Raw genomic sequence first — 286,862 nt, forward strand, 5'->3', positions numbered from 1 at the left:
CCTTCTGAGTCCCTGTGCCTGATGGGTCCTCTAGATGATGTCAAGTGACTTGGAGACAGAGGACGGCATCACCCATGAGGCACTTGCTGGGCAGGGGAAGTATAATGCAGGGCTTGCTAGGAGATAACGCCACTAGATACAGAAGGACACAGCTGAAGGAGACCTTCAGTCCACAGCTAAGAGTTTTAATACGATAAAGATAACTAAGATCCACTGGTAAGTAAAATTATTCCAGTTCTATTTATTACTAAAAGATATAGTAAATCCAGACAGAGTATATTCAAATACAGAAACTTAAACATGAACACAAGAGAAAAGTTAACATAGGAGTTTCCTATACAAATAGTCAAAATGGTAGTCTTATGGGTTCATATGAATATTGGAATGGTCTTTGGGGACCTAGGGCAGAAGCTACCTCTCTTTTTCTCTCCTGACCTCAGGGCCATCCTACCCCAGGCATTGAACTCAGAGATTAAAGCAAAGTTCCTGTTCTCCCCCAGTCCTCTCTGTCTGTGAGGAAGTAAGCAGGTGTGAGGATGGGGGCAGGGGCTGCAAGAAGATGTGGCCTCTCTGCCAAGGGCAGTTACAGCTGCATCCTGCTGGTTGAGCATCTGTGTTTTTCTCTTGTCCAGGTCCTACCTGTATAGGCCTTTCACCCACAGCTTCCTCATGGGCTTTGTGATAGTATCCATTTTCCATTTTGACCCAGTGCTCTCTTTTTACACCCACAGATGTGACACCTTGGGAAAGGACTGAAGGAGATGCTAAGAACTACACAGAGATAGCACAAAGAATCGAGCACTGAGAGCAAGGGTCCAGGATAAAGGCTGCATTGAAAAGAAAAACTTCTGAGGACCTAGGGAAAATAATTGAAGTATTTATGGATAGGCTGAGAAGAACAAATACAGAAGGATGACTTTTTAAAAGTTTGGAATGAAAAACAGAAAAGGATGCATCAAAATCTCTGAGTATCCTTGAATAAAAAATGGCTGACTCCAGGTCTGGGCAGGGAAAGTACAAGGTGAACCTGGAACATTTCGTGCCAGAAAGCAAGAAACTACTCAAAAACTTATGGAGATATGTCAAAAAGACAGAGGAGCTGGCCTGAACAGTACATACTGGCCAAATTTGGGACAACTTGAGCACCAAAAACTAAAACAAATTTAATTGATTATAATATACTGAATTCTTTAAAAAAGGTACTTCTTTACGAAAAAAATGCCAGCTAATACACATAGAAGGGGCTATAGAATTAGAAAAACCACCATTTTGCAACCTGCAATGTTATTATCAGTCAAGGATCATCAGTGGATGACAAAATCACTAGGTGAAGAGTTGTTGGGAAACAGGATATTTACATGGTGGCAGAGTATTGTCCCATAGATTACTGACTAAATACAAGTGGAAAATGTGCCTTTACAATGGTAAGGTCTGGTAGATGCCATCTTAACTAAGTGGTCAAATTTATCATCTCTAATAGTGAAACAATGGCTATTATGTGCTCTTGAGATGATGCAGTGTGAAATATACACAATTATTTGTGAAGTATTTTTGCCAAGTCTTCAACTTAAATCTTTTCATGCCTTTAGACCCAAATTCTAGTTTGTAGGGAATACAGGGGTCAGAGGAACAAATTAAATGACACTATGAGGAAATAATTAGACAAATCTAGAATGTGGACGTTGTAAAAGAGAACTGCCCTGGATTCTTCAAAATATCAATGTCATGAACAAACAAAGGTGAGGAAACTGATCTAGATTAAAAAAATTAAAAGCATCTAAAGAGACATAACCTTGACAAGCACAACCCTTTTCAGATCCTAGTTAGAAAAAATAAAACAGCTATAAAAAACATTGTGGGGACAATTGGGGAAATTTAAATATAGATTGAGTCTAAGACGATACTATGGAATTTTTTAAAAAGTTTGATAAGTGCTGTGGTTTTATAGGAGAATATCCTTATTCTTAGGAGAAATACACTGAAATTCAGGGCCAAAGTATGATGTCTGCAGCTTTCTTTCACATGGTTCAGCGAAAAAAAATTGCACATCTCTGTGAGTGTGTATATGTGTGTGTGTGTGTGTGTGTGTAGTGAGAAACATAGAGACAAAGAAAGAGAAAGCAAATGTAGCAAATGTTAGCCATTGTTGAATCTAAGTGGACAGTATTTGAGTGGTTTATTGCACTGTTCTTTCAAATTTTGTGTACATTTGAAATTTTTCAAAATAGAGAACTAAATTTCTGAGGAAATATTTGACAGTTTAAAAAAATCTAACATCTGGAAAAACAGAAGCTCTTTCATTCCTAATCAATCCTGTTATTGTAATAGGGATGCATCTATGTCTTCCCCTACATGAATGGCAGGGGCTGTGACTTATTTTACTTTGGACCCAGTGAAAACGAGAATGTGGCAGTAAGATAAAGAAGCAGTTTTCTCTAAGTGATTCCCATTTTCTCATTCAGAGGGGAAACTGAGTTCCCTCCTTCCAGGAAAGACCTCCACAGATTTTCTGAAGTCACAAGAAATATATTTTCTTTTATTTGTATGATTTTAGAGCATCAAAAATAAAAACAACCCGAGGGATATAGCAAGCCCAGATACTAATCCATAGCCTTCCAACCAAGTTTAATAGGGTGCATTTGATTGCATAGCCTCATCAAGTTGTAAACCTTCTTCTTAGACTGTCTGGCCTACTTCCTGGTTTCCCGACAGAAGAGAGTTCAGTGCATCTTAAACAGAGAGCAATACGACAGATGAGCTTCCAAACTGATATTGTTACGAAGAGTTCCATGGAAGACATAGTAGACAATGTAATCCTGAGCACAGAACAAAGAAAATTGTAGGAGAATGGAACGGAAAATGAAGGAGAGAAGGAAGGTAGGTAGGAAGTTTAGTTTAGAACATTTTAAGACCTTTTATCAGTGCAGACCATGATTTACTCCAAGTTCCACGAACAGAACCTAGACATATTGGCTAGAGAGTTAAATAGGGAATGGAAAACAGTGAGAAGAAGAGAAGAGAGGACCCCAACAATGCTGACTTCCCAGTCTTGAGAAAGGGAATCCTGGTTTTTACCTGTTAAACCAGTCAAAGGATATTCATAAACCAAGCTAACATGAAGAAAATGAAGTAAAAATTTGAGGTACCAATGCAGAGAATTCACCCCTCCCTGTAGCTCCCCAAGCTGCCAACATAATACCAACCACAACATCAATCACCTCTTTTCTGTGAAATCGTTCAGAGTTGACAGCACAATTTTTTTAGCCTAATTATGTGGTGGTTAATTGCTTTAATTCTTAATTTCCTCAAGCTAACATAGTCTGAACTATAACTTCTCTAAATAAGATGATAAAAAATACAGTTTAAAAACTGGATAAACAATTCTTGTACAATGACATCAAAAAAATCTTAAGGAACGCAAAAATTATATTTGATTAAGTACATATTTAGCATTTTCAAATTTATTTAAATAATAAATTACATAAGAAGATCAGAATTATCCTGCTGACTACTTTCTCTGATAAGAAAGATTTTCAAGGTGTATAAGACAACTCATACTTTGTAAAAATCTTCTGTTTCATGCCACATGAAAAAGGCATGTACAAAACGACAATATCTTTGTCCATTCATCCACCTACTCGTTCAACAAAATTTATTGAGCATCAACTATGTTCCAGCACCAAGCAAGGTGGTGAGAGTACAAACATAATTAAAGTCCCTCAAGGAACTCAGTCTAGTTGGGGTGACCAAACTGTAAGGAAATAGTACCATAAAGCGTCGTAAGGATATTTTGAGAGAGAGTGATTATTTCTCTTTGGGCCAAGGGGAGAGGGCTGGTGGTGGGTTAGGAAGACATCATAGGGGAGATGATGCTTGGGCCAAGTATGAATAGATGTGTAGCAGGCAGTGAGAAACAGAGGAAGGACGTTCCAGGCAGAGGGAGCCGCAGGAGCAAAGACATGGAAGTGGGAAACAGCGTAGTGCATCCAGATATCTGCAAGTGGTTCAGTGTGGGTTGGGTGACCAGGTAGAGGGAGGTACTTTTCAATGAGACCAGAATAGAGGAGAGCAGGTCTAGGAGAAAGGATGATGGGTTCAGTTTTGGATGTAATCTGGTAGGGCCTGAGGGCCTCCAGGAGGAGTTACCAGCAGGCATTTTCAGGACTGCAAGAGAGGACCCTGTCCTAGCCTCAATTTAAAAGGCCTACCTGTGGCCCTCCTCCAGAGGTACCCTTCCACACAGGGCCAAGGGGACCTCCCTACCCAGAGTCTACACTCTCCCCACACCTCTAGACTACTCTAGGTCCCCAGGATCACAGAATTCCTTGCTCAAATAGCACCAGCCTGCTTCCAGGGCCTGTGTAGGCTTCTTCCTCAGGTCCACTCTCCAGAAAGCAGACTATATTCCTAGCGTGCACAACCCTAGGCCCTGAAGGATGGTTGAGAAGCAGCTATTTTTGGGGCTGTTGATGGAGCTTTGTTATGAGGACTAGAGTATCCACACATGTGAATGCAAGGCCCCTTGCAGTGTAGATGGTGCTGGGGGTGAGAAGAGAAACAGGTGGGCTATGGGTTAGAGGATGGCTTCCTTACACTTCCATGATCTGGTGTGGAATCCAAGGTTCTAAAATTGACCATGGCCTCCCAGGTTGTTATGAAAGTTTATTTGTCAAGGTAGGAGGATAGAACATATTTTATTTGCTTGTTCGCTTGATTTATAACATTAACACATTTAACATATGCTATGTAAGCCTCTATTTGTACTCTTGACTGAGCCCACAAATGTTAGGGCGGGCCTGAGCAGCTGAAAATACTGATCAGGAGTTTAGGGGAGACTTTAGGAGAGAGAGAGGCCATCCATATTTGTAGGTCATCAGGACAGAGCCAATGCTGTGGAGTGAGGAGAGTGCCTAGTGTAGGTGTTGAAAGTCACAAGAGCAGAGAACCATGGCCTAAACCTGGAGGCACACCATCTTTTAAGCACAGGCAAAGGAGCCAGCCAAGGAGCCTGCAAAGAAACTGCCAGAGTGGTAGGAGACGTACTAGCAGAGGGGTGTTCCAGAAGCCAAGCAAGAAGAGTGTTTCGAGAGGAATGGAATGGTCAACAATATTGACAATGTATGTAAAGTAATCAGCACAGTGCCTGGCCTGTGGTGAAGACCCAATTACCAGTGGCTGTGAATATGGTGATGATGATATCAATGATGGAGGTGTCAATAATGTGTCTCTGTTCCTTTGTGCTTCTTCTCTCTGCCTCAAATACCTTTTCCTCTTTCTCCACCTATACTCATTCCTATGGATCACATTCTCTAGGAAGTCTTGCCTTGTTGTTAGCTTCTCCTCCTACATGCTTCCATGGTCTCCTATGCTCATTCTTATCATAGCACATTTATAGCACATAATAGGCTACTGGTATTTATTGAATGAGTGGTCACGGTTTCTAGGATGACCAACCACCCTGGTTTGCATAGGACTGTCTGGTTTTAGCACTTAAAGTCCTGTGTCCCAGAAAATCCCTCAGTTTTAGGCACACCTAGATGGTTGGTCACCCTAAATTAATATTTTAATTTTTTTTGAATGAGCAAATGAATGAATGCCAGAGTGTCAATATCAAACCTAATGACCCTCAACTTTCCCTGTGTGTATATGAGCATAAGCCCATTCAGGATGTCTGGAGAATTCAGTTCTTTCCCCATACTCTTCACCCCTCATCGAACTGAGGATGCTATGGACAAGACATTCTCATGACCTGGTTGAATTCCTGTCCCAGCTCTCTTTTTGCCCCATAATCCTGGAAGAGCATAGCTTCACTTTCTCAACCAGGGCTCCTTATCTGAACCACAGAACAAGAAAATGATTTGAGTACTATTTTCTCAATTCTCTTAAGGTTGGCACATAACAAGTACCTTTCTAGACGCAGAGGAGAGAAGTTGCTGCATAGTATCAATGCCTTAGGGCATTTAGGGCTTAATGCTTTCACCTTTCAAGAACCACATAGGCCCTACAGTCAAGAATGCCACTGTGATTGTCCTCTGCCCTTGTTCTTTAGCACAGCTGGTTGGAGGAGAGAAGGTGTGGGAAGGAAGTGTCAAAGGATGGGACTTGTGTTACCTCTGTTCCACAAATTGAGGAACTGAGGTCAGGAGACGAAGTGCATTCTCATTTTCCCAAGATGGACAAAGGTAAAAAGCTCTAAGATCTCACTAGTCAGGAGGGGGAAACAGAAAGACAACCAACCACCTCCTAGGCCTTGATGTGGTGGTTGTCACCAACTTTGCCTCTCAGCTGGCAATTGCCAAAGTCAGGCTGCACAGTATGTCATCTTGTGGAAGACAAATGCTCTATAAATAAATTGACTTGGCACAGTCTCAAACACGCATAAACCACAATGGCTTTAAAGTAAGTCTTGACTTTTTTCTCTCTCTGCTTGGAGAGGTCAGAAAGGAAGTTTCTGCAAGAGAGGCCTTACTGAAATTCAACCTAAGAGACAAGGAAGAACTTTTCTGTGTTTTATTTAACAGACATTTCATTACCAAATATTTGTTTAAAAGCTCCCTGATTCAATACATACATCTCTAAGCATGCACCTGTATGTTAGACGTAAGCTCACGCTTGTTGTACGTTATGCATCAATCTTTTTAAAAATTCATTTTCTAGAGGAGGTGATTATTCATTTTTTCATTCAATTTCCCATCATTAAAAATTTCCTATGTGAAATCACTGCATACTGATGGGATACTGTATAAAGAGAGAATATTTTTAGTCACTAAACTGAAAGAAAAGATTGTTGCTGGCACTTCCATCTGAGGATGAATTAGAGACAAATTTCTGAGGAATACCTTAGAAAGACTTGAGAGCTACCAGAATGCAAAATAATGGGAAAAGTGGCCTTAGGGCTGTATTTTCAGCTGAGATTCTGAAGCAGAGGTACCCACTTTTAAGAACCATTCTCAATGGTATTACGTTTGTGGGATAAAGTTAACTAAAGCTTCCCCGCCGGCCCCCATCCCCATGCCATCATTACATCACCACATTAGCAAGGAAAATAGAAGCACAGGGTCCTGAGTTTTCATTGAACAGTCATTCCTCTGAAAGGAAGGTCACAGGGTTGCCAATACTAATTGAAAGAGCACTTACTTTGTGTCTGATTTGCATGACTGAAAGAAGGAGGACGTTTCTCTGGCCCAATAAAGCAAATACTTTTGATGGCTTGAGAAAACGTCTAAATTGGCTAAAGTTTAAATTCACTGAAACCTTCCAAATGGGTGCAGATAGCTGTTAGAAATCATCTTGGTCTTGTCCGGCAGGAAGATGTTCTGGAGGGCACCTTCTCCCCAGTAGGCAAGATTTCACCCCGGCCTGCTAAAAATGCTGTTCACTAGGTTTCAAGGGTCCACATGCCTGTGCTTTTCACTGGGAAATTCTAAAGCCTTGACAGGCCTAAGATGATTCTTTTTGGACTGTGGTTCTACCAACAGCCTTCCTGAGGAACTGCAGTTTAAGCACTAAACTCTAGTTTCTTTCTAACTTCCCAGCATCCTCTCCCACGCTCAGCTGATATAGTAATGCCTAACCACTGGCAACTCCTCCATTGTGCCATGCAATTGCATGCCTCTGGGCCTTTGCTCTGTTCTTTCTTTCATTAGAACTTGCTTCCTTCTTCCTCCCTTGTCTTCTCCTAGCCCATTTATTGTGTCAGACTTGATTGAGGAGTTATCTTCTTTAGGAACTCCTTTTGGAACCTCTCTAGTGAGCTAAGGTCCTCTCCTCTGTGCCTTGTAAGCCCCCTCCATAGGAACAATTAAATTATATTCAAATCGACTTCACACAGTAGGTGTTCACTATCTGCTTGTTAAATATTCCAGGTTTTGCACATCCTTGTTTGTTTGGGATGGGACCAAGTTGCTAATTAAATAAAAAAAATTTTTTTTAATGATATATTGTTAATTTTTTATTTTATTTTATTTTTGTGTGTGTGTGTGAGGAAGATCAGCCCTGAGCTAACATCCATGCTAATCCTCCTCTTTTTGCTGAGGAAGACTGGCTCTGAGCTAACATCTACTGCCAATCCTCCTCCTTTTTTTCCCCAAAGCCCCAGTAGATAGTTGTATGTCATAGTTGCACATCCTTCTAGTTGCTGTATGTGAAGCACCACCTCAGCGTGGCCGGAGAAGTGGTGCATCAGTGTGCGCCCAGGATCCGAACCTGGGCTGCCAGTAGCGGAGCGCCCGCACTTAACCGCTAAGCCATGGGGCCGGCCCCCCAAAAAATTTTTGTGTGTGATAAAATACACATAATATTTACCTTCTTAACCATTTTTAAGTGTACAGTTCAGTGGTATTAAATGCATTCATAACGTTGTGTAACCATCACCGCTATTCATCTCCATTAACTCTTTTTATCTTCCAAAACTGAAACTCTGTACTTATTAAACAATAACCCCCCATTCCCCCTCCCCCCAGCCCCTGACAACCACCATTCTACTTTCTGTCTCTATGAATTTGACTACTCTAAGTACCTCATAGAAATGGAATCATACAGTATTTTTTTTTTGTGACGGCTGATTTCACTTTAACATACTGTCCTCAAGGTTCACCCGGCTTATAGCATATTGCAGAATTTCCTTCCTTTTTAAGGCTGAATAATATTCCATTACGTGTATATACCGCATTTTGCTTATCCATTCTTCCATAGATGGCCACTTGGGTTGCTTCCACGTTTTAGCTATTGTGAAAAATACTGCTATGAACATGAGCATCCAAACATCTCTTCGAGACCCTGCTTTCAATTCTTTTGCGTATATACCCAGTAGTGGAATTGTTGGATCATATGGTAATTCTGTTTAATTTTTTTGAGGAACCACCATACTGTTTTCCACAGCAGTGGTACCATTTTACATCCCCACCAACAGTGCACAAGGGTTCCAATTCCAAGGATCTAATTTTTGGTGGTTTTTAAAATATCCGTTTAAATCTGAGAGGTTAGAGACCCAAAAAGACAAATCCGTTGTGAGGGGAAGGTATATTATAGTGACCACTTGTTGGGTGCCTATCCTGCGATAGGTACTTTAGCATTTTACAGTAACTCTAATCTTTACATAATTCTAATTCTCACAATCATCTTTTGAGATAGGTATTATTACCTCCATTTTATATACCAGACTAAAGATTAAATGACTCATCAAAGGTCATACTTCTAAGAAAGTAACCCAACCAAGACTCACACCCAGGTCTGACTCCAGGCGGGAACCCTATTATTCCACAATATCAAGTGGTTATTGGGAGTGAGTAATCCCACAGAACCTCAGATATTGTGGTTTTTGAGTGACTTTTTCTCTCCGGTACCATGACCCTTGGCAACGAATGTGAAGGGGAAGTATAAACGGAAGACCCTTTCAGATTACTCTGTCAGCTCAGCTTCTGCGTTTGCCCATACCCAGATTTTCATGGGTTTTGTGAGGGAGTGATATGGAAAATGTGTGGCCTCCACGAAGAAGAAATACGAGGCTGAGAAGCTGAGCGCGGGGTATGGGTTTACTGGAGCCTTCCAGCTTCATTCTTTATCGGCCTAAGGTGTTTTCGTCGACGTCTACAAGGGGCGGGAAAGCGTGTGTGTGAGCGTGGCAGGAGAACCATGGGTGCAGGACGAAGGTTCTCCAGCGAAGCGCAAGGGAAGCGACTCTGCCGCCTGGCGCAGTTGCCAGGACAGCGCGGCCAAAGCAGCAACGGCAGCAGCCGCACCGAGTCCCGGCAGCCGCGAGACCAAGTGACGCATTGCAGGTACGAACCAGCCAATCAGACGCCGGCTCAACGATCATCGGAGTTCGCATGGCCACCACAATGCTCCTCCGCGCCGCAAAGTAGCGCCTCTCAGGCGCGACTCCACCGGCCTTTCAACGGCTCACTGCGGGGGTGAAACCCACTTACGTCATCCGTTCGCCCATTTTCCCTTTATCTCTTGCATTGTCGACCAAATAACTGTGGCTATAGGGGTCTCGAGAAGAGTTTGAAAGGTGGGGGTTGGCCGGGACTCGTTTGTGATGTTCCGTTATCTGGAGTGCGGCGGAGGGATCTGGCGGAGGGAGGTGTTTATGAGGCGCTGGGGAAGGAGGCGGAGAATTAGTCCGAGTGGAGCGAGCGAGCAGGGTGGTTGTGTGGTCGCGCGTTGGAGACCGGTAGCGCTTGCAGCATGGTGAGTGCGTCGCTAAGCTGCCGGCGCTTGGCCTGTGGGGGGAAGAGGCTGAAGCGAACTGACTAAAGAAAGGGAACTCACCTCCCCTACACCTTCGGGGAGTGGTCTTCGCCAGAGCGCTGGCGCGAAAGAGGCTGGGGACGCCCGCGGAGGTTGTGTCGCAGGTGCTCCCCCACCCCCATTCTCCTCAGGGAGGTGTCCCCCGGGGTACTGGGGGCCGGGCGCACTGCGAAGCTCCTCAGGGCTCGGCGGGATGGGGCTGGTTCCGGGGTGGGGCGCAGCCCCGCACATGGGGGAGGCGAGAGGGTGGAAGGGCGGGGGAGCGGGAGTGCAGAAGCCCGGGCTCGGGCGTCTGGGAAGGTCAGCGCCGGGGCCGGATTCAAAAGCCCAACGGACGGTTAGCGCGGGCGCCAGGAAGCGCCTTTGTCCGCGGGCGGCCGCCATGCGCCGAGGGGCGGGTGGGCGCGCGAGGCCCTGGCGAGCGCCGGCGTCGCCGTTAGCCCGCATCCCCCGCGGGCTGGTGGGGGGGCCGGGGGCGCGCGGGCGTGCGCGCTGTGTGGGCCGAGCCGCGCGGCGCGGGGAGCGGCCAGGGGCGGGGCGGCGGTGCCGGGGCCGCCGCCCGCTCGGCTCGGCTCGCGCCCCAGCTGCTGCGCTGGCACCTGCAGGGCTGCGGAGGGCTCGGCGGCCCGCGGCGCTGCGGGGCCGGCCAGTGGGGGGTGGGTGGAGGTGGGTGGCCGACGGTTCCCATCCCCCTCTGGTGGCGAGGAGGAAGCGTGGTGCGTCCTGGTCTTTCGACTCCATCGGGGCCCTGGGGCCTTCTTCCACCACCCAGGCTGGATATTGGAAAGAAAAAAAGATTTTTTAAGTGGCTTTGTCGTTGGAAGCAATGAGCTTTATACCTGAAGTCAGGCGCATCCTCGCGACTCGCGTCTGGGTAGAGAGAGCCGTCGGCTCCGGCCGGGGTCTGAAAGGCGTTCTCTGTTCACCCACCGAAAGCGAGCTCCGGGGTGGCTGCCGGCCTGTTGTGAAAGCCGGTCATGTCCTCGTGTGACAATTGGAAGGGTGCCTTTGAAAAGGGCTACTGCCTGTATCCTGTTCCTGAGTACTCACATGCACCCTCAGTGTTAAAGAACCACCGCCGCACACAGCATTGCCCCCACTCCAACCCCCTTGGAAATGACTCGTGTTTCCGTAGAGAAACTGCCAGATCATCTAACGGGCAGTTCAGCTCATTTGTACAGTAATGGCTGTCAAATGCTGTAGTGATAGAAGAGTGTTTTGAGGGGCAGAGAATTTTAAAAGTATTTTCTTGTCACTTGAGACCAGAACTCCTGTTCTTTCATGAAAAAAAAAAAAATTAGGGCGGTAATTCACAGTACTCATTTTGTGGTTCCTTCTGCCAAGTGGTTACGGCGATGGGTGTGTCCAGGAGGCAAGGTGACATCTTAAACAGGAGTTGGGAGTCCTTGCCAGCTGAAACCTCCGGCACGGCTGGGTGTGGGGAGATGAGTTCACTTTGGATGAAACTAGGTTCATTTAAGTTTGATGCACTCGTTCTATCTTGATATTTTAACTTATTTTATTCTGAATTTAAATAGACTAGTTGAATTTACTTTCTTTTAGGTGAAACGGTGTACGTTATAGGCGTGTAATCAACATTCTAAATTGTGGAGTAAATTTTAAAAATGTATTTACATGAAGGTTAAGGTTTTTCCTAATCAGTCTGATAATTGAATCAAGAACCCGAATAGATTTTCTTGGTGATGCATGCAGTTTCTATCTACGCTTTCATAGTCCTTTGCCAGTGATAAGCTGTTGTAGTTACTGGTTACATCGTTGATGCTTTGGGGGTTTTCGGTTAATTTGTTAAATTGACAATCATCGTTAACTAATAAATTAATTTGGAAATTGTCCTCAGGTAACTTCATAATTATAAGACCTGGAAATTTAAAATTAGGACTTTGTAAAGTTAAAGAATAAAGATTATTTGATGTGGAAGGGGAGTAAGATTGCTCGCATAGCTCTTGGGTTTACGTGTAGTCGATATATGCTCATTGAAAGGGGGATTGCTTTAAGAAGACTTGAGGCCAGAGTGATTAGATAAGTAAAAGATGTCAAGAGGTAGAAAATTTTGTCACTTGAGTCTAAATAAAACATTATTTCATCAAACTGCAAGGAGATGTGTTTCTGTTAGACTGAGGAAATTCACTATGGCTCTATTAAAATATAGAAAGTTCTAGATTCGGTTACAATGATCAAATTACGCCTTTAGTAAAGGTCATAATTTTTATGAAGTAATTTGTTCTAGTGGTCTCTTTTTTTTCCCCAAGATGTTACATAGTAAATGCTGTTTTATCAGAACTAAGGTATCTTTTAACTACTGAAATAATTTAGAGACTGCTTTTGATGTAGGTAAAACAAATACTCTGACTTCTGAAATTGTAGAAAAAATTTTACTAATGAAGCCTTTGTTGTATCTAAGTAGCATTTGGAATAAACAGAAATGAATGAAGGATAGAAGTTTGTGTTCCATTTCAAGCGTATGGACTCATACATTTATTCAGCTAAGAACTTGGAATTATTTTTATACCGCCTTTCGCTAGATAAGCTCCAAGACTATCCATACCTACTTTTCAATGCCCTTTAGGAAATGTTTAATAGGTACATAATGCATTCACTTGAGGTCACACATGTAGTCTAGATTAGTGTTTCTCAGTGTTTACAAATCACCGGTGGTTCTCCAAAATGCAGATTCTAGTTCACTAGGTTTGGGGTGGAACCTGCGAGTATACTAATGCTTGAAGCTTTCTCTGGAGTGACAAGAGCAGTAGAAAGAATTGTATCAGTTGTAGAAGTAAAGGAGTAAGAACTAGTCATCTCTCTAGTGAATTATTCTTCACTTTACTGAGGTAAACACACATGTTAATGAGCTTAGTTTTCCCAAAAGTATAATTCTTCTAGTTCTTCTACTAAGAAAATGGCACTCTCCATAGACAGAAATAAGAACCAAATTTCTTTGTATGTGGTTGGAAAAGGCTTACAAATTAGAGTGCTAGGGAGTCTTGTGTTCTCTCTTTTAGTAGGTTTTAATCTGAATGTTGCTACTAACGGTTATTTTAAATTTAAAACCTTGAACTCTGGATTAATAGTAAATACAAAAAACTTCTGAGTTTCTTGAAATATTCCAAGCAAAATCAAGGCTATGTGAGTAACTTAGTCTCTTGTGTGCTTAGTTCATTCCTTGAAGCTTATTTGTGATCTTTTCTATGATTGCCTGGAGGTAGGGAGCTGAACAAGATGGTGTGGACCCATTAAATCTTGACTTTCCAAGCAAAATTAGACAATTTTAAAGTTTTCCTTTATAGCTGACATTCTTGTTTCTTCCTAAGACCTTCTCAGCTTTCATATGAGTGAGCCTTTCCAAAATCTCCCTCCTCACCATGTTGAGAGAACAAACCCCACTGTCTCCCTTCCTGCACATAGCAGTCATTGTTTTAGCTTTCACACATGCTGCAGTGTCTTCCACACATTTAGGTTAACATTTTTTGGTCCTAAACTGATTTCACCTGCCACATCTGACCTCGGGCTGCACCTTGTGATTTCAGTTTGTGGAAATGTATTTTCTCAGCTTGAACAAAGTTAACGTGGAACATGGTAGGTTTGCTATAAAGGGCTTGATAATGCCATGCATGTCTACCTTCTGTGTGGAAGTTGAACTAGTCAGGTTGATATTTAATGTTGTAGGTTCTATGATTAGTTACTTTATATAAAATAATTATCACTGAACTCTTTGGGCTAGCCATTTACATGGCTTCTCACTTAACTCTGCACAATAATCCTGCAGGGATAGGTATTAATATTTTTGTGTTACAGATAAAGTTGACTGAGAGGTTGAGTAACATGTCTGAGGCTATACAGCTTTTAAGTGGCAGAGCCAGGATACTAGCCCAGCGATGACTCAAAACACCATGCTTTTTTCTCCACTATGCCTTGTTGCCTTCCTTCAGAAATGATAGAAGTCTGGCAAAATGGAATCAGACTAGAAGTAAATCCTCATAGCCTCTAACAAAGTAAACATCAACTCAGTGGACTTACTGGGCTTTAAATCTTACTCCTAGAGAAAACAGTCTATGACTGATTTTATACTAGATACTTGGTGGAGGATTGGGATTTGTAAGGATAAAAGTAGATAATTTTTTATTTTATAAACTTGTGCATTTGAACTTAATTATTGGCTCTTCAGTTTTAAGTTACCAGGCCTTTGACTTTTTTTTTTTTTTTTTTTTTTTTTTACTAGAAACGAGTTGAGTTTCCATTGAAAAATTGTTGAGCAGGGAAAGAAACTTCTGCTTTCTGGGTTCCTTCTCATATTTTCTCATGCTGTTCCCTAGAGAAAATGTGATGCTATTCTACATTAAGGTGTTATCCTTTCCAGGGATGTGTTCATTTAAAAAAAATGAAACCAGGCAGCATTTATTCTTCTTTTAATACCAATAAATGAATGGATTAATCATGGTACACTTGACTTCATGTAGATAGGAATATTCGATAGGAGGCTGTTTGTTGTCAGTGCCTCTCAGTACCACATAAGCAGTTGCTTCATGGGTATATGTACTAATAAGCAGAGAAGTGTCCACAGATGAAGTCCACGTGAAGAACAAGGAGCCTTGATATTTTGCCAATATCTATCTATGTTATAGTGCTCTGAATTTAGGTCTTACAGGCATTGGCCATATCTAACACCTTAGTGTTTAATCCTGACTCTACTAGTTACTGATTTTGTACTCCCACACCCTGAAATTTAACCTTGAGCTTCTCTTTCCCTATCTGTAATATAGGGGATAATATTATTATAGGTTATTGTGAAGATTGAGTAAGAACAACATATGTAATGAGTTTTAGCAAATGCCTGAATGTTTTTTTTAAAGCAAAAACAGGTAACTCTTCGTGTGCTAAAAAAATCACAAACCATAGGTTCACTTTGGGATTTCAAAAGTCAAGAGAAAATGGGTGGCTGGGAGTTACCATTTGGTAAATAATGTAGTTCAAATGTTCAGAATCCTGGATTCTCTGCAGTTGCCTGACAGGTAAGGAGGAATAAATACTGGAAGCTTTTGTGTTGCCCTGCCAAACAGGACAGTGTGGATTTTTATCTTTTCAATAGATGAGAGTTTTGTTTAGTAATTTTTGTTTTTTTAAGGTTTGGAAAATCACTTTCATGTCCAAATGATGTCTTTAACCATTTTATAGGGGTAGTTTTGAATGTAGTTCTTGGACATTATTTTTGGTTCAGTGGAGATGTTTGGCAATAATGGTTTGTATCTACCAGAGGAGGTGAGCTTAAGTTTAAGGTATCCTAACTTTGAAAAAGGAAACAATGTTTCTGTTGGATTGTATCCTTGCTTTAGAAGAACAGCTACTCCAATTAAACTTTCTAGTATGCTAGATTTGCTTTTTTTTTTGCAATTTTTGAAAAATATAGACTTGCAAAGTATTCTGAAATATTTTTATATCTTAAACTTGGAGTCACGATAGCTTAGCTTTGGAGCCGGCCCTGCAGCTTAGCGGTTAAGTGCACGTGCTCTGCTGGTGGCGGCCCGGGTTCGGCTCACGGGCGCGCACCGTCGCACCACTTGTCCGGCCATGCTGAGGCGGCATCCCACATACAGCAACTAGAAGGATGTGTAACTGTGACGTACAGCTATCTACTGGGGCTTTGGGGACAAAAAGGAGGAGGATTGGCAAGAGATGTTAGCTCAGGGCTGGTCTTCCTCAGCAAAAAGAAGAGGATTGGCATGGATGTTAGCTCAGGGCTGATCTTCCTCACAAAAAAACAAGATAGCTTAGCTTTGAAGACAAACCAGGTATGTGTGTTTTCTACCCACCTGTGTTTGTTGATGATACTAAGGAATGTTGAACTAAATAAAGTTGATGGTACACGGTAAACCTTGAAAGTTTTTAAATTTGTTTCTATAACTGCTAATCTGCATACTCTCAAGTCACTTACCTTTCTCTTTGATCTCTTTGTAGGCTGACCAACTGACTGAAGAGCAGATTGCAGGTGAGAAATACTTTGCTAGATTGTACCCATTGGATTTTATTATAAATTTGAATAGCCAACCTGAAAATAAGATACTTGTATAAAGAATTGACTTTTTGATCTACGTAGTAGATGATAACAAATGGGTGTAATATAATATAGTAATTGAACCTGCTTTGGCAAGTGAGAAGGTAAACTTGCCTGTGAAAGATGTGTGGAGCCGACTAATTAAAGACATGGTTTTAGGCTTTGTGGGTATACTTTGGAGCCTCGTGGTGGTGGCCTTGGTTTTTTTTTCTTGAGGATTATCTTACTCTAAAACATGAATTCTGGGCAGTTTTTAACACTGCATCTCCAAATCAGCCTCCACAAGAAAAGAGGGCCAAGTAGTAATTAATACGTAACTTGAAATGTAGAATCAGAAAATGAATGTTGAATTTACCCCGGTTTAAAATACCTAATATTTTAACCTGAGAATTGCATATATAGTCGATCAGGGAATAACCATTTCTCTAGTGAGAAACTTAGATTAAAAAGTTAGCATTCTGTTTTACAGATGGAGCAATTTGAATTTTGTCTTAAAAAGCAGTGACAGCCTTTGAAATGAGCTTCTTAAATCTTATCTCCTTTGGTTTGCTATGGAAATACGTGAAATTGTTAACATAAAACCTCATGTCATGTGTCTTTATGCCATACCATTAAACATTAGTAATTTTGATTTTATTCTAACACTTTGAGATGGCTGGTTAACATCAAAATGTTGGGAAAGCTTGCTCAAAGTTTTTTGTTTTTGTTTTTTTTTTAAATGAATTGCCGTGTTGAAATACTTCTCAAACTCTATTCCTTTACTTTCGTTAGACACTTTTATTAACACGAACATCAGCCAGTTTTAACTGCCACAGTTTTTCTGCAAGGCAAGGTGTTTGAAGTGCTCAAAAGCACTAAAGCATTTTTTTTTACGCTAGAGAAAACTGAGAAAGCCTAGTTGGAACTCAACTATATAGCCCATTTAACGTAAGCTGCCCCCTCCCCCAAACACACAAATTTGGAGGAGCCAGAAATCACTAGTTGCCTCAGATATTCATCACAAATATTATTTGATAGGACTATGTAAATAGAAATCTATTAGCATTAAGGACCAAATTTAAGCAGGTTTTATTTTTACTTCTTATTGTGTGAATTTGACTTAAACCTGGGATTTGCTTTCTGGGGTTGGTAAATTGCATGTATCAAGTGTGTTGAAGTAATCAAGCAGAGCTTTGGAAATAATTTCTTTGTTCATTTATACTATTTTACGTGTATCAGTGAAATGTAAATTATGCTGAAATAGTTTTTTATGTAATGTCTCCTTCAGGAACTGACTTGGGCTATCTAAATATTTCCAGTCTTACCTTCTCTAATACCCCTGCCTTCCTCTCTCCCTTTCATTTCTGGGTATTCTCAGTTGGGCAGTTGTTTCTACACAGCACACAGCATGTTCACTTTAGGGTGGAAAATGTATTACTTAAAAGTGCCTATCACATTGTTGATGCTCATTACTGCCCTCCCAAACACATGTACAACTCTTTTTAAAAAATTGTCTATTAAATACAAGAGGATCAATCTTCAATGACTGATAATATTTTTATATAGAATACTTGTAGTTCCTTGGAACATTTGTCTTTAAAATAAATTCTGTTTTTTCATTGACTTCCATCATACAATTAAATTTCCAGTGGGGTTGGGAGAAAAGTCTATTCTAGGTTCTCTCCCTCCCCCCCCTTTTATTAGGCTTCTGAAGCTGTTTCTTGGACCCTAGGTTTTAGTGAACCTTTAGGGTAGAAGAGCCAAAGCTTTTATGCTACTAAAATAAAAATACTGTGAGATCAGGGACCTTTTTGTTTCCTTTTGTATCCTCAGTGCCTCTCACATAGTAAGGACTGAATGAATATTTCTTTTTATTTTTTTGTGAGGAAAATTAGCCCTGAGCTAACGTCTGTTGCCAATCCTTCTCATTTTGCTGAGGAAGATTGGCCCCGGGCTAACATCCGTGCCCATCTTCCTCTACTTTATATGGGATGCCACCACAGCATGGCTTGACAAGCGGTGCGTTGGTCCGCGCCTGGGATCCAAACCTGCGTGACTGAGCTGGCCCCTGAATAAATATTTCTTGAATGGATAAATTTCATTTTCAAAGAAGTGTGCCACACAAAAGGTGTTCTAGAACACACCTACCCTATCCTAAGAATTATTCTGCTTCCTCCCAGAGTCCCTTCCTTCTAAATTGGTATGTTTCAGTGTCCACCTTTGAGGTGAAGGGAGACGTGTTTCCTTATGTGGTAAGTTGTAGTTCTTGACCAGTAACTTCTTAGAGTCTAAGACCAACTTGTTTTTACAAAAAAATAATAACAAGCTTCATGTATGTAATGCAACATTGAATAAGATAATAAGGTACTTTTTAGGCTAAGATACTTTTTCAGCTATTTTTATCTTCATGTGATAATCATTACTACTTCAGATTTGTTTAGAAATTCTACTAACTTTTTAAATAAAAAATTAGTAGAATTTTGTCTTTTGGTCTAGAAAAAAGCAGTGCTTATTTCAGGTGAAGTTACTAGAATTGTTTACATTACCTGGTCTTTAAGAGCAATCTAGAATGGTGTCACATCACTAACAAGTTAATTTTATTGATGACTGTGCCATGATGTCGTTAGTTGTTGGTGTTTGACATTTAGAGAGCTAATAGGAAAAACATACAAGAATTTTTCTTTCCTTTTTTTTAAAGAAATTTATTCTTAAACCTTCATTCAACTTTCAAGGTCCAGTGTAGGGATAAAACTTATTTGATAAAAAATATTAACCTTACTCAGTTTATAGCAACAATTACATAGTGCCAACAAAAGTCTAATACATGACCTTTAAGGGATTATTAAGTTTAGAATTTTCTAAATAAATGGAAGTTGGTAAACAGGCATTTGATTTTTCTTTTGTTATAATTGTTTCATGATAACCTAATTTAATAAAATTATAAATTTATGTAATAAATAATTAGAAAAAGGTCCTGGAGTTGCTTAATGAGCAAATAAAACTTGTGTAACAGTGTGACTTTTCTGAAAGTTTCAGTTCAGGCATAACTAGAATGGATTTTGGGAGGTCCTGTCAATTATGTTGAAGATAGCTGTTCTGGGACATTCAGGACCTGCTGTTTTCTTAGTGTCTATTTAGGTTTTGACTCCTGGGTTTATGTGTCAAGTCATTCCTGGGAATTACTATGAAAAATGACATGCTTCTATACATGAAGATTATACTAGTTCTGAAGTATAGCTGATGAGCTATAAAGGCAGGTGAATTTAAATTGTACTTTTGAGTTTATTCTTATTTTTGCGGGTATTTCTGGCTCCTTAGGGTAAAAATACAAATAGAAATTTGGTTAAACCTTGACCTTTAAAATATTTTCGTTTGTTCCTTTCTTGTATTCGTGAAGTAAATAGTGTTACAGCATAGATAGATACCATTTTATTTTCTACTTTTCACTTATTCTAGCAAATATTTTAAGTTACTAGATTTTAAAACTTCTTGATACGTGGAACACACATATATAAACTTAAACCATGCATCTTCCAGAATGTGGTTTTAAGTTAAATCATATGGTAAAATGATTATAGCTAGTTACACATTGGGAGTTTTTGCACATAAACGGTGGTGTTAAACGTTGCCTATATCTAAGTATTATAGCAGAGAATGTAATATAAATAAATAGAATTCTCTAAGTAATTTTCTTGTAGCCTAGGTTGTTAGGTGATAGATGGTATGTGTTTAAACCCTAATGGTTTATATTTATACATCCTGTTAAAACAAATAACACACCTGAATAAAATGGAAATGTCTTCATCAAATTGTGCTATTTATAGGAGTTACTGATGTATTTTTGTCATTGGGTTGATCTAGGTTTGTAGTATAATACTATTTTCCTAAAAGCAATCAGTAGTTTGATACTAAGCTTCTGATAATCAGGTGAGTTCCTATGAAAACAAATAATATTTAAACAGAATGGAACTGTTACTACTGAATGTAGCAAACTACAACTAGTCAGTGATACCTGGTCTAAAGCTAAGCAAATAAAGACTTTAAGCAGAAGAAAGTAACGTGGTGATCCAAAAGGGTAGTAGAATACAGGTAGTTGTGTGGGTAGTTTAAAATAAAGAACCCATTTAGGAAGCTAGGAAGCTATTGTAATAGTCCAGGCAAAAGATGATGGGGGCCATGAACCAAAATATTGGTTGTCGAGATGAAAAAAGAATCTGGCAGTATTTAAATAGAATTCAACAGGACTTATTGACAGATTTCAGGGGAAAAGAATTAAAAGTGGCTTTTGCTTGCGTTCCTGGGGTTTCTGGGGAGTACAGAATTCATTTTCATAAGTCTTGTTTGAAGTCAGCCGGGGAGATGTCCTGTAGGAAGTCAGAAATAAAGGTTTTATGTTAATGAGAGAGATGAGTAGACTAAAGATATGAAGTCTTCATTATAAGTGGGCATAGATGAAATGGCCGAGAGAAAAAAATAAGAAAATGGGTCACGTGCATGTAAGAGACAGACAGGAGCAAGAGCCTTTGGCACTATAAGGAGTTAAATTAAAGTACTGTTGTGAAAGCTAAGAGAAGTTTTCCAGTTTTTTGGTGTAGTTTTAAATGCTGCAGGAAAATGAGATCATCTTTTTATTGACGTTTAAGTACTTGCCAGACATAGTTCTAAGTGCTTTTACACATATTAAATTATCAAATGTAGGAAGTAGGTACAGTTATCCCCGTTTAACAAAAATGAGGAAGCTGAGGCAGAAAAGGTTTAGTAACTTGACTTGCCCAAGGTTCCATTACTAGTAACTAGTAGAACGGGGGTTTTTTTAATGCAGGCAGTCGAGTTCCAAAGTCTGCTTTTAGTTTCTGTGCTATATGGCTTCACATACTGAAACATACTTGCTGGATTGGGCAACTAGATCGTTGTTGTTGAACTTAGCATTTTCAGCTGATGAGTTGGAAGTAATTTTAATAGTGTATTAATGGAGAAGAAGTGGATGTGGGTAGTGGTGCCTTCCAAAATTTGGGGAGAGATAAGGGCAGGCATTTAAAAGACAATGTACCTAAGGTTTGAATTTAGTTTTAGGCTAAGAGACATGAATATATTTATATGTTAATGGAAAAATCAGTGGAAGAGTAGTTGAGTTCAAAGAAGAGATTATGATGGAATTGAAACTGGGAGGGATATGAATGGAGCAGAGATAGACAGGCAGGGAATAAATAGCCTTGGACTGTAACAGGAGGCGAAAGTACCTTACTTGGAAAGTACTGGCTTTGTTATTAGCTCATTTATATGACCTTGCACTACCAAATTTAATCTCTGCTTTAGTTCCTCTATCAGTAAAATAAATGGGGAAGCCAGTGTAATCTAGTGGTGAATTAAAAGCAACATAATTTTGCAAGAAGATCTTAAATATTTTAGGCAATAATATATTTCACTCTGTTACAATCTTGGGATTTTATATTCTAAAGAAAGATCTAAATTCTTTGTTCTCAGTGATACAGCACTTAGCTAAAATTAGCCCTTCATATCTTGATCATCCCATTGTTAACATCATTATAGATTATTTGGTGATAGTCCCTTCTGTCTTCCAGAAAAGGAAACTAGCCTATTGCATGTTGTTCTGAAGTTTAAAGTTTTTTTGTTTTTAATTCAGTAGGTGATTAAATACTTAATTTTAGCTTTTAAGGATTTACTATAAACATAACACATATAGTATAGTTGCTCTATAGAAATACGTATTTGGTACCAATAGTCTTATTTTTCTATTTTGAGTGTAGGTTAGGTCTGTAATTTGGAATTGTGTTCCACAGAGCAGCTTCAACAGAAAATAGAGAAGCCAGTCAAGTCATCTGGAGCTTTGATTCTTTTTCTCTTTCAATCTAGAATAATTTGACTTTTATCTGGTCTAGATATTAGAGTTACCTTTAAAATTTTAGATGAAAAAACTCCCTGGTAGATCAATAATGGGCATATACTGGTATGATTAGCTAAACATGTTTGAAATATCACAAGGTTTCCCACCTAATCTGTCAGGAATAAAAATCCCGTTTCAGGTGCTGTCATCTCCATGTATGTCTTTGTTTTAATAGTTGATTAATACATTTCATTTAAGAGGATACTTTTTTATTGTTAACCTGTACATCTGGATTGTGGTCTCTCATTCAAACAGAATTCAAAGAAGCTTTTTCACTATTTGACAAGGATGGTGATGGAACTATAACAACAAAGGAGTTGGGAACTGTAATGAGGTCTCTTGGGCAGAATCCCACGGAAGCAGAGTTACAGGACATGATTAATGAAGTAGATGCTGATGGTAAGTCTTTTAGTTTGGGGGTTTGGGGAGGGGGGGTTTGAGGAAGTGGCATTTAAATTCTGTTGTAATGTTTCAACTAAACGAACCATTTCAGGTAACGGCACAATCGACTTCCCAGAATTTCTGACAATGATGGCAAGAAAAATGAAAGACACAGACAGTGAAGAAGAAATTAGAGAAGCATTCCGTGTGTTTGATAAGGTAGGTATTCAGGGACTGGATTTGTTTAATTTTAATTTGAGGATGAAATGAATATATCAGGACCTCTTACTCTTTGAAGACTTGTTTTTCTGATGCTTTACCAACATACTTTAATATCAAGTAAAAGCTTTTTAAGAATTCATTATAAACTGAAATTTCCTAATAACATGTATTGCATTAATCTTGTGCTAAGGGAGGCATCATTTGACTTTGAAATTAAGAAATCGTGATTTCAATATAAGATATCCTGCTTGGCTCTCAGTGATGTTTATAGGTCAACTATTTGTAGATTCTCTTTAGTTTGTATGGATTTCTAAAGTTTTTTTCTCTCTCTAATGTGAAGTTTAGTAAACTTATTAAACTTCCATTCCAGCTCTAAGTTTATAATTTTACTTAGACATTTTACTAAATTTTTTTCTAGGATGGCAATGGCTATATTAGTGCAGCAGAGCTTCGCCATGTGATGACAAACCTTGGAGAGAAGTTAACAGACGAAGAGGTTGATGAAATGATCAGGGAAGCAGATATTGATGGTGATGGTCAAGTAAACTATGAAGGTAAGTCTTGCACTCTCACCATCTCATTCTGTGCTTTGACTTTAAGTTAGAGTTACTTGTTAAGGTATCCGATAAGTAAAAATTAGTGACTTTTCCCTCCAAGATGAAGAGGCTAAAGGGTTATTTATATTTACTAACCTTCTGCTATTCAGAGTGTTGTCTACAGACTAGGCAACATCACTGTCACCTGAGAACTTTTTAGAACTATTTACTGTTAGGTCCTACCTCTAAACCTAGAATCTGCATTTTAATAAGATTCCTGGGTGATTTCATATGCACTTTAAAGTTTGAGAAGTACTGTACTCCAGACTACGCTAAAACAATTTTTGTATAACGATTGTGGAACAATTTGAAAAGCTTCAAACTTAAGATCTTCAAAATGAAATTAAGGCTACTTTCTTTCCTTCATTGGATTCTTTTTCCCTCTAATTTGCTATGCTTTGATTAAAAAGTATCATGTGATACTAAATTAAGAGTAAGAATGCTGCTTTATATTTATAATAGCTTATCTAAAGCATTAATTTTGTTTATTCATTATTAATCCTAAATAATTTTGGTTTATGAAATCCCAGCTTTGGCAGTAAACAGGCTTCCTCTGTACTTGATGATAATTTTGAGGAAAGAAAGGGAAAGGGAGACTGTTCAGTGATTGAGTAAATGTGATTAGTTTTGCCAGTCTTTTGCCACTGACTCAACTTTTGTGTACTTCTTTTTCAGAGTTTGTACAAATGATGACAGCAAAGTGAAGACATTGTACAGAATCATGTTAAATTTCTTGTACAAAATTGTTTATTTGCCTTTTCTTTGTTTGTAACTTATCTGTAAAAGGTTTCCCCTTACTGTCAAAAAAATATGCATGTATAGTAATTAGGACTTCATTCCTCCATGTTTTCTTCCCTTATCTTACTGTCATTGTCTTGAAACCTTATTTTAGAAAATTGATCAAGTAATATGTTGCATGTGGCTTACTCTGGATATATCTAAGCCCTTCTGCACATCTAAACTTAGATGGAGTTGGTCAAATGAGGGAACATCTGGGTTATGCCTTTTTTTTAAGTAGTTTTATTTAGGAACTGTCAGCATGTTGTTGTTGAAGTGTGGAGTTGTAACTCTGCGTGGACTATGGACAGTCAACAATATGTACTTAAAAGTTGCACTATTGCAAAACGGGTGTATTATCCAGGTACTCGTACACTATTTTTTTGTACTGCTGGTCCTGTACCAGAAACATTTTCTTTTATTGTTACTTGCTTTTTAAACTTTGTTTAGCCACTTAAAGAAAATCTGCTTATGGCACAATTTGCCTCAAATCCATTCCAAGTTGTATATTTGTTTTCCAATAAAAAAATTACAATTTTACCCAACTGTTGCTCTGAATCTGAGTCATTTAATTAACTTCAGGTTGAATAATTTTGAGAGTCAGATGTGAAGGTGGTTTCTACTTGGTATAATTTAGATAAGTGTTTTTTTTTGACTATTCAAGATTGTGTTTAGTTTTTAAATTATGATACTTTCTTCAAAACGTTTAAGCAAAAGATTAAAAAACCTTTTCTAAGTGTACCTGGCATGGGAACTGGCCTGAGGTAGGTGTTCAGTGTTTCCTACCCTTTTTATATGTTTTTCAACTTTGGCTTTAGTTTGTCCAAATTGACTTCAGCCATGCAATGATTATTTAAATGTATGTGTTAAAAACACAACAGTCCAAATCTAGAGGTGAGGGTCATGTTTTTGCCTCTATTTCCTGTTTTACTCATAAGTGCTTTTTAATTCTTATGGCATAAGGCAAAGGAGGCTTTTCAGTTGTGCCTGCTTATCTGCAACATGTTGTACAAAAAAGGTATCTTTTAGGAGTCATTGGCAGTAACTAAATCATGCTTTAGTTTTTACTTGTTTCTAAACCGTTGCTTTCTCAGTAATTTAAGCCAATCAAAAGGTGGTTATCAGGGTTTTTGTTTTTTTAAATACTTAATGAAAGATCCCATAGCAAACCAGAGCCAAGATTAAAACATTCAGTGGAATTATTACCTGATTATTATAGCCACAAGGTTTTTCATTTTCCAGGAGGCAATTTGATTGGCAGGTTACTGCTCATCTTTGTTTTAATACTATTATTGAAAACAGAAAACTGGATGGTTAGTGAAGGAAAAGAGAGAGAAATATGTTTTAGATAGGACAAAGGAAGTTACACACATCGATAATCCTAACAGGTTATTACATTATTACGTATTAGGTAGGCAATCAGTTAAATAGGAAGACCTTCATTAGATGTAAGTTTAGTCAAAAGGAAGTCCAAACAAGGGTATTTGGTGGGAGAAGATTCATGTGTCTGGCTGTTGAGGCACAGGAATCTCCAGACTATTAAAACATGGGCTTTGGAGTTATTGCTGCTATTCAGATCACTGCTGTGTATAACCTTGAAGAGGTAAATATTATCCAAGTCTCATTTATCTTAGCTGTAAAATGGGTATCATTTACCCAACTGGTTTCCAACTTGGCTTTATAATAATGAAAGTAAAGCACTTAGCATAGTCCTTGGCATTTGCAGTAAGTGTTCAATTGATATTACTGTGCTGTTAAACCAGTTACGACCCTGTAAAATGAGGGAATTGGGCAAAATTGATCTCAGTGTTTTTCCAGTTCCAACGGTTTGAAATTTATCTAAGTTGCTGATAACAAGGTGAAAGGGGAAACACATTTTGGGGGTACTTTTGTGTGTCATATTAATTGATTTTATATTCTTGTAATCTTCACAAAAGTCACAAAGTAGGCATTATTTTGATTTTATAGGAAATTGAAGTATAGAGCAGTTTTATATAATTTAGTCATATTGAGCACATACTGAGCTGGGTTCAAATCTCAGTTCTACTTCCTACAACATAATCTTATTCAAACCCAGGACTATAATTTTAAAACCTTCAAATCTTAACCATATTACCTGTTTTATACTAGCAAGATCATGGAAATTGATAATTCATTCCTCAGTACTATCTGTAGCATGTTTGCTCTCAGATAATTCTAACTAAAACCATCACCGTTGCAGTTAAAAATGATCCTAGGATGTGAAGTGTTTTACCTAGAATTTTTATTAAAGATCTGATAACATAGCAGAGGCACTGTTGACCTCTACTTAGTATATATAGTCTTGTATTCTTGGAGAGAAATATTTTACCCCTTTTTAAAGCTGCAGTTATGATAAACTGAAAATAAATCTTAAACTTTTCTCTGATACTGCACAAGGCAGTGTTTTCTTAAGAGGACATGTTGTTTTTCCTACATGCTTAAATCTGTTTTATTGGTCAAGTCCTTGAAATCATTGACCCATGCTGTTTCTATTTCTGAGATACTCAAACTATTTTCTTACCTAGATGTTCCCTTCTATTTCACACCTTGTATGGGTTTCTGGACTTCTCTGTACCTTTCATCATATTCTTTTAGTCTCTAGGGTACCAGTCCCTAGTCTGCTGAGCCAGTTTTACAGGCTCAGCCAAAATAAGATGAAATGAGGCACAGTGATGGACTTGATTAATATCTTACATTTGTGAAAACTCTAGTTTTTACTTGCCTCTTGACCTTATAATTTCAGTCCTTAATTTCAAACCCAGTGCCTGGTGGTGGTGGTGGTTTTCTGTTTTTTTAAGGCTATGTTAAATGAATTTAGAATCCTAGTATTTTAAGAGAAATGGAGTCCTCTAGTCGCCTGCTACTCAAAAAGTTGCCCACAGAATCACCTGAGAGCTTGTTAGAAATGCAAATCTTTGTTCCTGCCCTAGAGTCTGAATCAAAGCCTGTATTTTAACAAGATCTTTAGATGTTTTGTACACAAATTAATTTTTGAAAAGCATTGCTGTAGTCCATTCTCTGGTTTTATTTGTAAAGAGGAAAACTGGTCATTTATTCAACAAATGTTTTAATCCCTCCTGTCTTCAAAGGGCTCAGAATGAAGACAAAAACCTATGTTTTGGATATGTTTAAAATTAGGGGAAAAACGATTTGTCTAAGTCCTCCAACAAAGATAAGCACAGGGTCCTTTGGGGTACAAGGGATTAGGCCTAGGAGGACTTCTCAGAGGAGTTTACCCTTGAGGTTTGCCAGGCCATCAAAGAAGGGAATAGCATTTCAAGCAGAAGGGCTAGCATATGGGGAGACAATAGAAGTGTGAAGATGGTATGTTTGGCCTTTGCAGGTATACATCAGAGCATGAGTTCTAATGAGGGAGAGGAAATGAGATTGTATTGTAAATTTTCCTTTTGTCCTAAAGACAGTGATAGTCCGTATTTACTGAATGCATTGTGCCTGACATGGTTCCAACATTTCACTAAGTTAATCATAACCACCATGTGGGTAGGTGCCAATTTATTATCACCTTTATAGACAAAGAAGCACAATAAATCAGCAAATGCAGCCAGCGTTTAAATCCTGGTCCAAGGGAGGAGAGGGATTCAAGAATGAGGGAGTGGAGTGGAGTAATCAATGCAGCAATGACAAATGGAGGTCAAGTCTGATAAAAGCTGAAAAATCCCTCTTGGTTTTGGCAATTGGATCACTGGCTAGTTTAGCAAGAGCAATTTTAATTGAAAGGTGTGTGCACATGTCAGATTAAGATGGTTTTAGGAAAGTATGGGAGATAATGAAAGAATTGAGTTCAGATGACTTGAAAGTTTGTGAAAGGAAGCAGAAACCTCATGGTGTGGTGGACAGAGCAGTGCTGCAGTCAGACCTAGATCTGAACTCTGGTTGTGCCACTTCTGTGTGATGCTGAGTCAACTGTACTAAACTGTCCAAGGAAGCTTCTGTTTCCTCATCCATAAAATGGGGTTAATACCTACTATTAATGTATGTGAAGTATCTGGAACATAGCAGGTACTCTATAAAATGAAACTATTAAGGTTGAGGGGAGGGTTTGTTTTTAAAGATGAGACTGTTTATTGGTTGAGAAGCTATAGCCAAGAGAGAGTGAAAGTGAAAAAGGCCTATACAGATAGGAAAGGGTGGTCCGTGGTTTCGTGCTCACTCCACTTCTCAACTCAGCGGCAAGAGAAGTGACACTCCCAGAATTTCCACCTGGAGGAGCTTAGAAGCTAAACTAAGGCTGATTTTTGCCTTTCTAAAGCTAAGTACGCCTACCAAGTATACTGTCTCCCTGCCTGGGGATGATTGGGAAAGGGCTGATGGAGAGTCCGGTACGCTCAAGCGCTTAACGAGCCGCCCTCATAAGCATCCCTTGGTGCAAGTACTTACTTGAGGGCTCTCTGGCGACTCCAGAGGCCTCTAGATTTTCTTCCTACACACCTGCACGACCGTGTCGAACTTTTTCCTCTGCGCGAGGCTTCGCGCGGGGCCTCAAAGCGTGCGCCCGCCTCCGTTCCCCGACCGGCGGAGACAGACTTGGCCGGTCCCCGCGCACGCTCGGAACCAGCGGGCCCGCGGCGCCTCCTGGCAACCGGACGCCGGCCTCGGCCTCGGGAGCGCGGAGGCCGCAATGGACCCGCCAGTCATCGCCGTCACCTCCACCTCAGTAAGGAAAGACGTGGGGCCTGGCGGTGCGGTGGTCTTGGCCTCGGCTCCGCCGTCCTCCCTTGGCCCCCCACTACTGTCCCCGTCGCCCGGCTCCTCCGCCAAAAATCCCACCTCTCTCTAATCCCCGGCCCTGGCACCTCTCCAGTTCTCTCTTCCTACCTTTTTCTCCCTGCCCTCACATCTACACCTGTAGTCCTTTCTTCCTGATCTTTGAGCTCTACTTCGTTTTGTTTTCTCTTCCCTTGCTGCTCCCTTATCCTTCCCATTCGCCTTTTGTTTTCTGTATTTTTTTTCTTCTTCCCTACTACTAATTGCGCTGGACAACTGCTTTAATAGGGTGATTAGATTTCTTTCGTTTTCCCGTCTGCCGAGAGAATGAGTTTTTCTTTCATTAGTCTATCGGACCCGATTTTGCCCTGCCTCTTATTTTAATATTTATAAAATATTTTAAACTACCTTTGTTTAGTTTTTAAATAAATTCGGGCGAGTGATGTTTAGCCTATCTTGTAAAGAGATTCACCGCTAAGGAGAATTTGAAGTGGTAGATGGGTGGAGTTGAGATCACCTGCCTTGGGCAAAACAAAACAGCAGCTGCAGGTTACCTTCCTTTAGGTGCATCATGCTGACTTCCCCCTTCTCCTCGCCACCTTATTTCCCGTCCTAGGTAGAGGTGGGAGACCTGGCTTGACCTGCCTGAGACAGTTCGATTTCTGTGACTATAAATTTGCAACGAGGAAGATTCAACATAAATCTAATAAAGGGAATGTATAGGAAGAAATTCAGATTTTAGCAGCATGTATGAAACACACTCTTGTTTTACAGAAATGCACATATTTCATAGTAAAACTAAAGCCCAGGGGTACTCATAAGTAAAGTGGATATAAGTTGCTAGACAGGAGGAATGAATTATATCAGTTTTACTGACTAGATTGTTTATTTTTAATGCATTCTTGCTTGAGATAACCCATATTTCTTAATAATAACAAAAGCATTGTAAATGAAACTAGAACTCCATATTTTAAGATTTTACCTAGTGGAAAGAGCACAAAAGGAGAAAACGAAACAACTGTGTTCTGTTGAGAGTGAGGCTAAAACAAATGTGGAATAATAAAAATAGGTATAGAGTACTTACTATTGAAGATGAGAGCGTCCTTGGAAACTGAGGGATACCAAAATAATCTGCTTCTTAGCTTGGCAGATGAAATGCTCAAAATAGAAGCTACCATTTATTGAGTACTGGTTTTGGGGTGCAAGTCTTCATAAGCACAATGCCTGATTCTCGTGCCAGCCCTGGCGGTGCCTGGTTTTTATACTCCTAAGAGGAAGCTGAGGCTGGTGAGGGTTAAGTGACTTGCCTAGTGCTCCTAGCTGGTAAGTGGCAGAGCTGGAGATCCAGCCCAAGTCTGTCTGATTCCTCTAAGATTTTGCCTCTTCAGTGTCACAGCGAGCTGGGCAAGCTGAGAGAACTGGCTGTATCATATTTGTATGATAGATATTTGATAGTGTATATAAATCTAGGAAATGGCAGTTTTCAACATTTGCCATATTGCCAGGAATTTGTATCCCAATACATTAATCTGATGACTGTACACTTTTACCTTGAGCTCTCAGCACCATCACCTGAGCCGTAAATCTTAATAACAATGATAATAATACAATTTTGAATTTACACAACTCTTTTCTTCCTAAGAACACCAAATTTGGTCATAGCTAATTATCCTATGACATCTCTGTGAGTTGGGGATATTTATTACTCTAATTTTCCCAAAGAGAATTTAGATATTTAAAAAGCACTTAAGATAATAAAATAGCAATTTAAGGAAATATTACAGGCAAAATTTATCATTATGTAGCTTTTATCTTAATTCAGGCTGACCAATTTGGTGCAGGTATTAATTGCTTCAAGTAAATGTTTTATAAATTATATTTAACTTCCAGGGATCACCTCTCAAATGAATAAGAATATTTTATGTTTGTTAATAGAAACTAACCCGGAAGACGTCATCTTTTGAAAGAGAAGGATGGTGGAGAATAACATTAACAGTATGTGAATTTTTATTCTTTCCTACTTAAATTATTCTTATTCCCATTAATATTTTAAGCAGTTAGACCTTTTAAGTCACTAACACTTTTTGTAAGAAAAACTTGTTTTTCTTTTTACAAAAAAGTCGTTTTTCTTTCTACAAAGAAAAAGTTTTTGTAAGAAAATAGTCATTCAAATCTACATGGGAGTTATTTCATACTTATAGTTTTAGTATCAGCATATGAGTGATATGTTAGTTACTAGAATGATCACTAGAATGATATTCTAGTTACTTTACAAAATATCTGGATAAGATCAACCTAGTTTATGATCCTGGTGAGATTACACAAGGAAGAAAAAGCACACATTCTGGAAAGGTGTTTCGGTTTCAGTTTTTATCTTACTTAGATGGCACAGAACCTATGGCAACTTTTGTTAACATGGTTAATGTATGGAAGCAAGATGGTAATATATGAAAGAAAAATGACCAGAAGTTTCCCCTCTCAAGAGACAGTTTCTGTATTGCAGAAATATTTTTCTGTCAACACCCTTCAATAACAGAGGGGCCCCATGGGCCAAAGCCTTCTTGGAATTAAACTAATTTTAATGGTGGAACTGAGCTGAGTGCTCAATGGAAAGATGGCCACAAAAGCAGCAGTGACTAAACTTGCGGGTCTGGCCATTCAGCCACATTGGGGTTGTGATTTGAAAGTACCAAACCTCTTATTGGTCTAGTTCGATTGTATGCTCTGCCAGTTCATCCTCAGTCTCGTGTTATTATCCGTTAGCTGCCCACTTGAGGGCTAGAAAGGAACATGTAGTATCTACTAAGCAGAAGAGGATAATTTCTATTTAGTCAAGAAACTTAATCCTGAGTGGTCTAGAGGCCTGAGATTTATAATTAAATTGAATCTCAGGTTTAAGTACCTCTGAAGCTACTTTTTAAAAAGTTGAAACTTCAGCTATTGTCATAACCCATTTGCTATAATTTAACAATTGTCTCAGAAAGGGAATAATCACAATTCTCTTGAAATATTGCTCTGTCAAGAGTGTTTACTATGTTTGATAGAATTTTATTAAACTTTAAAACAAAGAGTAATGCTACTTAGGAGTGCCCTTTCCAAGAATGATACTTTAGGAGATGTTACAGGTTTACACACTGATCTGAAAAATGATGTCAATTTTCCACAGAATACTCCTATCCCTGGCACTTACCACTTGAAAACTTTTATTGAAGAATCCCTGTTAAATCCAGTGATAACAACCTACAATTTTAAAAACGAAGGAAGGCGAAAACCACCTCTTGTGCAAAGAAACAATCCGGTACTAAATGACCTTCCCCAGTACATGCCTCCTGACTTCCTGGACTTGTTAAAGAAGCAAGTGGCCACTTACTCCTTTAAAGACACACCGCGGCCAAGCCCCAGCATGCTGGTTTACAAAGATAAGGTAAAGTGTTCCTAGCAGCTGGGTTTTTGTGGAAAAGCTACCAAGAGCCCCTGAGGAAAATGTTTTATATACTTAGAATGTATCTTCTCCAGGAGAAATTGAAAACCTTTAGGATGCCTTATTTTCTACAGAAACCAAACAAGGGCTGCCTAATTTGCAAATATGTCCAGCAAAATTTTTCCCTGTAAGGCCTCCTTAACCCAAGGAGAGTACATGGGGGAAAATTCTTCCCTCTCCGGGGACTCTTGGCAGGATTCCCCCGACTTGGGGAGCCTCTGGGATCTTATCTGTGATCGGGCCATACTTCTGGTTTCTTCAAGCAGTTTATACACTGTATTCTCTTCTTTTAAAGAGAAAACTCTGCCTTTTGGTGAGGAATACCCTTATTAGAGCTTGAATACAACTATATATCACAGAGAAGCTTTTTCAAAATTTTCTTGTGGAAATGAGCACTATGGTACCGGGAGCCTCAGGCTCTACTCTCAGCTCCACCAGTTCATTCATCACATTGATGATATGGAGCACTGCTCTGCTGCCAGCCCTGTGCTAGGTTCTGTGGAGGGACTGTGTTCCGGACTCGGAAATATTTAAGTAATAATACAAGAGCAAATCTGTCAAGTGCTGTGATAAATAGTGCAGCAGGAAATGCCAGGGGAGAGTTCAGTGTAGGCTGGACTGAAAGGCTGGAAGGCTCCCTGGATTAAGTAGGACTCAAGCTGGCCCTTGAATAATACATGACATTATGTGGCTTTTAATAGTTTCCTGTGAGCTTCCACGTAGATTCTTTCAGTTGTTCTTCCCAAGCATTCTGAAATAGGCAGAACAGACGGTATCCCCATTTTACATTCAAGAAAACTGAGGTGGATGGAGACTAAGTAACTTGTTCAGAGCACATAGCTAATAAGCTAATAAGTAGGTGAGGCAGTGCTTTTTTTTTTTTTAATTGATGTTTTAATAGTTTCTAACATTGTGAAATTTTGGGTTGTACATTTTTGTTTGTCCATCATCATATATATGTCTCCCCTCACCCCTTGTGCCCACCCCCCCACCCCCATTGCCCCTGGTAAGCACAATACAGTTTTCTCTGTCCATGTGTTGGTTTATATTCCACATATGAGTGAGATCATGCAGTGTTTGTCTTTCTCTTTCTGGCTTATTTCACTTAACATAATACCCTCCAGGCCCATCCATGTTGTTGCAAATGGGACGATTTTGTCTTTTTTTATGGCTCAGTAGTATTCCATTATATATATATATACCACGTCTTCTTGATCCAATCATCAGTCGAGGGACACTTAGGTTGCTTCCACTTCTTGGCTATAGTGAATAATGCTGCAATGAACATAGGGGTGCATAAGCCTCTTTGGATTGTTGATTTCAGATTCATTGGATAGATTCCCAGTAGTGGGATAGCTGGATCATAGGGTATTTCTATTTTTAATTCTTTGAGGAATCTCCATACCGTTTTCCATAGAAGCTGCACCAGTTTGCATTCCCACCAGCTGTGTATGAGGGTTGTGAGGCAGTGCTTTTAACTGAGGGCTCTGAGCCCAAATTCGGTGCTCTTTCCAGTCTGCCGTGTGCCTCCAGCCTTGAATGAGGAGCAGGGTTTGGATGGGTGGAATCTAAGGGAGGCATTTCAAGGGAGGGGCATAGTGTTGTCGAAGGCCTGATCAAGACAGATTTGTGACTTGGATTTTCTTACTTGGGACTTTGGGCCTTAATATCTCCCATTTATAATGAAGCTAGTAATAGTATCAATCTTCACAACCTTATCAGAATATTGTTGTGACAACTTGAAGAGAAATGCATTATGGCTGGAGGTTGAATGAAATACAAGGGGTTGTGGTATTAGGATGGACAGGAAATTTTCAGCAGGATGGGCACACGTCGTATCCAACATGTAAGCCCTTCCTACTGCTTTGCAAATTATAGCTTTGAAAAAGGGCAGAATGATAAATGTTCATGGGGTAAATCTTGTCCTTGTCACTTCAGTGGATGAATGACAGACACTAAAGTACACTTAGACTTTTACAGTTGGGTATCAGGTAACCACGCTATATGTGTCATCATCCTGGCCACCTCCACTGCAAAATCATTCTTCCTCATTCTCCACCACCATTTACTTCCCTTCTGCTTCCTCTCTTCTCGCTCTTAGGGGTTTCTGAGGGTAGGCCAAGACCCACTGATGAAAGGAGAAAACAGAGAAGGTCATTAGGCAAAATTTAAAGCTTTAAAAGACCAAAAGAATTTGACTTACCCGGAAGAATGGATGAAACCTTCTGAAAACATATGTTTTCTGTTTCTTTCTTTTCTTTCTCCTCTCTCTCCCCACCTCCCACAAAGGATTCAGCACCAGAAACTGGAAAAATTAAATGCTTTCCTAATTTTCTTTTTCAAGGGTATATGATAGTATGTTCACAAGAGGAGAGATATTCAGATATAACGTTGTTTATTCACCAGTAACATTCATAATTCTGGTTTCTGAAAAGCAGAACTCAGTAAAATCATAATTGGAATTTGAGGTAGATATTGTATACATTATTGTTATTTATTAAGATAGAGCAACATTCTCAAGCTTCATAATTTTTAATAGAATATTTACTTTATACCTCATTAGTGCTGCTTTTTATTTGTAAGAAAGTTTTTACTATTTTTAACACCTCTATTCTGAAGCAAGTAACTCAACTGGAGAATCTGTATGAAAGAATCTCATCAGATATATATATATATGTAGATTTGAATGTGTGTGTGTGTGTGTACATATGCTCATCTATATCTGGATCTTTCCAAAGATTATTTGAGATGGGCCCTACAATTTTTACAATAATTTTTGTTTTACCAGAGAAACAGTACATTTTTTTGTTTTTGTTTTGGTGAGGAAGATTGGCCCTTAACTAACATCTGTTGCCAGTCTTCCTCTTTTTGCTGAGGAAGATTGGCTCTGAGCTAACATTTGTGCCCATCTTCCTCCATTTTGTATGTGGGATGCTGCTACAGCATGGCTTAATGAGCCATGTGTCAGTCCACGCCTGGCATTTGAACCTGTGAACCCTGGGCCACCAAAGCAGAGTGTGCAAACTTTACCACTACGCCATCGGGCAGGCCCCGAGAAACAATACGTTTTTATCATAGAATGTACGTACAAAAGTGGGACCATCTCTCTCCATATATATAGTTTTATAACCTGGTTTTTCCCCAGTGTTGCAGTCATCCACTAACCCCTGGCTTACTCCCCCTTATTTCTGGATGATTTTAGCTCCCTTCGCTCCGTCACTCTTTTCACTACTCCTGTCATGATTTCAGTACACGTGTAGATGATCTTCCAGCAATCTGGCTTTTCAGTTTTTTGAACTCTCCTCTGCCTCAGCCACTCACTCCTTAGATTTTTTCAAGACCAATCATTTCAGCTCTCCATAATCTCAATTGCATGCTTCCCACTCTGATCACTCTCTCCTAATCTTCTGTCTCACTCACTCTAGTATCCCAATCCCAATAATTTTTCCAGTCACCCCAGTCTATAATCTGTTGATCCCACCTTTCACTGCCTCTCAACTCTGATGTTTTCCTTCCTTGCAAAGCTTAAATTCCATAGTTAATCATTAGAGTTACTCCCTGCACACGCCCTCAATTCCCTTGCCCCTGATGGCTCATGTTACTTGTTTGGCAAAGCCACAACCCTGGTTAAATCTAACTCTCTGGGAACTTTGTACCTTCACCCATGTAGCTAAATGAGTGGTCTCATTTTAAATTCTTCACCTCACATGGGCTCTGGACGGACTTCCCTGGCCTGTTTACTCTTCCACTCTTCTGGGTGGCTTTATCTCGTATCTTCCCTCTTTCCAAACCCCTAACACTTCCTCCTCAATCCTCATTCTTGTTTTCTTCTCTCAGCCTGTTTGCTTCTCCCAGACCTCTTCACGTGGGAGGGCCCCAGACACTCAGACCTCTTCCCCATCTGCACTCACTCGCTTGGCAATCTCATTCAGTCTCAAGGCTTGGAACACCATCTATTTGTTTGTGATTTCCAAATTTATATCTCCTGCCCAGACTTCTCTCTGGATCTCCAACTGCCTTTTGACTTCTCCACTGTGTGTCTAATTCAGGGTTTCTCAACCTTGGCACTATTGACATTTTGGACAGGATCATTCTTTGTAGTGGGGGCCTGGTCTGTGCTTTGTAGGATGTTTAGCAGCATTCCTGGATAATTAGATGCCATTAGCTAATTAGGTGCCATTAGCAATCCCCCCTTCCAGTTGTAACAACCTAAACTGTCTCCAGACATTGCCAAATGTCCCCTGGGGGCAAAAGAAAAAACAAAAAACAAACCAAAAAAAACACCTGCTCTTGATTGAGGACCACTGGGTTAAGGCTTTGTGGTGGTGGGTGTGGTCTCAGAGTGGTTGTTCTCAGGGTCAACAGGTTTATTGTGAACTGGCTTCATTTGTGACCTCATCTCTTACTACTTCCTCTCACTCTCTTCCTGCCCCTCTGGCCTCCTGGCTGCTTCTTGAATTTGCCACTCCCACTCCCACCTCAGAGTCTTTGCCCTGGATCTTTCTTCCAGAATGTTCTTATTCCAGATTAGCATGGCTCACTCTCCTTCTTCAAGTTTTTGTTCAAGTGTCACCTTCTCAATGAGCCCCATTTACATTGACCGTCTGACGCTCCTGACCGTCCCTACCTGCTCCTATTTTTCTTTCCTGAGCACCGATAGCTATCAATATCCTATAGAATTTATTTGCACTTTGCACTTATTATTTGTTGTCTGTCTCCTCCCATGAGAGGGAAGCTTCATGAGGACACGAATACTTATCTGTTTTGTTCATTGTTACATCTTTGCCTCTAGAACAGTGTCTGATGGTTAATATTTGTTGAATATGTGAGTGAATTAATGATTGCTCCAATATCTGAAATCTGACTGAGCCTTACCCAATTTGTTTCCTTGTATGTGTGATTATGTTTCACACATAGATAATGTGTGTGTTGCTCATTGCTCCTGAAATTTATTTTCCTGAATTCCCTAAGACCTAAGATGAAAGTGTTTTCTTTCAAAGAAAGTTTGCTTTTGGTTCTGCTAATATTTAGGGGACCAACCAGCCTGGTGCCACTTGAAATGCACTGCTTAAGTATTCTTGGATCACTCCAGTGGTGGACATTTGGACTGGAATCCATGAAAGATACCAGCCCATGGTTACCCACTCTCAGGTATCAGTTTCTTCCCCCTCTCCCGATTCTGCTTAGTACCAGGGCAACTCTTTCTGCAATCCCCTTAGCATTGGGGTGGGGGCGGAGCGTTTACTTTCAGGAAGTGCCATTTTAGGGTCTCCAATTCCAGGGGATAGGACTCCCATTAGATCACCATCATTGATGGGCCCAGGCTTTGACCTCTGGATCCTTCTAGGGCTCTGAAGTTCCCTCAAATCCAGCTCTTCTGCTGCTGAGTTTATTCTGGACCAGCGAACAGCCTCTGGGCAAAACTGGGCTACTTACCTCTCTGGCTTCTTGCTATTTCTTGGTTTAGGGGAGTCTTATAATTTCTCATTATCATGTCAGCAATTTAATATATTTTTTAAAACCCTTGTTTGCTTTTCATATTTTATCCCTCATTTCTAGTAGTTGTCTTCTGCAGTGGGAAGGTTCAGCATCCAAAAAGCCTAGCCTGCCATTAGCAGAAACCACAACTTTTTTTTCCTTAGAAATGTATTGTGAATCTTTTCCACACCATCATGTATTCTCTACATCATTTTAAATAGCTGCATAATATTCTACTGTATGGACACATCCTAATTTATTCAACCATTTCCTGCTGTTAGTCATAGAATGGAGTTGTTGGGGAAAGGGTATGTAGATGTCTGAGTCTTTTGAGATGCATTGCCAAAATGCCCTATAGAAAAATGATGCTGTAATGCAACTCCGTCTTGCAGAATATAAGTCCAGTACCATTTTAATATTTATTTATTTTGTGTGTGTGTGTGTGTGTGTGTGTGTGAGGAATATCAGCCCTGAGCAAACATCCATACCAATCCTCCTCTTTTTGCTGAGGAAGACTGGCCCTGAGCCAACATCCGTGCCCATCTTCCTCCACTTTATATGGGACGCCGCCACAGCATGGCCTGACAAGCAGTATGTCGGTGCACGCCCGGGATCTGGCCTGGGCTGCCAGCAGCGGAGCGCACGCACTTAACTGCTACGCCACGGGGCCAGCCCCAGTCCAGTACACTGTTATGTTTAAATACACTGTTTAGGTTTCCAATTGGAAATATGGATCAAGTGACTTAAATGGGAAAGTTTAAAGTAGAAGCTTGAAATCAACATGCCAGGGGAACCTCAGAACAACCTGAAGTCAGCTAAATCTGTGCCAGAGTCTCCCTACAATGAACGGGACGGGGTGAAGGTGGTGACTCTGCCTCAGTCTGTAGCCAGTGAGGCTGTAGTGACCAAGGTCAGCCAATCCCAAAGAGAGAAGAGAGCTGCCGTTGTGAAGGTGCCAGGGAGTTTCAAGAGAACGCTGACCACTAACTGTGTGCCTTCAACACTCTTGCATCAAAGGGTGAAAATGGGTCATGTTCTCTGATAATCCAATTGAAATAGGTATTCTGGTTTTATTTTTTAAATATTTGTTGTATTTTTATTTATTTATTTATTTTTTTGAGGAAGATGGGCCCTGAGCTAACATCTGTTGCCAATCATCCTCTTTTTCTTTTTTCTCCCCAAAGCCCCAGTGCATAGTTGTATATCCTAGTTGTAAGTCCTTCTAGTTCCTCTATGTGGGACGATGCCTCAGCATGGCTTGATGAGCGGTGAGTAGGTCTGCGCCCAGGATCCGAACCTGCGAAGCCCGGGCCGCCAGAGCGGAAGGCAAGAACTTAACTGCTACGCCACTGGGCCGGCCGGATATTCTGGTTTTAAAATGAGCAAAGGATATGAATTAGCAATTCACAAAGAGATATACCCGTTACTAAAAAACATAAAGTGATGCTTGACTTCAGCTAATAATTAAATAATGACAAAGGAACAAAAGCAGCTAGATACAAGGTTTCACCTGTCAGATGACCAACCATTTAAGTTTGATAATACCCATTACTAGCAAAGGGGATACAGAAACAGATATTCTCATACACTGTTCCTATGAGTACAAATTGTTGCAAGTATTTTGGGGGGTAATTTGGCAACTCCTAGCAATATTTTAAATGCACGTAGTGGGTAGCTCTACTGTCAGGAATTTACTCTACAAATGGTCTTACAAAAGTACAGTGAGATATTTATATATAATATAAATATATATTTATAAAATATATATAAAATAAATATACAAACATTGCAGCATTGTTTGTAATGTTATTTAACTAGAGGACTAGTTATATAATAGTACATCCATACAACGACATGCTGTGCAACCATTAAATATAATGAGGTAAATCTCTATGTGTTGATTGGGAACGATCTTCACTTTCTAGATTGGGAGCATTTCAATGAAAATCCCAATTAAACAACATTTGAAATTGCCTCAAACTTCTATCCGGGTTAGTTTTAGCATTGCCTTGGAAGTTCATATAAAAGGAAACAAATTTGGTGATTCTGCCTCCCCTACCCCCCAGCATCTGTTTTAGGTCAAAAGGAGGTAGCCAAGCTGCAAAGGCACCCCTATTAACTTAAAGAATGAATCAGAGGATCCATTTTAATGTGTTCAAAAGACACCCTTGAACAGCTGATTGGGAGACTGAGGTTGAGAAAATCTGGCCGATTCACTGATCCTTGTTAGCTGTGTTTATAGCTGTGGTGATGGATATCTCTAAGGACATGTTAATTTGCAAAGTGCTCCATGGTAAAAGAATGGCTGGAGGAATTTTCAACAGGATAGTTTTCCACTGAGCAAGGTATCAACAGAGAGAAACCTTGTGCCCAAAAAGGGGCTGGCAAGTAATTCTGCAGGGAACTCAAGGCTTAAATGTTGGGATAATAAAGAGCAAAACGTAGACAAGATGGAACAATTCATTGTGCATTTAAATGAAAAAAGTGGCCCTCAAAGTTGGCTCATTTAGCAGATATTTTTTGAGGCTGAACTCTCAAAGAGTGACTTCAAGTAGGACAAATATAGAAGCTGTGGGTAACCAGTCTTCCTTCCTAGACTTAATGCTGTCTAAGAGTTTTTCCATGAGTACTTCATTACAAAAATCGTATGTGATGGCTGAGTATAGATGAATTAACAGCTGCTTTAAGGTTTTTTTTTCATTTTTCAGTTGTCTGTCTTCTTCTCCTGTGTATGTGTGTATATGTGCATGAGAGAGAGAGCAAGGAGCATAAGGCATATATGCATAATTTAAAGTAAATAGAAAGCAAACACCCATGTAACTATCATCAAAATCAAGAAACAGAATGTTGTAGCTCCCCAAAAAGCCCCCTGCTTACAATACATTTCTGTGCTTCCATGGTATGATAAAAAAATACCTGTGTTTCCTTGGTGTTTATTATGTCAAGTGAGCAATTAACAAGGCACAGGTGCATCAGGGCAATGTGTGTATTTCATCATAAAGTTTGTATTTACTGTTATTATCACTGTATCCACAAAAAGCTGTCTCTGCAATCAAAATTGTCAAGACAGCTGCAGCGTGAAGTAGAATAGCTGAACTCCCATGTGGCAGATAATGCCAGGATACGGATGCCTCATTTTCAGCAAACGCAGTATTGTATTTTTAAATCTGATTTTAAAATAATAGGGAATGGGGGGCGATTGTGCACTTTGGGAAGGAGTCTCACTAGGATTTTGTAATATAACTCCTCCCTGCCAGCTCCTTCAACATACGAAGTTCTGGAGGTCCGGTCAGTCTTCCCCTGGCTTCTCATTCTCCTTCCTTCTCTCCCTCCCTTCCTTCAGATATCCCACCCTCTATGCTTACCAGTTCCTGATACTGCCTTACTTCACCTACCTCTGGGCTAGTGTCCCCAGACCCAGGGACGATGGAGCCACCCAGGTAGTTTGCAACAAGTTTGACAATGGGCAGAGAGACAGTCTCTTTTGTAACGTTCCTTCTTCTTAGAATACCCTCCCTTGCTTCCCTCAAGGAGGTCCCACCTTCCTTACAACCACACTCAAGTTTCACTGTCTTGACTGTCTTTAGATCACCCAGTGGGATTTATTTAATTATTTCCCTCCAGCTTTACTGAAGTATAATTGACAAATAAAATTGTATATATTTAAGGTATACAACATGATGATTTGATATATGTATACATTGTGAAATGATTACCACAATCAAGTTAATTAACACATCCATCACCTCACATAGTTACCATTTTTTTGTGTACATGGTGAGAACACGTAGGATCTACTCTCAGCAATTTTCAAGTATACAATACAGTATTATTAACTATAGTCACCATGCTGTACATTAGATCCCCAGAATTTGTTCATCTTCTAACTGAGACTTTGTACCCTTTGACCAACATCTCCCCATTTCCCCAAACCCCCAGCCCCTGGCAACCACCATTCTATTCTGTGTTTCTATGAGGACAACCTTTTTAGATTCCACATATAAGTGACACAAAACAGTATTTGTCTTTCCCTGTCTGGCTTATTTCACTTAGAATAATGCCCTCCAGGTTCATCCATGTTGCAAATGGCAGGATTTCCTTCTTTTTTATGTCTGAATAAGATTCTACTACATTATATATATGTTATATATATATCCACATATATATCTATTATATATATAGAATATCTATTATATATATATATTAGACGCTTAGGTTGTTTCCATGTCTTGGCTATTGCGAATAATGCTGCAATGAACATGAAAGTGCAGGTGTCGGGCCGGCCCCGTGGCTTAGCGGTTAAGTGCGCGTGCTCCGCTGCTGGCGGCCCGGGGTTCGGATCCCGGGCACGCACCGACACACCGCTTCTCCAGCCATGCTGAGGCCGCGTCCCACATACAGCAATTAGAAGGATGTGCAACTATGACATACAACTATCTACTGGGGCTTTGGGGGGAAAATAAATAAATAAATAAAATTAAGAAAGTGCAGGTGTCTCTTCCAGGTACTGCTTTTGTTTCCTTTGGATATATACCCAGAAGTGGAATTGCTGGATCATGTGGTAGTTCTAGTTTTAATTTTTGAGGAGGCTTCATACTTTTTTCCATAGTGGCTGCAGCAATTTACATTCCCACCAACAGTGTCCAAGTGTTCCCTTTTCTCCACATCCTCTCCAACACTTATCTCTTGTCTTTTTGATAATAGCCATTCTAACAGGTGTGAGGTGCTGTCTCACTGTGGTTTGGATTTGCATTTCCCTGATGATTGGTGATGTTGAGCACCTTTTCATGTCCCTGTTGGCCATTTGTATGTCTTCTTTGGAAAAATGTCTATTCAGGTCTTTTGCCCATTTTTAAATTGGATTATTTGTTTTCTTGCTATTGAGTTGTATGAGTTCCTTATATATTTTGGATATAAACACCTTATCAGATATATGGTTTGCAAATACTTTCTCCATTTCCTTAGGTCGCCTTTTCGTTTTATTGATGGTTTCCGTTGCTGTGCAGAAGATTTTTAGTTTGATGTAGTCCCACTTGTTTATCTTTGCTTTTATTGCCTGTGCTTTTGGTGTCATATCCAAAAAAATCATTGCCAAGACCAAGGTTAAGGAGTTTTTTCCCTATGTTTTCTTCTAGGAGTTTTATCATTTCAGGTCTTACATTTGAGTATTCAATCCATTTTGAGTTAATTTTTGTGAGTGGTGTAAGATAGGGATCTAGTTTCATTCTTCTGCATGTGGATATCCGGTTTCCCCAATACCATTTATTAAACAGACTGTACTTTCCCTGTTGTGTAGTCTTGGTGCCCTTGTCAAAGATTAGTTGACTGTATATGCGTGGGTTTATTTCTAGGTTCTCTATTCTGTTCCATTGGTCTATGTGTCTGTTTTTCTGCTTGTACCATACTGTTTTGATTACTATAACTTGGTAATATAGTTTGAAATCAGGAAGTGTGATGCCTCCAGCTTTGTTCTTTTTTCTCAAGATTGCCTTGACTATTGGGGGTCTTTTGTGGTTCCATATCAATTTTAGAATTGTTGTTTCTGGGGCTGGCCCAGTGGTGTAGTGGTTAAGTTCGCATGTTTTGCTTCAGATCCTGGGCGTGGACCTACTCACTGCTCATCAAACCTTGCTAGGGTGGCGTCCCACATGGGAGAACTAGAAGGACCTACAACTGGGGTGCACAACTAGGTACTGGGGCTTTGGGAAGAAAAGAGAAAAAGGAAGATTGGCAACAGATGTTAGCTCAGGGCCAATCTTCCTCAAAAGAAAAAAAGTTCAGACCTATTTAAAAAAAAAAGAGAGAATTGTGTTTTCTATATGTGTGAAAAATGCTATTGGAATTTTGATAGGGATTGCACTGAATCTGTAGAGTGCTTTGGGTAGTATGGATATTTTGGTAATATTAATTCTTCCAATACACGAACTTGGGATATCTTTCCATTTATTTGTGTCTTCTTCAGTTTCTTTCATCAGTGTCTTATAGTTTTCAGTGTACAAATCTTTCACTTCTTTAGTTAAATTCATTCCTAGGTATTTTATTGTTTTCGATGCTATTATAAATGAGATTGTTTTCTTAATTTCTTTTTCAGATAGTTCATTGTTAGTGTATAGAAACTCAACTGATTTTTGTATGTTGTTTTTGTGTCCTGCAACTTTACTCAATTTGTTTATTCTAACAGTTTTTTTTGTGGAATCTTTAGGGTTTTTTATATACAAGATCATGTCATCTGCAAACAGGGACAATTTTACTTCTTCCTTTCCAATTTGGATGTCTCTAATTTTTTTTTCCTGCCTAATTACTCTGACTAGGACTTCCAGTACTATGTTGAATAGGAATGGAGAAAGTGGGCACTCTTATCCTGTTCCTGATCTTAGAGGAAAGGCTTTTAGCTTTTCACTATTGAGTATGTGATGTTAGCTTTGGGTCACCCAATTGGATTTAATCTCTCCCTACTCCCCAAATCTCCAATCTGTCCTTTAGCATTGATATAGTGTTTTATAATAGACTTGTTTATGTACCTGCCTTTTCACTCCTGCTGGTCAGGGACCATATCTCTCTTACCATTGTATTCTCCACCACACCTAGCACACTTCCTTACCCACAGAGCAGACTCACTAAATGGTGGTTGAATTGATTTGTTAAATCTAGTACATTTAAAATATGATCAATTGTATGGCATTTTTCTATGCATCCTCTCAGGCGTACTGTCATAAAATTCACCATGAAAAGTGAGTATCTGTTGAATGTTTTGAAGCTCCACCTTTGAAAATGTACCTTTTCCACTATTAAAATAGAGAATAAATTATATAATGCTGTATGGTCATAAAATAAAGGATTATAAATGACAGACGACAAAGTGAATTTAAGCCCTGTATTAATCTATTATTGGTGTCCTTGTCCATTCTGTGTAGTCGGTTAAGCTTTCACCAGGGCAGTACGAGCTACTTCCTGCACCAGTTCCCAAGTACGCTTCCAGGTAATTATCTGCTTATTAAGTTACTTTTAATAATTTCACTCATGCCTTTCCATTTACATACTTAACAACCAATACTAATGGCTTTTGAACCTCATTTATGCCCGTCATATCCAGAATAGCATTTTAAAATATTTAATGAGAGATAGGGAATAGGTTAACAAAGCTCCTCACATTAACAAATAGATTTACCAAATCATTTGTTTTTTTGTTGTTTTTTAATATAGGAGCTTTGTATTTCGTTCTTCAGTTCAACGATTTCCAACAGGCTGCTTTACTCCTGTAAGTATATTGTAGACGATTAACTTAGTATGAATTTGGTGTTTAAAATATGCATTGATTCCTTTTGATATATCAAGATTAACATTTTTCTCATTGTAGTAGATAAGCAATGAATTATTAGTGTAATTGATTTGAGATATACTAAATCATTAAATCTGAAGATATACTAGGGATTTCAATGTAAGTAACCCATTTGTGTCAAGTTATAGAAGAAAAGTAAAGGCTCCTTTACTTTCTTTAGGTCTTGACTCATATTGCCTTCTCAGTGAGGTCATTTCTAGTCATCTGTTCAGAATTTCCTGTCCCCCATCCTTGGTTTACTTTTCTCCATAGCACTCATCCCTGTCTGCTACATTACATTTAAATTTTTATCTATCCTGTTTTTATCTGTCTCCCCCACTAGAATGTAAGCTTTCTGAAGGCAGGGATTTTTGTCTGGTTTTGTCCTGTATACCTAGCACCTAGAAAAATGGCTGACATATAGTATTTGTTGAATTACTAATTAATTAAATCATTAGAGAGATTCAGTAGATCATTGCATTAACAGCAAAAAGAGAAAGTATCTCTAGTTTCTTTCCTTTCACAAATGGGGAAATGCTTTCCTGTTTCTAAAAATATCTAGATACATGTATATGTGTTATGATAAAAATGAACTCTTTTAGACAAGTAACTGATCATTAGGATGCCAAAAAAATAATTATATACACATTTTGAAAGAATGAGAAAATATGAAATTATTTTGGAGTAGTTTGATGGACTATAGTTATTTATTTATAGCCAGAAACTCGGGGAAAAAGACAACAAACATCTGAAAGAGGAATTGAGATAACAGAACAGAGCTCAGAAACAGACTCAGAACATATAAGGTTTTTGTATTTGATAAAGATAGGATGACGAAGCAGTAGGGAAAGAAAGAGAGATTTTGTGCTAGACAATTGATTAAATAATTTGGAAAAATTAAGGTGGATTCTTCATACCACATGTTAAAATAAATTTCATACTGATTAAAGAATTAAATACTTTTGAAACCATAAAACCAGGAGAAAATATATTAGCATACATCTAATTTTAGGATAAGGCAGATTTTCTGAGATAATAGCAATGGAGGAATTGCAAAGGAAAAGAAGTATTCAATTTGATTACATAACATTTTAAATTTTTTCTACATCAGAAAACAAGCTGTAAACAAATTTAATAGGCAAATGCAAATTAGGAAAAGTATTTTTAACACGCGTGGCAGATAAAGTGTTAATGGCCTTATCTAAAATTCTCTTAATCTGTAGGAAAAATATCAACAGAAAAGTAAAACAGATAAAGGCCATGAATGGACAATTCATAGTACATGAGATTCAGATATCCAATAAAGGTGAAAAAATTTTGATCTCACTAGCACTTAAGAGTGAGAAACTAAAAGTCTGATTGAAAACTTTCTGTATGTGGGTGGTGTGGTGGGCCAAATAATGTCCCCCAAAGATGTGTCCATATCTTAATCCCCAGAACCTATGATTGTTACCTTATATGGCAGAAACTCTGCATATGTAATTATGTTAAGGACCTTGAGATGGAGAAATTATCCTGGGTTATCCAGTGGGCCCTAAATGCAATCACAAGTGTCCTTATAAGAGGGAGGCAGGGGGAGATTTGAGAAGGGAGGAGAAGGCAGTGTGGCCACAGAGACAGAGACTGGAGCAATGTGGCTACAAGCCAAAGAAGGCAGCCACCACCAGAAGCTGGAAGAGGCGGGGAACATACTCTCCCCTGGAGCCTCCAGAGGGAGCATGGCCCTGCCGACATCTTGATTTCAGCCCAACGACACTGATTTTTGACTTCTGGACTCCAAAACTATGAGAGAATAAAATTCTGTTGTTTTAAGCCATCAAATTTTAATTAAGTAATTTGTTACAGCAGCCACAGGAAACTAATACAGCTGGGGATTATTTCCAGGTGGATTTCACAGCAGACTGGTGGGATGAGGACTTGGCTTTTCTTTTCAGTAGCCCATGAATGTTTATATCTGTAGGCCTGCTCTCTTGGACACGTCAGTTGCTTCAAAATTACTTCTTAGCCTCCTGCCTGGGATATAAGCCAGTTGCCAGTGTTATGTTATCTCTGTTGGCTGTTGTCGCTTCTCTTGGCTCTTTCTGTGTGTGTGTGTGTGTGTGTGTGTGTGTGTGTGTGTGTACAGGTGTGTATGTGTGAGGGGGAGGAGATAGTTATGTCTTTTTTACTTGATGGGGAGGAATGGAGATAAATGCATGCATATAGTTGGCTTTGGCGGCAAGCAGTCAAGATACCACTTTTGTTTTTTTTATCCCACTGGGTGATATTGCGTTTCCTTTGAAGTATGTGCTGTAAATGAATGCCATGAGTTACAAATGATTTGTTTACTATTAGTAAAAAGAGATTCAATTAAAAATAGTTTACTTTTAGTTCAGGTTAGGCATCTTGCAGGATAAGCAGGCTGGTATGTGAAATACCACAAGGCAGTTGATTCTGACAACTTTTGCCTTTGTTCTCATTGCTTTTATGGAGGAGAAGGTTTTTGGAGATTCTTATTCTGCCATTTTCATTGATGTCACCTCATCCATTCCATTTTATAAATAAAACTGTTTCACTGATTTGGAACATCCTGTCCTTCAACAAAGTGAAAAGAATACTTTCATGGAAAATGTTCCAAGACAAAGAAATAGCCCAGGGCTGTGATTCATATCTGTCCTAAACATGCATTCCCAGAGCAGACTTGTGGGTTTGATTTAGATCCACAAACTTATAAACTGCAGAGAGCAAACTCCTTTGATACCAGCAGTGGGAGATGGTGCTATGCAGTGTGAGTTTGGTAAAGAAAGGATGTTTGCTAGGAGAACATTATCTCAAACCTTCTTGAGATAGATGCATTCATCATTAGGCCATTATAATATGCCATTCAGCCTTTATCTGAAAAACTCATTTGATTGATTTTATCATTCAATCTAATTGTTCTAGAAATTAACATCATAGTCATGGAATTGTTAAGGACCCTTACAACTGGAAGAAACTTTATAAATCAACTACTTTATTAGGGTCAGCTTTGATGACGATGATGATGATGACCATCATTCATTGAGTATTTTCTAGTGCCAGGCACAGTGCTCAGTGACTGATGTATCCTCTCATTTAATCCTGAGGGCAACTTGGTGGGGTAGTACTTATCGTTTCTGTTTGATAGATCAGGAAATGGAGGTTAATTGCCTGAGGTCACACAGTTATTGAGGTACAGCCAGAACTTAGACCCAGTGTATGGTGACCTCAAAACCTGGGCTCTAAGCTGTGCTGCCTAGTGAGTGAGCGTGATCAGGTGACTTCTTAATGTCTTTGGACGTTTAGAGGTGATCTGGGGTCAAATCCAAGTGGCATTGTGCTGTCTCTGGAGTCGCAATTCCCCACTGATGACTGAGGGTTGTTCACGGGGCCACGTTGGCCTGCTTAACCCCCTTTGCAGTAGGAAGTTCATATGCAGGAGGCTCCTCTCTCCTGGGAGGTCTGCTCGCCTGCCTGTTAGGCCCTGATCATCTAAGTCCCTTACAATGGATGGCTGCAGCTTAGGTTCCCACTGGGAGCCTTGCTACACTGGCTTTTCTTAATTGGCCGATTTTATCCCTGGGATACCTTTAGAATGTTAGAACTTCCAGTCTTTTTTCAGCAAAGCCTCTTTGTAAAAAGTTGGGCTCAACTGAGCCTGAGTGACTTCAATAGACATTCTTTCATCTGTTCTATAAATCTTCTTTCAATGGCTATGTGTGTGAGGTCCTCTGCTGGGTAGGCATTGATGAGCATTCAAAGACAAATGAAACATTCTCTCAGGGCTCTCCCTGCCCTCTTGAAGGGCAGGGACACTGTAAAGTCAATAACCCAATCAACATGTACACATTGAAGCACACACAAACTTACACATATTAAATGAGAATCTGTGATTCACAATGCATATGTCCGACTAGTATGGGACCAAATGGCTTAGCATGCACAACTTGAAACATGGCACCCAAAATTAGACACTGATGGCTCAAGTTTCATATTATCTGTCGATGGAAGCACATGTACCTTCTTCCTTCCAACAGCCACCTCCAAAACTTTCTGATACATTCACTTGTAAGCTTCCCAGCAAGTGCTGACTCCAGGTGGAGGAAAGAGCTAAGGGCAGGAGTGAAGAAAAGCCTTGGATGAGGAAAGAGACACCCATCCCTGTCCCTTCAGAGCCCATATGCTAAGCAAAAGTCAAAGAAACCCAAGTGCTAGTTGTCCTCTCAGCTTGGGATCCAAGGGCTTTTCCACGAGGCATTCATTATTTGAGGGGCCCAGAAGGGAACTTTGTATTTATACCCACTCACTGCAGCAATGCCTGAGGGTCCAGAGGAGAGATTTTGAGATAAGAGCCTAAGAGCTGAGACATGAGACATGTGTCACTCTTGATTTAACTGTTCAAAAATCTTTGGGGGGGATTTCTCCTTGTCACATATCCTCTTTTAAATACAAAATCTTCTAGAAGGAGAAATATATTGATCCAATTCATACTAAGGTATTAGTGACTTATTAGATTCTCTTTCCTCCCCCAGAATCTTCCCAGGAATATAGATGAGACAACAAGAATTAGGTACCTGAGATCAAGGAAAAGAACTGAAAAGAGGGAGAAATGTGAGAAGGGGTCCCTAAATATCTTAATTTATATATAACTATAAATATTTAGATATTTATATCATCATTAACTGTTCATTCTATGCACAAACCAATGTGTTATTACACTTTTAGACATTACCCTCTAGGTAGTTCCAGAAAAGCATTTGCAAAGTAAGGAAAAATAAAATTTACGAAGAGTTGCTATTTTGGGAATTTTCACAGACATTTTCCTTATAAAATAGATAAGTCTGTTAATTCTTGCGAGAGGATCCAATTTTGACATAAAGGTGAAGTAGTATAGTTTCAGAGAAAATCTATAAGAATGAATGTTAAATAGATGGAGTTCCTGTATATGTGGGATAAACTGATAATTTGCAATTTGAATATCCTCGCTTTATGTAATTATGATTATAATAGCTATTTGAATTTAAAGTTTATATTTTCTATTCTAAAAGTAATACATGATTTCCTGCTCAATATGGCAACTAGCCACATACATCAATCTCCTCTCACTCTCAAATCCCAATAAAATGGTAGTAGAAGAATAAATAAATCCACATGGATAAAGAGAAAAAAAGGGAAACATTGGCAAATGAGATTTCAACAATTTTTGGACGATAGAAAGTAGAGAAAGCCATAGGCTAAAAAGCAGGCAGGGGGATGCAGAAGAGATGGGAGCCTGTTTGTCCCTTAGAATTGCAAGAAGGCTCAAGACTTGGAGGGAAGGTAAGGTGAGGCATAGGGTTCAATACCAGGGAATTAACTGAAACTGTGCATACAGAGAAATTTAGGTCTGGATGCCACCTTTCCTCTGCTAATGTGGAATGCTGGCCTTCGGACATTTGTCTGTCAGGCAAAAGATTAGTGGAATTTATTCTGGGAAAAACTCAGTGAGCCCAGAGGAAAGAGAACCACATCCTGACAACTTAGGGAACCCCAGGAAAAAGACTGGCTCACTATTCAGTTGCGTGATCTCAACATATCCCAGCCACATACCTGAGCTTCTACCAGGGAAGTGAGAAATGCCTCTAACATGAATGAGAGATGGAGATAAACAGACAGAAGGAGGGAAACCTGCTTGAAGATAGAATGCAGGGAATAGGAGGGGAAGATTTTTTTTTAATCCAATAGGTATCCACAGAGAGAGGAAAAAGGGAAAATTATTTTCAACTTAGAATTCCATGTTCAACCAAACAATCAATTGTGAAGACAAAGACATTTTCGAACATGCAAAAACTCATAAAAATTACCTCCTAAATACCCTTTTTAAAGATGCCACTGGTGATAAAATACAGCAAAACAAGGGAGTAAATCTAGAAAAAGGAAGGCACGGGATCTAGAAGAAAGTGGATCTAATCTGGGAGAGTAGTTAAAAGATGTCCCAGGTGAGTCACTGTGCAATGGGCTGAGAGAGAAACCAAACCACGTTGAGAAAGAAACTAAAGAACTCCAGAAGGAATGTTTCTAAGGAAAAAGGGACTCTGAACAGCTGATATGACGGGGAAAAATTAAGAAAATATATATAGTAAAATGTGGAAGTGAAAAAACAAGGCACTAATTAACTCCAGGTAAAACAAAAGACTGCACAAGACAAGAAATTGTATTATGTAACTTGGCTCTGCAAAGAATAATATTTATTTAGTAAACATTGGTTAGTGATTTAAAATGATACTTTGAGTGGATGTGGAGAGAGGAATAGTGGATAGAGCAAGAGAGCTGTATCTCCATTTATTGCAGGAAGCCATCAAAAGATAATTTCTAAAATATAAATTAAGATATAACAATGTAAACATACTATTTAATGATAAAAAGATAACTGCCAGAATAACAGCTGAGAGTTAAAAATAGTTGTCTTAGGCTCTTTAGAGCCTGCACAAAGACGTGTGTGCCTAAGACATGTGTGTACAAGTTGTTTCTAAGAGTGCTAGTTGCATGAATGAATCAGTATAGTCTTATTTCAGTGAAACGCTGTGTTCACCATCCTGTACTGCATGTTATACGCCCTTAAAAACAAAAAACAGGTGTCTTAAGGAATGAAATTGGAGAGGGGTGAGACCCAAGTCTTCTGTTTTTCATTATAAAGCTTTTGATTCCAATTGATTTTTAAAACTATGTTTCTCTATAAATTTAATAAAATGTCTTAAAATTTAAGTCAAAATATATTTAAAATTTTTAAAGTAAGAGTAAAAATAAAAAAATAAAATTATAGAAAAGTTGGAAAATATAGAAAATTATATTTTAAAAATTTCTCGTCACTCACATGCAACCAACAATGGTGAGTTAATTTTCCCCCTTTTTTTCTCTGCACTTTTAAAACCATAGTTTTGATCATGGTGTACTACAATTTTATTCCTTTTTTCACTTAGCGTATGTTTCACTTTCATGTTATCAGAAATCCTTTTAAACATTATTTTTACTAGGTAAATAATCAAGTTATTACATCATAATTTATTTAACCATTCCCCTGTTGATGGTTAATCTTGTTTTCAATTTTTCCATATACAGGAGTTTTCATTATCCAAGTATAACTTGATCCACAAAAAAAAGACCTATTAAAGTGAACCCACTTTAAATGAACTCAAAATTTCAGAGTAGTCGGTAAAGTTTGATATGGACTTTACTTTAAAAAAATTAAACTAAAAATTATGAAAATATCTTATAATTGCACCTATGTACTAATTCTTAGATTAAAGAAGGAAATTTTGTGGATTTTAGTTCTTTTTTTTTGAAAATCTTTTTTTTTTTTTTTTGAGGAGGATTAGCCCTGAACTAATATCTGTTGCCAATTCCCCTCTTTTTTTTGCTGAGGAAGATTGGCCCTGGGCCAACATCCGTGCCCATCTTCCTCTACTTTATATGGGAGGCCGCCACAGCATGGCTCGACAAGCGGTGTATCGGTGCACCCCGGGAATTTGAACCTGTGAACCCCGGGCCGCCAAAGCGGAGCACGTGAATTTAACTGCTACGCTCCCGGGCAGGCCCCCCAGTTTATTTTTTCCTACAATATTTTATGATAGTATAGTGACATCCTTCACTTCATGTTTGACATTCTACTGAAATCATAGATGACAAATTTTAGAAAAAATATTTGAAGCTTCATCAGTTTTCCCAAGGGCTTCTCCTTCCTTTTTTAAATCATTCTTTACTGAAGTGCCGATAGTGTCACAATCCTTGTTCATCTTTTTCTTCTTTCTTGTAAACTAATCTAACTTTGCTAGATCCTCGTTGGTCAACCAAAGACTTTTCCTGTGATTTCATCAACTTCATGAAATCTTGCATTTTTTGGTTAAATTTACATTTTCACTTTGAAATGGATTTGCATTTTATTTGCAATGTATCATTGAATATCATTTAATAATGAAGGATAGAAACTGACTCACAAAAACACTGACGTGTCTGCAATTGTGAATGCCAGTGTTAAGCAGGGAGAGACATTTGAATAGGATATAGTTTTATAAGTGGTCAGCTCATTAGGGAATTCTTTTGTTACAACTTTTGTTCACATTCACAACTTCGTTATGCAAGGACAATGATACTGAATACTCAGATCAAAAGACTAATGCTATAAGACTCAATGCATAAAGTCTTTTCTAAATTTGGGAAGCATTTTTTATGGATTATCACAAATGGGATTTACTAGAATAGAGACTATATACAGGTTCTTGATCTATACTGTCAAACCTTTTTAAAAAGTATTACATTGGGGCTGGCCCCGTGGCGGAGTGGTTGGGTGTGCGCGCTCCACTGCTGGCGGCCTGTGTTTGGATCCTGGGCGCCCGCTGATGCGCCGCTTGTCAAGCCATGCTGGGGCGGTGTCCCATATAAAGTGAAGGAAGATGGGCACAGATGTTGGCCCAGGGCCAGTCTTCCTCAGCAAAAAAAAAAAAAAAAAAAAGGAGAGTGGCATGCATGTTAGCTCAGGGCTGATCTTCTTCACACACACAAAAAAGTATTACATTAATTTACATCTCCACCAACCCTCAAGGCACTGCCCATTTCACAAAATCTGTATGAATTTTGTTTATGTTAAAAACTATTTGTTAATTTGATAGTAAAAGAATGGTATCTCGTTATTTTAATTTAATCTGTAGGATCTAAGGCTACACATTCTAATTATTTGTTAACCAGTTACTTGTGGTCCTTCCTGAATACTTTGTGGTCACAGTCTTTACCCAGTTATCTCTTGGGTAGAGTTTTTTTTTTTTTTGGTGAGGAAGATCAGCCCTGAGCTAACATCCATGCTAATCCTCCTCTTTTTGCTGAGAAAGACTGACTCTGAGCTAACATCTATTGCCAATCCTCCTCCTTTTTTTCCCCAAAGCCAGGGCCGGCCCTTGGGTAGAGTTTTAACATTCTTTTGTTGATTTGTAGAAACCCTATAGTGAAGAGATGTTAGCACTTCTATTTGCTGAAGTTTTTGAGGGATTTTGCCTTTTACTTTTGTGTTTTTATATGTAAAGTTTAAAATGTAAAACATGGGGCCAGCCCTGTGGCTTAGTGGTTGAGTGCGCGCCGTCCGCTGCTGGCAGCCCGGGTTCAGATCCCGGGCACGCACCGACACACCACTTCTCCGGCCATGCTGAGGCTGCGTCCCACATACAGCAACTAGAAGGATGTGCAGCTATGACATACAACTATCTACTGGGGCTTTGGGGAAAAAATAAATAAATAAAATTTAAAATGTAAAATATATATGTTGTCAAAATTAGAGAGTTTGTCATCACCTTCTGGAATGTAAGTTCCATGAAAGGAGGGGGCTGTCTCATTCATCAGTGCCCAGCACCTAGTACAGTACTCAAAAAATGTGTTGCATGAATGAATGAAATCTGTGTATCTTTTCCTTTTGTATTTCTCCTACAACTTAAAAAATTCCCTCCAGAGACAGGATGTTCACTTTAATTTTCTTCCATTTATTTAGCAGTTGGATTTTTAAAAAAACTTATAACTCTGTAGTTCTTCTGAAACGCGTTTTGTGTATGGTCACACAGTAAGGTCGTGGTGTCATTTGAGCCCTATTGACTTAGGACAAGTTGCCTCATTGCTGGTAAACATGAAACCTACAGTCACCAGAAATCTGACCCGTAGATCTGGTGCAATACAGTATGACCTATAAACATTCACCCAGTCACTTTAAACTCTGTTGAGAATGAGACAGGTTATAAAAGATGGATACACACAGGTGTGCATCTCCTCCTTTCCTTGCATCATCTGTGAAAACTAGCTCTTTGAAATTTGTTAATCATCTATGCATAAAATCTCCAGGAGCAGCTTATTAAAAAATGAGTAGATGACTATGTGAAGGCATAGCAGATTACTACCTGATTTTTTATTGTAAAAAGTACGTTAACTTTGGGCCAGCCCGTGGCTTAGCGGTTAAGTGCACGCGCTCCGCTACTGCAGGCCCGGGTTAGGATCCCGGGCGCGCACCGACGCACCGCTTCTCCAGCCATGCTGAGGCCTCGTCCCACATACAGCAACTAGAAGGGTGTGCAACTATGACATACAACTATCTACTGGGGCTTTGGGGAAAAAAAAGGAGGAGGATTGGCAATAGATGTTAGCTCAGAGCCGGTCTTCCTCAGCAAAAAGAGGAGGATTAGCACGGACGTTAGCTCAGGGCTGATCTTCCTCACACACACACACAAAAAAAGTACATTAACTTTGAATTTGAAAATCCTCCACGATATTCTGTGCCTGAAGCCTCTCAGTGTGGAGGACCCCTTCTCACTTGTTAAAAAAATGTAGTCGTCTTGTTTGTTGTTGAATCCCCAACAGGGATTCAGTTGGTGAATTACATTTTGTCCCCAAAGTGTAGGTGGCTCTCAGGAGAAGCAGTTGGTAAGAGATTTGTCTGGTTAGAAAATGGTTTTTAATCTTCAAACACCAATGTAAGGTTGTATACTTATTGGCTATTTCAGTTATTGTTGAAATAATAATTGATTATGGATCAGCAGAATTGTTTTGATTGTGAGGAGAGTATTTACGTGAGGATTCTGAGATAAATGCCTGAAGACATGTTCTACTATAAAAGTAGAACCCACAGAAAAAAATTTTTGCACCCACAGAAAAAAATTATATTGGAAATTTCTACCAGCCACCAATCCCTTTTAGCACCTTGATAATAATGACCACACCCCACAAATCCCAAGACCCAGAGGTCCAGTTCTCTCATCACAGGATTTTTTTAAAGAGGAGAAAACAATCTGTAACAAGTCCTAGTTATTCTTATTCAAGCGAATTGAACAAAGTGAAACTCGTCATTTGTGGTTTCTCTTCCCCTCCCCTTTCTCTTTAATTGATTTAATTGCTTTTATAAATGACCCAAATAAATCTCTTGACCTCCCAAAAAGTTGCAAGAGTTTTGTTCCCTCCCTGAATATGTTTCAAAATGCAGGCATTAAGGATATCAGAGATTCTGCACAACTTCTTTGAACATATAAGGGCCACTGATGACTTTATTTAATACTCCCATTAGGGTAAAGAGGAGTAAGAAAGATTTTATCTTGCTAAATCTTTTTTTCCCCAGTATCTACTTGGCATGTGGACCATAGAGACTCAGTGCTTTTCTGTCTCTTGCTGATGGGAGCATACACTAATACGGCCGTGAAAAGCGGTTTGGCAGTGTATGTTGAGCTATAAAAGCTGTTTATATCTTTTAGCCCACTAATTCCATTTTGAGAAAACCCTCCTAAAGTAATAATCTTATATACAGCAATATTCATCTATATAAAGATATCATCAAGGGGTTATTTATAATAGCAAGAAAACAGCAGAAACAATTTAATATCCAGTAGAAGGGAAATAATTAGGGCTCGCCCCGTGGCTTAGCAGTTAAGTGCACGCACTCCGCTACTGGCGGCCCGGGTTCGGATCCCGGGCGTGCACAGACGCACCACTTCTCCAGCCATGCTGAGGCCGCATCCCACATACAGCAACTAGAAGGATGTGCAACTATGACATACAACTATCTACTGGGGCTTTGGGGAAAAAACAAAGGAGGAAGATTGGCAATAGATGTTAGCTCAGAGTCGGTCTTCCTCAGCAAAAAGAGGAGGATTAGCACGGATGTTAGCTCAGGGCTGATCTTCCTCACAAAAAAAAAAAAAAGGGAAATAATTAAAAAAAAATTACATATCCACTCAAAGGAATATTTTACAGCCATTAAAAGTACTGTTAAAATTATAAAATACCACCAAAAATGTTTATGAGCTAATGTGTAGTGAAAAAATGCAGGATACAAATTGGTATGTATATTATGATTAAAATAATGTAAGAAAAATCATGTATATAAAAAACAGGAAATGAACCAAAATGCTTTTTGCGGCAGTGCTGAGGTGCTGTGATTAAGAATGATTGTTTACTTCCTTTCTCTCTTTTCCATTGCTTTTATAATTTTTCAAAATATTATTTTTAAAAGTCAGAAAACAAGTAGTGTTTGAGGAAAAGAGCCACCAAAATGGTCAACATAAAAATATTTTGTTACTTAAATAAAAATAGTGCCACTTATTCTGACTTAATTAGGACTCAGTCATTCATAGGATTTGGGGCTTCCAGTGATTTGCTGAGCAGATGCTTTGCAGTTATTATTTCTCACAGTTGTATATAAAGTGAAAAATGAGACATGCACATCTTTCCTGACAGTAGGAATAACATCTTAACAATGTCAAACAAAAATGGGTTTCTTTTATTTGATGTCAGAAATATCTCAAGATGTTTCTGTATTTCGTAAAGGCTGACAAGGCTATAAAGAATAAGGAAAGGTTTAGATAAACAGGAACGAGTCCGTACAGATACAAATGAGTGTTATATGATTTGTGCATTTTGTCGCATTTAGTATTAGGAGTTTGAAAGTCCCCTTTCAAGCAGATCTGTAGCATAGTCTCTCCATTAAATGTAGTGTTAGGGAAGAATGCTGAATCATTCCAGCTGTTTTTGCATTTAAGGAATTAGTTCGATTAAAAACTAAGCTGATAGTTAAAATTCCATGAGGAGCAGAAAAATAATTAGTAAATATGGTCAGATTGAATAAAGCCAAACATAAATTGATTTCCACTTGAGTGGAATCTGAAAGTTCAGATGATGAGAGCAGGTCCCAATGTCAGTCTCCTCAAAGATGAGTCACTTGTAGGTAACATTTTTGGAAAAATATAACCTTTCAAATATAGCTACAGATGTACCAGAATATTTAAGAAAAAGATATCCCAGCAATTTTTCTTTTTAAAAAATCTGTGCAACTTTTTCAATAGTATGAACACCAGCAGAGTCATATATGCCTGTGTGGCTGTGAGTGTGAAGAATTTCCCACCCTCATTTCTTATAACAGTATCTTGACTGGGAACAGGAAAAAGAAAATGTATTATTTAGGATTTTTTCACTTGCAAGTGACAGAAACCCATTCTGAATTAGTGTAAGGAAAAAATAAAAGCATGAAGATGGGATGGAATTTATCGGTGCACATTGCCTCTGGCGTGTTGGCTACTGATTTCCTTTTCTGCATCCTTTGGACATGCTCTCTCCATGAGCTAGGCAAGTCGGCCATCAGCAGCTCCAGTTGCATACCTGCCTGCTTTGCTACCAGAGTGTGAAAAGGCAGGCTCTTCTGATTGGCTAGGTGAGGGTCATGTGCCTGCTCGGGACCAATCTGTGACCAGGAGTAGGGGGGTCGCCAGCTCGGCCAGAAGGTCCCAGGCAGAAGTACGACTTCAGATTTCTAACCATAAGGGGGCCCCTCTGCCCCCGGGGTGTCCTCTAGAAGACAGAGGATGGGCCAGGGAACACCTGCAGCAATTCTGAATTCCCTGGCGCATGTGTTCCTGTAAAAGCTGTGCTTTTAGGGTGGACACATTTGTGATCCCTCAGTGTTGCCCTGCCCACACGGCCCCTACCTGGAAGCCCAGATTGCCACAGTTCTCTCTTGGAGGGAAGAAGAAGTACCCAGCTAGACTCCAGAGATACCGTCAATCCTTATTTTCACAAATGTGAAAAACTTCTGGCCCCTGACAGGTTTGCTTCTACCCCACCCACCAGCATGCGTGTGTCCCTTCTTTCCCATTTGAACCTGTAGACTCAAAGTTACAGAATTCTAGAATTTCCTGAGTTGGATGCACCCTGCCGCATGCCTCCTCCTGAATTCCCCGAGAGGCAGCTCCAGCTTCACTCTGTGCCCACCTCCACACAGGATTCCACCCTCCTTGCCAGGGCATCTGTTGTCTTTTTGGGGGCAATGTATCCCAGCTATCACACCCATCCCACCAAATTTTGGGGAGATCATTTGTACCACCCCATCTAGTAATTTCAGTTTATGTTGCATATTATGTTTTACACATGTATATATAGACATTTGGGGCTATACATTTTATTTCTCACCCTTTCTCTCTTCAAGTGTGATTCATGGGAAGTTGTTTGTGTGTAGGATCAATAGAGATGGATGGTGTGCTCTTTCTAGGTTCTCTTTAGCTTTATGATTTTAAAGAAAAATACCTTAGAACTAAGTGATACTTCCCAGGACCGAGAGGGAGAGGCGAGGTTGCTGGCTCTGGCTCCCGCCGCTGAGGTGTTAAGTCATTTGTTTTTAACCCCTCTCAGCCTCACTTTCTCATCTGTTAAATGGAGGGAATAGTGTTTCCCGCACGAGGCTGATTTGAGCATCAAAGGAGAAGGGGTGTATGGAGGAACGCCGTCAGCTAGAGATGGCGGCAAGGATGGGGCGGCTCTCTGGCAGTACCAGGGGGTGCTAGGGAGCCCACATTGGGCAGCAGTGGAGACTGTCTGCTGAGCCTGCTTCAGAGCAGGCTGGAGAGGCACCCTGGAGGGCCAGCACACCTGCCTGCAAATGAGAGGGCTTCAGAACGCTGAGGACTTGCAGAGATTGGAAATAAAGGGTGACATTGAACATTGTACATCTGCAATTAAATTGTAAAATCATTCTTAGTGTTAACACACGTGTAAAAAAACCAACAATGTGGTGACTATTGTGAGGAAGTTGAATTTCAGGTCGCTAACTGTATTTTTTGACAGGAGCCTATGTACTTTTTATTTTGTTGCTGGGATGCAGTGAATTTGTCCCAACAGGATTACAATGAATAACGTCCTCCTCTCTAGGCTTGCCCTGAAGGCCCTGCCCGTTCTGGCCTTCCCTACCTTTCCTGTGACTGCTTCCTGCACAGACCCTTCCTCCAGCCCTTTGCCCTGCAAACTCCTCTCCTCATTCTTTAGGTCTCCGCTCAAATGTACTTCCTTAAGGGGTTTCTCAGGACCCTCAGACCAGATCAGTTTACCTTCTTATGTGCTCTCCTGTAGCACCCTGTATGTCCCTTTGTATGATACTCCACACATTTTTCATTATATTTTTTGTAAGGTGTACATTCCCTACTAGAATGTAAGCCCCATGAGAGTAGGGAACATGTCTGTCTTGTCAATTAAGACCTGAGTTCTGCTGCCAGTCACAGAGACTCCAAATGACAATATGGTCATCCCCAGTATACATGTGAGATTGGTTCTAGGACACCCCGTGGATACCAAAATCTGCAGGTGCTCAAGTCCCTTACTATATAAAATGGTATGGTGCAAAGTATACAGCTGGCCCTCTGCGAAACCCGTGGTTACGGAGGGCCAACTGTACTATTGTAAATGGGATAGGAACATATTTCTCTCTTGTATAAAGTGCCTGCAGTAGGTGGTTTAGGGCTGGTGTGGCAATACCACAGCCTCAGATTTCTGCATGCTGCTCTGCTAAGCATGGCTTCCATTCCCATGGTCCCAGAGAGCCAAGAACCTGGGGCCAGCTTGCAGGCAGGAGGGCGGGGAAGATGGACAAGCTGCCCTCTCCTTAAGGATGCTCCTTTGAATTTGCATACCTCTTCCACCTCCATCCTATTGGCCAAAGATTGGCCATGTGGCCACACCTAGCTGCAGGGGAGGCTGGGAAATTTAGTTTTTATTCTGGGTAGACATGCGCCTAGTTAAAAATTGTTCTAATACTAAGGAATAGCAGAACAGATATTGGGAGACAATCGCATACCACTGTATTCCAAACTCCCAGCATACTGTCTGGCACATTGTATATTGGTTGAATGAAGAAATGAGCTGAACACTCATGCATTCATTTGCTAGGGCTGCCATAAAAAAGTACTACAAATTGAGTGGCTTAAACAACAGAAATTTATTATGTTACAGTTCTGGAGGCTAGAAGTGCAAGATCAAGGTGTCGGCAGTGTTGGTTCCTTCTGAGTGCTGTGAGGGAAAATCTGTTCCATGCCTCTCTCATAACTCCTGGTGGTTTGCTGGCAATCATTGGTACTCCTTGGTTTGCAGATCTCTGCCTTCATCTTCACATGGTGTTTTCCCCGTATGCGTGTCTCTGTGTCCAAAATTCCCCCCCACATTTTTTTTTGGCTGAGGAAGACTGGCCCTGGGCTAACATCTGTACCCATCTTCCTCCACTTTATATGGGACGCCGCCACAGCATAGCTTGCCAAGCAGTGCGTCGGTGAGTGCCCAGGATCTGAACCAGCAAACCCCAGACCGCCGCAGCGGGGTGCACGCACTTAACTGCTTGCGCCACCAGGCTGGCAGCAAAATTCCCCCTTTTATAAAGGACAGCATTCATATTGGATTGGGGCACATCCTAATGACCTCATCTTAACTAATTATGTCTGGAATGACACTATTTCCAAAAAAGGTCACATTCTAAGGTATAGGGAATTCGACATTCACAGGACTTATTAATTTTGGGAGGACATCATTCAGTGTTCAGCATAATTTAACACAAAAATTCATAGGATTTATGAATTTTGGGGGAACATAATTCAGCACATAAAAACTTGGGATAATTTCATCTACTCTCACACAGTCTTTCAGAGGCACCTGGCACCTTTTAATTCCTGAGCAGTGTTTTATGGGTTAGCCAGTCCCGTCCTCTCAGCCCTGGGGGAGGAGTGTGTTCAGTGGGGTGGGGGTGGGGGCGGTAACCAAAGGCCTGTCATGGTACTGAACATTATTTCACCTTAGGGGTTGGAACCAAATATGCAAGTCAAGCTTCTTCGTGTTATGACAGGGACCCAAGAGCACTCCAGAAAAGTGGGTGAGACCCATGCATTCTGAGTCCTTTGCTGTAAGTGGAAAGCTCCCCCCTTCAGTAACATCCTGTGGCCCACTGAGATCACACTTCAGTAGTCCAGGCCAGAGACGCCAGGGCCTGGTCTAGAATCTTGAAGGCATACAGCTAGCTCAGCCCTCACTCAGCACCATCCCAGCTCCTCACACCTTCATTTGTTCTTTTGTGGTGTTTTTGATGGCTCTGCCTGTGTCCCTTGCTGGACTATAAACTCCTCTGAGGTGGAGGATAGTATTTCATTCATCTGTGTGATCGCTACAGCTCCTGTTGGTTAAAGTTGCCCTCAAGTAGAAACTCAATTAAATAAGAATTTTTCAAAGGGAAAAGAAAGATATCATCTTGTCAGGAGAGTTGAGATGTAATCATGCCCCAAAGCAGAGGAATGGCTACTATAAAAGGTTTCCTGTAGTTTATTTTGGCAGCAGGTTCTGGGACTCTGGAAAGGTGACATTTCTGTTCTCTCTTGGCACCGAATGCAAATGGTCTTTGAAGGGTTTGACTTCGGGAAACCCCGAGTTGCCAAAGCATGGCCCTGACAATAGCGAGGTTTAAGAAATGGTCCATCCGATTTGTGCAAGAGGGACCTAGTACTGCCTGATGAACCTGGGTGCCACCCTCCACCCACACATCGCACATAATGTCACCCAAGGCTCTGGATCATGCTCAGTGATCACCAGAACACGAGGGAGCAGAATCCCCAATTTCAAGGAAGAGTAGGACACAATTCAAAAGTCCTTCTTTACCCTCCCATTGAACTGGGTCCATTTCTCGACAGACATTCAGAGCCATCTTGGACCGTGTCCCTTTCCCTCCATTCCGTCTCTGCCTACTTGCACCATCCTTGGATGGGCCAGAAGCGGGGACTCTGCTGGAGCTGCTTCCCACCCATTGCAGGACCCTGCCCTGATCATTACTTCTCACTTAGAACAGCATTCCTGTGGCTTCTGGAATATGAACTTGGGCCTGTATCCACTTCCCTAATGCTCCTGCTTAAAAGATTCCATCTGACACATGTGGGGCAAATAGCATTCAGTAATTTCTTTCTGCCCTAAGTCTTAGTCCCTTTGATTCTGATGACCAAGGCCGTCCAGCGAGGCTGCTGGGTGGCACAGGCACATGTCAGTGCTTCGCCAGGCCTGGCACCTGGCCTCACAAGGAGCTCGTGACTTGGACGCTTAGAAATGAAAGCCACATTAGGCTTGGGGGGAAAGGGTGCAGGTGGCAGCATTTCTTAGCCATCCTGCAGACAGCTGGCTGTCACAGGCGTAGAGTCAATGGCAGCACACTCAGCAGCGTCTCTTGCCCCAGCTACCATGCTGGCTTGAGAGCACTGCATTTATGATGGCCAACCCAAGGGGACGTTGCACAAACTGTTCCTGTCTGGATCCCCGTGGCTTGCTATGCCTCTGTTTTTATGGTGGCTCAGATTTCTCCAGTGCACGTGCAGAGGTCACTCCGTACAGAGAGCCTCACCCTGATAGCGATCTCAGTCCCACGTGTGCGGTAGTTTGAAAACGTTACTGTTTTCTTCTCTCTGCCATGAGTTGTAAAATTATGAGACGCATCCATCCCTTGATTATCAGACTTGTGCTTGGTGTTAATAACAGACTCCATTCATGGTGGGGTAATTGAGAATGGCAGTCCTAATTACACTGCTGTGCCGCACGCAGGAGCGAACAGGGGAAAGCCTGGCTATTAAATCCGGCGTAGGGTCTGCACTTGGGTGCTTGTTCTCCCAAATCCATTGGGCTAATTTGTGGCCCAGCCTTACCTATTTTTTTTTTTTTATAATTTTATTTATTTATTTTTACCCCAAAGCCCCAGTAGATAGTTGTATGTCATAGCTGCACATCCTTCTAGTTGCTGTGTGTGGGATGCGGCCTCAGCACGGCCGGAGAAGCAGTGCATCGGTGTGCGCCCGGGATCCGAACCCGGGCCGCCAGTAGCGGAGCGTGCGCACTTAACCGCTAAGCCACGGGGCCAGCCCTCAGCCTTACCTATTCTAAGGCTCTTACAGGATATATTTCTCTGTTCTAACCTTACTGTTTGTTTCATCTTTTTCCCCTTACCTCTTTTCTTCCTTTACCTTTACCCAATTTCCATATTCATTTAGCTATACATTGGGTATAATTTTTTTCATATTTCAAGTGCACTCAAGTCCATTGTAGAAAAATTAGAAAATGCCAATAAGTAAAAAAAAAAACTCTTTTAAGCATCCCAGTTTTTTTATGCGCTTTTTTTAAAGCACATTTTTCACTTCACAATATTTGGAAATAGCTTTTATGTCCATAAAAATTCATCAACACTGAACAGCTGGATAGAAGAATCCTAATTTATTTAACCCGGCACACATCATTAATCATTTAGTTTTATTTTCAATTTTCAACTTTTAGAAACAATGTTATAGTGAATGTCTTTGTGGTTAAATATTTGCACACATTCTCAATTGTTTTCTTAGGATGCATTCCTGAAATTGCTGGATCAAAATAATAAATATACATTGTCTTTAACTTTGTATTGTAGAAACTTTAAAAATATGTGCCACATAGACAGAATGCTGTATTGAACCCCCACATACCCATTCAATAATGATCAGCTCCTGGCCAATCTATACCCCTACCCACTTCTCCTAGTCCCTGTATTATTTAGAAACAGATCCAAGACATCATGCCAGAAAGACTAATTTCTGTCATATAGCACAGGTATTTGAAAATGAGAGAGGAAAAAAGTGAATTAATAGAAAAAACCCCAAAGATTATCATCTTGTCTACATTATCTACTGTGATGTTTGAGCAGTTTCCATTTTCATATCTGTCATATGGGCTCAGGACTCATTTGTCTTCTAGATTCCTGCAACTGTCCTGTAACCAGTCTCCTTTCTTCTTTCTCTCGCTTTGGATCACTAGATATGTTTTTAAGCTGTTTCATAGCTTGCCAAATTGTGCTCTGGAAAGGCTCATCAAATTTATACTTCCACCAGAATCATAGAGGAGTGTCCATGCTGGTGGTTAAAGTTTTGGTTTTCTCTTTCTTTTGTTCTTTTGTTCATTCGTTCTTTCTACCTTTGTTAATTTTCTATACCCTCTGAAAAGAATCTCATTGGTGTTTAAATTAGAACTTATTTGGTTATTAAGGAGGTTAAAGCCCCCACACCACATTTCCTCATTGAATAATTTTATTTCCTCTTTGTGAGTTGCCTTTTTCTAATTTTTCTATTGGGGTGTTTGTCTTTTTAAAGTTGTGTTCATCTCATTGCATTTTACTTATGTCAGTGAATTGCTGTGAATACTTGTTTGGACTAAGATAACATATATTACATTTATGTGAAAGAATAACTGTGTTTGTTTTTTTTTGTCTTTTTAGAATAAGTGTGTTTTATAAAGCTAACAGCTCAGAGCAGCAAGTGACTGTGAACAGTCAGAGGGACAAGTATGGAGTGGGGCATGCCAGTGTGGGGAGGGGGCCCAGGTAGGGACAAGGGGAAACTTTTGCAGGTCCCTTCGTCTTCAGTCTTCACGGTCTCCCAGGAGGCAGGTAAAGCAGGTATTACTCCTGTTTCACAATGACTTGTGCCAGGGCACACCGAAATAAGATCGTCCAAGCCCAAATCCAGGGATTTTCCTACCATATCACACTGATTCATATGTTTATGTGTGGAAGGCAAATGAAGTGTTAAAACATTTCAAATATGAGTAATTATGAAACGCTTTTTTTTTTTTTTTTTTTTCCTATAGCGCGAAGGCCCAGGACCAGGTCATTATAACTTGAAAATACCTCCAGCAAATTCTATTACTTCTTGTTTTCAATCCAGAGTACCTCGATTCTTGCCCACCTGTTCAGTAAGTATTCTACAGGACAGATGATGGTTGTAGGTTTTGTGGTTCTATGTATGGTTTTGTAGGTTTTGTGGCTGCAAATACGTATAATTGCTTGTCAAGGCAGCGACGAGTGTAGAGCTCGAACACCTGCAAGCCCTTGGCCAGCATCAGCCTCAGAGTGACTCCAGGCCCCAAGACCGTGGCTGAATTATGAGTCCAGTTGAGAACAGCCAGCACAGTAATCAGCCATCAGTGTTATGACCTGGATGCTCTGTGGGGAAACACCTTTAATGAACTGAGGCAAGCAGTGGGTGGTGGCTGCCCCCACCATCCAGAACTGCTCTCCTTGTGTGTGGGGCTTTTGGGAGCAAAGAGTCAGAGCAGAAGCATTATTATTGAACCAAAGGGGACCATTAAGGCATTAGCAATCATCCTGCTGCCAAGGACTCGGGACAGGCAGGGAGGAGGCTCAAGTCCACGGAGAGTACAAAGAAGGTGGATTCTGGGAGTGAGCGAGAGCCTTAAAAGGCCTAGCGAAGACCGACAAAGATCACAAAAGCACAATGTGGAGCTTATGAACATGGCTGTTTTTGTTTTGTTTTTTTAATGCTAAAAGACAGGTTTCGTTCCCCTGGCGTTATTGTTCCCAGCCTGCACTCCAGTCTGAAATCTCCAAAACTTGCTGGTCTGTAGCCTTGTTTGAGATGGTTGGGGAGACAGAAATACAAATTCTACTTGTAAGAAAATGGGCCTACCCCAGGAGATGAAGGAAGGGTGGGAGAAGCTGGGGCCATGGGTAGGAGAGGCCCAGTACTGGGCTGTCTGGGCCTGCAGGTCACCTCCCCTACCCCACCTGGGATGCCAGGCCCCCGCCTTCATGATCTCGCTCCAGACCTGCCGGCTGCAGTGTGGGGGTAGTGTGGTCTTTATCTGGAGGAACACTGGGGACGCCCTGGCAGTAAAATTAAAAACAGACCTACAGCCAAAGGATAGTGGATCCCTTCAGCAGATCCTCACACCCTAGCGGCATCACCAAGATCCAGACGCAGATTTTTGAGAGTTCACAGGACTGAGCATCCTCAGGAAATTGAAGTCATGTTAACCAAACTCCCAGGAAACTGGTAGAGAAGCCAGAGGTCCACCTGTGGGCTAGTGTCTGGGACCACTGCTCTGTGGAGTGTCTCCCCTTATGGGAAACTCTGCATGGAAGCCAAGGACAACCAGAAGTTTGCTTGGTGACAGTGAAATCAGGGCTAGGGGATGGAGCTAGATGTTCTCAAGGTCTGAGAACCACAGCTGGCAGCCTCCTGAGGGGTGGCCTCGTGGGTCCCAGGCCCACGAACCTGCTGCTCTGTGGGCTGGCCTTCCAGAACTCCACATGCACCCCGCTTCCTCATGAATAGCACGAAGAAAGGCTCCCGCTTCCTCTGACGTCTGGCCACGGCCGGATTAGATTTCCAGGCTGCTCCTCTGCTTTTGGCAAAGGAAACATCCTATCATTTAAAGCAGCTTCTGCAGGCAGCTGATCTCATCCACTCTGGGCTGACTGCTGGGCCCCACTCTCAGGGTAATCCTATTTCTACTTTCACTGTCTCCTGAAGAGATAACAAACTGCAAGGAAGGATGAAAATGACAGGTAGGTGATAATCGGGAATAATAATAGTGAGTGCTGGCTGCCAGCCTGGCGTGGTGCTGTCTGTCCGGGAGGGCCTCCAGTGAGCCTCAGAACCTCATTTGAGAGGGGATGCATGGGAAGCACATGGCCCAGAGTCACACTGAGCCCTTGGTCCTGGGACTAGGACTCAAACCCAGGCCTGTGTGACATTTAAACCCTTCCCTTAACCACACACAGAGACACTGGTGTTTCTCCAACAGACTCCAGATAAAATTCCTGTGGGTTTCAAGAATATGTACGTGCAGCCCAGCGTGGGAAACACTGACCTAAGACATCGAAGTCTTAGTCTATAGAAATGTTGCTCATTTGCATTTTATCAGTGCAGAAGAGAAGCTTTGTTTAAATAATTGGTGAAACAATTTTTTTAAAAAATTTCATCAAAATGAAAACATGACTCTTAAAAATTAGAACTTGTAGATCCCTTGAGCATACTTCTGATCTTGGGGTCCACGGACCCTTGTGAAGAAACACCTTACTATATTGTACTGGGTCAGCGTTAGAAACACACTGGTTTGGGGCCGGCCCCGTGGCGTAGCGGTCAAGTGCGTGTGCTCTGCTGCTGGCGGCCCGGGTTCGGATCCTGGGCACGCAGTGATACACCGCTTGTCAGGCCATGCTGTGGTGGCTTCCCATGTAAAGTGGAGAAAGATGGGCACGGATGTTAGCTCAGGGCCAGTCTTCCTCAGCAAAAAAGAGGAGGATTGGCATGGATGTTAGCACAGGGCTGATCTTCCTCACAAAAAAAAAAAAAAGAAAGAAACACACACAGGTTTGGGCTTTTGAGGTCAACCACCCAGATTCAGAGTCCATTCTCCCCAACCCCGTACCCCTAGACTGAGGTTGTTAGAGGGGAGGACGATGGCATTCCCAGGGACAGTGCCTTGAGAGGAGGTGGGATGTGAGCCTGCCTCCCACAGGTCTAGGCTGTTCCTGGCTTGTCTACCCCTCTACCCTTCTCTCAGCCCCTCTGCAGCCGTGGGGAGAGCCTCTGACAGGAGCCGCCTCAGCCCCAAGGACACACTCCAAATTCAGGGGTGCAGCAGGCTTCACCCTAGGCCTATGTGGCGCTTGTCTCCCTCTGCGGGATTTGCCAACCACGTCTGAGCCAACAGCCAGGGTCTGGAGGCTCCAGGGGTCGGTGTCACTATCTCATCAGTCTCTGTTTTCTGTTCTGTTTACAGAAAACCCCGGGCCCAGGAGCATACGCATCTTCAGCACAGTTCCCCAAGCAGCCCCGGACCATAGCCAGAATGGGCCGGGAACATTGCTTTTTCTTCAACAACACCATTGGCTTTTAAAATTAAGCCATCTTGGTCCTAAACTACTTTGAATTTTAGCAAGTTCTTATGTTTAGAAAACTCTGTTTGGTTTATTTAGGAGGGTTTGACCACAGAACATAATCGATTGCCCAGGGTGACCATCCAGCCCACTTATCTGGAATAGTCCCAGCATAATTTCCAATTCACTCTCAAAAGTGTCCTGGTTTGGATAATAAATTATATGCTCACTCTGTTTATTGTTCCAAGAGACTGTGCCCCTGGGCTGCTCTTGCAGCAGCTTGGACGGGCCCTGATATGTCCAGGCTGTGCTCTGTGCGGCCCCGGGCGCTCCCGCTGGGGCTCAACTGCATTAGGGTTGTGAGACCTCCTGAGCTCGTGGAGAATTCCTTGGGGGGTCAGCATTCAACCAAGGCCAAGCTGAGTTTGACAGGATCCCAACAGGTAGTTCTTTCTCTCTCTCAACTTCCTGAAAAGAACAATATTGATTCAACCTGATCAGTATTTGTGGTTTTTAGTCAACAAAAATATTTTGAGTATCTGCTCTGTACCAGGTGCTGTGCTGGGGTTGGGGAGTGGGGGCTTAAAAGAAAGACAAATCATGTGACTGAGTTTGGAGAGGGTTGTAGGGGAGACAAGGCCAGAAAGGTAGTTTGGGGGAGTCCCTGGCTTGAGGAAGGCTTTGAAGGTTGTGCCAAGCAGCTCCTTCTGGTCACCTTGTGTTTGAAGCTCAGGGGCTGCCCTCATGAGGATGACAGTTTCACCGAGAAGACAGGCCCTGGTCTGAGGAAGCTGTGAAATCACTGCGTCCAGTACACAGAGGAGCAAGTCTGACAACGAAGGCCACAGGTGGTCAGAGCAGGGACAAGGCAGGGTGGCCTGAGCTGTGAAGGACGGCCAATGCAGGAGGGCAGCTTGGCTGGCATCTGAGGGACCAGGAGGCCGAAATACGCTGAGAGGAGGAGGAGGAAGGTGGGGGGCAAGGAACCCTGTTTGGGTGAAAGGCAGGAATAAACATTTGCTGGAGGGGAAAGAGGGAGCCTGGCCCAACTAGAGTGGAAGATGCAAGTGAGGGTGGGAGGCGGGTGGGGCAAGGCTCGGTCAGAAGGCCGGGACCACATGCAGACATAGACAAACCCTGTGTGTGACAGCTGGTGTCTCACAAAGGTTGGGGAGATTCCAGAGTCATTAAAAAATAATTGGAGGGCTGGCCCAGTTGCATAGTGGTTAAGTTCGCATGCCCCACTTCGGTGGCCCAGGGTTCGCACCCTCGGCGCGGACCTACACACCGCTCATCAAGCCATGCTGTGGTGGCATCCCACATACAAAATAGAGGAAGATTGGCACAGATGTTAGCTCAGGGCCAATCTTCCTCAGCAAAAAAAAGTTAAATACATAAATAAATAAATAATTGGAAGGAATCTCTTTTTTAACTAAAAAAACCTAACTAATATAAATGCTTATATTTTGTTATATTTTAAAAGGAGAGAAAAACCCCACCTCTCTAGTCTTATAAGCCCTTATAAAATGAGTGTTGGGGGCAAGGAAGGGAAGGCTGTCATCTCACTGAATTTATTCAAGTTTCCCGTTTGTGGAAGGAACGCCCTGCACTGCATTCCTTCTGAGCAGAAAACAGCCACTGGGACGATCAGATGGATGTCTCAGGGGCGGTGGCAGCTCTCGTCCCACCTTGACTGGAAGGAAGATGGCTGCAAGGCAGATATTCCAAATTTTATTCTCCAAGTGGGTCAGAGTCCCCTACTGGGTGATAAAGTAATGGCTAGGGGTTCTGACAGAGGGTGCTTTCTCTGAGAAGCAGTGTCTGAGGTTGCACCTGGTGCTCAGGGAAGTGGTGAGAGAGAGAGAGAGAGGGAGAGAGGGAGAGAGGGAGAGAGGCAAGAGGTGGTCATGTCTGTCTGAGTCAGGGCTCGTGGATGGAAAGTTAGAGGAACTCCTCACACTAGCAAGGGGATGAGGAGATTGTGTTGTAAGTGGGTAGGGGGATCTCCCCTACAAGAGCGTGAACCGTGGGCTGCCCAGAACCACCTCTCTCTCCCTTCGTGTCCCCTCCCTTCTCTCTCAGGCCTGCTTCCCCCCTCGAGAGGCTAGCTTTCACTGCCTCTTTGTGTGTGGAGGATCTCGTGTAGCCACCTCAGTGTCTCCTCACATCATTTCCTGAGCCAACAACCTAAAAGATTGTAACCAGCCCCTCTTGGTTCCAGTGGCACATTCCCAGGAGAGAGAATCCACTTGTCCAGTTTGGGTCAGGGGTCCACCCCTGGGTCCTTCAGCTGTGGCCAAGAGGGCCTGGACCCTGGTGCAGACACAGCTGCAGGGGCCCAGCTGTGTGGGGTATGCGTAATTGGGGTGGAGGACAACTCCCTGGTCTTCTAGAAGAGAATGAAAACCCTTTCAGAATAAGAAGGGGAGGGTCTCTTGACTGGCCTGCAGGAAGGGAGTTTAGGAGGCCTGCAGAGACTTCACCTGGAGGTAGAACCTCTGGAGAACATTCTGCAGGGCCATCTGGACACCCTTATGTTTCATGTCCATTCACTAAGCTTTGCCTTTGGCTCCACGACTGGGCCGGGTTTGGGGGGTGAGGTAGTGAGCTGTGGGCTTTTGGGCACAAGACAGGTGAGAGGAGCTTGCAATGGCTCTTCTTTCTGGGCCCAAGCTGAGCGATTATCACAGTCAGAGTTGCAGAGACTGCCCAGACTGTTGGGACCTGTGCACAGGATGCTGGGGAAGCCATCTGTGCTCTGACTTTCACGCAGGGGAGGGACCCATCTCAGGTGTCAGAGCTGCCCTGATCTCCATTTCAGCATGTACACTCCCTGAGTTGGCAGGTGTACCACGAAGAATGCAATAGACTGAGGTTCTGGAATGCAGACTGCCTGGGTGTCAATCACTGCCCTGGCTGGCTGGGGGCCTTGGGCAAGTCACCTCACCTTCCTGCACCTTGACTTCCCTTGCCTGTGAGATGGGCTTTTACAATGCCCACTGGTGCCCCCTTGCTTCTGGTCAGAGCCCCTCTCCCCTCAAAGGTGGATGCCCTGGTGCACACCCCTCCCCCAAAGGCTGGTCTCCAGGTGCACACTCAGAGCAGACCCAGGAAGAAGAGTGAGGCCTCTCTGGGGATGTGTAGGGCCACCAGAAAGAGACACACTTGGGGTCCCTTAAGTTGTCAGAGGGTCATTGCAAGGAATGAAGAAAGGAAGCAAATGGGAGTCTTGACCTTAAAATCAGGCTGCAGGAGCTGGAAAGGTTGTTCAGGATAGACTGAAGCTCTCGTGCTTCCATCATCGTTTTGCCCCCTTGGAAGTGGGCATCCATTTCTTTGATGTGACAGCTCTGTCTTTATGGAGATTCGCCTGCTCTTCATTTTCGCTTCTATCTTTCTGCCCACACCAATTAGCTGCTTTCCCTTCTCCTCTCTGACCCATGGCTTCTGCTGCTTTTCAGCCTTTGCTCCCACCACCAACTACTTCCCTCCTCCCATACTTTTATTGCAGAGGCCAGACCCTCTGCAGCCTTCAGCAATGTCAATGTCATGAAAGGCAGAGAGGAGGAGGGACTGGTCCAGACGAAAGGAGACTAAAGAGACATGACAACTGAGTGGAATATGCGATCCTGGGCTGGAGGGAAACAATACTACAAAGAACTGGCATATGGATGGGAGAGCAGTTAAAATACCACGTCAATGTTAATTTCCCTCATTTGCTAACTGTGCTAGGGTTATGTAAGACAATGACCTTTGTTCTTAGCAAAAACACACAAGTATTAAGGAGTAATGGGGCATGATTTATGCAACCTATTCTCAAATGGTTCAGAAAAAAATAGATTATATGTGTTTTTAAAAGAGGTCCCCAATGACTGACTTCTTGCCAAATTCCAGAGACAGTTAAGGGGGGAGAAGAATAAAGGAGAGTGTGAGAGAGTGGTGACAGTCACCACCTGACTAGGGAGCCTCTGCATGGGGGTGCCCAGGCCACCTCACAGGCTGTGGGCCAGGCCACAGAGGAGGAATCTTGGTTCTAGAACCCACTCATTGTCCAGTCAGTTGGTGGGCAGGACAGTGGGGTCACATGGCCCAGTGCACAGCTCTCGTGGTGACCTTTTCATGTTTCTGGACTATCCAGCATCTTCAGAACCGCCTTGCTATTTGGGGGACCTTCCAGCCTCTTGAGTGACCTCTGCTTAAGGAGCCTCCTTGCCGGCTGCTGAAGGGGTGAGGATTGGTAGGCAGCACTAAGCGTCATACATTCCCCTCCACTGAGGCAGGGGCCCAAGCCTGTAGCCAGTGGGGTGAAGTTGCCGGCAGAGGGGGAGGGCTTCTGGGCACCCAAGGGGCCGCTGGACCCGTCATCTTCCCCTGTGACGCTCCAGTAGAGGACTTCCAGTGATGCACGTGTCCATTGATTGCAGAGGGGTCAGTCTGCTGCCGTGATGACAGGGGCTTCTTGCCTCTCTCCCAGCATCCAGTGAGCTGGCTCTGTGGGTGAGGACCTAGGTTCTTACGCCTTGCCATACGCTAAGTAACTGTGAGCGGAGGCACCATGATCTCTTCACCTTTCATGGGGATAAAACCTACTTCCCAAGGTTGTTGACTCCCCAAGGAGCAATGTCAGAGAGAGAGTTCATGGAGAAGTAAAGTGCCTTATATATAGTATAGTGCAGCGAGAATGTCAGATTGTAATTGTCATCTTCATTCTAAGAGAGGAGCCAGGACAGGAGCCCCACCATGGGTGCAACATAAGGTGACGATGACAGGGAGGGGAAGGGATGGGTGTTCAAGGGGGTGTGGGTTCTGCTGTCTGCCTCCTCCAGAGGGACCTGCATTGTACCCAGTGCCCAGAGGACAAGGCTTGAGGGAATGATGGGCTGATGCAAGGTGTTAGAAGGGCTAGGTTATTGCCCACCCAGAACTCCTGCTGCTCAAGCAGCCAAATTTTGTGTCCTGAGGCCCATGTCCTCTGGTCACAACTGATTGCTCTTAGTGACCCATGAAAAAATGAGTGGGACCAATAGGATCCTCTCATCCAAGAATCTAAGACGCTCAGAGGGGAGTTGCTGCGGTGGTGTAGGTGGTAGGTCGGCCAGGCGTGGGGGTGGAGGGGCCAGGGTGTGCAGGGTGAACGTAGTCCTAGCGAAGCACACCCCTGAGTGAGCAAAGTCACCTGGCAGGGAGAGGAGGAAGGAGCAGGCAGAAGCAGAGAAAATAATTGCGCAGACATACTGAGTGTTTACTATGAGCCAGGCACTCTTCTAGGCTCTTTCCATGTTTTTCTCACTTAATCATCATAACGATCCACAAAGCAGGCACTATTCCAGTAGTCTTCCTACTTTACAGAAAGGAGATGGGTACAGAGAGGTTAGGTGACTTGCTCAAGGCCACAGGGCCAGCCAGTGGCAGAGCTGGGCCTTCAAGCTCAGGCTGGGTGCTGACTCCATCACAGAAGACGGACCTGTGGCTGCTTCGACCCCAGGTCTGTGCACTGCGGCTCCTGCCCTAGGGCTCCAGGGATCTCCTCCTCATCTCTTCCTGGAGCCACCTTCAGTGCGTCTCTGTTCTTTGCAACTGAAAGAGCTTGATGAGAATTTGAAGGAATTTCTGGCAGGGGCTAGCGGGATACTTTCTGGTCAGAACTTCCCTAGCCTCCAGAATCCTTCGGTTCAGCACCATGTGGGTTGGTCCCAGAGGTCACATATGCATGAGGCTCCCTGACTGTGAGTTGCCATCAAGAGTTGGCAGCATGGGCTGGGGGAGGTTTGTTTAGCTGGATGCTTCCCAAGCAAGGCCAACAAATATTTGCACGGTGACAACATCTGAGTGCCCGGGTAGGGGATGTGAACTCAACAATGGGCACTTTGGTACCAGAAAGGAGTCTGGGTGGTGGTGGCTGGAATTCCATTCATATTTGTGCCTGCAGATAAACACTAGTAATACTGAAGGGCTGTGTCCTGGAGAGTGGCGGGTGGGCTGGAGGGCCATGGGGGTGACAGTGCAACCCGAGTCTCGTCTCTGGACTCCAGCCCTTGTTCTGGCTCAATGTGTTGGACACAGGGCTGGCTCCCTCCCTCTCCAGCGAGGGTTTGTGTGTGAATAAGGGGTCTGCAGACTTGGAATTGGGGAGGTCAGGAAAGGCCTGGGTCTCCACCACTGCCAGACCTTCCAACATCTGACCAACTTGAGGTCAGCTCGTCAGGAACAGGAAGGCCTCCCCTCCCTCCCTCCATTCTCTTCTTTGTAGGATGAGCCTTCTAGACCTTTCTCCCAGGCTGGCAAATAATGTACCACCACCTATGGCCTTTAATCCTAACCCCAGGGGGCCGTGAGCTGGTCAGTGTGTGTGACAAGTAATCAGATACTAATTGTTAAATCACCCAAGATTGTGAATGTGTTTCCTTACATAAAGTATCACAGCAAAAGAGAAGCTGGGCACTCAAAGACACTTCTGCACTAGGACAGCAAAACTGTAACCGAGAATAGGGCTGAGGGTGGGGTGGGGGAGGCCAGGCCACAGTGAGGCCACGGGAGCACCAAGGTCCATCTAGGCCAGCTGTGAGTCAAGCTGTCTTCAAGTGGGTGGGTGCAGCCCTGGGGGTGCACCAGATGATCCCTTGAGGCACACGAAGAAACTAGAACTTCTGTGTAAATTTAGGTCACCCTTCAAAATTTTAATGCACGTTTTATCGCATATGTCGTATATGGGCATGTGATATAACATATATCAGGAGTCTAGTGGTATGGACGTCTCAGCGCAGGCGGCCCCTCTGGATGCGGCCTGGATCCTCCCCACACACCATACCCCTGGGCTTCTCCCCCAGGTGCTGGAGGTGTTCCGTGGGCAGTGCTTGCAGGACAGTCTCTCCTGTTCAGATGTTCAGACCAGACAAGTCTGGCCCTGGAAGCAGCAGGGGGCTCAGGCCCACCTGAGGAACAGGTGGCAAGCCAGAATGAGGCCCGCGTGGACCCCTCTCTGCCTCCTCCCACCCACCTCTAAGCTTCAGCGCCGACCTCACCACCCTCTCATCCACTCTCACTTGGCTCAAATCACAACCTCCTCAGCAGTCCCCTTCCTCCCCCTTCACACCTCCTCCTCACCTGTGTGGCCGAGGCCATAGCCTTCAGGACTTCTCCAGCCCCTCTCCTCCTGCAAGAGCCCCTCCCCTCCCGGCTCGCCCACGGCCTGTTGTTCTGGGGCCACCTGCCCGCTGAATGAACACACTGCTTCAGACAGACCCGCTGCCCCTCAAGGGGCTCTTTATTCTGCCAACTGTCAGTGACTTGGCCCGGCCCTCTGGGGCTTCCTCCGAGGGAATGCTTCAAGTGGAATGCATTTAGTGCCTTTCCTATTAGCAAGAACTGACTACCAACATCTTTGGGCCTCCAAGGCAAAGCAATAGCACTTGTTTTTTCTTGTTTACTTTCTTTTTTAAACAGGATTCCAGAATAAAAATAGATCTCTATCATATATATATATTTATACACAGACATACACATAGAGAGAGAGATCCTTCAACCAAGAGTTGAAGGATCCGGAGTCCTCCGCAGTGTCCCTTGGCCGGGCGTGGGAAGGCCAGGGGTGCGGGCTCTCCCTGGGAAGCACCTGGGCGTGTGCAGCGCTGAGCCAGTGCAGCCAGGAGGGTGGGTCCCCAATAGCTCCCCTCCGAGGAACAGACCTGGGCTACGACAAACCAGGGAAGCCCGCGCCTGACCTTTCCACACACCTTAAAATGAGACATGTACCAGATGGAGCTTTAAAACTAAAACCCAAATGCAGATAAAAAAGGAATTTCCTGATAGGCCCACGAGGGGCTGACTTCTTGGGGAGAATTCCAAGAGCATCATGCAGCAGGGCTAGGGGAGCCAGCAAGGAAGACACCCACCCATCAGCCCCTGGGACCCCTGCAGACAAGGGTGCCATGTACACAGAGACTTGTTCAACCACAAAGGAGGGGCTGGGCTCCATCTCCTCCTCGGGTCTCCAACCACAGTCCCCATTTGGCCCCAGGGGGAGGGGATGGTGGAGTGGCTCAGGTCACCCAAGAAAGCCTGAGGTGAGAACGGGCTGCGAGTGGTGAGATGTACTGGAGACAGTCCTGGAGACTGCCCATCTGCACATTATAAGCCATAGAGGATCTGCATTGTACCTATTGCCCAGAAAGGTAAGGCTTGAAGGAATGATGTGTTGATGCAAGTATTACGGCTGGGTCCAGCAGCCACGTTTGTATCCTGAGGCCCACCCTAGGGGCTTCGGACTAGGGCATAAGGAGGCTGCTTGGGCCGGGGCACGCTTCCAGGGAGATGGGGTGGGCGGAAACGGAAGGTTAGTTAGGGCCGGTGCTCAGTGTCCCTGGCCAGACACCAGAGGCCCCAAAGGCACTTGGCAGCAGAGGGGAAGAGCACAGTGGGGCCCAAGTGGCCTCATCAGGCAAAGAGGGGCAACGCTGGGCATCATCCACTCACTCAAAGTCTGGGAAGGGACCCAGAGGTCCATGCTCCTCCCACTTGCCAGTAGATTCTTCAAGTCTTGACCGCCCTGGACAACACCTGAGAGTGATCCCAAACCCTGTCCAGACTGGGGCATGTGACCAGGGCCATGGGGCTCCCAAAGGCACAGAGGTGTGGGTGGGGTGCAGCACAGCTGTGAGGCTCCCCTGCCGGGACCCTGGGGGAGCAGGTCCAGTCACCATGACTCCAAGTCACTTAGGGTTCAAGCAGACTGTCTCCCGAGGTGCCAAGGAAGGAATCCAGGAAAACTCTCTTGGCCCAGCCAGAGGGCAGCTGGTGGGGTTCATTTTTGGTGTTGGAGAGCAGGGAGCTGAGGTTCGAGACTAGAGCTTGTGCAAGGCCAGGAAATCCAGGGTCAGGGATGTTAGGGGGGTGGCAGGTGCAGCACAAGGGCTTCTAGACGGGCAGAGGAGGTACCCAAGCCACATTGACCCTTACTGCACATTGAGAGGATGCACATATTCTCTGGGGAGGGGCCCCCATGCTGATGTGGGCTCCCAGCTACCTCCTTCCTCATAAATGCCATGATGTCTGTCTAAATCCCAAGGAGCAAGGGATTTGCTTTTGATGCAAATCTGGCCCACCCAGCTCCAGACGAGCAGCTCCCAGAGCCAGCTGGCCCTGGAGAGAACGCAGGGGTGGGGTGCGGGAGGCGAGGAGAACTAGGGCTGCAGCCTGCACAAGTGTTCCCTAGAGATGTATTTCCCTGAGGCCCCACCCCCACCCCCCCACCCACCCAAGTTCCCTGCTGCCACAGGGCAGTCAGAGCTCTCTGGGGATGATGGAGAAGGGCAGCACCGGGCTGCTGGCCTCCAGCTCGAGGGCGGTGAGGAAGCAGTCAACAGCGGCCTCGCTCTGGCCCTGGGCCTGCAGCACCTCGCCCAGGCCCTGCCACGCCTCATGACAGGTGCTCTGCCTCTCCACGGCGTCCCGCAGCACCTTCTGGGCCAGGCTCTTGTGGCCCAGCCGACTCAGCATCAGACCCTGGGGAGCAAGCACAGGGTGAGGTTAGTGAGGGCGACCTGGGACAGGGGCATCCTGGCCATCGGGGCAAGGAGTGGGAAGCAGCTTGGCCACCAGCCAGAGAGGGCCTTGAGTCTCAGGCTTGGGTATGGTCAAGTGACGGTACCCTTTACCCATGCAAATCTACTCGTCCCTGCCCAGCCCTGCTTCCAGCTCAGCCTCCCAGATCACCCACTGTGGGAGCTCTGTCCCTCCTGGCCCCAAGGGATGCCCTTTCACGTTAGCAGACCTGGCTTTGACTCTCCCCATTACCAGCTGGGGGGTCCCGGGCAAGTCACCACTCTCTTGGCCCTCAGTTTCCTTATCTGTAAATGGGAAAGACGACAGTACCCACCTCTAGGGTTGTGTGACGTTTACATGGGTCAGTATATGTAAAGCACTGGAACGCTGTCTGGCACGTGTGAGATCTCAACCTCAACCTGTTACTCCCAGGCCTTGAGGCTGCACACAGAGCTGCCCTTCTCCCCAGGGACGCCATGAGACCGCGGGATGTGTGCTACCAGCTTTGGATGCAACAATCGGAGGGGAGAACCTCAAACTGGTGGAGAGGGCGGGCAGCTCCTTTGCCTGCATCAGCAGCCGGCCTTCCTGGGGACGTCTGGGGACCAGGGATGGATGCTGGGTGAAAGGAGGGGCTCTGGGAGGATGGGCTGGGTTGGCGGGGAAGCCTGGCCCTGCTGTTTGGCTCCAACAACCCTGTTGCCAGAGCGATAGAGGAAGTGACAAGAATTGTCACAAAAAGGGGTTGGGACGTGAAATTGGCACCCTGTCCCTTCTATGTCCTCTTCCACCCACACTGGGAAGGGTGCAGGAAGGGTGAGGGGACAGGGTGGTGAGCAAGGGGAGGGGCCAGGGCCCCCTTTCACCCTCTGGTCCCGGAAAGGCTGCTTTGCACCGTCCCACTGATTTGTGTTCCAGCCCTCAAAGGTGGCATGGGATGGCAGCACAGGTGGCTCTCCTCTCGTTCAACGACATGAGGTAAAGCACGAACAGGCGGGGGATGGGGTGGGGAGCTGCCTTCTATGTGCCTTGAGCCCCCTCTCGGGTGCCCGCCCACTGACAGCCATGTACATTTTTAGCTGGAACATTTTCCTCCTCACTGAGCTCCCCAGAGTTAGGCTCTCTGTTGCTATGGAGACCCACTGGGGAAGATGCACATGCCTGATTTCATAAAGTCCTCGGAGAGCCTGGAACACGACCAATTAGGCAAGAGTGAAAGATGGCGCTCACGAAGCCCTAGGAAAAGCCTCCCCTGCTCCAGAGGCGCTGGCTGGCGGGCCTGTGGCCAGGGGGGCAGGAAAGCACAGGAGAGTTGTAGCCACAGTGCCTCTTCTTCAACCCAAGATGGAGCTGGAGCTGTCCCCAGGGAACCACACAGATGGGGCGGAGGACAGGGGAGCCGTGGCAGGGCGGAGCCTCAGGCCAGATGGGAGCAGTGCTGACTCAGGGCTGCCCAGGCCTGGAGGGCAGTGCCCAGTCTGGCCAGCAGGGCTCCAGGCCAACCTGTTCTGCCTGCACGACCTGGGAGCTGGACCCTGATCAGCTCACGATGGAACAGGCCCACAGGGAGGAGGGAAGGAAGGCGAGACGACAGGCAGCCAGACACCAAAATTAAGCACCAAAAATGGAAGGTTTGAGCCCTGTGAGTGCTGCCCACGGGGGAGCGACAGAGGACAGAGGGGGAAGGCAAGCAGGGCCTCCCAGAAAGGGGGCGGGGCTGCAGTGGCCTTTACACACTAAGTTTTCTATATTGAGCTTCCACACGAGATTTTGTTTGAAAAGAGGGCTCAAACAAACTGCTAAACTGCTAAAAAACAAGTTTGAAAACCCCTGATCTCAAGAAGTGTGTGGGTGTTTGGGAAGGGGCCAGATGTGTCTGCGAGCTGAAGAGGGTGTGTACGTGCGTGTGTGTATGTTGGTTTTACTCTCAGTCTGGAAGGTCTGCAGTAGGCTCCCCTGCATGTTCCGTGTAGACGAAAAAGCCCAGGGCTCCACAGCCAGAAGATCTGCTGGGCTGGAATCCCAGCTCACCACGGACAAGTGCCGACCATGGGCAAGTGGCCCATTCTCTCTGAGCCGCAGGTTCCTCCTCTGTAAACCGGGGAACAGAACAGTCCTTCCTCGTGGGCTGTTGTGAGGATTCTGCAATGATGAATTTGAAATTGTGCAGCTGGGGCACGTGGTGGGAAGACAGCAAATGGAAGTGTCCCCAGGATGAGCTGAGGGTCCTGTGGGGGCGAGGTGGGGGTGGAACAGCTGATTTCTCTAGAGGGCAAGGCTCTCTGTGGGGGAAGACTGTGGTCTGGGGTGGGGTTGGATCACGTCCCCCCACCCCAGGGTGCTGACCTTAGAGCCTGAAAGGAGACACCGGGCCGGGGTCAGGCTGGGGCCTGGAGGCCCAGGGCCTGTAACAGGATCCGCTGCCACCTGCCCGAGACACCAGCCCGTTCATGTTTGGTAGCAACTCAGAGCTGTTTGCTGCTTGACAACTGGGCAGGGCCCGCCCCAGGAAGATGCGAGGTCTCACCTGCTGTGCCCCCAGCCCAGCGCTGTGCTGAGGGCCCACTGTCACCTTCCTGGCATCCCCACTCCCAGCTGCCCAAAGAACAGGTCTCCAGGGAGATCGTGGGAACACAGTTTCATCCACATGTCCCTGTTGACTCCTCCCTACCCTGGCCAGGGGGCACCCTGCACTGAGAGAAACCAGACCTGCTAGGTGGCTCTCAGCTTCTGATCCTCACCTGGGAGATGCCACAGCTGTGCTGCCCACCCACAGGGACTAGAAAGTGATGTACAAGCTGCTTATGGTGATCGGGCACTGCACCTGTGAGAGGGGCCAGGGTCGACTACAGCCGCTCAGGGAGGTGCAGGGCTCTGAGGGAAGTCCCCCAAATTCCCGACTTCATCTGTTTCTTCTTCCCTTCCTTCCCAGATCTCAGGGAGGAGGCAGCATCTGGCCATATCTCATCTAGCCAGGAGCTGGCTCCCACAGGAAGCCTTCCCCGAGGACGGCACCTCCTGCCTCACTGTCACCTTGAGACTGTGCTCTGTTACTGCCAGCTCTTGTATGTGATCCCTGCCCTGCCCCTTCCTGGGCTGAGCGGGATAGGGTCCCTGGCTCCTGTCTGCTTCGCTGTTCCCCACAGGACAGCAGCTCAACACCAGAGGCACTTATGTGTGCTTAGTGACCTGCTTAGGGCCACAAAGGCAGCCCGAGGGGCCCAGGGCCCAGCTGGGATGTGGTCTCAGCTTTGTATGGGACTCTGCAGGGGACCCTCCCCATTAGGAGACCAGGTTCTCTGCGGAGGTACAGGATGGGGTCAGGGGCTGCAGCTGGGATTGGGATGAAGGGGAAGAAGGGTCCTGCCTTCCATTTTCAGAAGTGCCACTGCACTTAGCGGTTAAATGCGTGCGCTCCGCTACTGGCGGCCCGGGTTCGGATCCCGGGCGCGCACTGACAAACGGCTTCTCCGGCCATGCTGAGGCCGTGTCCCACATACAGCAACTAGAAGGATGTGAAACTATGACATACAACTATCTACTGGGGCTTTGGGGAAACAGAGGAGGCGGATTGGCAATAGATGTTAGCTCAGAGCCGGTCCTCCTCAGCAAAAAGAGGACGATTAGCACGGATGTCAGCTCAGGGCTGATCTTCCTCACAAAAAACAAAAAACAAAGAAGAATTGCCACCGCACACCATCTCAGCCCATTAACTCAGTGCCTGACATCGTCCCCCAGAGGGGAGGCAGCAGGAAGGTCCCGGCTCTGTGTGCCTTTTTCTTCTTTTGCAGGGAGGCCTGCCCTGGAAGCAGCCCCTAGTGCTGGGCCAGCTGCAGGCCAGGCTGCAAGCTCCCTCCCCGCCCCTACCCTCAAGTATTTATAGAAGTTATTTTGGGAATTTTCTTTCTGAGCTCAAGGCACATTCCTGGGATTCTGTAACAGCCTTTCCAGCTGGGAAGCTGGGAATCAGCTGGAGGCTGCTGGAGCCTCTTGGTCCCTGGAGTCCCCTGCTTGGGGACCAGGGGGCTGCAGGGAGGAGCCCATGGTGGGGCCACCTCTGAGGCTGCTCCACAGCAAGGCTCCCTCCCTTCACCCACCCTAGAGCCTTGACACGCCCTGCGAGGGAGGCCCACATTCCAGCCCCAGCCCAGGCTCTCCAGGCATTCCAGACTCTCCCAGGTGTGTCAGCCTCAACCTGTCCAACCAGACTGGGAATGAGGCGACTCCAGCTGAGAACCTAGCCACACATCACCACATCCCTCCTGGAGCCAGGGCACAGGAAGGCCCTACTTCCCTGTTGCAGGGAGGGGCACAGATCCTTGTAGACCCCACCCAATGCCTGGCTGAGGAGCTTCCCCCAGATCTCCCCTAGACCCTCATAGGAAAGGCCCCTGCTGAGAGAGCCCCCAGACTCACTCAGAGCCCAGCCTAGGGGAGGTCTTCCGGGGTAGCAGAGGTGGCTGTGCTCCTCGTGTGGCAGAACCCACACCTGTCCTTCCTCCTCCTGGGGCCTCCAGAGGCGAGATGTTGAAGGACACCAGTGAGCCTCTGGGCTGGGGTGGGGGCTGTCTGTCTTCAGAGGACCACAGGCCAGGCTCACGGGTAAGCACTGGCTTGACGAGAGGATAAGTCACATTCTGGGGGGCTCCCTTGCCAGCCCCACCTCTAGGCAGGGGGCTGGGCCTTTCCTCCCCCAGCTTTCTGGGCTGGTTTCACATGACAGCCCGGCTGGGGGCTCTGCCCACCCTGGAGCATGGCACAGTCCCCAGGGCTAGGTCAGGAGGCTGTAGGGAGGCCTCTGGACCTGAGGTCTAGAAGTGAACACCCCATGATGGGCAGTGAGGAGGGGTCCCATGGCAGAAGCTCCCCCACGCTGAGCAGGAGGCAGAGCCTGAGAGAGTGGTGATGGCCTGTTTTGGGGGGTTGTGCTGGCCTCCTGAACAAAGCGGAAAGGGCTGGACCCTGCTGCACGCTCCAGACACGGTGAGTCTTTCAGACCATCGATTCTGGGGCTACATTAAGCCCACAGCACTTAAGTCTGGTTCTGATCTGATTCTATGACAGGCACACAGAAAACTCCCGTCCACTTCCTCATCAGGGTTGCTATGGACTTCAGGAGCCGGTACACCAGCCTACGGCTCTCAGCTAAGGGCAGCCGGGCCTGCACTGTGCATGCTCCTGTCCCAGCCACAGGGCAGTTGGGGCCCATGTACTACATGTCTGTGCCTTGGCCAGAGTGGCCTGGTGGCTCAGTGTGGACCGAGCGGCTCCACTACAGAGAGTCTGGGGCTCAGACCAAGACGGTCTGAACCTGGCCTGGGAGATGCACTTCAGAATGAAAAAAGTAACCCCAACGACGGGGCTGTCACCTTTCAGAATTATTTAACCTAATACTAATGAGAGCCCTCAGGACTTGCCATTGTGATTCCCATTTTATAGACAAAGAGACTGAAGTTCTGAGAGGTGGAGGAAGCCGGCCAAGGTTAAACAGCGAGTGTAGGCAAAGTGGGACTCAAGCCCAGGTCAGTCAGTCTCAAAGGCTGTGCTCCAGCCTCCGGGCTCTGATAGCGGGGGCTTAAAAACCACCCCAGCCAACCAGCCCCAGAGGCAATCCCAAAGGCAGCTCTGAGGTCCCTGGTCCCCGCCCACACCCCCTCCCTGCCTTCTCAGCACCCGGCTGGCACCATGGGCCACCGGGCAGCACAAAGACATTTGGGTCAAGGACGCTCGCCCCACAGCAGCGAGGTCAAGCAGCTTAGTCAAAGGTGGGGCTCAGGCCACTTGCCACCAAGTCTTCCACATGAATGGTGACAAAAATGCCCGAGTTATCTTTTCACAGCTCTCAGCTCATCTGAGCCCTAAAACTACCCCTTGAGGTCACAAGGGCCTGAATTATTATCCCCATTTGATAGAAAACTGAACTAGTGAGGGTAAGTAATCTCCTAGTGCCCCCATAAACTTGAGGGCTGGTAGGGCTGGTTGTCTATCTTAGGTGTGTCCCCTGTCCCGTCCTGCCCTCCAGGACTGAGGATGCGGCCAGCCAGGGGAGGGGAAGAGGGGAAGCTCTGTGCAGCCAGAGTTCACCTCTTTGGCCTCAGAGAGCAGAACCTTCTGTTGGGTTCCTGGAGCACCTGCAAAAGGCCCCACCCAGCACCTCAGGGCCGGGAGGGGCGGGGATGGTGGTGGGGAGCTTCTGGGGACTTCAGATGAGCTGCAGCAGGCTCCAGCCTGGGGAGGGGGGGCGAGAGGCTCTGGGGCCATCCGGGGGTAGCTGCACACCCTGGCTGTGCCCTTGATCCCCCAAACCCACTTAAAGAAGGAGACAGCCGGCTCCACGCTGAAGCGAGAGGAAACTAAGGCAGGGAATATTCATCGTCACGCTCTCATCAGAGGGCAATGGTGACAGAAATGGTGTCTTCCCGTCTTTCCAAGGGCACATGGAGAGAGAAGGGGGCCAGGTCACGTGGTCACAACTGCTTCAGAAATTGCATCCCGGGGAATTACGTCACAGGAGCCAAAGCTCATGCAGGACTGTCTCCCCTGCTGCTGGGGAGCCCGAGGAGGAAGAGGTTCTGGGGGATGGGCCAGCAGGAGCCTGGAGCTCTGTCGCAAGAAGAAAGCATGACCAGGGGCAGGGACCAATGAGGAGCAGGGAAGTTGGCCAGAGAAGGGCCAGGAAGCCCTACCCCGAGAGTGTGCCCCTGGGAGAGGAGGGCGGGGTGCCACCCACAAACACAGGCGGCAGGGATGCAGGCACACCTGCCCACCCAGGGCTGAGGCTTTCAAGCTGTCTTCTGCAGTGAGAAAGGCTGCACTAAAGCATCCATACTCCCAGCTCAGCCAAGCGGAGGGCAGGGAGAGTGAGTCAGTCTGTGGCCAGGGCTAGTGACACTCCCACCACTAAGCTCAGGTGACCTCAAAGGAACCCCCTTCTTGGGAGGGGTCTCAGTGACTTGACACTCCATCAAGGGCTCCTTGATGTCCCCCCAGGGCTCCTTGCCTTCCCTAGGCATCCCTGCTCCCTCAAAGGGCAGAGGGGCTCCTGGGAGGTGGCAGGGCAGAGACAGGTTCAGAGAGATGGGTGCAGGCTGCCTGAGCTCCCTTCTCGGCCAAGCCCTCTCTGAAAAGCAGTGTCACCAGGGGGCCAACTCCTCTGCTGATCTTGGGAAGCCTGCTTCCTTTCTCATGTTTCCTCAGGGGCAGGAGGTAAAGTTCAGGCTTCCCCTTCTTAACTAGATTCTTCTGCCAGTAAATTAAACTCTGCACACCCAGGCTGAGTGAGTGGGGTCTCCAGCTACCTGGAGGGGAGGCTGAGACCAAGTTGGCAGAGACTGTCAGGACCTGCTCCTGAGATTTCATTGGGAATTTCCATCTGCAGAGAGCAGGCCTTTTCCTTCCCAAACTTGGCAGTCTCCTGAAGTGACCTGGTCATCTTTGAGACTGGTGGAGGTGGCAGCCTGCAGGACCAGAGCCTGACGGCACAGACTCCTCTGGCACACTGCTGTGGGCACGGTCGAGACTCTTCCCTGGCAGAGCACCGCCAAAGAGGCGTCTCTTTCCTGCCTGACCTGGGTGGAAAAGCCTAAGCTGAGCCCAGGGTGGAGCCAGAACCATGGAAACGTCTCCTGTCACATCCAGGGCAGGGAGGGCAGCAGGATGGGGAGAGTAGAGAACCTGCTTCTGGGCCAAAGTTCATATTCCTGCAAATGCCTGAACTCTGGCTCCTGAAAGCAACAGCCTTCTACTCCCAGAGGCTCTCTCCAGCCTGTCCCCAAATCTCCTGTCCCATGTACACAGCCCCAGAAAGAGGCCCCCACGTCAGCCTCCTGGTGTTTGACGATCCCACCCTAAGGACTGTAGGGCTGAACCTGGCACCCGCACAGCTCACTGAGTGTATCTCCACCTCCTCCTTCCAGACCTCAGAGAGTGGGACTCAACCACGACCGCAGAGAGCTCAGAGGGACCCAGTGCTCTCAGGAGAGGCGTGCCTCTCCTTCCCCCTGTACCTATCAGAGGCGATGTCCTCATAGAGACACAGTGGTGTGGTAAGGCCAGGATGTCCTTCCTGGGAACCTGCCTTGGCAATGACTCTATGGGGGGATACCAGTTCCCCTCCATGTTCATTTCTCTGGATAATTCTCTAAGGATGCACCAACCTCCGGAGTTCACAAGGGCTGAGACAACTAATGTGTCTAATGTATCTCACTCATTCTCGACCGACTATTTTCACAATGAATCCCTTACATAAATGTCAAGCTGACTTAGACTGACAGGTAGTGGGTCCCATCATGTTGTACTATGGTGAAAAAGATCCCAAGGTCACATCTGTGCTGAGTGGGAAAAAGTGCTGTGACTGATTAGCAATGTCTATCATGGGTGAGGGACTGGAGAGTGGTGGCATATATGCTGTGTTTTGCCTTCTCTGATATTGCATTGCAGACTTGCAGAAGCACTTTCACATGCATCATCTCATTTGATGAGAACACCGGTCCAGGAATGATGAAGACTATTATTCATTTACAAAAGGAGACATCAGGAGTGTGGAAGTTAAGCGTGTCTTTTCCTAAGTCACCCGAGTGAATTAGCGCCAGAGCCAGGATTAGATCCCAGATGTCCTGAGTCTGAGGCCAGGACAGGCAAGCCACTTAGATCAGGGAACGCTGAAGATCAACACGCTAAAGTGTTCATGTGTTTTTGGGAAAAGTGCTTAGTAAATTCTCCCCAGGCTTGAAATTTGCTATTGTTTATGCCTATGTGTGAGATGCTGGCAGGAGCAGAGTGTGTGGAAAGGGGATGGGCTGCCCACGCTGGAGCCGACCGTCCCTCTGCTTGCCTGTAACCCGAACAGTGGGAAGGCCTGGCTCCGACCTGCTCCAATTTCATCAAATCAGCAAGGCACCCCAGGAAGAGAAAAGGGACCATTTCAGAAACATCTGTAGGGAGTCACTCTGGACAGCTATTCAGTTACCATGGAAACCCACCCTTGGAAACTGCCTCAATTTCAGGAAAATAGCTACAAACAATAATAAATATAAATGAAAAATGGTACACTGTTACTTCAAAATTGTACTCGTTATTGGATTTCATCGGGTTTTAGGGACTGAGACGGCAGGCTCATATCCGTGAGCGCAGTGGAAGGCAGACATCTCTGCTGGCTGCAGGCCTAATGACAGAGCCCACATCCTCCCTCCCACCTCCTTAATCGAGTTTCTGGATGTAACCTCCGGGGAGGCATTTATCAGAGGAGCTAATGTCTGAATTGCAGGAGGAAGGAGGATGTGCCTTGCAAAAAGCAAACATTCGCTGGGCAGACATAAGGCAATGGGGAACTGTGTAAGGGGAACATGTATGATGCGGCTGTGCCAGCTTCCTTCAACCGACGCTGAACATTCACATGGGCCTGAGCTAGAAATCCTGTAAGAACTTAGGGCAGTGGGAATGATAGCTGAGCTGGGAGTCTCTGTTCTAATCTGTTTTCAAGGCCTCTCGGAGTTGGAAAGGTCCTTATACAGATGACCTGGTCCAGCTCCTCCCCCATGACGTTTCCATTTTCTTGGCAACACCACCAGCTGATTCCTGAGTTTGTGCTTAGACTATTCTAAGAGTTATACTGTTTTTCTAAGAGTTATACTGGAGCCATTCTCCTGATCCTTCTGTGTTCTCCATGTGGCAGACGTCAGTGATCCCTCATGGCCGTTGCCCTCAGAGAGCTCTCAAAGGGGGATGTCTGAGGTGGAACCCGGACCCCAGCAGGGGAAGACTGTGTCACTAACTGTGGTCTCCTAAATTATACTTCAAAACCCACTGTGCATATGCAGGCCTCTACAAGCTCAGACCATTCCATTTATCCTGACACCTGCTCTCTGAAAGCAGCTAAAGAAGGCAGGGAAGAAACAGTTATCCCTAGAGTTGACTATACCACCCATCACAGATGGTCCTCAATAAATGTTTCCTGGACCAGAGAATCCCCACTGCACAGAGAAGCAAGACTGGGGTTCCGAGAAGGTGGCTGACTTGCCTGTGACCACTCAGGAAGAGAATGGCAAGGCCAGGATGAGGGCACCAGCATCCTGCTCCCAGCCTCTGAACCTTCCAACACGAAGGTCACTGAGCCCTGGGCCCCCGAGTCCTGATCTCCACGTCCTAGGATTGGAGGCTCCTCTCACCACCCTGGGGCCATTCTCAATGTGTGCTCGAGTGGGGCCTAACGATAGCCCATCCCAGGACAGCCCCTGAATCCCACCAAGAAGGCATGGAGCTCCTCTGAAATGGGGGAGGCAGCACAGTGATCAGCGAGGGTGTGGTGACCCCCAGAAAGAAGAGCATTTTGGCATCTGCCTCGGTATCCAGGGTGAGGACTTGTTGAGTAACAATGAAAGCCCTTTGGGGCTAGACTGCCTTACAGAACCGAACAGCAGGAAGGAAGTCACGGAAGATATTAACCAACCCGCCTAGATTTTTCCATCAACGCAGGAAAGCTCTGATTGAAGGGGCGTGGCCTGCCTCTACAAGAAAGAGAGCTGTCTCTCCCAGTAGAGCAGGGAGGAAGCCATCTCCCTCCAAACACCAGGGAACAGTGGCAGCAAGACACCTGCAGGGAGTGGAGGGGGGCGATGGGCGAGCAAACGCCCTGAGGTGTTTTGTGGGGGGTGTAGGGCTGACTCACCAGGCTGTGCATGATGCGCACGCCATCAGGGTTCACCGTGAGCGCCTCCTTGTACAGCTGCTTGGCTTCTTGCAAGCTGCCCTTCACCTCGGCCAGCCGGCCGCGCATGTAGAGAACCGAGTGTGAGGTGGGGAAGAGGCCCGCTGCCTCCTGGATGCAGAACCCTGCTTCCTTGAGGTGCTGCTGCTCCATGAACAGCTCAGCTGCGAAACCAGAAGGGCAGTGGGAGGTGAGTGGTGGGAAAAGTCAGAGGCGGCGGCCCGCTCCCCGCATCCAACCATCAGCCCCCAGAGTTCAGGAACCAGTCTTAGGTGATGGAAACCATCCCACTGAATCACAGCACAGGACAGGCTCGCTCTGGGGTGCGGTGATAACACCAGGTAACGGTTTCTCAGTGCTCACTCTGTGCCAGGCACCCTGCTAGGGGCTCCACACAGACAGTCTCAGCCAATGCTCACAAGACCCTCAGAACGAGCACTTTTAGGATCTCGCTTCAGGGAGGAAACCAGGACACAGAGAGGGTAAGGAACTGGCCTAAGGACACAGGCTAAGTGAGTTGTGGAGCCAGGGTTTGCATCAGGCTGTCTGACCTCAGAGCTTGGCAGTGGGACACGAGTGCTCAGGTGACTCTCTCAGTGCCCCTTCACTTCACTTGTTCCCACGTGTCTGGGGGTAGGGAGTGGGAGCAGACGTGGAGGCCCTCCTCAAGGCTCTCCGGCTCTGGGGAGGGACGCTGACTGAGAGCTAACCACCTGCATGGTCAGGACGAGGCGGGAGTGTGCGCAGGGCTGGGGGACAGCCAGGTGGTCCTGCCAAGGATGGAGTGGGAGGATGAGAAGAGAGGCCCAGGGAGCACATGTGAAGGGGCAGAGTGGGGCTCACATGCAGGAGTGTGGGTAACAGCTACAAAACCGCCCGCACTATTGAGTGCTGACTGTGGGCCCCGGCCCAACTCTGCGAAGCATCTCCTCTCATTTAATCCTCCCAGAAGTCTGGGAGGGAGGCAGGTGCTCTCCTGCGTCCCACGCTGACAAACCAGGCTGAGTGAGGGAGAACCTCACCCAGACCCTCAGTGGGAAGGGGCAAGGTAGGGCTCCCAGTCTCCTTCCACAGCCCAGCACTTTCGGCCACACGCATGCATGAGGGGAACAGGGGACGCACATGCCCTTCGGCCAGCAGGCAGGAAAGGATCTGCCCCACAACCGGTTTGCCTTCTTCCCCCAGATCAGTGGAAACGGGCAGTTTCTCCAATCTCAGGCGAGCCCACATACATGCACATTTCAAACACACGCTCTGCAGGTACACGCCCACAGCAGGCACTTTTAGAAACGCAGCTTGGGGTTGCAGCTTGGCCTCGCGGTCCGCTCAGCCTTCCTCTCACGGCAGCCCCGGCACGGCTGCCCCCTCCGGAGCTGCTGCCCACACACTGATGGGAGCACAGAAGGGCAAGCAGAGCCTGGCTTGTGACTCTGCCGAGAGCTTTTCCTAGCAAAGCCTCAGAGCCGACGTTATACTCTTTGAGATTAGATCTGTGGTGGGGTGGATAACAGACGGCCCAGAGGAAGCTCCAAGAAAGAGGTGGCAAACCCAGGCCCAGGCATCCCATCTTCCTATTCCGACAAGAAGCAGGAAGGAGGCCTAATTAAGGCCTTGACTGCAGCACATAGCACTTGGGGTACTGAGCGTGCATTGCCTAAGGTTCATTGTGCAATCAAAGTAGCTTGCCACATCCTAAAATACTACAGAGGGCTTTTTGAGCGAGGCTACTCTTTTTCTCTAGTGGAGATGAGAATTTGGCAGAATCAGAGAATTAAACACAGAGAAGCCAGGCTCCCATGATAAGGCGAGGGAGAGAACTGCAGGCTCTTGTCCCTGGAGACAGCCTGAACTGGTGAGTCCCAAGACAGAAAGCACAGGAGGTGAGGCCAGGAGGGGCGGGCTATAAACCCAGGGCCTTGCAGGGAGGGCTGCCCAGTGCAGGGGTCTGGCTCTCTCAGCCTCAGCGCTCCTCTGCTCTGCTGTGGGTTCCCTTCTGGAGCTGCGGCCTGAGGCTCTAAGCAGGCTGCCTCCGTAACTGAGTGTGAAATGTGCAACTATCGAGTACTGGCTGTGTGCCTGGCCCTCCCACGAGAAGGAGAAAGAGCAGAGGTGGGGGGAAGTGGGGCAGCTAAGCCACCAAACCACTGGAGTGACCCAGGGCAGTGGAGTGACAAGTGCAACTCTGAGTGTTCTGGGCACTCAGAAGGGGTCAGGTCAGCTGTGCTGGTGTGGTCAAAGAAGGGTTCCTGGGGGCGGTGGCATTTGAGCTGGGGCCTGAAGGCACAGGGGCACTTGGACTGGCAAAGAGGAGAAGGGAGGCTGGGCTGACCTGGAGGGCCAGGTTCCAACGTGGCAGAACTCCCCAGGGTCACAGAGGAGAGGGGAGAAGCAGAAGGAAGAGTGTGGTGTGAGTGTTGGTGGGTGGGGAGGCCTGTCCTGCAGTAGCCCTCGTAGCTGCTTCCTCCATCGCCAGGAGCTCAGCTCAGAGGCTAGGCTCTCCACTCCCCTAGGTCCTGGCCCAGCAGACCCGCCCCAGGCCTGGCCCACCTGCCCACCTGGTCCTGGCCTGGCTCATTAAGCTGTTTACAACTTGCTGCCCTGTCTCCTGAGCCCCATCTCTGGAGGCTGTCCCTGGTCCCTGCACTGGGGACTCCTCACAGTGCCTTCACATCAACAGACTTCAATTACAGGGATCCCCACCTCCCCCTTCCTTGGGGCCCTGGGCCTTGTTGCGCTGGCCATACACCAGAGGACATGCCCTGAAAAATAGGTAGGGCTGCTTTGCTCCGACGGATTTCATTACCAGTTAGGCAGGAAACCAGACGACACAGAACAGAGCCAGAGACGGGAGGTCTCCCGAGGGCTCCTGCCGCCTGGCAGACAGCCCCTGGCAGGTCCGGCCTCCAGGGTGGGGCCTCTGACCTGCAGACAGGCCCACAGGTCTGGGGGCTGCAATGCACCCCTTCTTCCTAGCTTCAGCATCCCTGTGCAGTTGTTTTACCAAACATGGTGCCCCAGACGGCTGCCTCGGCGGCAGCAGAAGCCACATGGCACCATGCCTGCCCGCTGCCCTGATCCTCTAGCTCTTGCTCTGGCTGTCGGGTCCGAGGTGCCCATATGCATCCTGGCCTCCCCTGGCCAGGGCAGAACGAGCACTCTCTGCTACTCGATTTTCCTTGAATGCCCACAGTCGAGGTCATCACCCCAGCAAAGGGGCCTTGCTGTCCCCTCAGTGTGGGCCCCTCTCTGATCCCCTGGGCTCCTTTACTCTCTCTCTCTCCCTTGTGATCTTTCCACTTCTCTCACCTTCCTCTCTGCCTACCTGACCTCCTCTCTTGCCAGTCTGTCTCGCTTTTCTTCCTCCTCCCTCCATCTCTCTCCACCCACCCCGCTCTGTGCTTTCTCTCACAGTGTCCAAATGGAAAACATCTGTTCCCTGGAGCTTTGCAACAGTCCCTTTTATTATTTTTTCTGAGGCATCCTGATCTGACCCTGCACCCAGAGCTGGTTCCAGTCTTCCTGCCATTCCTGCCAATGCCCAGCACCCCCACCAGGCTGGGGGATGGACTCACTCTTCACGGGCTATTTGCAGGCAGGGCCTTGCCTTCGGGCTGGTCCTGAGCTGAGGAGCAGGGGTAGGGAGGGCCCACGGCCACGCCTAAGGCCTTTTAGGGGCCTCCCCAGGTGAGATGTGCTTCCTAGAGACCCTCAGTGAGACCTCAGAAAGGAGGGGTGCCAACTGGGCTAAAAGGCACAGGACCCCCAAGGCAGGAGAGAAGTTAAGGTTAGGCCCTAAAAGGAATCCACCTTAGCTGGCCTTGAACCCCAGGGTGGTCACCAAAACTGCTCCCTAAAGGAAATCAGCATCCTCCTCGTGGAGCAGACTCTCCGGACATATGGACACCCAGAATAAAGCAGAAGGAAGGCTTGGGGGGAGGGTGAGAGAGGAATGAGAGACCAGGGCGCCAGAAGGGAGAAAGACCAGGAGAGATACAGGGAATCCAAAGGTCTAAGGGGAATTTTAGGGTTGGTCTGAGGCCCTCAGAGGGGCCCAGTTTGCCTCAGGCCACAAGGTGATGGAGGCTACGGGGCCTGGACTCCCACTTGTCCTGGAGGGAGCGCTCTCCTCACTAACTCAGGACCCTGGGAGGAGGGGGTGCTGAGCAGAGAGGAGGGAGGGAGAAAAAGCCAGAGTAAGGGAAGAGAGGACATGGGAAGAAAGCAGGAGGGAGAAGGGTGGGGAGCGGGGAAAAGGGGAAGCGGGAAGGAAGATGAAGGGAATGAGGAGGAACGAGGGAAACGAAAGACTGAAAGGAGCGTGTAGGACCAAGGGTGAGACAGCTTCTCCCTTGACTATGATTTTATCATAAATACGACCTTTAGACATAGCTCTGGCTGCCCCACGCTAGTCCCACCGAACCAGCCAGGGCACCAGGTGAGACAGTGTCAATCTGCCACTTGGGAGGCGAGACTCAGGCCAATTGCCCCCGAGCCACGAAAGCCCATAGCCCCTGGGACCCCTGGACCTCCAGGGCAGGGAAACTCTCCTGACATCCTCTCTCCAGCACACTGTTAGCTCTGACACATGAGCTGCAGTGAAAGAGAAGGGTGGGCCATCTTCTCTTCCGGAAAGCACCTCTCAACACTCAGGACCCTGGAGCATCTATGGGGCCTGACACCCCTCCCATTCTCACACAGACTTGCTGCCAAAGAGGCAAAATCCCTGAAGCTCATCTCTCAAGCGGAAACCCTGCGTGAGGCCTCTCACACCAGACTGGAAAGGAAGGAGGCTTGGGGAGGGGAGGGGAGGAGGACAAGAGTTGGGAGAGGAAGGATACAACATTTCCCAACCTAAGAGTGGGTTAATGTTGGAACTTACTGCCCAAACAGACTGGGATGCAATTTATCTTGGACCAAACCAGGGGGATTAGGTCATTTCAAAATGATAAAGGGGGAAAATTTCCCTTTCCTGCAAATGTTCTGCAGCTGGTGGAATCATTAAGTGGGCTGGGTGGGTGGGGGTGCTGATGACAATACTCTTAGCCTGGGTCAGGTGGCGGGGCGGGGGTGAGGGAGAAGTTATTGCCTTGGTGATCTGCTCCCAGCACCCCTTCATTCAATAATTAGGTACTCAGTACTTGCTTGCTGGTGATGATGGTTGCCAGGGTTGGGGAGAGGGCTCATGGTGTGGAGATTGCTCCAGAATCCTCCCATGACCAGAATGAAAGACCTAGGACAACTTCCCCCTTCCCTTTCTGGCTGTGGCAGCTATCCACCAGTCTATTCCCCCTTTCTTCTATAATGACAGATCCCCTGGTTTTTAATAGGGCATTGGACACCCAGAATCATGACATTTCCCAGAGTCCTTTGCAGGTAGGTGTGGTCATGTGACTAAGTTCTGGCCAATGGATTGTGAGGGGCAGTGATGTGTGCAAATTCCAGGATATATTCTTATAGGGAGGGGGTGTTCCCCTCTCCCACTCTTCCTAGTTATGCCTTGGACTGTGAAGGTGGTGGACAGCCATCTTGGATCACAGGGACGAAAGTGACACCCCTGGGAGAGCAGAGCCAATAAAATGGAAGGAACCTGGGTCCCTGGACCAGGAGACCAGAGCTGTCACCCCAGTCAAGGCTGTTATCTCTGAATTGTTACATGGGAAAATTGAAGTGTGTACCTTGTAGAAGCCACTGCTATTCTGGATTGGTCACACACACCCAAACCGGTCTCCTAACGCCACACTGCCCAATCCTTAGCTGGCAGCATATTCAAAGCATTCAGATTCTGTTCTCAGAGTTCTCTGTGAGCTGAATACCTAGGATAATTTCCAAAGAAAGCTGATGTGCAAATTATTGAAGGGTGTGTGTTTATATCGCTATCCTCAAGTCTAATTACAGGCCTCAGGAAGGCCTTTAACCTTCCTTGGAGTTACCAGAACAGATTAGCATCGCTAGCATAAAGTGGCATAACTGAGAAATGCAAGCACCTTGTGAAATGCGAACACATTTTCCTTTGCTGTTGGTAGTAAACAGGGCATACCATTAAAACAAAAGGCTCTGGGAACTCCAGAGCAGGCAGCTCACAAGTCCGGAATTTGATCCCTGTGCTTCTGACATAGTCCTTGAAATTGGTGAAGCCCCTAGTGTGGGTGTAGCTTTCTACCCAAGGCACATGTCGGGGCTGGGGCCCCAGGAGGCCCTCGGGAGCCATTATGGCTCCATATCTTGGAAGAAGACAGGGGAATCTTTCCCTAAGAGGAGGCCTAGTTTATTATTCCTCTGGATTTTTCAACATTCCTCTTCTTATTTAAGATGCAACAGCTGGCTGCAGAGTACAGACCCCCACACATCCTTAGCAGCCTAAGGGACCCTGATACGCTAACTGGGGCAATGTGTGCATTATTAAAATGCTTCCCTGTCTAGCCTTTCTGTGAATCCTGGTCCAATTTTTTTTCCCCAGATTCAGAACCTAGGTGGAGAGAGCAGGGGCATACTGCATACTAATGTGTCCATATGTGAAATCCATGAAGCGGGAAACCTTCGATTCCCAGTTAAGCACATTCCTACTCTGACTTGCAAAATTCACATGTCCCAGGAACTGAGTATCTACTTTTGGTCTCTTCTCCATCTCCCCTCGGGGGCTACTGGCACCATCCCCTTGGGAGAGAGGGGGCAGGTAGGAGGGCCATCAGAAAAAGGTGAGGCGTTTCACTGGGCAGTTCTCCATCACAGGGCATGCTGGCCTGGAGCATTTTTAGGATTCCATTCATTCTATCGCCTTCCTCTCTCTTCTTCTCCTGCCGCCATTTTATCTCATTCAGGCACATCATCGGCCTTGATACCCTCTCTCTTTTCACTCTAATCCACCTCTCACGCCACCGTCAGATTAAATTTTCAACCACTCCAGTGAGTCACTTCTTGGCTTTCCTTAGCAGAGCATCGAGGACATTCACTATTGGTGGAGCTACGCTGCCATTACCACCACCACGATTACAGTGGACAGGACAGAGCCGAGCACCACTGACCGAGCACCTTCTATGCGACCCACACTGCGCTAACAGCTTTACCCACCTTACTCGTGTTAGATCAGGACGGGCAGTAGTGAGATGGCATTAGAACCAAGCTCTGTGAGACTCTGAAGCTGCCTGCCTCCCCAACACTAACTCCCTCAAACTCCACGTGGCAATGGTGCCAATTACTATCAAGAGGGATTGTCACCTGAATGGCAACCTCAGTGTTACTAGTCCTCTGCTTTCCATGAACTCTCCCACCTGACCTCAGTTTCCTGGAGGCCGCCATACCTCACCTCTTTTCTAGTTAGTCCGTGAGCTCTCTGGGGTTTGAGTCTGAACTAGTTTTACTCAGGAGAAGGTGGGCAAAAAGAAGTGTTGGGGCTTGTTTTTGAGACTAAGAAGACTATCCATCTGTATGGCCTTTCCTCAAATCCTCTCACATTTGTACTGGCTGCCATGGAGCCTCTCCCAGGTGGGCAGGCAGGGACTATTCCCATTTGGTGGAGAAGGAAACCCACAGCCAGACAGATTAAGTGACTTTTCCCAGGCCAAGCAAAGAAGAAACAGCTGGAACCGGAGCTACAGGTTCTTGATCACCAGACCTTTCCATGAGTACCATAGCCTGTGTGAGCCTTGTCAGGGCTCCCCACATCCCCACACTCCCTTCTCCAGGACAGGGCACAGCTCTGAGAGTGGGTGTCACTGGGGCCGGGGCCACTCACCAGCCTGGAGCCAGATCTGTTCCAGCGTGGTCCATAGCTGCATGGGGCCCTGCTTCAGGACTGAGCTGGGCATGGTCAGCTCCGACATGGCCTCCTCCAGCCGGGAGGCTGCGATGGATGATGCCCGCCGAGAGCCTGCGGAGCAAGAGGGTGGGGGCTGAGCAGCAGAGCTGGAGGGCCACACGTGGCAGGCCTCAGGAACAGTGACTGCACAGCCCCATGGGGAGAGAAGGGGCACATCGAGTGAGGGCAGGGTGGCACAGCCGGGCAGCTGCAAAACAGCTTGCAGACCTACTAGGAAAGGCCCACCTCATACCCTCACCCACGGCTGGGGAGAGGAGCTTTTAGAGGGGCAATCAGGCAGCAAGCCCACTTCTGGGGGTCTATCACTAAAGAAGACGATCATAAATGTCAGCAAAGGTGCTGGTTCTGCCACTGCCTGTAATATCCAGAACAGAAACGACCCAAACGTCCAACAATAGGGAATGATGAAAAATCAGTAAGGGTATAATCATACGTGTCTATGCCGTCATCAAAATAACACACAAATATGAATATCGATGTGGAAAGATGTTCACATTATACACTTAGGTGAAAAAAGCAGGCTGAAAAAGAGCATGATCACATTTTCATAAAAAAGAAATATGGGCAGGGAAACAAGTCTGGAAGCCCATTTATTAAGGTCTGGGTGGTGAAATTATGGCTGTTTTTTCTTTTCTTCCTTTTGCTACTTTTACTTTGTTTTCATAAGTGCATATTATTCTTTCTTATATGGAAATGTCCTCTTTGAGGTTGTGCTGTGAAGGATCCTTGGGTAGCAGCTCAGGTCAGACTCTGTGCCCTCTGGGGAACCTCTTCATGGCAGTTCTGGCTGACGGGGGTTCAGGATACATAAGCCAGTGACATTTACAATTCACATGCAGGTGAAATGCAGCACTTTCTCTCTCTCTCAGAGGCAATAAAGGCTCCAATAAACTTAGGAGACCTCAGGGAAGACCACAGATGATTTCTGTTTATAAGACAAGTACACAAGGAGCTCTAATAATTTGTTCACGGTTCTTCCCTCCTTAGTTGCAAGGGCGCTTCGCCCTGCTTCTCCAGGGCCTCCTGGGCGTCGGCAGCTCCACGTTCGGCCCAGCACTCCTCACACGCACCTCTCCAGTTAGGAGCCAGGCTTGGCATCGGAGACCAACTCCGTCACTTGACAATGAAGGCGCAGCTTGGTTCATGTCCACAGAAGTGGAAAAAGTGAGCAATGCCACTAAATACAACTCCCTCACACTTTCATTCCCGTGACTAATTCTTCTTGTGTCTCTGAGGAAGGGATTCTGCTTTAATCAGGTCCTCGTCGAATCAGTCAGCTCTGGGCTTAGAGCTGTAAATACAAGCTCGGCTCATTCCTTTCCACTTGACTGACCCACTAAGGACACTACAACGGCGGCCACTGGTCTCAGGCTTTAGCCTAAGGGGAAACGGTGTCTGTGTTCCACAGCCCATCCTTCCACCCCAGGCTCCCCTCTCTCTTCACCCCTGTCCAGGAGCGAGGGTTCCTCCCTTGCCCACTTTCTGCCCCCAGGCTGGCAGCCATCCAGCCTCAGAGCTAAGGTGGGCCCTGAAAGACACCCGAAGGCAGCTTCTTAGCACAAAGCCCTTGGGCAGCAGCCTGCAAGGAGCTGGGTGGGTTTGGTCAAGCTGAGCAGATGTCACTCTCCCCGTTCGTTCATGCTCAGGCTGGGAGAGTGAGCTGTGGGCCACGTGGACAGCTGCCCACGGGGCATGTTCTTACCTGAGTCTGCGTCGTGGGCGTCCGGCAGAGTCAGGTGCATGCCACTCTGCTTCTTCAAAGTGAGACCCTCACCAAGGCTGCCATCCTTTTCCAGGCCTCTGGAAGGCAAGGGAGGGCCAGGTGAGGTGGGGGGCTGGGAGACAGAACAAGGGAACCTCACGCTAGACAGGCTCTGGGGCTGACAGTCCAGGCCCGAGAACAGAGCCAAAGCCAGGACCACTAGGAGGATGGAGACAATGACAGGGGCAGCTCAGAGCTCAGGCTTAGGATTCTAGAATCTGGCTCACCCCAGTGGCTAAACTGCCATGTTACTCCCCATTGCTCACATACATCCACACACCTGCTGCCTGCTGTGTGCCTGCGGGGCCATCAGTGTCCTCACTGTTCCCTAACACTGCCACATTTCATTGCCAAAGCTACATGCTTGCTCATGCTGCTGCTACTAAGAATGTTCTCGCTGTTCTTCTTGGTCCACCCAAACCCTCCATCCTTGAGAACCCAGCCTGAGTGCCCCTTATCCATCTAGAAAGCCTCCTGTGACTCCCCTGCCCCGCACACCTCCTCCTACCCTCTCTCCATCAGCATGGATCCCAGCACCACAGACGCTGCGGATCAGAAGCTCTACCTTTCCGTCTACTCCCTCCTCTGAAGTGGGTGATGCTAGAAGCTCCCCAGGTCAGGGAGAGGTCTCTTCTACCTTTGGTTGCCCTCACAATGTCCATCAGAGTGCCAGGCACAGAGCAGGCACTGTGGACTGGCTTCCAAGGAAAGCTTGGTCTTCACAGGCCACCAGGAGTGCCCCCAGTCTGCGCCCCAGGGAAGGAAGGTCCAGATGCCACACTACTCCTCAGGCACCCTACCTCAGGCTACCAGGGTAGCCCCAGAGGAGCCAGAGGGGGCTCCTGGGGTAGCAGATAAAGAAGCATGGTGATTCTATCTCTCCCCCACCCTCCAGTTCCCTGCAGCTCCCACACTGCTGGGAGGTTCCTCTTTTCTCAGAGTGGGAGGTGGAGGGAGCCACCCGCTCAGAAAGGCAGCACAGCCTCTGTGCCCATCCTGGGGTTCACGCAGCTCCCAGCCACCCCTGCCCACTGCCCAGGATGCCCACAGCCCTTGAACCTGCTGACTGGGGAAGCTTAGAGGAGGACGGAGGTGGAAAGGGCAGGAGAGAAGGCAGGCCCAGTGTGGGGCCAGAGGCTTCTTCCCTTCAGAGGGGTGCCAAGACAATGGTCCCACAAATAATGCCAAGGCCTGGGGGTACCCTTGCCATCCTAACTCAGGCTCACACTGGCCTGAACTTGGGCCTGTGGATGCACAGCCATCTCTGTGGGCATTAGAGGAAATCGGCCACAAAAACACAGTGGGTCAGGGTGGTTCCTTTCCTCTCCCATGCTCTTCCCCAGGCCTGGAAGCCAACCCGGTGTGGTGCCAAAGAGCCAGAGACACTGGGTTAAAACCACGGGGCCACCCCTTCTTAACTGTGTGACCCTAGTTTCTAGGTGTTAGTTTTCTCATCTTGAACCGAGCATGGCTATTGTGTGAAGTACGTGAGCAGGAGAATGTCGATCTCACGAGGGAGATCACTGTGGGGAGTACACGAGACGATGCGGGCAGGTGCCCAGCGCATGCTGGCTTGGAGCAGATCCACAGATAGAGCTTCTTGTCCCACCTGCCCTCCCAGCCCCTAAAGGGCCTCTCCTAGGGCTCCAGAAAGAGCCCATCTTGGGGATCTCTTGCCACTTGGTTCCAGGCCAACAGACAGCATTGCTCCTACCCTGAAGAACCTGACAGCCGGACGGGGAGAAGAGACAGTCCAAGCTGAGCAATCAGCAAAGACTTAGATCAAGAGGGTCAGCTGAAGCATCAGAGGCTGGGTGACTGGAAGCCCCATGAAGGAGCAGCAGCTTGAGCAGGGCTTGAAGGGCAGTGTGGGCTGGCCCAGGCACAGCAGAGGAAGCAGGGTGCCAGGGAGCACAGGGTGGGTGGGGCTGCTGGGTGGGGCAGGTAGGCCAGACATTCAGGCTGTGGATTCTGGCCTTGTTCCTTGGCTGCCCCAAACTAGATTTTACAAGCCCTAGTTTTTGCTTTAAGGCTCCAGGTTCAGAAAGAATGCTCCCTATTCTTAGGAAAGCCAGGATCCAGCCCTCTGGTCCCAACAATTTGCCTTCAGGTAGCCAGCCAGGCTGAGCCCTGCCCCCCCCCCCCCCCCCCCCCCGTGTGGGGGAGCTTCCGGGAGGTTCCCCAGGAGAGGTGCCTAGGGGATTCCCATTGTGAGGAGCTCCACCAGGCCCTCAGACCAGAAATGAGTGTATGGGTGGTGACTTGAAATGACCCCAAGGCAAACCCCACTGCCCTGGCCCCTGTCATAGCACTGGGCAGCCCCACACTTCTGCTGCCAGGAGGGAAGGCACAGGCCAGGGCGGGGAGACGAGGCTGCAGCTCATAGGGGCCCCGCCAAGACTACCTGGATGGGCAGGCAGCCAGCCATCCACCCCAGGGACGGTCCCTGCCAGCTCTGGGGACAGCTCCTCTCCATGAGGGGAGCCAGGTTGTGTACCTGCTGGAGCGGCCACAGCCAGTGATCAGCAGAGCGAGGGGCATCTGAATGCAGGTACCTCTTACACCAGGGTCTGGCCCTCACCCTCACATCACCCAGCTGCCAGGTGGCTCCCTATTCCCTTTCTGAAAGTCCCTCATCTCAGAGCCGCCTTCTGGCAGCTTCCATCCACTGGTCCTGCTATGCCCTGGAATCTCCCAGGCCCAAAGGTCTGCAAAGACAGGGCTGACCCTATCCTGCCCAAGGGTTTTTACTCCATCAGAATACCCTTGGGCCTCCTCTGTAGATTTTATATCATTAGAGCCATGCCTCTGGGGATTGTGAAAGCCTCTGGCTACAGAGTCCCTGCGAGAATGCAAAAACATACACCAGAGAGGGGCGGGGGGGGGGGGGGGGGGGGAGCTTGAGGCCCTGGGGAGATGACACAGCCAGCAATTCCAGAGAAGGGGCGGGGGTGGGGACCAGAGGACCAGAGGACCAGGAAGAGACAGTGCACCCACCCCACGCAAGGCCCTTTCCCAGTTTGGGCTGCTCAGGCTGAGTCCCGGTGTCTCAGTGGGATGGAGCAAAGACTTTCTGCAGCTTCAGCCTGGACAAGAGTGCCCTACTCTGCCCAGGAAGAATCTGGAGCCCAGGCTGGGGACTGCAGCAGGAGATCAGATGCGTGGAGACAGGTGAGTGGGGGCCCTTCAGGAACTCCGCTTCCTCCTCCTCTTCTAGCTTCCAAATGGAACCAGGAAAGAAGTGACAGGCTGCAGGAGAGCCAGGTTCAAGCCCCAGCATTACCATTTACCAGGCAAGTGGCTCTGGCAAATTACAGGGTCCCTGAGTCTCAGTTTCCCCCCTGGGGTGAGAATACAATCTGATAGCGTATAAGATACAAGCAGCAAGCCCAGCACCTGGTCCAGATGCTCAGGAATGATTTCTCTTCCTTCTTAGCCTTCTGAACTTCAGTTTCCTAAAGAGGTTCTTTATGTCCTTCACAGAGGATTGTCAAAAGGTTAAAATGAGACCAGGCCGCAGGAGCAGTAAGAGCCACACCCTCATTCAAACATCCTCACCATCCCCCAGCCCACCAGGCTTCATGGCCACCAAGCTGTCACTGCTGCCCTCCACCCTCTGGCAACCCCAGGGATGATGACGGCCACTCACCCCAGCTGGGAGAAGCTGTACAGGGTCTGCCAGAGCCGCAGCATTTGTCTGCAGGTCACGAGGGCTTCCTCTGGGCCTTTCAGTACCTGCTCCAGCTTCACCTTGGTGAACATCAGGCTGCAGGGAGGGAGAGCGGCAGTCAGCGTGCCCCCGCGAGGGCCCCCTTTCCCCTGGCGTTCCTCCCAGGCTGGGACCCTAAGGGATTCTGCCATACCACTCATCCGCTTGTCCCCTGATCAATCCTGCCTCACCCTCTGAAGTGCTGTCAAGGGTGGTTACTAGTCTTGCTTTGTTCGTTCCTCCTGCCTACATCCTCAGCTCTGCAGCATCCTCATTGAACATGTGGCTATCTTTATACTTACACGCCCTGCAGGCCCACGATGGGGGCTTGTTTAAGAGACAGACCCAGAAAGCAACTCTGAACCAAGGAATGAGGCTAAGCAAGGAATGGGCAAGAAGGACACTTAAGGGCAGAGTTCTGTTCCCCACCTTGCCAGCCCACAACAGGCGTGCAGCTAACATCTCCTAAAGGGAACTGCAGACTGTTTCCTGACCCTGGATACATGAGGATGGTCATGTTTTACTTTATCAAAGGATTCTTCATTGAATGTCCTAAAATAGCCAGCTCCCTTTATATATTCAACAGGATTAAAGCAACATGAAGTCCTATTCAGTCACCATCTAGGAACACAGTTACTGGGCAAAGGGAGAGAACAACTTCAGAACCTCTTTCAACCTGAAAACCGGAAATTCTCCGAGGTAAAAACAGTACAGGGATGTGGCCTGGAGAGGGGCTGGGAGGAAAGTGAAAGGGCTGGTCCCATAGGGAGGCAGGACCACAGGAGGGGCTGAGGGCTCCCTCCCTCTGCCCTGGACACAGCAGAGACCATGAGAACATGGGCTCTCCAGAACCGGAGCAGGGACACCCAGCTGTGCCAGGTGTTGGCCCTTCAGCTGTTGGGGAGGTCTGGGGCACCGCGGGAGAGTCCAGGCAGCTGGGGACACTTGGAAGGTTCAAGGCAACAGTAAATACCAACCGGTATGGAAGTACTGCAAGCTTTTCTCCATGGGTACTGCCAGCCACATTGATGCACACCAGCTGCCTGGGCAGCCTGCAGAGAACTTGGCTGAGCCACTGGGGCCCAAACAAGGCAGTGACTCCGGTTCTCACTGGGTGGTGAGCAGTGAGGCCCTTTTATTCCCAGCATCGCTGTTGGGCAAACCCACACGACTGTCAGGCCCTGAACTTGGTCGCTGCCTGGTGGTTCTGCCGGCCCATCTGAAGTTGGCACACAGGCCCTCACGGAAGCTGAGTCCTGCATCCAGACAGGGAGCATCCCCAGGATCTGAGTCCTGCATCCAGACAGGGAGCATCCCCAGGATCTGAGGCTGCATCCAGACAGCAAGCATCCCCAGGATCTGAGTCCTGCATCCACACAGGGAGCATCCCCAGGATCTGAGTTCTGCATCCAGACAGGGAGCATCCCCAGGATCTGAGTCCTGCATCCAGACAGGGAGCATCCCCAGGATCTGAGTCCTGCATCCACACAGGGAGCATCCCCAGGATCTGAGGCTGCAGCAGGGGCAGGCCCCAGACAGGGAGGGCAGCCTCCAGCTGGGGGCTTTCCCTCTGACCTTCTCCCTCCCTCAGGGCCCTGGCGTCCCCTGCCTCCCACTGAGACCTGGGCCTCACGACGGCTCCACTCTGCTCCTGTCTTCTCACACCTTGTTTTACTTAGATTGTGACTTGTTGGTAGAGAATGAAGATCAGGGTGGAATTTGCCCCAGTTCTCTTCAGAGGAGAGGGTTTGGGTTCTGGGCAAGTATTACTTTTCTTCCTCACTTTTCCTCAAAAATCCCATATGCCTTTTCTGCCCCTGCTCACAGCGCCACACCCCCTCCTCATCTCCCCCAGTCAGGCCTCTCCTCTCCATTTTCATCCATCCCCAAGTCTGACTTTAAATCCCACCTTCCCCAGGAAGCCTTCCCAGACCCTCAGGGTGCTCTGCACCCTTCTTAGAACTTCTACTAATCAACTGCCCAGCGGCCTACAAGGTCCTGAGGGCAGAAACTGTGGTCCCCACAGTGTGGCCTGCACGGGCCTGGGCAGGAACGTGACCTCAGCACCCTGGTGGGCAGCTGCTGGGGAAACTGGTCCTGCCATCCCAACTCTCCTTTCATCCCAAATCTCCTTTCTCAGATTCTCAAAGGGTCTAACACTTCACAAGCATTAGGAGCCTCTGCTTTAGGAATATGAAGTAGAAGACACAATTTCTGCCTTCAAGGTAACAATTAGTAACAAGCTAAAAATGACAAATTGCCCAGAGAACCAAGTGCAGTATTTTTGGACCAGACTTAGTGCAAGAAAAGAACAGATAAGGGCTCTTGCTGGGGCTGGTGTTTGATGACAAGGAGGGTGGGGTGGGACATGGTTGGGAGTTGGGCGAGAGAGGAGAAGCATGAGTGTAGAGGGGGGACCAGTGTTGCAGCAGCAGGTGTTGGTGAGGCGTGAAAACCCTCCCTGGGGGGGCAGAGAACATCCAGGCTCAGTCTATTCCAAGGCTGCCCCTCCCCTCAGGCAGCCAGAGCAGCAGAGTCCCCGGGGGCAGGGCGACGCAGGGCTGGGCTGGTTGCGGGCCAGTTCCCTGGGCAGACTAGCCCGGCAGCATTCCCCTGGTACCCAATCTCCCCAGACGCGCCCGCTCTTCAGCAGGCTCCTCTGTGCTGGGCCCCTTCCCCCTCCTGCTCCCTGCATCCCTGAGAGCCAGGATGGGTCCATGCCAAACCCAACCACACCATGTGCCTGGAACAGAAGTGGCCGAAAGCTGAGCTGGCATACAGTCACTTCTACCAACTCAGGCTGTTATCTTTGCGGCAGCTGACATTCCATCAGCGTGAGTGACCCAGAGCGGAATTTCTCAACCCAACCACATCCTTTCTGGGCTGGGGCAAGTGCTCCAACAGCCACCCTCTGGGAGGCTCCAGATGAGCTCCTGAGATTTCCTTGGTCTCGCAGTTCAGCACTGCCAAAGAGATCATCCTCCACAAAGAACCCTGCCCCGACTGTCCGTGCCATCAATCCAAATGCCTCTGTGTGGCCACCTCTCCCCACGACCTTGAGCACCTGTGCACTGCTCACATGGGTATTAGTGGCCCCATGAACTGCAGGGCCAGCTCCTGGACTACTCTACGCTCTGCTTCATGTTGTTGCCCCTGCTGGGACTCGCACTTCCCCCTCCGACATCCGGCCAACTACGAACCAGACGTCACCCTCTGACTTTCTGTGTGTCCCCGTGGGGGCTCTACACACACCCCCTCCAGGAGAGCCTTCACTGCATGGGGACGTGGTCATCTGCACAGCTGCTGGCCCACCTCTAATTCACCGCTGCACTCTCTCCCCTCTCGCAACAAGGAGCAGCACACCACCCTCTGGGAAGGAGCAACTCTGCTGCTCCTGCAAGACAACCGAGCCCCCAGCCCTGTGGGAGCACGGGGCGCCCTCTCCGTCCTGCCTGACAGGAGGGGCGACCCAGCTCTTCAAACAGTACAAGAGGCTGGCAGAAGCCTGGTGTGCCACCGTGGCTGGTGGGCGACACTTCTGGGCCCACACAACGGGCCACAGCCTCATCAGAACACTGTGCTTCCTGGGTGGGGCCGTGGGGAGGCTGCTGGCAGTGGGGCCAGGGGATAGATGGGGCAAGCGCGGGCTCCCTACCCGCTTTGACAGCCACCCCTGGCACACCTGTTTTATACTCTGAATGAATCTAAAACATCATTTGAAGAAAGGATTCCGAGACTTTAAAAAAGCCCCCTATTTTAATCCAATGGCTCCAGTCCTCCTCCAAGAAGCCTCAGCATGACCACCCCTGCCCTTCTCTGAATGTTCAGGACAGTCTTTAGTTGGCACTTAATTACATTCTCTCCATCCATCCATCCACCCACTTATCTATCTATTTATCTATCTATCTACGTATCTATCCACCTATCCATCCATCCATCCATCTATCTATCTATCTTTTTTTTTTGCCACATAGGCTTATGAGTTTAATAATGAAGATAAATTCACATCAAGCATTTTTTTTTTTTTTGTGAGGAGATCAGCCCTGTGCTAACATCCGCCAATCCTCCTCTTTTTTTGCCGAGGAAGACGGCCCTGGGCTAACATCCGTGCCCATCCTCCTCCACTTTATATGGGACGTCGCCACAGCATGGCCTGCCAAAGCAGTGCGTCGGTGCGCGCCCGGGATCCGAACCAGCGAACCCCGGGCCGCCGCAGCGGAGCGCGCGCACCAAACCGCTTGCGCCACCGGGCCGGCCCCTCACATCAAGCATTTTTAAATTCAGATACTCTAGAAACAGTCTGCAGCTAGTCCTGCCTACAGACAGCAAAATCACCATTTATCTTGTCCTGTGTCCCGCCACGCGTCCCCACCTCGATGGCAAGTACCTGCAGGACAGGCCCCGCCTCCCTCCACGTCAGTGTCCTCCTCGCCTCTCCAGTGCCTGGCACAGAGCTGAGCACAGTGTCCGCTTAGTACTGTGAAAATGTGTGTTGTTACAACCATCCGGCCACGTTCTGGGTCTCACAATCCATGTTAAATCAGAGCCGATTTCGGACACCACCACTTCCCACTGCCGGGTCCTGGCTGGGAGGCAGGAGAGGAATCGGTTCACTTGATGCCTCATAACCGCAGAGGGGGCTGGACTCACGCAGCCAACAAGCCAAGTGCTGGCTGAGTCCATTCTAAGCTGTCCAAAAGCAAAGCTTTACAGGGCCCAGGGGGGAGCCAGGAGTCCTGGGCATGGCACGAGTGCATCTGGCTTCTTGTGACTTGGGGTCTTCAGCCCAGAGGAGGGTCAGCCAGGCAGAGCCAAAAGTACAACTGAGGAGTGTCTTTGAGATGGGAAAGCCTGGAATATCCAAATCTAGCAGCCCTCTAACATCCTGACAAAAGCCACTCTGGGAGATGAATGGCCACTTGCTGTCCTCAGACCCCACACTGGGACGTCACTCAGAGTGAAGAGACACTGGAACAGGAGTAAGAAATTGCAGCCAAAGTCCCAGCACTGTTGCCGCCCAGCAGGGCATGTCGCAGGTTCCAGATCTATGAAATAGCAGTGAAGTCTCCTGCCCTGTCTGCCCAGGACTCCCACAGGATGAACTGCGAGGAGCTAGAAGCAGCAACTGAGAAACCCACAGCTACATTCAGTTCCTCAAGCATAGGCCTGCCTGAAGCTCAGGGAAGGGGCTCCTGCTCTGAAACTGCAGGCCCCGAAAAGCAGCTTCCAGGCCAGGTGCCTCTGAAGGCTCTCAGACAGCCCCCAAGCTGCAGGGCCTGTTTGCAAGGCAGGCGGTCCTCCTGGTGGCTCCTGGGACCGAAGACGGGCATGAGAAAGGAAGACGACTGGAGGGGATGGACAGAGCCCCAGCTGACTGGGTCTGGGCAAAGCAACCTCGGCTGTAACCCCGCTCTTGCAAGCACTTTCCTGTTTTTTAAGCTGTGGAAGCCCATGTGGAATAAACGCTAAGGTCTTTTACGGCTGAATGCCCTTGCCACACCATCGCGTCTGAGGGCAGATGTGGAAGTGAGTGCTCTCTCTGGGGAAGGGGAAGGAGCCAGGGTCAGCGTAAACATGCCATGTGCTCCGTCCCACCACAGGGGGGGAGGTTGCAGGGGCTGCGGAGAGGAGAGTCCCAGGTCCTGGACTCTCTGCAGCTCTGTCCAATCGATCCAGCATGTGCCCTGGTCCTAGCAGGCAGGCCCCGTGTGGCCACAAGCCCACTCTCCTAGAGCTCACGCCCTCCCTGAGAATGCCACCAGAACCTTGGTAGTCCCCGCCGGCCACCCCACACCCAGGTGCTGTGCTCCCTCAGCCACCATCCTCACCGAACACCTCAGCTACCACTGCGCTCTGGTCAAGACAGGGACCTGCCACCTGTTGCGTCATCTGCCCAGCCCAGCACCCCAGGTGGCACAGACAGGCATTCAGTTGACACGAACAGAGCCAACCCTCGCTGAACTGTGAAATACCTCAGGCTTGCAGAGTCTGTCTGTCTATCTGCGTCTGGGCCAGCCCTCCTGCTGTGGAGGAAGACAGAGATCAGCAAGGTCAGCGTCTCTGGGTGTCACCACAGGTCATGGTCTTTGCCAGTCTTCCCCATCGCTCAGGCCAGGGGATGATGATGGAGGTTCCCAGGGGAATGCAGGGTTGGCCTGGCATCTGCCTCCTCTTCCTCCCTCTCTTCCGGGGCCCTGCCTGGCCTGCACTCCTGGGGCAGGATCAGCTTGCTAATGATTTGTCAAAAGGATTCAGACTTTTGAGGCAAAGACAAATCCCATTTGAGACAGAGAAATCATTTCTTTCCACCGCTATGAAGAAGAAATATCTTAGGGTGAGGCTCCTCAGAACTCGGTGAGCATGAGCTTTTCCAAAAAAAAATTTTTTTAAAAGAATTATTTTGTAAATAGGGGATATTTTTGATACTGGCTCTGCTGAAGCAAGCACTGTCCTGGGGTCAGAGGTCATCTCATCCATTCCCCCTTTCCAGGAGTCTCCAATCATTCTCCATGTCCCCTCCCTGACTGCTCACCCCAGCACCCCACTCTTGGTGGCAGGGGGATGTAGGCAGAGCAGAGCTGGCTGCAGGGAAGAACATGGGCTGAGTTGGTGGCAAGCACAATAGGTCCACATTTTCATTTTCATGTTCCCGAAAGCAGCTCCCTATAAAAATTGCTCAGCACGTGCAATAAACGTTTGAACGTGGTAACCACCATGTACCTGAGGGAGCCGCCTCTGGCCCCTGGCTTACTCCCCGTCACAGCCTTTGGCATCAGACCATGCAGGTACACTTCTAGGTTCTGCTGCTTCCTAGCAAGTGCCTTCCCCTGAGCTCTACCTGCTGCCTATAAAGCGGGGACAGTAATGGCCTGCCCCACATGGCTGTTGGGAGGACTGAGGGCAACAGAGCCTGTGAAGGCAGCCCTGGTGCCTGGCCAACCTGGAAGAAAGGTCAGCGTCATCCTCAGACGGCTCCATCACTCCTATCTTCCCTACCAGATCCTATGCTGTGGCAAGGACCATGTCTTTCTTATCTTTGTATCCCCGGTGCCTGACCTAATGTCACTCAACATATCTTTGCTGAATAACGGAAGGGAGTTGAGTCACAAGGACTTACTGAGGCCTGGAGAGCTGTGGGTGTTCCCAGGATCCGAGAACTCCAAGGAAGCGAAGCCGCAGAGCATCCTGCAGAACTCGCCACTCTTCCTGGTCCCACTGGCCCCACCTGTGTGTTGACTGGGCCCTGGGTGGCTCTGCCCCATCCCTCTGGCTCCTGGCCATCGTGGGAGCCCTCCATGGTGGGGGAGGGGGTGGTGGCAGGTGTGGTGAATGCACAAAAGTGAGTATTATCTCTTTAAAGGACAGTAATTAGTAATTCCAGCTGATGGCTGTGCCGGCTGTTTTAATGAAGAGTTCTATTTTTACAGAAAACACATAATTGAATGAAAAAGCAGGTTATTCTCTGAGTTAGGTGGCCACGCCTCTGCAAAGTCTAACTCTTTGGCCAGGAGGCCAGAGCCTGCACACCACACAGGGACCCACAGGAAGTGGGCCCCATCAACGGCCATCCCAGGTCTGACTCAGTGGTAAAAAGCAGGGTCCAAGTCTGATGACCCAAGTTCAAATCCCAGCTTCCCTTCTTCTGGCCACATGACCCCAGGCAAGTTGCTTTAACTTCTCAGAGCCTCAGTTTCATATCTGTAAAATGGGAATGATGGTATCTGTATGCCCTGGGGGTTGTTATGTGGAAATAACACACATGAAGGCCTAGCAGGGGGCTAGCACTTGATAAAGGGTTCAGTCCACATTGGCCCCAGCCGTCATTATTTACCGAGCCCCTACTATGCATAGCTGCTTACTTCTGCCCTCCGTGCCTCTGTTTCCTCATCTGTAAAGTGGGAATAATGGTAGTTCCTATACCTCCGAGGGCTGCTGAGGGATTAAGTGAGTTAATGCATGTAAAGTGCTGAGAGCAGTGCCTGGCACAGAGCACACACTGGGTGAGCGGTTGTTTTATTATCATTGAAGCTTGTGGGGTTCAAGCAGCCCAGGGTTGTTCAGCCCATCAGCTGGCTTGGGTTCTAGTCCCCTGCTCTGCCACTTATCAGCTATCTGACCTTGAGATATTATCAAGCTTTCCCATTAGTTTCTACAGCTTTTCAAGTAGGATGTTGTAAAAACCAAAAAAATAAACAAAAACAACAACAAAAGAGGGTAAGGGGTGAGGGTGCACTCTGAGGGCTGTAATGTGCCAAGAGCCCCACGTGTCCTTCCTCCTCCCAGAAAGCAAACAAGTCAACTCCTGTGGTCCACCCACCAGAGGGTCTACTGGGGTGTGCTGGGTGCCCAGCCGTGGGTTCTTGACGGGGAGGAGGGGAGGGCGGAGGACAGGCCACAGACTCTGCTCCAAAGGTGCTTCCAAATTCACGGGGAAGCTCCAACAATACATCCAAGGCCAACAGGAAACAAAACAGGAGAAGAAAATCCAGCATTTAACTGAGTGGCTCAGCTCCTGTGAACATGCACGAGCTTCAAGGCAAAGTGGAGCCCGAGGGGAGTCTGAGGATGGGCAGGATTTGGAAGCAAAGTGAGGTGAGGAGGGCACCCCAGAGGGCTGGACTGGCAGGGACGAAGGCTGGAGGTGGACGGGAGGGGCCGGCCTGACCAGGCACGGAGGCCTTGCCCCTAGGACAGGAGGGCGGGCAGGGAGAAGGGAGCAGCGCCCTTCTGAGCAGGAGTCAGCCCGCCCCCTCACCCCTATCCAGGCTGTAATCACCTGGCTCTCACGAGTGGTCCAGCCCCTGTTGGGGAAGTGCAGAGCACACTGGTCTCCCAGACTCCTCCAGATTCCATGCCTCTGGGAGAGACTCCACCAGGGCAAGTAACCGACTAAACTCACTCACATGCTCTTTGAGGGTGTTAAAGTGACTCTAACAGGAGTGACCTCCCTGAAAGAGCAAGGGCCCGAGAGAGGCCCGGCTTTCTTACCTTCCTACAGACTGACCCCCAACATGGAAGGGACCCTAAGGCAGCTCTTCTTAGCCCTGAAAACCAATGATTTTTCCCTTGGGTCTGGAGGATGACACTGAGCCACGTACCCTAATCTGTTAAGACTCAGACTGACCTCTTACTGAAGTCATTCAAAGTGAGCCGACTTTGAAGCTTTAAAATCAACAGCCAGCAAACTTTTGCTTTCTGAAGTGAGCCCCTCCTTGCTTCGAACGCCCTGCCACACCTGGAGAACAGCCTCAGGGCAGGTCTGAGAGCAGCCTGCATGCACGCACAGCACGCCCTGTGGCTGGCTGCAGCAAGGCCTTCTTATCTGTGCTGCCCCACTTCTCAGCTGCAGGCCACCTCCAGTTACCTCCAGGTGACTCTCCAAACACAAATTCTCGATCTTGAAAGACTGAACACAAATCACACACAGCCTTTCCATAACCATTCGGGGTGGAAGAACTTCCAGAAAGAAGGTCCCTAGGTGGAAAAAGGCTCCCAGCCCAGTATAAGACACCAAGAAGAAACACCTTGGTCTTGGTCTGTAATCTCTGCCCAGTGAGCAGACCCTCGGGACCTGAAGACCACCCACTGCACAGGGGCAGCCAGCCCTGCTTCCTGCGCACGAATGCCCCTCCAGGACCCTCTCCCCCAGGGGCAGAAAAGCTTTGTCTTGGGGTTGGGCCCCTCCTGCTCGAGAATGGTGTGCCCCGGGCCACAGGGCCCGCCTCCAGCTATTCTTTTTTTTTTTTTTTAATAATTTTACTTATTTATGTTTCCCTCAAAGCCCCAGTAGATATGTCATAGTTGCACATCCTTCTAGTTGCTGTATGTGGGACACGGCCTCAGCACGGCTGGAGAAGCGGTGCGTTGGTGCGCGCCTGGGATCCGAACCCGGGCCGCCAGCAGCGGAGCGCGGGCACTTAACCACTAAGCCACGGGGCTGGCCCATGCCGGCAAAGGGCTAAAATCACTTCCAAACAGATGAAGAATTCCTTCTGGAAAAACCTGCAAACACCTGTCTGCCTTTCAATCCTCCCTCTCTTCCCCAAACAGACAAAATAACCCAGGTGATCTACCCTCCTGGTCTGAGTGTAAGCAGACCACTGAGGGGAGACCGAGGACTCCATGCGACTGCAGTGACACACACAGGGAGATCACAGGAGGCTGCATGGAACAACCAGCGACGTGAAACGCTGAATGTCAAACCAGCTTAGCAGATGAGGAACTGACCTTTGGGGAAGAGAGTGCTGGTGCCAATGATTACGCCTGGCTTAACACTTCCCTCAACCCTGTGGCCTGCAAGTCTAACCTGTGGCTCGCGGCTCTTGTCCTCTTCGGGACTGTGGCAACCAAAAAACGCTTAATGAACCCAGCAAAGTGGTAAACTATGTCTCTGCTAAGACCTTTGATCCCAGCTCCCTCGCTGGAGTGTTGGTATTTTAAGCATCCTTTTGATCTGCTACAAGTCCCTAATGAGAACTGTCCAATAAACACACTGGGTTTAAGTTAGAAATGTTAACAGAAGCCCGGGACTCTGATCCCTTCTGCTTGGCGGAATGCACCACTAGAAATACGTCACATGCAAGCCAGGTAGATCAGAGAGGTGCCCTTGAGGCCAACGTTAGCCTTAACCAGATTCAGTCAAGGTCTGGCCCAGCTACCACCTAGTTATCAGCTCAAATATTTTCCAAAACAGCCTAGGTTTCCTGAGGGAGATGGCTGTGCTGGTTCCATTTGTTTACACATGGCAAGCTCCGGCTGGTGGAGAGGGCCATATTGTTTCTGCGCTGGGAGTGCCCCTCGGGGCTCCAACACAACTTCCCCCAGGACCTTCAAGTCCCCCAGGACCTGGGCTGAGCCTGGCAGAAACTCCCAAGAGGAGGTGGCCTTGCCACCGTGCAGGGGGAAGGGCAAACCAGTTGTCTCCTCTGCCTGCCGCCAGCCAGCCTGATAGCCTGGGCTTTCAAAACCGGTCTGGCAGGCTGCCAGGCCTGGGGTGGGGGCAGTGACTGACAGGCTGGTTATTGGAAAGCTCCCATCATTAGCCCAGGAATGTTGTTTGGTTACCATGGTGACCTTCACTACAAGCAGACTGACTAAAGCACAAGGAATCTGTTACCTAAAACCAATGCCCCACGGATCCTGCAGCTTCAGGGACCATGCTTATCAGCGGCCTGTTCCCCTTGACCCCATATTCCTGCCCCTCCTGGGCTGGGCCTCCCAGCTGCCTCCCATATGCAGGACGAGGAGAAAGGACTAGCGAAGGCATCTCCAAGCTTGCACGGGACCTCTTACATTCCTCGGCCTGGCCTGGCTGGGAACCCAGGTCCAAACAGGGAGCCTGCTGCCGCGCCCCCCTTGAGGTCCCCTGCAGGCTGGCCGGGCTGTGCCCGGCCAGCACATGTGTCCAGGATTTAGAGGCCCTCAGGATTTCAGGAGGCTGCTAGGGGTGTCTGGTTCCCCCCGTGCCAGGCTCACACTGTCCCCGCGGGGCTGTCAGTCTCTGCCTCATCACGTTTCTGCTTTTTAAACCCAGGCTCCATTCACTCAAGGTCATCCCACAGCACAGAAATCAAGACCCTCTTTGCTTTGCTTTCTAATCCCTGAATTCAGGAGGATTTTTAAAAAAGTCCACGAAAGCTGGGTTTCCATCCAGGAGTCTTGAGACCGCCTGTAGGAACTGCAGCCTCTTGTGCAGCCAAGGGGCTTAACCACCTTTTCACGGGGCTTCCCCGCGTCCACCTCCCTGCCCTCACGCACAGGGTGCCCTCCTCTACCTCCGGGACCATGGCGTGCACTGACCCCCTCGGGTCCCATGTTGCAGTCTTACACTGTCTGTGGGCTCCCTTCCAGAACCCTCCCACAGTGTTGCCCTTGAACATGGTTGTAAACTGACTGCAAGACCTTCTCTTGTCTGAGTCTCATAATAGACCTTAGAGGCAGAGGGAGGCAGGATAGACATCAGTCTTTTGGCAGATGAGAAAACAGGGGCACAGAAAGGAGGAGTAAGCTCCTGGTGGTGGCACAGGTAAGTGACAGGCACGACCCCATGAGGGCATGGACTTCACTGTGGCCCTCACTCAGGGATAAGCTCACATGGAAAGGGGTCCATTCCACCCACTGGCATCCCCCCGTGCTAGGCCTCCTCCCCCCACCATGGGCCTGCCAGCCTCTGCCTTCACTAAGGCAGGCTCTGCAGAAAGAAAAAGGCTCTAAAAGGCCTCAGCCACCCAGGACAGCCGCTGGGGAGGTGCTCGGTGGCAGACAGACCACGGGCCTTTAAGTGCCCCCGAATGCAGACTTTGTTGGGGACACTGAGGTCAGGGCGAAGGGAGTTTGATTTTTTTTGTTTGGCTGAAGTGCTATTTACTGGACTGGTCATTTAATTAACTGCGGTGGCAGCAGCTGGAACCACACACAGCTTGTTCTCAGTGCAGGGAGCAGCTGGAGAAGCAGGATGCAGTTTCAATTGAAGAGCAATGACATTTTTCAGTGATCCCTGACCGGTAATGGACTCAATGACATTTCCCGCTAATCCATGGGTTTCTGTACTCTGGGGCTTCATCTGTGGTGAACAGTATTGACTTATTTGCCAAGAGCCATGGTCATACCCCACAGTCACTCCACAGAGCTGTGTGGTAGGTGGATTTTCCACCCCCACTCCCAACCATAAATATATATATGTATTTTTTTTTCTTAAGGTGGATTTTTTTTTTCTTAAAGCAACAGAAATGTATCCTCTCAGAGTTCTGGAGGCCAGAATCCTCCAACATTTTCCAGTTAGTTTTGCAACTTTTTAGGGCCAGCTCAGGTCAAGACAGAGCTGACCTCATGGTCATAAAGGTGAGGGTGGCTCAGAGATAAAGAACCTGCCACTGCTTCTTCATCACCTGCTACCCCCGACATGCAGACTGTGCAAAGTGAGACACCCCTGGGGATGGGATGCTCTGGTCCCCAAATGCTCCACAGCAGGCCTCTCTGCAGTGACAGAGGAACAGAAGAACCCGGCAGAGGCCTCATGAGATGGGACTAAATGCTTTCCTTCCTCGGGCTCTGACCTCAGATGTGTCTCCCTGCTGCCAGCCCCACAGCCGCAGCCCCTGTGAGCTCCTGAGGCCCTGCAGTGGCTCTGCGGTGTCTGTATGGGGGGAGCGCTGTTCCCACATGGAGGCTGCCCATTTAGAAGGCTCCAACCTGCAGAAGTGGGAGGACAGAGCTGACAGAGAAGGGCACAGTTACCCTAGAAATTGACAAACAGTACAATCTGTACTGAGGCTTCTCACTTTTTTGGGGTTTAGGGTCCTTCTGAAGATCTGCTAAAAGCCATCTCCCTGAATACCTGCACACAGGCACAGATGCGATAGCTCAGGTCCACCCACGGGCCTCCTGGGGGGAGTCACCAACCTCACGGCAAGGCCCACCTCCCTGCTCCCCTATGAAGACGCTTTCAGTGAGTGAAGCATTTCCTGGTGAAGGCATCTCAGTGAGGTGGGAGGAAGGGTAGAGAGTGGCCCTGGGGGGAAGCCTGGCGGGAGAAGACGGCTCCTTACCCAGCGCAAGAGCCAAGGAGGATGGAGGAAGAAGACTGGAGGCACCTCCCTGCAGCGGGCGGAGGAGCTGAGGGAGAGCCAGAGGGACCCACATACTGGACAAACCCATTCCTGCTGTGCCTCTCACAGCATGGGCTTCAAGCAGATTTTCACAAAGTGGCATTAGTCTCCCCACATCAGGCCAGGGGAGGTGATTCTGCCAGCAGAAAACATGCAGCCCAGAAGGTGGGAAGAGACACTGTGCAGTAAGATGCCAGATGCTGGAACAGGAGGCTCCTTCCCCAGGACCAAGGGTCCAAGGAGGGGCCAAGTGGGCAGCATGTGAATCCTGTGAATCCCCTTCCCTCGCTTCCATCAGGACAGCTCTGCTCCCATCTGTTCATGTTCTCAATTTGCATGTAAGATTTCACTTGGAAAAAGCACTTGCTGACAAAACAATGTCTGACGCCTGGCCTAGCCTCTTGTTTCTTCTGTGACACACACTCTGACTCAGGGGCTGGGCAAAGAGCCCCCTCCCCACTCTGGGATTCTGAGCCTTTCTTCGTGACAGTTTCTGTTTCCACTGAAGTCTAACTGACAACAGAGTGAACACACACACACACACACACACACACACACACGTGGCCGGCAGTGGACAGCAGGTCAGACCCTGCCCTGAAGACGGAGCTTGGAAGAAAGCAAGGTGACCGTTACTGGATGAGGAGGACCTTTGTCCTCCGTGTATATTCATTAAAAGTAAAAAATAGACTTCCACACAGTAGGTCCTGCTGTCCTGTCCTTGGGATTATCCAGACAAGGGAACTAGCCCCTTGTCCAACAGTTATCTGTGTTTTAGTATTCCCTAAGCTACCTGCCTTTTGAAGTGAAGTGATTTCAATTTGAATAATCTCTCAAATGCAGGGTTGAGGCCAAGAGTCAGGGCCGAATCCTGAACACAAAGAACGGGCTATGTCGAGCTGGCCACGGACTGTCTCTGCTTACCCCTGGCTGTGGGCAGCTGGGACCCACCTGGGCCAGGTTGGCGGGGGGGCCAGGCAGGCCAGGAGTCAGGCGTTGGATGGAGGGTCAATCCGGACCAGGGTAAGCAGGGCTGACCTGCAGGATGAACGCCCGCCCTCAGCCTCATTCACTGGGGCTCCCTCCTCAGTGGGGAGCTCACGGTGACGACACTGCTGCTCCCAAAGCACGGTTCTTGAGCCTCGGCAAGGACAAAGCCACCTCCAGCAGTCCAAGTCCACAGGCAAAGCCACGTGCAGCGTCCTCTGAAGGAGGCCAAAGGCACAGGAAAGCCCAAGCCTCGCCCAGGGGTCAGCCCTGTCCCTGATGGTCTGGGGATGGACAGAGGGGAAGCCCGGGCTCCCCACGTGAAGGAACCTCCCTGGACCGGGACAGCTGCAGCTTCCCCTCATCTCCTAGCACAGCTGTGGCACCCACCAGGTTCCCCCAGTTGTTGTGAACCTGTTTCCATCGGCAGCGCCAGTCACCTCTCAGGGTAACCAGGGCCGTGCTTCTCTTTGCTACCTGAAGCAGGATAGCCTCGGGCTGGTTCTAAATGGTCTTGCTTCAGACCCTAAGGTGGAACAGCGCGAGAGTGCAGGTGCTCAGGGGCCCCCTCACCCTGGGCTCACAGGATCCAAAGAAACAAGGTCTGTTACACCCAGGGTCACCCACCCCTGAGGGGGACAAAAGTCAAATGTCGACCTCCCCCTCGTTCCCTCCCGCAGAGGACTGCACCCTCCTGCTTCAGTGGGCCCAGGAAGGCTCTGGTTCCCCAGTGGCCCGGTTGCGGGGCAGCAGGTCCTCTGTGTATAGGTGGGGGCAGGAGGGTCTAGTCCTGCCCACCTGCCACGGCCCGGGCCAAGTGCAGCGTGAACCCTGCTCCAAAGAGAGGGGCATCGGGGTGATGTGGTACACGGGGGTGTGGAGGAGCTGAGGATGGAGGGAGATAACCCCTCCCCCCCAACTGCCCGTGGCCTGCCTGGAGGCAGGAGGATGGCTCACTTGGCCTCCGCCAGCCCAGCCAGTGTTAGAATCCCATCCTTGGCTGGCTGTGCCAGGGTGATCATGAAGTCACAAATGTTGGTGTCTCTATGAGACAATGCAGAGCCCAGGGCAGGGTGGAAGCAGCCTGAGCATGTGTATTTGAGCACAGTCTCCTCTGTGGTCCATGCAGCCCCCATGGAGCCTGCAGTTGTCATACAGAGCTCACCACGCACCTCCTGGCGCAGAACACCAGAGCCATTCTCCAATCCTACGAGTCCTCACCCTGCCTTGTCTCTCCAGCTGGGGAGTGTGCATGCAGTAGGCACTTAATCAATGTGTTGGCAGGCTACATGGCAGGGTGGGATGTGCATAGGTACCTGTGTCTGTGGCCTGCCAGCCCCCCAGCCTAGCAGTGTCCACAGGGAACTCACTTGAAGTTCTCGGGATACTCCGTGATGGCCATGTTGATGACATCCAGAGCATGCTGGTAGTGTTTCTGGGCGGAGAAGAGGAGTGCCAACAGGTGGAGGGCGTTGGCATCATCCCTGCACATTTTCAGGGCCTCCTGCAGCTGCTCCATGGCGCTGGAGATCTGCCAAAGAAAACTGCCAGCTTAGTGACTTTCCCAAGGCCCACACCTCCCCCCGGGACTTCAGCGCCAGGTGCCAGCCATGGAGAGTGCACCAGACTCAAGCGAGACCCGAGGCACGGGGGCGCAGGACTGGTGCTCTGACGAGAAAACCCACCCCCAATAAACGAGAAAACCCACCCCCAAAAAACATGGCAAGAGGGATCTGCTGTCCTAACTCAGGCTCAGACAGCCACTGTTGTCCCCAGTCCGGAATAAAGAGCAGGTTCACAGTGCAGCAGGAAGGATTTGGGTAGACACCGGGAAGTGTTTCCTAAACTGGAGGAGTGGGGGCTGTCAGGAGAGGCCACTAGCTACAGGCCCAGAGGTGGCCAGGCTGTCCTGTCTGAACGTGTTCCTGTAGGGATGGGAAAAAATAACCTGATGTGGGGCTGACAGATAAGTACCCCTTTCTCTCAGGGGTTCACAGTGGCAAGAGCTTGGGCTCTGGGGTCAGATGGGGCATGGATCCCAGCTCTGCCACTTCCTAGCTGGCACTTTAGGGCAAGGACTTCACCTCCCTGAGCTGCAGTGCTTACACTGCAGAAGAAGGATAACCATCATCTCTCTTAGAGTCACTGAGAGGATGAGATAATGTATGAAATGTCCTGCAGAGTACCTACCACACGTTTGAAATGTGCATTTCCTTCTCAAGCCCCTAAAGCCCAGGCAGCTAATGAACAGGTCTATCCATACCAGAGCCCCAGCCTCCCAGGAACTCCATGAGTCTTTTTTAGGAAGTCTTGCTCCTTACCAAACCTCAGACACCAGTCTCCCACGATCCTTGAGGGGCCTATGGCCCAGGCCAGCTGGGACCTTGGGTCCCCGGTGTGCCTGGTCTCCACCCGGCCTCTGCACAGGCTGTGGGCACTAGTGCCAGGCCCCGAGTCCTCCCACCGGGACCTTCCTTTGTGGAAAGGTCAAGGAAAGTGAAGAGAAGGAGGAAGCTAAGGTCAGTGTGGCCACTGGCTCAGCTTGTCCGTGTCTCCCTGAGGCTGCTCCCCCCCTGGTGATTCTCCAGAGCAGACCCCATTATCCTGGGCCGGGTATCCAAATCCACAGCTGTCACTGCTCGGGCAGCCAGACATGCTCTGGGCAGGATGGGCCAGAGGGCCTCAGAGACCCAAGCAGGCCAGGTCTAGTTTAGAGTCCATTCCAGGGGTCCTCGACCCCCTGAGGCTACCCAGATCTGGGGTCCCCAAGGAAACTGGGCACCAGGCTCCACTGGCCTGGCCCAGCCATCTCTCTGGGAGGACAGTTGCCATTCATCAGAGGTGGCTGAATAATTAAAGATATTAAAAAATGTATCACCAAAGGTTTACCATGAACTTGATTGGCAAGAAAAGCACTGGTTCTTTTACAGAAGGCTAAAAATAAATTAGTCTCAGGTATTTTTCCGTCCATGCCCCTGGGAGCACCAGACAGAGTGATGCTCCTTGGAGAGCGGCAGAGAGGTACCAATGCCTCATCCAGGACCTGGAAGTCAGGAGCCGTGGCACAGTGGGGAGAGGGGCTGGAACAGGTGGTGGCCTGGAGGTGGAGGAGGGATGGGGTGGGTGCAAGAGGAAAGGAGGGAAGCAGCAAACGGCAGAGGGAACGACAGCAGGGTTGCCATGGAGAAAGTGGCAGAGACAGAGGACCCGGAGAGGGAGACACAGTGAGTCAGAAACACAGTGACAATGAGTGACAAGCCAGGTCAGGGCAGACATGAGCACCAGGTCAAGGGTGTGGGCATGGGGTGAGCGGGAAGGGGTCCCAGTGATGAGAATAAGGGTGCAGGGAAGGGAAAAGCCAGGCTGATGCAGGGCTTGAGGGGAAGGTGAGGCAGACAATGACATAAAGAGCCTGGCTGACCCTGGAGGCAGAGAAACAGCTCACTGAATTAACCAAAGATGAGACCAGAGGCCAAAGGTTGACACAGACCAGGAAGACCAACTGCTACGCCAGCGTACAGGGCTCCAAGTGCCCTGCCCAGATGAGTCGGGGCAGCCAGATCCCTAGAGCCCTGTGGGTGTCTAACTGGTGCAGGGTGGGGTCATAGGCAGGTCGGGGTCTGGAGCAGGCAGCTGGGTTCAGTGCTGGTCCGGCCAGTCCCCAGTCCCTGAGCTCATGACAGCCTCAGTTGGTTAGGTATAAAATGGAGCCAATGGAACCCTCCTCATCAGACATGGGGCTTATGCAGGCCAGTGAGGAGCAGGGGGCACAGCAGCACCCATGTTAGCCAGAGCTGCCCGTCACCTGGCCAATCCCAGAGGCTGGAGGCTCTGCTGACTTCTCTCCAGCAGTCTGGAGCCCAGCCTGGTTCCCTGCCAGCGCAGGTGAAGAGAGCTGAGCTGTGGGAGTTCAGGCTTGTCTGCAGTCCCTGAGCAGTCCCAAGGCCACACTCACTGGGTCAAGGCGACCAAGAGGTCCTGCTTTGGAGGCCGGGCGTGTACACAGAGCATCAGCCTGAGGGCCAAGGCACAAGATGAAAGCAGAGACTCTGAAGGGCCTGGGGGGCAGAGCCCTGCCTCTTTTCTGAAAGGCAACCTGCTTGGTGGGCAACTGCCCGACCTCACTCCTTGGTCAGAGCAGTGTCCTCTTGGCATCAACAGCTCAGTTGTTCAGCTTGGGGGAGGAAGGCAGGTTGGCCTGGAGAGCTGGTGGTGGTCCCAGTGGTCCCTGGTGGTGGTGGTGGTCCCAGGGAGGTGAAGGTGGTCAGTGGATGGGAGGCCCCCATCAGGTCACAGAAGCTGAGCCTGAGGGTGGCGTTCACAGGTTCAGGGAAGAGCTTTGGGGTCCCACAGAAACAGTTCCATATGCCCATCATTCTGCTCCCCACTCGGGGAAAACTCAGCAGAATGTGAAGACACAAATGCTGAACGTGGTCACTTGTTAAAACTTCTTAGGGGACTGAAATGTTCCAGGGGGTGTGAGAGCAGAGAATAATCCCTTCCTGTGTGCCCACAGTGGGCCGAAACTTTACCACATTATCTGACTTAATCCTTACTAGGTCCCTCTGAAGTGGAGGACAACGGTGCTCACATGACAGATAAGGAAATAGAGGCTCAGAGAGGTCAAATCACTTGCAAGGGTCACACAGCCGGTAAAAACAGTGATGCCAGGAGAAGATCAGCAGCCCTCAGGGACCTGGGGGTTAGGAATTGTGAGGACCCACCTGGCGGACGAGGGCCAGCTGCAGAGAGACATAGAGGATGACCTGGGGGTCGCCAGGCGCCAGCTGCTGGGCTCTGTATGGGGAAAGGGAGTGACAAGTCAGGCGGCAGGCCAGCCCTGTGCTGGGAACTGCAGGGCAAAATGTCGGGGATTCTGCCCGGCCCCACCTTGAGGGGGGCCCAGCTGGGAGATGACAGATAGGGCAGAGTGCCCCCAGGCAGCAGGCTCAGAGAGGGCTGGCTCTGCAAAGGTAGAGGGCCGTCTGGCAGGGTAGACTGGGGCAGTGGGGGGGGATGCTCCTCGCCTCTGGGCAGCTGTGGCCTGGCTGTGGCCTTGTATAGAGCCTGCCTTCTCCACCATAGGACAGAAGGGAACACCTCCCCGAAGGTGGAGGGGCCAGGAATGGCCTCTCTGGGCAAGAAGCCTTGGGAAGGAAGAAGCTCGGGAATGAAGAGCTGGCCCTGGGAGCTCAGAGGATGTTGGCCAGGATGGGAATCTCCTACCTCCCTGGGTTTGGGAATAACCTGCCCCAGAGCGGGGTTGGGTGAGCTACAGGTTCCCATGAAGCTGGCACGAGGAGTCCGGGGTAGGTCCCTACCCGGCAGCTCCACATCAGCGCTCAGAGGGAGCAAGACACACAGGGCTCAGAGGGAAGAGCCCTGCACTGGGCCAGAGGAGGGAGCGGGGAGGGATGCTCAGGTGGAGAGAGGGGCTCAGCAAGGATGGGTCTGAGGGAGGGAGGCTGCTGCTGGGGGACGGGCGTCTCTGCCTCCCCTCCTCCTCTCCCTCCCAGACCCTGGGCTGCCAGGAAATCTCTGTGAAGCCTATAGGTGGAGGTCATCCCAGCCCTTGGGCTGGGAGGAGGCAAACACCATTTTTGAGCCCCAGCTACATGTAGGGCACTGTGCAAGGTGCTTATCCTGCTTTACCTCATGTAACTATGACAACGATACTGGTTATTATTCCCATTCTAAAGCCCTGAGCTCAGGAGCACAGAGGCTGAGCCTGGTAGGGGCGCTCCACCAATGTTGAAGGGCTCAACCCACCCCACCCAACCTCAAAAGCCTGTCTCTGCTGCTTGTGTGAGCTCTCAGAGCCTCGGTTTCCTGGACAATAAAATGAAGTTAGAAACCTGTGCTCTGTCTACACCACAGGGTCGACTGGGATAAAGCACATGAATGGGCCACCTGGTGCCTCTGCACGACTCGGGCCTCCTCACCTCTCCAGGGTCTGCAGCGCTTTCCGGTGCAATTCATCTTGCTTGGACTTCAGAGTTGCTGCAGGAGACAGGATGGGGACAGAGCCATGAGGGGACACTGAAGGAGCGCCCACCTACCCTGCCCATCCCAGGGCACACAGCTCCACAGGGAGAGGCCCCAGCAGGGCACTGTCTGGCAAATGCTTGCACTTGAGCAGCTCCTGACTGATGCCACCCACCGCCTGGGTCACCAGGAGAGGGTGTGGGGGTGTCCACCTGGCCCCAGCCTCCCAGCACGTTTCTTGGCACACCAGGTCCTTCTGCTCCTTTGCCTCTTTGCCACCTGGGCCAACATGACCCTCTCAAAGGCCCAAGCCTTGAGAGAAAGGTTACCACCTCTGTGGGGTCACATTCCTCCTTGAGCTTCCTTACCCACAAGGCTTCCTTTCTGAACAAATCTTAAGTGTACAATTCAAGTAGCATTAAGTACATTCACGACGTTGTGCACCATCACTACTCTCCATCTGCAGCAGCTTCTCATCATCCCTAACAGAGTGTCTGCGCCCAGTGAAGACATCCCCCTCCCCCCAGGCCCCCAGTCCCCTCTATTTTCCCCACGAGGCTTCTTGCTTTAACCCAAACCAGGCACCTTCCTGGTAAGTTGAATCCTACTTTTAAATGTGGTAGGACAAGGTTCCAAGCCTTAGCTGCACACTGAACCACCTGGGAAGCTTTAATGCCTGTCGCACAGGCTCCAGCCAGATCAGGTCAGTCCTGCTGCAGGAGCAGGTGACGGATGGTCGTCAGAGGTGCCAGTGTATAAAGCAGCCCTGCTTTGGATGTGCGTATGGCACGACTGAGACCCACTGTGCACAGAGGGTTAAAGGCACAGGAGGATCTCTCGCTCCAAGCAGACCAGACTCTGACCAAGGGGCTGACGACCCCCTCACTTGACCAGTGTGGAGAGACCCCCGTGTTCCCTGTCGCAGGCTCACCAATACCCGGAAGAAACGGTGACCATTGTCACCAAAGAACAGGAAGCTGGCTGCACCAGGATCTCGCACCTCTTCTTCCCATCTTTGTGCAAGTACCAGGCTGCTGTTACCTCTCGCTGTGCGGGGCCTCTGAAGCCCGCTCCCAGGGCTGGCATTCGGGCAGTGTGGGCGGGACCCACTGCTATTCCGGGTTTGGTCTGGGTGGGGGCCCCTCACTTCCTTTCCCTCAGGCTGCAAAGGTACAGAAGTAGGTGGCTGCCTGATCCATGGCGGGGGACACACAGCTGAGCTGGCAGGGTTGGGGAGAGAATGCCAGGCTCCGGGCAGCAGGAGTGGAATCCACCCGCCAGGCACAAGTATTTATTAAACACCTGCTGTGTACCCAGCTCTCTGCCACACGTGGAAAGGGAATGCAAAGCCCCAGAAGATCAGAGTGGTGCCGAAGGTAAAGGTGAACCAAAATGGAGATGCTGTGGGGTCAGGGCCGCAGCACGTTACAGACTGCAGGCACCACAGGAGCTCCGGAGGCAGAGAGCAGCACGGGCTCCGCAGGAGTGAGGCCTGGCCTTGAAGGGTGGGAAGAACTGGGTCCATGAAGAAGGAGTGTCTGAGCAAACTGAAGGGTGTGTGTGTGCGTGTGCACGCGCGTGTGTGTGTATGCATGCGCACATCTACCCCAGAGTTGATGGAGGTGTGTTGGGGGGTGGGCAGTGGTGGGACAAGATGCCTGGGAGGCCATCAGGAGGCCTGGGTCACCCCAAGCAGAGGCTCCTGGGCCCTGGCACTCACCGTCGGTGGCCTGCAGGCTGTAGGTGAGACCCAGTGCCAGGTAGCCCTTGGAGAGGAACTCCCCAGCTTCCTCCCCAAGGTTGATGACCATCGTGGCAAAGTGTTCTGCCTCCTCCAGCTGCAAAGAGGAGAGGCAGAGGTCACCGAGGAGAGAAGCTGCTCACAGTCATCAGCCTAGGACACTCAGAACTGCAAGTCCTCGCGGGTGGGCAGCATGACCAGAGAGGCCAGGCGGCTTGTCTGAGGCCGCACAGCTGCCGAATAGGAGGATCAAAGCTGTTTCCTGGATCAGCGACTCCCTGGACCTCTCCCCCGACCAAAGGGCCTTGTGTTCAAGGTCACAGGGCACTACCTCTCACAAAGCTTGCCCCAGGATCCCAGGTCCCTAACCGTTGCTCTGCTGAGAGCACGGACCCAGGACCAGGCCAGTCTGCGCCAGCCCCTCTCCTCATCTGGCCTCTGTAGGTGCCTGTGCCTGTCCCTGCCCTGCTCAGTAGAGAGGGAAGCCCGGTGGGGGGGCAGGCAGGGCTCTGGGACTGGGCCTCGGGGACACCGCAACCCTGCAGAGTGGGCAGGCTGCCACTCTGGCTCCGTCTGTGAGCTCACTCCCTGACACAGGGAGCTCAGACTTTTCAGGGGAAAAAGGCCTGGGGCTGTTTTTGTCCTGGGAGCAGGAGGGACTGTTCCAGTTGGAAAGGGATCAATTGGCGTGGGGCATGTGCACATACATCATCATACACAACATGTGACACAAAGTGGGGGCACACACAAGGCAGGCCTCACAAGCCCTCTAGGGCACCCATGGCAATCAGGCCTGTTGGGGAGGCAGGGATAGCTGGGGGCCTCAGCTCTGCCCGTGCACGGCCCACAGGCCCCCAAGAAATGCCCCGTCCCTCCTACTGAACCCAGGAATGTCATCTGCCCACCTGCCTGGCATGGCAGTGTCCCGGTGTTTGTGTCACCAAGAACAAAGATCGGTCCCGCCCCACAGCAAGGGGGCCACACCAACCATACCCGAAGCCCCACTGCCACCCAGATGTCAAGGCCCCTTGTGTGAGCATCTCCCCCAGTAGAGGCCTACAGAGTCAGCCCACCGGGGAGCTAGATTCAAACCCAAGTTGCTTCTGGCACCCAAGCCAGTGTGCCCCTGCCCCGCTCCTGTCCCTGCCCAGGCCCACCCCACCTGGGTGGAGCAGGAGGAGGCAGCTCTGTGCATCTGTGGCCTGACCACGGGCCGCAGCAGGGGCGCCACTGGACTCCCCCTCCCTGGAATGTGGAGTTGAGATGCTGAGACAGAGGCCATCAGTCGTGGGGAGGGGAGCTGGGCTCAGTCCCCCACCTGGGCTCAGCGGTGGTGAGTATTGTGCAGGAAAAGGCTGAAGGAGCAGAGAACCCACTGAACAGAGAGGGAAAAGACAAAACCAAAGTATAAGAGAGGCAGAAGGGTGAGCTGACAGCCCAGAGAGAGACGGTAGGAGGCGGCTGTAGCCCTCTGTGGCCCGGCCACCATCCTTGACAAACGCTGACCAAGACAGCCCTCCAGCCCCCTCGTGGTGGAGCTCGAGCTGCCGGCCTGAGCAGTGGGCCGCCTCCAGGTTGGTGGGCTGGTCACTGAAAGGAGAGGGAGTCTGGGGGAGACTCGGGATTTGGGGGAGGTAGCAGCTCAGGAAACCCTGCAGCCACCTGCTGCCCAGCCTCGGCTGGCCGGGTGGGCCCAAGGCTGCAGAGCTAAGATCCGTCTCCTGGAGCAGCTGGCCCGGCAGGACTTGGGAGGGCTATGGGGGCTTGAAGTCAGAGCCAGGGTGAGAGGAAAGCACTGGAGGACAAGCTCCCAGACAGGCTCCGATCCTGGCTCAGCAGCTGACGGCCATGGGGCCTTAGCAAGTCACTTAGTTTCTGTGCCTCAAAGGTCTGCATCTGCAAAATGGGGAGCTGGAGCCCTACTCCAACCGCTCCTCCCTACAAAGCTCCACTGAGGCTCTGCAGTGCCAGGCTCTGTGCTGGGCCTGGCCGGGGACGCCCAACGACCAGCGGGCAGGGTGCCCAGGTGAGCAGGCACAGAATCCCTGCCAGCTGACACAAATGCGCATGAGACCCCCACAGGATAAGGTGGCTCTTAAGTAAGCTCCCTGTGTGGTGCTGGCATGGGGTTACAGGAGCTCCAAGAGAAGGGCAATCAAGTGGCTGGGGTTTTCCAAGGAGGCCTCATGGCAGCGGGAGGGCAGGAGGCCCCAAGGGAGGGTAAGTGAGCAAACAGCACCTTTCCTCCCTCCTAATAGCCCACTGCTGATCTGGCTCATCTCACTGTCTTTAGGCATCATCACTCAAACAGGGGCAAGCTTTTTTATAAACTATCAAATACAAGTTATAAAAAGAATCCAGAAACCTACATGCTCTTCCCATGGCCATGTCCTTCTACTCAGCAAATGCCAGCCTCTACCTCTTGCAACCCATGTAGAATGGGTGCAAGGAACAAGGCTCAGCAATTACTGGCAAACAGGGAAAAGTTACTCTCCAGTTCCTACACGTCATATTCTGGATTAATAGATCTCACCATCCTTTAGCTTTAAAAAGTGAAAACATACATCCTTAGCTTGTTTAACTTGTGATCCACTCTGACCCCCAGGTCAGTAGCCTTCCTTGGCCAGTACTTGCCAGCCTTGTCTATGTAGTTTAAAATGGTCTCTACGGATGGTGTCAGCATTTGTCTCAGATCAAATTCATAAGGCTTCAGCATACCATTTTCCTACATGGCCGACACTATTTTTATTTCTATTACCTATCACAAACCAGCTTTTTGCATGTGGAGTCAATGCAGTGATTATGAAGGAAAATAAGTATTATCAATTGTATTAAGTAGACAATACACAATATGATAACGTACAGTATTAATATACATGGGTGCTCTAGCCACATAAGGGAAAAATGCTGTCACAGCAGAAACAAAAAATCCCAAAATATATATGTATTTTAAATATAAAATATTTTAAAAACCAAAATATACATATTAAAAAAAAATATATATATATATAATGCACAGTTCTCCTTCATCTAAGACAAGAGTGGGAATCCTAAAGCCCTTGAGAATGTGGCTTTACCACCTCTGTTCTAAAGTACTATAACCCCACTCAAGTCCAGAATCAGCTCCACACCCATGAATAAGCTCTCCATGCAGAGCAGGGCAGCCTAGTAGCTAAGAACACAAGCTCTGAGGCCAGACTTCCTGGGCTCAAATCCTGGTTTGGCTACTTACTAACTGTGTGACCCTGGGCAAGTCACTCCACTTTGCTGTGCCTCAGTTCCCTCTTCTGTAAAATGGGTATAACAGGTGTCTGCCTCATAGGGTTGCTGGAGGACTGAATGAGATGAAGATACAATGAATGCTCAGAGCAGTGCTTGAACAAATGTAAACTATTATTATTATTAGTTGCAATTTTATACCTGCAATTAGTTTAATCTTCCAGAATTTTTTTCAGTCTCAGTCTGACAGATGTGACAAGTGCCACCTGAGTCCCTCTCTCCTATAGCTACCTGACCTTACGGATGAATTAGGAAGTGGCATCAAAGACCCTCTTGGAATCCAGAGAGGGGACACTACTGCCTGCCTTTTGTCTCTGGGCTGAGCCTTAGTCACAGAAAAGGAGTGACACTACACAAGGACAACCTGTGCAGGCCACCGTGCTGGGTTGGTCAGACTCTCTGACCCCGACCCCTGGTCCAGGACACACATACATATAACCACCAACCTATCCTTTGTCACAATACGCACCCTCGCCATGGGTAATACTTTCAGATATTTTCTATCCTACTCTCTGAAATTCTATTTCCAATTTTTTTTTTAAGAATTCTATTTTACAACCCACGAATGGGTCTCATCCACAATCTGAAAAACTAAATGGCTGATTGAGCGACCCAGTGCCTGCCCATCTCCGAGCACCCTAGCCATCTTCCCCCACCTGCTACCCTAGGTGCCCTTACCAATCTCCAGACACTTCCTTCTGTGGCCTCAAAAGTCAACAGCTGGTGGCTCTATAGCCGTGCCCGCTGCTTCTGTAAGACTAGCTCAGGTTGTAGCACTGGGCCCTCCTTGCTCATCAAAATACTTGTAGGGTGAAGGGTTTTCAAAGCTCTATTCAACTGTTCCCCTCCCAGGAGACAGTGCTTTTAAGATCTCCCTTACCTACAGCAGCCGTATAACTGCCACAAAACCCAGATGGAGACCCTCTCTTTCTCCCTCCCTTGTAATTCTAGAGCGATTTTGTGCCCACCTGGCCTTTCATGGACCCGCAGCCACCTGATGGAGTAAGTGTTTCACAGCTGACGGTTCTGAGGCACAGGGAACTTGGGGACCTACCCAGGGTCATCCGGCTAGTAAGTGGCAGAACTGAGTTTCCAGCCCAGGTCTCCTGAGTCTACCTCTGGATCTTTCTGAGCTGCCTGATTCACAGTTGCCCTCTGTGGTTCTTCATTTTTCTCCTCTCTGACCCTCTGGGAGAAGGATGCATTGAAGAGTATACAGTTTTGACCCTTTGCTTTTGCTTTCCATAAGTAAGGACAGTGTTCCCGTGACTTTACAAGTTCCTGCATCCCTCCCGTTTTCCTAATTTGGTTCCCACACAGACAGGCTTCTGGCGTGCACACTTTGCTCAGCTCAGGCTGCCTTTCACTTCAAGGGCTGTTTCATTCGTCTTGCAGTGGGCCAAAGAGCTTGTCCCCCTGGAATCTTCACCTCTTCCTCCCTTCCTGGGAACCAGAGAAAGGTCATTTCTGAGTCTGCAGAGTTCTGTCTAAAGAGCACCTCTGGTTTCTCCTTAGTCCCTTCCCACAGGGCCCAAGACCTGTTATCTGCTCTACTGAAAAGGCACTTTTCTCTTCCTGGGAGAAGTGGCACTTTTCCTAATTTCCACAAGCTAATGGCAGGACAGCTGGCATTCCTTCTTCCCTGCCTCATAAATACTTAATCCGTCTGCCTGGCTCTGCCCGCCCCTGAATCTGAAAAATGAAGGCAAAAACATAAAAGCACATCTTTTCTGAGAGCCTTCTATTTTGAAGGGGCTGTCACAGAGACAGCTACCATTTACCAGGTACCTGCAATGTGCTAAGCAGGGACACTGCTTAGCTCTGGTGTTCACAGCCACCTGTAATGGTGGAGACGATTGTTTCTTGGTTACAGAGGAGGCACAGAGAGGGTAAATTACTCCCTCAGAGTCACACAGCTACTAAGTGGGCAGGCAAAGACTTGAACCCTATCCTCTCTGCCTCCAAAGCCTGCACGCTTTCCACTACCCCATACGACCCCCTCACGGGGAGAGGCCAGAGACGGCATTTCCGTTTCCCAACCCCCTCTCGTCTGTGTGTGACACACAGCACACACGCACACCCCCATCTCCTATCCTAGGAGAGGTTCAACTTTTTAAATTAAATGTATTTTAAATAATTGTGTTTGGGAGGGATATTAAAAAATATTTACACCTCCCCTTCCTCCTGCCCCAAATAACTGGTTGGGGACCCTGGCAAGGTCAGGGGACCCTGGCTGGCCAGGCCGAGGCAGGAAGCTGCCACACATTGCAGTCACGGTCAGAGCCGGTGTGCCCTCCCCACCTAGGGGAGCCTTAGGCTAAGCCAGGGGGGCCGGTGCTCTCTCACCCTGCTGCAAACCCCACATCAGCCAGGATGTGACCGGCAGGGCCCTTTGTCCAGTCCCCTCCCTACTCACCCTCACCCACGGACAACCTTGCTCTCAGATTCAGACTCAGCCTGGGGAGTCCCACACTGGCTCTGGGCACGAGGACAGGATGTGGGGACAGCAGGTGCTCCACCTCTGGGCACACAGCCCCCCAGTTTGGTTTCACCCACTAGAACTCGTTTTTCAAATGTCCCAGTTTCAGCCTCCCTTCCTGCAACCTCGGCCAAATCGTCCACCCCCAGATTTCTGTCCTCTGCTCCTGGGCTTGGCTGGGCAATGGCTGGGCCTGCTGGGGGCTGATGTTAGCCAGAAGAGCTATGAAAGCAGGAGACGGAGGTGGCGCCAGACGCCTTTCAGGATCTGGGCCTGTCCCAAGCACTAGCATCCCCTGCCCGCCGCAGTCAGACCCATTCTTCCCGCTTGTGGCCTTGAGAACAGAGAGTGCCTGGCCTCCTTGGAGAACAGGCTGCCCTTGGCTACCCACAGCCTACTCTCGGCCCAGCGCCAACCCAGGGAGCCAGGGACAACCACTGAACCAGATGCAGACCTCCCACACCCGTCCCTCCCAGCCAGCCGGGGCCGCTGTCATTCTCTAAGATATGAGCAAACACCTACTACGTGCAGGGTTCTTTGTGGGGGAGAGGGTGCAAGACACAGTAAGCGATGAAGCTCCCCATCTAGTTGGGAAGACAAGTACCATATAAGGCAGAATTTGTTGCCGAGGGATTGTGCTCATGGGCAAATAGGGTCTAGCCAATCAGCACCAGGCATTAACCCTGTGCTGGGGTTTCAAGAAGGAAGACAGAGTTCCTGCCTTCACGAAACACACACGCAGCAAGAAATATAACGCGATGTGCTAAGTATCCAAGACAGGTATAGATGGAGCTTTAGGGGGTGCCGAGGGTGAGGTTCGAGGTCAGGGAAGGCTGCCAGGAGCCCACTCCTTGGCCCTCCAGCAGGACCTCACTCTAGCCTGGACCTGATTTAAACTCCTCAAACCAGCCGCCAAACCCCAATATGCTTCCCCACTGAGGTTAACAGCGCTCCCTCCTCCTCGATTCTGATGACGAGTCTACGTGTTTAAGTTTCCTTTTGGGCTTTTCTATTTATGTTGTCATTGATTACTTTGCTCCTAACTCCTCTGATTTCAATTTGGACTGATTTGATCCTAATTTTATTACCATGTAATCTGAATGCACAGAATTACTGTAATTATGCTGCTGAGGGAAACAGCTCCTTCACGGCATGAAGACCTAAATTTAGGGCTTCCTGGCAAGGACAGCCGTTGGCTGGGTGGACCCACAGCCGTCACAGAGCTGGCGGCCTTTGGGAGCACAGATGCCCTCCCCTGCCTCACCCTCGGTGAGGTGGATATTTGGGGATTCATTCCAGTGATGGGCTTGAGGACCCTCTCAGGAGCCCTGGGAACACACAGGAGTGTGAGCCGGGGATCGGTGAGCCCACCCTCTCTGCATCCTCTGGCTAACACCACCACCCTCTGTTGCATGTGCTCAGCCTAAGTGTCTCCTCCCTGCCGGCACCCACATACCACCCACATCCCAAGGGTGCCCTACCTCTAGGGTGCAAGATGTCAACAGTCTCCCTAAAAACACTTGGGGAACAAGGAGTTTCCCTGCTAATCCTGGGTTGAGGAAAGCAAGCTGCGACAGAAGGGCCTGGCGCTGACCCTCCTGGATCCTTCTCAGACTTCTGAGCCTAGTCCAAGGCCGCCTCCTCCAGGAAGCCCCTCGACCCATCCAGCCCTCTCCATACTTTATGTCATTTATGCACGTATGAGGAAGAGACTATTATTATTTCCACTTTACAAAGGAGGAAACTGAGACACAGCAAGGTTATGTACCTTACTCAAAGCCACTCAAGGGGTGGGCAGTGAAACTCTTACCCACATCATCACACTGCCTCTTCTAAACATCTAGAGCCTGGTACAGATCAGTCTTATAGAACATACCATACAGCCTGGGACTGGAAACCATGAGGGCACTTCAGATGTGGGGATCTGAGGACCAGGGAGACAGAGGGGAAGGTGCTGTTTCCCCACCCTCCTTGTGCTAACGAGTCAGTCTTCTCTGCAGCAGAGGCGACGAGGCCCACCGGGACGGTGAGGCGGGGACCCAGGAGAAGGTCCTTGGGAGACTTGGCGGGAAGGGTTAGAAGGCGGCGTCTCCTTTCCCAGGGCTGGATGTCCAAGGAGTGGGGAGTGGCTGGAGGAGCTGGAGAGGCTGCTAATTCTGAAGCGCCTGCTGTATGCAGCTGGTGCCCGGCCCCTGCTGCCTTGGAACAAGCTGGGCACACAACAGGGAGGGCAGGTGGGGGTGTCAGGACAACAGGAAGTGGGGGACCGTGTATGGGAGAAGCTCCTGAAGGAACACGGACGACACATGAAGGAACCAGGCCTGTTGAGCCTGGAGAGAGGAGACGTGGGTGGGGCTGACAGCTGACTTGTGGAGAGATGATGCACTGCTCTATGTTGCTCAAGAGGGTGGAAACAGGACCGCCCCTGACATCAGGAGGCGGATGTGGACCTAAGGAAGCCAGACTGCCAGGAAGTGAGCTCCCAGTGAGAAGACAGATCTAGGCAGAGGCCCCATGCCAAGAGCTCCCCCAGGCCTGGAGCAGCAGCCCAGCGGAGCCTGGGGGAGAGAGGTAGCAAGGCAAGGCCTGGGGGTCTGAGATCCTGGCCCAGTGCTCTCTCGCTACTCCATGCTGTTCATCTCCAGGGCTTCAGGAGCCTGTGGTAAAGCCATGGCTGGGGAGAGGGCACACCTTGAGCTTGTCTCCTAACAGGGCAGCTGCCTCAGTATAGAGCGGTAAGCAGGCAGCTGGGGGCTGGAGACCAGAGGAAGGAGGGGGCTGACACACGAGGCCACCTTCCCATTCTGCTGAGAGCTGGTTCTGACCACTTAGAATGGCACCTTGCGGGCCCTTGTGTATTGGATGTTAGAGAATCTGAAGCCTCTAAAATGATGGGTGGGCCCAGGTAACTCCACGGTCTTGCCTACTACGCAACTGCTGGGCAGGTGGGGGCACCTCTACTTCTGACTTCACATTGGCTCCCAATGTGGAGACCACATTTCAAGGCTGAACCACAAACCCAACAGCAGCCTGAGTTGGGGACATGCTGTTGGAGACAGAAGCTGGAGTGTTCTCAGACCACATATCACACCGTATACACACCGCACGCACCCTCACACACACCGCAACACGGGCACACCCCCAGCTCATGCCCCCCTGCCACCACCATCCTCCTGCAGGAAGCCACCAGGATCTGTGCCCTGCCCGCCTCTGCCCCGAAGCTCACTCACCCAGTGCAGGGGCCCGATGCAGACCTTGGCAGCCATCAGGGGCACGGTGGGGTCCGAGGGCCGCAGCTTCACACACTCCCGCAGCAGCGACACGGCGTAGGCCGACTGCAGAAGAAAGAGCAGGCAACACCACCACTCGCAGCCCCAGGTCATAGCAGACTGGGCGCCTGGTGACTACAGTGCGGGGAGCTCCCCAATAGCCAGTCCTTGCTCTGCACGCCTTCCCTCCCAAGCTCCAGGAAGAGAGCCCAGCTGGAGGAGCTCAGGCGGTGCTGGCAGGCAAGTCCCTCCCGGGCCTCAGTTTACTCATCTGGACAATGGAGGCTGTGACCCTTGCCCAGAGGTGATGTGCCAACAGCTAAGGTAACAACGGATGGAAGCTCTTCAAAAGGAATCCAAAGGTGAACCACAGAAATCTTAGAGGTAGAGAGGGACTCTCTCAAACTTCTCAGTTCAACACCTTCAGTTTACAGGTGACAAGACAAGGCCAAACCCACTTGGGGACTATGTGGAGGAGGCAGGGCTGGTGGAGGAGGTAGGCGGATGCATAAAAGCTGGCAGAGAAGGAAGAGGAGAGAAGCTAAGCTGGTAGAGGCTCCAGACAGGAATCTGGGGACCCCTCAAGGCTCCAGGGATTTAGCTAGGGAGACGGAGTCAGACTGGACCTGCTGAGGAAGGCCAAGTGTGCAGGGAGGGGAGAGCATCCAGAGTCAGGCAGGGATATTACCAATAACAATAATAAGAAGAAGAACACCAGCTAACACTTATCTAGATCTTACTATGCTCCAGGCATTGTTGTAAGTCAGAGGCCAGCAAAACACAGCCCAGACGCCAAATCTGGCCCTCTGCTTACTTTTATAAATAAAGTTTTATTGGAACTCAGTCACACCCACTCATGTACGTATTGCCTATGGCTGCTTTAATGATGCAAAGGCAGAGCGGAGTAGTTCCCACAGAGACTCTTTGGCCTGCAAAGTCAAAAATGTCTACTATTTGACCCTTTACAGAAAGTCTGCTATTCCAAGTGCTTTATAAATATTAAATCATTTAATTTTCATAGCTCTCTGATGAGGTAGGTGCTATGTCCCTATTTACAGAGGAAAAAACTAAAATGCAGAGAAGTAAAGTAGCCTGTTCAAAGCCACACCGCCCATAAGTGGCTGAGCTGGGGTTTGAACAGTCTGGCTTTAAGCTCGTAACCACTGCCATATCCTGCCTCTGTGGTGACTACCTCAGTCAGGGAGGAGGCCTCTGTCTCCCTGCTCCACACACACACACACACACACACACACACACACACACACACACACAATCTCTCTCTCTCTCTCTTTCTCTCTCAGGGCTGGAACCTTCTGACTGAGTCCAGCGCTTTTCCAGGAAACTCAGCAGTGACCCCCAGCATGCACACTCCCACACCCGTGTGACCTCCAGGTAGGCAGGGGCATGCGTGTGTAACCATGACGATTCCCACATACTGGGCCCTACAGTGGCCCTAGCCCCCTAGCAGCACTTAGCTCTCACCGCCCCCAGCACTCTGGAGTTACTGCTGTGGAAATGGGGGCTCTGGAAGGCAGCACACAGCATGGCGTGAGGGACTGGCAGATGCAGACCTGGGACCCCAGAGCTCTCTGTCCACTCTGGACCCCCTGCCTCTCTCTAGCTACCCCTCCCTTCTCTGCCAAGGAAGAGATTTTCTTCACTCAGATGTGACAGACTGCCCTGGGCTGTGGCTCCGACTTATCAGGCCAATGCCAGGGGTCTTAGGTGGGGCCTGCTCTGTGCCCAGTGCTGGGCTATAGGCTGTGGAGTCACTGTGCAAAGGTGGAAGAGGCCATGGCTCTTGCCTATCGGGTGCCTCCACACAGGCTGAGGAGAGCAGACAAATGCCACCCTCCCCCACAGCTCTCAGGAAACAAGAGGGTATGAGACCAAGCACAGGAGGGTGTTAGCAGACGACCCGCTCCAGCAGGCCGGGAGACTGCACAGGGTGCCTGGCATGGGCTGGAGCAAGGTATGCTGCGTGAGGGGCTTGAAGGAGCTGCCAAGCCATCCACCTCCTCCTGAGACCCTCTCCTGTGAATGCCACTTCCAGGGCCCTCACCACGGCCCCCTCCGTCCACACACCCCAGCAAGCCTCAGGCCTCTCCTTGGCCTCCTTCCCTGGGCTGCTGACCTTCGCATCCTTGAAATCCAGGCTTCTCTAACCCTGACCCTCTATGTCCCACCCCCACACAGACCACGAAACGCTGCTATTTAAGGAGCCATCTGAGGACTCCACTGTCGGAGCAGCCGGACTTTTTTTTGTCATGCTGGTTACCTAGCAACGCAGCCAATACGTCTGCCTGCCCGGAGACCAAGAGAAAAAGCGACCTAAATCATGCCATGGAACTTCCTGAGGGTTGAGGTGCCAGATATATTTTTATTTCCGCCCGGCCTCACCTTCTGGAAGACCTTTTGGGCACAATCACAGGTACAGAAGCTTGATTCCCATCTTAGGCTCTTGGCAAAGGCGAGGTACGGCCACTCTTCCGAGAGCCACCTGGGCCAACCGGGCAGACTGACATGGTGTGCAGGGTTTCCGAGGAGGGTGGAGAGTGAGCTTCCAGAACAACCTCCTGCTGCACTGAATGCAGGGGTAGGGGTAACCCCAGTGTCTCCAGCCCGTGGGGCCTCATGCGTGAGGAACTCACCGATCGCCCCAACTCCCTGGCCTGTAAGTCTATTCTTGTGCCCTCTTGCTCATCTGTGAAGGAGCTGGGCTGGAACACCAGCTCCCTGGATCCTGGGACGTGTCAGGCTGTGTCTTGGACCTCTCTGAGACTGGCTACTTCTCCGTAAGGAGGTGGAAGACTCCCAGACTAACATGACACCTTCTCCTGAGACTGGGGGCCTTACAGCAGCACTCCTAGAAATTCAAGCTAACTTCCGTGTGTGGTGCACTCTTCTGAGGAGGAGTCCCTAGCTTTCCTCAGCTCCTTAAAAGGTCCATGACCCACAGAAGTCGGAGAGCCACTGCCCTGGTGCTGGGCTTCTCCTCCTGGGCCAAGCTCACTATTACAAGACTAGAGGCACTTCTTCTGTTTCCAGGAGACAGGAAGAAGCTGTCGCATGCCACTGAGCTGTCTACCAGGCTCTACGTAAGCTCCAGCCTTACCCACTCTCCTCCCCTAGGCCTCACCCTACCTCCGTTCCGAACTCTCCCTGAGCCCTGACAAGACTCTGCTGAGCACAGAGCCGGGGTACATCATGTTGTGACTTCAAAATGCTCTGGGAGGTGGGCAATGTGATGGGGGAGGGGGAAGACATTTGGGAAGACAAATGCCTGGCAGAGGGGGCAGGAAGGCTCCTCACTTGAGTCCTGGCTGTACTCCCCTGCCCCTTCCCACCTGTCAGGCTGCAGCACCTGCTCTTGTTCCCCCTCCCTGCAGGACCTGGCCAGCACACTCGCCATTCCTGGAGGCGTCTCTGGCAAGCCTACGAGGGCCCTCCTCGGAAAGACTAGAAATGGCAGGTGGTGCAGATGGGCGGGGAGTGGGGGGAGGAATTCCCTCAGCCCCACGAAAGGACTCTGGGTGTTTACAGCTCTTGGAACGCTCTGCAAGCTCATGCCACCTTATTTCCTGCATTCGTGGCATTCTCAGCCTCAACACCCTCAGCACCCAGCTCCGGAAAGGTTTTCCTTTCATGTCACTGCTTAAAATAGAGGCTTATGTAAGTGTGATTCTCATCGGAGGAAAAACCAGGGGGTGCTGGAACAGGGCTTGGTGGGTGGAAAGCAAACGCAGCCCAGGACCTGGGATAGGTCCCTATCCCAGCCACCAGGGATAGGGTCAGCCCCTCACTTTGGGCAGAGCGCCTCCTGCCCCTGACCCCACTCAAATGCTTCTACTGCCACACCCACCGCACAGTTCCTCCTCTAAACTCCCCTTTGGGGGATGCTGCTCCCTCTGCCCTTCAACCCCTTCCTCCTAGGCAAGTTCTGGACTCACAGGCAGGTCTCCTCCTGACGCCAAACTCGGTGGGCAGAAGCGAGCTACAGCCAAAGGGAACAGTGTTCTCCTTGCCTAGAACCCACGTCCCATGTCTTTCTCATGTAATTCACCCACAGAAATGCTACGATGCCCCATGTGTCCACATATACTCAGACAAAAGCACACACAGCCTTGCCCCTGCACATCTGGCACACTCGTAACTCACACACAGGGGTCTGTGTGTGACCCTCCCGTACCCTCACTCTCCTCGAGATTAAAATCAGCTGCTGGAAAACATTTCTGAACCACCACCCCGCCCTCTCCCCACCTCCTGAGGGTGAGTGTGTAACCCTCAGCACATCTGGGGCCTTACCTTCCCACATGCCACCATGGAGAGGGCCACTTGGTACCAAAGGTGGAATTCTCCAAACGCAAACTTCATGGCTCGCTCCAAGCACTGAGGAGAGGGAAGTGGTCAGCACCTCCTCACCAGGGGTCCTCCCACCCCCAGCCCATCCCATCCCCTTCGGGGTAATCACTGCCCAAGTCACTTTCTGCGCTTGGCTGCAGGAGGCCCAGACTACTTGCTTCCCATCAGAGAGCTCCAGGGGTCACACGTCCCTGTCACTGGCATGCTGTGTGACCTGTGCAAGTCTCTTACCCTCTCTGGCCCTCAGTTCCCACCTCCACAACATATGAATGATCTCACGGGCGATGGTGAATTGCGAATGAAATGAGATTTGTGAATGTGCTTTCAAAATGTGGACATCCAGTAAAAATAAGCGCAGTGACATTTATCCTTATTGTGCATGGTACTGTTCTCACCTTTTAAATGTATTAACTCATTTACTTCTCCCAATGACCCTGTGAGGTGCGTTCTCTAATCAGCCCCATTTCTCAGATGAGGAAGCTGAGGTTGAATGACTTGCCAAAGTCACAGGGCCTGTAAGTGGCAGAGCAGGCTGACTGCAGGGCCTGTGGAGAGCATGCCACCCAAACGTAAAGGCTTTTCTTCGTTCTGCTGTTCTCCACCACCACCAAGGAAATGGACTGCTCCATGGCCTGTCTAGTCCTGGGCAACCTCAAATCAGGGGCTGCCCAGGGACAGCTGACAGTCCCCAGCAGAAGTGGCTCCAGGTGATGGAGGCAGGAGCCAGCATGTGCGGCCAGGATTCACTGGGTGGCCATGGTCAGGTGGGGTAGGGGACAGAGGGGAGGGATAAGGGACCAGATGGCACGCACTTTCAGAGCTCAGTGGCCTGGGTTCACACGCTGGCTCAACGTGCACTCCCTGTGCCATCCTGGCCAATAAACCACCTCTCTGGGCCTTGCCTTCCTCACTGGTAAACGTGACAGATCACCACTTATCCCGCCCACATTAAAGAAGGTCTCCTCTGAGACAGCACTGTGCATGGTGCCTGGTGCAGGCAGGGGCTCGGCAGTTGTCACTAACTCTCCTCGCAGGAGCCCTCCTGAACACTCAGAAAGAGAAGCTACTGCCAAGAGGCCCACTCCCACCACAAGGAGCCAAGGGTCCCAAATGTGTGTGCCCATGTGCACTGTGGGCAGGGGGCAGCAGAGAGGGGCAGCTTGGTGCCTCTGGTCCCTCCACCCAGAGAGGCACCCCCCTGGGCACAGCCCATGGAGCATTGCCCCAGCAGGGTCTAACCAATAGAAATGGGGGTGTCTGTCTAGGCTGGGCAGGAGGGGTCCAGGCTCCCGACACACAACCACCTCAGCACCCTGCCAGGAGAGGCAGTCACAAAATGCCAGTGTTATCTCTGGGGGAAATGGAGGGGTGGGTAATTTTCCTCTCGTGCTTCTCTATACAATGCCATGTGTTCTTTCAAAAGAAAAACACACAAAAACATTAGTAAAACCAAAAAACACCCCGTCAGTGAAGTGCAGCTCTCTCAGCACTGGAAGTGGAACAGCCCCAAGGCTGGCCTCCCAGAAAGTGAGCTCGACCCCAGGTGGAGGCAGGGAAGGGACAGTGAGGGGGACAACTGGGGGATCCATCTAATTTTCTCTGTGTACCACTTGACTCCCAGGCGGGTGGGCCGACTGTACCTCGGAGAGCATGACATACTGTCCCCTCCTGCCCAGCGTGATGCTCAGGAGGTCGTAGATGGCGGCAGCGTTCCGCAGGCTCACTGCCCGGTCCTCCTCCTGCTCCGGCGCCCGGCTCAGCACCACATCCCGAGTAGCCTGTGGGGGGACGCGGTTTGGGAAAGAGTGAGGACAGAAAATAAGCAGGTGCCTGTCCCCACAGCACTCCTGCCTCATAGGCCCAGCGACTGTCACCCTTTCACTGTCGACCCAGGCCAGGCTGGTGGCCACACTCCCAGAAATGGCCAGAGCCTTTCCCACCCCCACAAAGCCCTTCTCAAGAAAGAAAACCCTCCACTCTTAGCCCAGGTTGGGGTGAGGAAGCAGTTGTGAGGGCTCAAGCTCCGGGTGGTCAATGTTTTATTCTGCAAAATCTCAAAACTACAGGAAAGTTGTAAGAATAGTACCACAACAGTACACCCAATTGTTAACATTTCCCACATCTGCTTTGTCTCTCTATAACATACTATAATAATAACATAATAATAATAAGTCAGTTAAGGCAATATGACCCTTCACCCCTAAATACAAGAGAACTTTCTTTTCATAACCACAACAGAAATGCCAAATTCAGGGACTGTAATACTGATGCTACTGTCACCTAACATCAGTTCATATTCAGATTCCACCACCTGTCCCACTGGTGGCCTTTCTAGTAGTTTACTTTTCCTCGTCCCAGGATCCAATCCAGGATCACACCTCGCATCCAGGTGCCACGTCTCTTTAGTCTCCTTTCATCTAGAAGAGTCCCTCAGCCTCTCTGTCTGTCAGGACACTGGCGTTTCTGAGGAGTACGGGCCGGTTGTTTTGTGGAATACTCCTTGTACGTTTGTGAATGTCCACCCACAGCACAGATCAGGGGCTTGACTCACGGGGAGTGGGGAGCTCGGGCTGCGGCTCCTTGGTGCCCTCCTCTCTTCCTCTGCGAGTCCCCAAAGCCCCTCTGATGAGGACCTCCATACCTCCTTCCCTCACCCCCGTGTCCAGCCCAGACCCTATCCTTGACCACGGAACTCTCCTCCCCAAAAAATCTCCCCCACGCTGGAGGCCTCTGTGCTTGGCGCCCAGCACCCAGGAGTTCAGGAGCTCAGAGTCGCCAGGTGGCTGCTCAGGGAGGGGAGGGCGAGGGAAACCATGCTTCCAGAGAGCGATTCTGTGCAATCTGCAGGGGGGAGCTCTGTATCACCAAGCCTGAAATTTCACCATCAGGGACTCAAGACCCTCTTGTTCTGTGGCCTGTGGCACGAAGTCCTACCCCGCACCACCCACCGCCATACACTCACACCCTGGGGAAAGCACTCAGGCTTGGGAGTAGCTGAACAGGAGTCAAGACATGGGGGGCTCAGAGCTGAGCAGCAACAGGGCAGGGACCAGCCTGGGGATGCTCTGGGACCCCCATCTTCCCCCTCACACATACACACATTCTTAGGCTGTGCCTGAGCTGAAGCAAAGCTGGGTTCTGGCCAGATGCTCCTGCTGGCTGCTCCCGCATCCTCTCCTCTCCTGCCTCTTCTCCCCTTGCCAAAGGGGTCTCTTCCCACCATCCTCCTCCCTCTGTAGAAGAGTCTGAACCCTCTCCATGTGTTGGGACTCACCCTCCTCTACTTCCCCACACAGGACCTCAGAACCAAGGACTTGGCCTTCCTGACAGAGAAAAGTGAAGTGGCTGGCCCTTAAAACCCAAATCTCGCTGGTCAGATCCAGACAATCCTTTCCGTCCACAGATGGTCCTCACATCCTCCCTCTGGGCAGGTCTACTAGCCTCTCCTTCAGGTCAGGAGATGAGGTTTCCAAGGGCAAGTGGCTGCAGAGGTAGGAGCCCAACAGCCTTTGGACTGTAGGCTCTGGATGCATCCTGCCATGAAGGCCTGAAGTGCGTTTCCATAGATGCTTCCGGAAGCCAAAATGTCTGTAAGACCCAAGGAAGTGACTCACCCACAGGGGCATTTCGGGCAGTAAGGCAGCAGTGGCCAGGGGTCCTGACAGCTGCCTCTCCAGCCACAGCAGGCGAGGGCTGCCCACTGCCCACATGGACATGGACCAGCTCCAGGAGAGGGGGCCAGGGATGCCAGAAGATCCCCAGAAAGTCTGAGCACTGGTGCCAGCCTGGTAAACAAGAGCTGGCCAGGAACTCCAAAGGGTTAAGGGAGGGGAGTGAAGAAGGAAAGTGCCAGAGAAATCCCCCTCCTTCCTGGTGAAATCCACCCACACAGTCACCAACAGGAAGACAGAAGAAATTCTAAGGAGAGGCTTGGCAGGAGCTATTTCACTGAGCGAAGTAGGAACATAAAACTTGCTCTGTGCCTGACCATGTACCTCCCCACGCCTCCACCTCCAGTAACTCCCCAGCTCTGGCTGCCCAGGGTGGGGCCCAGAGAGGTGGCCTCCACAGGCAGCAATGGGGGGAAGGGGGCATGGGAGGTTAAGGAATGAGAGGATGGGAGACACGGTCCCTGCTCTCAAGGAGGCTATGGAAACTGACAGCAGTAGTACACAAAGCATAGCCCCGTGAATCTGACCTAGAATTCTGGTGGGAGAAGGTCCTGATGGAAAGAGGGAAGGGCAGGCAGGCTGCAGGGGTGACTTTTCTTTGGGGCATGGGGAGAAGCCAGGCTGGGCACATCCAGGATCTGGGGACCCATCCACACAGAGCAGTCTCATTCGGGGCTGGTGAGCAGCAAGCTGTCACCACAGGCCTCAGTGTGGGTTGGCCTGTCCCTGACGAGTAGCCCCTGCCAGACCCCAACTCCCAACGCCCCCACCCAGACTGCCCAGGATAGCATCTAAACTCCTTTCTGTGGCTGTGATACCAGGCTCTTAATTTTTTTTTAATTTATTTATCTATTATTTATTTTGGTGAGGAAGATTGGCCCTGAGCTAACACCTGTTGCCAACCTTCCTCTTTTTGCTCAGAAAGTGTCCTTGAGCTAACATCAGTGCCCATCTTCCTCTCTTTTGTATGTGGGACACCTCTACAACATGGCTTGATGAACGGTCTAAGTCCGCGCCCCGGGATCCAAACCCATGAACCCTGGGCCACCGAAGCGGAATGCGCCGAACTTAACCACGACGCCACCCGGCCAGCCCGATACCAGGCTCTTGACCATGAGGCCCTGCCCTCCTAGCCAGCTTCTCCTCCTCCCCAGCTCCCAAGTCCTCCCCCCAGCACCCTGTCCTCACCTCGGCCTGTCTTTGTTCCCTCCGTCAACTTGGACGCCTTCTGGCTCCTCACAACTCAACTCAGGTGTCTGTCCCTTCAGTGCTGTCCCTGACTTATCTCACCATGCGAGGCTGTGTCCCTCTCGTCCTCTCCCAACACTGGGCACACACCCTGGCCCCCACACGCCGAACTGGTTTGCCAGCTCTTGGGCAAGGACATGTCTCGCTGTCTCTAGACTCCCAGCCCAGCACAGGCTCACACACAGCACGCTCCTCCGTCCACATCTGTAGAACAAGTGACACTCGAGAGAGATTTCTGGGCTGGTGTGGATACTGCCTCCTGTCGCCCTAGACCTTGACCTTTAAGAGAACAGTGTCTCTGAATGTGTGCCTCGTGGGAGGGAGGGGTGGATTTTCAGGACTGGGCGTGCATTAGGTCAAAGAACAGGAACAGAGGAGAGGATGACAGCAGCATCTCCACAGCGGAGGGACCAGGGCCCCCCAAGGGGTAGACAGCAGGGAAGGTGTCTTCTCAGGGGTCCTCAGGACTTGGCACCTGTGCCAAGCGGGAAGTGTGGTTCCCCAAAGGAAAACCAAAAGCAGAAGTTTACTGAGTGGTTGCTATGGCTCTGGGGCAGGGCTGCGGAGACACGCTCCGGTGCTGGCTGGGCAACGCCTAAGTACGTAACCACGGCAACAGGGTGGGGTGGAGGGGGAACTGGGTAGAAAGAAGGAAGCCCTGGGGGTTGGTGACAGGGTAGGAATTCCTGTGCAGCTGAGGGGCCAGAGCAAGCCTCAGAGGACAGGGCCTCGGACACCCTGAGGCTTGAAGGCCCTCCCCGGGCGCCCCAGCTGTCCTGCTCCCTCCTCCCCCGGCTCATCTCCCTTAGGCCACACAGCGCTCCCGCTCTATCAACAGCCTGCCTTGAACTAGCCTCCGCCACACCCTTCCTCTTCCACCATTTAAATGGTCTTGCCAGGAAACCCTCCAGATCATGTGCAGTGAGATGTGAATGCACCTATGACCCTTAAAACAATATATGGACACTAAATATTCTTCTCACCACCGTACTCCTTACTAGTCTTGGAATCATGGCAGGATTCTCCCCTGCTTTCTCCCTGCAAACCCCCAGGCCCACCCTCAGGCCTCCCACCTCTGGGGGCGCACTGTTCTTATTTAGTCCACACATTTAATCCCAGGCACGGCTCAGCACTTGTCCCGGCTCCCCGCCTTGGCCCCTCTGGCTGTCCTCCCAGGGTCAGCCTTCCCCAGACTAAAGGACATTCACCCCAGGCCCTCAGCAGGTCAGAAAAAGAAAAGCCAAAGAAACGTGCTGCTCCCCATCCCCCCTCATCCAACAGCGCATCACTGCCAGCAGGACCCACTTGGGGTCTTGGGGCAAGTATCCATGAAGCAAACACGGGGCTTCATGAAAAGGCCCGTGAGGGAATCTCCATTTCTCCAGGCGGGACAGCCCACCTGAAACCAAAGGCAGGGCAACTCTTGCTCAAATAGCCATCCCTTATGCATGTGCCATGCATTTTAGGAGCTGAATTATCACTGTCATCATCTCATCTGGCCTCAGAGTAACCCCAGGGAGGAACAGGAGGAACCACTGACGCCCCTTCTGCAAACGAGGAAACTGAGCCCCAGAAGGTGAACTAGCTTGTACAAAGTCCCCGGGAGTTAAGGCTGAACCTCTGATGGCCAGTCCAGGACAGCTTCTGCTGTCCTGTGCTCCTGCTGCCTCCTGGGCCTCCTGTGCCAGCCCCAGTTCCGACCCTCTGCTGACTGCAGGGCCTCAGACAGCACTCACCTTCGCGTCTGCCCAGCCCTGTTCCTCTTCTCTAATCCTGGATTACACACAGGGTAAAAGAAGGAAAGGGAACCAACTTGAGGAGCGCTTTCTTGAGGCGTGGCATTTCTCACGCACTATTGCTCTATTTGACAGAGGAGAAGACTGAGTGAGGCTTAGGGAGACCAGGTAGGCTCCCCAAGGCACACAGATAGCGGGTTGGAACCTAGACTAGAACGTGGACATTCTGACTTCACCCCTAGGCTCTTGTCTCGCCCCCAGGTGCCTCCGAGGAGGTGTCCAGTACCCTCGTCCATGCCATCAGAGGCCCTGGGATGGCTCTCCTTGTGGAAGAACCAAAGCAAAATACAGGCTGGGTTTCCCAGTCAGGCCCAGGTGCTGCTTCTCTGCAGAGAACCGGCTCCTTGCCCAGTGTGTCCAGGGCCCCGCTCAGCCCTGTTCTTGGACAGCGCCTTTCCACAGCCAAGGACCCAGCCCCACGGCCTGCTGCTGACACCCCACAACAATCACCCTGCAAAGGATCTCCTCGCAGCACCTGTGCCCGGTGCCTGCCCCTCCCTGGAAGACGCCGTCACATTCCGCTCCTGCTGTCGTCCCCCACCAGCAGACATGATTACCACTGCTCTCGAGCTGCCAGTCCACAGAGCCAAGAAATAACATGCTCTGTGATGTGTCCCATCCACCCAGCGACCCGGGCCAGGCCCACGCTGACCCCCGCTCTCCCGCCGCATCAGGCTCCTGCGGCAGATATCACAGCTCCTCCTGCCAGCGAGAGGCGAGGCTCTCCCACCTCCACTGAACCGGGTGTTCTGAGCTGGCAGCGTTATCAGACCCTTTACCATCACAGTGCGGCAGAGCAGGGCCTCGTGTTAGGGCAACCCAGGTGCCAAACGCTGAAACAACCCGTGCTCATCTGCTGAGACCCAAACAGAATCAAGCCCAGGAAGCACTATTTTTTTTTTTTAACTGAATGGTATCCTCAAACCGATTTTTCCTAAATGTTTTCTAAGGAACCTAGTATTCATCAGGACAAAATGAACATGTGTTAAACATCTGCAATGTACCAAGCATCTTTGTGTTCATTTTCTCACTTAATCCGCCCAAACCCCCGCAGGAGAGGCCTTATTAGCCCCATTTTACAGATGAGAAAACTAAGGATCAGGGAGGTGAGAAACTTCCTCAGGCCACACAGGATGTGAATGGCAAATTCAAGATTCAAATCACCAGATGCCTCCCATGGGGTACAGCACAAAGTTAGTTTGTTAACCTGCAGGGTCCCAGAGGCTCCCCTACCCACCCCACCCTCGCCAAACCCAGGCCTCAGTGCCTTTCAGTTCCCAAGAGCCCGACACCAGCAGCAACTTCTCCCCCAGCTGAATGAAATAGGCACCCGAGGATTCAGTTTGCTGTAGCACATATTTCATGCCATAGACTGGTATTTTAGAAATGGCCAACATTCCTGTACCTCCTAGTTCCCCAACTGTTTGAGAAAACCAGCCTGGTTTTGATATACGGTTCTTTCAAAAACTAGAATATGCATTTGGGGCTCAGCAGATTGGGGTAATCCCTTTTGATTTGGGGACAAGGATTTCCTCCATGTCCCTGGATGCCTATTCCACTAGGTGGGAGGCCATCTGGGACAGGGGCTAAGATTGAACCATTCATGACTGTACCTCCAGTGCTGAGCATGGCCCGGCACGTTGGAGCTGCTCAAATAAGACTGGATGGATGGATAGACAGATGGTTAGATGGGTGGGTGGGTGGGTGGATGGACAGATTTTAAAATGCACTTTTGGCCCCCAAAACTCAAAACTGGGTCCATAACACAGATCTTCTTCAACCAGTTATAACTCATGTCCCTTGCATTTCTGTGAAAGCATTTGTAAGGTTTCTATTTACCTCTTGCAAGACAAAGACTCCCCTATTCATTCTCATCACTCAGTCAGCCGGTAACAAAAACCATATCCAAGGTACCAGCCCCACACCCAGACCCCACGCAGGCTACTCCTGAGATCCAAACCACAAAATAGGGGCTGACGTGCTCAGGAAACCTGCAAACACCTTTCCTGGAGCAGCTGCCTTGGTGACCCTGGAGGTGGAGAGCTATCATGGTTATGCCTCCTGGGCTAGCTGTGCTGGAATAGCTTTTACTACAGCATAATGAATTCTGCAGGTCTTAGGAGAACCCAAGCAGCAGCCAAGGCAGCCAGCTTCTGTTCTAGAGGTTTCTCTCTCTTGTCTGCAGGCCAGACCCAGCCAACATCAAAGGGAGATGAGGAAAATCCTGCAGATGATGGAGGCCAGGCTGACCCTCAAGGTTCAGCTGAGGGGTCAGAGCAGAAGCCCGGAGGCCAGCACAGTGGCACCCACACCTGATCAAGAATGTGACATGCAGGGAGGGAGGGTGCAAAACAAGGGCAAGCGAGAAGTCAGGGGTGGTCTGGTCACTGAGAAACTGCTCTGAGTCACAGCAGCTAGATCTAGAATCCAGGTAGAAAGCCCTCTGTGGATGAGACACCAAAGCTAAGTCCAACGCCAACGCTCTCCCCCAAATTCCTGAAGTTTCTAAATGTGTGACGGGCTGGGTGTGAGCAAGAGGAAACAAACCAGCCAGCCCTGGAAGAGTGCCTCCTCCCAGCTACTGTGCACACGGCGTCTGAGCACTTCCTCTGCTCTGCATGCTACGGGGAATTCCCAGGACACTGCCAGGCCAGCTGGCCTGGACCCCCCTAGTCTCCTGGGCACGCCAGACAGCCACACAGCCTCTTGTAAAAGAGAAAGAGCTGCTTGGAAGGAAACCACACATTCAGGAAAATTCACCTTGGCTTCAAATGTGGACCACCTTTTAGAAAAAGGCCATTCTCCACTTTGAGATATAGGGCAGCTTGAGGGTTGGGGTCGAGGGGAGTCCTCTGGTCCTGGGCACCCAGATCGTTTCTGGTTAATCAGGGACCCAACTCATGGGATCTTGGTTTCTTAAACTCCACTTCCATGCACTGCTCCAAGATACCTTGTTTTAAAAAACCTAATTTCCAACCTGGAGGTTCCCAGCTCACAAGCTCTGACGGGCCCCTACATCAGAGGACACCCCCACACCACTCCATGTGGACAGCACCTCCACATCTAGATTCTGCTGCTTCTGCCCACCCCTCTTCCATCTTCCTCAGACCAGACGAGGCCATCCTGCATCCCAGACGAGGCCATCCTGCATCTCACCTCCTCCTGGACCACCCAACCACATCTCTCTCCTTCACTGAGCCTCCAAAGCCTGTGTGTGTGTGTGTGTGTGTGTGTGTGTGTGTGTGTGTGTGTGTGTGTGTGTGTCTTTGCCTGTCTCAGGGCAGGGGAAATGGGTCTTGTGAAAAATCTAAAGAGCACTCCACACATGCTTTGTCCAGCACACCTTACCACCCTCTGCTTTATTTTCCACGGCACTCAGACACTGACACCCTGGGACTTTCGGTTAGTTAATTTATTGCCCAGCTCCCTCACTAGAATGCATGGTCGACGAGGGCAGGGACTCATCTCCGTTTTCTTTGCTGCTGTGTCTCTGGCATTTAGAACACAGCTGGCACAAAGCAGATGATCCTTAATAAGCAGTTGTGTGAAGGAGTGAATTCCTTCTGCAGGCACACTTACCTCTGTGAGTTACTCTCATCTTACAGGTGAGGAAACTGAGGCTCAAAGGGATTAGGTGAGTTGCCCAGGGCCCTCAGCTAATCAATGGCAGAGCTGGAACCTGAATCCGGGCCTTCCGCCTTGAAAGTACATGCTCCTTCCACCCCCCCATATTGGTCATAGAACCCAACACAGAGCTGCTCAAAGTATACAACTCGCTTGCTGATAATCACCTTTTGTAATCCCAGAAGAGGTGGGTGGGGACTCTTTAGCTCAGTCCCTACTCATTTAGGGGCAGGCCCCAGGCCCCCAAACGCAGCCTTGTGCACCAGACCCACACCTAACGAGTGAGCCTCACCCCTGTGTGGCGGAGCAGATCCAAGAATCCTGCTTCAGGCACGTCTCTGGGAGGCCTGCTCAGCCAGGACCTGGTGGCCTGTGCCTGAGCCCCCAGCCCTATCCCACAGGGCAGAGGAAGAAGGCCCTGGAGCTTACCATCGACTCACTGATGAGCAGCAGCAGGAGGGCCTCCTCAATGTTATCCTTCGGGCAGTAGAGGCTGGAAGACACAAACGCAGGGCCCTCAAGAGGCAGCACAGCGGCCTTCTGCCCTGGAGTCAGCCCCAGCCCTGGTAAGGTGACCCTCTCCTGCATAATTCACAGGCACTGGATACCTCCAGCAGCTCTTTATCATGCCCCCAAGTTATGGATCTGAAAGGCTGTGGTGGGCGGGGCCAGAAATACTGCAGATGCTCCTTGGAAAGCAATAGCTCTTCCAGCACCCAGTGCTGTGTGAAGCCAGGACAAGGAGTAAGGAAGAGCGAGAAAGAAGCTCTGCCAGGCCCGTCCTAGACCCCACCTTCAATTATTGGCACCAACAAGAGAGGAGGTGTAGTAAGACTATTAGGAAGGCGGGTAACCCCCAAATAATTTGTGTGGCCTTTGGATGTGTTATAGGATTCTCCCCCTAACCCCACCCTGAGACCTGTCTTCTCTAGTCTAGTTGGCTCCTCTGACACTGAAGAGCCTGCCTGGCAGTGAGCTGTGGGGGCTGGAGGAGAGCAGGGGGCAGAGAGAGGGGCCCCCAGTGGGACTGAAACCTGGGTGTGGCGTGAGACGGGTGTGGTCTGGCAGAGCTTACTTGTCTCCTTCGTAGAGGTGAGGTTTCCGCAGGGCCTGCATGATGAAGGAATTCTCCTCCTTGCTCATGAACTCGGGCAGCGGGTGGGACAGGGGGCTCCAGTAGCACTCCTCACTCAGGGAGTGCAGCAGGACCCCGGCCAGGTGCTTGGCCGCCATCTGGCAGAGAGGGAGGAACTCAGACCCAGGCACACGTCGGGCTCTCCCCTGACGCAGCCTGGAACGCCTTCCACTCACCACCCAGCCAAATCTGCCTGCCTTGCAACGTGCCCCCCCACCAGGGGCACACCACCCCACTCCCAAGGAGCCTCCTTGCTTCTCATGTCTCCAGCACTGAGGCTACCCCACCCCCTGTTGGCGTTTGATGGCTCCTACTTAACCCTTTATCCTCTCTCCTCTACGAGACAAGAGGGTACATTTCCTCCTTCTCCTGACCCCATGGAGCCCAGCATACTCTAAGTATTCACAGGCCCTTGCAGAGCATACAGCCACGGGCACAGGTAGCTCTCTCTACCAGATACCATTCTGATATTTGATTCTAGAGTGAGAAGCAGCTGTTGCTCTGATTTGGGGGTGAATGAAAGACTGAGAAGGTAGGCCTGAATTGGGGAAGGAAGGAAGAATCAAGGTTATTTACTAAGATCATAAAGAAATCCCTAAGAATCAGCACATCACCTTGCTAGGGAAGGGTGGCAGTAGGTTTTAACACTGATGTAACGCTAGGGGCTGTCTGCAGTGCTGTGATAGAAGGATGCTTCCCAGGCTTAGTGGGGAAGACACCGAGATGGAATAATGATGTCTGCCACAAGTAATCACCCCTGATTCAGGGGCTCCCCGCTAGGACTTTCGTTGTCTCCCACTGAAATCGACCCCTGAATAAACCAACCACAGCCAGCACCCAGCCCTGTGTCCTCCCCTGCGTTACCACTTTGAAGTTCTGAGTTGCTTTGGTCTCCACAGTCCGTAGGACCTCCCGGAGCTCTTTCATGCCTTTCACGATGTTCCTGTTGGGAAGACAGGAGAAGCAGGGTCATTACCAGCCTAGTTCACACAAAGACATCCTCAGCAAACCTGCAGACACTAGGAGAAGGCTGCCTGAGTTTTATTTGAAAAGATTCAATAATTGGAATGAAAGGTCAGAGCTGTAACACCAGGACCCCAGAGGGCCAGGACATCATCGATCAAAGAGCAGAGGGATCTTCTCCTCCAACACCCCCACCCCGTAACTCAGGCCTCTAGTCACCACCAGAAGGGAACCAAGATTATTTCAAACGAGGTGTTACCTTGGCCCAAGAGCCTTGGGCTGGGGTCAGACTTTCTCATCTAAGTCAGCCTCAAATTCTCCATCTTCACCCACCACACGCGGTCAACACTAGAATACACCCTCACCTCTCGGTCCCTTCCACCAGGGCCCTAGACCGGCCTGCGTCACTGGGCCTGGATGACCACACCACGGTCTCACCCCCTCCAGTCAGCCCTCTGAGCCTTGAAGTAGTTTTCAAGCTTTTTAAAGTGTGACGCATAGTAAGAAATACATTTGACACTGCAACCCAGTATACACACACATTTTTCTTAATAAAGTTGAAGTAAGTTTCTGAACACATTACCTAACTCTACTATGTGCAATCCACTTTGATATTTTCTATTTTACATCTCCCCCTATTCCTCTTGTTTAAAATCCTGGCTGCAGCCCTCTAAATAGATCTTGTAACCCACTAATGGGTAGTGGCCTGCAGTTTGAAAAACTGCTTCCACAGCCCCTCGAGGGTTCTACCTGACATGCAAAAGTCATCTTGCTCCTCCCCAGGTTGTCCCCTTTGTCTTTGGTGCCCCCAGGGCTTACAGAATCCAGTCTAGGCCCTCAGCAGGGCGTCCCAGGGCTATCATGTCTGCCCCTCACCTCTGTCCCCATCTCATCTCCCACTCTATTAAGTCCTTTCTGAACAATCGACCACAGTTCCCTACGTCAGATCTTGGCACAGGCTTCTCCCAGTGCCTTAAACATCCTTTCCCCTATTCATCCTTGAAAAAACTCCTTCCAACATCCCTTCCTCCTTGCGGCCTTCCCAGACTCCCCCCACACCTGCCCCTCCTAACTGCGTAGCACTTGTACCCTGTTAATTCCTCTCCTGAAGCAAGCATGACATTGCGTGGTCATTTTCCGTTTATAGGCTGACCCCTCGTGCACCGAGTGCCCCTCTGAGGGCAGGGCTCCTGTCTCGTTCCTGAAGCTCGGCCCCAGCACAGCTCCTGGCACCCAGCCTGTGCTAAGCAAATGTCTGAGGACTGCCTTTCTTATTTGCTCCGGCAGCTTCCTGGATCACAGCACACAAGGGAAAGCAGAGGTTGCCAAGCCAGCAAATTCAGAAATGAAAGATCACAGAGAGTGAAAAGCCAAAGCTGGCCACCAAAAAAGCCACACGAGCCCCTCCTGCAACTTTCACGCACAAAACAAATTCTTGGGAGCTTTGGGGTCTGGAGCTGTAAAAGATCAAGTCCCTGCCTTCTGGGAACCTCTGATTTCATACAAGCAAGCCCCAAATATGCAAATTACCAATAATATAAACACAGACCCTTGTTTGTAGGGCTGAGAATGGAGACAAAGACTCCTAGGGTGGAGTCAGAGTGACAACGACCTTCCCTAGTCTGCCCAGAGCTTCTGAAGAACTGGGAGGGGCAAGCAGGACAGGACACCACAGTACCCTTAGAGATGGTTCAAGTCTGGATGTGGCTACTGACGGCCAGGTGGCCCAGGGAGGCGAGCTCACCTCTGTGGGCTGTGCACATGGTCTCCTGCTCTATAAAATCAGTCCCTCAGTTTAGATCAGTGTCTCTCAGACGTCTGTCATCTGCACACCACATTTACAATTTTTGCTACGAGCTGCACACCATCAGTGTTATTATTTATGCAGTACTTTTCTTTATATCTTCTTTCTTTTTACTTCAGTAGATATCTCACCTTAATCAAAAATACCTGAAATCATGGATTCGGTGTGCTGGTTATTTTTTTGCCAATAGATATCAAACACAGAAGTACGTTTAAAAAGTTAGTCTGTGTATCACTTACAACCACCTTGTGTATCACTGGAGGTACTCATCCCACACTTTGAGAAACAACGGTTTAGATCACAGGTTCTCAAAGTGTGGTCCCTGGACCAGCAGCATCGGCATCCTGGGAAGGTTACTAGAAATGCAAATTCTGAGGCCCCCCCTCCAGACCTGTTGAATCAGAAACTCTGGGGTGGAGCCCAGTAATCCGGATTTATCAAGTCTCCAGAGGGTTCCAATGGACACTCAAGTTTGAGAACCACTGGTCTGGATGTTGCCCAGTGTCTTCTAGTTCTCCTATTCTAAGAAGCCAGATTCCAAAGGGACAACCTGACACGGAAACCCCAGCTTTGCAGGCAGATCCTAAATCTGTAATCTTGGGAAGCAGGGCAGCCTCTCTGAGTCCTAGTCTCCCCATCTGTAGGAAGAGGATTCCTCATTTGCCCACAGTGCTGTCAGGAAGACGAACATACGAGAAGCCCCAAGCACATCCAGACATGTGGTAGAGGCTTACTAAATATTAGTTATTTTCCATTCTCCTTCTAACTTGGGTCTTAAAGATCATATTACCTATCTTAATTTGCCACATTATTTTACATGGAAGGTTAAGAGTAGGGGGAGGAAGAGAAGTTCCCGAGGGGATCCTTCAGCTTTGTGTCCATCTTTCTCCTTCCATCATCCCCTACCCCACAGGGGACATACGAACAGGATTCCCCAGTAGACAAACCATGCGCCTGCAGACGGGCTGGGAGCCCCCACAAGCCTGAGTCTGCAGCAGAGGCCTTTCAGTCCCACTGAGGCCTCTGCCGTAGAAAAGAACCCAGAGCTGGACAGCAGGCCATAGGCCATAGGCCAGCCAGCTGAGGGCATAGCCTGACACCAGCCAGTTCCAGGAGAGAGAAAAAAGACAGACTGCACGAGATCCCAGAAGAGAGGAAATGGCTGGCTCTGGGAACTCACCTGCAGCAGAGCTCTGCCCTGGCAGCTGGGCCAATGGCCATGGCTGAGGCAGGCTGGATGCCGGGGCTACCCCATGGCCTTACGGCCCAGAAGAGGCTGGTGGCTCCCAGAATTTGTGGGTGATTTTCCACTCTGTGGGCCACCTGTCAGCCTCCTCCCTGGCAGCCTGGCCCAGGCTTCTACCAGGAGGCCAGAGCCAAGAGGGACCGTGGTCCCTTCTTCCTGCTCCAGTGCAAGGACTTTGCCTCTCTCTGCCTTTAGTCTCTACATCATCAACACTGGAAGAGTGCTCCCACACCAGCAGCACCGGCACTGCCTGGAGGCTTGGGAGAAATGCAGACTCTCAGAGACCCTGCTTGTGTCAACACACACACACGATGAAGGAATCAGAACTGCCTTTTAACAAGATCCTATGTCCAAAAAGTTGTGCATTTTTACTATTTCCAAATCTATAAGGGATTGTGGTAATCTACAAGGGATTGTGGTATCTAAATAAGCTCCCAGGAATTCTTTAGCAAAGTAAATAATCACCCTCAGGCATCTTTTGGGCAAATCTCAATTTTTATTGAATGTCTGTAAAGATAAAAACCAACAGAGAGGTTCCAGTGGCCAGGGCTGTACAGGGAGAGATTCGGGCTCCCAGCTGGCGCTGACCCATTCTGAGATGTTAGGAAGGCCTCTCTATCTCAGCTCGCCCCTCTGGGAAACAGAAACCACATGGGGTTTCTCCCCACAGCCTGAGTGATCTTGCCCCCAGTCTAAGGCTGCCCCTGCCAGGTGGAGCTGGGGCTTTTCCAAGCCCCTGAGAGGCCAGCTGAAAGATCTCTTTGTTCTGGTCTCTCACGCTGACCTTTCTGAGCAAAGCCACCACTTTTGACTATATTCGAACAGGGCCTCGAACAAACCCTGGCCCAGAATCAGGCTGTGTGTGGAGAAGCCAAGAAGCTGCTGATTCCAACTCAAGTAAAGCCCGGCTGGCCAGGAACAGAAAGAAAAAGGAGGTGTGCATGCCGGGATGGGCCAAGGAAAACAGCTCATCTTAGGAGGCTTCCAGGTGGGAGGTGCAGGGAGGTGGCACGCTCCTCGGGTCCCCTCATCAGCAGCAGGCAGCAGCCACGCAGATTTGTCAAAGCGCCCCGTCTCATTCAGTCTTCGCAGCTTCTGATGACATTGGTGAGGCTGGCTTCATTATCCCAGGTAGCAGCGCAACACTGGGCATGTAGAAGGCACTCAAGAAGTCATTTTCCAATAGGAAAATGAAAGCCTGGGAGACGCTTGCCTCTCCAGGCTGTCACTTACCCAAGGGGAGAGGCGGGCTTACTGCAGGCACAAGGGGGTTCAGATTTTACCGCCTTTTAACTAAAAAGACCCTCGAGAAAGACAACACCTTTTTTTTGGACCTGGCACGGTTACACTTTCCTTTCCTGGCCATTTGAACTCCAGGACTCCCAGGACTCAACTAAGTCTCTACAAAGTGCCTACTGCAAGCAGTCCTTGTCCTCACCAGGAACCCAACAAACACTGCTGGAATGAACTAAGAGACTGGATGAGTGAATGAACATCTTATTCACGGCTCTGCACAGAAGGTCTGTTAAATTAGCCACACTCTTGATTTATTCAGAGCTTAAAAAGCATTTGGTATACAGTAGGTGCTCAGCAAATTTTCTGGTGGGGGGGACTGTGGTTTGATTTGAACAGAGAAGGAGAAACTGCATGGGATTTATGGTTGAATGGAACCTAAACAGACACTGGTGCCTATGATCCTGACCAGAAGTCCCCGTTTCAGGGTTGGCACTGCTAATTGTGTATGAGAGGTTTCTGGTCAAAGACCCACAAGAGCACAGCCAGCTGGCAGATCCCAACAGCTGGAGGGTTGAATCAGGAGTCAAGGTCAGGTGAAGTTCAAATGGTTATCAAGCTGTTCACTCCCGCCATAGACCTACAGCATCTGTTTCAAAACCTAAAGCTCTTGTCTTCATCCCCCAGCCCCAGAAAAAGGTTGTGACCCTTCCCTTGTTGGGCACTGGGGATGTCCAGGCAAGGGGATCTTTCCTTTCTAGTGAGGTGAAGGATGGACAGTGGGTACTAACAATAAATAAAGGCTGTGCATTGAGAGAGGACGGAAGGGGCCCCAGTGGGCCTCAGAGCTCTCCCTGTGCTCCCAAAGCATGACATGGACCACCGGGAGGATCTCCTGGGCTTCTCCCTTGGGTGATTCCGGCCCCTGATCCCCTTTAGAGCAATCTCTCTCCTGTCCTCACCCAACGCTGCAGAGACGGGGTGGCTGCAGAGAATCAGACAAAATTACTGCTGATTGGACACACCCACCACGGGGTCATACCAAACAGCAGGCTGGGTTTTCTAAGGGGCTTCCTCATTTAGCAGAGGCCCCCTCCCTCCATAGCCACCTGCAGCCCAGGCTGCCTTAGCTGCCTCTCCGACTCAGCACCCAGCTGGCAAGGTGGAGGGCGCACACAGACACAGACACACACATACACACACACATGCACAGCAGAAAGGGAGAGTGCTTTCATAAGGCTGAACAACCTGCCAAGCCCCGGGGAACTCCCTAAGAAAATACACACTCCCTTCTCTATTGTTTGGTTTTGGTACAATGAGCACATATTGTTTTAGTAATTAAAAAAAAAAATTTTTTTTAAAGAACGTGCACAAAACATATAGCCCACCTGGTTCAACACACATGGCCCCAGCTCACTCCCAGCCCTGAGCCAAGAATGGGCTCTGCCAGGTCTGGGCAGAAGGAAAGGCAAAAACCACCCCAAAGAGAAATGGCCCCTTGCCCACTCCAGGGGAAGGAGCCAAGCTGGCTCACGTTCTTGTTCTTGGGAGATGCCCAGAGACTCCGTCCTAGTGAGGTCAGGGCCACCGACAGGGACAGTCAGCTTCCCTGGCATTGCATCGCGCCCCGCTCCCCTTACTGCCTCACCCCTGGAGCTGCTTCACGCAAAGGAGAATCAAGCCTCCTCCACAGCCAGCACCCTGGGCCCAGCTGCCATTGCCCACACAAGAACGTGTCAGAAAGGTGCCCCCTCCTGGCGGCTGGCGTCGGCAGCACAGCCCAGCTCGAGGCTCTGACAGAGTCCATGGCTGCCCTCTGGTGGCAGCGAGGGGAAGTGAACCCCAGGCGTCCCAGGCCCCGGCCCTTTCGGAGGGGGCGTCCCAATTCCTGATTGTCCTTTCAGGCTAGTGCTTTCAGTTCCAGGTCACTTACGAACCCTGTCATCAGCCACAGAGCAAGGGGCAGGAGTCATCGGGGGGAATTAACTGCTGGATAAATAGGGCAAGGCCCTGGAAAAAATTAATGTCCCTCAGACACTGAATGAGTAACTGGCCAGCGGTTTCAGACACAGCCAGCGTGAGGGAGGCCCAGGCTCCGCTGAAGCTCAGAAAAAGGAGAAGCGCTGTCTGGAGGTCAAGCAAAGGTCACCCACTTTACACTGTGGAGACCACCACACCCTTTAAACTATGTCAAATTCTCAACTGGAGGGACTAGGCTGGACCCTGGGAGCAAGCACTGCTTGTGGCCATCTCACCCCAGGGGCAGAGCACCTCCTTCTCAGCAGGGGCTCCTCCCACGTCCACCCCAGGCCCACATCGGCACGAGCTCCGGCTCTCAGACTCTAGCCCAGAAGCAGGTCCCACCATCTCTCCCTGTTCCTTAGGCCCTAAGGAACCTCTTCTAACACCCGAGCAGCACCTCAGCCCCTGGCTCCACTCCATCTGGCCCCCAGGATGAAGTGTCTCCTCGGAGCCCACCCTGTCCCAGGCAGCACCCCCACCTCCCTGCCTTTTCTTCCTCCCTACACAGAGCACTGTCTGAACGTCTACATTTGGCTCCTTCGTTGTCCGCTGGGATGTGAGCTCCATAAGGAGGGACCTCATCTGTTCCCAGCTCCAGCCCCGCGAGTAGGGTGGGGCGCCTGGCTCACGGTGGGCTCTCAGAGGCTGTCTGCGAAAGGAACTGCTGGGCTCCTCTCTGGGCTGTTCCACCTTAGTCCCACTCCCCCGCTGAACACGGGGAAGGGTTTCTCCCCCTTCCCAAACACCCCAAGCCCAGGCCAGTGGGGGTGAATTTAACCAGCAGGAAATGGCTCTGGAGCCCTTTATGAGACTTTTCAGAGCCACCCTGGAGAAGATGACCTGACCTCAGGTATGTGGGTCCCAATCTCCCCCGGAACTTTTGCTTTACCCACCTTAGGCTAAGACAGTGGCTCTCAACTGGGGGCAATTTTGGTCCCCAGGACATTTGTCAATCTCTGGAGACATGTTTAGTCTCACACTTGGGAGCGGAAGGAGCTATTGGCATCTAGTGGCTGGAGGCCAAGGATGTCGCTAAAACCTACAATGTATAGGATAGGCCTCCACAACGAAGGGTATCTGGCCCAAAATGTCAAGAGTGCTGACGTTGAAAGACCCTGGGCTAGAGTAACTATATATTTTTAAACTTCTTATAACAACGAATGTATAAGAAAAATACTGGAACTGGTGATTCATCTAGGAAGATGTAACTTTGACCTGAAGACCATAACGTGTGATGACAAGAGCTCACTGACGTGGACCCACAGGTGGGCGGGTGGTATGCTGGGCCCGGGACTGTGTAACGAGCACGGCCTCGGGCTGTGGGGTTGGACAGACCCAGTTCAGCCCCAGGTTTGCTGGCCAAACCACCTGTTAGCCCTGTGACTTTGGGCAAGTTCTTCAGTAAAATGAGGATGTTCTTAGTTCCTGCTTCACAGGTTTACATGTAAAGGTATTAGCATTCTGCCTGGCATGCAGTAAATATTCAACAAATACTAGCTACTGTTAAGAGGAAAAGTGTAAAGATGTTATTTAAAGCCCAGCCAGACACACAAAGCTCCAGCCCTGCTTTACACATCCGTCACATCCAGGGCCACTTCTGGGCTGCATGTGGCCACAGGAAAGAGAGAGAGGGGCTGAGTGGCTGCCACGTGTCCTGGGACCGCTGCTCACACTCAGGCTTTCAAATGTTTGGCCTGCTGCTTGGAAAGAAATGATGATTCAATTTCCATTCCTCTCTATTTGGGAAGCGAGGTGGGGGCTGGGGGAGGAGAGTCAGCATCCTGGCTCGAAGGACTGAAATTTGTGCTTCAGGAAGAAAGGAGGAGGAAGGGAGGGGAACAGAGTAAGAGGAACAGAAAAGTAACTGAAATCACTTGGGCTTTCCTGGAGGGGTGATGGTCGGTTAATGCCTCTGCCCACCCTTGGCCCCACCACCACGCACACACGTGCACACACACACACACACACACACACACACACACACACAACCTGAATGTGCAGAACGAAGACAGAGGAGGAGACAGGCCCCCCCTGGGGAGGAGTGGTACCGGCTTCAGGAGGAGGAGCCCCCCTCTGAGAACGGGGACTCGTCCCGAATGGCAAGGAGCACCCTGACTCAGCATACCAAGGATCAGCCCCAACATCACCAGGGCCCTGTCCTTCTCCCACACACCCTGCAGGCTGCCCAGGCTGGCTTTCCACACCCCCAAAACTGGAACGGCATGGGTTTCCAGGCCACTCAGATCTGAAGCTGGAATCCCAGGGGGCGAGGTAGGGCAAGTTACTCAACCTCTTTGGGCCTCGCCCCCTCGCTAGTGAATTGGGGTCACACGACCTCCTTCACAGAGCGTTGTGTGCTGAGCACGTGGTGCAGCCTGGCACACAGCAGGTGCTTGATAACTGCTGGTCTTCTCCCTCCTTCTCTCCTGGCTGTCCTTGACGTTCACCTTAACCCACCACACCTGCAGAAATGCAGTGTGGGGAAGGGAGCGGGCAGCCCTGAGGGGTGGAGGTGGGGGACCTCAGTGGAGAAGGGTTTACAGCAATATCTCCAGTGCTCTGAGTTCGGTACTCAAGTGTCTCTTCATTCCCTCCCTCTCCTTGGACCCTGACACCCCCTGGGATGCAGGACAAACAGAGCCCCCTGTTAGAGGGGAGGGGCATAGGAGGAACTCGCGCAGGGTCACTGAGTGGCCCCCCACTCCCAGGCCCGGCCCTGACAGCCTCCAGACGGCGAGGGTGCCCTTCAAACCACCTACTACGCACGAGCACACTCAGGGGAACAAATGCTAGGCTGTGAGCACCTTGGAGGTAGCAGCAGGGTCCTATTAATGCGGTGGGCAGCGTAGCCTAGTGGTTAACAGCGTCAGCCAGGACCTGTACACACAATCCTGGCTCCACCCAGAACAAGTCACTTATGTTCTCTGTGCCTCAGTTCCCCATCTGTAAAATGGGGATGCCAACTAACTACAACACCTACTGCAGAGGGCTGCCGGGAAGACTAAATACACGTGCGAGCAAAGCACTTAACAAGTGCCTGGCACAAATTTACCACTTAATAAGTGGCACGTACCAGTATAATATTTGTTGAATGAATGAAGGGGACAGAACACTGAAATCAGAATTGTCCCCTCCCCACAGAATCTACTCCACAGGGCTCCCACACAGAAGGAGAAGAGCAGGTCCTCTCCTACAAGAGGGTTGGGAGGGGGTCCTTCTTAAATGTAGAGCGGGTGTCAGCAAACGGGCGTCAGCAAACTCTTTTGTAAAGGGCACAGAGAGTAATATTTTAGGATCTGCCATACGGTCTCAATTACAACTGCTCAACTCTGTGGGGGACAATGGGCGCGTCTCTGTTCCAATAAAACTTTATTTGCACAAACAGGCTGCAGAGGTTCACCCTCCCCGGGCTCACACTGGGCTTCGTGGTTCGGACGAGCCTTTGGGTAACAAGCCCCGCCCCTCCTTCCAATCTCTGCAGGCAGGGGCCGAGGGTCCCTCATTCATCCCAGAGAGCTCACAGCTGCAGGCGGAGGGGTTCCCCAGGGGGAGGGGCAGAGCCAGGAAAAGGGCAGTTACAAGCTATAGAACAGCCGCCCGGTGGCAGCCGCCTGGCCTACAAAAACAGGAACCAGCCCGTTGGGCCCCCGTCTCTCTGAAACTGAAGTTCAGCAACGGAAAAAGGACAAAAAAACAGCAGATGGTGGAGGTGGGGCAGAGGAGGTGTGCTCCCCAGAGTCCCTGCGACACGCCCCTGGCCCCAGCTCCATGGCCGCAGGGTGGTCTGGGGAGCCCGGGCTCTGGAGCCAGCCCCACCTTGAGGGGTGAGCCACCTCTGCTCTCTGGGCCTCTCGAGCCACATGTCCCAAACGGGGACACCACCGTCTCCCCGGCCTAGCACTTGAGAAATGAACACACACAAAAAAAGAAAAACAAAACAAAAGGTGTAAAGTTCAAGCTCGGGCAAGCAGCCTGTCCAGCTGTGGATTGCACAAAACATACAAATAAATGATAATAAACCCTTTGATGAATCAGGTGCTCTGGTGGGTGTTCACGTATGAGGAGAGAGCAGGGAGACAGCCTGGTTCCTGGTTGGGACCCTTCTTTCCACCTGTTCTCACCATGAGGAAGGCAGGGACTGTGCGACACCTCCACCTCTTCTAACAGCCAGGGCCCGCGCCCACCTACAGCCATCTCAGCCACCATGGGAGGGTCCTCACCATGCGCGCTCCGAATTCTGGGCATGGGACTCTACTTCTCCTCTTCCAGGCAGTTGAGCACTGAAGCTCAGGGCTTCCAACACCCCGAAAGGGATGGAGCTCTGATGGGACAGGGCTGCCGGCTGGACAGGGACAGCCACTGGATGGAGAAGCTGCCTGGGCCAGAACCCTATGTTTCAGCCCAACTGCTCCCCTTGGAATCCCAGAGCACTGGTTCCCGAAAAGTGGTCCCCACAGACCCACCCCCAAACAAGGGTTCCATGTCAAACCCTTTACATGCCTTTGCCTCCTTCTGGAAATGGACTACCCTCATTCATGCTCCTTCGAGTTCCTATTCTGGAGGGTCTGGGAAGTCTTCAACCCACTGTTACCCAAACTTATTTGGCCAAGGACCCTCCTGCAGATCCCCTCCTGGAACCTCGGTCTCCTCCTACCTCCTCCTCCCCTCCCAGACTCCTCCTGCCTCTGGGAATCCCCCCTCCCACAGGGCTCAGCTCAAGGCTGAGGTCCTCGTGATACGGCCCACCTAGCCCTGAGCCAGCCTGCAGGAGTGGGCTCAGCCACCTTCCCCTTGACTCCCACAGAGAGCAATGTCATGGGGAAGAGAGATGAGCAGGAACACGAAAGAGGCTGGCAGCCCAGCCCTGAGTGGAATGAGCAGGCTACAAAGCAGCATCCCTCTAGGATACTATTTTGTTGTTGCTGTTTAAAAAAGGAAGGAAAAAATATACCTGCATATCCATAGATAGAAAAACATGAAAGATACATAGTAATTATCTAGAGCACAGGGTCTGGGATGTTTTTCTGTAAAGGACCAGATAATAAACATTTTGGCTTGGAGTCACGTAACTCTGCAGTTTGCTCTAAAGCAGCCATAAAAATAGATGATACCTAAATGAGTGGGCGAGCTGTGTTCCAATAAAATTTTATTTACAAAAGCAGGCGGATGGCCAGGTCAGAATTTGCCAATCCTTGATCCAAAAGTTGAATATGTGATTTTTATTTTTCTATTTTATATTTTTATGTATTTTCCAAAGTTTCCACTATAAACATTATTATTATACTATTTATGTAAACTGGGAGGGGGAAGGGATCTATAAATTATATATTTTTTAAAGGTGCAAACAGTTCTTAACACATAAAAATATATTAACCTCACTCTTCAGAAAAACGCAAATTTAAAATGACGCTGAGATACCATATTTCACCAATCAAGATCAATAAAACATCAAAACACTTGCACTGTGTTGCGAGTGTTTATGAAGCTGCCTTTCTCACACGCCCTGCTGGAAGAGAAATTGGCACAGCCCCTACAAGGCCCAAGTTGGCCATCTCCATCAAAACGACCTTTTGACACCGAACTTCCCTGTCTAGGAAATCACCTTACAGACAGACTCCCACTGTGAAATAACGCACAGGCGTGGTTCTGTTCTGGACTCTGGGCCATGTTGAAAAGAATCCAAGTCTAGAGGAGACCTAGCTGTCCATTGGTTGGAAATGGAGTAAACAAAGTAAATTACATTCGTAGTATGGGATACTATGGAATACTATGCAGCGGTGCAAAAGAAAAGGCATCTCTGATGTGGAACAATCTTCAAGAGATATACTTGAAATAAAAAAATGGGGCCGGCCTGGTGGCCTAGCAGTTAAGTGTGCATGCTCCGCTTTGGCAGCCCGGGGTTCACAGGTTTGGATCCCCAGGGGGCGCAGCGATGCACCACTTGTCAAGCCATGCTGTGGTGGCATCCCATATAAAGTGGAAGAAGATGGGCACGGGTGTTAGCCCAGGGCCAGTCTTCCTCAGCAAAAAGAGGAGGATTGGCATCGGATGTTAGCTCAGGGCTGATCTTCCTCACAAAAAATAAATAAATAAATAAAAAATAAAATAAAAAAATGCAAGGGGCAGAATATGTATAGAAAAAAGGGGGAAAATAATATACATATACAATCGCTTGTGTATCCTGCTGATTATCTTAGAATGATATAGAAGACTAGTACAACTGACTATACAGGAACCAGGAGGTAGAGGATGGAGGCAGAAGGGAAACTTTTTACTGTCTATTCTTTTGTACCTTTTTAATTTGGTATCATGTGCAAGAATCCCCTATTAAAAAAAAATGTGAAATTAAGAGAACGAATAAAGTGAAATTTAACAAAATAAATCAGACCAAAAATGAAATTTGGGCTTCAAAGGACTCCAGCCCGTCAGAGCAAAGAAAGCTCCGTGATCCTGATGCTTAGTTTCCTCACCTGTGAGAAGGAGGTAATACCTGTTTGGCTGACCCACCACTGCCTTGGAGGCTGCAGTGAGAGACATGTGCCAAGGCTCCAAGGTGACTGGCTGCACTCAGCATATGTGAGTCCCTCCACTTGCCTGGGATGTCCTCTTGGCCCCAGCCCACAGTGTCTGCAGAGGTGATAATGATGCCAAGGCAGAGGCCGATGGGGCACAGGAAACCCCAGCCGCACCTGCTAGTCTCTGGACTGGTGGAGGCCTTCCCGGCAGGCAGGACTGACCACTGCAGAACTGCCTAAGAGCCACGGTTGCCTCCAACGCATCCCCCGGATTGTGTAGCTTTTTCTTCCCTCCCCACCACCACCCAACACACCCATGAAGCGCCACTCCGGGCCTGGCGCCCACACCACCATCCCTTCCTGCACAGATGGAAGTATCAACTGCACTCCTCATACAGGGAGGGCGCCCTGCTTAACTCCAACAGACTGAGGAAGGGTTACCAGGTGAGTATTCCCAGGGCCCTCGAGTCAACTGGAGGACGAGCTTTCTACCACCCCATCAGCAGGGGCAGCTGCTCCTCCAAAATGATGCCAGTCCTTTATTTTCACTACACTTCCGCTCGCATCTCACTGCCCCTTCGAAGTTGGAATAAGCAGGAATCACCTTTTCTGTTTGATTTTTGGGGAGAATGAAGCTCCAAGAAGCGAAATGACTTTACCCGACGCCTCGGTGACAGGGACCACCCCCAGACTAGCACCCACGGCCCGCTCACCGTCCTTCCTCTCCCACATCATCCTCCAGGCTCCCACACCTCTTCCTTCTAAAGATAACCACTCCCGTTTCTCTTCTCAGCAGCTCTCCTCCAGAGCACGTGCAGGCTTTATTGCCTCGGCAGCTTCTGACAAGATGTGAACAAGCCAGCCCCATCGATCCTCTGAGAGAGCGCACACGCACAGAGGCAGGTCAGAGGAGAGGGAGGCCAGACTTGCGCAACCCACATCAGCAGCACCCCGGCCCAGAGAGAAACGTCCAGGTCCTGCCTGTCTGCAGGCGACCTACCCCTTCTTCAGGTTTGTCACGTAAGCGCTCTGGAGGGCGGCTTCCAGGAAGTAGGTGAGCTCATAGTCAACCGGGTGAGAGCCTTTCAGATGCCGTGACGTGGTGTTATTTGTGACCTGGGAAGGGGAACACAGAGAGAGCCACTGTCTCAAATGTCCGAGGCAGAGGGGCCAGAGCAAGGGTCAGCCCAGGCAGAGGCAGTGACCCCATCAACACCCCAAGTCCCCAGCCACCTCGGGGCCCAGAGTGCAATACTCAGACCAAACTCAACCTAACTTGCTTTAATTTAAAATATGTCTAAACGCTCTCCCCATCCAAATGCCCGATGTCCACAATAGCCCTCCAAGGCTGGTTTTGTCCGCATTTTGTAGATGAGGAAACTGAGGCTCAGAAAGTGCCTAAGGTCCCAAAGCTGGTGTGCACCTGGACCTCAAACTCAAGTCTGGCTGGCTGCAGATTCTAGGCTATTGTTCATTCATTCAACAAACACTTGAGTGTCTACCATACGCCAGGCACTGCATTGCCCCTGTCATAGAACCATGGAACATCAGAATAGCTGGAGGGCTGGGAACCCCAGGCTCCAGGAAAAGCTGAGGAACAGTTACGTTATTAACTGAGCTGTCCTTAAGCCTCAGCTCTAAAAGGGTCGCCCACACCACCGCGATAGGCCTGCCTTTACTATGCCACCTCCCTTCTCTGATCCAAGAAAGAAAGCAACAAGCCATCCACTGTGTCTTTTAGAAATTGAAGCAGATTTAAGAGAGGTTCTTAGCTCCTCAGAGGTTGGGGCTGGGTCTTAGGAGGGAGAGAGAGCATTTCTGAGAATGCACAGGGTTCCATGGCCTGCCCTCCCTTGACCTGAGATAACCAGCTATCAGGGCCCATTTGTCTGCTCACTGGTTCCAGCCCTGGACGTCACTATAGCTCATCACTTTAATCCCCTTTTAAGAGTCCAAAGCCTAGGCTTCTAGCTGAATGGGAGACTATCTTTTTCATGAAAGTTTCCTCCAAACCACATGTAACTCAAATGTGAAAAGCCTAAAACATTGCCATCTTGCAGTGATCCACATGACCTTGGCAGAGGTCAACTCAACCCCGTCAAGTCTCCGCGTGGACCTCTGCCAGGGGATGCGCTCAAGTCCTGTTTTTGCTGAGCCCCACAATCACTTCTCCTTTCCTTCTGAAGTCCGGCCCAGCAGAGGGACTCCAGGGCAGTGACTCTCAATAGGGCGGTGATTTTGCCTTCCAGGGACACTGACAATATCTGGAGGCATTCTGGGTTGTCACAATTTGGGGGGGGAACTGCTGTCATCTCGTGGGTAGAGGCCAGGGATGCTGCTGAACATTTTACAATACACTGGGCGGCCCCACAACAAAGAATTACCCAGCCCCAAGTGTCAATAGTGCAGAGATTGAGAAACTCTGCTCTACAGGAACTGGCCTAGCCTGAGGAGGGCTCCCAAAAGGCCCATCATGGAAACAGGTGCTACGTTGACATTCCAGCATTGGTCTCCTGGGCTCTGAGTCTCTCAGCTCATGGCCACCTCCTCCCTCAGGACGCCAATCCTAATCCACTCCGCCATAGCCCCTGCTACCTAACATCTATTAAACGTCTACTAAACAGAACGCCTAAGACAACCCCCAAATTCTCCCCCACAAGTAATCAGAGCCACACTCCCAGGCCTCAAATCCTGCCAATGCCACTCATTAACTGTCTGAACTCCGGGAAGCTTTTCAACTCCTCTCCAAACCTGAGTTTCCTCACTTGCAAAATGTGAATCCCAACAGTGCGTGTTCCAGCCAGTCATGTGAGGGTTAAATGAGAGAATGACTGAAAGTACTCAGAGCAGTGCAGACCCAAAAGCAGGCACTCAGAAACCTTTTGCACATTGTTTGCAGAATATGGCTGCCTGTTAACCAAGAGCACCCCAGGAAGGAAGAACTGGGGGACCATCACAACACGCTGCTAACACCTGGAACTGCTGTCCTGCAGACGGTGCATACAGGACCCCACGTGGAAACTAGGAGATGAGAAGGCCAGAGAATTTCCATCCTCTCTGCGGCCTCTGACAGGCTGGGAGAATGGGTCCCAAGCCCTCGCCTCCCCTAAGAGATCCAGCAGGGGGCTTCTGGGCCCCAGAGAGCAGGAAAGGATGTCTAGCTGCGAGGAGCAGCCCAACGGCACCCCCTCCGAGGGGAGGCTGGTGAGCAATGGTTTAACCTCTCTCAACCTCATCTATTCAACACGGATAAATACAATACCTACTTCACAGATCCCTTGTGAGGACTGAACAATTGAACGGATACAAACAGGGCTGTCACATTTGGTCGCACAAACTTAGCTCACCAAGGAGGTTTCTGGTCCCTCACAGATGACATGGACTGATCTATTCATTAAAACTGTTTTCTGGCAGTAGAGGGTCTCATTCTAACAGAATCAGTTTACCATAATGAGTTTTCCAACCAATGAGGGAGAGTGTGTTTCGAGGGGTGGAGGGTGCCTTTTGCTAATCTGCACAAGGGTGACCTAGGGCTTAGGGGGGGCCCGTAGATAGAGGTGCTCAATAGCGGGCGGCTATGAACACAGCGCTGTTACTCCCAGCTCACCTTCTCCAGCTCCTGCAGGAACACCTGAGCGATCCAGGAGGCCCTCTCGAAGCAGGCGATCACCTCCTCCTCCCTCTCAGTCAGGCGGTGGCGGGAAGCGATGGAGTTGGGTAGGCGTTCCAGGGAGAGGCCTGCAGGGGGAGGAGAGCACCTCAGACCTGCCCTGCTCAGGCCCCCCGATTCCAGGCCCTTCCCATAGGCCCAGGGTGGGCTCATCCGAGGAGACCTACACTCTGGAGCAGCCAGTGGGAGGCAGAAGTCCACGGAGGGGAAGGAGGAGGCTAAGCAACGGTGGTATTAGCGGCGGCTGGGATCAAGCGGTGGGCGGACAGCGGGCAACCATGCCCCACACAGGGAATCACACTGTGGCACCCTCATGTCCAACGCCTGCCTATGCTTCCAGGCCAGCTCCTCCAGGAACCATTCCTGACCCTCCCAATTGCTAGAAGAAAACATCCACTCCCCAGGCGCTCCCCATTTCTACATTGTGTAGTGGTAATTTATATCCAGTTCTTCTCTCCCCCAGTAGCAGAAAGCTCCATGTAGGCCAAGTGTGAGCCTCTTGGACTGCCACAATCCTAGTACACAGTAGATGCTAGAATTACGCAGCATTTTACACGCACCCCTCCCGTGGAACCAAACAGTTTGCCTAAGTTACCTGCATGCAGGTCTTATCTGCCTGAAGTGGACATCTGCTAATTTTGCCTCCCTGGCATCCACTTCCCATTCTTTCAGCCATAGCACCTCACTTTCGCTTTGAGCACCCCTCCTGCAGTTTCAGTCCACATGGTTCAGAGGGAGATGACCCCACTCCACCTCCAGGGCAGGCATATGAGCCGGGCTGAACCATCATCAGGGCCACCGTGAGTGGCTAAGGATGACCACATGGCCCGGCCTGGGCCTAGAAGAACTAATTCTGGAATTTTTACTCTTTCCACTGGGTTTGGTAAGCTGGTGAGAGGCCAGCCTGGAAATGTTAGGGAAAGCCTGCCTTAAAATGAAGCTACATAATGTGAATATAGTTAACACCACTGAACTGCACACTTGAAAATGGTTAAGATAGTAAATTTTATATTATATGTTTTTACCACAATTAAAAAATTTTTTTTAAATAAAAGTATAGCTCTAAAGCCAAAAAAAAATCCAAAAACTAAAAAGCTGTAAGAACCCAAGAAAGGAAAGCATTGTATACTTATTAGAAGTGAATGCTGCAAAGGAAAACAACTATTTATGTCCGTTTTTTCTTAAGACAGGAAAAAGAATGAATAAACTCTTAGTCATGAAAAAAAAAAATGAAGTCTATGCAGAGTAAAGATGAGCCATGATGGAAAAGGGTAGATTCGTAAAGACACAAGCTCTTCCTGCTAAAATTTTCCAGTATATGAGCCAATAAACACCCCTGCCCCCTGTCTTTTTGGTCGAAGTCAGTTTAAATTGTGTTTCTGTCACTTGTAACTCACCCAGACCTGACCAGAGAGGGCTGTCCTTTGGACGGCCAGCGCCCACTGGGCAGAACCCAGGTCTCGCATCTTTGTGCCTCACACCGTACTTTACATGACGTAGGAGCTCAAGACGAATTTACCGAGGGAACTATAAGAGGAGAATCCTCAACTCTCTCCTGCCCTGTAGCCCCTACATTCAACTGATGACCAAGCCCCTAACATTTCAAACCTTCCCTCCCCTTCCCTTCTCCTACTACCTTATTTCAGGCTTTATCTCTTGAGTGGATGACCACATTGGCCTCCTAACTGGCCTCCCTGCCTCCAGTCTCACTCTAATCCATCCTGTACATGGCTCCCAGGGTGATCTTTCCCCAATTCCACCCCTAAAAACCCTCCAGGGGTCTCCGCTGCTACAGGGTAAGCTCCAAACTCTTGACGCTCCACACCAGGCTCTCCAAGATCCATCCGTGTCACCTCTTCAGCCTTGTCTCCCACCATATGCTGTAGATTGTATGTTTGTGTCTTCCCAAAATTCATATGTTGAAACCTAATGACCAAGATGATGGTATTAGGAGGTGCGGCCTTTGGGAGGTGGAGCCCTCATGAATGGGATTAATGCCCTTATAAAAGGGACTCCAGGGGCCGGACTGGTGGCATAGCACTTAAGGGCGAGTCCACTTCAGCGGCCCAGAGTTCTCGGGCCCAGATCCTGGGCAAGCACAGACACACCGCTTGTCAAGCCATGCTGTGGCAGTGTCCCATATAAAGTAGAGGAAGATGGGCATGGATGTTAGCTCAAGGCTAATCTTCCTCAAAAAAAAAAGGGACTCCAGAGAGATCCCTCACCCCTTCTGCCAGGTGAGGAGACAGGGAGAAGTTGGCAGTCTGCAACCTGGAAGGGGCCCTCACCAGAACTCAACCATGCTGGTGCCTTGATCTCAGACTTCCAGCCTCCAGAATGGTGAGAAATAAATTTCTGTTGTTTATAAGGCACCCAGTCTGTGGTACTTCGCTATACAGCCTGAGCTGACTAGGACACTGTACCTGCCCCATCCACACCCAACCTCCTGCTTCAACTGCTGATCTTGCTCAGGTTGCTCCTGTTGCCTGGAATGCAAACCCCCCAAGTCCACCCAAAATTACGCTCACCTTCTACCCCACTGAGTGCCACCTCCTCTACAGCGCCCCTCCTGACATAACCAGTATAACCAACCATTCCCTCCCCTGGGCCCCAGTCTAGAATATTCCTGCCCCAACATTTCTTATATTTATTTGTTCACATGACTGCCCAGCCAGACTGTAGGCACCTTACAGCCATCAACCTTATCGTGTCACCTTTCTACCACCTGGCACACAGTGGGCACTCGACAAGCAGTGGCTGGTGGGCTGGAGGACAGCAAGCCTGAGCACATCTGACAGAGCACAAAGGGCTCTGCAAACACAAGGGAAGGCATTACTGTTTTCCTTGGCCAGATTCCAACTCACACGGCTTCAGTGACCTTGCCCTCTGCCAGGCTGGGGTGTGAACAGGTCCAAAGGTCGGGGTGCCTCGGCTTGGGGGAAGGCCGGCACAGAACATGAAGACCTTTGCTCAACACAGAGACTCAGTAACCCAGTCACCAAGTGTGAACGTGGCTCCTGCCAAATGACTCATGATGAGGAGGGAAGAGCACCTCACCCGAGAGGACTAAAGGGAGAGGAGGCATAGAGGTAGCAGTGGAGGAGACACAGAAGGAAGGCAGGAGAAGGCAGGTCCCGCTGCTCACCGCCAGCCTAGCCCCTCCTGCCCAGATGCGTGGCCTCTGCACCCTGCAGGAAGGTGGGACAAACATACAAACTGCTCAGAGGCCTGGCCTGGGAGACCAATCGCAGATAGCAGGAAGACATAGGCAACTCCAGAAGACACAGAGCGGATCTGTTTTAACATGGCTGCCCTGTGGTCCCTGCCAAGAGATGTGCTGCTGCCTGGGTTCCCTCCTGCCCCACCTCTGGGCCCAGAACAGGGATGGACAATGCCAGCTGCCTGACAGGTTCAGGCTGCCAGTCCCAAACCTCCAGTGGGCTTAGCGGTGAATTTAGCATTTGTGGGGCCTCTGCCTTCCTGTGCTTCATTTTTCCTTCTGCTCCCATCAGGGGCCCCTCTACCACGCTTCTCCGAGAATTCTAAATCCCATCTTCCTTGAAAGCTCACAGCAAAACCACCTCCTCTCTGAAGCCTTCTTAAGTCTCCCAAGCTCAGAACCAGCAGAACATGGTAGCTGTGTCTCCTTTGCGTGCGCCTTTGTCCTACATCTGTCTGCCCATTTCTGATTGACCTTTGCACCCAGCGAGAGCAGGGCCTGGTGTCTGGTGAGAGAGTGGATGAATGCACAGATGAATGCAGACACTTATTCATGCCGCATATACAGCCCAGCGGGGTTTCCCCCACTGCACTTAAAAAGTGGTTCTTGCAGAATTCATAAACAAATCGTGGTATATTTATACAATGGAATACCATTCAGAAATAAGCAAAAGGACAAACTCTTGATATACATACAACATGGATGAATCTCTCAGAAATTATGTTGTGCAGAAGGAGCCAGATATCAAAAAGTACATGCTATATGATTTCAGTCATATGACATTCAAAAAAAGATAAAAGTATAATCTATATTAATAGAAACCAATCAGTTATTGCCTGGGGTGGGGATGGGGAGAAGATCAACTGGGAAAGGGCCTGAAAGAACTTTCTGGGGTGAAGGAAATGTTCTTTGTCTTTACTGGGGTGTTCATGGGTATTTACACTTGTCCAACTCATCAAGTTATACATTTAAGATTTGTGCACCTTGTTGTATGAAAATTTATCTTAAAAAAATAGATATAATGCCTTTTTAAAGGAAGCAGTTATGATTCTGGAGAACTACAAGATCAAAGCAGAGAAGCTACGGTCATTGAGGTGGTCCTCGGTAAAATCATTTCCAACGTACGTGAGACCAAAGAGCTTCCTGGAGCTGGCAGTGGCTTTTCCTAACGAGGGTCACAGTCCAGTCACCCAGTCTGCCCCTAAAAAGGGCCTTTCTTACCTTAGTTGCTCTTTGACTCACATGAAGGTCCATTTTCCTGTCCACAAACATCCGATCAGAAACCTACTGGGGACTCCAACCCCTGGGTTCCTTCACCCTCTGCCCCATGAGTGTTTTTGCACAAGTGGCCAGGCCACAACACTAGATCCAAGAGGGAGACAGGGTGCTCCTGAGCCTGGCCCTCAAAGGATCCCAGGGGTTGTAAGGCAGCCCTGTGAGTGGGAGGAAGCCAGGGGCTGCCAGGAAGCTCCGAGCACTGCACTCGGTTCCCACTGGCAGAGGGGCCTTTCTGTGAAAACACCCAGCTCTAAAAGCCAAGGGAGGGCCCCTTTCAAGAGCAGAGCTTGATTTTTCATTAACTCCGCACTTTCGGTTTGGAGGCAAGCAGATCCTGGCACAGCCCAGGGCTCAACACCCAGGCTGGTCCCAGCCTCTTCAGTCGGAGATGACTCATCACATCCCAGACAGCCGCCCTTCCAAGAAGCCCTGCCCTTGGAGCCCTGGGCCCTGGATGCAGAGGTGGAGAACACAAAGCTTCCTCTGCAATGGAACTTTCCAGATGGGTGGACCCCCTCCCTCCCGCCTACCCATCTGGTCCAAGACCACAGTGCACCCACAGAGGGCTAAGCCCAGAGTTGGGTACACCAGGTTGTGGGGGGAGGGGAGAGAAGTGCAAGTCACTGCTTCAGCCCTCAGGGAGGAAGCCTTGAGGACAAATAGGGAAGAACCCCATAAATCACACTCAAAGGGGGCAACTGTGGGAATGTAAAATGGTGCAGCCAATGTGGAAAACAGTCTGGCAAGTCCTCAAAATATTAAAAATAGAATTGCCATATGACCCAGCAACTTCTGGGTATATACCCAAAAGAACTTGAAAGCAGCCTCGGAAGAGATATTGGCACACCCATGTTCATAGCAGCACTATTCACAACAGCCAAAAAGTAGAAGCAAGCGAGGTGTCCGTTGATGGATGAATGGATAAAGAAAATGTAGTGTATGTATACAACTGAATATTATTCAGCCCTAAAAAGTAAGGAAATCCTGCCATATATGACAACGTGGAAGAACCTTGAGGACATTATGCTAAGTGAAATAAGCCAGTCACACAAAAAAACAGTATTTAGTGTATGATTCCACTTCTATGAGGTACCTAGAGTAGTCAAACTCATAGAGACAGAAAGTAGAATGGTGGTTGTCGGGGCTTGGTGGAGGGGCAAATAGGGAATTGTTTAGTAGGTAGGGAGTTTCAGTTTCGCAAGATGAAGAGTTCTGGAGATTGGTTGCACAACAACGTGAAAGTACTTTACACAACTGAACTGTACACTTAAAAATGGTTAAGATGGTAAATTTCATGTTAGGTGCATTCATGACAATTAAAAATAAAAAAATATTTTAATGGTTAAGATGCTAAATTTTATGTTATGCATATTTTACAACTGAAAAAATTGAAAAAAAAAAAAGGAGGTAATTTTACTCCTTGTATCAAGTCTTCAAAAAGTGCACACACTTTGATCCAGTAACTCTACTTCTAGGAATTTATCTTAAAAAAAAAACAAAAAAATTAGAGGCCAGCCCCATGGCATAGTGGTTAAGTTCAGAACATTCTGTTTTGCAGCCCAGGTTCACGGGTTCAGGTCCCAGGTGTGGACCTACACCACTCATCAGCCACGCTGTGGCGGCAACCCACATATAAAGTAGAGGAAGGCTGGCACAGATGTTAGCTCAGGGCTAATCTTCCTCAGCAAAAAAAAAAAAAAAAATAATGATGTACACAAAAATTTAGCTTCAAAGATATCCACTGCAGCACTGTTTATAATGGCAAAAAAATGAGATGTAACCTATAGGTCCAATAACATGGGACAAATTTGCTAAATTACAATAGATTCTTACAATGAAATGCTATGAAGCTACTTTAAGTAGTGATATAGATGTGTATTGGAAAATGATTCATAAAATATTCACTTTAAAAAACAGGTCATAAAATATGATTCTATGAACTTATTTTTGTCTAAAGAAGTCACATATAAACCTATAGGAAAAGACTGGAAGGACATACCTCAAAATATCTCAGTTTCCGAAAGCATAAAATGGGATTACTAACAATGCCTAGCTCATAGGCTGGCCACGAAAATTAAATTAGGTGGTATTATAAAGAGCAGGACATATGGTCTCAGAAAACGTTTTCAAGTGATGCTCACCTTGACCTCTTAGGTAGGGGTTTAGCCCTTCCCTAGAAGGACAAATCTAATTCAGGGACAAGAGAGTCATTCCAACACTCCTCGGCTAAAAGTGGTAGAGTTCAGACTAGATCCAGATCTTCTGGCTTCAGCACCCTCTGCTCTCTCTGCCCAGACTCCAGGAGTCTTCCTTACCCTCAGTGACTCACCAAGAGTTCCCAAATCTCAGGCTTCTGGCCAGCCCACAGTGGCCCATCTTTCACATGTGTATCTGATGGTTGAGTTATAGCTGTCTACCCTGGCAGGGGATGGGCCCTCACGTTGGTGCTGGTTCTTCAAATGCACCCTCAAAGTCCTGTCTGCACTCCACACCCCCACTGACTGCTTTCCGGGGTAGCCTCCAACGATGGAGGAAAGGGCTGCCAGGAGAGGATGCGGGCAGACCACACCAACTTCTTCCTCTCCAGCCCCAGGGTCTCCCTCCTGTGACTCTGTTTACCACCTTGCCCTGTTTTTTATCTCGCAGCCCAGGAAGGCACTCCATGAAGGCTTCATGAACACACAATCAACACATCCAGCCTCCTCCCAAGACACCCCAACAGGGGCCTGCTCCTTCCTCTTCATCTGGAAGCCAGGCTCTTCCTCTGTGGACCACAGTCTGGGGCCAGGGCGGCAGGACCCAAAGCGCTGACCCACACTGGCTGGCCGTGGGGCTGGCCCACGCCCCTTGGAGAAGGAAGCCAAAATAAACAGCTAATTCCTGCCATACCAGGACTGAAAAAAACGAAAACCAAATATGCCACCATATCGTGCCCTAGGAGCAGCCTGGTGTTTATTCTCTCAAGTTTTAATAAACCACAAAATTCTAGGTGAAATCAGAATAGCTTGGGGTTGCACTGACTGAAAGAGAATAGAAAAAAAGGAAAAAAAAAACAAAATCTTGAGGGGTGAGGAGAAGAGAATTTGCAAATCATGATTCTCACAGCTGCTTAACGTGTTTCACATTTTTACTTTTCACAGCACCTTCACAATTTAGCATCTTGCTGCAGTATTTTGGGTGAACCGGGGCCAAAGTCTCCACAGCCAGGCCAATCTTCTACCAGTCAGCCAGCGAGCAAGCCTGCCCAGAGCATGGACTGCGGCCTCCCCGGTGCTGGGCTGTGAGCGAGAGGAAAAAGGGGGTTGGCTAGGCTGAAACACAGGGCAGAACTGGTTTTCAAGGGGCCCACAGCCCACCTGTGGGGCCACGACGAGCCCCAAATTAGGCACCAGTGACTAAGGGCTGTGGGGCTCAGGCCACGACTCAGGGCTGGAAAATGGGGGGTCATTCCCCACATCATTACCACACTGAGCTAGCGCCAGAGAAACAGAAGCCACATAGGCCTGAGGGAAGAAGGAAGCCATTTGCCTGGCCCAGAACAGCCCTTTGACCGGTGGATAGCGGCACCGGGGCTTTCGAGGGTTGAACTGGGTAAGGCTTGAGATGTCGAAAGAACAGGCCCTGAAGCATCCTGTATGTCCATCAAAGCCGGGGATACCCCTCAGGGCTTAGACCAACAGAAGAGGACAGTCTGTCGCCTGGATCCACAAAGGCTTCGTCCCGGTCTAGGGCCCAGGCCCCTCAGCTCCAGATGGACCCAGACAGCATGTTGACCAAGAGGTGAGCCCAACTTTAGGGGAGAAAGGCTGTGCCACACCTCATGTGTGGCTACCTAGGGCCAAAGTTCTAGACTACCAGCAAAGGGACACCCTGGCCCTCACTGCTGGGCTCTCAATGCCCCGCATTTCCTAGTCCCTCCCACACGTACAGCCTCTCAGCTCCAGAAAGGTGTGACTACACCCCACCTCCAAACAAGCCACGTCCGGGGCTTCCCTCTGAACTTGCCATTACCTGGAAGGCACATCTTCCACTCACCTGTGGACGATTCCTCCTCAAGCTCAGGCTCACCCCACACTTCACCTGGGAAGGCCCCACAACTAGCTGGGTCTCACTCACTTCCCTCTCTGGAACAGAGCGGGTCAAACAGGTACCCCTTGGGCGTCAGGGACGAGCCCAAAACTAGAATCAGAGAGAACCAAGTTCAAATGCCGACTGGGTCCCTACTAGTGTAACCTGAGGTGAGTCAGTTCTGCCTGAGCTCTGGGGTTCTGCCCTCTGTACCTTTCACCTACTTTGGTAACAGCACCCTGATTTTCCTTTGAGGAACTATTCCTCCAACTCAGTCCACAAGATTCAGGTGGGGAAATCCCACCCTGGCACCAAGCCAGCAACCTAGATGCTGGTCACCATAACTGGCTCCAGAGTGGGCATGAGACCAAGCCAGGTCAATGAGAACCTTCTGCGAGGCACTCTCTCCTTCTGAGGTTGTAAGTGCTATGCTGCAGGACCAAGTAAACTGGGAGCTGCTGAGAAAGACCTCAACACACGGAGCCCCTGGATCCAGCTATACCTGATGCCACCTACTCCAATGACTTTCTAGTTACATGGGCCCATAAATTTCCAGTCCCTCCCCCTTTTTGTTGTTGCTTTTCCAGCTAGTTGGAATTGCATGTTTGTCATTACAGCCATAAGTCTGGTTACATGGAAACTCATCCCCAGAAGCATAATGTCAGAGGGCGTAATTCCCGAAGTGCAGGACTGGCTGAGTTGAGATCAGGTATGGCAGTGAGGATTTGCTATCTTCCAGCTAAGAAACTGGAATTCCAGATAGAGAGCAGCAGCATCAGCTGAAATGTAGCCTATTTTGCCTTGAGGTGAGACCTTGGACCATGGAGGCTGGAGCCTTAGGGCATCGGAGAGAACATTTCAGGATACTATCCTATGTTGGATACTTTTTAGGGCCCACAGTAAGGCCTACAAAAAGGGGCAAGCTTCACTCCTGGCAGTCCCTCTGGATGACACAGCTTTGCTAAGCGGCCCTTTTCGTCTGTGGACAAAACCCAAGATGACTGAGGGTTAACGCAGACAATTGGGGTTAGAAATCCTCTGCTCCTGCTGAAGACAGTGCCAGAGGAGGCAGGAAGACTGGACCCTATCAGGAGCTAAGGCTGAGGCCTGGGAAAGGCCTGATCCGCCCAGGATCTCACAAGGACCCTGTGCTGTGGCTCACGTGCCGCTAAAGAGCCAGATGCGGCTTGGGGGCAAGAAGTGAGTGCACTCGAGTGCAGCCCATTGCTTACCCATTAAATGGAGTGCTGGGGGGCTGAGAGGAGTCCTCAGGCCTGCTGCTGAGACAGAAATCTCTAGGCCTGGATCTAGAGCCAAGGGCTTTGAGTCAACACAATCTTTGGCTCTAGTTTCTCACCCATGGAGATGATCCGATGCCAAACGCCCAGAGGCTTATGACTAGTGAGCTCTGGGAAGTTATAGAGGCAGACAGACCCCAACTTGGCCAACAAAGTCTCAGACTGCTCAGCTCATAAGGCCATCCCAGGCAAGACACTCCACTTGGAAGTGGGCTGCTGAGGAGCCGCAATCCCACAGGAGACTTCATGAATGGCCCCCTCAAGATGTCAAGGCAGAGCTCCCCACCAAACAGAACCGGGGGCAGCCACATGGCCAGGGCACCACGGCCAGGCAGGAAGTCTGCCCCAGCAGGCCACAGTAATAAGCTACAGACCAGCCACCTGTGGTGTTTCCCGTTTCCTGCTTTTTCCAAATGGCAGACTTCACTGACACTCTGGCCTGTCGATCAGGGACTGGGCAGGAAGGAGTGGCACCAGGTAGCTTATGACTCATGGGTTCTGCCATAGCGACTGCAGGCTTACTCCTCCTCCAGAGCCGCTGCCTCTCCTAGAGCCACATCACACCAGCTGCAGGCTTGGCTCACCCGCCTGCCCCTCCCTCAAGGAAGGGACCCTAACTGTTCACCTTGGCTTCCCAGGCAGAGGCTTGCTGAATCAACTGCTGGCAAATTTTACTTTCTCCCGTAGGAGCTGGGCCAGGACCTTGAGGGGTACAACTATGAGAGACCAGACCCCTGGCAGGAGGAACATACTGTTCTCTAACTGGGGAGACTGGGCCAACGTCCAAATGAGCTTGAAGAAGGAAGAGAATGCTGCAGGCTGCAGATACAACCAAGGGAACCTTCTGGTGCAGGAGGCACCTGACCTGAGTCTGAAAGCAGCGTTAGCGCTATCGATGTGCAGAGAAAAGAAAAAAGGGCAAGAGAGGTAAAGACAGTGGCTCAAGAAAAGGTGAAGGGACAGAATTTTGTCGATCACATTGGACACCAGGAGCAGACCTCATTCACTGGAACACGGGGCTTGGGGAAGGGGGAAGAGGGATAGAAGATTGGGGGTGCAGAGGAAATGACCGTCTGTCCTCCAGGGGCTTTGAGTTAGGAGGGGAGATAGGGCTGACAGCCAGGAGCATGCAGAATCACACAGGCAGGACCCCGCCAGGGGCGTGGTGAGAGTGGGCCGCACTGCGGACAGGCCTTCCGAGAAGGGCCTCGAAACCAAATGATTCTAGGTTGTTATTTAACACAAAGGAAATGGAAGATGTTCCCCCCAAACAAACCAAGATAGTGGTGAGGCTGTGCCATCAGAAACTTATCATCTGCCCCGGAAATGGGCTGGGAACATTTCCTTTCCCAGGGCCTTCCCCTGGTCTGACACGCCTGGTCAGGGGGCAGTGGGCTGGCAGAAGTCACAGCGGGGCCATTGCAGGGCCCGGGGAATGGGGAAGGAGAGGGGCAGACTCCCCATTCTGGACCAAGGTGAGTGATGCTGACATATGAAAGCAAATTTTCTGAACAACTCGCCCACCAACACCACTGGCCCTCGCTGCTTCCGCACTAGGCAGGCCCGTGGGACGGTGGTGCAGGGCTACACTGGGGGCCGCGGCTCCTAGTCGACCCAGGGCTAAAGGAGGCTGGGAGAGGCTGAAGTCCCCATCTCGCCAAGGCCCAGTTAGGGGCCCCTCTGGGCTACCCTCAGGGACAGAATGACCGTGCCTAAAGGCATCGTCCCTCCTGGCTGGCCCCCAGACTCCACAGTAACTCTCAGGAACCTGTCCTTTCTCGGGGTTCCGGCACCTCCCGGACCCTTCTTGTCTGCGTGAACCCATCTCAGAGGCAACTGTAATCTGCTCCCCATCACCCTCTGGTGGGCTCCTCTGTCACAGGCAGGACACAAGCTTGGGAGACAACCAGCTGGCCACTAATCTGAGCTCTGCTACTTACAGGCCGCACGACCTTGGGCAAGCCTCAGTTTCTTCATCTACAGAGTGGGCATAACAACTACCTCCCATCTTATAGAGTAGAGATGAAGGTTCATCCATCAGTCAACAAGTATTTATTAAACGAGAGTTCCAGGCAGTGTTTCTCAAACTATGACGTGCATATACATCACGTGGGAATGTTGTTAAGATGCAGATTTGTTTCCATACATCTGAGGAGGAGTCTACATTTCTAACAAGCTCCTGGGTGGTGCACATGCGACAGTCCTGCCCGCCATCAGATGCTCAGCTGCCAGAGGGAAGGGTGCGTACCTCACGTTTCTGGATATACCACAGAAGTCAGGTACACCAGAGGGGCTCAGGAAATTGGTACTTGAGAAGGAAGGACTGAACGGGAGATCCTGACAGGCAGGCGTGGGGCCCTCAGCTCTGCCTAGCGCTGGTGGGTGACTCGGGAGCAGGCCCATTACTGAGGGGCAGACAAGTCCTCTCTGTGGCCAGGAGGAGAGCTGGAGGCAGGACCTAGGAAGAGGCGGTTCCTCCTCCAAAGCTGGAGGCTCCAACAGGGCCCAGCCCACCCGCCAGGTACCACTGCGAGGCCCTCAAATCCGGTCCTCTACTCCTGGTGGACCAGGTCAGTGTGAGCACAGTGTGACTAAAATGCTGGGGGACAGGGTGTGCTGGGGGCTGGGCACAGATCGCTTGGACAGGGAAATGACAGGTCTTCCCATGACGCTGTCCTATTTTTCTCTTATGAAAAATCTGTGGTTTTCATATTGTTTATGGACAAATTTGACAAGGAATAACGTTCTTCCGCTTAGAGAAGTGGGAGGGTCATGCACCTGCACCTCATCCAATATCCATATCTATGCATGTAATGTTTCTGCATTTCAGAAACCTAAGGCTGCTCCAACTGTCCCCTTCTCTCAAGCTCCCGGGGTGGTGTCTAAAGCCCTCCCCGAGGATCAGAAAGCATCTTCTGGTCTAACCCACAACCCTCCGACTTCAGAGGAAGGCCGAGTCCTTGTGAGTGATATTTCAGAGGGACACACTGATAAATCCCTCTGCTCTGAAGGGGAAAGCAGGTGAGTTGAGTCTGTTTTAATGACTTTTGGGGGTGGGGGTGAAGAGACCCAGAGCTTGCTCCTACTCCCCCAACAAGAACAGGCACTCCACGGTGGAGACACCCACACGTGCCCCCATGGAGCCTCCAGGCCTGGCCAGCTCAGGCATCCCCTGCGACATATGGCCCCATCCTCTTCCCTCCAGCCAGGTGTGCTTGAGAACCAAACTCCCTGCCTCACTGGATGATACCAAATGGAACCACAGAGTAGAATCCAATGCAAAATGGCAAATAAGCTATGGTGTAACAGCCTGGCCAGGCGGAGTGCTCGGGAGGAGGCAAGGCAGGCTCCAGGGGGAGGCCACCCGGAGTCTGACACAGCCTGAAATTGAGAGGCTGCCCGGGGGTGGAGCATTCTAGTTCAAACACAAGCAAACTGATGTCCTGGGTAAGTTGCTTCACTTTCGTCAGCCTCGGTTTCCTCATCTGTAACATGAGGGATTGGCCTAGATCATTTCTATGATTCCTTTCCATCTAGAATCCTGAGTAGCACTATCACAGTGTATTTACGAGCTCTGGCTGCCTGGGTTCAAATCCTCGCTCTGCCATTTCCAGTGAAACCCGCATGAGTCCCTTCACCTCTTCAATCATAACTCCTTGTCTATAACACAGGAATGAAGAGAACATCTACTCAGGGGCTTACTGTATGGATTTAATGGGGCATACCTGGCACAGAGTGAGGGCTCAGTAAGTATTATTCTGTGAACTTTGTGGCCTCCTGCTGCCACCATCCTTTCTACGGACTGAATGTTTGTGTGCCCCCAAATTCATATGTTGCAGCCCTAACCCCCAATGTGATGGTATTTGGAGATGATGCCTTTGGGAGGTGATTAGGGTTAGATGAGGTCATGAGGGTGGGGACCTATGATGGGATTAGTGGCTTTATAAGAAGAGGAAGAGAGAGGGATCTCTCCACATGCATACATGGAGGAAAGGCCATGTGAGGACACGGTGGGAAGCAGCAATCTGCAATCCAAGGAGAGAGCCCCCACCAGACACGGACCCTGCTGGTACCTTGATCTTGGACTTCTCAGCCTTCAGAACTGTGAGAAATAAATTCCTGTTGTCTAAGCCTAGTGTCTAGTATTTTGTTATGGCAGCCCGAGCTAAGACAACCCCCTTGCTCATAAATGGAGTCAGGACCAACGACCAGCCATCCCCATCCCCTACTCTCTGCATGAGGAGACCCACTGGATTCCCCAAAACTCAGGGAAATCAACATCATGCACACCCTAGAGGCCACATGCACAGTCTCAAGCACATGCAGGGTCAGGTGAACCTCAGCATGCCAAGCAGCAGGGCATGGTCACTGCGACAGGACAGGGAGGACAGGCGGAAGGAGGCAGGCAGTGGGAGGCCACGAGCAGGCAGTGGGAGGCCACGTGCAGTCAGTGAGGGGCGGGGAGCTAGCACAGCCCACGACCAAGCAGCCCATGCCGGCAGCACCCGGCTCCTTACCTCCCCTGCAGGACCTCTGACCACCAGGACTGTGTTGCCCCAAGAAGCTGGAGGCGTGCTAGAAAAAGTAAAGAGCAGGAGATAGGGAGCAGTGGGTACCGAGCCAGGTCTACAGGAAAAAGTGCTGGAAAGGACCCCCAAGAAGGGTGTTAGGTTCACGGAGTCTGTGGCAGAAATGGTTTCCAAGAGGCCCAAGAAACCCAAGTGCTAAATGAAGATCACCCTGAAGACTGGCCTGTGCCAGGGCCACAGAGAAGGGAATGGGAGAGCAAAGGGAGAAGACCCCACAGACTGGACCATCCCGGATGGGCACCTGCCCTCCCGCAGGCTGGCGCCAAGTCTGTCCAGGGTGAAAATCTTGGCAGATTTCCTGGGATGGCATGAACAGTCTTTGAACCGGGAAAGGGACCCAGGGACCCAGGGGTGGACAAACAGCCCTCATGAAGCCCCACCAGCCAGGGTCGAAGGAAGCTGTGCCCCGCACAGATTTCCCCCAGATCCAATCCCCTGGGATCCAAAGGAGACAGAGGAATGGGGTTGGGGGGCTCATATTCCAAGGCCAATGTCAGAGTGGAGGTTCTGATCCTGGCTCCACCACAAATCTCTGGGTAACTTTGGACAAGGTACGTATCCTCTCTGGGCCTCAGTTTCCTCATATATAAGATGGGGAGAATATCCCTATCTATGACAGAAAAGGTGACAAATATTCTACCAGTGCCAGATACCCAATCCGCACAGGGCCACATGCATTTCTAGACTTTTCTCTGGGGGTTGGTTTGTGCTGGAATAAGGAGATGACCAAACACCCAAGATTCCTGGCAACAGTCCGGGCAGAGGGGATCCTGAGACCTCACTGCCACCAAGGGTCACCCCTCAGGCTCTGTGATCCCAGGGTTCACAGATCCAGGGAAGGAGCCTGAAGCACAAAGTTTGGGGTAGGTCTTTTACTAACATGTAATGCCTTCAGGGTCAGTTCAATGGCACTGCTTCCCTAGATGGGCCATCCACAGCCCCATATCATGAAATTTCCACATCACTGACCCTGTGTGCCTGGGTCCCCACCAGAGCACCCCTCGCCCTGGGAGCTGGTTCTGACCTGCTCATCACTGCCTTTCTGGGTTGCTCACAGCAGGTGCCCACAGATACCTGAGGAGTGACAGACTGCTCTATACCACAGAACACCCGATTTGTACCCAATATCAGTCACTAGCACCAGTCTGGCAACGGGATAGCACATGTTTCAAGCCTTTCTCAACCTGGTCACACAACTGATTCCTCTTGGTCATGGTACCCCTGTGAGGGCAGGTACTACAACCCCGTCTCACAGATAAGTCAGCTGAGGCTAAGAAAGGCGAAGATGCAATTTGCCCAAAGGCACACAGTTGGGTAACTAGTTGTGGACAGAGCCAGGACGAGAACCTGAGTCTTCTGACATCCCAGCCTGGTGCCTGCCATCTGCTGGTCTGTACTGGCGTGGCTGGTTACCACCAGTGTCCCCCTGGCTGGTCAGTGCCTGGGCACTACCAGGGGCTAAGTATCTGGGATACTGGCCCTGCAGGCCCACCTTCAATAGAGTGTCCACTGCCCTACAGCTGCCGCCTGCTCTTGCCACATGGGGGCCAGAGAGTAATGAGCTAGGCACGGTGGTGAGGAGCCTCAGCCGGCGCCCACACTTACCTTTGATGACAAAGGCCTCCGCCAGCAGCCGCATCTGATACAGGGGCTTGTTCTCCATGCACATGTCATCAATCCCAGCCCGTGCATACATGCTGATGGCATCTCGGTACGAGCCCTCCATGTAATGCAGCTTGCCCAGGATCAGCATGGCCTCACACATGTACTGTGGCTGAAAGGACAAGGACCACATTAGCAGGCTCCTGCCCCGACCTCCACCAGGCACCCTGGAATGAATTACCTCCCGCTGAGCCATGATGACTTGCCTAAGACCCTGCTCAGAACTCCCCTCCTCCTCCAGGAAGGCCTCCCTGACCCTCAAGCACATGCTGAACACTCCCTTCTCTCCCTATCTGCAGTCCATGGCCTATACTGCAGCTCGCACTGAAATTCTTACATAAGCCCCTAATTGTTTCACATGTGCGTATCTTATGCCCCCCAACTAGACTGCAGGCAGCTTGCAGACTGGGCCCTGTCTTCTCTCTCCTGAAGCCCCCAGAGGCTTTGGCTCAAGGCTGGTACTCAGGAGTCCAGGCACCTATTCTCAACACAAGTGGGGAGTCAGGGACCCAGGCAAGTTTTGTGGGGCCTGACGCTTATATAATTTGGGGGATCCTTTTCACATGCATATATATACAATTAGGTGAAAGGCCTCAAAAAGGGCCCATGCAGATGAAGGGCCGGAAGCCGAAGCCCCCAGCCACAGCAGCAGCACCTTTGTGGGGAGGACAGTCCCAGCAGCAGCGTGGGACAGAAGACAGAGAGCGAAGGCCTGCTGGGCCACCGTCCTCCTCTGATCAGAAGCGGGTGAAAGTGTAGGATCCAGGATGCGAAAGTGCCTGAAGTCAACCCTGTTGTCTTTCCCCTGCTTTCTCAAGTGCTGCTGACGCCCAAATCTCCACCCCATACGGGGACTCTCAGGGCCTCCCTCAGGGCCTGAGGAGGTCTGGCCAGCCCTGCTCGAGAGCCCTGGCCTTGGACGTGGGCCCAGCCAGGCTCCAAGATCTCCCACCTTCTGAGGCCGCTTGCCCTAGCCGGCTGCCTCCGCTTCTGTGCTCAGCCGGCCCCCACCCCTTTAGGCCAGGCTCTGGGTACCGCCCCCAGGGCACAGCAGCAATTCTGTCCACAAAGCTCCCTGGAGACACAGCACTGGCCCCCATCCCTGGCCTCTGTCGCCAGCAGGAAGGTGCCACCCCTGACTCCCTGGGGGGAGATCAGAGTCCGGGGTACCTGTGACCCCCGGGGAAACCTCCACCACTCCCGCCATCTACTGCCCTCTCAGAGGCCAACTAAGAGAAACGGAGCACAGCAAAGGCAAATTCGCCTTCCTCACGAGTCCTGTCAGTTTTCGTAAATACACATTCTTCCTCTTCCTCTGCTCATACAGGTCCCCTATCTGGAACAGTCTCCCTTCCCCTCAGCCTAGCTAGATCCTCTTCCATCCTCTGGGGCCCTGCTCAGGCCCACCTCCTCCCGGGACCTTCCTGACTACAGGGAGCTCCTTCTACTGAACTCCTACAATGCCCCTGCCAAGTGGACCCAACCGGCCCCTGCACGCCTGACCTGCTGATTAGTGATGGAACTCTCAGAGGCTCAGGTTTTCAAGGGCATTTGCTAGTCTCCTCAAACAGGCCACCCACTCCCTGGCAGGGCCTCAGATGACACTCCCCCCAGGGTCCCTCCAAGCTGGGCAACAACTCTGCCATTCCCCCCACTGGTCTCAAGCCACAGGCACATTTCCTCCCTGCTCGGGCCTCCTTTTCCCTGTGAAGGAGAGAGAATAACACCCACTCCTCACCTCCCATCACAGCCATGCCAAGAGCATTAATAGGGCAAAGTCCAGAAAAGAGCTTTGAGCTTTTCTTTAGAAAGGAGCTAGATAAATACAGGGCATGAGTAATCATTATTATTATCCTGTCCTACTGTAAATAGGGAAAAGGGCAGCTAAGCTCAGAAGGACAGATGACAGGGTGCAGCTAGCAGTGGTTCCTGGTGGACCAATGACAGTTTACAACAGAGCTTCCATCAAGCCAGGGAAAAATCAAGGACAATGTGGTGAACGTTTCATAAAGCTAAATTTATACTATTTAAAAAGTTGCCCATAATTCTGAAAGCGTATCTCTCTTGCTTTTTGGTGTTAAGATGTGTTTTCTTTCGTGGAGTGATGAGACTAGACGATGATACAGTTTTGCTGTTGTTTTTCTCTGCTTTGTTTGTTTTTTTGAGGAAGATTAGCCCTGACCTAACGTCTGTTGCCAATCCTCCTCTTTTTGCCGAGGAAGATTGGCCCTGGGCTAACATCCATGCCCATCTTCCTCTACTTTATATGAGATGGCACCACAGCATGGCTTGATAAGCAGTACACAGGTCCGCGCCCAGGATCCAAACCTGTGAACCCCGGGCTGCCGAAGCAGAGCAGGCAAACCTAACCACCACGCCACCAGGCCAGCCCCTTTCTTTGCTTTTTTAATGTCCTTACTTGGCAGAATTAAAAGTTGGCTACACTGTGCAGGATCCCTGCATTTGAACTGGAAATGTTCCTGGCCTGTCAATCCCACAGTTGGGGGACCACAGAGCCCTGGCCCTGTGGAAGGATGCTATGTAGGAAGTCACTCAGTCTGGGGAATAGTCCCTCCGCTGTGTGGAGCAGGCCTGTTGTTGGTATCTCATAGTCTCTGTCAATAAAGAGGAAAGAATGACCTCACATGGATGCCCAGGTAAGAGGAGAGAAGAGATGAGGAAATAATTTACAGACACAAAACAGGACCTATAAACGCAGGCGTGTCATCATCATTGCTAACATTAATCCAGGTTTCTCTGTCATTATTTTATCTCCATTCCAGTACTTTGGGAGATAGCACCGAGAAGTGGCCAAGAGCACGAGAACTTGGGATGTGGAGGCAGACGGGCCTGTGTGCAAGCCCTACAACTGCTACTGTGGTCCCTGGCTAAGGACTAACCTCTCCTGGGTCTCAGTTGCTTCACCTGGAAAATGGGGGAAATGGTAAACACCATTGCAGAAGGTTACCGTGGAGCACCAAAGAGACGGCACAATGCCTGGCGCTCAGCGGATAAGTTATGACAAATGGTTCGTTTTCACCAACCTCCACAGAACTGAGCTGGCCAGGATCTCGGAGGTGACTGAGAGTACAAGGTTTCAGACCACCCTGAGGAGCTGCCTCAGGACCCACCTTGCCTGCCTCTCCTCCGAATCCCATCAGAGGTACTCAGGATACACAGGAACCTGCCTGAGATTTCATCCGCTGCCAGGAAAGATCATCCCCCAGCCACACCCTGGCCTTTCGGGTAAGACAGAGAATCCCACAGACCACTTTTATATTTTATTTTGCCTGATCAACACCAAGTTTTTAGCTTTGGCCCAGATAACAGTGAATTTCTCAACGTTTATATGTCTGAATAATAAAGCATGGTAAAATTTGTCCTTAATAAATGTGATTTGGTAGACAAAACAATTGTCACAACAATACACGTGGATACTGTTTGGCTAATACAAAGAATGAGGCACCGGCATGGAGACAGCTCCAAGTGAAATTTCTCGGTGAAAAGAACTTGTCAAATATGTATTCTATGACTTAATAAGAAAAGAAAGCTCTATGTGTGTGTGTGTTTGTCAACGCACAGAGAAACAAGTGTGGGACACACACCAAATGGTGACCAAGGTTCAACTCTGGGGATGGGGGTGGGGGTGGGGGTAGCAAACAAGGACTTCATTATTCAGACTATTTGTTTATTTAGTGAATTTTTTACAATAAGCCTGAGCCATTTTTATTCTGAAAACAATTTTTAAATAATTAATAGAGTCTACTAGAAAGAAAAAAATTAAAAGGGTCTTGGTGGGAAAAGCTTGGGATGCACCAATCAAGTCTAACCCTTTCGATTGGCAGATGAGGAACTGGAGGGCCCAAGTGGTCAGGGGACACACTCAGGGTCAAGCAGCTATTTTAATCCAACACAAAACCTCCCAGAGCTACAGTAATCCCTGTCGAGGAGTCTAACGGCAGTAACCTTCAACTTCCAGTACTCGCCCCCCACTGCATACAGAAAAAGCCCACACTTATTGGCCTGGTGTTCCAGTCCCCACGCCCTGGCCCCAGTGTACTTTGATAACCTAATTACCCACATTCCCTTTCACTCCTGCTCACTGACCTACTTTAATGAAATTCTTATAAGAGGAACCCTTAGATTACACACTGCTTCCTTAGCTTGGAATGCCCTGTCGTATCTCTAGTTGTCCCATCCCTCCCCACTTCAAGATCCGGCCCCCCCAAGGGTCCAATTCTCATACTTCCATCACCCTGAGTCGATTCTCCACCTCACTCCAGGGAGAGTCCCCCTCGGACTTGCCTCCTCACAGACACCCCTCCTGTTGCATGTATCACAGTCCACCTTGGACAATTTGCCGATAGGAATTATTTTCCCAGTACACCTACAATCTCTTTGAGGGCAGGCTCCATGCTGAACTCATCTTTATTGCTCTCAAAGTACGTAACACAATGCCTTGCACCTAGTAGGTGGCAATAAAATGTTTAAGTCAGTAAATATACTACTTTGGAACATCTCTTGAAAAAATCACATCCTCTTGGGTCTCTAATGACATACCCATACCTCTATTATAGCTCAGGATACACTGTAATCTAAAACAGTCTCGAACTTTAATGGGCACATGAATCACCAGGAGAGCTTGTTAAAATGTAGATTCTGATTCAGATTTTGCATTCCTAACCAGCTCCCAGATGGGCCCATACTGCAGGTGGGTGGACCACACTTTGAGCAGTAAAGGCCTAGAGAAAGCTGTGACTATACTTCCCTCCATACCTTTCCTTGGTGCCTTGCACACAGTAGGTGCTCAATAAATGCAGATGAACTTAAATTGGCTTGCCCTGTTATTGAGCTCTTCTGTTGCTAGCCAACTCTGCATGTTTGCCTGTTTCCAACTAGATCATGGGCTCCCTGAAGTTTTATTTCCCTGAGACCCCTAAACAGCCCAAAGGGCCAGGCACATACTAGGTCAACCAAGCACTGTCTAATAGAAACATAACTTAAGCCACATGTGTAATTTAAATTTTTCTGGTAAAAATTTCTAATAACATTAAAAATAGGTAAAAATAGGTGAAGTTAATTTTAATAACATTTTATTTAACCCAATTTATCCAAAATATTATCATTTGAACATGTCATCAATATAAAGAATTAATGATGTTTTACATTCTTCATTTCGTACTAAGTCTTTGAAATCCAGTGTGTGTTTTTACACTTACCGCACATCTCAGTTTGGACTAGCCACATTTCAAGTGCTCAAGAGCCACATGAGGCTAGTGGCTACTGTACTGAACAGTGCAAGGCCAACGCTTAGGAAAGACTTGCTGCTCAGGTGACCAAATGACCCAGGGAGGGCCTGACAGCAGACAGGAGGCAGGAGAGAGGAGAGGGGTCCCCAGGCTTTGGGGCTGACAACTTACCAACAGCTTCCCGTGGTTAAGGATACTACTCAGGTAGCTTCTGGCTTCATTCATCTTTGGCTCATTCTTCTCCAGCAAAGGGAGGGAGTCTTTTATCTTGGTGTGGTTCTCCTTCAAACACTGCTCCAGGAGGGCCTCGGCCAGGAGCAATTTCCCAAAGTCATCTGAAAAACAGGGCAGCTATCCCCTGAACATGGCAGATGTGGAGACTGGTACACGCCCCTGGACCCACCCAACCACCCCACCCCAGCACACAAATGGCCCAAATCCCAGAAAATAAAGCTACAGTTTCCATAAACTTAAACAGCTTAAAAAAAAAATACAGGTAGTCTACCATGGTCACAGTACAAATTGCCCCTTTGGGTTTATTTCCTGTAATTTAGTGGATGGGGAGGCAGAGTTCCCAGGACTTGGGACAAATTCCCAGAATTTCAGAATTTAAAATGAGGGACAAAGTCACACCCAGGCCTCATCCTGGGTAATAAGTTCTTAAACCAAGAAGGAATTTCCCTTAAACAATTGAAGACGGAAAATATATGAAGCGGCTTAATAATGCATTTTCACACACTCCTAATTTCCATGTAACCATAATTGGTTTTCTATGTTTTTAAGGTATTTATTTTAACATAACCAGGGATAACCTAGCGACCAAAGAGTTAAGGTGGGAAGCAGATTTACCTGTGTAGCAAGGCAAACCCTTGAACATGTTTGGTACTGGTACTTCTGGAGTTCTCCCACATATGTTAGCTCATCTGCAGACCTCACCACCTGGCAGGTGAAGTTATCCTGCTTGGTTTAATTTGCTGCCTCCCCCCCAGCACTGAAAACTCCAGTCTTGTGTCCACTATATTCCTGCTACCTACACAGAGGCGACCCAGGCGGGGGTGGGATGCGGGTGCTCAGTGTACAGGGTTTGAAGTCGAGTGTGGTTTCACAACAACCTCAGCGGGCTGTGCTCTGTGTGACTGGCTCACTGCCCCTCCCCCACAACCAGGACAAGGACCAGGCCCACCACTCAAAACAGGTGTCCAATAAACAGCTGCCGAGTGAATGGGATCCTCTCCACTACCCCATGGGGATGCCATGAGGCTCAGAGGGTTACATGCCAATCCAAAATGTGTCCAGGAATGTGTGCTTGGTCCCCTCTCTTCCCAGAGCTCTTTCCGCCGCCAGGATGGCCTTCTCAGACCTACCCCGGGATGCCACTCACTCCTCACTCTCAGAACCATCGTAGTTTGCTCACAACTAAAAGCCACTGGTCCCAAATTGCATGCCTCTGAAGAAGAAATCTCCCTCCCTCCCTGCATAAGGGAGATTCCTCGCGGAGAGCATCCCAAAAGCCCAGGGAACAGTCACAGGAGATTCTCCCTCTGCAGAGGCCACAGCCTGTTAGTGGATCTTGCCTCTCATGATTTCTAAAATTAACAGTTGGAGGAAATGGCCAAAAAGTACCTGGTTCAAACTATCATCCATTGCTGGTAGAGTAAAAGCTGATAGAACCTTTATAAAGGGCAACTGGGTAACATACATCAAAATTATTCGTGTACATTCCTGCTGACTCAGGAATTCCACTCCTACACACGTCCCTGCACATGTGTAAAACCACCTATGTAGAAGGTCATTCTTGCGGCGTTATTTACAATAGCAGAAAATTAAAGACAATCTTTATGTCCACCAACAGGAGGCTGATTAAATAAAGCATGGCACATCCGTAAAAAGGGACACCACGCCGCCATAAAAAGGAATGGGGAAGCTCTGTACGTGCTGTTGTGGAATGAACTCCAAGATAAACTGCTAAGAAAGCTGAGCGCACAGTGTATGTCATGGGCCACTGTATGTTTTTTTGCAAAAAAATGTGAAAGGATATGCAAACGTCCGATGACCTTGCTGGCTTATGGGGAAAAGGGGCAGAGATGGAGAGAGGCTTTTCACGCTTTACTTTTTGGTACCTTTGGAATGCTGACCCATGTTAATATATCACCTAGTCAAAAATAAAGTTTAAATCAACCCAGGAATAAAAGGCACTCTTCTACTTCATTTCCAAACTTCAGCCAGGAGGAGGGTGGGCTGCTTCGGAGTGGGTGCCTGAACAGCATTCCTGAGCTGTGGGCCTCTAGGCAAGTTCTGGCCCCCTCTAACCTGTTTTGCTTCTGTAAAACTAGAGGTAGGATCAGGAACCAGCGACTTCCGAGGGAACCGCCCCTCCCCAGGCCCCGCCTCCCGGGCTGGTCCCCGCCCTCCGCCGTGGGGAGCACCTGCGCGCGGGGCTCGCTGCAGAGCTAGGGGGCCACCCGGCTCCGCCTCTGCCACCCAACTGCCCGGCCCAGAGCTCCCCACAGCTCGCTGGCTCCGTTCCTTTCATGCCAACAGAAACCAGCTTCCTTCCGGGCAACCCTCGATCTTGAGATACTCCCCAGGATGCGCACGCCCCTCAAAATCATGGGAGCGTCCTCTGAAAATGCGCTGCCCAGTGTGCTCCGTGGGCTGGGGCGGGTCTGCGAGTGTTTGTGACCCAATCCCGGGAGATGAGTGGAGAAACTTCAAGTACACGTGCAGAAACGTGGATAATAATGGGACTGAATAAGAAAAAATTGGGGGGTAGCAGTTTGTGTATCTTATGGAAGTATCAGAGCGTGACAGATTGGGAATTGAAAAATAAAACTGATCCTTCACCACCGATCGTTTGAGAAGCATTGCTCTAAACCATAAGAGTGCATTTCAACGCAAAAGGGGGATTAATATTTGCTGAGGGCCTACTGAGTGCCAGGTACTTTATTATATAGTATCCTTTAATCTGCACAGCCCTAAAAGGTAGATATTATTCCCACTTTATAGATGAAAATAAAGATAAGCAATATTGTTATGGTAACAACCCATAACAATAATATAACACAGCCAAAGAACAGTCTGTCACCCTTGCATCCCATGCAGAGCAGAGCTTCTGATAGCTTAGAAATAAAGAACAGTCTAAGAGCTGTAAACAGTAGGTTAAAAGCTAATAGTGCATAATTCCGAGGGCAGGGATAAGAATTGTTCTCAGTGAGTTTCAGACTGTTCTGTACACTAATACTTCAGTTCCTTCTCCAGAGCCTTCTTGCCCTCCCTCCTCACTCCCCACTCCGGCTCCCCATTTTTGTTCTGCAGACACTCAGTAGGTGTCTGGAATTTACTTTCTTTTCTTCCTTGCCCAACTCTCCTCCCTGCTCCACTCTTTCTCTTCCTTTCCCCTCTTCTTTCCATCTCACTGATCCCAACCAGCCAGTCTATGGAACTGAAGGATATTTTGGAATTAAAAGTGCTAGACTGTCAGTTGTTAAATAAGAATACAGGTGGATAGAGGCCTTCCTGTCCTTCCTTCTCCAAAGGTAAAACAAATTGCTTTTTATCCTCTTGTCTGAAACCGACTCCTCATCCCAGTTTGGGTAAAGTGTTCCAGCATCTTCCCCTCACCCCGCGGCATCAGGAAGACATTCCTAAGACAGTGAAACAGACTCTGGGAACCTGGGTGCTGGTTCTGGCAGCACAGCCCAGACCGCTGCCCATGGTGGAGGCCCCCACTTAGTGGCCCCCAGTTCCCCACCCACCTAGTTTGGAAGGCCTCTTGCAGCCAGCTTCCTCTTCCCTCCCACCCCTCTCCAGGCTCTGAGGGTGCCAGGTCACAGGGACCCACTTCAAGGATACCTGCCTCCTCCTTGGAACCCACATTCGCAGGGCGGGGCGCCCCTCTCCACAACCTGCCACTTCACAGTCAGGAAACCCAGGTCCAACCAGCTGGGCCCAGTGCTCAGACCAGGCCCTGCCCCACTAGGTCAAATGGGGACACTGTGGTCTCTGCAGCTGCTCACCACACAGGTCTGCAGAGAGCTGGGACCTTCCAACCAGAGGGAGAAGAGGAGGAGGCCGAAACCAGTGAGAGGCCACCTGCCTCAAACCTGCTCCCTCTAACATCAACGGAAGAAATGCTCAGAACAATCTCCAGTTTAAAACAAAATAAAAAATGATTTGGCTGAAAAAAAAAAAAAAGATGGGGAGTGACTACAGCTTAGGAGATACTCAAGATGGATGGAGATGGGGCAGACACGTGATAAAGCAATACAGTAAAAGAATATCAGTCTAGGTGGTGAGTGTTCACTGCAAAATTCTTTCAACTTTGCTGTATGTTTGAAATTTTCATAATAAAATGTTGGGGGAAAAAAAGAGACCCAGCCTATTAACCAAATGCAATGTGTGGCCTCATTTGGATCCTGACTCTAACCTACGAACTGTAAAATTTAGTCGTTAGATTTTTGGGGGGCTGTGATAATGGTATGGTAGTTATATTTTTCAAGAGTTCTTATTAATAAACACATACTGAAATACTGCAGTGTGGGGGAGAAATGGGTCGGGTATAGCTCACACAAGACTGTTCAGGAGTTCACATTCACTGACCGTGGTTGATGGATATGTGGGATTCATTCTTCCCTCTACTTTTTTGATGTTTTGGAAATTTTTCATAATAAAGGTATCTTTTCTGTTTTTTTTTAACCACTTGGATGGGCTCTTTGTTTTTACGTGAACAAACCCCACCTCAGCTAGCAGCCCTTCGGGGTTCCCCTGCTCCATTTTGACCAAATCTAAACCGGATGTGAGTTTGAAAGAAAATGTACAAACAGTAGCAACCACCTTCCCCCTGGGTGGGTGATGAGGAGCAGCCTCCCCAGACAGGAAACGCGGGTGGGGGCTCCTTCTGCGTGAGCGTCTCCTGATCCTTTACTCTCACTCACCAGAAAGAGGCCCCCCATGGCTGCGTCCTCCCCTCCGACTCCCTGCCGTGAAATCAATGCTCTGGGAGCTGTTTTCAGTTTCTGTAGGAAACCCCACGACACAGCAGGGCCCCAGGGCCTGAGTCTGTAAAACAGGGCTCAACTCGGGCTCAGCTCCCACCCTGAGGACCTTCCTCCCTCTCCCAAATTATGTGACTGTTGAAGCTTCCAGTCTCGGACTGTAAGAGTCTAACAGGCCAGCTGGGACTTTGAGAATCTCCCTCCTGGGCTGCAGGGGGTCAGCGCCAACACTCTCCCAAAAAACAGGCTCTCAGTCCCTTAAGTGATCAAGGAACCCCGTGGAGAGAGAACCAAAACAGCAGACAATCAAAAAAACGCTCCATGCAAGGGCTTTGGGGGCATTTGTTTTCTTTCCTCGTGTGGGTGTGTGCACACGCATGTGCGTTTTTGGATAGTGCATCTGGATTTAACAGTGGGAGAAAAATTGCTCACAGAACCAAACCCAGAAGTTGGCAAGAGAAACCCCACTGCCCCTCAGTCTCCCTCCTTGTGCTGGTCAGCTCCCACAGTGAAGCCAAGCCAGGCTGCAGGACCCCAATCTGTCACTAGCAGACTTGGTGGCAGGGACTCAGGCCTGGGTACAGGTTCTGACACATAAAGATTATGTGAACTCTCTGGGCCTTGGTGTCCCTATGCCTAAAATGGGGACAATAATTCCTGCCCTCCCCACATGGTTGTTTACAAGAATTAAAAAAAAAAAAAAAAAAAAAGTGAGGGGCTGGCCTGGTGGCATAGCTGTTAAGTTCACGGGCTCCACTTCGGTGGCCTGGGGTTTGCAGGTTTGGTTCCCGGGCAGGAACCTATGCACCACTCATCAAGCCATGCTGTGGTGGCATCCCACATATAAAATAGAGGAAGATGGGCACACATGTTAGCTCAGGGCTAATTTTCCCAGCAAAAAAAGAGGAAGATGGGCAATGGATGTTAGCTCAGGGCCAATCTTTCTCACTAAAAAAAAAAAAAGGAAAAAAAATTGAGAAAGCACTTTATAACTATACCATACCATTTATAAACTATGCCATACCAGTGGTTCCCAATAAAGCTTCACAGGATACGGTCAAGGTAAGTTTGAAAAATGTGGTGTTTTTATTCTAACTTTGGTTTGTACATCACACGCAGGTGAGCATATTAAAAGGCTCTGAGAAGTCCTACAGTTTAAAAAAGTTTGTTTAAGGGGCCAGCCTGGTGGCGTGGCAGTTAGGTTCGCATGCTCTGTGCTGGTGGCCCAGGGTTCACAGGTTCAGATCCTGGGCGCAGACGGACACACCGCTTGTCAAGCCATGCTGTGGCAGCATCCCACATAAAGTAGAGGAAGGTGGGCACAGATATTAGCTTAGGGCCAATATTCCTCAGCAAAAAGAGGAGGACTGGCAAATGGATGTTAGCTCAGGGCTAATCTTCCTTAGCAAAAAAAAAAAAAAGTCTGTTTAACCATACTGAATCCATTAAGTCCAATTTCTTAAATTTTTTGGCTCCCTAAATCTTTTCTTCCTGGGATACAAATTAATTAACTACTCAATCTCCTGAGACCTCTAAAGAACAGCTTAGGAAACACAGCCCTGTGCGGACTTGAGGAGGCCCTGGTTCCTGTCTTGGGCCGGGCATGCTTCTCTCAGGGCTAATGTTCCTCAGATTCCCACATCTCGCCCAGGCCCCAATGTCTTCTGTGGGGGCTACTTTCCGTTCCCACACTCACCAGTCCCACCCTGCCACATCAACCCACCCACGCAGGGAACAGAGGGGACTCTGCAATTCTGTCCTGTATTCTGCCCTGAAAGAGTGGCCCTCACCACTTCTCCCATATATGCACCTTTGGCTCTGGACACTGCCCCTCGCTGCCCACTCAGATCTACCGCAAAGCCTCACCCCGACTGTCTGTCCCTACTCAGCTGCCTCAGCGTCCTTCTACCCTTCCTCCTCGCTGGGCAAACACTCTGCCCTTCCCAACACCAGTCAGAGGCCAGTACATGTTCCCCTGCCTCCCGAAACCTTCTCACAACTGCCCTCTGAGCGCGTCCCTGCCTCCCCATCCATTTCGGCAACAATTCAAGCTGAGATTCTGTGCTACACGTCTCTGAGAGGTAACAGTGCAAGTGGTTAAAAGGATGAACTGAGACACCTGGGATTAAATCCTGGTGCCATCACTTCTTGGCTGGATGATCAAGTGACTTCTCTGTGCCTCGGTTTCCTTATCTGTAAGCGGGGCGGACAAGAGTACCTACCTCCCAGCGTTGCTGGGAGGAATTAATGAGTTGATTAAAGTGCTGAGGGCAGAGTCTGGCACACAGTGAGCGCTAAAAAAGTGTTAGCTATCACTATTACTATTATTCCGTCTCCCCCACAGAGCCTTCCACAGGCGGGGCGGTCTTGAAAACTCTTTATGTCTGTATTTATTTACTCCCTGTCTCTTTCCACAGGGCTCTGAAGAGGCTCGAAAGAGAGAGCTCAAGGAGGGCTCTCCAGGCTGAGCTGAAGGCTCCAGGAACAGGATTCGAGGTTGGAGTCTGGGGCGGGGTGTTCCCCACTGCCACACCAGGGTGCGTTCCCGCCCCGCCCGAGAGCCTAGCCCAGCCAAACCAGCCCTACCGCTAAAGCCACCGACTGCCAGGGCTCGGTGGGTCCCGAGTCCGACTACAGATGAGGAAACTGAGGCTTACCAGGCCTCGCTCCCACTTCTCCGCCACCCACCCTGGCACTCGTCAACGCCCCAACCATGTCTGCTGTGGACAGAGCTCTGCTGTCAACTTGATTTGGAGGACAGAGAGGCAGGGCAAGGAGACAGGCACAGCCTTCACCTACGGAGTAGAGACCGGGGTGCTGGTGGAGGGCGGCGCAAGAGTTCAGCCCGTGCCCTGAACTGATACGTGCGGATACCACCACTTCACAGTAGACGCAGCTGCCCACATGATCCTAAAGGGCAGAGAGCAAGGCCGTTTCTCTCTTTCTCCCAAAGCACCCAACCTGCATGTGATTTTTCTCCTGGGGCAGAAGAATCTTCCTAACTACCCTGGGTGCTCCTAAGACCAGCACTACAGGAAGGGTAATACCGACGGCCGCCGTCGCCGACCGGGGGCAGTCGGGGCGCGCTTCCTGGAGGAGGCGGCGCGTTTCGCGCGCTCCGTGCTTATGAACCAGCCCCTTCCCTCACTCACCGGTGTCCAGAGAGGTGAACACGGCGCTCGGGCTGGCTCGCCGGCTGCTTCCGCCGCCGGGCACGACCAGCGTCTGTATCTGCCGCACCAGCTCGGGCATGCGGTCCCAGTGGCCCTCGGCGCGGCAGCGCTCCAGCTCGCTCTCCATCTTCAGGTGGGAGCCGTGCGCGCCCTTCGCAGCCATCTTCGCGCGGGCGCTGTCATGGGAAGTGCGGCCGAGAAGTGGAGACCTGGCCGGGGGCGGCGTCCAGGCTGGGGCGCACTCGCGGGCGGGGTCGACGGGGGCGCGGACGGCGGCCGGGGCCCAGGTGGCAGCGGGGGCCCGGGCGGCGGCGGGCGGGCAGCAGCAGCAGCAGCACCCAGCGCACCGCCCGGCGCCTCCGGGCTGGGGTTCCGGCTGCGCGGCCCGGACGCGTCCAGAAGCAGCCTCCGCCTCTGCTGCAGCAGCTCCTGGCGCTGCCACCGCCGCCGCTCCTGCAGCTGCTGCCACAGCCCCCGCCCCGGGCCCCGGCGCCGCCAGCTGCGGACCCGCCCCCGGCCGCTGCTCCACCCCCGCGGGGGCGTGGCGCGGCCCCGGCGAGCCGGGCGCGCGGGCGGCCAGCGCGGCCACAGCAGCCAGGCGCGGGATGGGCGCTCGCGGCCGCCCCGGCGCCAGCCCCGCGCCGCCCCCGCCGCCCACTCGGCGCTCACTTTAATGCTGCGCGGAGCCCTGGCCCCCGGGGGCGCCTCGCTCCCCGTCCCCTTCCTATCCCATCGGGGCTCTCGGCCTGGGAGACCCGCGCCCAGACGACCCGGCTTTGTGTGGTGGCCCCGTCACCACTGCTGCCCCCGTCACGTCACAAATCCGGGGAGAGGCCGGCTGGTCTCCCGCAACTCCGGGAGCGAGCCTCTCCCGGAGCCATCGGCCGCCGCCCGGTCCTGCCCTGCGGGACGGGCGGGCCTGGCGCGCCACCGTCGGGGAACTCGGGAGAAAACAGGCCGGTTCCGGGGCCCTCGCCTCTCTGGACGCCTCCGCTCTGAGAGAGTTCTTATTTTCTTTTTTAACAGTGGAGTTCCTCTTTCCAGCCCGACTCCCCCACGCTAACTGGCTGGCCTTGTTACACAGGATTTGCAGAATCCTGTTGCCCTGGGTTTCTTAAAGGGTTTAAGCTGTTTCTCCAACTTGGTATTTATTTATTTCTTAATTCTGGTGTCTAAAGACTGTGATCAAGCTGCGCGGAGCTCTTGGCAGAGCTTGGCCGGGCGCTGTGGGGGACTAAGACGTTCAAAGCGTTACCGGGCGGCCTGGAGGAAGGAGGCGGACGACACCTCTGCCGGAGACAGGTTGTGGTGGCCCCGCCTCCGGGGCGACCGCGCTTACAGTCCAGTGTGGGGATCGAGGCTGGCACGCAAGAAATGATAGCAAGACCGAAAACCAGAAAAATCCCTGTGTTTGTGACATATTGCATGGCACAGGCCGAAGACTCCAGAGAGTCAAGGCAAGCTTTTAAGTATAGACTCCTAAGAGTTAGGTGTCCACCTTCCTCCGCAACGTGGAGGTCTTTGCCGCTGCCTGACACGTGACCTTGGCAGTGCGCTTGACCACTCAGTGTCAGAAGCCTCACTGCTTCGTGCTTCTGGACAACTGTAACCCCGGGAAGGTTTTTGTCAAGGGGAGACCAGGCTCCTAGTGCCTAGTCGTCTGCAGCCACACGGAGTGATCTGGTGACGACAGCCTTCCTGGTCCCCCTCAGCCCAGCTCCCCCGTGGATTACCTCCTCTCCAGGTTCCAAATGCATCTGGGGGGCAGGGGGGCAGGATTTCCTGACCTTGGGTGCTGCTTTGACCACCTGGGGTCTGTTCCGGAATCGCAGAGGCCAGGAGATAGATGAAGGAAAATTGAGACAGCTCTGGCAGTGGGAATTTAGGGACAATTCACTCAGTTTACACAAGTTCCTCCTCGCCTACTCGTGTCAACTCCTCTGGCTGGCTTTTGGTTACCCTTGGCTGCCCTTGCTGGTCACCAGAACCGGATTTCACTTGGAGAGAGCTGTGCATGTCCTTTGGGTGAGGGTGGCCTGAGAACTCTGTGTGATTTGGCCCTGATCGGGAATTCCCCAGAGTCAGTCCTGGGGCAGGCAAAGACAAGCGGAGTTAAGACGGAGGCATTCCTCCCCTCCTCCCTGTTTTCTCCCTGTCCTTTGGCAACCCCGCCCCCAGGTTGCAGGACTCCAGGGAATTAAAGGAAGGGGAATTGCTGCTTGTTTCTTTGAGGAGTGCACCAATATTTGTGTGGGCATGGGTCTTGCAGGGAGGAAGAGAGCATCGTGTTAAAACTATAAGAAGCTGCTCCTGGACACTGTGGAACATGTGCCCGGCCCCCTGGCGGGTCTTTTCCAGCAGAGAGAAGACCACAGCCACTAGTGAGCAGCATTTTTCAGGGGAGTAGGAGACTGCAAGAAAAAGAAGGAACAACCATGATTGTATCAGTGATATTAGCCAGACAAAAGGCATATAGAAAGTGTGGTGGTTGTTTTTATTTTTTAATAATCTGAAATCTCTCAGATGAGAGTTTAGGACAAATTCTGATAAAGACTGCTGTGATTTGCCAGCTTGAAAATGCTACCCAAGTAACTTGATCAGGCGAAGCGGAGTTCACTGCTTCCAGAGTGAGGGAGAGCACTGTCTTGACAGTCTCAGTAGCGTCTCAGAGAAAGTAATGAACTTCATGGGAGGTAAATCAACTTGCTGAGAAATGCGTATCTTCAGGGAGCGACAAAGATGGTACAGCATGAGGGACCATGTGGGTTAAAGGGGACCCTGAAACCAAGCCGACAGAGGGCTCTACTAGTTTAGCTGCTGCCTTAGAGAAGGTGGGGACCCTCTTGCCGCTGGATCACAAGACAGTCTGTAGTAAGCTATTGGTCTTGGCTCTCATGAAGTTCAGGACTTGGTGAGATCGCTCATGTACTTATAGGTTGAAAGGTTTATGATATTTAGTTAGGCCCAGAATGAGAAGGTATTGAAGAGCTCATTTGAACTCGCAAAAAGCCTGTTCATGTTTGGGTTCCCAGAGAAAAGGTTTGGTTACCAAGGACTTGGGTAAGTCGGATAATGGCGTGGGAATTTAAGAATGTTGGGAACGCACTGCCTGCAGTGGCCATTGAGACCCAGGAATCTTCATAATGGTCTCAGTTACTGTCCAGGGACCTTTTGCACAGCTGGTTGTCTGGAGTAAGGGATTTACCTCCATAGGATCTGGTCTTGGGTCGTGCACTCTCCTCTGACAAATTGTTAACTTCTCTGGGAAAGCTGTGTGCCCTCTCTGAGCTACAAGAGTAAGCAGACAGATGATGAATCAGTCACAAGCTCACCTCATCTTTGGAACACAAAAGATCGTCCATATATGGGATAAGAATAGAATCACAGGGCAATTTAAAGCTCTCGAGTTCCTGGCTCAGGACTTGTGAAAGGTGGCAGGGCACCTCAGTAAGCTGAAGCATAGTGGTCCAGGTATGTTGTTGATTTTGCCTAGAGAAGACAAACAGATAACTGACTTTTGATTTAAAGAGACACCAAAGAAAGCACAACATAGATCTACAATTGTAAAACATGTAGTCAGTCTCCTGAGGCCTTGAAGATAAGATAGTATTTGAGTGTGGTTCTAAAGGAAAGTGGAGAGGATTTATTTATGGTCCTGGGGTCCTAAGCAAATCTATATTCCTGCCCACCGGGTTTTTGACTGGGAGGATACGAGTGTTACTCGGACTGGGACAAGGTATGACGACTCTTGTCTCTTTAAGGCTTTGGATTATTAGTTTCATTCCTTCTTTAGCGCCTTGTTGTAGAGGCTGTTGTGCAAATTTGGGCAAAGGTTTTAGGTGGGCCAGTCTGAACTTGATAAGTTTAGCTCCAGTGGAATTGTTTGCCTACAAAAGAGCTTCAATCTCTGCTTGATTTACACAAAAAAGTACCGGAAATCAATATCCAAATTAGCCAGGACCTCATTATGAATAGGGAGATCCTCAGGGACTGGAAGGAAGAGACTATTTAATGTGGCAATTCCGTTCACACAGTAAATCCCTTGCTATTAAGTTAATGAGTGTAGTGTCACAAAGGAGAAAAGAGCGTTCCTTGGGTAAAGGTTCAAGGCTGACAGTTATGGGCTGGGGCCTAGGGAAGGTGTGTTGAGGATTATTAGATAGAGGCATGACCGGAGTACTTTGTTGACTCCAAGGTTGTATAATAGTGTTCAGGTTTAAGATTTATGTTACTGTGCCATATCAATCAAAATTTTGTAAGATTGTCCTTTAATTTTTATTGTATTTATTTATTTTTTGTGAGGAAGATCAGCCCTGAGCCAACATCCATGCCAATCCTCCTCTTTTTGCTGAGGAAGACCGGCCCTAAGCTAACATCTATTGCCAATCCTCTTCCTTTTTTCCCTTTTTCTCCCCAAAGCCCCAGTAGATAGTTGTATGTCATAGGTGCACATCCTTCTAGTTGTTGTATGTGGGATGCCGCCTCAGCATGGCCGGACAAGTAGCGCGTCGGTGCGTACCAGGGATCCGAACCCAGGCCGCCAGTAGCGGAGCATGCGCACTTAACCACTAAGCCACAGGGCCGGCCCCGTGTCCTTTAATTTTTAGAGAAATGTTTCCTTGTGAGTTTTAGAATGGGAAACTGAACACCTTCATTGACAACTTCTTTTTTTTTCTTTTTCCTTTAGTTTCTTAGTTCTAGACCTCTTTCAAAATAGAGCTCTTTCAAGGTTTTGGAGGTCTGGCCATGGGACTATTTCCCATTCTACTTTTTGCTTGCATGTTAAATCCCCTATTTCTGGTTTAAGGCCATTCACAAAAGATAAGAAGGAGTGCCAGAGTCACGGCTGCTTCGGATCTACTCCTGCACAGTGTCCCTGTCGCTAGGTATTAAAGAACCTATCCCTGAAGTCTCCATTAGACTTCTTTTTGGCTTGAAGAACTGAATCAGAGCATGACCTCTTTTCACAAGAAAGACAGAGGATAGCCTCCAAAGGATGCTGACCAACAATCTACAGCTTCTCTAAACCCCTACGGTTTCCTATGCAATTCAAGATCTTTTAAGTCACCATTGAGGGTTTTCTCATTCTGACTTTTTCATTGAACTTTTTGCATCTGAGGTTCCAACTAACATATGAACTAATTGTTGTCTATCTGGATTATATGTCTCACAAACGATTCTAAATTCCTCTGCAATGTCCTATCTTGTCTAGGCCTTGGAGAATCTTGGATAATGGCTTTCAGCTGAGAGTGAAACCAGAGCTTAAAATTTACCATAAGAGGGTTTCTGTGTGCTGAAGGTAGTTTACCTTAAATAAGTAAGTGAGCTTTGGGGCATCTGGCCAGCCAGGAGAGAGAGGGAGTGGGTCAGAGGGAGAGATGGGGCAGCAGGAGATAGAGGAGCATAGGAGGAGGAAGAGGAAAGTAGGGCTGAGTTGTGATTTGGGGGATCTAAAGACAGATAGTTTTAAGTTGTTCACATTTTCCTTTTGTTTTGGTCAAAGAATCTGTTAAGGAAGTAATTTTGGAATCCAATTTCTTTTGGATGCTTCCTCATGCTAATAAAAAAATGAAGACCATTGGGTGTTTGGAATTGTGTTCCCTTTTCATTCTAAGGGACTTCTCAAGTAAGTAACTTCGTTCATATCAAAAGTTCCTTGTAGTGGCCACCGTAATTCTAAATTATCCTTGGTGAAATGATCCTGTTTAGAAAGATAAGTGCACACATTTGGGCTATAGCATAAATATGTGTAAGAAGCAGAGATCGGGTCAGAAGAAGGCATGGACTGAGGTTGATACTGAGAGAACCCGTGAAAGACTGGGACGGGTCAGTCGAAAGATGCTTGTGCATCCTGTGGCCCAGGGCCCCCCAACCTCACGGCTAGACCTTATCCAACCTCAACTCTGATGATTTTATAGTTCCCAGCAGATGGAGGGTGTGGAGAGATCTCTGCTGAACCAAACTCTCACAGACAAAACAAGTCCGAGGAAAAGTTCTCACAAGGTATTGATCAGTGGCCCAAGACAAAAGACGTCCCTGGGCCAGCTTATGGGCAGACTTATTGGGACCTATACTTGTCCTCTTTACTACAAACTTTCCTCTTGTAGATGCACAACCATGAATGACCATGACAGACATAGATGAGTAGTAGCCTTGCTAGGAATAAGACAGATATCCACCAAGGAGAAAAGGCTTTCAAGTATGGTCAGATGATCAAAGGATTCCTAAAAAGGGTTCCTTATTGCTAGGAGACGAAATAGACTCAGTATTTGGGAGATCAATGAAAAGAAGAATTAAAAAAAGAAATTGGAACCCTGGCCCAACGCAAGCCTACATCCCTCACTGGTGCAGTCTGAGAGACCCCTGAGGGGCTTGAAGGCCTCAGAAGAGCACACTGTTTCTCAGCCAGGGGTCTTGCACTGCAGTGGCGAGGAGGTCTCGGCTAGATCTCAGTGGGCCTCAATAATTGAATGCTGGCTCCCTGAAAATATCGTCAAAACAACTTTGTGATAATGCAAAGCTGAGCTTGTTCTCATTGCAGGAAGAGAGAACACTACTCTGCAGAGCCATAGTAGCATCTAGAATGGGGAAGCAAAGTCGGGATATTTAAAAGCATTGGGGTCTATTTTAAGGCATCTCTTCCAATGAGGGGGCTTGATTAGGATTGGGCAAGAATCATGACTCAATGGCTAGGGGTGGTTGGACAGGGCAAAGGCTTCAAAGAGTCTCAGAGAGTAAAGAGTAGTTTGACGCAATCTATTAAAAAGTTGCAAAGTTCATTTAAATCATTTCTTCTTGAAATTTCTGTAAAAAACAATAGCTACAACTTGTATCATTCTGGGCAAGGGTTTCCTGCTATAGTAAAGTCATGTCAGTGTCAACAGTAAGCTGTTTGGGTGTAGATGGTTTTGGTTCTTCCTGTGTACTGACTCAAAGACGTATTATGTATGACTATTACAACATCCCCTCACCCCCATCAGATCACTCGTGTATACTGGTTGTCACAGTGGCCATGAGTAGTTAGGCCATCCAGAGGTGGAGGCACCTTCTACTCCAGTTCCTTCTTTCCTACTATTGTATTTACCATTTGGGGTCCCCCAGAGTCCTTTGTTCCCAACAGGAACTCTAAAATCCTAAATTTGACTATGAATTAAACCTTTGCTTCATAGTCAACAGTCCTTCCATCCACTCAGATCATCAGTGTTTGTGATGTCGAGCAGAGTGACAAACTGCCTTCCCGATCTTCTGTAGTCACGTGGCCCACAATCCTTACATTCAGAAATCAGCTTTCACTTATTACCATGATATTGGCTCATAGCATTTCTGGCCCACAGTGGCTCATGTCTTACCTAATTATCAGTACTGTGGGCTGGCCACGGAGCCAGCCCTCCTAGAACGTAGACATTAACACTCTGCCAGGGGCTGGCTGTATGGTCAGTCTTTCACTTTGACAGCCACCAGAAAAACTGGGGGTAATCATTAGGCAAGGGATAAGGCCCCACAAAGCAAGCTTCAGAACTACGAAATCTTTGTGCTTGTGCCTAGTAGGCACTCAGTAGTTATTTGTTATGTTAATTTTAGAATCCTAGAATGTTAAAAGTTTCCCCAGGCCCGAGAGATGAGAGCTCCGGCATGTTTCCTATCCCCACCACCCGCTTCATGACTGAGATACCAGAGAGATGAGAGCTCCGGCATGTTTCCTATCCCCACCACCCGCTTCATGACTGAGATACCAGCACCTCCCTCCATGCACTGACCTCCCTCCCATCGTCCCAGTCCCTTCTGTTCCCGGTGACTCCTGCTTTTCCTTGGTGGCTTCTGTGTCATCTTGCAGGACTGCTGCAATTGTCCGCTTCCAAGCGTGGGAGCCCATGCTTCCTCCCAGGCTTGGCCAGTGCTGGGTCTCTGCCCAGATACTGCCATCCTAGGGGAGGGAAGTCAGCCTAACCCACCAGAGCTCAGAGCCTTTTCAGCTCACCTGATAGCTGGTCTGGTTTTAAGCCCCTCCCTCCTAAGGCCAACCTGAGTGTGTGCCCTTCAGTGACGACAGCAGTTTTAGGCCTTAAACGGTAGCTGTGCTCTATTAACTTTTCAAACTTTTTTTCTTTCTTTTCTATCTTTTTAAAACATTTTTGTTTTTTGTGAAAAATAATGCAATTAAAGTGCATAAAACATAATTATTATAAAGCAAATTCTCGTTAACCACAAATTAGAGTCAAGAAATAGGGTTTTACTGGCATCCTAGAAGCCCCCAATACATCCCTTCCCAAACACAACCCTCTCCCTCCTAAAGGTAACTGCTGACATTTGTGCTAATTATTCCATTGCTTTGTGATATCCTTGATCAGATTTATGAAGTTCTGTCTATTCCTAGTTTGTTAAAAGTTTTTTAAGTGGGTTTTATGGGCTAAATTAAGGTGTTGGCAGAGCTGCGATTCTTCTGGAGGCTCTAGGGGAGAATACATTTCCTTGCCTTTTCCTGCTTCTAGAGGCCAGCTGCATTCCTTGGCTGGTGGCCCCTTCCTCCATCTTCAATGGTCATCATTCCAATCTCTGCTTCCATGGTCACGTCTTCTCTCTGACTCTGACTCTTCTGCCTCCCTCCTGTAAGGACTCTTGTGATTACACTGGGCCCACAGGATAATCCAAAATCACCTCCACATCTCATGGTCCTTAATTTAATCACCTCTGCAAAGTCCCTTTTGCCATGTAAGATAACATATTCACAGGTTTTGAGGATTAGGGTATGAACATCTTTGGGGGTCAATATTCCACATTGGTCATAATGTATTTTCCTTTTTATATATTGCTTGATTTGATTTGCTAATACAATATTTTGTTTCGAATTTTTGTATCCACGTTCATGAGTGTGATTTGGCTAAATTTTCTCTTCTGGAACTATCTTCATTGGCTTTGGTATCCAAGTTATACTAGCCTTATAAATGAGTTGGAAGGTATTGTCATTTTTTTTCTGTTCTCCAGAGAGTTTGTATATGGTAAGCATTACTTTTCCCTTAGCTTTTAAATACTGATTCAATTTATTTAAAAATTATAGGACTTCCAATTTCTATTTCTTCTTTGATCAATTTTTAGTAAGTTGTATTTTTCTGAGAATATATTCACTTATCTAATTTTTCACAATTTAGGCATAAAGTTATTCATAAAATTCTCTTATTGTCTTTTTAATGTTTATAGAATTTTATAGTGATATCTGCTTTTTCATTCCTGGTATTGATTACTTGTGCATTCTCTTTTTTATTTTTCTTGACAATTTGCAAGGATTTATACATTTTTTTCAAATTGTATAGTTGATCTTTTCAAAGAACCCACTTTTGGTTTTATTGATTCTCTGTATGGCGTGTTATTTTCTATTTCATTGATTTTTGCTATTATCTTTATTATTTCATTCATTTTACTGTATTTGGGTTTCTTTTGTACTTGTATAACAGGATAGGCTAGATTATGCTGCAATCCTCCCAAAATCTCAGGGCTTTCAACAGTATAGTTTATTTCTTACTCATGTTGGCTGGGTTCTTATCTACACTGTCTTCACTCTGGGGCTCAACAGCCACTGGCAGAACAGCCACTGTCTAGAACATTGACAATCATTACGACAGAGGGAAAAGAGACAGTATGGTGAGCCGTATGTTTGTTGGCTCTTAAAACTTCAGCCTAGATGTGACATATCACGCTTCTGTACACATTCCATTGACCAGAGCAAGAAGTACAGCTAAGCCTGATGCCAGTCGCTAGAGTTGGGCAGTGAATCTTCGTGAATAACAAACTGGCATCCCATATCCTATTTCTCTAACTTTTTGAGATAGAATCTTAGCTCATTAATTTTCAGCCTTTCTTATTTTCTAATATGTACATTTAAGGCTATAAATTTCCCTCTGTCAGCTGTATCCCATGAGAATTGATACATAGAAATTTTGTTAACATTCAGTTCAAAATATTTTCTAATTTCGTTTGTGGTACCTTATTTGACCTATGCGTTATTTAGAAATGTTTCTTAATTTCCAAATAAATTTGGAGTGTTTTAAATTGTTTTATATCTCTAGTGCAACTGCAATGCATCAGAGAATATACTTGGTATGATTTCAAATCTTAGGCTTTTTGTAGACCTCTCTTTCAACCCGATGATCTTGGGAAGAGGACCTCGAGCCTCAGCTGAGACCCCAGCCCTGGCCAGCACCGTGATTTCAGCCTTATGAGAGCCTGAGCAGAGAACCTAGTTGATCCCTGCCTGAACTTCTGATCTACAGAACTGTGAGATAATAAGTGGGTGTTGTTTTAAGCTGCTAAGTTTTAGTAATTTATCAAGCAGAAATAGAAAACTATTACAGTGTTTCTGCTAGTGAATAAACCACTCAGTTTTTGTCTAAAAAGGTCTTCTCATGTTAATTCTTGAAGGATATTTTAGCTGGAAATAGAATGTTAGACTAGCAATTTTCTTTTAGCACTTTGAAGATATCACACCATTCTCTGGCTTCCGTTGCTGCTGTTGAGAAGTCAACTATCTGTCTAACTGTTGCTCCTTTCAAAATAATTTCTCCCCCCTCTGCTTATCTTTAATATTTTTTCTTTTTTGCAGATTTATTTTAAGGTGCCAAGAATAAATTTCTTTTAATTAATTTTGCTTGGGATTTGCTGCTCTTCTTGATTCTGAACTTGAAGTCTTTCATCAATTCTGGAAAATTCTGTTATTATCTCTTCAAATATTGTCTCTGCTCATTCTCTCTTCTCCTCCTGGGACTCCAAGTAGCTATAAGTAAGATCTTCTCACTGTATTCTCCGTGTCTCTTACCCTTGCTTTTGTATTTTCCATCTTGTCTTTCTTTACTTCATTCTAGACAGTTTCCTGTGCCATATTTTCTAATTCATTGATTCTTTCTTCTCACGTGTCTAAACTGCTATTGAACCCATCCCTTGAGTTTTTAACATCTCTTATTATATTTTTCTGTTCTCGAATTTCTGATTCTTTTTCCAGTCTGCTATTTTATCACAGAGGGAAGTCTTCCTTGATTCTGCCCATCCTCACCTCAAGCTTGTTTATGTGCCTTCCCTGTGTACTCCCTTGGCAACCTGGGCTCTAACAGGCATTTACCATATTCTCTTACATTCTCTCCCCAACTAGACTATAAGTATCTTGAGGGTAGTGGGTATCATTACCCTGTGTCTCCAGCATTTAGCACAGTACCTGGATAATAGAGGGCACTCAGTGAGCATTGTGGAACTCAACTGAACTTTACAGAAACCTCCCTGACCTTCTAACACTGCCCTACTCTGAGGAGATGGAAAACCTTCAGTAAAGTCTCCACTACTCACAACGGCTCTTTGTGTGAGGAGATTCTTCTGTGGAGGGAATGCTAAGAGATGCTGGTTTCTGCATCCAGGCTGGTGAGGGGAAGGAGTGGAAAGCAAAACAGACACAGAAATAAGAGGCTAAGGGCACCTCAGGTGAGTAAGTCTCTGGGAATGAGCAGAAATTATTGGACAAGCTCAAACTTTTCCAGGCTGTGGAATTTGCTAGGGCTGATCCCATTATACCCAGACCTCCAAGGAATGAGGGGCTCCTAGCTGACATCTGGGTGGCACTGTTGCTGTGTATCTGGGACCTCAAGGCAGAGTGGTTTTTAAGAAAGGAATCTTGTACAGCCAGGATGCTGAACACACAGGGCTTATGGGTTGTATCCACCAAAGCCACTTTATTTTTGTCTTCCACTGCCTTTTAACCCCTTCCAATGGGGGTTAGGATGGTCCTTTCCCTGGCTGTGTGTAAAAGTCCTGCCAAGCTCATAAATTTTTCTGGGCACCCATAGGTAAACTCCAGGAGTCACTTTAAGTCACAGATGCAGACTTAATTGCAGTCCAATATACTAATCAATATTTAAGTCTTCATTCAAAGATAAGATTTCTCTGTCCATGGCAGGTGAGCTGGCTGCAGCCTGAGAGGGAGCTGTATTTAGCTTCTTCTCTTTCTTACTCACTTCCTCCTCATCTTGCCAATGTTTCTGACCTTTAAGGTTGAAGTGGGGATAGGAAAGTTCCTGATAAAATGGCTTTATAGGTCCTACATCTGGGGACCCATTGGTCCCCTGGCAGATGTTTAAAGCTGACTCCTGGGGCCTTTCATAGTGTCCTGGGAGACTCCCCTGCTAGGGTCCTCTGACTCAGCTTCGTCTCCTTCAGCAGGCTCCTCCTGCTCCCCTACTCCCCACAGCCTCTGCCACAGCAGTTGCCTCCCATCCTCTAACCACTGGAACCCTGTTGTCCTCACAGGCCACTGTCTTTTTTTTTTTTTTTTGTGAGAAAGATTGGCCCTGAGCTAACATCTGCCAATCCTCCTCTTTTTTTGCTGAGGAAGACTGGCCCTGGGCCAACATCCATGCCCATCTTCCTCCACTTTATATGGGACGCCGCCACAGCATGGCTTGACAAGCGGTGCGTTGGTGCGTGCCCAGGATCCGAACCGGTGAACTCCAGGCCGCCGCAGCAGAGCGCGTGCACTTAACTGCTTGCGCCACCAGGCCGGCCCCTAGGCCACTCTCTTGATCAGGCTCCACCCCAGGCGGATGTTGCCTTTGCCCTCTCCTCATCTGGTCCCCAAGATTCTTGTCTCATTTGACCTGCGCTCAGAGGGTAGAGCAGTTCATGCCCAGACCCTCTTCTCTTTGCCAAGGCTGCTTAGCTTTCCAGAGCCAGCCAGCACCAGGCCATGGTGTGTGAGTGTGTTGGGGGGGCCACACATCAAACTCCCCTAGTGATTGGTCCCCTTGAAGCCTCTTGATAGACTGGAGGGGAGGGAGCAGGTGACCCCTCAGATTTTCCCAAAGAAATCCTCCCCATAAAATTTCCCCTGATTCTCCCCTTTTCTGACTCCTATTTTCTCTCTGAGTGAGGGATTCCCTAGGTGAGAGGACTAAGAGACAGGTAACCAGATTTTGAAAATTTCCTTTGAAAATCTGCATCTTCATGGTCTGCTCACACCTCATTTTGATGCTCAATAACTATCATATCTTGGCATTTCAATTAAAACTTCCAACTTAACATTCTGTTGCACTAGTTTTTTTTAATTAATGAAAACATCATTATTATTTTTTCTTTTTCTTTTTTTTTTGGTGGAAGATTGGCCCTGCCCTAACATCTATTGCCAATCTTTTTCTTTTTGTCTCCCCAAAGCCCCAGTACATAGTTGTGTATCATAGTTGTACAGTTGTAGCTCTTCTATGTGGGACACTGCCTCAGCATGGCTTGATGAGTGGTGAGTATGTCTGTGCCTAGGACCCGAACCGATGAACCCTGGGCCGCCGAAGTGGAACTCGTGAACTGAACCGCTTCGCCACTGGGCCGGCCCCAGTTTTTCCTGATTATAAAATTAATGCATGCTTCTTATAACACTAAACTAATACATAAATGTAAAAGAAAGTAGTGCAATCCCAGTGCAAGCCCAGTGCACTCCCACCTCCCAGAGGTAACTCAAAGATAAGCCTTTGCTGTATACCTTTCCAGACATTTTTTGACACACTTGAACTTTTTTAATAACCAAAATGGGATTGTACCATCTATGAACTCCAAGGAGCTTTCTCCCTACTACTGATGAATAAATGAAAAGCAATAGGATATATTGGAGTATATGAGGCAGCCATTTGGTTTAAAACTAATTCAGCCTGACCTTGTTTTTCCAGAAAGGACTGACGTGGCCTGTTGAGCATGCATTGTCATCTGCTTTAAACATTTACAATGTTCCAAAGACAAGAATGATGCCCTTAAAGATAGGGATGTAGCTTCCCCTCAATATCATCATTTCTTTAAGGCTAAGCATCTCTTCCCAGAAATTAAGGATTAGCTACCGACCTGCTGTGCTCACCTTATGACCACTGACCTGCTGCGCTAGCAAAGCAATCTCGTGACTGTTGTAAAAGGGATATTCCTGTCATATGTGATGTAGGCTGTTTGTTCCAAAGAGCCTTCTTTGGTGTGCTTCATTCCATGGGGAAGGAAGCCCCTGGGCTATAGTCCTCAGACCTGGATCATAATAAACTCACCCCAATTTTGATTTATAGATTGATTACGGATTATTTGCATCAATACTACCATAAGGATATGTAAGCCTTCCCATCCTGTATATACCTAAAACTATCTTGGAGTGGAATAGGAGAAGAGAGAATAGCTGAGAGACTGTGCAATGACCTGGATAGACTGAGTATCTAAATGGACAGTTTACCTTATGGAATTAAACTGTGATTTAGTAGAGTGGACTAAATTTAGTTTTCTCTCACTTCTCATCAAGGTGGGTGCTTTAGAGGAAATAAGATCAGTTATAGAAAGTCAAAAGGCTAACTTTGTGTTTCATACCAGGAAGTATCGTATAAATTTGTGATTCCCCACTACACATGAAATTGCTGGGTTGGAGGGTATGCACCTTTTTAAGGCTTTTGATATGCATTTCCAGTGTGTATGAGCATATACCCTCTCATACAGTTTCCCTGTACCCTCGGTAACTCTGGATATTTACATTTTTGCCAGTCTGATAGGCCAAAAATAATAATTAAGCCGTTCTTTGATTTTTAATAGGTTGAGCAAATTTTGCATTAGGATAGGACACTTGCTAGTCAATAAAACAATATGCTCCCTTGCCCAAGCGTCTATTTTGATCTCCCAATAACATTTTAGTAAGTTTTGCCCTGGGCTCAGTTTTTACAGAACCCAGGCTAAAACAAGTGGGCTCCACAGTAGACTGCAAGAAGCCTATTCCTTCCCCCAGCCCCAGGGCATAAGTGGGCCCTGGGGGGAGTAAAGGCTGAAGGAGATACTTCCCCAAGGGACTTTGAGAGACCACCATCAGGGCTGCTTTAGTTCCTCACAGTCACCTTCCTCCCTTCTAGGAGAATCTGCCCTACTTTTTTATAGCCCCAAACTATGCCTAAGCACCCTCATTCCATGCCAAGGGATCCTGTCCCTTTGTCTTAGACACTAGTGACCAAATTGGGGGCTCCTGCCCCTAGGGAGGCCAGATCATCCATGGACCAATTATCTGTTATGGATGGCTTGGCACAAAAAGAGGGGCTCAACAAGATTCTTCTTCCCCGGTGATGTCAACTAAGAAACTCAGAAAGAATTTGCTTGTAAGCAGTGAAGCTCAAATTGTAAAGATAATAAGATAATGAATTGAGCCCTGGGCAAGCCTGACTGAATCAGCAGGGAGAGGGAGATATGCAGAGTAGAGGAGCTGCTCCCCTTGACATAGAGACCTCTTCCACGGAGGTGCTGGTCTCTTCCAGTGAGTGGGGCTGCACCCTTGGAGCTGCAGCCACCCTGCCTGACTGTGGGCCAGGGGCTGCCCAGCCCTCCGCTGTCCGGTCTACCGGGAGACTGCAGCACCTTCAGCTCTGCCCCAGACCCACACTTAATCTTGTGTGTGGTACCCAGCAATTATGCAGATGTTGTCTATGTCCATCAGTGGGCAGATGTAGATAATAGATGCTTCTGATAGGCTCTGTGGATTGGGTTTCCCAAGCCGCTCAGAACATCAGAGAAAAGGTTTTGATTATAAAGAATAAAGGGTATATGAGCTTTTCTTGAAACATTTTGAGCAGATATAGAATAAGTTTATCTGGATCTTGAAAGAAAAACGAGACAAAGTACACAATAGCTCTCTTCTTAAACTTGGATGGGAGAGCGTTGCTTATTAAAATCCTTTTGGCAATTCTGGTGATGAACCCTAGGATGACATCTAAAACAGACCCGCTTTATCCTCCTCTTCCCCTACTCTACCTCCACGTGCTAGAGGATGAGCCATCAATCAGAACAGAGAGGTTCATATAAACCCTCTGGATCGTTCTTTGGATATAAGGCAGCTCTTAAAACCTAATATTCTTCCAGAAGGATCAGTTTCTATCATTCAAACCTTTACCCTTTTCTGAAAAAGAATGCTCTGTCAAAAGAAGTCCCTTTTAATTTTAATGTGTTCCTTTTCTCCATGTCAGATGTGGTCCTTGAGTGTACCGTAGACCTTGAGAACGCTTATCCTAGTCACTTACAGAGAATAAAGAACCAATTGATGACTAAGCAGAGGGGTTGAGCTAATTCTTGGAGTAAACACTGTAGCTGGAAAAACTCCAGAAAGAGTAACTACCTCTGTTCATGCAGTGGCTCTGACGCTGAAAAGTTACACGTCAATTGAAGTTTTGTAAATTAATCTTATTAGAAAGGCAAAAAAGATCGTCGTAGAACATGTCCTCAATAAGAAGAGATTTTCATAATGTGGGTAGTCAGACTGTAACCTATAGTTTCTCGTGTTTGCGTAGCTAGTGGCCTGTATGGATCCCAGTGTCACGAGTCAACAACCCAGGTGCTCCAGTCCAGCTCCCACTACTTGGTGAAGCCTTCCCCGACCACCCGGGGTTTAGAATTCACTTTCATTCATCTCTGAACTCAATCTTAACATTGTCTGTGTCCTACAGTTCAGCTCTTTTCACTTTCAATATTCAATTCCTTTTTTTAAAAAAGAAGTACAATACTCAATTTAATACATTTTAAAATGCTTCTCTTGCCTCTTCCCTTCTTACGTTTCTATTTTTTTTTTTTTGAGGAAGATCAGCCCTGAGCTAACATCCACGCTAATCCTCCTCTTTTTTTTGCTGAGGAAGACCAGCTCTGAGCTGACATCTATTGCCAATCCTCCTCCTTTTTTTTTTTTCCCCCAAAGCCCCAGTAGATAGTTGTATGTCATAGTTGCACATCCTTCTAGTTGCTGTATGTGGGACGCGGCCTCAGCATGGCTGGAGTAGCGGTGCATCGGTGCACGCCCGGGATCCGAACCCAGGCCGCCAGTAGCGGAGCGGGCGCAATTAAACGCTAAGCCACGGGGCCGGCCCCTTTTCTACGTTTCTATCATTGCAATCTTCAGTATATTTATAATAATCAGAATTCTAGATATAGGTCAATAGGTATCAGTGTGAAAAATAAAAAGCTTATCATTCTTTTAAAATTGATTAGCTGATTCATTCACTCATCCATCCATTTATTTATTGTTATTAAAACTGTGTTAAGCCCAGCCCCAGTGGCTTAGTGGTTAAGTTCGGTACGCTCCCCTTCGGTGGCCCGAGTTCAGTTCCTGGGCACGGTTTCCAGGCATGGACACATACCGCTCGTCTGTCAGTGGCTGTGCTGTGGCAGCAGCTCAGATACAAAAGAGGAAGATTGGCAACAGATGTTAGCTCAGGGTGACTCTTCCTCTGCAAAAAAACAAAAACAAAAACAAACAAAAAAAATCCTGTTAGATGTTCGGTGGAGAAGGGAAAACAATTATTAATGTTGCTTAGAGAAAAATAAAACATAATGGTGGGGTTTTTTCGGAAGGTGGGAGAGAAGTCAAGAACTGGTTTGTGAATTGCCTTTTCCCACCATTCATATTACATTTATATATGCGTTCCACAAATGTGTTCATTTGTTTCTTTTAAAACATCTTGAAATGATGGTAAAATAAATCAAGCTTTTAGTTGATTGGAGAGCTGAGCTCACAAGAAAGTAGGGAAAATTGTCACTGGTCAAAAAATTAAGAGGGAGCTACATTAGGTGACAGTGGGAGGAAGTGTTGGATGAGATGATATGGAGGCTCCCCTGGGGGTTTACTGGTCTCAGGAACCAAGGACTTTGAGTTTGAACGAACAGGAGAAGAGACGTTGGGTTAACAAGAGTGAAGGGATGGATTTGATACTTTCACATAAATCTAGGACTCTCAAAGGGCTATACCTTTGGTGAAAATATGAAACAGAATCAAAATCTGCAGAGATGCAGAGGGAAACACAGTGAAGCTGTATCTCTTGGCCTAGCCTCTTGATTGGGAAAAAAAATTTCCCCTGGGAATTTATAATTACATTCTACCCTTATTCAGGTCTAGAGTTCAATCTTACACTACCTATAGAAACCAGGGACTCACAAGTTGAAAATTAACTTAAAAATGAATACCAAGCAGAAAGAAGCAAGTATAAAATCTCTTTGAAGGAACATACCCTCCACCCGGGCCCCAGTGGCTTCCCATAGACAAAGCCCCACTAAAGATGAGCTCATCATCCAAAATTACAAAATGCAGGAGGAAATAATCACCATGAGTGAGAGCTGAGAAATTCTGAGAAAGGAAGTGGTGCAGACCTGGCCTAACATTATAGCGTCAGCCTGGCATGAATATGCCACAGTTAAAATCTCCAAGTCAGCAAAGAATCTGTCAGTAACTGAAATTGTTTCCTTTGTTTATGCTAGCCAGCCTCTTCCAGAGCGCGCTTCATAGACTAGACTCTTTGCTACATGCCAGCTGATCAATTAGCCTCCACCACCAAAATATCAAACCAAAAAATTCAAAAACTTACTGTTCCCAGAGCATTTTTAGTTTTTTCCTCTCTTTTATAAATCCCTTTTTGTTGACAACAGTGTAATGATGGTTGTCTTTAAAATAAGTGACTACATCATTTGCATGCAGATAACTCAAAAACGTCTCTGAGTTATGCTTTGACAGAGTCAAAAGAATAGACACAACAGCAGGATTGGACCACAGTAACTTAAGATAATAGAATTACCAGACTATAAAAAAGTATGCCTAAAATAATTAGACTTATCCCTAAGTATTTTATGTTTTGGGGTGCCATTGTAATGGTATTTTGAAAATTTCAGTTTCCATGTGTTCGTTGCTAATATATAGAAATACCATTGATTATTGTATACTGACCTGTAGCCTTGCTAAATTTACTTAATAGTTCTAGTAGCTTTTTCTAGATTCTTTAGGGTTTTCTATGTGCATGATCATCTGTGAATAAAGACGGTTTTACTTTTTCCTTTCCAATCTGTGTGCCTTTTACATCTTTTTCTGCGGTGGCTTGAAGCTCTCCTATAATGGTGAATAGAAGTGTTGAAGGTGGATGGCCTGGCTTTGTTCCTGATGTTAGGGGAAAGTATTGAGTCTCCCACTGCAAGAACATTAACTGTGGGTCGCCCCCCACCAAAGCCCCGGTAGATAGTTGTATGTCATAGCTGCACATTCTTCTAGTTGCTGTATGTGGGACGTGGCCTCGGCATGGCCAGAGAAGCGGTGCGTCGGTGCACGCCCAGGATCCGAACCCGGGTCACCAGCAGCGGAGCGCGCGCACTTAACCACTAAGCCACGGGGCCGGCCCTAACTGTGGGTTTTTATAGATGCGCTTTATCAGGGTGAGAGACTATCCTTCTATTCCTAGTTTGCAGAAAGTTTTTATCATCAATGGGTATTGAATTTTGTCAAATACCTTTTTTCTCCCATCTTTTTAGAGGATCCTGTAGCTTTTCTTAGGATCATATACTTATTTCTTTATTTAGATACTGAAGGAAAAGAACTCTGAACCTGAAGTTTTATATACGGCCAAATTTTCGTTTCAGTGAGAGACAGTAATAAAATTGTTCTCAGGCATACAAGGCCTCAGAAGTTTGCCACACAAAATCCACAATGAAAATATCTTTAAAGGAAGTGTTCAAGTAAGAAAAACAGATCCAGGAGAATGTTTAAGAGACATGGGATGTCAGAGTGATCAAACATTTTGATAAACTTATTGCTGTCAAAAAAAAAAAAAAAAGCTATGACTGAAGAAAAGAAGAGAGTGTTTCTCGAGAATAACTAATATCAAAAATTCCAAACAAGAACAATGTGATGGGGGAAGAGAGCGGGACAATTGGGATATTAAGAAACGCTAATATATTTATTATATATTGTTATATATATTCCCCCTAATATACTGGTTAGGGGGAAGGTATAAATCTTTAGAAGTTTAAGAAATCAACAGTCATGAGACTTTTCAGGGGAGTGATGTATTCTTTGATAATAGTCAGGTTTGGAAAAAGCGAGGTCGTTAAATACAGATAGTCATCATTTCCACCACCACAGTTTACAGTATATCTGAATTCAGAACATCCCAACAGAAGCCAAAATTCCAAGCTTTTGGCACCATGTTTCACCCTTCTCCGAAATATAAATAAAAGAGGGAGAAATATGAAGCTCTACCCCAGTGCCTTGATTAAAGCAGATCTTACTGACATCAGTATCTTGAATTGCCCCTTTTGTGCTTATCTTGAGTTTTTTATACCCTGGGACAATGCATCTTAGTGAGATTCTGGATGAGATTTCATTGTTTAAAGGCAGGGAGGGAACATGGTTGTGAAAGGGCCATGTGGTGTATTGTTCTAAGGCAGGTCCTTGTCAGGCAGCTCAATTTTAGCAAAGAGTACACGTGAAAACGGAGGACTGGAAAGTAATCTCTAAAGCTACCCGTGCCTGGGCACCCCTGGAATGTCTCATGTACCCTCCAAGTACTCGTGCTTCATATGAACAGTGATGGGTCATTATGATGGAAATGAGGAACACAAAGAATGTAAAATAGGCTGGTTGGCTAATTCTGATGGCTTTAAGCATAAGAGAGCTTTAAAAAAGTAAATTAAAAAAATCGCCAACTCAGAATTTTAAATTCTTGGCTCAAACCACAATCAGAGCCTCTAAAAGTATCCTAAAAGATCCCTTTTCTCTTAGAGGTGCTGAACATAAGCAGCTAAAATCCAGATGCAGGGTCTGATACTGTAGGAACCTATATTCCAACATAAGATGAATTTACAAATGAATCATGTAGAGACATGAGGAAATTATGGCATTGACTAAGAACATAAGGGACCTTGGGAATTAGAATGGGGGAATTTAGGTGGATTTCAATAATCTGAGTACCTGGAATTCCTAAAACTCACTGAGTCTCCTTTGCCAGTAGAAGCAGCTTCTTTCATCCTTCCATCCTCTGATCCCTTGCTGGTGCCCTCTATTAGCCGAGCCAGCAGGAAGCCAGCTGACAGGGGAGGCTAGGAAATGCAACCCACCCAGAGTCAGCCCCCTTGTGATACAGAACACAATAGGGGAAGAGTGAGGAATGAATCTGAAGGCAAATACACCTAGGATAGGACACCTCCTGTGCTTTCTGTGTGTGCTACTAATGTCCCAAGTCCCACTCTAGGCCTCTCATTGTCAGGTAGATGTACTTTGCATTCTCCTCAACCCAATCACGAGGGCTAATCCAGTTTGCTTTGCTCTCACACCTGACCCCCTTGGAGGGCTTGGGAATTCTTGCCTTCTTTCACTGAACCATGTTGGGGATTGCAGGTTTCCTTGAGGTTGCTCTTAGGCCCATCTTCCTAGACATCACCCTCAGTACGGCTTTTCCATTGTTCAGGTCCCATATTGGGCCCCCGGGGCTTTCCATCTCTTGGAAAACACCCAAGGAAAGTGGGAACTCTACCTTGGGCTCCTCTCAAACCTGACTCAATTATGAGCCCTTGAACCAGCTTGGGATCATTTTTAAAGGGATCCTGCCCAAAAGGGTGTCTGCTAGAGTTCTAGGGGAAACCAGGTATTGAGAGAGGTGCTGCCCATGTCAAGGGAACTGCAGTGAGGGCTCCAGCAGGGGAGCCACACAAAAACCCTCGTGAGTGAATCAGCATTAAACATCAGTCAGATGGAGGCGGGAAGGAAGAGCCGACTTACTGCACCAGTCAACTGAGAACTTCCTCATCTCCCTACACTCTCCAATCCATCCCCCAACTCAGCCCTGGTGTGGTCATAAACAGCCGATAGCAAGAAAGGCAAGAGTTGGTAATTGAGAGAGAGGAACTTGGGTGTTTTTTAGCCCATAACTTTCTATTTTTTTTAAACCATGTCCGTGTGTAACTTAGATACAAAAATTTTTTTAATTCAAATTTAAGAAGTGTACATTAACCATTGTGTACAATCAAATAATTATGCAGACTGTACCCTTACAAATGAACACTCTCCGATTTCAACTGGGCCTTCAACTCAGGCCATAAAGTCTACTATCTCCCCCAGGCAGCTTGCTTTCCTGGTTACACAATGATGATTTCAAACTTTGACCCACTCAATTTCCCAACCCCTCCCCCAATCACAGTACTCTCAGAAAGTAGCCATGCCTCCCAAATCTCAGGCTAACCCCCTTCTGGGCTTTGGATCCACTCTTTCCTGCCTCCTCAATAACCTTATTCTTTCAATTTTGTCCACTCTGTTATCTCTTCAAGCTCATCTTTGCTGGCTCCTTCCCAAAAGCATTTGGACATACACAAGGCCCTCCATCTTGAAGACAACCCTTCCTGGATCCTGTGTTCCCCTCTCCCTCTAGCTACTTTCCTTTCCCTTCACAACCAGTGCTTTAAAGACTTGCCCGTACTTGCTGTACCGAGGGCTTACCTACCGGCCAGTCATCACCCACTGTCATTTGGCTGCTGCCCAGTACTCCACATAAACTGCCCTCTGAGCCCCCAGTGGCTCACATGGATAAATTCAGTTCATATTTAAGTCCACATCTTGCTTGACCTCTGTATCACTTAGGAATGCTTTGGACAGCAAGTAACCATCTTAGAGTGGCTTAAACAAATAGGAGTTCTCCCCGCATAGCAGGATGTCTAGAGATAAGCAGCTGCTGGTGCTGGTTATCAGCTGTGGTCAGCAGCTCCACAGTGTTGGGGAAGCCTTTCTGAAATTCTCCCCCACGTCCTTCATGGTTGAGGATGATTGCTGAGGTGGTACATCCCCATTCAGGGCTGGAAGAAGGGGAAAGGCCTGCACCAGTCACTTGTCTCTTTTATCAGAAAAGCAAAAGATTTCCCAAGCACCCCTTATGTCTCATTGCCCAGAACTCTGTCACGTGGCCATCTAGCTGTAAAAATGATGAGAAAGTGAGTGTTTAATGTTTTTTAGCCTTTATTGTGTAGTTAGACAAGAGAGGAGGGGGGTGAAAATGGGAACTGAGCTACCACCCACTCTCTCATCAGAGTTGGCCTGGTGCAGCTCTTGGTTACCTAAAAATCATGTACATCCCTCTTTCCTATATACACATTTGACACGGGATGCACTCATTCCATAAAGGAGATAATCCTAAAGTCTCAACCAGCTCCTACATAAAGTTGGAGTCCAGGTACTCTGTGTACTGTGTAGGCCCCTCTTTAGGTCCAGATGTCGCTTCTCATTGTCCAATTATTTCAGCTAAAGGACAAGTTCATTTTCCGCTAAAATGAAAAAGAGGGAAGGTACCAAGTGTTGGGGAGAACAGGGAACAATAGAACACTCATATGCTCTTGCTGGGGTATAAATTGACACAGCACTTGGAAAAACGTTTGGCAATATCTAATAAAGACGAACATCTGCATTCCCTATGAACCAGCAGTTCTACTCCTAGGGAAACACCTGACAGAGATGGGAACAGATGCGCAAGAAAAGACGTATTCTACAACATTCAAGCAGCATTATTTGTAACAGCCTAAAACTGGAAACTACTCAGATGTCCATTGAGGGTAGAATGGAATAGCATACAGAAACGAGAATGAATGACCTAAATTTACATGCCATGGATGAATCTCAAAATAATGTTGAGTAAAAGAAGCCATAGACAGAAGAGTATGTACTGTGTGTTTCCGTTTATAGAAAATACAAAAACAGGTAAAACTGCTCTGCGGTGTTAGAAGTTAGGACAGCAGTTACCTTTCGGGGAGGGGGTGGTGCATGGAAGGGAGCACAAGGGACCCCCAGGGTGTTGGTAATGTTGTTTCTTGATCTGGGTGCTGGTTATATGTGTGTGTTCAATTTCTGAAAATTCATTGAACTGTATGCTTTTCTATGTGTGCACTTTTTTGTATACTATTGTGAAATAATAGAAAATGTATATATTATTCTTTGCTCCCAGTTCCTGGCACAGAGCTCCTAAAACGCTTGTGGTTTCCTAGGTGATAAGAACACTAGGAGCATCTTTTGTTCTAATATTTGGTCTGTGTCTCTGGTTCCTGACAGTTCCTACATCCCTTGGAATTTCCTGGGTGACGGGAGTGTCCTTTGTTCTAATGAAGTGACTCTTGGTGGGCTCCTTGATAGCTTCAAGATGGGTCTGGTCACCAGAAACCAAGCCATGATTAGAAGCTTGGAACTTTCAGCCTCATCTCTCAACCTCCAGGAAGGGGAGAGGGGCTGGAGATGGAGTTAATAATCGATTGTGCCTATGTGAGGAAGCCTCCATAAAAATCCTAATAGTACAGGGTCCGGAGAGCGTCTGGGTTGCTGAACATCCAGGTGTTGGGATGGGGGGCACCCCAACTCCACAGGGACAGAAGCTCCTGTGCTTGGGACCCTTCAAGACCTCACTTTATGTATTTCTTCATCTGGCAGTTCATCTGTATCCTTTATGATATCCTTTATTATATAATAAACTGGTAAATGTAAGTAAGTGGTTCCCTGAGTTCTGAGAGCTGTTCTAGCAAATGATCAAATCCCAGGAAGGAGTCATGGGAACCTCCAATTTGTAGCCAAGTCGGACAGAAGTTATGGGTAACCCGGGGACCTGCTACTTGTGATTGGCATCTGGAGTGGGCACGGGTTGAGGGGGTGAGGGGCACTCCTGAAGAACTAAGCCCTTAACCTATAGGGTCTGCGCTAACTCTGGTTAACGTCATAATTGAATTGCATTGTAGGACACACAGCTGGTGTCGCAGGGAATTGCTTGGTGTGGGGAAAAAACCCACACATCCGCTGTCAGAATTACTGTGTGCAAGTAAAGGAAAACACAGGAGTGTTTTTCCTACACAACTATACATCAATAAAATGTAACAAACAAACAAAAACCCTACAGGGAAACACATTCAATGCACAGTGTGAAGAAACAATAAAAGCTTGCTTTCAGAAAAAAAGAGAATGGAAACTGTAGTATACTCCAGTCAGTAAATCCCATCCAGTACTGCTGGACAGATAAAGCAGGGGATCTGTTCTGTGGCAGTGTATTAAGTTCTTGGTTGGGGAATCCGGCAGCCCCTCCCTTGTTAAATAGTAACAGACCAATGTTGACCAGCCTTGAGATTTTAGGGACACATGATTCCCTCAATCATTTGTTAGGCTTCTGGTCAATTCCATGCATGAGTAATCATAATCAAATAACTTATTTGGGGAGTCTTTAAGTGGTGTTCTAATGAAAGATTTAAATTTTTTTCCCCAAATAGGTAATATATTTACTTGGTTTTAAAAAAAAATCAAAGCAATACAAAAAGGTATAATTTGAGCTCTTATTCTCACCTCTGTTTCTTTTATTAGTTTCTTGTGTATACTTCAGGTGTTTCTTTTTGCAAAACAAGCAAAACCAAGTATTAGAAATAATTAAGTCTTCTAGGGGCTGGCCTCTGTGTGCTCATTGCGGTTGAGGCAATTCAGAACAGCTGCAGGGCCAGCCCCGTAGCTTAGCGGTTAAGTGCGCACCCTCCGCTGCTGGCAGCCCAGGTTTGGAACCCCGGGCGCGCACCGACGCACTGCTTCTCCGGCCATGCTGAGGCCGCGTCCCACATACAGCAACTAGAAGGATTTGCAACTACGACATACAACTATCTACTGGGGCTTTGGGGGAAAAGAAAGAAAGAAATAAAATTATTAAAAAAAAAAAAAAGAACAGCTGCAGGTAGAGATGCCAACGGTAGTCCATCTTTGCTACCTTGGGCCTCAATGTTATCTCTCGAAGAAACTGCCTCTTTCCTGTCTCCACTTGTGCTGGCTTCAGCTTGGATATACAAAGAAAATCATTTATTTCAATCTAGCAAGGCTTTAAGTTGTGGGACTCGGCCAATTTAGGTTATGAGCTGCAGGTAAGGACTTCATCTCTTACCAAGGCTTTATTTTCTTTAATCTCTGCTATCAAATCAGTTTTCTTTAGTTTAGATTTGCCACTTTCTTGAAAGACTTTACTGAAAGCTACTTAAAAACAATTCCAACACTCGTTAATGTTCTATATTATTCTTGAGATTTCTCCTACAATACAGCTTTGGTTAGCACATGGTTTGTATCCAAGGCCTAGCAAGTGATGGCAGTTCAGCAGTTTCACTACTGCTTAACAAGTTGGTCACCAACTTTCCAATTTAGAACAGAGAGTCTTCACCACTGGCTACCTTAAGCTTCAGTTAGCCAATTCCACATTTTAGTGTCCTACTTCTGGTACCAAATATTTGCCTGTTAGGGAATGGGTTCAGCTACAAATTTTAGAACACTTACCTATAAATGACTTAAACAAATGTACTGTCTTACTCATGCACTAGAACAGGGCAAGAATGGAAGCAGGTAGGTCAGTTAGGAAGCTCTCACGGTAGTCCAGGTAGCAGATGATGGTTTCTTGGATGTCAATTTTACCTCAACAAAGCTGGAGGGGAAATAATAGCTCCTAGAATTTTGCTTGAATGACTAAATGGATGGCAGTGACATTCACTAAAATGGAAAAAACAGAGAGGTATATGTTTGTGGGTGAAAATTAGTATTTTGGGTGGCCAAGTTAAGTTTGAGATACTAGTTAGACATTCAGGTGCACATGTCAAGTAGGCAGATATTTAGAGGAGTTAGAACTTACAGGCAGAGGTCATTGCTAGAGACATAAATTTTGGAGTCATCTGCTTATACATGGTACCTAAAACCATAGGACCAGATGAAATCATAGAAGAGTGGGTAGGTAGAGAAGAGAAGGGGACTCACGACAAACTGGGCACTTTGATTTTTATACGTTGAGCAGAAGATGTGAAGTCAGTGAAAAGAACCCAAGAAAGAATAGCCAATGAGGTAGGAGGATCAAGAGTGCATGGCGTCCGAAAACAAGAGAAGAAAGTGTTTCAAAGCGGGAGTGGTTGACTATGATGAACAGTACGGAGAGGGCAAGTAAAAACAGAATGAGAAGGTACCACTGGATTTGCATGGAGATTGCAGTTTCAGTAGCTTTGCGGGGAAGAAACCAGAAAGCAAACATATGATGATGAGAATGGTCTATTAGAGAGGGAGCAATTGGTGGCTCAAGAGAGAGATGACAGAGGACAAGATCCATAGAAAAAGTGGATTGGTTAAATAGAATGAGAATACTTTATCCATCTATCAGACACTTAGCTTCTTGAAGGAAGAGATCATGTCTTATTTGTATTTGTATATTTAGTAACTCCTAGCATAGTGCCTAGTACATAGGAGGTACTCAAGAAACGTTACTGAATTAATGAATAAATGAGCAAATGGAAGAATGGATGGATGGCAGATGCAAGGCTGGAGAATGAACTAGATCAAACTAACTCAAACTTCAGAGTAAGGAAAGGAGAAGGGGTTCTGAATTAATAGGGTTACTTAGGGACTTTGGGATCCTGGGATAGGGTTGACAGATTTCAAACTCAGAGGAAGGTGGGAGAAGGAATGAGTCACTGTCAATGGCAGATGCCTTGGCCAGCTTTCAAGGCACTGATTTGCTAAAGCCAACTGCAGGGAGGGTTCTAAGTTCATCTACTTAATCACTTTCTTTCCGTGCCTCTCCCTTTCTGGATCCAGGCTCACAAGAAAAATGATTATGTAGCTTTATGGACACAAATGGGAGAAGGGATTTAAAAAATGACAGTCCCACATTCATTTATTTCATCTGGTCAATAGATATTCACTGAATAACAGTCTTGTATAGGAAGAAAGGTAGAAGGGCAGGATTATGCGGGGCTTATCTATTCGTTTCCTTTATTTGCTTATGGGTCTGGCTTTTAACAAGTGCTTTGTCTTCAATTCAGATAGTAGCTGACTTCACCAACTGCACAGGTAAGGTGGTATTTGAAGTGGGCCGCCCATAAAGTCTTAAGGTGACTCGTATGCGAGTGAATAGGTATTGCAGATGACATGGCTGGTGGAATGGAGAAAGCATAAGCTGGAAGTAGGCCAATCTTGGAAACGCAGGACCTAACGCCAGGTCCTGCGTCTTCTAGCCGTATCACCAAGAGAGGAGTTAGGATTCCTATTATCTTTCTTCCCAACCTGCAGTCGGAGGAACCGAGGCACCTATAAAAGTGGAGGTGGAGGCGCAGCTGGAAGCCAGGTTTGGCGTCCTCCCCATCCGATTTGGCCATCCTACGTCCTACGCCGGACTACGTTCCTGGGGAAATTCCCGGGTTGCCTAGCAACCTGCTCCCCCCCCCCGCGGGGGGGGTCAGGCGGCCCAACCCGGGCTCCAGCCGACTGTCGCCCTCGGGAAGGCAAGCAGAAGAACTGCGTCTGCCCGGCCCCTGCTGGGCACGAGCCCGTTACACGTGGAATCACCCGAGCTGTCCACGGTGCCGGGCGGCGGGCAGGGGCGGGGACACGCGGCGCCAATGGGCGGGCAGAAGGGAATGCGCGTGCGCACGGGGGGCGGGGCCTAGGAAAAGCTATCTGAGGACGGGGGCTGGCGAGGCTCACGCTGGAGGCCTTCGCTGGAGGTCTGTCTAGAGAAAGCTGTTTGGCAGCTGAGGGCAGCGAGGGTGAGTGAACCCGGGAGCAGCTGAGGCCGGGGCTGCGTCCTCTGAGGTTCGTGACCCGACCCTGGGGGAGGAGGTCCGTGGGGCAGCACTAAGGGGTCCGCAGCGGGGCGGGATCCCGGCGCCCTGGGGGGCTCTCGGGGCCTCGGGCTCAGGTTGGGAGGCAGGAGCGGCCTGAGTGGGAGTCTCGGCCCCAGGCAGCCTCGGGAAGCTTAGCCAGCCTGGAGCAGAGCCTGTCTCCCTCTCTCCCGGGGCAAAAGCCGCCGGGGGCTTTGAAGCCAGATGGTCCCGGCGGGGGCCCATCTCCGCCCTCTTGGAGGACCTGCCGGGGACCTGCCTGCGGTCCTGGGGCGTTACTCTCCGTCTGCCCCTGGTACCCTCTAGGGAAGACAACAAACAGGTCCTGTCGGCCCGACGAGCTTGGCCGGGCTGTGCTGGGGGAGTGGGAAGGCGGGGGAAGCTGACTTTCTCTTGTATTCCCTATCTTATTCCCTGTCTGGGCGTGGCACCGCCATCCATCCAGTGCCCAAGCCAGAAACCTGGACGTCATTCTCACCTCCTGCTCTCCTTTGCCCACCCACGTCGAATCCATCACAAATCTCTCTCGGGTGCATCCACTTCTCCGCTCCCAGTTCCTCTGCTCCAGCGAGTTCTGGCCACCGTCATCTCTCCCCTGAACAATCTACCTCAGTAGCCTCCTGACTGGTCCTCTGCATCCTTCTTGATCTTCTGTAGTTTGTTATGTACTGGAAAGCCAGAGTGATGGTCTTAAAACACAAATCTGGTCATGCCACCAGACCCCTCCCCCATTCCCTTTCTGCCTGTCAGTGGATTCTTGTTGTTCTTCCAAGTTCTTGAACAGGGCTGACAAGGTCCTGTATGACTTATCCTCTTTTGACTGTAACTCATCCGTCTCTCCTATACTATGTCTTCAACCATGTTGAATTTTTTTTAGTTTCTGAATTGGACCAAGTTTCTTCTAGGGTTAGATGTTGTGTGTTTGTTACATTACTTGTTTGTTATATGTTCCCTCTGCCTGAGGTACTATCCTTTACTTGAAAAAAATCTTTCTCCTCCTTCATGTATTACTCCCGGTGTGGTTTGGGGCTTCTGCGGTACCCCATGGGTGTCTTTTTACTGGTCTCTCTTTTTTACCAGGCTGTAATCAGTGTGAGAGGAGCCTGTCTGTCTCACAGTCCTGTCCTCAGTATCTTGTGCAGCACCAGGCTGCTAGGAAAGAGTGTGTTAGTTATACGTATAAATGACACATGGCAGCTCCTTGGGCTCCCTAAGTGAACAAGTAGATCAAGTTATTAAATGTCTGCTTTTCAGAACCAGTTCTCAACCCCCAATCTTTGTAGCTGTTTCTTTGGTGTAGGAACCTGGTTCTTTTCTTGCCTTCAGTGCAGAACCATGGCAGTGGTAAATGGGGCAGTACTGGTCAGAGTTTTTCTTTGGCACCGACTCTGGGTACAGGATGTCTGGATGTTGGTGAGTGTGGCTGCTTTGAGTTTGAATTCTTTTTTTTTTTTTTTTTGTGAGGAAGATCAGCCCTGAGCTAACATCCATGCCAATCCTCCTCTTTTTGCTGAGGAAGACCAGCTCTGAGCTAATATCTATTGCCAGTCCCTCTCCTTTTTCCCCCAAAGCCCCAGTAGATAGTTGTATCTCCTAGTTGCACATCCTTCTAGTTGCTGTATGTGGGATGCAGCCTCAGCACGGCCGGAGAAGCGGTGCGTCGGTGCGCCCAAGATCCGAACCCGGGCTGCCAGTCGCGGAGTGCACGCACTTAACTGCCAAGCCATGGGGCTGGCCCTGAGTTTGAATTCTTAACTGAGGGCCCCTGGCATAAAGGAAAAGCTGCTAAGTCGCTGTGGTCTTTATGGAAGGAAGGCTGGCTCCAAACTTGCATGTGCTGATAGGGCTAACTAACGACACAATGGGAGGGAAGGGTGGGCCAGGCCAAACCACTGGTGGGAGAGTTCCAAAGGGAAGTTATTTTTCCAGTTTAGGCCAGATCCTCTGTGATAAGGAGCAACCCACCTAGGTGCCAAGACCTACTGCCCTGAGTCAACGTGAAGGCATGCTGTCCTCAGGTCAGCTCAGCACTTTGTGATAAATTCAGTGGGGTAAAGGAGAGACAGAGGAGACAGGGTCCTGGCCCTCACAGAGGGAGGGAAAGAGAAAAACAGGAAAGGAGAACGGTATGTGACCATATGTTATGGCCAAGTGAGTGTGAGAGGCTGCAGACTGAGGTCAGAGGAGGGAGCAATTGGTCTTGGCTGGAAGAATCTCCAGATGGCATTTGAACTGGGCCTGGAAGGAAGAGGGAGGACAGACAAATGGAACCAGTGGGACCAAAGGCTCTGGGACTGGAAGAGGCTGCTGGAGCAGTGAGGAGCCCTATTATGGTCAAGGCCCTGTGGGAGCCCTGCTACTGACCGCGGTCCTGTGCTTCCCTCCCAGGACTGAGGCTTTGCCTTGTGAAGGACATCTCAAAGCCTGGGTTGTGTTCTGAACTCTGTCAGAAATCTCTCCTCCTTGGAATTTTTCTCTAGCCTGGCCTTTACAATCTCTCAGAGAAGGCCAGTGAGCTTGCAACTCCTGGGCTTATCTGCCAGGCTGTTTGCTCATGGCCTTGAGCTAAGGGCTTGGAGTGTGGGTGATGCAACTTGTTGTTTGGCCGAAGGGAAGTTGCTTATGTTTCTTTTTGAATGTGACGGTTGAATTTGTCAAGTGGCAGTCAGATTTCCCTGTTCTCATTGCAGCGCTTGGAGGGAGAGTTTCTCTTCTCTGTTTGTGGATTTGGCTTTCATTGTGTTCTAATAGTTAGAAATCTGCAACAACAAACCAAAATGGGACACGTTCAAAATCAATGGTTCTTGGCCTTTATTCTGCCTTCCTTGAAGAAGCAATAATTTGGACCCATAGTTACTGTATTGCCAATCACTTGGTTGCTTTTTGGTGTTATTTGAATAGAACCCGCACCCCCCTGACACACACACACCCCAATCTGATATACTAAATATCCAACCACGTAATTATGGAATGGTGCCGTGGGTTCAGTGATCACTCAACTATCTGATAGATATCAGCAAAAAAAAAAAAGAAAGTTTTATGCTCAGTTAGGTTGACATCAAAACTTGGCAGCATATCTCGGAAGGTGGGAATCCCCCAAGGACCATGGCACGCAGGCTGAGAACCACCAGCCGCTGTGCCAGGTACTGTGCCTGAGGCTGAGAATGTGGATTCAGTCCCTGCCCTTACGGAGCTCAGTCCAGCAGGGGCCACTTACAGGTAACCAGGCAGTGTTCAGGTCAGTTCACAGCTGTCGACAGTGGGCAGTGATAGACAGGACCTTTCTGAAGGGAAGCTCTCAGGAGCATATGGGAAGGACGCTGAAGACAGACTTGGAATTGAAGAAGGCTTGCTGGGGAAGGAGCTGGCTTCTCTCTCTGGTCCCTCCTGTCCCAGAATTCTAAGATGTGTGATCAGAAGAAGCTGCTCTGCTCTGGCCTAGGCAGTCACTGTTGAGAGGAACTTGAAACCTTGTTTTCTAGTACTAGGTACAGTGGTAGTGGGCTTGTCAGGGTCTGGACACTTTTATTTGGTAAAATTGGAAATGTAATTTCTGTGCCTGAATTCTTTTCTAGAGGTGAGAATTAAATGTAAGCCCCCTTTTTATGCTATCCATATGGTATTGGAACAAAATTATGGAATAATTACATTAAATACATGTCTGTAAAGAAAAACCATGTTTGTAGTAGAAATTTTAGAAGCAATAGAAAAGTAAAAAGAAGAAAAATCAAAACCCGTCCTCATAATTCAGAAAATAATCTTTGTTAACAGTTTTTAGTCATTGTTCTATGTGTAAAATATGCATACATTGTTTTTTTATAAAAATGAATTATTCTTTACAGACTTTTGCAGCCTCCTCTTTTTTGTTTACTATATATTGAACGTCTTTTCCTATTACTAAGTATGACTGATTGCATTATTTTTTTAAAATAATTTTATTTATTTATTTATTTTTCCCCCCAAAGCCCCAGTAGATAGTTGTATGTTATAGCTGCACATCCTTCTAGTTGCTGTATGTGGGATGCGGCCTCAGCATGGCCAGAGAAGTGGTGCGTCGGTGCACGCCCGGGATCCGAACCCCGGGCCGCCAGCAGCGGAGCGCACACACTTAACTGCTAAGCCATGGGGCTGGCCCAACCGATTGCATTATAATGTCCCTTTTCTTTCTTTCTTTTTAATTTTTTTGCGAGGAAGATCGAGCTAACATCTTGGCCACAGCATGGCTTGACAAGCGGTGCGGTGGTGCCCGCCCAGGATCCGAACCTGTGAACCCCTGGCCGCCGAAGTGGAGCATGTGAACTTAACCGTTATGCCACCGGGCCAGCCCCTATAATGTCTCTTTTCAGTAGTAAGACTAGATGCTACTTTTTAGCACTCTGGAAGTTATACATCCCAGTGACTGTTGTCCCCTTAGGGAGAGGGCCATGGGAGGTGATACTGCTGATAGGCAAAATGGATTTGGGGAATTTTCCTAAGCGTTGTGGGGATGACATTCTCCCAGAGTCCCACCCTACAGAGTCTTTTAGCATGGGTGAGAGGGGCTGCAACACCGCTGCTTCCCAGCCCCAGCACAGGGAGTGGAGATAGCGGCAGCTTAAGAGCTGAGCTCTGTGTGTAGCATGTGCTAGGGTCTGACCAATACCTAAGCCTTGTCTTTACCGCTATAGATCTGGGGCTATGGCTACAGTTGGGCCCTTAGAAACCTGTGGCCCCTGTTATCCAGCAGAGTCTGCACTGCCTTTTGGGAGTGAATGTGTAAGTCAGGTCTTTTCTTTGTGTTTGTTTGGAGGTCTCCTGGCTGTCCTTCACCTTCCTTTTTGAAGTCAGTCTATGAACCCCTGGAAGGACCAGGACTTTCAGTTTAACAAACAGTGAAGGCCTGCCTGAGCCTTGGTGGGGAATCCTGATGGGAGCAAAGCATCCCCTGCCCTCAGGGAGCTTGCTGTGTAGCTGACTGTCTTCTTGTTGTTGACCACAGTTCCAGCTCTAGCCAAACCCTGGGAGGACTTGATGGAATCCTAATGTCTACGTAACTCTCCTTTCCGATGCTCTTTCACAGTCTTTAAGTTACTTGCCTCTGTCACAGCCATCTCCCATCCTGGGAGATGGACGAGGTAGGGAGTAATATCTTTTCTGTGTCCACTGCTGTAGGCCTCAATCTGGCCACCTCATCCCTTCCCTCAACTACCACATTCCTGTCTCTGGTTTTGTACCAATAAATACCTTCCCTGCTGTGCTGCCAGATTAGCCATTCTGAAACCAATCTCTGATCTCATCTCCCATTCATGAATCCTCAGTGGCTCCCCATTTATCTTCAGGAAACTTCCACCCACTTGGCTTAGTGTGCAAAGCCACACTGAATACGGCCTGGTCAACCTTTGCAACCTGTTGTCCACTGTTCTGCCTACTTCATACCCTGTAGGCCGCAGCCCGACTAAAGTACTTGGAGTTTCTTTCCCACTTGTCACTCTGCTCGAACCATTCCCTTAGTCTCTCAGTCCCTGCACATCCACAGCATGCTCATGCGTCCAGGCCCAGTGGAAGTGTCCCCATGTTCCTCAGCCTTCTCTAATTTTCCCTCACCCAGAGGGCATTTCTTTCTTTGAGCTCTCAGAGGGTTTTATCTTTCTTTAGTACATCTCACTTTCTGTCTTTATTAGTGCTTTCAGTAGGAAGTATTTCTCTCATCAGACTGTAAGCTTCTTGTGGGCAGGAATAATCTTCAGGTCCCTTTAAGCTCTCATTGAGTTGCTTGGCATTCTGAAGGTGCTTCAGGAAATGTCGTGGACCCACCCACTTGACTGATGGGGACCTGGAGTGCCCAAGGTCATCCCACAGTCTAGTGGCAGAGCTGGCCTTGTGCCCAGTTTGATGTGTTCTCTTCCCCAACCTTGCTTCTTCACTGGGTTTCCCAGGAGTGCACTGTGTCAAGTCTTGAAAGAACCTTAGCTCTGGTGTTCTCACCTTCATCTTCTGTGTTCCCCGCCTGCCAGGTACCGGTGACCATGAGATCTCTGCGGCTGTTCAGAACCCCCTTCCTGTGCGGCCTGATCTGGGCCTTTTGTGCCCCAGGTGCCCGGGCTGAGGAGCCCAGGGCCAGCCCTTCCCATCACGGCAGCGTGGGCCTGGATAAGCACACAGTGCACGACCAAGAGTACGTATTCAGCCAGGGCTGTGGTCCATGCTGGACGTTTTTCAAGGATGATATTTATTCGTTATTGCCACTTGTAACTCAGGTATTCTTTTTTCATCATCTATCACAGGTGAGGGATTTTGAGGCCTAGAGGGGATAAATGACTTGCCTGAATTCATTCCATCTCGCTCTTTCACCGTAGACAGACAGATACACACATACGCACGCACTCACACACTCATACACTCATACTCAGTCACTCACACCGCCCCACACATACACACACACACACACACACACACAGTAGTAGTAGCAGAATCTGGGATAGGGGTAAGATTTCTTTACTCTGACAGGACTTTTTTCTTTTTTTATTGGAACATTCGAACATTGAATCATTTGTTGCAACTTTTGTCCCGCGCCAGTTAACTTCACACATTATTATTTGTTATCCTTAAATTGCTTTTTAAAATTGTTTTTTTAAATTGATAGCCCCCAAATGTTATAACAACATTGAAATAATAAGGAGGAAAAAACACCCATAATCTTGCCAGCATAACAGATGAACTGTTTGACTTTTTCCCTGCGCTTTTCATGGCCTTGCCTGTATCTGTCAGCCTTGAGTGTGGTCTGCCACTGTTTCTGTTTGTTTTTCTGAGATGGGTGAATTTTAAGATCTTGAACTTTTCAGTCCTTAAGATTTTGGCATGATCCCGGTGTTGCTGCCCAGTGGTCTGAGTCTAACTGTTGGTTTTCAGGCACATCATGGAGCATCTAGAAGGTGTCATCAACAAACCAGAGGCAGAGATGTCCCCACAAGAACTGCAGCTCCATTATTTCAAAATGCATGATTATGATGGCAATAATTTGCTTGACGGCCTAGAACTCTCCACAGCCATCACTCATGTCCATAAGGAGGTAGGTCAGGCAGTAGCTCAGTGGGCGGCATCTCAGAAGGGTCTCTCTTTGGTAAGTCAGTGCCCGATCTTGATGACCTGTGCTGTCCCTGTACCACGATGTTGCTGCTGCTCCTTTTTCTGCACACCGCTGTTCTGCTTCTTTTCCTGTTCAGCGGTCCTTCTCAGAACAGGAAGGCAGAAACCCCAGGCTTCAACAAGCGCTCCAGGCATTTCTGCTGCACACCAGAGTTTGAGAACCAGTGCCTAAAAAACAGACCACGTTCAAAATGCAGAGCAGGGGAGAAGTTATTTTATTTGGGAAGAATGGTGAATCCTGATTCAAGGGATCGAGGGACTTAGCAGTAATTGAGAGTTTGTGTGATATTGTACAGTGCTCCGTACAAAGCGTTTTACAGAATACTTTCACGTAGGTTAAAGGTCTCATCTGATCTTTGCAACAGCCTATGAATAGGCAGGGGCAGGCATTGTTATTAGCCCCATTTTAGAGGTGAGGAAACTGAAATCGAGATTTTCTGTGTCCAGATCTAATGTCTGTCCTGCTCTGCCACACTGCAGTCTACAGGGAGGAGAAAGGCAAGGTTGGGGAGGTGGGTGTGCTCACCTTGGCTGCCAGGAGAGCAGCTTTGGGTTTGCTTGGAAGGCAGTGGGGAGCACTAACAGCTGTGCGCAGAAGCATGGCATGACTTAGCACAGTGTTTTGGGAAGATCCTTTGCTGTGGGAGGCAGTCCGATGGACGTGAGGAGAGACTGGTGTCAGGAGAGGAATTGGGATTCAGCAGTCCTGGCAGGTGAGGATAGTGGTGGCGCTAGGAGAGGAAAGGGTGGACGTGGGAGAGGTGGCACAGGAAGAGTCAACAAGGACGTGACCAGCAGTAGCTTAGCACCCAGCACAGTGAGCCCCGCTACACCTGCTTCTGGAGCAGGAAATACCTTCACCTCCAAGATCCTAGCAGGTTCTACTGGTCGGCAGTGCCTTCTTCGTCTTGTTCTGACCCTGAGGTGTTGTCCAGTACGGAATGTTTCTACCTTATCAGGACAAGTTGTGCCCAAAGCTGACCCTCGGGCAAGCCTGGCCTGTGAGCTTTTCTCTGGGCTGGGTTTGTGGGTCATGGAATTTATGAAACTCAGAATTCTGGGTAAGCCAGACCTCGCTTTCTACAATGAACATGTATTACTCTTATAATTAGAAAAGAATGAAAAGTCATTTTTAAAACAAATAAGCAAGGACCTACTTTGATTGCATCTTTCTTTTAACTGGAAAATATAATTTCTAAATTGGGTTATTATGAATTGACTCTATATCTGATATATGGTTTGTGGATTCCTAGAGGTAGCCATGTACTACGTTGAAGGAGTTTTTGGACACATATGAGCGTGGACATTTTGGAAATTAGCTAAGCACTTCCAGTAAAATGTGCAACTCATTATTGTCTAATTTATATTTTGTAGGAAGGGAGTGAACAGGCGCCACTAATGAGCGAAGATGAACTGATTAACTTAATAGATGGTGTTTTGAGAGATGATGACAAGAACAATGATGGATATATCGACTATGCTGAATTTGCAAAATCACTGCAGTAGACGTTACGTGGCCGTCTCCTAGTTATATACAATGTGACCCGTTATAATGTGATTGAACACTTTTGGTAATGCAAAATGACTCGTTTCCAACTACTGCTGCAGTATTTTTGTAAAAACCTGTACCGATTTGTTACACTGGGGTAGGAAAGAGAAATCCAGAGAAATAAAAGAGAAGAGAAATGGGACATATTGTAGTCCCTAAGTACTGTTAAATCTCTTATTGGACCAGGTCTTGATGTAAAGAATCTTTTTAAGAATATTGGATAATTAGAGCTGAGTACTCAGGAACTTGACTGTAGAATACTGCTAGGCTCTTGGTTTTAATTCATGCTACCTGAAAAGTAAGATGAGCTTTGCCAAGTGGACGCACTTTTCAGTAACAGTGAAGAAATGGAATGAATGCCAAATGTTTCCCCTAGTGGGTCCTGTCTCTTCAGGTTAATGTGGTCAGTATTCTGTAAAGTTCCTCTGGCCTAAGTGATTACTTGCTTTGGGCAAGTGAGTATTTATTAGGCTATTTCAAAGCCACATCATAAGAAGAATGTCAAATATTGAGTTCAGCTAGCCACGGGGTCTAAGATTCTGTATCTTCTGGCACTTTGAAAATGATACACCACTGACCTAAGTGATTAACCTTTTTTCAGTTTTTCAATATTTTATAGAACTACTGCCACATCCTTATACTTTATTTCTTTTATGTCTTCTTCAACCTAGGAGAGACCTTGAATTTAAAAGTGTTCTCTACTCTAATCAATAGCAAATGTTTTAGCTTTCTTAATATTTGTATTTAACTCTTGTTTCTAGAGTTCCGTTTTTGCAGTTTAGAAACTATTAGGAACGTAGGGACTTTATCCCTCTGCTTGATACAGCAGGGTAAAACTACTAGCTGTTCTAGCTGGTGAAAAGATCATTCACCCAGCGCAGTAACTAACCTGATACAAGTTATATTTAGAAGGAATGTTGTTTAAATTACCTCTTCTAGCCTGAGTACATGAGTTCTTTCAGATCAGGAAAGATTAGAAAAAGAAGCCTAAAAACTCGTAACAGTGTGAATCTCAATAGAAGTTGAAATTGAGAAGCAGCAGCAGAGTGTAATTTGGGTTATTGGATGTGATGGACATGCTGTGATAGAAAGCCTGAAATGATGGTTGAATGGGAAAACCGCATAAAATTTGCTGTAAGATGTATAGAGACTTATTTTCTTTATTAAAGTATTCTTATAAGAAAACATATGTATTTGTAAAAATGGTTTCCTGTGTCAAGTATTTGTGCAATCAGAGCTGAATTGTAAACTATTCTTGTAATATCTAGTTATTTTGAAAGATTTATATAATGAATTCTGGATATATGACCAATAAAATTAATGAAACAAAATAAGGAGCAGTTGATTTTGTCCACATAGGCTGCTTCTCCTACCGCATGAAGGCTCTGTGTATTTAATACAGATGTTTACATGCGCCTACTCCATTGCAGGTTCTGTGGCCCCTCCCTGGCTGTACTCTGATCCTTTCTGTAGGAGTAGATTTCTAGTGTTCAAAGTTACTTTCTCCTTTTAGGCATTTTTTCTTCTGAATGAAATCAGTTTTTGGTCCTTTCTTCTCTGGCCAAGGTCAGATTATGATGGCACTCTCTAGCTTAGGAAAATACAATGTTTTCTCCTTGAGTCTGGTGACTGTTTTTTCTTTGCCAGAAAATATAATTAAATAGCATTATTGAAAGCATCTCAGACCCAAGCAAAAGCACAGTCTCCTCTGGCATTTTGGAAATGCCACTTGTTTTGCCAGTTGAGAAGCCAAAAAGGAAGGAAGTTACCACTGCCTTGTTTTCCCCCAAGACCCTTGCTCTGGCCCTTCATCCAGAGCTTCCTCTCTAGATGGATCTAGTGAGGGAGCACACAGTTGGAGGAATCTCCTACTGTTGGCAGCTGGGAAGGAGGTCAGTGAGGCAGTTGGGAAAGGAGAGAAGCAGATCCTTAGGAGGTAGAGTCACCAGATTAAACAGATAAGACTGAGACCGGCCCCATGGCTTAGCGGTTAAGTGTGTGCGCTCCGCTACTGGCGGCCCGGGTTTGGATCCCGGGTGCGCACCAACGCACCGCTTCTCTGGCTGTGCTGAGGTGGCATCCCACATACAGCAACTAGAAGGATGTGCAACTATGACATACAACTATCTACTGGGGCTTTGGGGAAACAAAAAAAAGTAGGAGGATTGGCAATAGATGTTAGCTCAGAGCCGGTCTTCCTCAGCAAAAAGAGGAGGATTAGCGTGGATGTTAGCTCAGGGCTGATCTTCCTCACAAAAAAAATAAATCAAAAACTGTTTAAAAAAAAAAACGGATAAGACTGGACACCTCAGCTGGCTGCTGTTTGTAATTATTCTATGCTGACCTTTATGGTCCTGACAGCCTGCCTTTTCTCCTGGAAAATGTCCCTGGTGGGAGAGGGGCCTGTAACATGAGGGACACAGCATGATTTGCCTTTCCCTGCGTACCCTCATTATGTCTCCTCCCCTACGTGAGGCCTTGGCCTTCTCATTGCCCGCCTCAAGGGTTTCTTAGAATGTATAAGGAACATCTCTGCACCTCGGTTTCCGTATGTCTAAAATGGAGATAAATATAAATGTAAGAGGTGGCTGTATATGAGCACAAGCCTTGGACTCAGATCAGAGTTGAAATCCTAGGCCTGCTACTCCTTAGCTATGAACTTTAGTTTCTCATCTTAAAAATAGCTGTAATAAAACTTAACCTGCAGAGTGGTTAAGAGGATTAACAAAAAGAAAACAATATAAAGCATGTAGTAAGTGCCTGGCATAGAGTAGGGCTAAACACTGTCAGTCGCCTGTTCCTCAGCCTGGCTGAGGAGCCTGGGCCCCTTCCTCACTGCGAGTGGGGGCTGCAGGTGCTGTGAAGAAATTAATGACTCGTCAGGGGCAGGCATCCAAGGGTCTTCTCTGCTTCTTATATTCCTCAGCATAAGTGCTAAATGAGTGAATGAATGAATTCTCTCTCAGGGGAGAAACGAAGGGTCAGGTCAAGGGCAATGGTGAAAGACACAAAAGCATTGAAATCTGGAACCAGACGAAAGGAGTTTCTTTCTCACCTGGCCTCCTGACGGGATTTCACTGGGCCTCAGTTACTCCCGCCTGAAGAAGGAAAGGAGCAGACCACCTCCCACAGCCCCTTTGTCAGCACATGGAAAACACCAAGCCATCAGCAGCAGTAGTACCTTTGCCCTGCTCCTTAGAAAGATCTAGAAAATGGAGAAGGTGAGGTGCCAGAGAGTGTGTGAGGCTGTGGGGATGGAGACTTTTTCACCTGACCGGGGCTTCCCAAGGGAGATTTTTGGAGGTGTATGGGTTTAAGAAAGCAATAGAGGTGGATTTTAAAAATAAATGGCAGCTACAAGATGACAGAATAAAGACATGTGTGTCCCCAGCTGAAACTGAAATAATGCAGAGACTAGCAGACAACTTAAAAAATTATAATCAGTGTCCTCAGAGAAGTGAGACTTGATTGTATCCATGAAGCAAAATTGAGATGCCATAGAGGAACAGTTGTAACGAGAGAATCTAGAAATAAAAAATGTGATACTGAGGCCCCCATCCTGATGTTTTTCATTAAAAGGGTTAAAAGGTAAGGTCAAGGACATCTCCCGGGAAGTAGAACAAAAAGACAAATGGATGAGTGATAGCAGAGAAGAGAGAAGGAAATAAGAGGATTTACTGGGGAGATCCAACATCCAATTAATAGGAGTTCTTAGAAAGAGAAAACAGAAAACATGACAGGGAGGAAGTAACCAAAAACCAACTCAAACTGGAATAAGGGGAAAAAAATGGGTGGAGGAGACAGGGGATGTGAGAATTTATTGGCCACGTTACTGCACTGGCTGCAGACATGACCCAATTCCCTCCCTGCTCACCGGCTGCCAGCATCTGCACTCCTCCCTGTCGTCAGCTCCGCCTGCACTCGCTCCCTGGCCCACGCTGCAGTGAGATGGCAGCAGCAAGATGGCAGCAGCCCCTCCGAACATCCTCCTCCTCGGCTTCAGCAGAGAAGAAAGCCTGTCTGTCGCAGCACACCTATGCCCTGACAGCGCCCTTAGTGTTAAGAGCGTGAACTTTGGCGTCAGACAACCTAAGTATGAATCCTGATTTTGCCACTTAATAGCTGTGTCACTTGGGCTTGTTACTTAATGCATCTGTGCCTCAGTTTCCTCATCTGACAACGGAGATGATGATAGTTTAACCTCGTGAGGCTGTTGTGAGGATTAATCGAGTTAACATATAGTTAACATATATAAAGCCCTAAGAGGTGAGCCTGGCACAAAGGAAACACTTTATCCACGTCAGCCAGTACTATTATTCTGAGCCCGTCTCTGAACCCATTGCCGAGGCCAAGGCCAGGTCGTATGGGACCAGTGGGCTCAGGCCTTTGTCATATGCTGCAGACCCTGGGAGAGGCTGGAGGCCTACTAGTATAAAATGACTGACAGTGAGGAGGAAGCATTTCTGTGAGGGGGATCAGGGTACCAATGCCAGAAGAGGAAGGTGGGTAGCTGCTGTATGGCATGCCCTAGGATGGTTGGCAGTGGAATATTCACTTCTTTCAATGAAAACTTGCTCCCCACCATCCAGTGGACTGGCCTCATGGCTCCACTGAGACGGTTATAATACTGTGTTTGAAGTCATAGGCTTTCAGCAGAGCAGTCCTGGGGGCTGCAGGCACTCTGCCTGTTCCTGCCCATGCCCCTGCCACCAGCACGAGGGGAAGCTGTGTTCTTTATTCTTTTTTTAGCACATCATCATCCAGCTCGGACCCTTGACTGCCTGGAATCACTCACACTTACCTCCAAGAGCAAACAACACATTTCAGACATGGTCCAGTCTAATACCATTTTAGGAAAAAAAAATCTTGAGGTGTGCAGGGGCACAGAGTAGGGACATTTGAACCTATTTACACCTCTCGACATCTCGACCCAAAGCGTCTACACTGAGGTTACTTCCTCCCATCCCAGGCATTCTCTAAGAAACGTGAGTGCTTGTCTGGAAGCCCAGAGATCGACGGAGCTACTTCCTGAACAAGGGGGAAGGTCTGCCCACAGAAATGAAGTAACTCACCCAAGTCCCACTTGGAGGAAACTTGGGCCAGGAGGAGAGAATGGAAATGCATCAAGGACAGACAAGAGAGAGTAGAGAAACAAGAGAGAAGGCCAATAGGAAGGTCGGCAACACTCTGGTCTGTGTTCAGGATACAGGGGGACCAGTGAACTGAACTGAGGACGGGAGCCGGTCGGGAGAGTCCACAGGCTGTTTTGTGAGGACGAGCCTGTAGCAGGGGGAACTCAAGGGAGGGGAGTTTGGATGTCAAATGTAATTGATTTTCACAATAATGTGCTTTAAAATGTGTAAGTGTGTCAGCTTCATTTTCCCAGTCCATGCTTGATTAAGTATACAACCACAATTCACTCTTCCCTGTTGGTGCTATAGGAATAAAATCCTGGCATTTTATTATAAAATAATACATTTTCATTAAAGATAATGTGAAAATACAGAATAGTAGAGGGATGAAAATATGGTCTCATTCAATAGAGCCACTGGATGATGGTATATTTCATTTTAGCCTTTTTTTCTGTTTTGTTTTTTTTTTTTACACAATTGTAATCATGGTATTTATACAATTTGTATGTTTTTATCAAAGGCATGTTCGTATCTTATGACACAGTCCTTGTAAAATTCATTTTTAATGGCTTCAGGTTCTTTCATTGAATGGATATACCATAGATGTCAATCCATTTGTCTATTGAGGAACTAGATAACAATTTAGAATGTTCTAATTTGTGGTGTGGAAAATTACACTGTGATGTCTATCTTTGTGCATAAAGCCTTTTCTATCTTCACTGTTTTTTCTTGAGGAAATTGAATTACTGAGATTTGAACAATTTAAAGTCTTGGTAAATATTGCTAAATTGCTGTCCAGAAGAGTTGTGTTAATTAATACTTCATGTCCATTGTATATAAAGAGCCTGTTTCCCTTACCTAGACCCATAGCATATCCCGACAAGTTTCCCTAACCATAAAGTGACAAGACACTAGTGCTTTTTAATTTTTGGTCAGAATAGCACTATCTACACCAGCACTACATATATCTACCATGTTATTCAACCATACCTTTGTTCATTTGTGGATTCATTCATTAGGTATTTATTGTGTTTTTGCCATGTAACCCCTCTGGTCTAGTTTCTGGATTCCAGTACCTTCTGGAGAAGAGAAAAAGAAAAAAACCTTTGTGTCACATGCCAGGCTTCCCCTGAAGGTGCTGAGGGGGACACATTATTCTTGCACAGCATCCCCAGTAAAAGCAAGAGCTAAGTTACATTTCTACCTCAAGAGGGATCCATTATATCAAGGACCCAAACAAATAACTAGCACTTCAACCAGGGTATTAGTAGCAGAAACCATGAACATTATGTCTGAACTTTTTGGATGCTAAGAAAACAATACAGGACTTCTGCTTCTGGGAAGATAGAGTAGATGCACTTCTCCCTATTCCTCTAACTAAGCCCAACAAAATCCTGGGGTATTATATATAAAACAAACATAAGACTCTGAAGGGTGGAGAGAAGAAGCAGGCTGGCTAGGGGCATAGGGACCTAGGCAACAGCATGGTGGTGAGTTTCCTGTCTTTTTGTTTTTGTGTTTTTGCCTCGTATATCCCAGACTTGGAGCTATGGAAGCCAGCAACCCAGAAATGCCAAAAGGAGCAGACATAAAAACAAAAAAACAAAAACAACAAAAACCTGCTCTCTGTAGCCAAAGGATGAAGAAAAGGGCAGCTTAACAAGCCAGAATACTTTTCTGCAATAACTGCTCTACTCCAGCCAAACACCACAGGGAAAACTGTGGTCCTGCCAGCAACGGCCGAGTGGGGAGCCCAGACTTCCACCCTTGCCAGGCCATAATGAGATGCCCCTCCTGCTCCCTGTGTTGGAGGTGATGCCAGAGGAAGCCAAGCAAGGAGCTGGGACTTTCATTTCCCCCACTTCCTGGGCACTAACAAGGCGCCCTTCCTGCCCACGAGGAACTGGACCTGGAGCCTAAACAAGGCTCCCCTCCACCTTCCTGCTGGGTGTGTCAGAGGAGGCCTAGTGGAAGGTTGGGACTCTTACCACTGCCCAGTGATAACAAGGCCACCCCCACCGCAGCGTTCATTGAGACCACATGAAGAGCCCAAACTCCCACCCCACCCAACAGTAATGAGGAGCTCCTGGCTTTGGGTATCAATGGAGGCCAAGTGGGGAGTCTGGACTTCTTCCTCCACCTGTCAGTAATGAGGCAGCACCCTGCCCCTCCCCTGCTGGAGTGGTGTCATAGAAAAGCAGTTAAAACAGAGACTTAAATAAGATCCAGTCTCATTACATAATAGGAAAAGGTCCAGGCGTCAGCAAAAATCAATCACCATACCAAGAACAAGCAACGTCTCAAAATGAAGGAAAAGAGAGGCTGACACTGAGGTAACAGAGATTGTCTGTTAGACATCTGTATTAGCTATTAGATATGTTAGAATTATCTGGCAAAGATTTTAAAGCATCCATGATAAAAAACACTTCAATTACAAATATGCATGAAGCAAATGAAAAAACCAAGTCTCAGCAAAGAAATAGACATTATAAAGAAGAACCAAATGGAAATTCAAGAACTGAAAAATAGAATAACTGAAATAAAAACCTCAATGGATAGGCTTAACACGGAATGGAGGGGACAGAGGAAAGAATCAGTGAACTGGAAGACACAACCATCAATGCTACCCAATCTAACAGAGAGAAAATAGACTGGAAAAAAAAAAAAATGCACAGAGCCTCAGGGACCTGTGGGACTCTAATAAAGATCTAACATTTTTCCTGTCATCAGAGCCCCAGAAGAAGAGGACAAAGACCAGCAGATTCAAGAAGCTGAGCAAATCCCAAAGAGAATAAGCCCCAAGAAATCTGTACCAAGACTCATTACAGTCAAACTTCTGAGAACTAAAGACAAAGAAAAAACATCTCGAAAGCGGTGAGAAACACCTTGCCTATGAGGGAAAAACAACTGAGTGACAGCATATTTCTCATTTCCTCCAGAAACCATAGAGGTCAGAAAGAACTAGCAAACAGTTTTCAAGTGCGAAAGAGAAGAAGCCTCAATCCAGAATCCTGTATCTAGTGAAAATATCCTTTAGAAATGAAAGGAAATCAAGACATCCTCAGACAAAGGAAAACAAAGAGAATTTTTCACCAGCAGACCTACACTAAAAGAAGGGCTAAAGGAAGTTCTTTAAACACAAGGGAAACAATAAAAGAAGGAAACTTAGAACATCAGGAAGAAAGAACATGGAAAACAAAAATATAAGGAAATGCAATAGACTTTCCTTCTCCTCTCAAATTTTCTAAATTCTGTTTAATAGTTGAAGCAAAAATTATAACACGGTCTGATGTGGATCTAAATGTATGTAGAGGAAATATTTAACACAATTATATTGAAAATGGGGGAGGGTAAAATAATGTAAAGAAAAGTGAGTTTTCTATACTTGACTCGAACTGGGAAAATGACAGATGGAAAATGATACAGCCACCGTGGAAAACAATTTGTCAGTTTCTTAAAAAACTAAGCATGTAACTACCACATGACTCAGCAATTGAATTCTTGGGCTTTCGTGTTTGCACAAAAACTGGCACGTGAATGTTTATAGCAGCCCTATTTGTAATAGCCAAGAAGTGGAAACAACCCAGATGTCCTTCGACAAGTGACTAGTTAAGCAAGCTGTGGCACATCCACACCGTGGGACACTACTCAGCAGCCACCTGAATGAATGTCCAAAGCATTACGCTGAGTGAAAAAAAGCCAATCCCAAAAGGTTACATACTGTTTGGCTCCATTTATATAGTATTTCTGAAATGACAAAATTATAGAAATGGAGAACAGATCTATGGTTGCCAAGAATTAAGGAGGAGGTGGGAGAGGAGAGAAGTGGGCATGGCTGGAAAACAGCAACACGAGGGATCCTTGTGGTGATAAAAGGTTCTGTATCTTGACTATATCAGTGTCAATATCCCGGTTAGGATATTGTATTGTAGTTTTGGAAGATGCTGCCCTTGGGGAACTGGGTCAAGGGTATACCGGATCTCCCTACTATTTCTTACAACTGCATATGTGTGAATCTACCATTATCTCAAACTAAAATGTTTAATTAAAAAAAAAAACAGTGTTGAAAGACATAGTCTTTTCAGCACCACAATGGCAATTTTACACTTGGACCTCTGGACAGTGTTAGAATAGGCCTGTTGGTTGGTGTTAGACCCCAGGGCTGTGCTGGCTGTGCTCACAGTAGAGCCTGCTTTCAGAGGCTGTCAGAGAATTCACTTTGCTCTGCCAGAATCACAAGGAAACATTGCACTGGGCATTTTCTGTCCATGAATTTCTAATTGCCTTCCCACTGGGTGGCTGGGGAAGGATGTGCAGGTCACGCCTGCCAAGGCTAAAAGGCCCTGCTGCCCAGGGAGGGGAGAGGAAGTGTGAGGAGGTCCTTGTACCCTGGTGGAGGGGGTGTGTGGGGCTGGCCTAAGTGGCCGGAGTCCCCCAGGACTGAAGCAGGCTGAATGTCTCTTGCCCCCGTCTGTGGGTACAGCCAAGGAGGAGTAGAGTAGGGGGAGGTGTGGCCGTGGTGGTTGCACCTCAGGGGAGAGATCCAACAGGTGTCCAAATCGAGGAGATCTTGGGGAGACATCTTGAGCTTGATGGGTATCAGAGAATCAGAGTGCAGGAAGTAGTGAGGGCTTATGCCTGAGGCAGGCTCTGTGTCCGTAGCTGGATTTCTGCAGATGCTGTGGCACGTGAGATGGGAATAGGGTGACCATATCTGAAGGGATAAAGCTGCTAAGCCAGGTGTCCCCAGACTTGTTTCAAAGGGGTTTGGAAGTGCCCATTCTCATAGCCTGTGGGTTGTGGGAGCCCAAGACCCCATCAATAACAACCTGATCAAAACCCAGCCTTGGGTGGTTGGACCAAGTCAGTGGGGGGGAAAGAAATGGTGTAGATGGAGCAGAGCAAGGAGCAGCCCAGATAGTGAAGCCACAGGGCCACAGTTGATGACTTCTCTGTCTCAAGGCGGGGTATCCAGCCTCCAGCTTGGGCACACGTGTGCCTCCCTCTTGACTATTCTCACATTTCTCCCCCTCCGAGGAGGTGGACATAACCGCATTATAAGGCCCTGATTTACTCACTATAGTTTTAGAGTGATACCTAGATAACCACTCAAGTTGAGCTAACACGTTCTCTTTCCCAGTGATTTGATATTTGGGACCGAGGGATGCAGCAGCAGGGAGCCATGGCGGTGGAGTCATGTGAGTGATGCCCTTGCTACTCTGTGTGGTCCGTGGGCCAGCAGCATCACCTGGGAGGTTTTATGAATGCCCAACCTCAGGCCCCACCCTAGATCAGACGAATTGGAATCTGCTCTTTAACAGATCCCCAGTGACTCGTGTGCTCATTTAAACTGGAGAAGCACTGCTCCAGAGACAAGGTCCCTAGACACCTATTGCCAAGAGACCTGAGTTGCCCCATAACTGCTGCTCTGAGAAGGGTGGTTCCACTCTTCCTTGGACTCCAGTGGCCTCCTGTTGAATTGTCTTTTTCTAAGTCTAGTCACTTGTTTTCTATATTGTTTATAACCAAGAGAATCTTACTAATGCATGTGGGCAAGTTTAGGGTGGGTACAATATAATTCAAGGGCAGGCTGACCCAGTTTGCTACAACCACCAAATCCCATCAACAGAAGGTCAGTCCTCTGTGTGAGTAGATGCTTTGAGTCTTGTTAAAAGAAAATCCTCCTGAAATGAAAATTTTTTCAGTCATTTATCTTTCAGTATGGAATATCTTCTCGGATTCTTTCCAAAGGGACCATTTACTGGGCTGGACATAGAAGAAGTCATAGAAATGTTCTCATGTTTACACTTTGACAAAGCCTGGCTCTGCTTCCCCAGATAAGGCCTGTATTGATATTGCTCTGTGGGGCCCCTTTTAATGAAGTGCAAAGAAGACATTCGTTCCCCCTCCTCCGGGAAGCCCTCTCTGACTAGTCCAGTCCATGGTCACCTGTCCCTTCTCTGAGCCTCCAGAACAGCAGTCCCCTGACCTTTGGTGTGCCATGGACCCCTTTACGGAACAATGTTTTCAAATGCATAAAATAAAAAACAAAGCATTTCAAAGAAACCAATTATACTGAAATACAGATATCAAAATATTTTAAAAGGTGAGTGATTTAGTAATACATGTGCTTTTTAAAAGATCCAGCAGCAGGTCTAATAAGCACTGTAATTTCAAAGTAGTGCTGGGTAAATGAATTGATATATCTGCAGCTGTACTGTGATAGGACAGTATTTTATAATTTCTATGAATGATGAAGTCACAGGTCTGCAAATACCATCATGGTTTGTTGCCTAATTCATAATTGAAGAAAATGCTAAATTTCAATTTGAGGTTCATGAATATAAAGATGTACGTTTTTTCCCACCCAAGTTCGTGGATCCTCTGAAATGTATGTAGGAAGGGTCGGTGGACCTGAGGTCAAGAACCCTTGCCCTAGATAGTAGATGGTCAGTAACATGCAATAAACTCATTATCACCATTGAAATAATGTGTTTTTTTAAATGCAAGAAAATAGATGTGTACTGAGGTAAGACGCCAGTCACTGTCACTTCTCTACCTGCCTGCTGTTTACCCAGCATCCACTCCTCCTCTACTTGGCATCGTTTTGGTGGAGTCCTGTGTTCGGTGGACCTGAGTCTGTCTTCTCTTGTCCCCTGGGCCATCACCCTGGCTCGAGTGCACAGCAGGGGCTGAGCCCAGAAGGAGCACTCAGTTGGCATTTGTTGACTCTCTGCCTGTGATGACTCTTTGAATGCCAACATTTTAAGATTCTGAAATTTTTATTATCTATCCTGGCTGGTATTGAACCCTGCAGGTCTCTTGATACAAAACATGTCATTTGCATATACACCACTGGATGGCAGCAGGGTCTCACAGAATATCCATTCCCAGCCCTTTTTTTTAAAGAGTGCTATTTCACTCCTGGAAAATCCAAGCTCACTCCCCCTCACCTCCTCCCACCCGCATGGATCTCCCAGACCGAGTCATCACTGCAGTATTTTGTTCCTCCAGTTGGGAGGCAGTGCAGAACAGTGGAAGAGCGTGGGTAAGTAGGTGGACTGTCCAAGGTTATGTACAAAATGATCTGACTGATCTGCACGGGAAATTCAATTCCTCCCAGCATTTACTGAGCACCTACTATGTATCAGGCCAGATGATACGCTTCACTTACATGGATACACTGTCCCTCTCACAGATGCATGGCCACATACTGAAAATGAAGGGAAAGCATAGCCTGTGGACTTTGGGTGATGGAGAAAGATTTCAAGCTGCCTTGGAGAACCAGGGCTGGTATGAGCAGTAACACCCTCCCTGGGCTCTTCATTCCACTTGGAAAACTTGTCACAACAGACTCTTGATTGCAATGGAGCTAAAATATGTATGTGGATGAAGCATTGAAGGTGACAAGCAAACATGAAATCATAGTTGTGGTACAATTGAAGAATGATGGTCTATATGAAATGTTCTCTATACAAACTGCTCTGTCATACTGCCAATGTATAATTTAAAAAATAAAAACATTAGAAAACATATAATTAATGACGCTAGTATGAAGTAGACCTTAAGCTAGCCCCAAAGCTTATTACACATGCCGTTTGTAGATGACTCAGGTTTGGTGAGAGACCTGACTGTAGACTGTGTTTGGGTCACTGAAATTGGCAGGAACACAGAGCGCTTCCATGTGGGGTCTGCTTTGTTCGCTTCAAGGTGGAACAAAAGCATTTTAATCTTCAAATCCAAGAGGCAGGCTGACATCAGAGGCCTCCGTGTATTCCAAAGTGGCAGGGCCGAATCGCACTGTCTTTTTAATTGGATGTGACTTTCCCTTCCTTCCACACGATTCTTTACACAGGCAAAAAAAGAGGCTACTCCCCTTCAAATCTCCCTGTATCAAACGGCCACCAGAAATCCCTCCCCACAAAACACACACACACACACACACACACACACAACAACAACAACACACACTCACACACTAAAAACAGCAACAAAACCATTCCAAAAAAGAATAAGAACTTGAAGAGACTAAGACTGCTCAGACTGAACTACTTTGGGGAAAGGCATTATTAAGCTTTCCCCGGACGATGGAAGTGATGACCAGGAAGGGGAGAGGCGGCAGTGGTGCTGGGGACCCAGTAAACTCCACACCCGCCCAAGCAGTGTGTGCCGAGACCTGGGTGAAGGAATCTAGGCGTTATCACCTTCTGTGCCACAGTGCTTTCTTTTCCTCATACAAATGCCCTCTGAAAAGTCCGCCACTGGTTGCGCCTGAGCAGAGGAGGGAAGGGGTTTCCCCCACGCTCACTCCCATTAGGACGGCTCTCCCAGGGGGGCAAGGCCACCGCAGAGGCTGTAGCAGCGTTAGGGTGGAGGCGGCGAGGCCCGGGAATTCATGGGATACATCCCGGATTTGGAAAGAAGGGGGTGGATTGAAGGAGAACAACCCGAAGGAGGACGGAGGTGTCACGAGCTCCGTCAGCGCCAGCCTGGAGTTGACAGCCTGACGTTAATCCTTACGGTCTGATTCCAGCAAGGCCTCCAGACGATACCAAAGCTGAGAAAATCCTCTGGCCACCATTTCTGTTGAAAAAGTCTAGTAAGCTGAAACCCCAACAGAGGTGAGAAAACTGCTTTTAAAAATGTTATCCGTCTTTTTGCAACACAAGCACCAAAGAGAAATCAAACTGGTTTGTTTATTGTCAAGCCTGGAGGAACAGGCTAAGGAAGTAGCGCTGTACAACTCGGTTCAGTGAACATTTCTGAACATCTCCAGGGAGCCGCTGTTGTGTAGGGGGCAGGAGTCTCAGACCTGGGGTTAAGTTCCAGGCAGGACTCTTATGAGTTAGGTCGCCTCTCAGAGCCTCAGTCACCTCCTCTGTCAGGTGGGGATAATCTGGGGCCTGTTTCATAGGGTTGTTGTGGAGATTAAATGTAAAGTGCTTGGTGCAGAGCCTGGAGCATTAATTGACAACTGATCAATGTATTGTATATATCGATATGCTGCTAGGATGTATTTATTCAACCAAGTCTGATGGACCTCTGAGGACATAAATAAAGATGAGTGAGACCCAACCTCACCCTCAAATATAGAATATTTAATGAACTATTGTGACCCTGAATACATATATGAATGTATATATACATATACCTACATATATCATATTTCATCGATTCTAAAATGTACTTTTTTATATTTTAAAATCTTTGAATTTGGCAACATGTTTCCTTTCTTAGTGGTAAATAAAATAATGGTGTGGCTTATGATCAGTGGAATCTTAGATTTGGTGAAAAACCGTATCATTGTAACCACAGAGCCAACAGCTCACCACCATGGTCCAGTCCCTACATGGACAGGCAGAACCAGAATCCCACGACAGGGGACCCAGGATGCCACCTCTCCTCCGATATGTCGGATCCCCCACTGCCTTTGGGAGACAGGAGTGGGAGGGGGCCTTTGAGGTGACTGGACTGATTACCTTCTTGGCATCTGAGGACTGGGAGGTACCCAAACTCTGGTGCACGTACAGGTTCATGTTTAGAATGCAGGTCCTTAGGCCCTGCACCGGAGGATCTGGTTGGGTAGATCTGGGGCTGGAGCCCCAGGTGATCCAGCCAGCCCTGGTCCCTCCCTGGTGCGAGGAGCTTCTTTGCTTGTGGGGAATGTCTCAGTTGTGGGTTCAGGAAATGATCTTTACCTGAAACCGGGAAACCTGAGTTTGCTTCTAGACGCTACTGGTCCAGGAGCGTGCTAACGCTGGCTCATACTGGTTAGGGTGAAATCAGCCATGGTGGGGGTATTTACACCATAGCAATCAGAAAACCCCACAAGCCAAGGCTTCTTTCTTTTTCTTCAGAGAGTCAGTTTACCAGCACACCACTGTGACTTCTCCTTAGCCGGTGACCTGGAGGCAGGATATCACTGAAAACCACTCTGAGTCTCTGTCTTCCCGTCTGAAAGGGGATAATTATACTTCTCACCTCCTAGAGTTGTGGTGGAATACATGAGTCTTCATGACAAAGCATCCAGCCCAGTGCTAGGCTCTGTCAATTTGCAGTTTATTCTTTTGCTCCAGAAGTTTCTTGTAATGTTTTCTCTTTGGGAACTTGGCAGGAAGAGAATGAAATGAAATGAACATTCTTCATGATACGATTCAAGTCTCCATGTGGATAATTAGCATTTAACAGTAAGGATAATAGTAACGAACTTTATATAACGTTTTACAGTTTAACAAACCGTATTTAATGCGGCATAACTTCACAAGGCAGATAGTGCTATCCCCATTTTTCAGATGAGGAAACCAAGACTTGGAGAAGTTAAGTAACTTGCTCTGTGTCATGTGACTTGTAAGCGAGGCAGGAACCACAATGGTTGATGGGCTTTTTCTTCCCCATCTCATCACTGCAGAGCCTATGTGAAGAGCCCTGGGCGGGTGAAGAGCCCCACAGGTTCCTCCCCAAAGCTTCAAGTTTAGTTGGAAAACTTAAACACCCGCAAGGCAATCCCTTGAGAATGAGGACCAGACGAAGTCGCAGAGGGTGACGGCTTGGTGCATTCACTTATGCAGACACATGGAGGGCAGTGCGAGATCATTTCAGAATCTTCAAACTGACAGAACTGCACAGATGTCCCGTTGACTGTGTTTCCTGACTGTGTTATGGTTGCCCTGCCATCGCTCCCATGTTTGCAGGGGAAGCAGAGCTCAGGGCTGAGGCGGCGTTTCTTTCCCTTTCCCTTGGCTGCCGTTAGGCTTTCAGTTTTCTCCAAGACAAACATGAAATTCTTGAAAGCTGGGACCGTCTACCCTGGGTGTGAACGCGGATGGTGATTTAGTCTTTCATTTCTCCAAGTATGAACTTTATTGCCCGAGCTGCTTATTGACTTATGAGCTGATTAAAAGGAAGGAAAGAAACCTCTCCTAGCTAAAGACACGCACCAGAACTTTCCAAAGTTTAAAGTTGAAATTCAGCAGCCATTTGGCTGCAGTTGAGGAAAGGGAGTTTGAGCCAAATTCAGCCTTCGAATTAAGAAGGTGTTAAAGGGTCCAGCCTTGCAGCTCCAAGGAGGACAATGTCTTCCCTTAAAAAGAGCTTTCAAAGTTGATTCCCTCAACCTTGGGTTTTGCTGAAACGATGGAAACAATTATTCAAATAATTGAAAAATCCAGAGGGAGCAGGGGAGACCTGGCCACTAGTTCCTGGAGATGGTGCAGTATGATGGTCACGATCAGCCGTCCTGATCACGTCACCCACAGCCCCCGGGGCACACAAGCCTTCTGGGTGTCCGAGCCCTCATCTGTCAGTGAAAGGGTGGCTTTTCAGGGGCTCCTCATGGAGGACTGGGCTGAATCTTGCAGAGATGTGTTTGGCCAGCACAGAGTTTTGACTTTCCTTCCTTCCTTTCCCTTCCCAAAATGTGTGTGCCGTCAGGAGGCGTGTGCCACTACAATTCATAATTCCCACTGTTTCCTGATATTTATACCCACTTCACACACCCCCAGAACAGGAGCCTGTTAAGGACTCTTCCAGCTTTAAAGATTCTATGATTAAGATATTTATGATTCATTCATATTTTGAAATACTAAAATCATTTGGATGAAAAATATTTGTTGGGGAAAATATTCACAATGTAATGCTATGTATAATAATAATAATGCCGATACTGGAAAGTCATGTACTAAAATATGAACTGTGGGAATCTTGGTGACATGTGATTTTTTATCTTTCCGTATCACATGATGTCATAATTATTAGTTTCTATCTGACATCCTGGTGAACTGTAAGCTCTCTGAGTGCAGTCTGTGTCTAATGTATTTCTTGATGTATTCGTAGCTCCAAGAACCATGTCAGGTATAAAGAAGGCACTAGAGAAATATTTGTTGAATGAATTGATGAATGCTTTTCTAGCTTGTATGAGTTGTTGTACAATGAGCATATATTACTTTTATCATTATTGAAGGGTAGGGAGAACAATAAATGTTAATGTAAAAAAATAAGCTGTATTCTGATGAAAATTCATATCCTTAAATATTTTTGTTAGAAAATGAGCAACAACATCAACAACACACAGAAGATTGAATATTGCATAAGTAACCAAAGGTTGAACAGGGCTTCTGCTGTCGTGTCAGTTTAGGAGGAGACATGGTTAAGTCCAGGAACTCGCAGCCATGAGGAGTCTCTATGAGCATGTGGAATCTTCCCAGAGTCAGCGATGAACACCAGGCACACCTGAGGATCTGAGCCACCTCAGGGGTGATCTGGCTGGCAGAGGGGAAGGTAGACATCTAAAGTGAATGAGAATTTGGGGCTTAGATATTCAACTGTACTAGACTTTTTATTATGGAATATGGGATTATTTATTAATACCCAAGAGTAACGGGAAAGCTATGGAATCTGCCTGCAATTTCATGGGAAGAACATGAGTTGCTGGAGGCTGTTCTGAGCCTCGGCTTGCCCCCTCTTGAGGCACCTCATCAAATGAACGGATTCCACTTGTTAAGTGATAAGAACGGCGGTGTCCTCGAGGGAGCCTTGTTGACTCCTGTGTCCCTGCTTCCTGCTAGCCCATTGCCCAGTGCAGTTCTGCTGCTCATTACATCCCCGAGGTGGTCAGCAAATGTTTGTGAATGGAATGAAAGGGGATCCTCAGGCAGCTGTGTCTGCTGCTTTCAGGACATTTGGTGAAGAGCAGAGGAGCAAGCAAGCAGGACCAAGAGGATTCATGGACGTGTGACGACAGCACAGGGGGACAATGGTTGCGTGCGTTGGTGGGAGCCCCGAAACATACTCAGCCTCTGGACTTGGATCAGATGCAGCTTCCACTCCTGAAGGTACCGCATCCTGCACCCGGGCCTCCTCCCAGTCTCTATTGCCCGTGGAGTATAGGGGTCAGCACTATGGCTTCATGTAAATGAGCCTGGGCAGAAGCTGTGTCCTACTCCTGATTCCCCCACCAGCTTGCACTTGCTGAAAGCTTGCTGTTTGATTCATCGATTGTCAGGCCAGGCAATCTCTCAACCTTGGCTGTACTCAGAATCACCTGGGCGGATTTTAAAGCTCCCAATGCCCAGGTTCCACCCGGACCAATTAAATCAGAATCTCTGGGAGTGGGACCTGGGTGACAGGACCTTTTAAGGCTCCTCCCCTACCCCCACCCCTACAGTTGATACCCACTAGCAGCCAAGGTTGGGAGCCAGGGATATACCTGAACTCCAGCCCTTCCTGCTGCCTGCCTTAGCCTAAACCTGGCCCTGGCCAACCCCTGAGTGCTCCCTCAGAACACTGTCCTAGGGCTTAATGAGCTGGTGTGGCCATCGAGGAGGCTGCCTTTGGCTGTGCCTCGGGATGTAACCATGGTCACCAGCAGCAAGGGCTGATTTCTCACAAGTGCGATTTACGAGGCAAAAATTTCTCTCTTCATAAAAATGTCCTATGTTCCCGTCATGAAGGATAATTGAGGCTTTTAGCTTCTGTGTCACAGTCTTCACCCATTTCCTCATGTGCCTGGTGGTATTGCCCGTGGGGAATTAAGTCATAGTCTCCATCAGTGAGTAACAGAAATGCTATGAAATGGATATCCAGGCCAGGTGACTCAGCCAGGACCCGAGTCCCTGGAGAGCGTCTCCTCCCGTCCCAGTGTCTCGGTTCACCCAGACTATACCTATCGGGGCAGCATCGAAGGAAAAGTTTGGAATGGCTTCTGCTTCCTTGTCTGTAAAAGGGGGTGACTGTATTTATTTCTTGGGGTTACTGTGAGGGTTCAAGGAGGTCAGGAAAGTGAAAAATCTGATGCCTAGTGGACGATGGCTCATTCAAGCCCGCTGACTGCTGCTTCCATTTCCACTGTCTCCGCCTTTCCCCACCAGGCCCCAAACGCACACACAGACACAATTTTATCTGCAGCAGGAGCTCAGTAAATGCTTGTGAGCTGAATTCCAAACAGCTGCGAGGTAGGGCCAGCGCTAACACTGCTGGGGAATTTTAGGCCCATTCCCTTTACCTGACAAGAAGCCCTTGTCCTCTCCTCAGTGCACATAGTCCAGACCAAGAGCTCTCCCCGTACCTGAGATGGGAGCCCCAGAGTGGCTCGATGGTCTTCATAACTCCCCAAGCTGCCTTCTCCCCTCATCTACAACCCTATGTGGTAGTTGGACCTAGGAATAAAATATATATCATTCTTCCTACTGACAGATGAGGAAACCAGGCTCAGAGAAGCTAAGGTATTTGTCCAGGTCATAGAGATACTTCTTCTCTTCCAACTGTTTTCCCAGGCTCTGTGCCCAGTGGATGACCCCGTGTCCCCAGGCCCTCTGCACTCGGAGATGAGGGTGCCCACTGGAGGGTTCTCCTGGGAGCAGAGTCTTGTGGGGAGAGAACTCTGGTATTGGGAGTCTCCCTCCCCAGGGTCAGGGTACAGAACTCAGAACTCCTAGGATAGGAGATGGGTGAGCAGGGTGCCCAGAAAGAGAGAAGATGAGGCATGAGGACCTGGGGTTGGTCCAGGCGGAGTCCACTGCTGCAGTGCAGCAAAGACACCAACTCACCAGGAAAAAAATGGCCATTTGCTGGCAAACCAGTGGGTTTTGCCCTCTAGAAAGAGCCCAGGAGTGGAGCCAGAGACGCCTGCATTACGACTTCAGGTCTGCAACTCTTCCGATGGTGGTCTCAGGAGATGCAGCAGAAGTGCTTGGGAGAGTGTGTGAGAGGTAGTGAGGGACATAATCCTGACTCTCCCAGTTACCAGGTGGCTGATCTTGGGCCCAGTTACCTAAACTCTTCGTGCCTCAGTGTTTCCATCTGTAAAGTGGTAAATAATACCTATGTCAATGGGCTGTTATGAGGATTAATTGAGGTAGTACATAAAAAAGCACTTGTCAAGCTTCTGGCTCAGAGCAAGCACCACATACATGTCTGCTATCATCCTAACGTCCACAAAGGGGCTGGCACACAGCAGGTACTCCATGTCCAGTGAATCTGAATTTATCGGTCCTTTTCCAGGGAGCGGGGCACAGCAGAGCCCTCTGTCTCTGGATGCCCCTCCCACAGTTCCAGTTTCCATGGCCATGACCTAGCTCTGCCTGGTGAAGGTGGGCAGCAATGTTCAGGCAGCCCAAACCAGGGCTCAGATTTAATTTAATCAGGCGTCAAGGACATTCTGTGCATGCTTCTTGTTTGTTTGTTTGTTTGTTTGGTGGTGTTTGGCCAATCTGATATGGATGAAATAGTGCATTATTTCTTTTTTAATTTGCATTTCCCTGAATACCAGTTCTAACCCCACCACTGTATTTACTTCACTCCCCTTCTAATCTTAACCCAGGGGCATACATAATTTTGACTAGCATGTGACGAGCTTTACAGTTCACAAAGCACCCTCAGGTATAAGAGCAAATGCAGTCCTCCCAACCAGAAGATGGAGATTGCTTATTGTCTCACTCCAGGGATATGGAAAGTGAGACTAAAGACATTAAATGATGTGTCTGAGATGCAAGTGGGCTTGAATACGGGATTTTCTAATGTCCGAGCCTGTACTGTTCTTTCCACCAAAATACCTTTCCACCTGATTTTTAACATAGCTCTACAAACTTACACATTTTAAATTCTTTTCTTACTTAATATTATTTCCAAAATATGCTTATCTTTTTTGCTGTCATTCTGGTTATAGTTTGTTTGAATGGCAGCATAATATAACATTTTACTATATTTACTCATCAGCCTTAGGTCATTGCTCACTTAGGCCAGTCTGGTTTTGCTGTGTTAGAAGCAACGCTACTGTAATCTTTTGGGGGCAGAGCAATTTCATCTCTCTGAATTATTTTCTTAGCTCGAATTCACAAGAATGGGATTAAGGACTCAATGAATGTGAACATCTTTATGACTGTTGATTCACCTTGGTATTATTGACCTCCAAAGGAACCAGAACTATTTTCTCATTATCCATCCATGTATGCATTCATTGCTTTGTTTAGCCATCCATCCATCCATCCATCCATCCACCCACCCACCCACCTACCCATCCATCCTTCCAAAGTATACTGCATTTCCTCTAAGCCTTAAATATGTTGCAGAGGTCCCAGAGAGACTGTGTGTTCTGGTGGTTGTGTGTGGATGTGGGTATAGTGGAGGAAGTCCCTGCCCCACCCTCCATTCTATCCCCTGGTTTCTACCCTTTTCTTAGACCAGCCCCTGCTGCTGCCCTGGTCCCCCCTGAGCAATACGTTCCCAGGCTCTGTTTCCCCCCTCACTGCCCTCAGCTGACTCCATTGATGCTGGCAGTCCTGGCTCCCTCGGCTTCCCTGTGCTTATTTTGGAAGGCCTGGCCATTTAACTGTAGCCGCTGGAGTCATTTGGTTCCAGCTGTTTCCCCAGGGCCCGGCTGGTCGGGGGTCTATGCTGGAGACAGTCAGCCTGAGTCAGGGAAGGTCAGGTCCCTGGGGGAGAGAGAGGCCAGCAGTAGCTCTGGGACATCCTCAAAGGCCAGTGGCCTGTGGTGGGAGACTTGAATGTGGGTGAGCTTGGCCCCAGCCTCCCCTTGGAAGGTCAGAGGATATTTCTGAGATGCTCTGCTCCCTCCTGCCTACAGCCTGTGGCCCAACAACCCCAGGCTGTCACAGTATATGTGTGTGTGTGTGTGTGTGTGTGTGTGTGTGTGTGTGTGTGTGTGTGTTTGGGGACACTGGGAAACATTGGAAAGGATTCTTTTTTTTCTCCAAGAGAATCTTTTTTTTTTTGATTTTTTACAATAGATTTTATTTTATTTATTTATTTTTTGTGAGGAAGATTGGCTCTGAGCTAACATCTGTTGCCAGTCTTCTTCTTTTTGCTGAGGAAGATTAGCCCTGAGCTAACATCTGTGCCCATCTTCCTCTATTTTGCATATGGGTCGCTGCCACAGCATGGCTCGATGAGCAGTGCATAGGTCCACGCCGGGGATCTGAACCGGCAAACCCTGGGGCCACCGAAGTGGAGCACTCGAACTTAACCACTACGCCACCGGGCCGGCCCCAGCAAGAGACTCTTGACAATGAGGTTTTTTTTTAATTAAAAAACCCTCTGTTTCTTTATTAAGTAAGCAAAATATTGCTGTGGTAGAAAGTACAGAAAAACAATAAAAAAAATCACCTCTGATCCCACCATCTAGCAGTGTGTATGCTAACATAGGGTGTGCACCCTCTAAAGGGGACTGGTGTGGCTAAAGGGCAGGGACTTGGCTGGGTCAAGAAAGGGCGAGGCTGGAAGGTGTGGGTTAGGGCGAGGTCTTTCTGTGTCTCCAGGAGTTGTAAGGAGAGAGGGCATGGGCCTTGTCCTCAGACCTGGGGTCAGAGCTTGACTCTGGCCATTTCCTGGCTGTGTGATCTTGGACAAGTCACCCAACTTCTCTGAACCTTCACTTGCTCTTCTGTCAAATGGGAACAATAATATCTACCTTGTGGGGTTAAATGAGAGTGTACATGTCTCATGCCCGGCACGTGGTAGAAGCTGCTCAGTTGGTGTCAGGCCCTCCCCAGTGAGTCTGGGTTTTCTCCTGTGAAGCCATATTTTAAGCAAGGGAGAGAAAAATTTATCCCTTATGCCTGATTGAAGACCATCTGCAGGAGCATAGGACCTAGCTCTGGTGACGGGTGAGGGAATGTGCCCTCTCATAGGCTGCTGGAGAGGGGGAGTTTCGTTGGTGCAATCTTTTTTCGGAGAACAGTTAGGTGACAGGCATCAAAAAATCTTGAAAATCCCAATGGCTCGCCTTTAGTCCAGCAATGCCACTGCAACTTATCAGAGGGAGATTATCGGTCAAGATGCATGGACAACGGTATTCGTTCATAGTGTTGTTTTCAGTGTAAAATGACAAATGAGTAAATGTCTAACAACAGGGCACCTGCATCTAACTCGAACACATCGTTACAATGGAAACCGCCAGCAATGAAGGAAGCTTTGATCTAGGTTTATTCATGTGAAAAATTGTTTGTAATATATTGCTGAACGAAAATAACAGGTTACAAAAGACAGGATGTACAGTTTGATTTCACGTTGGTAAAAATGTATACATACCCACATTTGCATAGAAAATGCTTGGGGAGATTTCTAAGGCCCTCCTCCTGGGCGTAAGACGCCCTCTATTCCTTAAGCTGAACCCCCTGAAGCCGGCTCCAGGGGGCGTCAGTTACTGGCAGCATCATAACCAAGTCGGAAACAAGCCCTGCTGCCTGCGGGGTTCAAGATGCTCCCCAGATCAGAAAACAGACGGCTTCCGGCCTCGCTTTCCCAGGATAGGGTCGGGGGAGGCGCCCGAAGGAGACCAGCTAGTCTCAACCCGGTAAGCCGAGGGGACTCAGGCTCCCACAGAGGCAGGAGACACCAAGGTTAAACCTGGCTCTTTTCACTAACTGTGTGGGGAACAGAGAGGGTCAAGGTCAACACTGGTCTCGGGATATCAGCCCTCAAGTATTTACGCAGCATCCGTTATGTGCATTGCTCTGTGCTGGGTGTACAAACGAGCCATAACTCCTTTGAGGAGGCTGGGAAACAAAATCCAACCTCCGTGTGATGGTAAGAAGAGAGGGGGTGACACAGAGCAGAGAGGGGGTGCCCTGCTTGGGGGAGTAGGGAGTAGGGAAAGGAGGTGACCCCTGGGCTGGTCCTGTGTGATGAGGACAGGGTGTGGGGTGGGCGGGCATGGGACCAGGGGAGCAGCAAGGAGGGCGATGTGTTGCAGAAAACCTCTCCCCTCTCAGCTCCTCTGGCCATCTGCTTCCTTCTTCTCTCTCCTGGCAGCTGCTTTCTCTGCTCTCCAGCCCAGAGTGGGGAAAACAGCCACCCGTAGCCCCAACTTTATGTGGCTTCTGCTCAGGGGGACCGTTGAACTGAGGCTGGAATCTTAGTCCCAATTCCCATTTCCCAGTCCTGTGCCCGCCCCTGGCCTTGTAAACTGTGTCTGGGTGCGGGGGCAGGGGACAAGATTGGACAAGGTCAAGAAGTGGTGGGTGGAGGGCGGTTGGTTCCCAGGGAGATGGAGTGGGTGGGTGCAGTGCTGAGCGGACAGGGCCTACATTCCCACCGCACCACAAAGGGAAGCTTCCAGAGGCTGATGCCTGCAGAGCCCATGGCCCTGTTATCTTTAAGACACAATGTGGTTAAAGGATAGTCATTTTTTTGGTTTTTTTACACTTTTAAAAAATTTAATTATTTTCTTGAGGTCATATTGGTTTATAACATTGTGTAATTCCAGGCGTACATTATTATATATCAGTTTCTGTATAGACTGCATCGAGCTCACCCCTAGTAGTCCAGTTTTTATCCGTCACCATACATGTGTACCCCTTTACCCCTTTCACCCTCCCTCCACCCCCTTCCACTCTGGTAACCACTAATCTAAGGAGGACAGTCATTTTTAGCCCAAATGTGTTAGGAAATAGGAATTTTCCAGGTACGTGCTGCCCCATGTGCACTCAAGGGGGTGTGAGCACGCACGTCCGCGCGCACACACACACACACACACACTCTCGTAAACTCACATACGTGGAGTAGATGAGAAAAGTCAACTTCTCCTGCAGTCTGACTGCTTCCTCCCCGGATCATCAACACAAACAATGCGAGTGACTCATCCCCTGTGACTCACAACTCTGCAGGGCCTCAGATCCTGCCAGCAAAGGGCAAATGTCTCATTATTTGCCCTTCATTCACGTCCTCTGAGATGCAGGGTCCTCCAGCCTGACATCCACCTCCAGCCCAGGTGAGCCTGGAGGGGAGCAGCTCATTAATATAGAAGGTGGGGGAGCGTCCTGGAGAAGATCACCTGATCTGTGCAGCAGGGGCCGAGGGGGTGTTACTGTATGAAAGGATTTAAGGAAGATGCATTTCGACACAGCATTCCCCACTGGGCATTCAGAACAGGGTATGATTTCCCAAAAACCCATTTCCTTGGCATCTTTTCAGGAATCTGTTGATTGTGCAAAGTGAGGTTGGAGTGTTGGGGTGAGGAATATCCTATTGTGGGCGGGGAGCAGAAATTTCCAGTTGAAAAGTCAGAGAGGATCTTGGACAGTTTGGGCCACTTCCTACCACCACCTTGGGCACAGTGACATCACTGATTCCCTGACATCACCTTTTTCTCCCTCTGCCCCTCCCTCACCTTCCTCCTTACCTGGCCCAGGGCTCAGGGCTGGAGACTGCTGGGAGAGGCTGCTCTGGTCCTTGTCGGCAGCTTGATTCTCTTCAGCTGTGCCTGCTGTTCCAGAGGACCAAATTCCTTCCCTGCCACCAGTGTTTATCAAGAGCTCACTGTGGGCCCTTCAATGTTCGAGGGTAATGCGGGGATGCAAGAAGCCAGCCATTTAGCCAGGAGCCAAGAGTCACATGTGGCATACCTAGGGAAAGTGGGCTTTAAATTCTTATCTTAGGATGGAGTTGTGGGGAAATACTGCCATTTCAATTTAGAAAAGATGTGGCTGCATCCTAGAGCAGGTTCCACAGTTCCGGGCAGCCAGATACCCAAGTGTGAGGTCAGTAGCCACCCATGATTCTAGGGGATGGTGTGGCTGGGTATTCTTATCCATCTGGGCCTGGGCTCCAGCCCTGAGGGCACGTGGAGCTGTGTCACCTTCTCCCATGGTCATAGAGACAAGGAGCTTGGCAGTTGCTTGACGTAGTGGTGGTGGTGGCTGTGGTGGTGTGGTGGCAGTGGCTAAATTTGCATACTAAGCCTGTGGCCCTTTTAGGAGATTGAAGATTTGCTCTTGAACCCTTTTCTCTGAGGATTTAAGTTACTGAACAAATCAGGGTGTACCAGGTAGTCTGAGACTGAGACCCAGGGGCGTGGAAGGTCTGCGGTATCTCTGAGATAAAAGTCATCGGAAGGATGAAAGGAGATGAAAGCAGGGGGTTTGCCCAGTTGACCAAGAGGTGGGAGGGTGCTCTAGGCTGGTGTCTATGTAATTAAAGAGTTTCAGAACTGGGAGTTGAAGTCCACCCTGGCCTGAAGCCCATCACCTACAGTGACGCTGGGGGATGTCCCGTATGTACCTTGAGGACCCACTGCCCAGCCAGTGGCTTTGGTGAGCACAGCCATCAGTAGATGTAAGGATCAAAAGTTTTTAAAGTTTGAATGAAAATTATAAGGACTATGAATTTATTCTGTGTCTCAAGCTGGCCGAGCAGAACATCCTTGTTGCTCACACAATATATCAGTTAGGATGGGCTAGATTATGCTACAATAACAAACAGCTCTAAAAATCATAGTGGCTTAAAACAACAAAGGTTTATATTTTGCTCACAATTACAAGTCATCACAGACCTGCAGGGGCTCAGTCTGTTGCAGTCAGGGACCCAGGCAGACATTACTGAGAGCTTTGACAATTGTCAGGGAAAAGCACATACTGACTTTACAACTATCTTCCTGGAAGTGATACTCATCATTTCCACTCACAAGTCACATGGCCCCACCTGAATTCAGGTGAGTGGGGATGTACACTTCTAAGTGTCCAGAAGGAGAGAGAACCAGAGCTTTTGTGAACAGCCCCAGTGACTTCCACATACAACCAGAGGACATGGCGTGCGGCAGCTTTCTGGTACAGATTCTATTTGCCCCAGGAATTCTGAGAAGGGAGGCAGCACCATGGCAAGATTCAGGGGTCTTCCCAGAGGAGGTGAGATCTGAGGTTAGACTTGGAGGACAGCCCAGCTTCAGACCTGCTGATCTGGACAGAAGGAGGATGAGATCAGAGGGAGCAGCCTGAGACAGTAGATTTGGAAGGAGATGGTCCTGTACCAACACCTCCTTCCAACCCTGGTCTCTCTAAGCTCTAGGACTCACAATGGGGACGGAAGAAAGAATGGGCTGGGCTGGGGTCAAGCAGAGATGAAAATTCTAGTGACTGCCAACCAGATCAGGAGATCAGAAGGGTGGAGTCCCCTCTGCCCTTGTCCTCAGCTGCAAGCCTGGCACCTACCACACCCATGCTCACCTCCAGGCACAGGGGAGTTTCCTGTTCAGAGGGGTGGGGGGTCTGGCCAGATGTGTGGCTGTGCTGTCTGTCCATCATTGACTTTCCTCCAGCCGATGGGTCCCAAGGCCCCACGGTCAGGCCATCCTCAGAACCAAATAAAGGAACTTATCTGAGAGAAAGAGACAGGAGGCAATGAGTCCTCCATTGCTCTGCTTCTCAGTCAACTAGAAAAAGCAGCGACTGAGGGGCTCTCGGATAATTCTCTGTAATGAGTGGTGTGAGGGATCTGGAGAGAAGGGAAGACAGAGCCTTTCTTGGGGATGTTCCATGTGGAGGAGATGTGGACCTTACTTTGGAGACAGCCATAGGCAATGGATACAGGGCCTCTGGGCTCTGAAAGGGAAGATGGAACTTCTCCCCTTCCTGTTTCCCATCCTTCATAGCAATTAGTTAACACTGGTCACAGGAGCCCAAGGTGGGCAGAGGAGTCTGGAACTTCACACTCCTCGCAAGTGGGGCCACTTCCAAGAGAAGCCTTAAACTTGGCCTTATCTGTCAGGTTGTTGGAAGGAATAAATGAGTCCTTTGATGAGAAAGTGCTAAATAACAAAAACAACAATAATTACAGATAATTTAAAAACCAGGGCCTGTAGATTGCTTGGCTTGATGTCAAGGGCCCAGGAATGGTCTCAAGACTGGACCTCTCCCTGCCCCTAGAGGTGGTCACCCAGGGCCAGCCTGGGAACAGGGAGTCTCCTGCAGGGCCAGCTTCTGGGGAGAAAACAGGACTCAGGGGCAGAGGTGAGGAATAAGGAGAGGCCGTGGGACTACAACCAGGGACTGGGAAAGAAAACTAGGGGACAGCGCCCCTGGGGTGAAGGTGATGGAAGGGGCCCAGTAACGTGTCCCAGGGTGGGAAGTGATGGAACAAAGTTATGGTATTGGGGTAGAAATCTTGTATATTGACCCATGAGGACTGTGGCAGGAGACTGAACTTGCAGTGAAATGTGTGTGTTTCAGATACGCGGAGACAGAAGAAGAAGAAAAATGGAGGAAAAAATGGAGAACATGGCAGCCTCGAGCAGAAGGCCGGCGTCCTCAGCCTCAGGACCGGCGGTGCCCCAGCCTCTGCCCAAGGGTGGCTCACACCCCTCGTGGGGGGCTGTGGATGTGGCAGTGGGGAAGGTGGGGCTGGGCAGGGAGAGGGGCTGGCTCGCGGAGCAGAGACCGGGCTCCAGGCCTTGGGCAGTGAGGTCCACCACCCTCTGTGGACCACACATGGGGCCAGGCTGTGTCACACCCCGCCTCCTACTTTCAGGAACTGTGTGTTTACAGCAAAGAGCTATTGACTCTTCCTCAGAGTGGGGCCCATTGGTAGGAGAAGGAGTATGACAGCCTCTGCCCAAAAACTGTCCCCTACCTTATCTGGTCCAGTCAGCATGGGATCCACACTGGGGGGTGAGTGGGGGAGGCTGGCCTTGGATCTGACCAAGGAGCGAGGTGGTCTTCACCCCTGCACAGACCCCCTGGTTGGCCAAAGATCAGGACTTTAGTGCTCAGCCTTCACAAAGGAGCACCAAGACATGTAATAATAATAATAATAATACGAGCTACTCATTGTTGTCGAGCACTTGGCTCTGCTCTAAGTTCTTTGAGCCAGAAGTCACCTCCCCACATCCCCACAACCCTGCTGCTACCACTCCCATTTTACAGAAGGGAAGGCAGGCACAGAGAAGGGAAGGAAGTTGCCGGAGGTCACAGGGCAGGCGGAGAAGCAGATTCCAAGCCTGGCAATGTGGCTCCTTCCAGCCTGTGTTCCAACCCCAACACAAGCTGATGGGAGGGATCGTTTCCCTTAGAGCACAGGTCCTTAACTCCAGCAGATGCTGCCAGACTCCACCTGGGCCCTGTGGGGGCTCTGGGATCTGTGTCCCCAGCTCAGGAGGGGAGGGACCAGCCAAGCAGATGGGTCTCGGGGGTCCGAGGGTGGACAGGGCATGGGCCCAAGGTGGGGGTGGGAGGAGTTGGGAGTGGGGGGCAGGGTTACACCAATAGCAAATGCAGGCCCATTTGGTCTATAAACAAATACAGCTGAGCCGCAGTGGGGCAGAAACAGTGTCTTGGAGACAGCCCTGCTTTCATTTTCTGTGTTTTGAATAAGTTGCCAAAACACCCGGAGCCAGGCCGGTGGAGGGTGGGCTCTGGGCTGCTCCTGACAGACGCTTACTTGGGCCTCCGTGGCCCATGGGTCAGAGGCATCTGAACACACTGTAAGTTCCAAAGAAAAAAATTCCCTAGCCCCTGGAGTGGGGGACGCTGGGAGGGGACGGGAGGGAGCCCCTCAAACTCAGGCACGTGTTGCCCTTCAGAGAGGACTCAGGAGGTCTTCTGGGACTTTGTCCTGGTGTGCACACAATGGGCTTGACCTAGGAGGCCAGAGAGGTGGGCTCCAGGCCTGGCTGTGTCCCGCCCCTTGGGGGGACCTCAGGCGGGTCACTGCCCCCCTGGGTCTCATCAGTGCCCTGGGCACACGGACTCTCATTATGGCTATCATCAGGATTGCTCTTATCACTGGACACCCTTCCTGGGAGCCCTGCTGGAGCACCTCGGCTCCTCCTGGCTTCCATGGGCAGGGACACCCCCGACACCCCTCTGAAAAGCAGGGTTTCTCACCCTCGGCACTGTCGACATTTGGGGCTGGATAGTTCTTTGTTGCGGAGGCTCTCCTGTACACTTCAGCACGTTTAGCAGCATCCCCGCCTTCTACTCGTTAGAGGCCAGCAGCGCCCCTGGCACTTCTCAAGACTTGGACAGTTGCCCCCCGGGGAGAACCACTGGTCTAAAGGGAAGGCTCAGGTCGAGGGGAGCCTCAGGACTGGAAGCTGCTGGACTGGCGAGACTTTGGCTGGGTCCCTGCATCTCTCACCAGGTCCTCAACTTCCTGCCTCTTGTCATGGGAACCAGAATGCTGGGCTCTGAAACAGAGGAAGGAGGGAGGTTGTTTGGGATCCAGGAAGCTGTTTTAGGTCAGGTTGGGCGGGCTAGGGGTCCCAGACTCTGGAGAGCACTGAGAGGGAGGGCGCACGGTCAGGGAAGGTGGCAGGGAGCACAGGCTTGTTTCCTTTGAGAGCAGCTTCATTGAGTGTGCAAAAATGATCCCCGCCTATCACGTGAAACGCACGTAACTGGTGTCTGGCACCTTGGTGAGTCTTCTTCCTCTCAGCCACTCTGATGGTGTCAGCTCCTGCTGCCTCTCTTTCCTGGATGGCTGTTGATTCCTCCTCTCCATTCCTACCATCATACCCTCATCCAGGCCTCCTTGCTTCTTACTGGGGCTATTGTAATGGCTCCCAATAGCTTTCCCTACCCTCATTCTCTCCCCCATCCACCCCTGCCCCCTGATCTGTCCTCCACACTGCAGTGTTTTTTCTGAGGAACAGACCTTCATATCATATTCTCCTGCCTAAAACCCTTCAATGGCTCCCTATTGCCCTCAGGATAAAGCCCGAGCTCTGTAGGCTGCTCAGTAGGCCTTCACGCTTTGCCCTCACTCCTAGCCTCAGCCTCATCTATCGTGTTGCTCTCCTCTTCATGTTCATTCCATTTCAAACTCTTGCACTTCTCCCATATGCCATGCTGTTTCATACCTCCATGCCTTTGCACATTCTATTCCCTCTGCCTAGAGGGTGTTTTGTGCTTTGGGTTGCCTGTTGAACTCCTACTCACCCTTCAAAACCTAGTTTAGGAACCATCTCTTCTCTGAAACTTTCCCTGATCTCTCTGACTGAGCGAATTGTTTGCTTCCCTGACCTACTCTCTTACCCTTATCTCAGTAAGGTTTTATTGTCTGTTTCTCCCACTAGACTAAGAATTCCTGGAGGGAGGTTCCTTGAGCTCACTGATCCCAGCACAGAGCAGGCACATGGCATGGCCCAATCAACGTTTCTGGAGTTGAATTTGATTCAGAGGCAGAAGGAGATTCAGCCCCTGTTAAGAGGGCAGAGGTCTCTGCTCAAGAAGACTTGCTAAAGGAGACAGGCTGCCCTTTCTTACCACAGGAGCTTGTAGGACACCCAAATATAAACTAACCCGGGAATACACAACTAGCTATTAATGTGGCACCAACTGGTTCCAAAAGTGGAATTCTAGAACCCTGAAGTTGAAAGGGGGCTCTGAGATCCAACATTCTTGTTTACAGGTGAGGAAACTGAGGCCCAAAGAGGCGACACGCCTTCCCCTAGCACATGCAGGTAGTTAGTGACTCAGGCAGGACAGGAAGGCAGGTCCTTCTTGCAATCCCTGTTTGGGGACTGTGCTGCCTCGAAAAGCAAGCCGACTCCTCTGAGCACCCTGACGAGCTGCAGGGTGGGCTCAGCCTCTGCCCATCACCTCCAGAGGCTCATCTGCACACCGGGAACGTAGCACCCGCCCCAGGGAGTCCCAGAGGGGCCTGCAGCACAGCACTTACGCACAGTAGATCTTCTCAGAGGCGAGCCCCCCTCCCACTCTGCGTGGGGAAGGTGCCAGCACTGAGGCCACGCAGTTCAGAATCAGGAAGTTTGTCGGAGGCGAGGAGCCAGAATTTACAACAGGAACTGCTGTTTCCTGAGAACACTGTGTTCCCGGAGGTCTCCCCTCCTCTCTCTTCAGAGCCCCGTCCGCCCCCACTCGCCCCCACACAGTCACCCATTACTGCAGGTCAGCCTCTGCTTCCAAATGTGCATCCCCAGCTGCACCCTCCCTATTGGGGACCTGCCCCACCTTCCCACTGGCCAGCTGGACCTTGGCCTCGGCTATCGCATCCTCACCCCAAAGACCGAAGGTCTGACACCACGCTCTGGTCTTACGTGCGACACATGGCAGTTTGTCAGAGTTGCCTTGGTGTCATTGGAGCTTGGATTACAGCACAGGAAAGGATCTGATCTAAGCCCAGGTGTTGTTAGCTCTCCAGACACAGGCTCCCTCTCCACCTCTCTGTCACCGCTGCTCTCCCTCTCCCCATAATCTGTCCTCCAACCCCTAGTGTCTCCACTTTTCTGGGACTTGTCTCTCTTACTAAGTGAAATGCTATCAGGGTGGGAGCCACATGAAGGCATGGGCTTTACAGCTGCAAACTCCCAAGGGCCAAAGTCACAACCTTCTTATCTCCAAAAGCTTTAGAGCACAGCCTATCCTCCGTGTTCTCTTTCTTTTTTCAGTATAGCTGCCACCACCCGCTCTAGACGTCATGGTGAGATTGCGATGGCCATAAGATGGATCTAATGATCAGAGGACCGGGAAGTACTCAAATCTTTCCCAGCCTCCCAGCCCCTCAGAGAAAACGTAAAGCAAAGTAATAGGAGATTTCATTGCTGGCTGGAAGTTTGACCCCAAACTAGGTTTGGAAGTCACGCCAGCAACACCAGACCATATTTTCCCTCAGATAGTCAGGCCCCAGAGCCTTGGACCAAAGGGCCTCTTCCCCCTAATGCCCCACCCAAGCCTCAGGTGAGCAGAGGCCAGCACAGAAGCAGCGGGGCCCCGACATGTGGCCCTATGTGGCCCCGGTGACCTGTCCAGAACAGACTCAGGCTCACCTTGTCTGAATGGAGCAGGCTCGGGGTAGGGGGTGAAGAAGGTGAAAGAAAGAGCTGTTTAGGGCTTCTCGCAGCAAGTAGGGAGAGGGACACACATGGAGAAGCATCTGCTCTAAGGGAGAGCGGTCCCTGGGCCTTTCCTCTCTGGACTCAGCCCCTGGCTCTGCACTGCTCTGCCTGGGCCTGCACGGGGCCAGGCCCTAGTGCATGGGGTCTTTTAAACAGGCACAGTGACCCCACCCACTAGCGCAGTGGCCCAACTGATATCCTTGAATTGGCCCAGGAGGGCAGTGGGAAGGGACAGAGGGCCACATCGCACCTCCCTGCCCTGACATGCCTGGCTTTTTTTTTTTTCCCCCAACCTGCTTCCATGAGGTGACCCTGGAGGATTCTTTCTTTGGACAAAGTTTCCTAGGGTCACTACAGAGAATCAGGCAGCAGACAACAAAAGCCACAGTCGTGGGAGGCATGAGGGTTCTTTTCTCAGAGGACGCCTCGTTACCTCTGGAATTGTGGCATTGCGCCCTAATTGGGTGATGTCCCTTTCCCACATCTCAAATTCCTCCAATTTCCCCAACTCCTCCAAAAAAAAAATTACGCAGATAAAATGGAGTTGCAAGGCAGCTGGTGTAGTGAAAAAGTGTCGGCTCTGGACTCATCCGGACCTGGGTTGCAATCTCCGTTTTCCCTCTTCCTGGCTGCGAGAGCTTGGACAGTTCCTGGCTCCTTGGGCCTGGGTTTGCTCATCTGCAGGATGGGGCGCTGTCTTCCAGGTGGTCGTGAGGATCGCTGAGCTACCACGTGGAGACGACCGGCATCGTGCCCGGCGGCATTAGATGTTCAGTGAGCGGTGACGAACAGTTACTCTAGATTAGAAAATAAACACAAACGCCGTATTCGCAATAATAAAAACTAACATTTAGAGGACACTTACTATATGCCAGGCACTAAGCTAAGGATTTAAATCTAATCCTATTTAATCCAAGAATAGCTCTATGGGGGAAGTTCTATCGTTATCCCCGTTTTATAGAGGAACTTGGGACACAGAGAGGTGAGTAACTTGTTCAAGAAGTAAAGCCGGGATTCGAACCCAGAGACCTGGACCCCAGAGTGGTTGTTTTAGGAAGGGGCGGCAAAAGGGGGCAGAAGTGAAGCTGGGGTCCCAATCAAACATGGCCCAGAAGTTTGTCTGTTCTTAAGACGAGAACCCTCTGAGGCACGTGGTGAAGATCTCCTTAGAGAGGTAGTCCACTGCCTTGACTGTAGACAGTGCTCTCTGAGCCACCCCAGGTGGGGGCTGAGGGGGGAGGGTAGTAGCTCCTGTCTTTTAGAGTCTCTGTCGAAAGAAATTCTCCAACTTCTTGCCCAGCTCTGATACATCCCAGGCAGCCCAGACCCAGCCGATTGGGGTTGGGGGAAGGTCTGGTATCTCAGAATGCGGAGGGAAGGGTCCTCGGCAGTACTCATGCTACGGATTTGAGCGAGGAGCTAGGATGGCAGCGCTGCTGACTTGCAAAAGATATCTGTTGGCCTGCGGACAGTGTGAAGGAAAACTTGTAATTGTAGCCATAAATCAAACACCGACAGGGGTGAAGCTGTCAGGCTTTGGAGTTATTTTGTACAGAAGAGGTGGAAAATGCAGTGGTGCGATAGCTGGGCTGGCTGGATGTTGGCAGAGGTGGGATTCATGGGGTCCCCATGGAGTGGAGGGGGGTCCCCTACCCCAGAAAGCTGTTGCTGTGGCCCTCACTTTCAGGAGGACGAAATAGCCACTTCCCCGGAGAAGGAGGCCCCTTCCTCATGGGGTCTGTCTCGGGGCGGGGACAACTGTGAACAAGCCCGGGTTATCTTTGGCACTCTTGTTCTCCTTGTGGATCTGAGTTCCAGCTCGGCCACGTAAAACTCTGTGCCCTTTGGCAAACCACTTAAAGGGAAATGACTACGTATTTGGTGCCTGCTATATGTCAGTTCCTGGGGCTGGCCTTCTCAGCTGGAATGTAGCTTCTTCCTCACGAATAGAACCTGATTTAATTCAAGCGTCCACTTTCCCCCAGCCAGCTATGTGCTTCAGCCCAGGCGGGGGCCCATCCTTAGCTCCAGAAGGTGGGTCCTGACTGGTTCAAGTCAATCATGATAGTCCCATTTATCTTGCCTGTGATTGGCTTAGGCATGGACATGTAACCCAATTCTGGCCAATGAGATATAAGGGGAAGCTTATTGGGCGCTTCAGGGGCAAGTTTCTCATCTCATCTTCAAGCATCCAGCTACCAGCCGAGGCTGACCACAGCACCAAGGATAGCAGAGCAGAGAGGTGGAAAGAACCTGGGTCCTTGGTGATGTCATCAATCTGCTAAATTAGCCATTGCTGGAGCCAGCCTACCCTGTGATTTCTTGTTCTATCAGGTTGTTTAAGCCACTTTAGGTTGGGTTTTCTGTTAATGGCAGTTAAGTGTCTCTACCACTTCTTGCTTCACTGAAAAATGAGTAGAAGTATGTTCCCTCCCCCATGTTGGAGTGTCCCAGAGCTGGGCTGCTTGGTCCTTGTAGTGTCATTCTCTTTTAGCTTTTCATATAACAAGTCACCTCCTCAGGTGCAAACTCATCCTTAGGGTGTCAAAATGGGTGGGTTCAAGTAACAACCACTTTGCCCCTCCAATGCTCTGGTCGTTTTGCTGGATAGGGCTCATTATGGAAGCTGTGTTCTTCTCTTAGGCAAACATAAAGTGATCTTAGGAAGTGCCTATCCAATAAATGTCCCTCACTGTTTTATGGGTGCCTTGCATCAATATGTGCTATTAATTGGAATTATGAGGTATTTTACATGCAAGCTTGCATTGGACAATATTGGTGGATTATTAAGCATCCACTGTCTAGTTTTGCCTCAGAACGTCTTGTGCTCGCTGAATGTACATGAGATGAGGGCTGAAAACTCCACAGACGCCTATTGGAGATCTCTGGCTTTCTAATGAGGGATAATGGAGGAACTCCCATCTGGGAGTATCCTGGCTCAGCTCTTTGCTTGGGGGTGGAGCTGGCTAATGTGGGACTGTCAATTCTTTCTGGTGTTAAGAGGAGGAAGATTAAAGGCCTACATATCCCCGCCCCCACACACACACCTCCAAGCCAGACAGCTGGGACCACTGAGATGCTTGTCTGTGTCCATTTATGAGATGCTGGGGGGCCAGGCAGTGGTCAGGGGGAGTCTACTTCTGCCTAAGAGGACTCCCAGCCTGCGTCCCATATTTGATTAATGCGTCCTAACAAGTAGGCTTCTGCTTAATATCCTGAGGTCAAGTGCTCAAGTCAGACAGCCCCCAGAGAGGAATAGGGAGATCAGAAATAGACTGTCCCTACTGTTACCCACAGTTAGTCCCTCCTAGGGAGCTTTGTAAGTCCCAGGCTGAATCTGGGAGTAGATACTCTGGGGAGGGCAGGACTGCAGGAGTTCTGAGTCCAGCTGAGACCCAATGAGGTCAGGACAAGCTGGTCTCTCGATGGACAACCTCATCAGCCTGAGGACAGAGGTGGACCTTGGCCAGGAGGAGGCAGGGAGCTCCTTCAGTCTTCACATGACTGGTCCTGTCGTCCTCACCAGGGTTTCTTACTCATGGAAACAGCTTGTTCTCTCGGAGGCAGTGAGTGCCTGCCCCGCTACCTGCGGCTGGGAGGAAACAGACCAGCGACTCAGAAAGCAGCCTCAAGAATCTCCCTAGGTCCAAATCCTGGCTGTGCCATTACTATTTGTGTGACTGTGCTAGTTGTGTGACCCCTCTGTGTCCCACTTTCCTCATCCACACAATGGGGAGACTCACAGCCTCCTCTCCTGGAACAGTCAGGAGTGTGACAAGAAGTGGTCCATGGAGAGCACCCAGATCAGGCGCGTGGTAGGTGCCTAATAGATGTGGGCTATTATCATGAACTCCGGTCATCCAGTAAGTGAGGCATCCAGCTGGGTTCTCTCCCAGAGGCATTTGTAGCCTAGTTGTAATCTCCCCATTGATCAGACATGTCTGTATGCCCCAGGTTCCGAACTCTAGTCCTGATTCTCATGCAGCCCCCAGATGGACCTTGTGAGGTAGGTGGCCCTGTATTATTGGTTCCATTTTATCGACTCCAATAAGTTAAGGAGGCTCAGGGAGCAGCTGAGCATGTGTCGGCTCAGCTCTGTGTAGGGGGGATAGGTATGTTCTCAGAACTCCCTCCATCTGTCCCAGCCTGAGGTCCCCATGAGGAGAACCGACAAGGACAATCAGCACCTCCCAATCTGGTAAACCAAGGTTGCAGGGCCAGGGGCTGAGCCAGGGAAGGGCTGGCAGAGAAGGCAGCTGGTAAGCAGTCCTGGGGCACTGGCATGAGGGCTCCAGAGTGGAGAGTGAGACGGGCTGGGTGGTCAGCTGGCAGCCTGGCCTGTCTCACCCAGTAGGGAGGATACCCATGGTGCTCACAGAGCTAAGGTGGGAGCGCTGGGCAAAGTTTCGAATGGCAGCTCCCCGGGGACTTTGGGGCAGAAGCAGGGGTTGACGAGCATTTAGGGTAGCTCCCTAAGCTTTTGCTCCTGTCTGAACTGTGCCCTGGGGGTGCCCCATGTTGGGATGGAGTCCAGGGCTGGAGGAATCACCTGTCATACACAAGAAGGGGGCTGACACGCACAAGAGACCTGGACACTTCTCTTCCTATGGTGCTTAAAATATCTCAAGGGAGCTGCCTGCCCTCGTCCACCACACTTCTGCCCCTGCAGCCTCCCTGCCCCCCAACGGCTGTTCCTCAAGCTAGGTGATGCTGTGTCTTCTGAAAAGTCTGCCTCTGGATTGTCTCTTTATGGCCTAAAAATAACCTAACCATATTGGTAAAGAAAAGTTTGAAAAAAAAATCAGCCACAATCTTGTCAAACTTTGTCGTTTTTCCTATTTTCTGACAATCTTGGTCTAAGTGGTGGCCTACCTTCAACATCATCCTGTGTCCTACTTGTAAACCTGGTGTCAGAAGCCTGGGTCGCCCATCATTACGATATATTACACTGGCTCACACCCCTCCTACGTGTGTGGATACCCTCGGCCTGCCCCTCCAGGTCCACTCTCCATCTCCTCCACCCTGCTCTGGCCCTAGGGGGCATGCCCCTGGTGTCTCTTTGTGTGTCCAAATTTCCTCTTCTTATAAGGATGCCACCATTTTGGATTAGGGCCCACCCTAATGGGCTCATCTTAACTTAATCCCCCCTGTAAAGGCCTTATCTCCAAATACAGTCACAGTATAAGATACTGGGGGTTAGGGCTTTAACATAAATTTTGGAGGGACACAATTCAGCTCACAACATCATTCCCTTTACTCTCTCCCTGTGGGGTTACTGAGGGCTGGCTGTGCTCCTCAGCAGAAGGTCACAGCTCTTGTTGTGCAGCCCATAGCTGGTTCTCTCTCGGTCCCTCTGAGGTCTACTGGAGTTAATGGTGCTCGGCTGTTACCAGCCCCTGGGGTGTCCACACACACACCCTGCCCACACCTTTGTAAATAGTCCTTCTATTCAACTCTCTCATGTTACCCATTTTGAGTGTGCCATCTGTTTCCTGCTGGGCCGCTGCCTGATACCCAGGTTTGATGGCAGACCCAACACTGCTCCCAGCAGCTCTGAGGACTTCTGCATAGTGGAATGGGAGCCACCCTGTTCAGCTATCCTATTTATCATCGTTCCTTGGCATTGGAGTTCTCTGCCCTGGTCAAGTACTGAAAGCATGAGAGTAGAGAGGGAGATGACCTCATGTGACAACACAGTAGACGCCTTGCACACCTTGAAGACTCTGCCCTAAGGATCCTCGATGGCCCTTCCTTCACACAGTTAGCAACTGAATGCCTGAATGTTCCACTTGGCAGCTCCTCTCTTTTCTCCAGCTGCCGGCCCAACTCTCAAACTCCTGCTGTTTCTTTTGTATTATGTGATTCAGTAGGCCCCCCCTCCACACTTTAAGCTCGTCCAGGCTGCTCCCTGGGGCTTCACGTTTCACACCCAAAGAGGCCTCCTGGTCCTGGGCCAAACAGAGATGCTCTCTGGGAGACTGCCCCCAATTGTGAACCAATAATTTCCCCTTCTGAATTATGGCCTCTTTTCACCTGATATTATATCATGACGATCTTTCCATGTGTCATGCAGGCTCATAACATTCCAAAAAGAGCATGCCTCGATTTATCTGACCATTCCCCTGTTGTTGGATATTTACAGCATTTATATTTCATTAAACCAATTTTTAGACCCAATTCCTACTGTCTTCATTTCCTAGATCTCAGAGATGCAGAAGTGGTCTATAGACATGTATATGTGTTTTTGATCACTTTTCCACGCAGAAAGCCTTGATTTTCCCTGAGTTATTTTGAGCAGATGGATGTGTGTGGTGCTTGCCCAGGCCTAATGTTGTCAGGACCATCATTGTGAGGAACTTATGAAGACCAGACAAGCTCTCTGTAGACCTTGGAGCTCCTCAGAAAGGGAAGAGTTGGTGGGCCTGTGGAACGTGGAGCCCATGTTAAAAGAATTACGACAGGAAGAGCTTTGCCACCAAACATTCTAATAGCTGCTACTTGCTTTTCAAACCTTTCAATTTATTATCCTACTACCCATGTAACAAGGCCAATAAGAACAGTTGCTTTTTATGCTGAGCCTAACAAATGCAGAATTTCCCACAGTCTGAGCCATGGAACACCAGTCACATGGCATCCTCTAGAAAAAGAGTGTTGAGTGCTCAAGAAAGTTTGGAAAACACTCTACCCACCTCTAATGCATTTAGTAAAGTCTCAGAATCAGGAGATAAAGAAACATACTCATTTTTAGTATTTCCCAAACTGGTTAGGCCATTTTTTCACATAATACCAATGAACATCTCACAGAACTTGAGGTTCATGGAATAGACTTTAGGAAACATTGCCCAAGGAGCCCACAAAGGCTCTTCTGAAAAAAAAGAAAAGGTAGAATTATCACAGATGGTCATTGCTTTATAATCCTCTGAAATTTGCTGATACAAACATGAGGGTGAACTAGCATGCTGGATTAACCGGTCACCCTCACCCTTTGATCAAGCTAACCAATGGTAGTCCTGGGGTACAGAGCAGCATGGGAAGAAAATATGAATTAGGTCAAAGAAGGTTTAGATAAGGTCTTGAGTGACAGGTCGAATTTTCACAACTACAGACACAAAGAAGTTAGGGATATTTGGGACATAGTGTGAATCTTTTGAGGAAAATCAACATGGGAACATTCTAGTCTTCTCCTAGACTGTTCCTAGCTACTCTTTTTGAAGACTGGATCCTGAGCTGGGGGGTGGGAGCTCCGTCTTAGATTTCCCACTCAACCAGCAATCTGGCACTGTCTTGTTTTGGCAGCACAGGGACAGGGGAGTGTAGACATTTGGGCTCAGGCCCACCTTTCCTTTCTCTGTAGAACAAAGGCGTGTGAAGTGGGTGGTCCTAACTCTGTGGCTGCATTGCCTGAGATGGTTTTCCCAGGGGTCAAATAGGACATTGCAGGGTCTTGAGCAACCATCAACTGTGACCTCCTTCCCTCTCCCCACCCCCCAACCCAATCCCAGCCTCCCCCCAGGATCGAGATGGAGCCCAGGGGAGAGACACTGGTGGGAGTGTTCAAGCTGTAGCTGTGGAGGCAGGCCCAGGAACCACTGAGTTTTCAACAAACCTTGGCCTGGAGCTATAGCAAGGGAGGTATTGTCTGCTTGCCAAGAGGGACAACTGCCCCAGAGAGATGGAGGGAAAAGGAAGGGAGTAGGCGAGATCTGAGGCAGGAAAAGAAAGAGTCAAAAAGGTCATTGTGTGGCTGGTCTGGGCGCCCACTTTGTGCATATCCAGGGAGACTCAGCTGAGCGGAGCACAAAGCTGGCCCTTCTCGGCCTTACTTCCCACTGCAGTGACGATTCAGCCGCTGGATGGATGAGCTGCCTGGCGGTGGGTGGTCGGGACAGGCTTTTGAGTCATCCAGTGGGGCTCCTCATCTATAGGACTGATCGTGTGCACATGGGGTTCCTAACTTGTGTGCCCAGAGTAACCAGGGAGTCGCAAGGATGTGCAGCTGTCGCTGGTTCATGCTTCTGAGTGAGAGACAGAGGACAGCAGTGGCCCCAAAGAGGAGGGTTGCGAAGAAATCGGGGGAGGGGAGAAGATGCTGACAGCCAGCTGGGATCATGCGGAGGGCCAGGACCATGTGGCTTATGGAGAGGGGCATGGCCAGGGCACAATACCCTCTGACCTGGTGGCGTTATTGAAAGAACCCCATAAGAATAATAATATCAACAACAATAATGAGAACAACAAAAATGAAAATAAAAACAACACAAAAAAATAATGGCTCATGGCTTATTTATTCAGCTAATATTCACTGAGTCCCTCCTAGGTGCCAGGCACATGCGAGGCACCCAGCACATAAGTAGACAAGGTCCTTGCCCTCATGGCATGTGCAGTCCAATGTGGAATCCAGTGAGCTCACAAATACATAATCACTCTGTGATTATGGCAATATTTCTGAGAGAGCTTACCAGGTACTAAGCATTGCATTCTTACCTGTATCACCTCATTTGATCCTCACAACAAATCTATGCAGCTAGCGCTTTTATTATCCCATTTTACAGGTGGAGAAATGGAGGCTCAGAAAGATGAAATCCCATGCCTTCAGACATAAAGACAGTACGTAACTGAACACGGACAGGGAGGGACCTAGAGTTATCAACCATCTTTCTTTAGCTTTTGGAGGGATGCTAAATTCTGACACAAAGATGAGGAGGGCAGAATGTGCCTGTGGAGGTGGAGGGGTGATGGTACGGGCAGTGCCACCTGTGGAGCAGCCAAATGCAGAGTACCAGGCCCAGGATCTAGGAATCTGCGGATGAGACTGATGGGATGGATTGTGTCCAGCGTACTTTCTGCCCCCTTGCCAAGGACCCATTCTCTGCACCTCTAAGAGCACGTTCAGGGGATCCCCAGTGAGCTGTGGGCTGGCAAGGGGTTTTCCTGCCGGGGACATTTCCTTTCCACGGGAGATGCCTAGAGACCCTGTATGTCTTGCAGGCCAAAGGATGTTTGGGTGTGAGCTGAAGTCTGGATGTAGGAGTGGGCAGGGCATTTGGGGCAGGAGAGGGCAGCCTGGTGGGGCAGGGTCCGTGTGCATAAGGGAGAAGGAGAGGAACGTTGAGGGAAGGTCAGGCTGTACTTTAAGTGCCAGCATGAGGCCTGTGACTTCATCTTGTGGCCAAGGGAGCCATAGATGGTTTAGGCTGGGCTGACCTGGCAGAGGAGCGCTGGTGCAGGCTTGACCCGAGGCCTGTGATGGGGTGGGAGAGATGACTGGGCGTGGGGGGATCTGGGCTTACTCAGGGGCTGCCTGTAGGAGAATCTGACGGCTCTGTCCTCTGAGAGGCCCGCTGGCTCTCGAAGCCTGGCCTGCCTGCCCTAAGCTGCAACTGGTCAGCTCTTTGAGGCCACCCATCTTCCCTGCAGGGAGCTGCTTTCTCTGGGGCTTTTTGCAAGCTGACTGAAAAGGGGGAACTCTCAAGCTCCCCAAAGAACCACCTCTGGTTGCACTTGGAATTTGAGGGAATGGCTAATAACCCTCTGAGAGTCAAGGAGGCATCAGAAACTGGAATTATCCACCTGGTGTAAAATGGCCCCAGACCCTCCAACCAGCAGGGTCTCCTCATGGGCTACACGTTGCAATCACCTGGGAAACCTCAAAAAAATACTGACGCCTGGGCCCCATCTCGAGAGGTTCTGATTTAGTTGGTCTGGGGTGTGACCTGGGCATCAGGATTTTAAAAGTTCCCCAGAGGATTCTAGTGTGTGACCAGAGCTGGGAAACACTGCCTTGCAGTGTCCTGAAGCTTTTTGGTCAGCAGTGACTCTGAAGTTGGTAAAACTTCCCCAAATCAAAGTACTTCCTGGAGACCCCAGGGGCTGACTCTTGCTAAATGAGGTGATGGTAACATGAAGTTTCTTGAAATGACCTGAGGACCTGGGAGCGGAGTCCCTGATTCTCACTGGAACCTTCTGAGCCCTGACACTGACAGGGCTCTGTCCTCAGCACCTATCCCCTCAGTCCCCTTCACAACTATTCTTTCCTGCCCTGAGGCAGGATTCCCACACCTATCTGCCTCCCAAACCAAGTTTTTTTTGACAGCCATTAAAGGTAAATTTTTAAAAATCATCTAAGAAGACGTGTGTAACCCACTGGAAATTTCAAGGCAGTGAGTCATTGCGCTCCTGGTCCCCCTCAGATTCTTATGTAAGGTTGAGTCACTTTTTGTGAGGTCCATGCACAGCAGGAAAAAATTGGCAGGCTCTCAAGATGTGTGTGTGTGTGTGTGTGTGTGTGTGTGTGTGTGTGTGTATGTGTGAGAGAGAGAGAGAGAGAGAGAGAGCCATGCCATTTGCAGCTTTAAGAGACTGGCAGTAACTCTGACTTAACTTCAGAGATTTCTCATCCCCTGTACTTGTTCTCCATTCTCTCTACTTCATTTTCCATCCAAATTTGACCTCTTCACAGTGACTTTTTTGTTCCAGAGTACAGGCATGAGGATTCGTTACTCTGCTGTGCAGGCTCAGGCACCTCTGTCCCTGGGTCCCCAGGACAGGCAGGGTGGTGTGGGTGGGATGCCCCTACTTTGCTCCCCAGTGGGCATATCCTGGACAGGAGCTGTGCCCCTGTGACACGCAGGCCCCCCAGAGCCCGGGGGTGGATAAGACATGTCTGGGGCCAGCTTCTGGGTCTGGGTCCTATTTATTTCTGGTTTTCTCAGAAAAACACAGAGGCTATGGAGCAGGGTCCATGAGAATAAAGAATTGCAGGCATTTCAAGGGAGGAAAATGAGGGAGCCCATTCCCTGAGAAACGAGTTTGCTCTTTGAGAGTTTGGCCAGAAAACTGACACATAAATATCAAAGCAGGCAGAGGCAGAGTCATCCTAAAAAGATGGCAAGACTGATGTCGGTGTAAAGGGGAAAAGATGTTCCTCGGAAGGGGCCAGGTCTGGAATGGAGGTGAAGAAAAGAGCCAGGCCCCAGCACGTGGCCACACCCAGCTCACACTGCCCGGAGAGGGCGTCTGGCTGTGTCCTCCCAGCCCCGGGGATGTCTGCTGCAGAGGTGGGTGCCTCACATTGGTGCTGTCTGAGATCATCAATCACCCACAGTCAGTAAGGACAGTCCTTGGTTCTGAGTCCAGGCTCTCCAGGACCGGCTCCTCAAGAACTGTGCCACAGAGAAGTGTCAGGATACATGTATCGACAGAGAGCAACCGGATGTTGATCATTTTCCCTGTGAATGAACAAATCCACCTTCTGGTTTGATAGAGCAGTCCTGTGAGCTTGCCTTATGTGACTCCCTCCCTCCACCACCAAGAGACACAGATGAAAGATCATCAGGAGAGACCCCAGAGGTGGTGAAGCCACCAGTAAATGCCACCCTCTGGAATGCACCGACCGCCCCAGGGGCATCCCCAGCAACGTCACAGGCCTCACCCCTTTTCTTCTCACTTCTTGAGGTGCCTTGTCCAATAAGGTAGCCACTAGTCACATGTGGCTCTGGAGCACTTTCAGTGTGGCTAATCTGAATTGAGATGTGCTGTAAAGGTCAAATACATATGGAATTTTGAAGACTTAGTATGAAAAAAATGTAAAATATCTCGTTGATAATTTTCTACATTGATTACATGTTGAAATGGCAATATATTGGATATATTGGATTAAATTAAATTAATTAAAATTAATCTCATTAAAATTAATCTCACTTGCTGTTTTTTTTAGTGTGGGTCCTGCCCCAAGCACCACCAAAGTGAAAATAAAAGGACAAAGACCACAGAGTAGACAGCAGCGACAGAATCTTGGGAGCCAACAATCAGATGGGCGAGTGGTCATGGACTTTACCAACCACATAAAGTTGAATTCGACATTGTACTGGGTTGAATGGTGTCGCCCGAAAATTCATGTCCGCTAGGAACCTCAGAATGTGACCTTATTTGAAAATAGTCTTTGCAGATGTAATTGGTTAAGTTAAAATGAGATTTTACTGGATTAAGTTGGGCCCTAAATCCAATGACTGGTGTCCTTCTAAGAAGGCCATAGGAAGATACAGAGACACAGATAGAAGAAAGTTGTGTGATAAGGAGCAGAGACCGGAGTGAGGCAGCCACCAACCAACGAACACCAAGTATTGCCAGCAACCAGAAGCTGGAAGAGGCAGGGAGGGATTCTCCCCTAGAGCTTTCAGAGGGAGCAAGGCCCTGCTGACACCTTGATTTTGGAGTTCTAACCTCCAGAACTGTGAGAGAATAAATTTCTGTTATTTTAAGCCACCAATTTTTGGTAATTTGTTATGGCAGTCCCAGGAAACTAATACTTTTCGCATGAAAACAGGAATGTAAAATATCTCATCGATAATTTTTTATGTTAATTAAAGGTTGAAATGATAATATTCATTTGGGTTAATATAAATACATTGGGTTAAATAAAACATATCATTAAGATGAATTTCACATGTGTCTTTTTAAAAAATGTGGCTATTAGAACATATTAAATTACATATGCAACTCTCCTTGATGGCTTGCATTTTGTTTTTATTGGACAACACTGTTCTAGAGTGAACAAAACCATGTGCATGAGACCCTGGAGTTCTTCATCTGGAGAAGAGAAAGTGGGGAAGCTGTTGAACCAGAAGCCACAAAGGTGGGAAAGGTCTCTTCACAAAGCCCAGCAGACAAGGAAGTGTCAACATTTCAGCATGAGGTTAGGCCTGAAGGAGAATGGAAGGCCCTGGATGGGATGGCAAGAGAGGTCAGGAAATTTCTTCCTTTACGTGTAGAATAGGAACCCTGTGCTCCTCCCAGCGGCAGGCAGCGGGTGGGCTTCTCCTCTGGGGACCATCACCCCTCCCCTCTGGGAAGGCCAGAGAAGGCAGAAGGCAGGATGGTTGAGGTGGGCTCGCTCCTGGGAGCCGGAGCCCACACTTCTCACATTTTCAAACACAGCGACCCATGTCCAGGCCAAGGTTCTGGAATCTTGCTGGAATTCCCGTGCTGGCTGTAGGCAGTACGGGAGTTGGGTCTTGGGGTTACCCAAACGGCTCATTGGCTCCAGAGGGTGGTAATGGGGGGAACAGAAGGTGGGGAGAGAGAAGCCACCTGGCCTAGCCAGACCTGACTCATGTTTTCCTTGGCCTGAGCTGGAATTCCTCTCAAGGTTTCTGCCTCCAGATAGCAGCACGGCTGAGTTGGGCAGCGGCCGGATGCTGTATTTCACTCTGTCCAGGCTGAGAGGGAACCAAAGATCATCCATGGAATGTGTGACTTATGAAGATCTCCTTGGGAGCATGAGAACCTAGTGGGGGCTGTGTGATTGTCTTTGGAAGTGGGAGTTCAAGGGGGTAGGGATTTGATGAGGCTCTGACCCAGAGCCCCCAAATAGCCCCCACTTTTCAGGGGTTCCTGGGTCACAGGGAAGCAGCTGGCCTGGTCTGGTTATTCTTCAGGGTTCCCCAGGGGGCCCGGAGGTGACCTTGAAACTATCCTCTGGAGCCCCTGTCAGAAGAGCCTCTCCGCCACCTCTGCACACTGTAGCAGCCGTGATTATTATTATTGCTGTTGTTCTTGCTGGATGACTTTCCTAAAAACACCCAGACAGGTTAAGCTCTGCTCACCCAAATTTCCCCATGCGGGCCACCTGCACCTAACCAAGCCCTTCTGTGTTTGCTTCAAGAGACACCTGGTTGTCCTTTCTGCCTCTGAAATTCCACCCCTGGAGAATTTGTCCCAGCTCAAATACCAGCTCACTCCAGGAGTAGTAATACAGCAAGTCATACGTTCCACAGATATTTGCTGAGTCCCACAGGCCACGTGCCAGACCTCGCCCAGGCGCTGGGGCCCAGAGTGAACAGTGCTTCATTAAAACCAGGTGACTGGATTAGCTCTCCCATACCCCTTTCTGTGTGGTCTGCAGGAGTTCTCAGGAAAGGGGTCCATGCTTGCGCTCAGGCTGCTCAGGGGAGCGTGGGTTCGGACCAGTGAACAACCGGCAGGGCCGAGGACACACGCCTCAGCCGTGTGGGACCCCAACTCAGCGCAGTATCAAAGCAAGAGTGAGAGCCGGCATCCCGCCTATCATGTCCTCTCCAGTGGGGTCTGGGTGCCTCTGCCTCTCTCCGCAGGGAGCCAGCTTTCCTCCCTGGCCCGCCTCCAGCTCCCAGGCCTCTCCTCTTGTCTGCTTCTTATCTCTATCTCCAGTGTTTAGAAAATGTCATCTTGAGCAGCCAGGGCTGTGAGCTGTTGTGGGAGCCAGGAGAGGTTTGCTGTGAGGTGATGGGGGTCCCCTAGGGCCTGGATTCAGAGCTCAAAGCTTGTCAGAGCTGGAGAGGCCACCAGAGACCAGCAACTCCTGCCAGATGCCCACTCCCTGGGCCCCACCGGCCCACCTCTACCTCAGCTTGCTGACGTTGAGATTTGTAGTTTTGATAGATGGGGGAGAGAATGAGATGCTTTCTCTATCCCCCAACTTCCCCCCACCAACACTCTTTTAAACAGGAAATGGAAGGACACCCACTCTGTTTTTCTTGGTCAGCACAAGACCAGAAGACTGACTCCATCCGCTTAGGAAGACCAACCTCCCAGCAGCCTATTAGGGAAGAGGAACACAGGAAGGCCCGCAGGGCAGCCCCGGCTTGGGGGCTTGCTCTTTCACAGCGCAGATTTTAAGGACTGGGCGCCCGGGGGTGACAAAGCCCCCCAGCCTCCTCTCCCTCAGAGTCTGGAGGGAACCAAATCACTAGCTCTTCTTGCCTCTTGGCTGTTTTCCAGTTCCCAAGAGTATTGAAAGGAAGAAATGGACTTTAGCAGTGGGGATGTAAATAGCCCGGGGGTGGGGGTGTCTTGAGACTGGGGGCCCCAGGGCTGCTGATGGAGCTTCCTCCAGCAGGTTAATCCTAGACCAGCACCTCCCCATGGGCTTTGGTGTGTTCCTAGTGGAGTGGGAGGTAGATGTTTTCTCCACATCTTTCCAGTTTTACGGTTTTTATAATTAGATCTGGAAAAATATCTTTCCCTTTCTTCATTTCTTTGAAAGGGCAAGATTGGCTTAAACACGAAGTGATCATTTGGGCCTTTGGAAAGCAGAAAAGAGAAAGAGATGACCTTTTGAGAATAATGCTTCGTTTCCACATTCTGCGTCCCCATCCCAGCCCCATGGCTCCTGCCCCTGCCTCAGTTAGGAAAATGCCCCTGCTGTGGCTTGGACTCCAGAGGAGATGGAAAACCAATAACACACTGGTGTTTCAAAGGCACTTTCCCCAAGGGCCCAACTGCTTGCAAAGCTTCTGAGAAACCTTGGCCAACCTCCTGGCCCAGATGTTGGCCTCGAAACCAGGCTGCTTGGCCTGTCCAGGAAGCCCGTAAATCCCCGAGTCGGCAAGAAGCCGCACTCTGGAGCTGGCTTGCCCCTTTGCTCAGATGCCTGGCTGCAGGCCCTGGGCGGTCCTCGGCCAGTCTAGAAGCTGGTGTAAATAAGCACATTTATCTGAGGCAGACCTTGTTTTCTGAGGAATTGTATACCCTCAGGATTCCTCAGGGGCATCAGCAATCAAAAAGTCCATTGTTCCCTTCGGGGACACAGCTCTTCTCCACCTGACAGTTGATATTTAATTGATGGCTGCTGTCCTCCATAGGGTTTTTAGCACATCACATGGTGTTAGTTGAGTTCCAACAAAATGTTAACTCCTTTGCTCCCCAGGCAGAGAGTGGTGGTTCTCCTAATATCTATTTAACCTGTTATAAGCCCCCTAAAGGATAGATGCACATAAATTGTAGGTCAAAAATTCAAATGTCTTGCCCTCCTTGAGGCCAGAACCAAGCACAACTTGCAGATGGGAGTTCCTGGGAGTTGAAGCAAGCCGGGAGGGGTGTGTTACTCAGGATTGCTTCTAGTCTGGGAGAAAAGAAGGAACCTTCGTCTCGAGGGTGGAAGAACCAGGGAAACATTAGCCTAGAAGCCTTGAGGATGTGAGGTGTCAGTATTAGAGGGGTACAAGTTGGCAGCCAGGGTGGAACCTGGGACCCCACCAGGGCTCTGCGGCGTATGTGGGGCAGACGGAGCTGGACAGCTCATGAGGTAAATCTCCAGGCGCTGGGCACAGCGGTGGGGAGGAGAAAGCAGGAGAGTCCTCAACACAGCCCAGGCTGCCCCGTGCAGCTCAAGAGCATCAGGAAAGAGGCTGCTGGCCAGACTGGCTGCCCAGAGGCCTGTGTTCTAGCCCATCCCGGCTCCTGAGTGGCTACCTGGCCTCGGGCCACTCCCTTCATCTCTGTGCCTCAGTTTCTTTATCTGTGGCAGGGGATGGTGATGCTGAAGGAAAGGATAGAAACACAAAGGCTGTGAAAGATGCTTAGTACAAGGAAAGAGCTAGCCGAGGAGGGGCCCACTGGCCAAGTCTCCTCAGCTGAGTTCCATCTTGGGCCCAGGAGCCAGCAGGGTTTATAACCACAAACGATCCCGAGGTGGTTCTTGAACCACAAAGCCTGACAGGTGGGCAGTCCTGGCCCTCTAGCGGGCACACAGCCTATTCTCTGCTGGCCAGGGGCATTCTCCCTCCTGGGCCGGTCTCGGGAGCTCTTGGTGGACTGATGTTGCCCCGAGAGATCCTGGCTGGCCCTCTCCCCTCACCCTATTCCTTCCCGCTTGTGTGTTTGGGATTAACATGCATCCCTTGAACCTTTTCATTTTTCTACTGAGATGGAAACTTGGCCAGCGACCAGGCCTGGATGTACTCGCAGTGTGGCTGGGCTCAGGCCAAGTCCACAGTAATTGTAGTCACATGTGTGGCGCTTGCTGGCTCCATGGGTGCTGGGGCCGGGGGAGAGGCATGGCTGCCAGAGGGAAGGGTGCTGGGCTGGGCATTGGGGCTCTGGGTGAGTGTGCAGACGGTATGGCCTCGGCTCCCTGCCCTCACCTCTCTGACCCTCAGTTTCCTTGTTGATAAAATGAAGGGATTGGCTTATAGGACCTCTGAGGGCCTGCCTATGCTCTGGGAATCCGAGATATCATGAGATATGGACCAGCTCTCCTGTGCCCCCTTTGGTCTTCCCAAACCTGGCCTGGCCTTACACGTACACAGAGAGGGCCCATGGCCAGGTGTGGCAGAAGGGCTCCAGGAAGACCTGCCCTTGATCTGTCTCATCAACTTAGATGCTTTCTCATAGGACACAGAGCAAGGAGGGCCTCTTTGAGCTGGTGGGAGTTGAGTCTGTCGTTATCCCATGAAGGTAAACCCAGGGGTAGCTGGGGACATAGGATACCAGGGTGGGACTGAGGGTGCCTAGAAAAGGGTCTGGAAGGAGAGGCAGAAGAGTATCCAAGAGAACCTTTGCCCTGATTCCCCTCCCCTGTTAGCCCAGGGGTGGGGGCTGCCCCTCTGCTTGATTTAATCTACCCTCCAGTGTAACATTATTCTGAGCACTGATGGGGCAGCCCAGAGTTATTTACCTAGTGGATTGTTGTGGCTTTTTCAATTCATATTGGAGTCTCAGAAAGTCTGAGAATAAGGAGCAGTTGAAGAGCTGTGAACGGTGGTTACCTGGCTAATTGGTATTGCCAAGAGCAGGGGTAACATTCTAAAACACACAGTCGAGCAGAGGTGTTGAGGAGAAGGGTTTCTCCAACTTTGCATAGCCCTTGGGGTTTCTCTCCCCTTTCTACTTGCACATGTGTCTCTCCTCACTTCTTCCTCTGTCAGTATCTCTCATTTCCTCCTCCCACTGCTTTTCTCTTTCCCTCTTGTTCTTCCTTCCTCCTTTCCAGTAAGAGAAGCAGAATGACACAGTGGAGAGAGAATGGCTTGGGAATCAGCAGCTTTGACCTCGTTGAGCCTCAGGCTTCTAATCTATGAAACTGGGATAGTGACATCATAACCTTGGCATTGTTGGCAAGATTAAATAGGATAATATAGAAAAGACCTCAGGTAGTATATAGGAAAGTGTTTATAAAAGGCAGAAAATGCTATTATTTACCCAAAATCAACTGAAATTTGTCTTAAAAGACTACTTGTACTTAATTAACATTTGTTCCTGTTCGTAATAAAAATCAGATAATTTAAACTGTTTTTCTTCCTTGGTCTTATAAAATAGAATGACCACACTCAGACAGATTGCTCTTTACTTCCTTGTGACTTCTGGTTTTTCCCCCATGTGTCAGCAGTCCTAGAGGGAAGGACGACTTGCACCCTTGAGCTGGTGCTGTTTACCACAACCCTCTTGGATCTCTCTCGTGATGGGTGGGGTGTGGCAGAGGGGCTCTCCTGCCTGGAACATGTCTCAGAGGAGAGCTTCCATGTTAACCTCATGGTTCCAGGGCCACACACCCAAGATGGCGCCCACCAAACAAACAAACAAAACACAAACCTAGCAAAGAATGCTTCAGGGGCCGATTCATCACTTTGTACAAAAAAGTTCACTTTCTAGGAGGAAACTTTTACATTCCAGAAGGATTTTTTCCCCCACATCATTTTACATAGCTTCTTTATCTGTGCCGGTCAAGGTTTGGTCAGAAAAGCAGAAGCTACTCTAGATATCCCAAATATGCAGGATTTTGATACACGGGATTTAGAGATTTACGTAACAGATGGGAGGGCTGGACGAGGGCGGGTCAGGGAAGCCACAATCAGACCCACAAAATCGGGAAGTACCAGGATTGCAGAGAAGACACCGAGATCCTCCCAGCCACTAGCGGCACCAGAGTGGGCAACTTACAGGAGCTCATCGGAAGCTGCAGTAAACCTCACGCTTGCCCGTGCCAATGCAGAGGAGAGCTTCTCCTGCCTTCGGCCTTCTGAATCTTGTGCAAGTGCTTGTGTTACCAGAATCTAACTTAGAATCATGCTGCAAGGAATGAGCGGAACCGCAGACCCCAGCGTTCTCCGCTGGAGGCAGAGGAACGTGTGGAGTTAGGTGGGGGTGCTGTGGTCCTGGCCAGGCTGGAGGACCAGCACCCCTCCCAGTGCATCCTTTCCTGTCTGCCCAGCTGAGCAGTCAATCCCATTTCCTTTGCCACACTTGGCAGGAATAAGGGGTTTGCCTATGTCCAGGGAAGCAGGGAAAGGGCACAGGAATAGAGAAGAAATAGAAGAGGTGTTTTACAACCTATAGAGACATGAATAAAAGCAGTTTAAAAAATAGTTGTCTTTGACGAGGGCACGCTGCAAAGTCCTGGATGCATGGGAAGAGGAGGGGCTTGGATATCGGAGCAAACAGCTGTGGGGGCCATGGGTTAGTCACTTCTTTCTCTGCCCTCACTTCTTCATCCATAAAGTGAAGGGACTAAATTCTAAGGTCCCCTTCAGTTCTAACCACCCATGACTCTCAGATCTATGTGAACAGAAATATGGTGTGCATGGCATCAAAGATGTGACCCTTCATGTCTCCTCTCCTTCTTCCCTGGATTCTTCCCTCAACCTGTAAAAAGATGCTCAGGACTCTGCATCCTTCAGAGACAAACAACCAAACAAAGCAACACTTCCCGTGATCTTATAATCCTCTCTTAAACTACTGCTCCATCTTGCTCTTTCCTTTTACTCTTGAGACCTCTTAAAAGTGTTCTGTGTATTAATGCCGAGGAGTGGGAGACAGAGATGCAAGCCCTCTTGGCTTGCAGGTCTCAGGCCTTGGAAGGAAAGAGCAGAAGTCTTCCGTCACTGGTGAGGGAATAAAGTCTGTGCTTATGTGGCCTACATGGCTGCACAGCCTTCTCAGGGAAACCGCCTTCCCAACGGGTCCTGCTGCCCAGGAGGCTGTATTTTGAGCCATCTGCCTGTATTAGTTTCCTAGGGCTGCTGCAACAAATTACTACAAACTTGGTGGCCTGAAATAACAGACATGTATTTTCTCACAGTTCTGGAGGCTAGAGGTCTGAAATTCACATGTCGTCAGGGCCACACTCCCTCCAGAGCCTCCAAGGGAGAGTCTGGCCTTGAGTCTTGCAGCTTCTGGTGGTTCCAGGTGTTCCTTGGCTCGTGGCTGCATAATTCCAATCCCCCCTCCGTCTTCACACAGCCTTCTCCTGTGTCTGTTTTCTCCTCTGCGTATCTCTGATAAGGACACTTGTTATTAGATTGAGGGCCCGCGTGTGTAAGCCAGGATAATTTCATCTCAATCACATCTGCAAAGACCCTTTTCCCAAATAAGGTCATATTCACAGGTTCTGAGGATTAGGACATGGACATATATTTTTTGGGGCCACCATTCAACCCACTAGAGTGCCCCTTCCACTGCCCCAGCTGATTGGATGAGATGTGGGCACCTGAGCACCAGACAGCCAATCTGCAGGCTGGCCTGCCAACGAGTGTGGTTTGGACTGAAGATGGCTGATCAGGGTGGTGCTTCCTGGAACTGGGAAACATGGGAGCCCGGGCCAGTTAGCAGCAGGGCCAGAAGGTGGAAGGGTGCCGTGGGTGGATGCCCAGGGCAAGCAGAAATTGTGAGGAGGCGGGTGCTGTAAGTAAACAGAATCAGAATCAGCCAACAGAAACGCAATCGGCAGAGAGGAGAAAGGAGCAGACACACAGAGGGGAAAGAGGTGCCCTGAGGGAGACCTTGCAGCTCGCAGAGAGACAGAGAAGGAGCTCCTACTTCTGGGGATTGCTTTGTCTCCGGGCCACCCTTCAGATGCAGGGCAAGGCCATATGTACCCTGAAAAAGAGAACCTATTCCCTGAGGCACTGGGGGAGTTTTTTTCTTGGGGCCACAAAACC

General features: G+C 48.6%; 4 protein-coding genes across 5 annotated transcripts; 3 read left to right on the top strand and 1 right to left on the bottom strand.

Annotated features, from left to right (window-relative positions):
• Positions 1–10,103: 10,103 nt before the first annotated feature.
• On the top strand, positions 10,104–24,723 carry CALM2 (calmodulin 2). Its single transcript, XM_058551293.1, has 6 exons — positions 10,104–10,191; positions 16,222–16,252; positions 22,458–22,601; positions 22,696–22,802; positions 23,224–23,359; positions 24,077–24,723. Exons 1-6 carry the CDS (start codon positions 10,189–10,191, stop codon positions 24,103–24,105), a joined length of 450 nt encoding a protein of 149 aa, XP_058407276.1. The 5' UTR covers positions 10,104–10,188; the 3' UTR covers positions 24,106–24,723.
• Positions 24,724–28,838: 4,115 nt separating this feature from the next.
• Positions 28,839–45,156, top strand: STPG4 (sperm-tail PG-rich repeat containing 4). Its single transcript, XM_058551294.1, has 5 exons — positions 28,839–28,919; positions 30,860–30,919; positions 32,091–32,348; positions 44,798–44,862; positions 45,087–45,156. Exons 1-5 carry the CDS (start codon positions 28,839–28,841, stop codon positions 45,154–45,156), a joined length of 534 nt encoding a protein of 177 aa, XP_058407277.1.
• Positions 45,157–75,268: 30,112 nt separating this feature from the next.
• TTC7A (tetratricopeptide repeat domain 7A) lies at positions 75,269–196,796 on the bottom strand. Of its 2 annotated transcripts, XM_058551295.1 has the most exons (21): positions 196,350–196,796; positions 188,375–188,538; positions 182,898–183,066; positions 166,777–166,907; positions 164,170–164,285; positions 150,251–150,329; positions 149,327–149,484; positions 148,681–148,744; positions 139,553–139,690; positions 137,856–137,939; positions 133,512–133,616; positions 124,503–124,620; positions 122,740–122,797; positions 121,522–121,594; positions 118,168–118,328; positions 102,147–102,263; positions 98,438–98,535; positions 96,652–96,786; positions 88,881–89,083; positions 80,246–80,356; positions 75,269–78,175 (listed from the first exon to the last, which is right to left on the bottom strand). In XM_058551295.1, the coding sequence occupies exons 1-21, from the start codon at positions 196,531–196,533 to the stop codon at positions 77,954–77,956; spliced, it is 2,688 nt and encodes an 895-aa protein (XP_058407278.1). In that variant the 5' UTR covers positions 196,534–196,796; the 3' UTR covers positions 75,269–77,953. The 2 variants fall into 2 exon arrangements, with proteins under 2 accessions (XP_058407278.1, XP_058407279.1); XM_058551296.1 differs by lacking the exon at positions 80,246–80,356 and having other exon boundaries at positions 75,272–78,175; positions 196,350–196,792.
• Positions 196,797–199,129: 2,333 nt separating this feature from the next.
• Positions 199,130–234,806, top strand: MCFD2 (multiple coagulation factor deficiency 2, ER cargo receptor complex subunit). Its single transcript, XM_058551907.1, has 5 exons — positions 199,130–199,201; positions 224,610–224,708; positions 230,777–230,937; positions 231,672–231,831; positions 233,283–234,806. The coding sequence occupies exons 1-5, from the start codon at positions 199,130–199,132 to the stop codon at positions 233,412–233,414; spliced, it is 624 nt and encodes a 207-aa protein (XP_058407890.1). The 3' UTR covers positions 233,415–234,806.
• Positions 234,807–286,862: the final 52,056 nt, after the last annotated feature.

The sequence above is a fragment of the Diceros bicornis genome, chromosome 12, assembly GCF_020826845.1.
Source record: "Diceros bicornis minor isolate mBicDic1 chromosome 12, mDicBic1.mat.cur, whole genome shotgun sequence".
Taxonomy (NCBI): domain Eukaryota; kingdom Metazoa; phylum Chordata; class Mammalia; order Perissodactyla; family Rhinocerotidae; genus Diceros; species Diceros bicornis.

Bases quoted from the DNA above. Each gene is read 5' to 3' on its own strand.
- TTC7A (XM_058551295.1), bottom strand. From the start codon at position 196,533: ATGGCTGCGAAGGGCGCGCACGGCTCCCACCTGAAGATGGAGAGCGAG. The intron at 102,264-118,167 runs GTGAGTTCCCTG...CCCTCCCTGCAG, and splicing joins GAGTATCCCGAGAACTTCAA to CCTGATGTTCACCAAGGTGA. The intron at 98,536-102,146 runs GTGAGTGGCCGT...CTTGCCTTCCAG, and splicing joins TACAGCTTCTCCCAGCTGGG to AGGCCTGGAAAAGGATGGCA.
- STPG4 (XM_058551294.1), top strand. From the start codon at position 28,839: ATGGACCCGCCAGTCATCGCCGTCACCTCCACCTCAGTAAGGAAAGAC. The intron at 28,920-30,859 runs GCTCCGCCGTCC...GTTTGTTAATAG, and splicing joins GTGCGGTGGTCTTGGCCTCG to AAACTAACCCGGAAGACGTC. The intron at 44,863-45,086 runs GTAATTATCTGC...TTTTTAATATAG, and splicing joins GTTCCCAAGTACGCTTCCAG to GAGCTTTGTATTTCGTTCTT.
- CALM2 (XM_058551293.1), top strand. The intron at 22,602-22,695 runs GTAAGTCTTTTA...GAACCATTTCAG, and splicing joins TAATGAAGTAGATGCTGATG to GTAACGGCACAATCGACTTC. The intron at 23,360-24,076 runs GTAAGTCTTGCA...CTTCTTTTTCAG, and splicing joins TGGTCAAGTAAACTATGAAG to AGTTTGTACAAATGATGACA.
- MCFD2 (XM_058551907.1), top strand. From the start codon at position 199,130: ATGTGGGTTAAAGGGGACCCTGAAACCAAGCCGACAGAGGGCTCTACT. The intron at 224,709-230,776 runs GTGAGTGAACCC...CCCGCCTGCCAG, and splicing joins GGCAGCTGAGGGCAGCGAGG to GTACCGGTGACCATGAGATC. The intron at 231,832-233,282 runs GTAGGTCAGGCA...TATATTTTGTAG, and splicing joins TCACTCATGTCCATAAGGAG to GAAGGGAGTGAACAGGCGCC.